This window comes from Caretta caretta, chromosome 12, assembly GCF_965140235.1.
Source record: "Caretta caretta isolate rCarCar2 chromosome 12, rCarCar1.hap1, whole genome shotgun sequence".
NCBI classification, from domain to species: Eukaryota; Metazoa; Chordata; order Testudines; family Cheloniidae; genus Caretta; species Caretta caretta.
In genome coordinates this window covers 3,593,134-3,817,462 of record NC_134217.1, presented here as the reverse complement: position 1 = coordinate 3,817,462, position 224,329 = coordinate 3,593,134, and the positions used below count along the sequence as shown (strand labels likewise).

At 50.5% G+C, this 224,329-nt stretch overlaps 1 protein-coding gene, 1 long non-coding RNA gene and 1 other non-coding gene across 11 annotated transcripts; 1 reads left to right on the top strand and 2 right to left on the bottom strand.

Annotated features, from left to right (window-relative positions):
* Window positions 1-19,442: 19,442 nt before the first annotated feature.
* Window positions 19,443-221,868, bottom strand: VAC14 (VAC14 component of PIKFYVE complex). 9 transcript variants are annotated; one of them, XM_048816824.2, is made up of 20 exons: window positions 221,621-221,860; window positions 205,102-205,252; window positions 202,623-202,754; window positions 198,939-199,106; window positions 198,297-198,359; window positions 196,939-197,046; window positions 195,806-195,915; window positions 194,981-195,087; window positions 192,023-192,157; window positions 190,985-191,134; window positions 182,673-182,733; window positions 173,109-173,253; window positions 171,014-171,079; window positions 141,355-141,505; window positions 113,625-113,757; window positions 56,183-56,357; window positions 51,445-51,563; window positions 46,261-46,340; window positions 30,283-30,433; window positions 19,443-20,449 (listed from the first exon to the last, which is right to left on the bottom strand). In XM_048816824.2, the coding sequence occupies exons 1-20, from the start codon at window positions 221,722-221,724 to the stop codon at window positions 20,287-20,289; spliced, it is 2,472 nt and encodes an 823-aa protein (XP_048672781.1). In that variant the 5' UTR covers window positions 221,725-221,860; the 3' UTR covers window positions 19,443-20,286. The 9 variants fall into 9 exon arrangements, 6 of the variants coding, with proteins under 6 accessions (XP_048672781.1, XP_048672785.1, XP_048672783.1 ...); XM_048816828.2 differs by lacking the exon at window positions 221,621-221,860 and adding an exon at window positions 202,857-203,085 and having other exon boundaries at window positions 205,102-205,214; XR_007352304.2 differs by lacking the exons at window positions 19,443-20,449; window positions 30,283-30,433 and adding exons at window positions 43,407-43,564; window positions 43,917-44,925 and having other exon boundaries at window positions 221,621-221,867.
* LOC125620754 (uncharacterized) lies at window positions 115,936-124,819 on the top strand. The gene is made up of 3 exons (XR_007352312.2): window positions 115,936-116,502; window positions 123,464-123,582; window positions 124,256-124,819. It is a non-coding gene; the product is annotated as an uncharacterized LOC125620754 (long non-coding RNA).
* On the bottom strand, window positions 187,537-187,607 carry TRNAG-GCC (transfer RNA glycine (anticodon GCC)). The gene has a single exon. It is a non-coding gene; the product is annotated as a tRNA-Gly (tRNA).
* Window positions 221,869-224,329: the final 2,461 nt, after the last annotated feature.

Here is a 224,329-nt window from a genome sequence, read left to right as displayed (position 1 = left end):
CAGTATTGAACACAGCGCATCATACATCTGAAGCCCCTCGATGGAAGGTTCTGTAAAAGTTAAAGGACTGGGATCCAGAATGGGATGGTTTGTTTTTCCTACAGATCTGTGGGAATTTGTTCCTTATACATGGGAGGGGCAATCATTCTGGCTGAAACTGGATAGAGTGTGTGCAGGTTTTGTGCAAGCTTCCCACCCTACCGCTTTGGTACTGCCCCTTCCCCCTGCCCCCCCCTTGCCCTGTGTCACTCACCAGTGTCCACAAACGGGACCCAGCACACATAGATGATGATCATTGGCATTAGGACCCAGGGGACAGCATCCTGGAGCTGCCTACCAGCCTCAGCAGAGGAGAGGGACAGAGGGAGGCTCTTCCCTCCCTGACAGCTAAGCAGAGCTCTGGAGAAATTGGGGGGGAGGCGCAATGCCTGCTCAAACGACACCCACGGCTGGCACGGATTCTCCTGGTAACTGGATTTTTAGTGCCTGGTCACCAGTGTGAACCGGATCCCTGGCAGCGGTGCCGGCTGAGCTCCTGCCAAGCTGCAGGAGCACCCCGGCAGGGCTGCATGAACAAACTCGCTCCCTCGCCCCAGCCGCGCCCCCTGCCTGACCAGGAGGGCCTAAGGCTAGAACCTCATTAGCTGAATAGTTAATCTGGCCCTGGGGAGGTGCAACCAAGGAACAAACTCTCCTCCAGGGCTGGGGCTGACCGTGAGTCACACTCCCGCTGTACCTGGGTAGCTCTTGCTGTCCTTAGTGGGGTAGCTGAGCTCCAGCTGCGGGATTCCCCCCTCCAAACCATGGGCTGAAGACTGAGGAGGGCAAGTTGAGTGAATTCCCCTCTCTTAAATCTGCCCAGATCGTCTGTCCATTCAGTCGCTATAGCAACTTGAAATGCACCCAGGTCAGGTCCTACAACGCAAACACTGGGAGCTGGAGCCGGTGCCAGAGAAGGCAAAGGGCACCTTGTTGAGCTGGATGGGCTCCCAAAAGGCCATCTCCAGTCAACAGCGTCACAAAGCAGCGGCTTGGCTAAACACCTTGGGGGCCCTGAGGATTTTGCTTGAGTCAACGCCCCAACGGCGAGACACACCATCCCCCTATGCAGTCCAGCCTCCAAGCACAGGGCTGGAACGGCCGGACTCACAGCTGAGGGGGAAGCTACTTAACCAGCTCCCTGAGGGGAATAAGGCTCCTTTTCTTACAGGTGCCAAGGGCCAACTCCCAGGCACAGAAGAGAAAGGATGGCCTGGTGGTTAGGGAGTGAGTCTGGGATGTGGGTTCAACTCCCTGCTCTGCCCTAGACTGATCATTAGGCAGTCACTCACTCGGGCTCAGCTCCTGAAAGGCATTTGACACTGAACACCCACTGAGTTCAAGGGGAGCTAGGCATCTAAATACCTTTGAGGGGCTGGGCCTCAGGGCTTCAGTTCCACCCCTTGCCCCATGGGGGCTGTGACAATAAGTGCATTAAAGAGTGGGAGCAGCTCAGACACTGTGGAAACAGGGGCCCAGGTACACCACCAGAGGCACATTTTGTTTTTTAAATAAGGTCGTCACCCGTCCATGGGGGGAGGGGCTGGACTGATGGTCTCACCTGCATCCGTTTCTCTTAAGTAATCACTGGTGGCTGATTGCTGCCTGGCTGAGACACCCGCTAGGATTATTTAGTATGTGATACTCTTCCCCCTGACTCAACACTGGGCCAATGCACCAGCATGGGGCTGGGGAAACTGGTGCTCCAGGAGATGTAAGAAATGGTTCTAGGAACTGGCCCTTCAAAGTTTCACAGCACTCTTTGCAAGAGCAGGGGCATTAACTCAGTGCCAGGGCTAATTCCCTCCTGGCTCGTGACTTTCTCTCCTGAACTGCTCCTGGCTTAACCTGTTGCCCTTTGTAGTTAAATGTCCATCACCTTCCGCACCAGGAGTGACTGCATTTTAGTGGGAGAAGCAAAGCAATTCCTAATAGCATAGTTCCAGGTGCTGTATAAATGGAAGAGGTTATAACCCAGCCGGCGGAGGCTGCAGGACAGCATGCAGCAAGTGAAGGAGGAAAGCAGTGTTTTAGAGCAAGGGCAGTTTCCACAAGTAGCGCAAGCTGCTTAGAGCTGTATCTAAGGGGACGGATAATTCAGCTGCGGTCTTGGGACCAGAGGCCCTGGGTTTTGAATTCTCCCAGATGAGCTCCCCACCCCTACGCTGACGCGTCTGTGACCAGGGACAGTGAGGACTGCAGTTTGGCAAAGGGGACCCCTGCGCACACCGCCTGTGGATTGAGCCACCACAGGCGAGATCTGAGAACTGGTCGTGGGAGCGTAACCACCTTGTCCAGGTTGTCGTGCCCTGGCCGGTAAATTGAAGCCAGCCAGGCCTGGAGAGGTCTGAGCCTCAGCATCGCATGTTGTTCCGCATATGTACAAGCTGCCATTTGTCTGAGGACCTTCAAGCAATTCCTTGCTGTGGTGGTGGGGTATTGTCCGAAGCCTTGTATGATGACTTGCATTGTCCAAAAACGAGACCCTGGTCAGGCCAGAATCTTCCTGCCAGAGTCCAACACTCTCCAAATGAACTCTATTCTCTGAGTGGGGGATAGAGTTGATTTGTGTACATTCAGAAGGAGACCTAGCCTGTCGAAGGTGGATCTCATCAAGTTGACGTGCTGCTCCACTTGTGACCTGGAGCGCCCCCTGACCAGCCAGTCATCGAGGTATGGGAAGACCTGCACCTGCCTTCTTCTCGGGAAGGCAGCTATGATGACTGCCATGCACTTGGTATAAACTCAGAGGCCACTGACAGACCAAAGGGGAGGACCATAAACTGGTAACGGTTGTGCTTCACTACGAACCTGAGAAAGTGTCTGTGGGCTGGAATTATCGATATGTGGAAGTCCATGTCCTTGAGGGCGAGGGTATGCTGCCCTCGTCTCCCGTACCAATCTCCCGGATCCAGAGATGGGATAATTGCATTTAGAGAGATCATGTGGAACATCAACTTCTTCATGAACCTGTTGAGGCCTCGTAAGTCAAGGGTGGGTCTGAGACCCCCTTTGGCTTTGGGGATTAGGAAATATTGGGAGTAGAATCCCTTGCCCCATAGTTCCTGAGGAACCTCCTCCACTGCTCCTGCGGCGCAGAGCCTTTGAACCTCCTGCATGAGATGCTCATGAGAAGGGTCCCTGAAGAGGGACAGGGAAGGAGGCTAGCAGGGAGGGGAGGAGCAGAACTGGAGAGATATCCCACATCTACTGTGAGCAGGACCTCAACAGTATGAGATTATCTGGGACCAAGCACCGTAGAAGTGGGACAGACAGTTCAGAAAACAGGGAGAAGGATCTGTTGAATAGACTGGTGTGTCTATTCCGGAGACCCATGAATTGAAATTGTATCTACTGAAAAGGAGTACTTGTGGCACCTTAGAGACTAACAAATTTATTTGAGCATAAGCTTTCATGAGCTACAGCTCACTTCATCAGATGCATTCAGCTGTAGCTCACGAAAGCTTATGCTCAAATAAATTTGTTAGTCTCTAAGGTGCCACAAGTACTCCTTTTCTTTTTGCGAATACAGACTAACATGGCTGCTACTCTGAAACCTGTATCTACTGAGGATTGCTTGCTGGTTAGCATCCGAAGCTGGAGCCCCGCCATGGAGTACACTTTCCTACTGAAGAGGTCCAGTTTTTTTGAGTCTTTGGATTTTGGAGTTGAGCCCTGTTGCCTGTCTCTCTCTTTCATTCGCCACCGATATGACCAGCGAACCCAGCTGTGGATAAGTAAATAAGTATTCGTACTCCTTAGAGGCGATTAAATACTTCCTCTCCACCCCCTTAGCTGTAGGGGGAATGGAGGCAGGAGTCTGCCACAAGGTTTTTGTAATGGCTTGAATTGTTTTAATGAGAGGCAATGCCACCCTGGATGGCCCTTCAGGGGTTAATATGTCCACCATGGGGTCCTCAGACTCTACTATCTCCTCAGCTGGTAGCCCCACGTTATGGGCCACCCTGCTCAACAGCTCCTGGGGCACAGTATTATCAATGGGGGGTGGCCCAAAGGACGACGATCCCGCCACTGCCTCATCCGGCAAGGACAATGACGAAGCCCTAGGCGGAAGCCCTCCTGTCCCTCTGGCTCCCTGGACGCGTCCTACTCTGTGCCCTGCTGGTTGTTGCCGGAAGTGGCCGGTGGTGGAGCCGGGACCCAGATGGGGCTCTGTGCTGTAGATCGAAGCCGTCTCGGTGCTTTGAGGTGGGGGACTGACTCAAGGTGGTAAAGGGGTGCATCCTTCTGAAATTACGGACTGGGAGTCCCTGAAGTAAGTGCCCTGGGCTTGGTGGTATGCCCACAGGGTACAGAACGGCCACTGCACGGGCCCATGCAACTGCGCCCACCATGGCACCATCCCTGCCTCCTGCCTGTGTCAGGGCTGCTCTGATCAGTGCCGACTGCGCCTGGAACAGCAGGACTCCGCCTCCGAGTCCGATGACCGGGACTCCAAGCACGGAGACCATGGTGCCGCCGAGCGGGACGGTGCCACGGAGAAGGCGAGCAGTGCCTCATCATCGCAGGATTGCCTCTGGACGGATGCCGGAAGTCTATCCAGGCTGGCAATCAAGTCCCTGGTCACCTTGAATGTGTCCAGGGTAGAAGGGAGCTCCAGCTCCTTCACCTGGCACTCTCGAGCAGGAGAATCCAATGACGCCGGACTTGAGAGATGGTGCCGGCTCCTGTGAGACCGGGTGCCCCTGTGTGGGATGCACACTGCTGGCACTGTTAGACCCGGCTGCTCTCACTGTGGGCAAGCGCCCCCCGTCATCTTGTGCTGCTTATGCGGCACCAGTGAGTGCGAGCGGTGCTGTTGCCTCCACAGGCTTCAGCACTGGGGAGTGACGGTGCCGAGGGTCTCTATGCCCAGAGTCCTTCCTCGGTGCCGTTTCTCTCACGGAGGCCGGAGTGCTCTGCATGGGGATGCTCAGTGCTGAGTCCTGGCCCGGGGCTGGCTGGGGACGGAGGGCTTCCTCCATATGGAGTTGTTTGAGCCTGAAGTCCCTTTCTTTTGCAGATCTTTCAGCACTGGTCTGATGTGCCTCCCCATGACACTTAAGGCAGGAGTCATGGGAGTCACCTGTTGGCATGGGCTTGTGGTAGGTCCCGCACGGCTTAAACCCTGGGGATTGAGGCATGAACCCCAAGAGGGGAGGGAATTCGGGTTGAGGGGGGAAGCCTCCCGCTTCTATCTAACTAACTAACTACTGAGACTAACACTAACTAATGAACCATTTACAGGATAATCAAAGTCGGATCCCTATGGGAAATGCTTGCTGAGGCAAGAGGGACATGCAGCTCCAATGACCATCACTGGTGACGAGAAGGAACTGAAGAGCCGGGGGGTCAGCAGGGACCTGATATACATCGCCATGAAGGCGTGACTCCAGCGGGCTCCACAGCTGACCCGACAGGTACCGCTAGGGGAAAAACCTTCCAGCGACTGTGCACGCGGCATGCGCACACCTACTTGGAATCAACATGAGCAAGCACTCGAAGAAGAAATGTAAAGTAATCCACACTGGAAAACATAATCCCCAACTATACATACAAAGTGATGGGGTCTAAAAGCGATCTTGGAGTCATTGTGGAGAGTTCTCTGAAAACGTCCACTCAATGGGCAGCGGCAGTCAAAAAAGCGAACAGAATGTTGGAATCATTAGGAAAGGGATAGATAACCAGAAAATATCTGAATGCTACTATATAAATCCATGGTATGCCCACATCTCAAATACTGCATCCAGTTCTAGTCACATCATCTCATACAAGATATATTCGAATTGGAAAAGGTACCAAGAAAAGCAACAAAAATGATTAGGGACATGGCACAGCATCTGTACAATGAGAGATTAAAAAGCCTGGAAGTGCTCAGCTGAGAAAAGAGATGACTGAAGGGGATACAACAGAGTTCTGATAAAATCATGACAGGTGAAGAAAGTGAATAGGGAAGTCTTATTTACCCCTTCACGTAACACAAGAACCAGAGGTCACTCAATGCAATGAATGGGCAGCAGGTTTAAAAGAAACATTAGGAAGTATTTCTTTACACAACGCACAGTCAACTATTGGAACTCGTTGCCAGGGGATGTTGGGAAGGCCAAAAGTATAAGTGGGTTCAAAAAAGAACTAGGTAAATTCATGGAGGACCAGTCCATCAATGGCTATTAGCCAGGATGGGCAGGGATGCAACCCCATGCTCTGGGTGTCCTTAAGCCTGCTTGCCAGAAGCTGGGAATGGGCGACACAGGATGGATCACTTGATGATGACCTGTTCTGTTCATTCCCTCAGGGGCACCTGGCATTGGCCACTGTAGGAAGACAGGACACTGGGCTAGATGAACCTTTGGTCTGACCCAGTATGGCCATTCTTATGTTCAGATATGGTAATTTCCTGCACTATCCTGGACAAGCCTTATTGAATGACATTTGCAGATCATTGTCGGTCAGGGATTGTATGTAATTCCATGGGGCAAGGGGACAGCAATCCTCCAGGAGATAAGGACAGTGGGGGTGGAGGTGATTGGGCAAATTCACTCAGGGTGTAACACCTCCAGAGATGCTGCATACACTGGTTCAGAGTGGATTCTCCAGAGACCAACAGACAAAGAAAGGCCTTTGGGATAAATAGCCTGAGTTTGAACGGACTCAGAGGTTGCTTTCGGATCTAGCAAATGGACAGGACTGTCTGTCCAAGGGGGAGCCCAATCCTGGAAGGACTGACACCAGCCAGAGTCCGAGGTGACCTCTGGGAAACGTCTCAGCATGACTGTAGGTTCTTTTATTGGTTTTCTGCACAGCTTTTACCCTAAGAAAAAGTGGTTACTCACCTTCTTGTAGCTGTTGTTCTTAGAGTTGTGTTGCTCATGTCCATTCCATGTCAGGTGTGTGCCTGACAGTCGCTGGAAAGCTTCTCCCCCAGCAGCACCCATCAGGTCGGCCGTGGAGCCTCCATGGCACTCAATATATGCCCCGGCTGACCCCAGTGACTCCTCAGTTCCTTCTTGCCGGTTACTCCGACAGAGGGGAAGGCAGGTGGTTTTGGAATGGACGTGAAAACATATCTTGAAGAACAACAGTTATGAGAAGGTGAGTAACCGTTTTTTCTTTGAGTGCTTGCTCATATAAATTCCAATTAGGTGACTCCCAAGCCCTACCTAGGTGGTGGGGTCGGCGTTATGGAATCAGTGACTGGAGCACCACTCTGCTGAAGGTTGCATCATCTCTGGCATGCTGGATGATGGCGTAATGAGAGGTGAATGTATGCACCGAGGACCAAGTCACTGCCCTGCAGATTTCTTGGACCAGGACCTGGGTCAGGAATGCCGCCGATGAGGCCTGTGCCCTTGTGGAGTGTGCTGTAAGTGCCAGGGCTGGTGTCTCGGCCAGTTCGTAGTATGTGCGGATGCAGGACATGATCCAGGAAGATATTCTTTGAGATGAGACCGGTAGGCCTTTCATCCGGTCCGCTACCGCAACTAATAGTTGGTTCAATTTCCTGAACGGCTTGGTGCATTCCATATAGAAGGCCAACATTTGCCGAACATCCAAGGCGTGCAGCCTCTGCTCATGGCTACTGGTATGTGGCTTTGGATAAAAAATCCGGCAGGAATGTGTCTTGCTGGTATGGAAATGAGAGACCACCTTAGGCAGAAAAGCCGGGTGAGGTCTCAGCGGCACCTTATCTTTGTGGAAAACTGTATAAGGTGGACCCGAGGTAAGGGCCTTTAACTCAGACACCCTCCTTGTTGATGTAATGGCGACCAGGAAGGCTACCTTCCATGACAGGTAGAGGAGGGAGCAAGACACCAGTGGCCCAAATGGGGGCCCCATTAATTTGGAGAGGACCAAATTAAGGTCCCATGCAAGGACAGACTGTCTAATCTGGGGATGTAGCTGGTCCAAGCCCTTGAGAAACTGGCCAACCATGGGTTTGGCGAAAATGGAGCATCCCAAGACTCCGGGGTGGAAAGCCAAGATAACCACTACATGTACCTTTATGGACGATGCTGCCAGGCCTTGCTGTTTCAGGTGCAGAAGATACTCCAGAATAAGAGGTAACGTAGCCTGAAGTGGGGGCATATGATGCTGGTCACACCAGCAGGTGAACCTCTTCCACTTTGCCAGATATGGAAGGCTTTCAGCTGCAGAGTAAGACCTCCCTCACTTGCTCTGAGCACAGCAGTTCCATAGAGTTCAGGCCATGAGATGGAGGAACTGTAGGTCTGGGTGATGAAAACGACTGTGGTCCTAAGTGATCAGGTCGGGGAGGAGTGGCAACATGATTGTCGTGTCGACCGACAGATCCAGAAATGTGGTGTACCAGTGTTGTCGAGGCCACGCTAGTGCCACCAGAATTATCTCCACCTCATCCCTGCGGACCTTGAGTAGGACCCTATGCATGAGAGGGACCAGGGGAAAAAGCATAGAGCAGACAGCCTCCCCAGGGGTAGCAGGAATATGTCCGCAATTGAGCCTGGGCTGCTTTTCTGGAAGAAGCAAAACACTGGGCACTTCCTGTTGCTCCGAGTGGTGAACAGGTTGACCTGGGGAAACCCCCACCTCTGGAAGATGGAGTGAATGATGTCCAGCCGGATGGACAACTTGTGGCTGTGGAAGGACCAGCTGAGGTGGTCCGCCAGTACATTCTGGACTCCTGGCAGATGTGATTCTTCCAGGTGAATGGAGTGGGCTATACAGAATTCCCAGAGCCTGAGAACCTCCTGACAAGAGGGACGAGGACTGGGTTCCACCCTGCTTGTTGATGTAAAACATTGCAATGGTGTTGTCTGTCATGACTGCCATGTGCTGGCCTTGCAGACGAGACTGAAAGGCCTGGCATGCGAGTCGCACCGCTCTCAGCTCCTTGATATTGATCTGGAGACAGAGCTCGTCCTGTGCCCAGAGGCCCGTCGTTTGGAGATCTCCCAGATATGCGCCCCAACCTAGAGCTGACGCATCCGTAGCTAGAGACAGGGAAAGCTGAGGGCTATTTGAGCATGGAGCCACCACTGGAATGATTCTAGCACCTGCTCTGGCACTGTGACCACTAGGTTCAGGCTGTTGTGCCCAGGGCGGTATGTCAAAGTGAGCCACGTCTGCAGAGGCCTGAGCCTCAGCCTGGCATGCCTGACCATGTATGTGCAGGCTGCCATGTGACCGAGGAGACTCGGACAACTCCTCACTGTAGTGGTCGGGTACTTCCTCAGGCCTCGAATGATGCTTGTCATGGCTTGGAATCGGGACTCCGGCAGACTTGCTCTCGGCTGGACCGAGTCCAACACTGCTCCGATAAACTCAATCCTCTGGGTCGGAGACAAGGTTGACTTGTTCACATTGAGGAGGAGATCCAGGTCTCTCAAATGTGGATGTGGCCAGACAGACCTGCGACTCCATCTGCTCTCTGGAGCACCCCCTGAGCAGCCAGTCATCGAGGTAGGGGTATACCTGCACCTGCCTCCTTCAGAGGAAGGCTGCTACCACTGACATGCACTTGGTGAACACTTGTGGGGCTGTTGACAGGCTGAAGGGAAGGACTGTGAACAGATAATGTTTTTGATTGATCACATACCTAAAAGCATCTGTGTGCAGGGTGAATGGCTATGTGAAAATACGTGTCTTTCATGTCAAGGGTGGCGAACCAGTCTCCAGGCTCCATGGAAGGGATAATTGTATTGAGGGAGACCATGTGGAACTTCCACTTCGCCATGAACTTGTTTAGTCCTCTCAGATCTAGAATTGGTCTGAGACCCCTCTTGGTTTTGGGGATTAGGAAATAGCAGGAATAGAATCCCCTGCCCCTGAGGAGCCTCCTCCTCCACCACTCCCATGGCAAGGAGCGCCTGCACCTCCTGGATAAGGAGTTGCTCGTGAGAGGGGTCCCTAAAGAGGGATGGGGAAGGGGGGTGGGAGGGAGGGGAGGAGCAGAATTGGAGAGAATATCCCACTTCCACCTTATGGAGAACCCAGCAGTCTGATGTTATTTGGGACCAAGCACGGCAGAAGTGGGATAGATGTTTCAAAAAACACGGGGAAGGATCCGGCGTTGAGACAGGTGCTCCATCCTTGGGTGCACCTTCAAAATGTCTGTTTTGAGCCTGACAAAGATTTAGTTGGGCCCTGGCCCTGTCCGGACAGAGGATGGGAAGGCTTATGGCTGCGATTCTTACCCCTGCGCCTGTAGAATTCCTGCCTCGGCCGAGGAGGATACGGGCACTGTTGCGGTGGTTGGGGCTTAAATGGCTTTTGTTGGGTTGCTGGGATATGTGCATAGCCAAAGATTTTATTGTCGCCCTGGAATCTTTCAGGCTATGCAGCATGGAGTCAGTGTGTTCAGCAAACAGGCCCATCCCGTCAAAGGGTAGGTCTTGTATAGTTTGCTGAACCTCGGGCGGGAGCCCCGAGGCCTGCAGCCATAAGCTACACCGCATAGCTATCCCTGAGGACAAGGTGCGCGCTACTGAGTCCACAGCATCCAGTAAGGCCTGTAAAGAGGTCCGTGCCACCGCCTTGCCCTCCTTGACAATAGCCCTAAACACCTCCCTGGACTCTGCTGGTACCAGCTCCCTAAACTTCAGCACTGAGTTCCAGGAGTTAAAGGTACTTGCTCAGGATTGCCTGCTGGTTGGCAATCCTGAGTTGCAAGCTCCCCATGGTGTAAACTTTGCGTCCGAATAAATCCAGGTGCTTGGCGACCTTCGACTTAGGCACTGGGGCTTGCTGTCCCTGCCTTTCCTTTTCACTCACTGCAGCCACTATTAACAAACAAGGCTGCAGGTGTGTGAACAGGTACTCAAACCCTTTGGAGGGTACGAAGTACTTCCTCTCCACACTTTTAGCAGTGGGAGGGATGGAGGCCTGAGTCTGCCAAATGGTCCTTGCATTGGCTTGTATAGTTTTGATGAGGGGTAGAGCGACCCTGGATGGTCCTTCTGGTGCCGGGATGTCCACCATAGGGTCCTTCGACTCTACCACCTCCTCATCTGCAGGTTCATATTCCGTGCCCTCCTGCGCAGGAGTTCCTGGTGGGCATGGCTCTCTATAGGGGGTGGCCCCAAGGCGGAGGTGCCCTCCAGCGCCTCGTCCGGGGAGGATGAGGAAGAGACTAGCGGGGGACCTGGGTTCTCCTGACCCTCTTGGTCCTCAGGGACCTCCTGCCCTGCCTCTAGTTCACTGCAAGCCGCTCCAGGGTCTGGCTCAGGAACAGGGGTGTGTTCCAGAGGAGGTGGTGCGACTGCCGACTCCTCTGCACCCCTAGGGGTGGTGTGACTGGCTGCTGCCTCCAGTCATCTAGGTTCGGATGCCACCAATTGTGAGGCCTGGGACTGGGTGCCCTGGACTCGGTGGTCTGCCCACGGGGTCCAAAATAGCCACTGCGCTGGCCGGTGCCACTGCATAGGCCATGGTCCTGCACCCACGTCCTGCACCTTGTGCCAGGGCTGCTGTGAATGTCTGGACCCCGTCTCCGAGCCTGAAGATGTGGATCAAGACCGCGATGGCCAAAGCAGTGCCGAGTGCAGCCGTGCCGGGGAGCGGTGCCATGAGGCCGGGGAGTGGTGCCGTGACCTGCATTGGTACCACGAGCGGAGTCTGTGAGCTGGATCTGTGCCGATACGAACGGTCCAGGGATCGGGACCTACTGCGCGAAGGCGATCTGCGCCATGAGCAGGAGCTCCGGCAGGACCTGGAGCGGTGCTGCGAGTGGGACCGGCGCCGAGACTCCGAGCGGTGCCTCGCTTCTGCGGTCTGAGTCGAGGGGCAGAACATCGCCGGCTCCCCTTGAGACGGTGCTGCCCGTTACGGTATCGGAGGCTTAGCATGGGGGGTCGGGGACCTCAGTGCCATCACGGCAACGAGTTCTCTCGCAGCCTCGAAGGTGTCTGGGGTGGAAGGCAGTTCTCCGTCCACCACCACCTGACTCGGGGAGTCCAACTGTACTGGACTCGACGGTCCCCGTCACGGGGCCGAAGTCGACGTTGCAGGCTCCAAAATTTTGGCACGAGGGGCTCCACTGGCCGGCTCCGAGGGGGTTGGTCCCGAAATGGGGGAACCACTCCTCCCCTGCTTCCGTTGCTGCTTCTGCACTGGTGAATGGGATCTGTGCCGGGTCGTTCCCACCAGCTTCGGTTCTGGGGGGCAGCAGTGCCGTGGGTCTTGAGCAGAGTCCTTCCGTCGTGCCACCTCCACCACAGCTGCCAGGGCACTGCACACCGAGGAACGCCGGGCCGGGTCCTGCTGCGCCGATGCGGGTTGCGGTCGAAGTGCTGGCTCCATAAGGAGCTGCTTCATTCTAAAGTCCCGCTCCTTCTTGGTTCGCGGGTGAAAGACCTTACAAATCCTCCACTTTTCTGATTGATGAGCTTCCTCCAGACACTTTAAACAAGTGTCATGAGGGATGCCCATTGGCATGGGCTTGTTGCAGGATGTGAACCCCTGGGACTTAAGCATGTAAATCCCCCAGGGAGGTAAAACCCCCAGCCCAACAGCTAACTAACTAGAACTACAATAACTAAGAACTAGCTATGAATTAATCAACTAGGGAATACAAACAGTCCGAAAGAGAAAAAACGGTTACTCACCTTTGTAACTGTTGTTCTTCCAGATGTGTTGCTCATGTCCATTCCAATTAGGTGTGCGCGCATTGCCTGCATGGCCATTGGAAAGTTTTACCCTAGCAACACCCGGGTCACCTAGGTCAGCGGTGGAGCCCCCTAGAGTGGCGCCTTCATGGAGCTCGATATATACCCCAGCCGACCTGGTGCCTCCTCAGTTCCTTCTTGCCGGCTACTCTGACAGAGGGGAAGGGGGGAGGGTTTGGAACGGATACGAGCAACACATCTCGAACAACAGTTACAAAGGTGAGCGAGTAAACTTTTTTCTTCTTTGAGTGCTTGCTCATATCGATTCCAATTAGGTGACTCCCAAGCCTTACCTAGGCGGTGGGGTCGGAGTGAAGTACCCTGTACTGCAGTATCACTCTACCAAATGCCGCGTGGTCTCTGGCGTGCCAGACGATGGTCCGATAGTGCGAGGCGAAAGCATGCACCGAGGACCAAGTCGCTGCTCTGCAGATCTCCTGGATCGGCACCTGGGCCAAAAAAAAACGCAGACGAGGCCTGGGCCCTCGTGGAGTGAGCGGTGAGGGCTGGGGTCAGTACACTGGCCAGCTCATAGCAAGCATGGATGCAGGACGTGATCCATGAAGAGATCTGTTGAGAGGAGACCGGAGTCCTTTCATCTGGTCTGCCACCGCAACGAAAAGCTGGGCCAACTTCCTGAACTGCTTTGTGCACTCGATGTAGAAGGGCAAGGGCCCAATGGATGTTGAGGGAGTGCAGCCACCGTTCCTGGGGACCAGTGTGCGGTTTTGGATAAAAAACTGGCAGGAAAATGTCCTGGTTGGTATGGAAGGCCGACATCACCTTGGGAAGAAAAGCCTGGTGAGGTCCAAGTTGCACCTTACCCTTATGGAAGATCATGTAAGCCAGTTCCGAGGTAAGGCCCCTCAGCTCGGAGACATGCTGCACTGACGTGATAGCGACAAGGAAAGCTGTCTTCCAAGAGTGATAAAAGAGGGAGCATGTGGCCAGCAGCTCGAACAGGGGCCCCATGAGTCTTGAAAGGACCAGGTTAAGGTCCCATATGGGGACTGGCTGCTGGACTTGATGGTAGAGGTGGTCTAAGCCCTTGAGAAACTGACTAACCATTGGATTGACGAAGACAGAGCGGCCAGACACGCCCGGGTGAAAGGCCGAGATGGCCATGAGGTGAACCCTCACAGAGGACGCCACCAGGCCCTGCTGCTTCAGGTCTAGGAGGTACTCCAAAATGAGAGGCACTGGTGCTTGGAGAGGGGATGTGCGTTGCTGGTCGCACCAACACAAAAACCACTTCCACTTCGCCAGATGCGTGGCTCGAGTGGAGGGTTGCCTGCTGCCCATCAGTACTTGTACGGATTCTGAACACAAAAGCTCTGAAGGGTTCAGCCACACAGCATCCATGCCGTGAGGTGGAGAAACTGCAGTGTGGGATGGCAGAGGCGACCGTGATCCTGAGTGAGCAGGTCGGGATGGCAGAGGCAATAGGACTGGAGCATCCACGGACAGATCCAACAGCACAGTGTACCAATGCTGTCTGGGCCACACCGGAGCCACCAGAATCACCTGCACCGTGTCCCTGAGAACCTTGAGCAGGACCTTGTGCACAAGGGAAAACGGAGGGAAAGTGTAAAACAGGTGCCCAGTCCACGGAAGCAGGAACCTGTCTGTGAGGGAGCCAGGGCAGTGACCCTGGAGGGAGAAGAAAGCTGGGCATTTCCGATTGCTGCAGGAGGCAAACAGGTCGACCCGGGGAAACCCCCACCTTTGGAAGTTGGGGTGGATGACATCCAGTCAGAGCGACCACTTGTGGGAGCGGATGGACCTGCTCAAGCGGTCCGCCAACATGTTCTGGACCCCGGGGAGAAAGGACACCACCGGGTGAATGGAGCGGGCTATACAGAATTATCAGTCGAACGGCCTCCTGACAGAGGGGAGAGGGGCGGGCCGCCCTGCTTGTTGATGTAGAACAAGGCTGTGGTGTTGTCCGTGTGGACCACCACACAACAACCCTGTAGCCGTTCCTGGAAGGCCTGACAGGCAAGGTGCACTGCCATGAGCTCCCGGATGTTGATATGAAGGGAGAGCATGGATGGAGGCCACAGGCCGTGTGTCTGAAGGTCTCCAAGGTGGGCGCCCCATCCCAGGGCTGACACATCCGTGACCAGGGACAAGGAGGGCTGTGGACTGTGAAAAGGGACTCCTTTGCATACCACCCGGGGATCTAGCCACCAAGGACCTGCTCCGGGACGGTGACCACCAAGTTCAGGCTGTCTTGACCTGGGCGAAAGACTGAAGCGAGCCAGGCTTGCAACGGGCGGAGTCGGAGCGTGGCGTGCCTGGTCACATATGTGCAGGAAGCCATGTGGCCGAGAAGACTCGGCCACTTTTTGCCAACGAGGTTGGGAAGCTCTGAAGGCTCTGGACGAGACCCACAATAGCTTGAAAATGAGCATCCAATAGCAGGGCTCATGCCTGAACGGAGCCCAGAACTGCCCCGGTGAATTCTGTTCTCTGGGTCGGTTCTAGGGTCGATTTTGCTATGTTGAGGAAGAGGCTCAGCCGAAGAAACGTGTCCCTGACCAGGTGGAGGTGGGACTGCACCCGTTCTCTGGTGCGACCCCGGATTAGCCAGTCGAGGTTAGGGTATACTTGCATCCATCATCGATGGAGGAAGGCCGCCACGACCAACATACATTTGGTGAACACCTGGGGCGCTGTGGAAAGTCTGAAGGGAAGGGCAGTGAACTGGTAGTGTTTGCGGTTGACCACAAAGCGGAGGAAGCGTCTGTGCGCCAGATGAATCGCTATGTGGAAATACGTGTCCTTCATGACTGGTCTCTGGAAAGGTGAGCTACCCTTTTCCGGCTTCTGGTGCTGCTTCTGCCCAGAATGGGAGAGGTGCTGGGACGATGTCACTGGTTGCGGTGCCGGGAATGTTGGTGCCAGGGGTCTTGGTCGGAGTCCAACTGAGGAGCAGCCCCCGCCGCTGGGGCGCTGTGCACCAAGGCACTTGGTGCTGGGTCTTGGCGCACTGCAGGAGGCTGAGGGCTAAGAGCCGTCTCCATGAGAAGCTGCTTTAAACGAAAGTCCTGCTCCTTTTTAGCCCGAGGACGAAATCCTTCACAGATCCTGCACTTCTCAGATTGATGAGCCTCCCCCAGACACTTCAAACAAAAGTCATGGGGGTTGCCCGTTGGCATGGGCTTAGAGCAGGAACTGTAGGGCTTGAATCCCGGAGCTTTGGGCATGAGCCCAAGAAGAAGAATCGGAGAGGAGGGGAAAGCCCCCCAACCCAACTAACACTAAGTAAAAACCAAATTAAACTATTAACTATAATGCTAGGGAGCGTGGAGAGCAAGCGAAGCAGGACTCCACAGTTCCAACGACCATCATGGGCGGTAAGCAGGAACTGAGGCAGCGCTGGGTCGGCTGGGGTACATATCGAGTGCCATGAAGGCGCCACTCTGGAATACTCCACAGCCGACCCGGCGAGTGTTGCTAGGGTAAACGTTTCCGACGGCCGTGCACGCAGCGAGCGCACATCAAATTGGAATCGATATGAGCAAGCACTTGAAGAAGAATGCGCTTGCTTAGAGAGAGCTGCATGGTACCATATACGCACAGGCAATTATGCTGTTTACAGCCTCTGAGTAGAAAGCAACGAGCAACCCTTAGCCTGCTCAGGCAGCGCGGCCTGCTGGGGATAACAGTGTAGACGGAGCTGTGCGACCTGCAAACACCCCGGTCAGAGGGGAAAGAACAGGTCTCTGCCCACAAGAGTTGAGGGCCGGGAGCCTAGAGCTGCCCTGAACTGTGACACAAGGGGCCAGCTGCTGCTCTAGCCAAAGGCTTGTGGGAAGTCACTTGAAATGCAGATCTCAAGAGGTCTAAAGCCCAGGACAGGTGGCCACAGCAATGGCCCCAAACACTCCCTCTCAGAATACGCAGGACCCTGGCTCCATGCCCTGGGACAGGCTCTCGCTCCATAATCCCCAGCCTTCCTCACTGCGCCACTGAGACAGGTGGAGGGGCTCCGGCAGGCCGAACGGCCAGCCCATAGTGTATCCGGTGCCCAGTAGCGCTCGCCCACTCCTCCTGCTCAGACACACTCCCTGGGTTACAGACCTATTGGAAATGGGGCTGGGGGGATGGCAGACAGCCAACCTAGGTCCCTGTTCCCTCTCCCCCAGCCAGGCCTGTCACACAATCACGCTCATCAAAACTGCAGATGGCAAACCACGCCTGACATCTGCCTGTCCCCACCACGAAGGGACACGGCTGTGCCATTGACCCTGGGAAGCTCTGCCCAGTGGGCAGCCCTTCATTACACTCATCAGCACAGCCTATGGTGGGGGCCTGGCCCTGTTGCATCCCTGTGACACGCAATGTGAAGGCCCTTGCCCGCTGCCTGCCCAGTTCCACCACTCTCGCCTCAGCCCTGCTTTTGGATAGGGCTTTATGCAGTGGTCGGCCCAAGTGGCCATGGTCAGAGCTGGAGTGGGACACACCTGGAGCTTGGAGGGGGGGCGGGCTGTGCAAAGCTCTGGGTTGTTCCCATGTTGGGTTTGACCCCTTCCAGAGAGGGGCAGCTCGGTTCTGGGTCTGAGCTTGGCTGATGCCCATCTGGATTTTGCAGGCAGGTTGAGAGCCTGTCCCATTCGGGGGTGGGGGCTCACTGAGCTTTCTCCAGGGTACAGGAACAGGTGGTTCTAAGGGCTGGTGTGCAAAATTGATCCCCACTCTCCAACTGGTGGACAGATCCTGACCCTCTACCCCTAGGAGAGCCATGTGTGCGAACGGAGCCCGCTCCGACACACAGGCTCTGGGCATCTGCAAAGCCCTTTGAAGCTTACGGTCTTATCTAAAGGCCACAGGATCGTTCCCACTCACTTCAACGGGCTCTGGAGTGGGTGGTTGGCCTGACTGCATGGTGCTGAGTTGGGCTCCCACTGGTTGCAGTGGGGGTTAAAGGAGCCCTTCCCGTCAGCAGATACTCGGCTCCTGGAGGTTAGACTCTTGACACTAGCCCACCAGGACAGGTTTTTGAAGATCTTTCCTCAGGACTGAGAGGAATGGATTTATTTTATGCAAGCCAATCCTCAGCACAGGGCTATTAAGATGAGCCAGCCCCACTCTAAAGAAAGCAGCAGCCATAAAAGCAGAGGGAGATGGTATTCCTCAGCCTCCCACCTACCCCAGGACAACTCCAAGTCATCCAGAGGACGGTCATTTCTAGAGGAGCTGCCCCCTTAACGGAGTCCCCCTAACCACACCTGGCCTTGTTCCATCTCCGTGCATCAGCTCTCAGCACCGCTCTGGGAAGGGCCATCTGTAGTTAACTCCTGCTGCAGAGCAAGCACCAAAGCCCTCCCGCTTGCTTTGAGCTACAAGGTCATACCGTGCTGGGAGGCACTGATACAGGCCCTACCAAAAATAGATCCTTGGAACCCGGAACACTGTCTGCATCCTGTTCGGTCTTCTGATTTGGGCTGCCCAGAATCCTCTCCAATTCTGGAGGGCGTAGCAAGGGGGGGACCCAAGACATAACCCCCAGTGGCCCTGCTGCTTCTTGCTAGCTTGTGTCACACAAGGAGGAGGGTGAGAATTCGGGAGATTAGACCACAAGCTGGATCCTGGTGCTGCGGAGCCCTGGATATTGCTGGGAAGGGGTGAGGAAATGCCACTCATCCAGCAACTGGCAGGAAGTTAAGCCCAGCAGAGCAGCAGGCTGCCCAGGGGAAAGACGCATTTCTGCTGCAGTTGTGACCAACCCAACCAAGAGGGGAGCGAGCGGGTGGGTGCAGGGTGGGGTGGGGAAGGAAGTGGGCAGCATGAGGATTAAATGTTTCTATGGGTAATGAGACCATCTGATTATACGTTCTCCTGCTTCACACCCAGGTCAAGCACTGGCAGAGAGGAGCTGGAAAGAGACTTCCCTGTAACGGAATAGCCGGCCCCCAGGGGCTCCTTCCCCTTCCTCAGACACTGGCCGCTATTGGAGCAGACAGACCCCTGGGCTCTTGGCTTGCCTGAGGAATAAACACACTCAGCCCTGCAACAGTTTGCTCACACTTCACAGCTTCCTCCGAGCAACTCCGCCAGGGCTTCTCAGTGGCCGTTTGCAGCAGCTCATTCCTCAGGGTACGTCGGTCCTGCAATCTCAGGATGTGACTGCAGCTCCTTCGGCCTGCTCGACACTGAACATTTAGGCTGACACAGCTACAGAGTGTGAGAAGTCCAATCCCTGGGCCCCGTAACTTTGCCAACCTCACCCGCCCTGTAGAAGCGGCTTCCAGTGACCCAGCTACTGTTGCTTGGGGAGGCGGAGTTCCTAGAGTGATGGAAAACCCACTTCTGGCCCTGCAGCCTGCATCTACACGCCAGGTGCGATAGCAGCATAGCTCAGGTGCCGAGCAGTGCCAACAGTGAAGACATGGCCTTACTCTGGCTAGCTCTGGCCCCAGAGCAGAGAAGCTGCGGCAGTGTGGGTCACGAACCCATGCCTGCCCTGCTCTGGGACCCGAGCACGTCTACTGGACCTGCAGTTACCTCCTAGGATTTCAGCATCACTGATGTGGATCATCCCTCCCAGACCCTGCCATGCAGAAGGGGCACTTCTTTTGCCTGGGAAACAAATGGCAGACATGGGCCAAATCTCAAACCCATGTAGAAAGTTTGGGGGATGCGGAACCAGCCAGGGGAGAGGGCCCCAAAGGGCTCAGTGGGTGTGGAGGGCAGCCTCAGTCCAGGTGATGACCATCCTGGGGGCCTTCCCCCAAGGAGCAGCAGATACCAGGCAGGGACTTTGCCATAATTCTTTTATTTCAATGTGGGAAGTTTTTACATTGGTACAAATCTATTTTCAGGCTAGAATTCTGACTTGGACTGAACCCCTCCTCTATATACACATACGTGATGCTTTCAGGGGGCTATGAATTAAGGCTGCACTGCCATACGTACTAGAGGGAGGTGGGTCCAAGGGGGGTGACAAGAGGCGGCTGAGTGACGCGCACACACAGGAATGCACGTCCACAGGACCAAGAGCACTGGAGGATTAGATAGTGCTGTTGCCACAGGGAACTAAGGGCAGTGGATGGCTGAGATCCAAGAAGCCAGCTACCAGAGGCCGGCTTTCCTTTCGGGACTGCAGCACATGCCTGCCTGCCTGCCTGGTGGTGGAGGGGGGGGAGGAGAGAAACAGGGAGGTGAGGCCAGTCCAGTCACATGCCCACAGACACTAATGCTTGTTTGAGGCTGGAGGTAGCAGAAAATGCTTTTTACGTGTCTTCCCTCTGGCCTTACTGGCCCGGCTGTGCCATCAGCTGACTGTTGCCAGGGAGGGCTTAGTAAGGCAGAATGTGGGGTGGGGGGAGCGTGTAGCTTCATTTGTCCCTTTAGTCCCCTCCTACAACTTCCCCACATGCTTGCTTGTGATGCTCTGGAAGTTTGTGCAGCTGGGGTGCTGGGCTCCGGCTTGGTCTCTGGAGATCCTCCCCAGTTGAGCGCTGTGGCCACCTCCACCGCCTCTCCCCTGGAACAAGCACCCCCGCTGGATCAGACACCCTGGAACCCATGGCAGCCACCAGGTCTCTCCGGCTCCCCTCCCCAGGTCACTGTCTCCATGCACGCCAGCGGTGGCTGGTGCTCAGAGGACGACCCTTCGGTCTGGGGGCTCTCCCCGGCCAACCCGCTGGTGTCTCACTTCCAGGTGCTTGTTCTGGACTCGCTCAAAGTGCTGCAGCAGCTCCAGGTAGTCGATGGTGGTGGGGGTCGCTTTCTTGAAGCCCAGGGTTGTCTTAGTGCTGTCCCTGGGGAGAGGAAGCAGAGAGAGAGAGAGATGAGAGGGCATGGTGTGTGCCAAGCACCCAGTCTGTTACCACCCCCACACAGACACCACATACTGAAGCTCCCTGCCCCAGGGGCCAGACGCTTGTGCTTTCCACTACAAAACACGCCCCCCTCAGCCTGGGTGGCAGGGAGACGCCTGGGCAACGACTGTGGAAGAGCCTACAGCTAGGAGCAGGCCAAGGGCTGCTAAGCAGCTGAGAAGGGGTCAGGGAGGAGGAAACTGGGTATCACGGCAGTGATGCTGCTGTCCATCCCCTACGTTTCTAGTGAACCGGCCAAGTGCACGGGGCAAGTGAAGACCCTGGTGAACCGATCTATCACCACGGATCAGAGCGCTCAGAGTGATGCTGGGCCAAGCTAACTGGCCCAAGCAGCAAGAGGCTTGGAGTAGAGGGGTGATGCGAATCTCTCCTGAAAGCTGGAGAGCACTGCCCCCACTACTGATAGCACCCCGTCCTATGAGCCACTCCCGCTCTCAGCAGAGCTAGGCTCCAGGTGGCTGGCTGGCGTTCTGGACTCCAGAAACTGCACTGCTCACCATCCAGAGACTGGGAGGAGCTGGAGCACCCTGCGGAGTAATGCTCAATACCTGCACCTGCTGGTGTTGCCATCCTCGGGGGGTAGACGTGCCAGGCGCTTCCCGGGGACACTGTGCTCCAGGCTTGTCCTCTGCTCTATGCCTGCCAGGAGGAGCCACCCCAATGACAAGCCTGGTGGGGAGTTCAGTGCCCTGGCACCTCACTGCCTGAGAGCTGGCTTCACCTGGCAACAGGAGCCTCCATGGGATACAAACCGCGGGGCCTGGCTGGGTCTGTATCAGAGGGATCCCAAACTGGAACCAGGGATGCCCCCCAGGCCAGGCAGGAGGAGTTTGGCAGAGCCCAGCTGGAGCACAGGAGGCAGCTGCAGAGGCCTGGTCTGGCCCTAGCACTGGTCTCAGATTGAAGGTGGGGCTGACACCAGCAGTGTCAGACAGAGCTGCTGCCCTGCGTGTCCGGTTACTCAGGAGCCATTCGCGGCATGTGACGTGCCCTCCCATTTTAGGGGGCCTAGCAAGCTGTGGGCACCAGGCTGGTTTTCAATCCCAGGGTTATGCGGAGACAGTGCAAAGCCCCAGCTCCACCACACACGGCGAGGCATTTCCCAGCAGAGCAGACAGTGCGGCAGGCAGCTGCTCAGCAGGTCAGCGCCCTGGGACAACAGCGCAGGCCAGCCCGCCTGAGTGGGAAGGTCACACCAGGTTAAGGTGCTGCAGCCAGACGCTGAGGAAGCACGCAGGCTTCATTGCTGCGCAGCACCAGGGAAGTTCCTGCCCCAGTGGGACCAAGAACCAGAGCACCCAGCCGGGCTGTGGCCTCATGTCCTTTCAAAGCTAGCCCCACACCCCCACCAAGGCCACTGCCCTACAACCCTGCTGGCTGCCGCCCAAGCCCATCTGGCTCTTCACTCCTGTCCGACTGCACCTCCCCTTCCTCTCCAGCAGGGCCGGCCAAACCCTGACTTGGATGGTGCATGCACCAGCCCCCCTCTGCCACATGTGCCCATCCCCCTGGCCCCACAGAGCATGCTGCCCTCACCCGTGTGCCCCACCCTGCTGATCAGCACAATGAGCCAGGCTCTCGCCCCACCCCAGCTCCCATCATTTCCCAGAAGTGGGGGAGGCAGGGGTAGGGACGGCACAGTCCGATGTTATCCCCCACGCCCAGTGCCTGGCCCAGCTGCAGCTGACATCACAACAAAGGGGGCCAATAGTGTCAGGGTTCCTGGGGGAAGCTCAGCCCCAGCCCCTCCCTACTCCTAGCGGGGCTGGGGTAGGTCAGGGTACAAGAAGAGGAGACAAATGTACATGCAGGAACATGTGGCTTGGAGCCAGACACGCTGCCTGGGAAGGGGGATCCGGGCAGCCTGGGACTTGGGCCCTATGGCTCAGATGGACCCCAGCTGCAGCCCATGACGCAGAGCAGGAGAGGTGGGACTGTCCTGTGGGAAGAGCATGCGAGCCTGTCTGGGACAGAGCCAGGAGGGTGGGACAGTCTGCCCAGGGCTGGGACTGCTGATGGACCCGGGACCTGTCCCTGAGCAGGAGAAAACGAGTTGCTGGAGGGGGAAGTGGTCTGAGGCTCCAAGCAGCTCTGCCTGGTTGGAGCCATGGGCTGAACTCAGTGGCCACCACCCTCCCCTGCTGGGGGAGAGATCCTGGCCTAGTGCTCGGTGGGAGCACGTGAACTCTCCCCTGGGGTTCTCGCGGGCGCTGATCTAAGGGCGCACAGATCCAGGCTAGTGTGGGATGGCTCAAGGGGACTCCGGACAAAGAAGGTCAAAGCACTTGATCTCCTGCCGCCAGCGCCCACAAAAGCCATGTGTGCTCTGCTAAAACCAGTGGCAGGCTGGGTGGTTCAGCGGCAGCACTGGAAATAGAGCCTGGAGCCTTGACCGTCAGCCAGCAGCTCTAACCACAGGCCAAGCTCCCTTGCTGTGAGGGCAGCCAAGCAGTGACTGCAGCAGTACATGGCGACGCTCACCAGATGATCCCGGGTGGGAGACTCCAGTTCTCAGGTACGAATCCCAGGACATGCCAGGAGGAGACCAAGCCCTGTGCATTTCAACTGCCAATAAGCTGCGTGGATCACGAAGGAGCCAACTTAGCAGCATCTGCTTTGAATTCTGAGGCCCTGGCTACACCCAAATTGCCTTGGGTTAGTGGAGCCAGTGCAAAAGGCGCTGGGCACATGCTGGTTCTGATTTAATGCGGTTTAATTTCAACCCAGTTCTAAGCAATTTATGCCAAACAGAAATAAGAGCCTCCCCCCACCCATGGGCCTGGACTGGTCTGACCGAGGGCAGGTGTCCACTGACGATGCTGCAGTGGTGCGGCTACCCCCGTCGCGCTCCAGGGAAGAAGCCACCACACCAGCAGGAGAACTCCTCCCGCCTCCCTTGCAAGTGGCAGTAGCTATGTCAGTGGGGAAGCTCTCCTGCCAATACAGCGCTGTCTACACTGGGGCGCAGACTGGGTACCTGGTGGCTTTTTCACACCCCGAGCGACACTTATACTGACGTACGTTTATAGTGTCAACCAGCCCTAAAGCTTGTTTAGATTCACACCTGAAGTTAAACCAGGGCGACGCTGCAGGGAGACCAGCCCCGAGCGCTGGCTCCACGGCTGTATGTACTGCTGGACGAAGGAGGGCCAGGGATCGCCCGTTGGCAATATGGCACTGTGCGTCAAGGCTGGCAGAGTGAGCTCCCTCAGGCTTAAGCTGATTTACGGGGGTGGCGAGTGTGGTGCTTGGGAAAGGGAGGGACCCAAAAGCACAAACAGGCGCTGAGTGACCTGCCTCAGTGCAAGACACGAGAAGTGATTCTTCCCCTCTACTCTGCACTGATGAGGCCGCAGCTGGAGTATCGTGTCCAGTTCTGGGCGCCACCTTTCAGGAAAGATGGGGACAAACTGGAGAAAGTCCAGAGAAGAGCAACAAAAATGATTAAAGGTCTAGAAACCAGCTATGAGGGAAGACTGAAAAAATTAAGTTTGTTTAGTCTGGAGAAGACGACTGAGAGGGGACCTGGTAACAGTTTTCAAGTACATGAAAGATTGTTACAAGAAGGAGGGAAAAGAATTGTTCTTCTTAACCTCTGAGGACAGGACAAGAAGCAATGGGCTTAAATTGTAGCAAGGGCGGACATTAGGAAAGCTTCCTAACGGTCAGGGTGGTTAAGCACTGGAATAAATTGCCTAGGGAGGTTGTGGAATCTCCATCATTGGGGATTTTTAAGAGCAGGTTAGACAAACACCTGTCAGCGATGGTCTTCTAGGTAATACTCAGTCCTGCCAGGAGTGCAGGGGACGGGACTAGATGACCTCTAGAGGTCCTTTCCAGTCCTATGATTCTACCGATGCCCCTCAATCCAGACCTGCAGCCCCCTGAGTAATTCCAACCTGAGAGCACCCCTCCTACAGCTCCGCCAATACCCTAAACCCAGACCTGACCCCCACTATGCCACTTAGTCCCCCCCGAGCTCTTCTGATGCCCCTCCATCCAGACAGGCACCCCCTGCTATTCTACTCCTAGTCCCCCATTCCCCAAGCTCTGCCAAGGTCCCTCCACACTTGTGCTATGGTAAGGCCCCACTGTGCTGGGTGCGGTACAGACAGTCCTGCTCTGAAGAACTTGCAATCCAAGTGTAAGAGCACAGATGAGAGGAGGATAATGCACGCGCACACGGCTTTCCAGCCTGCGTCTCCTCCCACACAGCTCCACCAAGGCTCCTCATGCTGTGCACCAGCCCTGCTCTTCCAGGAGAGGAAAAGCACAAGGCACTCCAATGCAAGTGTTTAATCCTTTCCCACAGCAGGACGGGAACCCCGCCTCCCGGCTCCTGCTGGCTGAGTTCTGCTTCTGGCTGCACTGCTTAGGAAGCTGTACTTGGCCAGATAATAAAGAGCGTTTGTCTCCTTGAGATTAATTGGAATTAGGAGCAAACCTGAGACACGGTCTGCGGGCCGGGTGCATGTGTGTCTGAGGTAGGGCTTCCTCCACTCCGCCGTGCTAAGACACTGCCAGGAGGAGGGGTTTCCCCTGGCCTGGATACTTTGGGGAGGAAGGACAATCTGCAGAGCTTGACATTTGGGAAATCAACAACCCCCACCTACACACACAAGGTGATTCACGGAGGAGGGGCAGAAAGAGACAGGGCCCGTTTGTTTAGCTTTGAGGAGCTCAGAAGGGGAAGAAAAAACAACCCCACGCTGAAGGATTAACCCTTCAGTCACCCACTACATGCCGCAGAGAATATCTCCGAAATGCTTAGACAGACTGCGCTGAATGGCCCAGTTTCTCCTGCTGAATCAGATGCTGCTTGAGTTCCTGTTTCCAGCTGATGGCTGGGGCATCTCCACTCAGCTTTCGGGACCTGCTCCGTGGCTGGGAAGACAGAACCACTGGGCAAGGAGGTGGCAAGCAGCAAGGGGCCAGTTTGCTGGGAGGTCAGCACTGATTGGGGTCCCCCGGAAGGGGGCGGGAACAGACACTGCTATTCTGCTTAGCAAGCGGCTAATGCTCCCTTCAGAGCCAGGCATGCTGAGCCAAGTGACTGACCTAGGCTATGTTCTGCCTGCCAGTGCCATGCAGTTCTTGGGGAAGCTCCTGCCATGGCTTTCGTCTCACAGGGTCCCTAGGGCCCCGTCTGATTCTCCCTCCTGGCCTCCTTGTTCCAAGGAAGCCATGCTGGCCAGCTGAAGGTGAGCATGTCTGTCCAAGGTCCCGTCTACACTGGGCTGGTGTATTCCATTCCTAGTCCCCCATTCCCCAAGCTCTGCCAAGGTCCCTCCACACTTGTGCTATGGTAAGGCCCCACTGTGCTGGGTGCGGTACAGACAGACAGTCTGGAGTGGTGGGAAACATGTGGCCAAGCTGATCCGGCTCCTGGTGCTTGGGATGTCAGAGCAGGCAGGGCTCATGGGCCGAAGCCATGTGATTACCTGGGTGTCTATCACATCCACAGCATACTGTTTATTTTCTCTAAAGCCATAGATCTACTTGGTTTGGCTGGCTCTGCTCCCACTCCAGTGTGGATGCGACGTAACAGAGCAGGCTGCCAAGACCACGCGCTGAGAAGTAACACTTCCTGATCCCCCAACCCCACACTACTCCACTAAACTCAGGGGATGAAGTTCTGCTAAGCCCTTTGCTCCACTGAGATCACTAGCGAAGTGTGGGGCAACAGGCCCCTGCTACTCCCTTGGTAGGTACAGTATCCCCACAAGCCCAGTCCCACTGGCCAAGTATGGTGTCCACCTTGGGTTAGTGCCGTGGGGCAGGACCGTAAAACAAATGCTTTGAGGTTGGGGGAGTTCCTTGTCCCTGGCTTTCCACCTGCACTGCTCAGAGGCTGCGGGGAAGAGCGCGAGGCAAAGAGAGAAGTGTTCCTCCCTGGAGGACAGAGGAGCGCTGCTGGGTCACAGGCAAAGAGCCCAGCAGAGTACAGCCCCACAATGCCAGCTGACAGCCGGTCACCTCCAGCACACTGCACTGGGCTGCCATTGGCATTTACTTGGGGGCAAGCGTCCGTGAAGCTGAAGCGCAAAGAGCACTAGCCTGAGACAAGTGTCATCTGGGCAGGCACCAAGTACTGCCGGCAGGTGCCAACGGGAACGCCGCACCCCTGCAGCGCCATCACGGCTGCTCCAGTCCTGTGAAGGGATGGCCCAGGGGACTGGAGAACTCAGGGCACCTGCAACGAGCCTTTTGCCACGGGGTTTGGCCTCTGATCCTAGTGACCAAAGTGCATTACCAGCTCCTTGGAGGCTCATGTAAGAAGAATTGATGGCCTCAGTCTTGTTCATAGGGGATAGGTGGCCACTTCCATCACTGCTGGCCCCTCAGCAGACAGGCCGAGACGAGGAATGGGGCACAGAATCCCCCCCAGCAGCGAGACCCTCCACGGGAGGAAGGACATGCTGGAGGCCGGGATACATTTGTTCGGGATGGCCAGTTGTGCTGCAGTTTGGAGATGTAAAGCCTACAGGGAGTGACAACACCCAGCTCCCTTTCACATGGACTATGGCACTTGTGAACCTGGCCCCCCAGAGCAGGATGGCCAGCATGCTAAGCCACCAGGCTGTGGCTGTTTTAAATGCTGCAAAAAGTCTGTTTCAGGCACGGTTCTGGCTTGCTCTCTCTGGATTTGGGTGTTTCTTTGACGAAGACTGCCACATGGTAGTTGAAACCTCAGGAACCATGAGAGTCAGCATGGCCTAACAGGTAGGACACTGGATTGGCAGTCCTGGGTTCTAATTTGAGATGTGCCATTGGCCTGCTGGGTGAGCTAGTGAGAGGCACACCTCGGTGCCTGAGTTTCCCCCACCCGCACACACACTTTGTCTTGTCTATTCAGACTGTAAAGCTGTGGGGGCAGGAATGGTCTCTCACTTTGTGTCTAGTGCAATGGATGCATAACTGTAACAAACTAGAAGAATGGACGTGCAGCTCTCCTGTGCCGACCCCCACTCTTGGATTAAGAGATTAACCCAAGGCTCAGTGATGGTCAGACTGGGGAACCCAGGGAAATTCACATCCAGGGATCAATGCAACAGTCTTCTCTGCAGAGAAATGTTTAAGAAGAGATCTGATCCATACAAGGAGTGCAGACAAAGGAGATGGGCCACCTTGATGGGGATGGAAAACCCGCTAGGCATCTCTGCCCAGCCAGTGGGTCGACAACTTTCCCGCACGGCTTGCTTCTGCCCCAGCTGGCTTCCCCCAAGGAGGGGCAGCTTGGTCTGTTATGAAAGCGGGCTTCAATGTTTAATGGAATGTAGGTCACAGTTAATCAGATGCTCAGTCTGTCTGGCAGCTCTGATTGCTCCAAAAGCCCGGTAGTCAGGGGCGAAGGGAGGAAACCCCTCCCCCTGAACATACACACAAATATAACTGCTCACACTCGAAAAAACAGAGGCTGAGAACAGAGGCCAATGCTCCTGAGTGCACAGGCTGGGGAGCGTGATGCAGCCTGCCTAGGGACTAGTTAAAAAGCAAGGATCTGCTTTCTGCACATCTTGGAACTTTGTCCCCATGGCTTTGCAGAGGAGGGATAAGCCTTTCATGTCTCCAGAAGGGATGTGCTGCCACTGAGGAGCACCCCTCCCACCTCATTAGCCCGGACTTTGAAAGAGCTACTTCCCCACCAAGTGGGGCCACCCAGCTGAACGGAGATGGGGTGGGCTGACTTGGGGCAGGGTGAAGATGTCCCTAGGAACCTTGCCCTCCACAGCCAAGAGATGCCTCATCACTGCCAAGAGAAGAGGAGAGCCACATACACTGGGAAATTTTATGCCCGGTACCAGTTTATGGTAGCGAAGAATTAACAGCACTGGCTGGAGACCCTGGCATGCCACACCTTCCCTCTCCTAGGACTGGCCACCCTCAGCCCTAGCTGCATTCTGCTCCAGAGATTTCATACCAAGATGGACAGATGTCCAGCAAGGATCAGAATCTGGCCATCCTGGGCCAGCCTGAAGAGCGAAGCAGTAAGGCAAGCCCTGATCTCTGGCTCCAAGCTGGAGGGCACCAGCCACTAGGTCACTGGGTCAGCCCCCCCTTGCTGAGCCTTGTGCCCAGCTGGAGAGATACACACTCTGGTTGGAGAGCTCGCTGCCTGCAGCAGGATGCAGAGCTGGCTCGGTATACATTAGATGGGCATCCCGGGCTGGGCACTGCTAAGGTTCCTGGCCCAGTCTGCACAGCTGATGTCTAGGTCCCTGCCCCCTAAGCAGCATCCCAGCCAGTCCGTAGAGTTAAAGCCAGAAGGGGCCATTATAATCATGTAGCCCGAGCTCCTACGTAACCAGAATCAGGTGCACTGAGGGGCTGTGGTGTTGCCCAGCAGCGTAGGGGACAAGAGCAGTAGATACATCCCTGGCAGGTGACTGCTTGCAAGACAGCAAAGAAGAGGCAGAGCAGGCAAAGGTGATCAATGGCTCTCAAAGGCCAGAGTAACCCAGGCCGAGCAGCCCATCAGACTCGCAGGGCTGCTAGCGAGGTGTGTGCACTGCAGTGGCCGGCTAGTTCAGCTGCAGGCGGGAAAAGGACTGAAGCAGCTCTCAGCGTAGGAGGCTGAGTGCGAGACGCGCTGGCTCCCCACGACGCCTGGTGCTGGTGCACACCAGGCAAGCCTGGGGCAGGCAGCCCCAGGGTAGGCTCCTAGGGGCTGTTCCTAACAAGCTGGGGCAGCTGATGGGAGATCCGCCAGTCTCCATTCAGTGCAAATCTTCTCCAGGGCTCTGCTTGTTTCCATGGAGACCCTGCAAGTGAAATTTTCCATCCCGGATGCCAAATGCCTGTGGATGAGGCACAGCCCTCCAAGGGTTACCAAATATAGACAAAAGCTGAGCGAGTGCTCCACAGCACAGGGCAAGGAGCGCGCGCAGGAGGAAGCCTCAGGCCTGACACCCAGCTCCGCGGGCAGGTGCCTCAGAGCAAGGCCCTGCTGCTGCTAGCACAGAGAAGGGGTCCGGCCTGGCCTGCCAAACGGCTCATAGGCCTTAATGCTCCAGAGCCCCGCACGTATATGCTCTGCAGGCTGCTCTGCAGCCCTCGACTGCTGCAGAAGGCAGAGGTGCCCTGGCACCTCAGTGATGTTACCGGAGGGTGAGAGTCGCAGCCACTGCTCTGCTATGAACCCCTGCCCCTGCCCGTGTCTCTCTCCAACTACCACTGCAGAGGTGGCAGCTCGAGCCCATGAGGTCCCAGCATGCATTGCTCCATCTTGATGCAAGCAGCCAAGTCTCAGGCCCTTCAATCCCGACAGGTCATGGCTTTGTATTAAATATAAGGGCAGCCACGCTAAATACAATTAGCTGTGTCCCGTGCATAGGTCACCACTCCACAACGGAGCACAGACCCCCCCCCCCCCACGATGTCACTATTCTTCCTCATCAGGATTGCCCTTCGACCTCCCCGCACCTTACACCAGGCTGCGAGGGCCCAAGCCCATACTGCATCACTGAAGGAGTGGAGGCGGCTCAGCACCTGCAGGAATGGGCCTTCATAAGGGATGTTGCCAAGCCAGGCGCATATCGTATTGGGAGCTCTAGGGTTAGGACCAACATGGGCTGTGCCCGTTCCCTGAGGATACCGCATACATGGCTGGCAGGAACGCAAGAGGACAGCATGCGCTCCCAATGCCTCTAGTGCTACAGGAACCCTAGGTCAGGGCAGTCTCTGCAGGGGGCTGGAGTCCCAGCCTCCCTGTGCGGTATCAAGGAGTTACTCCCCCAGCTGGTGTCACTCACGTGGTCTGAAGGAGCTCGGGGTTGGGCACGCACTGCAGACGGTGGGAGAGGAGCTGGAAGGCACTGCTCTGAGGCAGAAGCATCAGCAGCCCGTAGAGAGCCTTGATCAGGTAGGGGTTATTCTTCACATCCAGCAGCTGCAAGCGCAGATCTGTGGCCAGAATAGACAGGCAATCAATGGAGGTGAAAACAATCCGTCCATCTGGCAGCCAGATCCCCCCACCAAACCCTCTGCATGGGTTCAGAGAGAGATCTGGGTCGTTCTTTACAAACCACCCCAAACTTCTCCCAGCTGGCCCAGAAAAGCACCTCCTGGGTGCCATGCACTCATCTGCTTTCAGAGGGCCTGGCAAGCACAACCCCGCAAGGTCCCATTATTTTCTACCCCAAAGATTGCTTTCATGTATCATTGCTTCCAACACCCAGGGGTGATGGGCGGGAGTCCCCTTCCAACACCTCTAATGCCACGGCAACTTCGGTCAGAGGCTTTGTGCGCTACCCACCCTCCCCCACTGCTAAGCATGTGCTTCCAGAAGCAGTACACCTGATCTGAGTCAGGAAGACATGCTCCTTTCTAGGTCACTGGGCTGGCACAATGGCACCCCTCTAATCCACTGCTTTTGTCCCTGACCTGCAGGCCTGCCACCTTCCCCAGCTCCTGCTGCAGTGTCTCTGCATGGATGTGATGGCATTTCTCAGGCACAGCCTGAATTTGGATTCCTGCACCAACTGCAGAACGAGTCCTGCCACAGCCCTGCCAATGAACCCAGGCCAAGGATGGGGGTCTGCAGCTCACAGACCCCTCTCCTTTTTGCTTTGGGAAGCAAAATCTACCAGAGTCAGTTGATTGGATGGTTTCCCTTTGCCATTTCCTTTCTAGGCCACCCCTTGCTGCACATCCCTTCACCACCTTGCAAACAGGTTGCTCACAAAATATCCAGTTTAAGATGTAGTTCTACATTGCAAAGCAGCTCTTTTCTATTCCACAGATTTACTCCTTGCTGTATTCAGTCAGAATCATAGAATATCAGGGTTGGAAGGGACCTCAGGAGGTCATCTAGTCCAATCCCCTCCTCAAAGCAGCACCAACCCCAACTAAATCATCCCAGACAGGCCTTTGTGAAGCCGGGCCTTAAAAACCTCTAAGGATGGAGATTCCACCACCTCCCTAGGTAACGCATTCCTGTGCTTCACCACCCTCCTAGTGAAAAATGTTTCCTAATATCCAACCTAGACCTCCCCCACTGCAACTTGAGACCATTGCTTCTTGTTCTGTCATCTGCCACCACTGAGAACAGCCTAGCTCCTTCCTCTTTGGAACCCCCCTTCAGGTAGTTGAAGGCTGCTATCAAATCCTCCCTCACTTTTCTCTTCTGCAGACTAAATAACCCCAGTTCCCTCAGCCTCTCCTCATAAGTCATGTGCTCCAGCCCCCCTAATCATTTTCATTGCTCTCTGCTGGACTCTCTAATTTGTTCACATCACTTCTGTAGTGAAGGGACCAAAACTGAATGCAATACTCCAGGTGTGGCCTCACCTGAAAGGAAGCATGCTGAGGAGAAAACTGGAGGCAGCGAAAGAGGCAGAAAAAACCCAAGAGGCTGCCCACAGGAGAGCTATGGAGGCAAGGGAAAAAGAACTGGAGGAAAAGGAAAAAGAGAGGAAGCATGCACTGGAGACGGAGAAGGCAGAATATACCAACAAACCCTAGAAATCCTTCTCCAGGTACCGCTTCACATCCCAGGAAGTTCCCCACCTACAAGGCAGGCGATGATACCGAGGCCTTCTTAGAAAACTTTGAAAGGGCCTGCCTTGGGTACAGCATCTCTACTGACCAATACATGGTAGAGCTGAGGCTGCAGCTCAGTGGACCCTTAGCTGAGGTGGCAGCTGAAATGCCTAAGGAATACATGAACCAGTATGAACTGTTTAAAACCCAGGCGAGAGTCAGAATGGGGCTAACACCCGAGCATTCCCGTCGGTGGTTCAGAGCCCTAAGGTGGAAACCAGACGTGTCATTTACCCGACATGCCTACCGCATTGTGAAACATTGGGATTCCTGGATATCAGAAGCAAGAGTTAAATCTCCAGAAGAGTTGCCCTTCCTAATGCAAATGGAGCAGCTCTTAGAGGGTGTTCCTGAGGAAATAGAAAGATACATCCTAGATGGGAAGCCCAAAACTGTAATCGAGGCGGGGGAGATTGGAGCCAAATGGGTGGAGGTGGCAGAAAAGAAAAAAAACTAGTAGCAGTTGGGGCGAATATCAGAAGGGGCAAAACGGAACAAAATGGGTGGAGGGAGGAGAGAGGAACAATCCTGGTCGCAGTTGGAGTGGATACCAGAAGGGACAACCTCAGACCACACCCTACTACTGGGGGCAGCCCAAGGCCCCAACTACAGCCCCAAGGAACAGTCCAGACACCTTATCATCCCGCCACACCGTTCTCCAGCAACCCACCTCGCCCCAGTGACCCGTCAGCGGGACAATGTTTTAAATGTAATGAGCCAGGGCATGTAAAGGCCAACTGCCCCAAGAACCCCAACAGATTACACTGGAATGTTCATTGCACTGGAATCACACCAGAGGTCCTCAGGCCCAAATGCCTCCCAGATACCCTCAGAGCGGAGGGAAACTGTGAGTGTGGGCAGGAAGAAGGTAACCATGTGGCGGGACACCGGAGCACAACTGAGGGCTATCCATGCTTCCTTAGTGGACCCCAATTTAATCGACCCAGAGATCCAAGTGATGATTCAACCCTTCAAGTCAAACTCTTTTGACTTGCCTACAGCCAAGTTGCTGGTCTAGTACACGGGCTGGTCAGGAACGTGGACTTTTGCAGTCTATGATGATTATCCCATCCCCATGCTGTTGGGGGAAGACTTGGCCAATCATGTGGGAATCGTCACCTGGAGCCAGGCTAAGCAAGCTGTCACACCTAGCTCTATTCTGGAAACTTCTACCAGGACCCGGTCAGAGGTAATGGAACCGGACCCCATGCCAACGTCAGCAACAGCAGTAGTGGATCCAGTCCCAGAGACCCAGACAGAGTCAGTCCCAGAACCAGAACCGGCGGAACAACCAGCACCAGACCCATTGCCAGCACTGAATCCAGTGCTTGCAACCCCAACACCAGAGGGCCCCACCGAACCTGCACCAATAGATAACCCTACACAAGAGGCTCAGCAGGAGCCTGAACCCCAACATAGTGCACCAGCAGAGAGCAGTTCACAGTCAACAGAAACAGCCCTACCACCTGCATCGCTTCCAGAGGGACCAAGCATAGGTCCACAATCCAATGAGGAACTGATGTCTCCAGCATCAAGGGAATGGTTCCAGGCCGATCAGGAAGCAGATGAAAGCCTCCAGAGAGCTTGGATAGCGGCACGGAGCAACCCACCACCTCTCAGCTCTTCTAATCGATCCAGGTTTGTTGTAGAAAGAGGACTTTTATACAAGGAAACTCTTTCTGATGGACACCAGGAAGACTGGGATCCTCAGAGACAGTTGGTAGTTCCAACTAAGTACCGGGTAAAGCTCTTGAGCTTAGCCCACGATCATCCTAGTGGCCACGCTGGGGTGAACAGGACCAAAGACCATTTGGGGAGGTCATTCCACTGGGAAGGAATGGGCAAGGATGTTTCTACCTATGTCCAACCTTGTGAGGTATGCCAAAGAGTGGGAAAACCCCAAGACCAGGTCAAAGCCCCTCTCCAGCCACTCCCCACCATTGAGGTTCCATTTTAGCGAGTAGCTGTGGATATTCTGGGTCCTTTTCCGAAAAAGACACCCAAAGAAAAGCAGTACATATGAACTTTCATGGATTTTGCCATCCGATGGCCGGAAGCAGGAGCTCTAAGCAACACCAGGGCTAAAAGTGTGTGCCAGGCACTAACAGACATTTTTGCCAGGGTAGGTTGGTCCTCCGACATCCTCACAGATGCAGGAACTAATTTCCTGGCAGGAACTATGGAAAGCCTTTGGGAAGCTCATGGGGTAAATCACTTGGTTGCCACCCCTCACCACCATCAAACAAATAGCATGGTGGAGAAATTTAATGGAACTTTGGGGGCCATGATACGTAAATTCATAAATGAACACTCCAATGATTGGGACCTAGTGTTGCAGCAGTTGCTCTTTGCCTACAGAGCTGTACCACATCCCAGTTTAGGGTTTTAACCATTTGACTTTGTATACGGCCGCGAGGTTAAGGGGCCATTACAGTTGGTGAAGCAGCAATGGGAGGGATTTACATCTTCTCCAGGAACTAACATTCTGGACTTTGTAACCAACCTACAAATCTCCTTCAGAACCTCTTTAGCCCTTGCTAAAGAAAACCTAGAGAATGCTCAAAAAGAGCAAAAAGCCTGGTATGATAAACATACCAGAGAGTGTTCCTTCAAAAGTAGGGGACCAGGTCATGGTCTTAAAGGCGCTCCAGGCACATAAAATGGAAGCGTTGTGGGAAGGGCCATTCACAGTCCAAGAGCACCTGGGAGCTGTTAATTCCCCACCTCCAACCAAAAGCCTAAGGTGTACCATATTAATTCTCTAAAGCCCTTTTATTCCAGAGAATTAAAGGTTTGTCAGTTTACAGCCCAGGGAGGAGATGACACTGAGTGGCCTGAAGAGGTGTCTACTACGAAGGGAAAAGTGCTGGTGGCGTGGAAGAGGTGAACCTCTCCATGACCCTTAGGCATATGCAGTGACAGCAGATCCAGGAGCTCTGCACTAGCTACACGCAGACGTTCTTAGCCACCCCAGGACTGACTGAACGGGCATACCACTCCATTGACACAGGCAATGCTCACCCAATTAAAGTCCAACCTTAGCAGGTGTCTCCTCAAGCTAAAACTGCTACAGAATGGGAGATCCAGGATATGCTACAGGTGGGTGTAATCCGCCCCTCCCGCAGTGCATGGGCAGCTCCAGGGGTTCTAATTCCCAAACCAGATAGGGAGATACGTTTTGGCGTGGACATTCATAAGCTAAATGCTGTAACTCGCCCAGACAACTATCCAATGCCACGCACAGATGAACTATTGGAGAAACTGGAACGGGCCCAGTTCATCTCTACCTTGGACTTAACCAAGGGGTACTGGCAGGTACCGCTAGATGAATCCGCCAAGGAAAGGTCAGTCTTCACCACACATCGGGCTGTATGAATTTAATGTACTCCCTTTTGGACTGTGAAATGCCCCCGCCACCTTCCAAAGACTTGTAGATGATCTTCTAGCAGGATTAGGAGAATATGCAGTCGCCTACCTTGATGATGTGGCCATATTTTCAGATTCCTGGGCAGAACACCTGGAACATCTACAAAAAGTCTTCGAGCGCATAAGAGAGGCAGGTCTAACTGTTAAGGCTAAGAAGTGTCAAATGGGCCTAAACAGAGTGACTTACCTTGGACACCAGGTTGGTCAAGGAACTATCAACCCCCTAACAGGCCAAAGTGGATGCTATCCAAAAGTGGCCTGTCCCAAAGTCAAAGAAACAGGTCCAATCCTTCTTAGGCTTGGCTGGTTATTACAGGTGATTTGTATCGCAATACAGCCAAATCGCCACCCCACTGAAAGACCTAACCAAAAAGAAACAGCCAAATGCCGTTCAGTGGACCGAAGAGTGTCAGAAGGCCTTTAACCAGCTTAAAGCGACACTCATGTCTGACCCTGTGCTAAGGGCCCCAGACTTTGACAAACCGTTCCTAGTAACCACAGATGCGTCCGAGCATGGTGTGGGAGCCGTTTTAATGCAGGAAGGACCGGATCAAGAATTCCATCCTGTCATGTTTCTCAGCAAGAAGCTGTCTGAGAGGGAAAGCAACTGGTCAGTCAGTGAAAAGGAATGTTATGCCATTGTCTACGCTCTGGAAAAGCTACGCCCATACATTTGGGGACGGCGTTTCCACCTGCAAACCGACCATGCTGTGCTACAGTGGCTTCATACCGCCATGGGAAATAACAAAAGACTTATTCGGTGGAGTTTAGCTCTCCAAGATTTTGATTTCGACATCCAACACATCTCAGGAACGTCTAACAAAGTGGCTGATGCACTCTCCTGAGAAAGTTTCCCAGAATCAACTGGTTAAAATTGTCCTTGAGATGTGGAAAATATGGTTAGTCTTTATACAGTTAGTAGTATATTTAGAGGTGCATGTGTCTTATTAATTCTGTTTTCTCCTAGAGCTCCAAGAAGAAATCACAGCCAGTGTTTCACCCTATCTGTGATTTGGGGGGCGTGTCATAAATATAAAGGGAAGGGTAACCACCTTTCTGTATACAGGACTATAAAATTCCTCCTGGCCAGAGACAAAACCCTTTCACCTGTAAAGGGTGAAGAAGTTAGGATAACCTCACTGGCACCTGACCAAAATGACCAATGAGGAGACAAGATACTTTCAAAGCTGGAGGGGGGGGAACAAAGGGTCTGTCTCTCTGTGAGATGGTTTTGCTGGGAACAGATCAGGAACGCTCTTCAGAACTCCTGTAAAAAGTTAGTAAGCAATCTAGCTAGAAACATGTTAGATTTTCTTTTGTTTAAATGGCTGGTAAAATAGCTGTGCTGAATGGAATGTATATTCCTGTTTTTGTGTCTTTTTGTACCTTAAGGTTTTGCCGAGAGGGATTCTCTATGTTTTGAATCTGATTACCCTGTAAGGCAGTTATCCTGATTTTACAGAGGTGATTCTTTTACTTTTTCTTTAATGATCCCTTTGCTTTTTCATTGTTCTTAAGATCCAAGGGTTTGGGTCTGTGTTCACCTATGCAAATTGGTGAGGATTTTTATCAAGCCTTCCCCAGGAAAGGGGGTGTAGGGCTTAGGGGGATATTTTGGGGGGAAGACGTCTCCAAGTGGGCTCTTTCCCTGTTCTTTGTTTAACACGCTTGGTGGTGGCAGCATAGGGTTCAAGGACAAGGCAAAGTTTGTACCTTGGGGAAGTTTTTAACATAAGCTAGTAAGAATAAGCTTAGGGGGTCTTTCATGCAGGTCCCCACATCTGTACCCTAGAGTTCAGAGTGGGGAAGGAACCTTGACACTGGTGCCGAATAGAGGGGAATAATCACTTCCCTCGATCTGCCGGCAATGCTCCTACTAATACAGCCCAATATGCCGTTGGCTTTCTTGGTAACAAGGGCACGCTGCTGACTCATATCCAGCTTCTTGTCCACTGTGATCCCCAGGTCCTTTTCTGCAGAACTGCCGCTTAGCCAGTCGGTCCCCAGCCTATAGCAGTGCATGGGATTCTTCCGTGTTTAGAATGGTTTAGTCATCTCACAACAGAGTTAAACTGGTTTCTACCTTCTAGCCCTGCAGAGCCAACACAGCCAAGAGAAGGAAGATGGATTCAATTCCTTGTTCAATCAAAAACAGAATGTAGTTAACAATTCCAACCACAGAATCAAATCCCACCTCCAGGTGCACAGGTGACAGGAAGGTAAGTTTGCAGCCATGTATGAGGCACCAGACTAAGGGCTTGTCTATCCTTCAGATATGCTGTGAATTTAAAGGTGCAATAGCTGTTCCAGAATAACTGCATGTGTAGAGAAGCTCTAAGCACTTAGCTTGACTCTCAGATTCCAGCCAAGATTGCAGCTCCAGCAATTAGGAAAAGCCATCTTTCTTATACACTGAGCATGTCTGATTTGATCCGGAGGCAGTGAGACACCACAGACATGGTACTGCATGATGCCATTTGCAGAAGTGCTTTTCTGAATAGCATGGCACCATGAATTTCCCAGAAGAGGAACAGCACACACACGTGTCGAAATCAAGCAACCCCTGCAGGGATTACAACTGCCACCACCTGCATTAGAAAAAATTGAGTGCAGAAATCCTGCAGAGGGCTAGGTGGCTTGTGCCATCAACACAGATTCTTTTGGAATGGAAGAAACGCCTCCAGGCCTACCCCAAAGCCTCGCCAGCTGTGAACATGGCACAGCCCTTCCTAGTTACTGCATAGCACAAGCTACAAGACACAGACAGAGCAGCAGCGGAGTGAAGAAGAAACCAGCACTTCGATTCTTCAACAACAACAAGAATGTGAGCAGCATTTCTGAGTGCCACGCTGTGCTGCAGTGACTCAAGAGCCAGAGTACCAACCTCTGGGCAGAGTCCTGGGATGTGGCCCCACCCCCGTCGGCGGGGAGTTCTAGTCTTAGATTTCACCAACCACTTGTCACGTTCATACTCCTCGGGCACTATAACTGTCTCATCAGGGAGACGCAGACAGCCCCTTGGGCACTCCGATCTGTCCTGACACCTAGGCAAGCCTGCCTTTGCCATAGATGGCCCCTTACACCAGGATCACAGCAATATTCAGATTACTCCCAGGTCCAAAGGACCAGCCACTGACCCCAGCTCAATTGCACCTTACATCTCACACAAAGACAACACTGTAGCCAGTCCTATAACAAACTCTCTAAAGATGTACTAACTAAGAAACAGAAAGAAGAGTTATTGACAAGGTTAAAGCAGGCTACCATACACACCAATGAGTTCCAATCTTAAGTTTCAAAATGAAACAGATGCTTCTATACGAAGGAAATGCTACTTGTCCTTTAGGGATGACCCAGACTAAGCACAGGGGATCTTCTGCTTATGCCTGGTAATCCTTGCGCCCCCGGAGTCCAAGCAGCATAAAGACACCTTTCCTCCTCGACAGGGGTTTTTATTCCCTTCCCCCTTTCTGCTCAGAGCTGCAAACTCAACTGATGAGTCATGCAAGCGAATTCCTCCCATCTTCACGGGGCTGGGGAAAGTAAACCGAGTCTTTTGCCCTCTTTAAGGTTCTGCACTAGTCCCCCTGGTGTCGCTGGGCAGGAGCTAACATCTTTTGCTGGAGACCAGCACGCCACACTTGTTCGTGGCTCTCCCCGTCTGGTGAGCTACAGTCACAGACGCTTACAATGCACACGCACACACATTACCTTGCAGTATGGGATACGGATGCTAGAAGTGAGATTAACGGAGGCAGCAATTTACAATCATTCCATAAACACTAAAACATACTTAGAATTCCAGCACTTATTTCAACAACACTAACACACAAGCGAGCCAGACCGGTCACAGCTCTGTATTTGTCATTGTTCAGTTGAGACATGGGGACCTGGGCATGAGCCAGCACCTGCCCTGCCAGCATTACAATGAGCACCACCCATGGCCAATTCTGATTGGTTTTCCTGTCACTAACCTTTTTCTGACCTACAGATCCAGCTACCGGCAGGAAGAGAGTTGGATCTGAAGAGCAATCCTTACTCATGAGTGTGAATGCGAGTTGGAGACCTGCTGCCCACTGTATTTCTTGCACGTCACTCCCTGCAGTATATCTATGCTAGTCGTAGTCCTGGCTCCCCTGCTGAACTGGCCATATCACTGCCCTTCCAGGCCCCTGCTTCCCCATTGGTAAAATGATGAGGACACAGACCCACCTTTGTAAAGTGCTTTGAGATCTCTGCATGGGAAGCCCTTCCAATCATCTCTCCCCACCCACCTACTCTGTTAATGAACCTCCCTCCCGAAAGGGGTCAGAGCTATGGCACTAACATTTCTGTGTCTGCCTCATGGAAATGGACTCTCCCTGTCCAGCCCTGCCAGTTCCCCGCAGTGCTCATGTGCAGGCTCTCAGAGCTCTTGGAAAACTGCTCTTGGAGAGAGACCCACGGGACGGATGGCTGGAGAGTCCCTCCCCTCCCAGCCCAGGGCCAGGCATTTCCCACCTGATGTTAGCTGGTTCCCCAGCAGTACATCTGAGCTGACATCTCAGGGGCAGGCAGCCACCTGGTGACCCCAAAGCTCAGGCAACATCAGCAAGGCTCACTGTAGGGGGAGGGCGTACAGAAGTGCATGTACTTTCCACCTTTAATTTAACCCATTCCCATCTCAGTTACTCTGCCCAGTTACCAGAGAACCAACCAAGACCACCTCTTCCCCCTCCTCACTCTATGCCAGCCCTGCAGTCCTGGGCTTGTAGCATTACAGGAATTTCCATGGTAACAGGCTGGGATGCAGCAAGATTTCAGAACAAAGACTGTGAGAGACAGGGATAAAGGAGGAGATGGACCCAGAGGCTCCGGCAGGAGATCATCTTGAAGGCCACCCAACACTGGGACAGGTATATTGGCAATAAGAAGAAAGCCAAGGAAAGTGTCGGCCCTTTTCTGAATGAGGGAGGCAACCTAGTGACAGAGGATGTGGAAAAAGCTAATGTACTCAATGCTTTCTTGGCCTCTGTCTTCACGAACAAGGTCAGCTCCCAGACTACTGCACTGGGCAGCACAGCATGGGGAGAAGGTGACCAGCCCTCTGTGAAGGAAGAAGTGGTTTGGGACTATTTAGAAAAGCTGGACGGGCACAAGTCCATGGGGCCGGATGCGTTGCATCCGAGAGTGCTAAAGGAATTGGCAGATGTGATTGCAGAGCCATTGGCCATTATCTTTGAAAACTCATGGCGATCGGGGGAAGTCCCGGAAGACTGGAAAAAGGCTAATGTAGTGCCAATCTTTAAAAAAGGGAAGGAGGAGGATCCTGGGAACTACAGGCCGTCAGCCTCACCTCAGTCCCCGGAAAAACCATGGAGCATGTCCTCAAGGAATCAATTCTGAAGCACTTAGACGAGAGGAAAGGGATCAGGAACAGTCAGCATGGATTCACCAAGGGAAAGTCATGCCTGACTAATCTAATTGCCTTCTATGATGAGATAACTGGCTCTGTGGATGAGGGGAAAGCAGTGGACGTGTTATTCCTTGACTTTAGCAAAGCTTTTGACACGGTCTCCCACAGTATTCTTGTCAGCAAGTTAAAGAAATATGGGCTGGATGGATGCACTACAAGGTGGGTAGAAAGTTGGCTAGATTGTCGGGATCAACGGGTAATGATCAATGGCTCCATGTCTAGTTGGCAGCCGGTATCTAGCGGAGTGCCCAAAGGGTTGGTCCTGGGGCCGGTTTTGTTCAATATCTTCATTAATGATCTGGAGGATGGTGCGGATTGCACTCTCAGCAAGTTTGCGGATGACACTAAACTGGAGGAGTGGTAGATACGCTGGAGGGTAGGGATAGGATATAGAGGGACCTAGACAAATTGGAGGACTGAGCCAAAAGAAATCTGATGAGGTTCAACAAGGACAAGTGCAGAGTCCTGCACTTAGGACGGAAGAATCCAATGCACCGCTACAGACTAGGGACCAAATGGCTAGGCAGCAGTTCTGCAGAGAAGGACCTAGGGGTTACAGTGGACGAGAAGCTGGATATGAGTCAACAGTGTGCCCTTGTTGCCAAGAAGGCCAATGGCATTTTGGGATGTATAAGTAGGGGCATTGCCAGCAGATCGAGGGACGATTGTTCCCCCTTTATTCGACACTGGTGAGGCCTCGTCTGGAGTACTGTGTCCAGTTTTGGGCCCCACACTACAAGAAGGATGTGGATAAATTGGAGAGAGTCCAGCGAAGGGCAACAAAAATGATTAGGGGTCTGGAACACATGACTTATGAGGAGAGGCTGAGCGAACTGGGATTGTTTAATCTACGGAAGAGAAGAATGAGGGGGGATTTGATAGCTGCTTTTAACTACCTGAAAGGTGGATCCAAAGAGGATGGATCTAGACTATTCTCAGTGATAGCAGATGACAGGACAAGGAGTAATGGTCTGAAGTTGCAGTGGGGGAGATTTAGGTTGGATATTAGGAAAAACTTCCACTCGGAGGGTGGTGAAACACTGGAATGCGTTACCTAGGGAAGTGGTGGAATCCCCTTCCTTAGAAGTTTTTAAGGTCAGGCTTGACAAAGCCCTGCCTGGGATGATTTAGTTGGGATTGGTCCTGCTCTGGGTAGGGGGTTGGACTAGGTGGTCTCCAGAGGTCCCTTCCAACTCTGTTTTTCTATGATTCTATGATAGGTATTCCCAGATTAGGGAGTGCTAGGTAGTTTAGGGTTTTAGCGTGGATGGGGAAGGTGAAGCTGCACAGAAATCTGTATTTCACTTCCTGGGCCTGTGGCTGGGTGCAGCAATGGTGTACGTGTGGCCTGCTGAACTCCCAGGGGCCTGAAGGGAGGTGTATTCAGCTGTGGCGCCCGACCCTGGCTGTTCAATGGAGCTGGTAAAAAGCATCCATGTCCCAAGAACACCAAACTCTGCTGTGGAGAGCCAGCAACTTCGCCTCATTTGCACCCTCTCATCATGTAGCACCACGAGCCAGTAGTCGCACTAGGGACAAGAAATGGAGCTTAAAGTTTGACTCCATTCGCTGCTCAAGGAGAGAAGTGGGCAGGAGAACAAGCTCAAAGCAATCACTACCCACAGAACAGGGCACCCAACCAGGTGCCAGCTGTGATGAGGTGGTCGGGGGGACCTCAGCCCAGCTCATTTTAAGGCACTCTCCTGGTGCACGACAGCTCCGTGCAATGAATCTGCACGCACTGCTTGAGAGAGAAGCAGATGCACTGTGCTACCAACCCTTGTAAGGTGTAGCCCGAGATGCTAGGAACTGGGTCAAGCTAGGCCCTTTGGGACATGTTTCCTTCTCTCCCATCTCACACCACAAGCATAGCTACATCAGGCAGTCCTGCCTCTTGGCTCTGAGCACCTAAGGAAAGTGCCTGTCACAAATCACATGTTCCTCACTCTGCAGATCCTGCTGGCCTGTCCCACTGATCTAGGCGGAACTGGACCAATGGCAGAGGCAGCTGAAATCAGAGGGCCACTCATGCTGCTGCACGACTTGAGCGATGGAGCAGAGCAGCGGGGTACGAGTCGGCCGGGGTAAGCATTCCAAGCGAGTGCTCCAAAAGCAGGGAAGGCCTATGGCTGGGGGCTCCCACTCACCCCGGATGGATGAGCATGCCCTGGTCAAGTTTCCATCTGCAGTTACTGTGTGAAGTGTCACAAGATTTAACATGGTCAAGAGCCTGTCTCCTACATGGCACTGGGATCGTGTGATAGCACCACCCAGAATCGGGACAGGGATCCTCCAAATCGACAGCCACTGCTGCTTGAGACACATGAACACCAGGACATGGAGAAGGCACCGACAGCTCAACTCCTGTGCCCCACAGGGCGTCGGTAACTGCAGCTTGGTACAGGCCCCTTGCCCATCACCCAATTCACTGTCCTCTCCCCCCAAACTTACCACCACTGAAGTTTGCCACACAGGCTCTCTGGTCCCTTTACGCTGCCCGCCACCCTTCCTGAGCAGCTGCTGCTGGGTGTGTCAGGAGCGTGGTCACAGCTCCAGCATTGCAGTGTTGCCAATTCAGGTGGCATCCAAGGTTCCACTCAGAGTCCCAGCTCCTGGAGTCATGATTATGCAAGACTCAGTTTTTAATTAAAAGAAAAAAGTTTCTAGCCTCATGGTTGCAGAGAAAAGCTTGACCATGAGTCTCATGTGCACCTGACCAGCTCGGACCACAAAAGGAAGGACCACGCCCAAACTACCTGCTTTTACATGTCATGATTTTAAGCCAATCTCATGATCTTTGGGGGCCTGACTCCTGATCTGTGTATGTTGGGGGTTGGCGATACCATATGTGTACATGCTCTGGGACATGGTCATCATCTCTAGAGCAGAGCTGGACTAAAGCCCATCATGCCACCGCTACAGCCCCACCCCTCACTCAGCAGCAGCTGCATGGGGTCTCCTTACCGACTACTGGAGCAGCAGAAGCTTCTGGGCATCCTTCCCATTAGGAGCAGTACCGAGCACCCCCCCACTCTCACCTGAGCAGCCAAGTGTATCTGATGAGGGGGGACAAGGGCAGGTCTGCTGCACTCTTCTCCTGCCATATATGAAGTCCTCTTCTGGGGTGGGGTTAGTGGGACTGCTCTCAGAGCAGTAGGCCTTGGAGTTGGCACCCCACTGAGAAGTATGGAACAGTTCATCCTTCTCTGAGCAGTTCTTTCAGGCTCTCTGCAGACGCACGCAGACGTTGCTGCATTGGTTACACTCAGGCCACATTTTCAAGCTTTTCTTCCCACTCATGAGGGCTAGAAACTGTCTTGGTTTTTAAATAAAAGCGGAGATTCCAGTGTACCCACATGACTCCAGCAGCTGAGGTCCCAAGCAGGAATGTGTAATACTGTGCCTTGGTCCAGCTTGAATTTCAGATAGGTACTCTGCGAAGCTCAGCCCTCGCTCTGCATCCACTGTGACAGCTGTTTTCTGCAGTGAGTAACTTTGTCCATCACTTCAGGGGCTTCCCATCCTAGTGAGGCTGTTACATGTTGTGCCTTGCAGCCACATCCCCTTGTGCTGAGATCACAACACAACTTGGAAGTTAAGCAGTGTCAGGTTTGTCCAAGGGCTGCAGAAAGCAGTTGGGGTAACTCAGCAGCCTTCTGCTCTCTGGGTCTCTTAGACAGGAGGGGCAAAAGAAATCTGCTGGCTGAACCAGTCCATCTGACTGGAAGAGACAGTTACCTGTTTCCGTAACTGGTGTTCTTTGGGATGTGTTGCTCATGTCCATTCCATGACCTCCTTCCCCAATGTCTGAGTTTCTGGCAAGAATGAACGGGGGGAGGGAGGGAAGAGAGCTGGCAGTGCCCCTTATTCCATGGCATTCGTGTGCCGCTCCAGAGGGCACCAGAGCTGGTCCCCTACGGATACCACTGAGGGAAAAACTTCCAGCACCGGTGCATGTGGTGAGCGCACACACCTACAATGGAATGGACATAAGCAGCACATCTCGAAGAACGCCAGCTATTTGCTTTCCTCTGATCACACTCGGCCCCATTGATCAGGATGACTACACAATTCCTAGAGTCGTATCTTTCCTTTATTCTATTAATGCTCGTTTCCTTGACAACACTTGTCAATCAGTCTGCGTGTGGATTTTAGAGCCCTTTAAAATATTGCTCAAACCAGAAATTTTGGTCTCTGAGCAAAACTTCTCCTAGGAGCAGGCGGACAGCAAGAGACACGCATAACTTACATTCTGTGGAAGCTGCTAAAGGTAGGGCTCGAACCCACAGTACACGGGCACAGATGAGGTTCAAGGACCACAGCATGTCTTCTTGAGCCACACAGTTCTCATGACAATATACTACCTGGAAATCCTTTGGCTCTGAACCGAGCCCTAGGCTTGCTGTACATGAACATTTCATTGTCTTTGGCTCAAGCTACTAACATGCCAACCTGGAGTCCATTAACATAACCCTGAATACCTTCACTATAAATCTGCCATCCTCCCCCAAGGAGCAGTGGGGACCACGCACTAGCCAAACTCAATCCTGCGTGGCTGAGATCAGTTTGGAGATAATCAGAGTAATAGTCTGAGCCCCAGGTGTGCACAAAACACAAAAACCAGGTGATTTCAGTAACATGATTTTTGGGGAGGGTGGGGGTGGATCCCAGGAACCCCTTGCTTAGATGACTCCAAATTTGGACCATTAACCTTACCCCACGTTCCCACAAGGCACAGCAAAGTTTGAGACTACCTGTGTCAGCAAGTGGATTTGGAGCACTTAGAAGAGACAAACACAACAGCAGAGCTGCCATTGCACTATAATGTTCTCAATCCCTCCATCCATGTACCTTCGCGCAGAGACAGGTAGCAGCTTTCCCATGCCACTGCCCTGAGCAGCAGCATCACCTATACACAGTCTACGTGCAGAAGCCACGCACGTGAATCTAAGAGGACCCTTTGAAATGGGTCCCCTCTGTTCTTTCCATCTCTTTGTTCAGTGCCAATGCGCTTAGTACTGTTAGCCTGCATTCGGAGCGCCCTCCCTCTGCGCTGCAGCGATCCAGCGTGTCCCTGATGGACTGTTCTACTGGAGGTCTCACACCGCTCACAGCAAAAAGTCTCATAACTTCTGCTCTATTTATTTGTGTAGAACTGCCACTTGTGATGAAGGAGCAGGGAGGGGACATGCCCAGGGAGCCTGAGCAAGCAAACACACTACATGCACCGGGCGCTCCTTCCCCCACACATGTACACATGCTCTGCCACTAGAAAGCAAATTATGGAAGGGCTCCATATGATCCTTACATGTGAAAATTGGACACTCGATGAGCTGCACCAGCTTGTCTACCTCAGTTAGGAAATCCACTGTGACCTCCAGGTCCCCGCTGGACATGTCTGTTAAGGAAATTCCACTGAAAAAGAGGAGCATCCTTGGTCACCGCTGACCACAGTTTAAGTAGCCAGCAGATGAGATGCAGTGCAGATTACCCCCTGCTTCTCTCTTCCATGCGACCAATTACTGCATATCATAGAATCATAGAATATCAGGGTTGGAAGGGACCCCAGAAGGTCATCTAGTCCAACCCCCTGCTCGAAGCAGGACCAATTCCCAGTTAAATCATCCCAGCCAGGGCTTTGTCAAGCCTGACCTTAAAAACCTCTAAGGAAGGAGATTCTACCACCTCCCTAGGTAACGCATTCCAGTGTTTCACCACCCTCTTAGTGAAAAAGTTTTTCCTAATATCCAACCTAAACCTCCCCCACTGCAACTTGAGACCATTACTCCTCGTTCTGTCATCCGCTACCATTGAGAACAGTCTAGAGCCATCCTCTTTGGAACCCCCTTTCAGGTAGTTGAAAGCAGCTATCAAATCCCCCCTCATTCTTCTCTTTTGCAGGCTAAACAATCCCAGCTCCCTCAGCCTCTCCTCATAAGTCATGTGTTCTAGACCCCTAATCATTTTTGTTGCCCTTCGCTGGACTCTCTCCAATTTATCCACATCCTTCTTGTAGTGTGGGGCCCAAAACTGGACACAGTACTCCAGATGAGGCCTCACCATCTCACATGTCTGCTGGGGTGGCACTGCACATCAGAGTCAGGTTTCCAAAACGACGTACAGCTGTGCCCATCACACATGCATCTGCAGAGGCAGATGGGAAATCACTACCCAGCAACCAGTGTGTGCACAGAATTACCAGGCTGGGTGCATGTCAGTGCTGATCTGGAAATCTGACCGAGTCTTTTCCACATATGGGCAGTAAAATATTACTACGTTTGTGTGTGTGTGTGTGTCACACACTCTGTGGCTTATTTGGGTTTCTGCTCTAACAAACCCTCCCTGAGCTCCTACTTCAATGTAACTGCTCCATTCACCACCTATCCACCCATACCAGCAAGCTGCAAACAGCTGGTTCCTTCAGGAAGCTGCACAACAAATGAGAAATGTATTCTGGGGGAGGGGAGGGTGCATGATTAGGCAGTGGCTCAAAGTAGGAGGTTGAAGGAAGCTGTAAGGAGGTGGCCTAGAATTTAAGAGTCTCAGCTCTTTAAACCAAGAGTCTTTCCAAGACCTGAGAGAGTCAGGCTGCCCTTCAAGCCAGCAGTGGGTTTATCACATGTGGGCCACAGAGGTAGCTGCAAGGCGCTCTCCATAAGGAGAGCGAATGTTACCATTAGCACTGTGACACAGCCTCCCCTTGCAGCCAGCGCAGGGCTCTCGCGGCACCAATCCAAAGCATTCCCATCTCCTAAGATGAATTCTAGTGCACAGCAGAGGGGATCATGTAGATCACTATCAAGCCAGTGCTTAGGGAAATGTACTTTGGGAGTTTCATGTTTTGCTGGCACATGGAAATAATCATTATGCTCAACATAAACAATGATGTCAATGGAACTACTGGAGAACCACAGAAAACTGGTCTGGGTCCCGCCAGCAGAGCCCTCAGCTGCTGTCTCTGCCCTGGGCTTGCTAAACAAGGAAGCATTTCTGAGGCTCTGGACGAGCCGGCCAAATAAACCAAGGAATCAAGCGCAGAAACACTCAGCTTAACTAACAGAGGCCAAGGCGAACAGAGAATCTCAGAGGAAGGGTGACAGCTGGATCACACTTGTGCTGAAAACTGAAATAAAGCAGCAGACAGAGCATGAGCCCATAGGCCCCACCTCTACTGCAGGAATGGCCGTGATTAACCCTGGTTCAGATCCAACCAGGACAATGCTTGTTTTCTGTCCGCATGGAGGGAGACACCCCCTCCCCCATGTTATAACACAAATGGACCAACCCCCAAGCTGCCACAGGGTGTTTCTGTGGCACAGCCAACGATCTAAGGACAGATAGGCTGCCCTGGGGATGTGTCGGGGTCTCCACTGCTTAGCGTAAAAACTCTTTAGGGCAGTGACTCTTTATACAACACCTAGCAATAGGTGCTACTGTAATATTAATAGCACATTAGTAGCATTGCAAGCATCAGCACTAGGAACGCAGCGCGCGAGCCACAAGCCATCTGTCATAGCAGCAGCTGGGGGGTGGGGTGGGGTGGGGGCACATGGCTCCCACGGTGCATGTGGCATCAGGAGCAGGGGAGAGGAGGGTCAGTGACATCAGCCAGCTGGCACAATGCCATCAGCTGCTCACTGTGTGGGGCTCCTCCAAGCGAAGGGCCTGGGACCGGAGACTCCTGCCTTCGCCCTCGCCCTCCCTAGGTGGCCCCCAGGACTGAGCTTCATAACCAGGTATAGAAAAAGAAACAGTGGGGAATTGCATGGTGGAGCTTTAAGGTCACAAGGGAGACCCCTCTGAGAGCTGCATGAGGCAGCAGCCTCAGCTGCAGAAACGGACCCAACAGAGTGGGTGCATGGAAGTGTAAATGATACAGGAGGAGGGACCCTTCTCTTCCCCAGCCACTGCGCTCCTTGCTGGGGAGATAAAGGTCAGTACTCAGCCCTGAGGCACTTTCCTCTCTGCACCCACAAAAACAGACCAAAGGGAGAAACTATCCAGCCCCAGTCAAGGAAACGCTTCCAAGGCCTTTACTCTCACTCCCTCAGCAAGGGATGCCTCCTGTGTAGAGAGGGTCGAGCTGGTGGGGGGCCGACTGGCGCAGCGAGGCTAAGGCGGGCTCCCTGCCCTGGCTCTGCACAAGCTCCCCGGACGCGGCCGCAGGGGCCATCAGGGAAGCTGTGCATGCTGCCGCCTCCCACAGCGCCGGCTTTGCAGCTCCCGCAGGCTGGGAACTGCGGCCAATGGGAAATGCGGGGGCGGCACCTGCGGGTGCAGACAGTGCACCTCTGCCTAGGGGCTGGACATGCAGGCCACTGCCAGGAGCGGCGCTGAGCCAGGGCAGGGAGCCTGCCTTAGCCCCACTGCGCCGCTGACGGGGAGCTGCCTGAGGTAAGAGATCTCCCTGCCCCAGGTCGGAACCCCCTCACACACCGTAATTCCCTCCCAGACCCTGAACCCCTACCCATACTCCAACCCTGAGCCCCCTCCCGTACCCCACACCCCAACCCCCTGCCCCAGGTCGGAACCCTCTCCCGCACCCTAACTCCCTCCCAGAGCCCGCACCCCACACCCCTGCTCCAGCCCTGAGACCCCTCCCGGAGCCCACACCCCAATCCAAGCAGAGCTCCCTCCCACACTCCAAACCCCTTGGTCCCAGACCAGAGTCCCCTCCTGCACCCCAAACGCCTCATCCCTGGCTCCGCCCTAGAGCCCACTCCCCCAGCTGGAGCCCTCACCCCTCCTGCACCCCAACTCCCTGCCCCAGCCCAAAGCCCCCTCTTGCACCCTGAACCCCTCATTTCTGGCCTCACCCCGGAGCCCACACCCCCAGCTGGAGCCTCCACCCCCTCCCGCACCTGAACCCCCTGCCCAGTTAAAATGAGTGAGGGCACGGGAGAGCGAGCCCAGAGGGAGGGGGCTGGAGTGAGTGGGTGGCGGGGGCTCAGAGAAAGGGTGGGGCAAGGGTGTTCGGTTTTGTGCAATGAGAAAGTTAGCAACCCTACGTTCCCACCCTGTGCAGGGTTTGAGCGCTCACCATTGTGCTCCCAGCTCCTGCTGGCTAGAGGAGCTTGGGCTTGTGCTTTCTGCTGCATTTAGAGCAAGAAGTGAAGTACTGTGTGCTGCCATGCCCTCAGATCGGGTGCTCACCCCTCGGGATGATCCCTGACCCACAACTCCACTCACTGTCCCATGTAAGCCAGAAAGACTAGGGTCACTGGGAACTGTGGAAGACTGGCTTCCTGTTCACGGTGAGGTTACGGGGGCATCATAGCCACTGTCCCAGAAGCAACATCTTTGCTGCAGTCTGTCACCAATCAGGTCATTCACTGTGGAGCAGGAAGAAAAATGCAGTTCATAGCCACATCATACAACTCCCCGCTCAAAACCATTATGGAACAGGGCAAGAATGCTGTTTGCTAGAGCTCCCAGCTCATCTGAAGGGAGGGGAAAATAATGGCAGCCAGAAAAGGTGAAACGGTGGATGACTTCAAAGGAGATGCCAAGTGTATGCACGTGTGAACAACTCTCGTGAGCCGTGTCCTTCACAGCAACCTGTCCTGGCAAACAGAGGCCCCTGGCTGGAAGCGTCTAGTCAAATAGCTGACGTTCTCTGCACCCGGCTTACATGGAAATGGTGCTGCTGACCCAACCCTGACTGCCACCTTCTTAGAGGCTGCTCTTAAAGCACATCCTGTTTCCTGGGGAGAGCCATGCAAAGACGTCTGATGGATGAAGGAGAGAGTGGCTGTCGTTGTGATGTGTGCACATCATGCCCAGGAAACTACTTGTCACGACACTGGCCATCTCCAACAGATTCTGAAAGATGCTGGTCCAGCTCAGAACTCCAAAGTCCCATGCTAGTCCCCTAGCCACAGGCCCATCCTTCCTCTCCAAAGGGGAGGGCCTGGGGTGTTGGTTCACTGCTTTCTCTGTGCTCTGTTGAACAGAGAATTGGTTTCACAAGAGGGCAACAGCAGGAAGACTAAGGAGAAAATTATCTGCTGTCCTAGTCATGAGCACAGAGCAATTTTGAACCAATTCATTGCACTGGCCGCTCTCTCAACTTGCAGATGCCCCTTTATTTGTCTGAAAAGCCCCAGTGGCGGGTACCACACCAGAGGGGAGAGTTTCAGACTTTTTCAGAATTATTTGGGCTTCTTGCAAGAGTGGGTGCAGGCAATGAACTCAGGCCCTTGAGGCAGTTCCCTTACACAATGAAGCATACAATATACCGAGGTTTCCTCCTGGCCCAGGGGATAGCAAATGGCCTGGTTAGGGACCATCCTTAATCAGCTGTTTAACTCTACCACTGTTTGTTATGAAAACAGAGGCAAGGCTGGCTCCTCAGCTCTGACCTTGTGAGCCAGGGAGAGTCAGCTTGGCAGGTCTGCTGCCCTGTTTAGACTACATAACGTTACCACTGCTGCCCTCCTGCTCTTCCCCTGCCCACTCCCTCAGAGACCCCCGGCAGCACTGAAAAGGATACAACTTCTGGATGAGGTCGTAAGCATGTTTGTAGTTCTGGGTGAGGAAGCAGAGGGACACGGTCGTCACAGGGTTGTGGCACCAGGAGCGGTAGAGACAGCAGAATAGATTACGACTCTCCTGGGGGAAGAGAAAGCAATCAGGAGTCAGACCCATGGGTGGAGGGGTGGCATAGTGTGCAGGGCCTCAGGTTCCAAACACAGAGTGCCTGCAGTCAGAAGGTCACTGCTCAGCAAGGCCAACTCAACCCTGCATCCATCCAAATCTGGATTCTGTGGCTCCCCTGGAACAATAGTAAGGGCTAGATTTTCAGACTTCTGAACATACCAATGAACTCCGAAGTTGTGCAATAGTGCATGAAGCTGTGGTATTTATAAATGCAAATGACAATCTCCAGCTCCCTGGCTATTTGCATGTGCAATTACCATAACTGTGCACAGCTGTGGTCAATGCCAGTGAAACTCATGCACAACTGTTCATACATTTTCATGCAAGCATTTGTGGAGCACACTGGAAATCAGGCCTCATACAGCTGTTATAAGAACACAGGGCCTGCTCTGGATGGCTGGCAGACTGTTGTGCATTGTGGCACTAGGTTGCTGCCCTCCACACCAGCACTGGCTGCATTTCAGTTGTTATATGAAAGCTCTTTGGGGTAAGGGGAGCTCTATGACTGTAAAAATATCAGTACAAAAGTTACCTAGTATTATCCAAAATTGTGGTGGAGTGGAAGAAATCTCCCCTGGGCTGGGATCTTCTCTGCCAGGTTTCAAGCCAGAGAGAATTTGTACAGCTGACTAATAAGAGGTTGTGAAGGAAACTGACAGACCCTTAACTCTGGTATCATCATGTGGATGCTGTTGTGTGCGGAACCGGAGAGCTCTGTGAGGTGGGGACCACAGGCACAGCAAGGGGTAGAAAGGAGGGGCAGACATCTGTTTGGGTGTTTCCCCCTGCAGAAATAGCCAATAGTCCTCCTTAGTAGTTAGTGGTTTGGGAAGGCTGCCTATTGCAGCAGACAAGTTGAGGCATGTCGGCTCCTTCTCTGCCCTGGCCCACAGAGGAGTCGTCTGAACCCCTTGGAGCAGCAGAGCGCATGGCAGAAGCCTGCACCATCTTGACACAGATTGAAAGACATGAAAGGCAGGAGCACAGTGGCTGCTGACAGAGCCTGCTGTGCTCCTGTGTGTGGGCGGCGAGCTGCAAGACGCACCCAAGGACTGGATCTGAAGGCTGTCTACCAACACAGGCCTGATTACAAAGGAGAACTCTGAACTGAGTGCCAGGGAGACAAGACACAGACCCCACCCCAGACTGGCAGCGGGACGGAAAGAGGGATGCCAGCGCAGTATGTAGGATTCCCTCGGAATGGGAAGGGGTGACATCGAGGTCCCCAGAACTGATGCCCCCTGCAGGAGGTGTTGGTTATTTATCTAGCTCTCGGAGGTGCATTCACCTGACCAATGGCAAACAAGAAGGTGGGGGGAGGGCTCTGAATGGAGAGCTGCCAGCCCCTTCAGACACCAAGAAAACAGGAGTGCTGAAGAAATCAGGGCAGTCTTGGGAAAACAGATGATGTCTAGAAAAGAATTCAACTGATGTCAGCTTCCCAGGCAGCCCACCCCCAGGGAGCCACAGGGCAACTGTCTCCTTTCAGAGCAACGTTACGGCTGTGTTAGAGCATTAACGCTTCCTCCACAAAGGGCAGAGGCTCAGCGCGCTCACAGGCAGGCCTTGCTATTGCTCAGACCCCACCACACAGCAGCGCCCACTCCCACCGCCTCTGGAGCCAAGGCTGAGGCTAGGGGCGCTGTCCTGGACACAGGGACTGTGCAGGGTCGAGTCTCCAGCTGGCACCGGGGGAGGCTCTCCACCTTTCAGTCCCCAGAACTGCTTCTGGAGAGATCATCTCTGCACCCTGCCTCACAGGGCCTTCGTTTCCCCAGGCAGCAGCAGCTGCTTTGGGACCCAGGGAGCACTGCAAACTTCTCAGGGATGAACAGCTGAAGCAGAGGGCTTTGAGGGGAATGTGATGGGGTGATGCTACCACCATCACCTGTCCCCTTCCTAGCGTGCCTGGTTTGGGAACTGGGGGGCAGACGTCAGCTGCTAAGGAGTGCCAATGGCTGTGGGGGACCCATGAGAGAGAGGCTCGTGTGCCATGGGATCAGCTTACACAACAAAGGCTGCTCTCTGCTCAGCAGAGTGCACCAGAAACCCCCTCAGAAGAGGGGGCTGCAAACCTTGGAACTGCCTCCAGGCCCCCCCCAGGCACACTACTGGCGTTTGCCTCCAGCAATTAAAAACATTCACACTCCAGCTTGGCAGAGAGGGCCCTGGCACCAGTTTCCACTGGGGAAACTTTAATACCCAGCCTAGGGAGGGAGGGGGTCCCACAGCCAGGCACCGGTCTGGAGCTTGGGAGATCTAGATTCGATTGAGCTCTGCAATTCTTCCTATGGGACCTCAGCTGGTCTCAGTGCACCTCCATTTCTCCCCACATGTGTCATCTATTTAGATCCTAAGCTCTTTGGGACAGGTACTGTACGTGTCTGCAGAGCACAGCACAACGGGGCCCTGATCTCGTTTCAGGCCTCTAGGCAGTACCCAAATACAGAACAAGTTGTGTGCAAGGGGAAACGGATCGAATTCCAAAAGAAAAACCACTCCTCTGCGGAGAGACTGAATACAGAGATTCCAGTCACAGGAGACTGGGGCAGGTCCAAAACTGGACTTCAGTGGAACTAGCAATGTTCAATCTGGATTCATTGCTTCCTTGACATAGTAACCTGCTTTTCTCTTCCGGCATCACTGATGCAGTGTACAAAGACAGGTACACACTACCCCTAACTGCTCAGTCCCAAACGAAGTGACCATTTTTTCCCTGAGATATCAGCATCTTTCTTGGCAACAGGTTTCAGAGGAACAGCCGTGTTAGTCTGTATTCGCAAAAAGAAAAGGAGTACTTGTGGCACCTTAGAGACTAACCAATTTATTTGAGCATGAGCTTTCGTGAGCTACAGCTCACTTGTAGCTCACGAAAGCTCATGCTCAAATAAATTGGTCAGTCTCTAAGGTGCCACAAGTACTCCTTTTCTTTTCTTGGCAACAGTTTGTCACATTACTGAGGATTATGGCTTCCAATGAGAAAGGAAATGTGTATACGGACCCTACATTAATCAGGTCTAGTCACACGCAATTCTTGGACCCATCTTTCTTTCAAGCAATAACAAAGAACAATGGTTACATTTTGCACATAGATAACCCCTTCCAACCAAGGACAGAAAAGCTAACAGCCTGTTAGGAACCATTAAGAAAGGGATAGATAAGACGACAGAAAATATCATAATGCCACTATATAAATCTGTAGTACACCCACACCTTGAACACTGAGTGCAGTTCTGGTCCCCATCTCAGAAAAAGATACATTACAACTGGAAATGGTACAGAGCAGGGCAAAAAAATCATTAGGGTATGGAACAGCTTCCACGTGAAGAGAGATTAAGAAGACTGGGACCGTTCACCTTAGAAAACAAACGACTAAGGGGGGATACGATAGAGGTCTATAAAATCATGACTGGTGTGGAGAAAGTAAATAAGAGTTATGTAAAGGGGTAAACAACACAAGAACCAGAGGTCACCCAATGAAATCAATAGGCAGAAGGTTTAATACAAACATAAGGAAGCACTTCTTCACACAACACACAGTCAACCTGTGGAACTCATTACCAAGAGAGGTTGTGAAGAACCAAAGCATGAATGAGTTCAAAAAAGAACTAGACAAGTTCATGGAGGTTACGTCCATCAGTGGCTATTAGTAAGATGGTCATAGATGCAACCCCATGCTCTGGGCGTCCCCAAGCCTCCGACTGCCAGAAGTTGGGAGTGGACAACAGGGGCTAGATTGCTTGATGATTGCCTGTTCTGTTCATTGCCTCTGGGGCATCTGGCATTGGCCACTGTTGGAAGACAGGAAACTGGGCTAAATGGACCATTGGTCTGACCCATTATCGCTGTTCTTATGACCTCAAAGCACCATACAACTGTTAAGCCTCAACTTCTACCACGGAAATCTCAAGCCAAGAGTAAATCAACTGAGTCAGGAGCAGATTAGAGCAGCGCTATTCCAAGTGGTGGTCCACGGACTGGTGCCGGTCTGTGAGCCATCGGCTGCTGGTCTGCGCGCACATTGGGAAAAAAAATTGCCGGTCCCCCCCCCATCAGATAGCTTGAGAAGCACTGGGCTAGAGGACTCCCAAGGCCACACTGTCAATGGTAAAACGAAGAATCGGACCCAAATCCTAACCCTTGTATGACGCTCTCTTCCTCCTTGAATACTAGCCCTGCGACCGTACCTTGTGGGGAACACGAGTGTAAGGTAGACACCAGACAAAATACTGAGCAGCTCCTTACCAGCAAGTCTTAAGATGGGGTTTCTGTTTAGGGCACCAAGAAGCAAGCAAGCGAGACTCACGGGAGAAGCGAAGAGGCTCGGAGGTTACGTACTGGCCAGAGAAAAAGGCTCAGTATATCCTTCCCCTCAGCCAAAGTTAGTCTTGCCCCTTAATTCATTCCACGAGAAACCTGTCCGAGGCCAGCCTACATCCTGAGGGGACAACTCTGCCCAAAGGTCACTAGGGGCCCTGGGTACATGACAGCCTCAGTCACGTGCACACACACACAGAGGGTAATAGGTGGGGAGAGCCTGTTTAATGAGGAAGTGTTCCTGTTCAACATACCGGGGTCTTCAGGTCCTTCAGCTGGTTTCTCAGCTGGAAGAGCTCGGAGGAAGTCAGCAATATTGTGTTGAGAGTGTGGACCATAGTCGAGGCAAACTTGAGGTCCTCTTCCCGCAGCAGGATGTCTGCCATGGAGTGGAAGATGTTTTCTGCATTGAGAAGCAGACAAAGCTGCCTGTATGTCAAAGAGAGAAACAAAGGGAGAAAGAAGGTTATTTACTCCAGTCTGTGACCACAATAGCAGATCCATACACCATACCCCTCTCGGAAGGTGCCCGTGTGGTGTAGAGACATAGGAGATGGACAAGACCTATTTGGTCACATCCAAGTGCTCCCCAAGGGGCCATTACAGCACTTCCCCCTCCAGTACTGTGTTCAGAACCAGCCCAGTGTTCCAACCAATGGAGTTTCCACCACTCCCTTGGGAGAACAGTCCAAAGTCCTGCAGACAGACCTCACCATGCAGAAAGGTGCTGGGACCCTCAGATACTTGCAGAGACAGTGATGCCCACAATCCTTAGGGGCTGTTTGCCCAAGTTACTCGTATCAAGCACTTCACCCTTCCCCAGACAGTAAGTCAGCCTCTCTAGCGCACTCATTTTTGTTGCCTTTTCCTGACTCTCCTCTGTTTTGCCATACTCCTGTGGAGCAAAGATGCTCAGAATGGAACACAGTATTCTAGATGTGCGGAACAGCGTTCTCTGCCCTCCCCCTCAAGCAACTCAAATATCACATGGGTTTTCCACTGCTCCCTCTAGATCGCTTTTGGCTTTGTGTGACCTGGAGGGAGCATTTCTTGACAGCTGTTCAAGGTGCCTGCGTGCAGACCTAGGTTAGTGCTCCAACTGAGGACTAGTTCCGCTACCTTGATTCCCATGGAGCAGTGCCTCCCACCCAGCTCCCAGAACACTTCACAGAGGTAGGTAAGAACTGTCTCCATGTTACAGACAGGGAAACTGAGGCACAAACAGGTTGTGAGAGTTCTGCAAGGACACCCAACAAATATGTGGCAAAGTCAAGAGTCAAACCCAGGTCTCCTGACTCCCAGTCCACTTGAACACAGTGATCTGGGGGTTATGATGGACATGCTCCTACAAATACACTCTGCCACTATTTCTTTTATAACAGCCCAGCTCTGCACAGTTCTGCTGATACAGGGTGCTTCATAAGCTGTATCACGGGGGCTCAGCTGGTCACAGCCGGAATGTTCTGCTTAGCAAACTGCAGCATTCTCCAGGTTTTTAACATTTTTCACTAAAAACCAAACCCCAGATTTTCCTCAGTGTTTGTTTGGATTTTAGGATTTTCTGTTTGGTCTGCGAAGCCTCCATGTCTCTCTAGCTCGCTACGGTTCTGGACGGTTTGTTCAAGGACACCTGAAATGCTGCCCAACGCTGGCTTTGCTATTCTGTACTAGCAGAAGCCCTGATCCAACAGCCTTCAGTACCTGGAGAAGGACTTGATCCATTCCCTTTTTGTCACTGGGCAAAACAGGCTTAGAAACTTCAAATCTCATTTTATTTTCAAATGTAGAATAATCCATACAATGCACTTTCTCCTGGAGCCCACTCCGTGCCATGCAGAGACTTTCGGGTTGTGTGTGTGGGGGGGCAAGGGGCTGGGACTTCCCCCAATGTGCATGACATTAAGAATTTCTTGCCCAAGTTCATTAAAATTACAGGGAGACATTTCAGTGCAGAAATGTCCCCAATGTCTGAGGACCACGTTAGCAGAGGTCAGCTAGTTGAGCCAGCAAAGTGATGCTTTCCCCTTGTCTACACTAGCGTTTTTCACCAACATTTCTCACTGGATCATGGGCTCAACTGGACCAGTACAGAAAATACCCTACTGTAGACACAGCCACTAGCAACCTGCTGGCTGGGGATTCTTAACAGACCCAATCCTGCCTGGTGCTGGGTTCTCTACCTTGACTTACTTCACTAGATCCGGCTCTCACCAGAATCCTATTCAGGTAAGAGCTCTGGGTGCTAAGTGGGCTTGGGTACCAAGGATGCTACTTATCGCCTGTTTATATAGCATGCTCCAGGGTAGCACTGAGTGCTGGAAATGTGTCTCCTTTCTTATCCTTAGGTTGACAGGACCCAAGGACATGGGGAGGGAGGGGAAGGACACAGTCTGAGAGGGCTTCCAAGGCTACCTATAAACAACATCCCCTAGTGCACCACTGGGATTCTTCCAAGCACTCATGCCATAACCGGGCACTTGGCACTTAACAGTGGGGTGCTCTGCGATACAGGGGTTGTCTCGGTTGCATTCATAAAACCCCTTTCTTTCCCCATTAAAGTAGGGGGCAAATTCCTCATGAAGATTTAATTGGATGGAGAAAGATTGACACGTTGTCCAGCTGATTGTAGGACAGTGTTCAGCACACTGGCCATCTCCGTGTTTGCACCCCAGTACCCAGAAAGTGACACTCACCATCAGGTAAACCAAACCAGCAACTGGAAATATCCCCTGGAGGCATCCGATGGACATTTATGAAGGCAAAAGCAGCAGCATGAGCCTTCCTGAAGGGGCTGGGGGTGTTAGCAAGCTGTTTGGCGAATCTTTGCTGTGACTGGCTGGGGGGTCGGTATGCTGATGGAACACTCCCAGCACGCACCGATTAAACATGCCAGACAGGCGCTGCTGCAGGAGCTCGGAGGAAGATCACAAGGCTCGTTCTCCTTCTTGCCAGTGCTGTGCCTGTGCTCTCCGAGGCAGCAGTGGCAGCATATGGTGACTTCTGATAGCACATGCTGGATGCGTGGCTGAAGGCTCTGCCTTAGAGAACAATAAGCATCCTCCATTGCACATGGCTTCAAGCTGTGATCTCGTTACATCCCATAAACGAAACACGGTCAAACTAGAGCAGTGATTTCATTGGAAAATTCCTGGGCAGTAGGAAGTGGTGCTGGTGACCAAATAGGTGGCAATTCTTCTCTCTAGTGTCCTTGGAGAACCAGTGCCCCCGCTTGGTTGTGGTGGGGGGCTGTGCTGCTGGAGCGCTCATCTTTTGAATGAGGATTTTAAACCATCTTATGGCACTTTTTGCACGAGCTAAGGATGACAGTCCTAGTGTCTTGGCCAAATATGCTCTGCCTAGATTCCCTTCCTGTAGTTTCGGTTGAACGCCATCCTTCACTTCTTGTCCTAATGTTGTGCAGTCATTCATCCCCTTCTGGAGAGCGGTCCCATTCCACTCCAGGGAGGCTGCACTTCTGTACTGGGCAAAGGGATTTCAGTTCATGATGCCAGGCAAAAAGTGCTTCAGGATCTCTCCTGGCTGAAAGGCAACCCAGAGATGCAGGATTGCTACCACTGCTCGGTTGGGCTGTCTGCTCCTTCATTAAACTCCAGCACACCTATGTTGACACAAGTTACTTGATCTAAGGCATGGTTATGTGTTGCTACACTAATATGACTGTTTCAGCTACAATCCTGGCTGTGGTTAGAAGTTCCCTGAATAAAAAAACAGCTTATGGTACTGCTGTACTCCTAGCTACAGGATATAACTATGACTTGCTTTGGTCCTTCCTTGTGATACTGCTTATTTTAGACAATCCATATTAGATTTGATCAGGCCCTTCTGGCCTGAAAAATCCATGAAGATAGTTCATTGTAGAAAGGTCCTACTGAAGTTACACCTCTTGGCAGGTGAAAAGCAGATTTGTTAATACAGTTTTAAAACAAATTCTTTAAGCAGAAGGCTGAGTTACTACTGCCATAGGACCAAGAAAACTGTTGACAAGTCAGACTGAGGACATAGTAAGGCAAGACTTGGGATGAGTACACAATGAAGTCAAAGCAGTACGGCTTTTAGGAGGGTAAACCCTGCCTTTCTAATCTGCTCTGGAGTCTCTGAAAGAGTCAGTAAAGCTTTGGATGAAGGAGACCCTGTTGAACATAATTTGCTTGGATTTTTAAAATGCTTTTGACAAGATCCCTCAAAGAGGCTATTAAAGACAATAAATAGCCAAGGGGCGATGGGGAAGTGCCCCAAGGTGGATCAAAACACACAGGAAACACTGTTAATGAACAGCTGCTACTGAGAGTCCAGGGAGGCTAATAACAGGGTACTGCAGGGAGCAGCATTTAATAGATTACTGATCTAGAGGAGTAAGTGGGCAGTAGGTGAGAACATCTCTGATGACAGAGGTATTTACAGCAGGGTTGTGAGAGCTCAGGGCTGGAGGAACCCCGGAAGGGTGGAAGATGGCATAGTGAAGTGTAATTCTTCAAGTTTTGTTGAGCAATTAGGCAGCTGAACCCCCAGACAATTTTACTTTTGTCCCTCTACTGCATACCAGCATCTTACTTAAAAAAACAAAACAAAACTTTCATTTCTGCTATGAATGATTTAGATTATTTGGATGATTTAGTTGGGGTTGGTCCTGCTTTGAGCAGGGGGTTGGACTAGATGACCTCCTGAGGTCCCTTCCAACCCTGATAGTCTATGATTCTGTGAATTCAGAGGGAGGAAGAGAAGGCTCAGTCCAGTTTGTGAAGGATGGGCTCCCACATCACTGAAGTATCCTCACAAGTGCCCACCTTGCTGGCAGGATTCAAAGGGCTGAAAGCTCTCTGAAGGGAGGAGTGGAGAAACACCAGTGGGGGTGAAGTGGAGACGTCAGCCCCGCCACTCTCCATCTGCAGGGCAGTCAGCCCAGCAGCTTTCACCAGCACACAATTCCCTGCACTATTTTTGAAAACCAGTGCCACAGCATCCTCCGCACCCTCCTAAACAGGAGAGGGACAGCGGTACTTTCATGGCAACTTTCTACCCTGGGTCCTGCTAAGCTCAGCATGCACAGCAGAATCCCTCTACCCACGCGGATTTTCCATGCTAGGAGCAGGGTGGCTAGGACTCAAAGGCAGCAGGAGCAGCTCAAGGCGCCGCTGGTACGATTAGCGACACAGTACTGGCCGACAATTGGATTCCCTGTGCAGAGCTTTACGTAACCTAATCTAACATTCTTTATGGACTGTGTTCAAATGGAACAGGCAGCAATAAATAAGCCCATTTATATCAATTATTCTTACATAACTGGCTGCAGACATGTGCTTTTGGAATTAAACACTTCCCCCCTCAGTGGAGCGGAGGCAGAGATCAGCACCACAACAAACAGGCCAGGAAGCAGGGGACATAAGATACAGGAGGCCGCTTGGGTCAGGATGCTGCCCCTGATGGCACATCATGGCAAGTGGCAGCCTCAAACAGGAGCTAGCGGAGAAGGAAGGGAGACAGCCATGGGAACGAGTCACTTGCTTATTTCAAGTCAAACCTGATGCAGTGCAGCAGAAAACAAACCTTAGTGCCACAGCGAACGGCCAGGGAGGAAACACGGCACTGCAGGGAGCCAGAATCACCCCAACAACCTTTGGGAGAGGGCTGGGACCTCTCCTTAGAGTTATAAAGGTAGCACAGAGCTTTTCCTACAAAACACATTTATTCTCAAGGTGAAAGCATTACAGAGAACACATATTAACTGATCCGAGAACCCACATGGCCGCTAATAAGCTTCCCAGAGATCACTCCAGCTAGGACTCCGGTAGGAGTCAGTCCTTCAAACCCTACACAGGTTTTTCTGTGGGCACACAGAATCATAGAATATCAGGGTTGGAAGGGACCCCAGAAGGTCATCTAGTCCAACCCCCTGCTCGAAGCAGGACCAATTCCCAGTTAAATCATCCCAGCCAGGGCTTTGTCAAGCCTGACCTTAAAAACCTCTAAGGAAGGAGATTCTACCACCTCCCTAGGTAATGCATTCCAGTGTTTCACCACCCTCTTAGTGAAAAAGTTTTTCCTAATATCCAATCTAAACCTCCCCCACTGCAACTTGAGACCATTACTCCTTGTTCTGTCATCTGCTACCATTGAGAACAGTCTAGAGCCATCCTCTTTGGAACCCCCTTTCAGGTAGTTGAAAGCAGCTATCAAATCCCCCCTCATTCTTCTCTTCTGCAGGCTAAACAATCCCAGCTCCCTCAGCCTCTCCTCATAAGTCATGTGTTCTAGACCCCTAATCATTTTTGTTGCCCTTCGCTGGACTCTCTCCAATTTATCCACATCCTTCTTGTAGTGAGGGGCCCAAAACTGGACACAGAACTCCAGATGAGGCCTCACCAGTGTCGAATAGAGGGGAACGATCACGTCCCTCGATCTGCTCGCTATGCCCCTACTTATACACCCCAAAATGCCATTGGCCTTCTTGGCAACAAGGGCACACTGCTGACTCATATCCAGCTTCTCGTCCACTGTCACCCCTAGGTCCTTCTCTGCAGAACTGCTGCCTAGCCATTCGGTCCCTAGTCTGTAGCGGTGCATTGGATTCTTCCATCCTAAGTGCAGGACCCTGCACTTATCCTTATTGAACCTCATCAGATTTCTTTTGGCCCAATCCTCCAATTTGTCTAGGTCCTTCTGTATCCTATCCCTACCCTCCAGCGTATCTACCACTCCTCCCAGTTTAGTATCATCTGCAAATTTGCTGAGAGTGCAATCCACACCATCCTCCAGATCATTTATGAAGATATTGAACAAAACCGGCCCCAGGACCGACCCTTGGGGCACTCCACTTGATACCAGCTGCCAACTAGACATGGAGCCATTGATCACTACCCGTTGAGCCCGACAATCTAGCCAGCTTTCTACCCACCTTATAGTGCATTCATCCAGCCCATACTTCCTTAACTTGCTGACAAGAATACTGTGGGAGACCGTGTCTAAAGCTTTGCTAAAGTCGAGGAATAACATGTCCACTGCTTTCCCTTCATCCACAGAACCAGTAATCTCATCGTAAAAGGCGATTAGATTAGTCAGGCATTACTTTCCCTTGGTGAATCCATGCTGGCTGTTCCTGATCACTTTCCTCTCATGCAAGTGCTTCAGGATTGATTCTTTGAGGACCTGCTCCATGATTTTTCCAGGGACTGAGGTGAGGCTGACTGGCCTGTAGTTCCCTGGATCCTCCTTCTTCCCTTTTTTAAAGATTGGCACTACACTAGCCTTTTTCCAGTCATCCGGGACTTCCCCCGTTCGCCACGAGTTTTCAAAGATAATGGCCAATGGCTCTGCAATCACAGCCGCCAATTCCTTCAGCACTCTTGTATGCAACTCGTCCGGCCCCATGGACTTGTGCACGTCCAGCTTTTCTAAACAGTCCCTAACCACCTCTATCTCCACAGTGGGCTGGCCATCTCTTCCCCATTTTGTGATGCCCAGCGCAGCAGTCTGGGAGCTGACCTTGTTAGTGAAAACAGAGGCAAAAAAAGCATTGAGTACATTAGCTTTTTCCACATCCTCTGTCACTAGGTTGCCTCCCTCATTCAGTAAGGGGCCCACACTTTCTTTGGCTTTCTTCTTGTTGCCAACATCCCTGAAGAAACCCTTCTTGTTTCTCTTGACATCTCTTGCTAGCTGCAGCTCCAGGTGCGATTTGGCCTTCCTGATATCATTTCTACATGCCCGAGCAATATTTTTATACTCTTCCCTGGTCATATGTCCAACCTTCCACTTCTTGTAAGCTTCTTTTTTATGTTTAAGATCCGCTAGGATTTCACCATTAAGCCAAGCTGGTCGCCTGCCATATTTACTATTCTTTCGACTCATCGGGATGGTTTGTCCCTGTAACCTCAACAGGGATTCCTTGAAATACAGCCAGCTCTCCTGGACTCCTTTCCCCTTCAAGGAAGTCCCCCAGGGGATCCTGGCCATCCGTTCCCTGAGGGAGTCGAAGTCTGCTTTCCTGAAGTCCAGGGTCCGTATCCTGCTGCTTACCTTTCTTCCCTTCGTCAGGATCCTGAACTCAACCAACTCATGGTCACTGCCTCCCAGATTCCCATCCACTTTTGCTTCCCCCACATGTTCATAAAATCTTTGGCTCAGAACAAGCACTACCCTAGATCTGAGAGTCACCCCTTTATACAGTTTGGGTCTTTGATCTTGGGACCCTGGAAGCAGGTGATCAGCAGGCCATGGGTTTCTTCTCAAGGCAGTTTCAAAAGGAAGGGTCAGGCGATGGTCATCTGTATTGCCCACCACCGAAGCATTTTCCAGGAAATTCACTCAACTTCAAGTTCCTTCTTGTCCTGCACACCTGCTGGTTCCTTGAAGCTCATGACTCTTCCCAGGGTTTACAATGTCCTAGAGCCGCTATAGACGATCCCACAGTAATACAAATATTGGCATTTTTAATACGATGCGCTAAGATACTTAAACTTAATTCACTCAGGTTTGTCCAGAACGTTGCAGGAAATGGCCATGGCTGACACAGGTACCAGTTCACAACCAGGCGCCTAGGATATCCAGGGACAAAGTATGCAAGGAGGCTCTTCCTCTGGCAGAGAAACATCAGTGCCAAGAGCATTCCTTCCAGGGCCACCCTCTAGGCACCTTGAAAATACACAAACTTCAGCTAGATCAGCATCCACTGAGCATCTGTCCCCACACCCCATTCCAGGCCATAAGGGACCACACTGGGGATCCAGTCTGACCTGCATGAGCGCTCAAACCCACTCTCTCCCTCTGGGAAAGCCAGGAGCACAGATGGGCTCTGACCATGTCTCAAAGGCAGAGAGACCAGGTTCTCCTGTACCTATTACTTCTGCAAGTGCAGGGGAGCATGTTTTCCAGGCTATACAAGCCCTCCCTGGCTACAATTCCTCAAGGAGAAACGCTGAATGGGGCAGGGGAGAACAGCCTCCAAAAGGGCCCTACAGTGTCAACCAGGAGAGAAAGGACACCCCATCCTTCAGCCTTCCTGATGGTCCATCCCACCCCTGCCATGAACTCCCAGCTGGCATGCCGAAGGGATCCCCCCGGCTCCCTACCCCCCGAACTCCCAGCCAGCATGCTGAAGGGATACCCCAGCTCCCCACCCCCCAAACTCCCAGCCGGCACACCGAAGGGATCTTCCCAGCTTCCCATCCACAGCTAACGCAGCATGGAAGTGGGTCCTCCACATGCAGTTGCACAGGGCAGGTGACCCCATGCCCATCACCACTCACAATGGAGTTACCTCTGGGCACAGATCCCCACCTGAACCATGCAAGAGAGAGATATCAGCCCTGGGGATGGGGGCGGAGGGGAGGCTACCTCCCTGGCTTGAGTGCCTCTGGGGGCAATTACAGCCAGTCAGGGCCCAAATGCCATGATCCTGTCAGTCCTGGGGGAAGAAGAGACGAGCCCTTCATTACCCTCTAACCAGAAGGTCTGTTTTGCCTGAGCCCCCCGCTGTGCCGCTCAGCACTGCCTTGGCCCTTAGACAAAAGCCTCCCTCCCCGCCCCAAAAGAACCCGGCAAGGTTGGGTCAGTTGAGCAAAGCTCTCGGGGCAGCGAGGAGCCAGTTTCCCTGGCTGCAGGCTAGGATACACATCAAGTAGCCAGTGCTGCAGAAGCAAGAACTGCCCTGGAAAGCTTCCTGGGAAACCCTGTGTAGGGAGCCAGAAAGGCAGCTGTGACGAGCCTGGTGACCTCTGACACGCCCCTCACATGCCTACGCACTGGAGCAGGCATTTTAAGGCCAGTATAATTCTGGTTCTCGCTCCCTCCCCTGACCCTCGATCAAAACCAAGAGCTCATTTTCCATAAATAGAAGCTCTGACATTTTGCTGGCCAACGCCTTGTTCCCTCGAGCAGGAGTCTGAACAAACTGCTGGCCAATTGCAAGCCTGGTTTTGATTAGCAAGGATGGGATTTTGTTGTTGTTTTTGTGTGTGCTAGCACTGGGAAATCTGGAAACATTTTGCATTAAAGGAACAACACACACATCACCCCTCTGTGTGAGGCAAACGGGTACTCCATTGCTTTCCACCTCAATTGGTGGAGGGATTGCTTTGCATTCCAATCCATTTATAGGCACTAATATACTGTTTACAGACAAAGCCTGGGTCCTCTTCACCTTAAATACCCATGTCTAATCTCTGCATGGGGAGGCCGGGGGGAGACACGACAGGGACACACTGCCTGCTGCAGAACTCAGGGGAGAGCTTCAGGGAGCACAAGCCGCAGAGAAGCAGCAGCAGTGTTCCGCCCTTCCTTTTCACCAGGATCGCAGCCCGTGCTTCAGGCACAGCAATTTCAGCCCTGCTCCAGTTCTTGAAAGCTTCTGAAGACAATACTCTGGGAGGGGCAGGGAAGAGGAGAGAACAACCGGCCAAAGCACATCAACCAACCAAGTGCAGCTGCTAGCCTCCATAACAACAGCCAACAGCTGAAGCCATCAGCACAATGACTCGCAGATCACATGTCAGAGACATGGGAAACCCAGAGCAGATCTCCGCTGTTGAAGGGTTTCCACTGAGTGAAGGACAGCATAGAACAGGAGTCTGTCACATGGTAGATGGGGAAGTGGGAGGGGAAGGAGCCTGGGAAAACAGGTGGCTTTAACTAACCAAGCAATACTGGAGATTCCAGAGAGCTTCTGGGAGCGGGTCTAGAGAAACTCTTGGCAGGAGGGCAGGAAAAAGGAGAGCATGGCCATCCTTCCATGCACGTTCTCTTTCCGGTACGTCACTGGCTCTGCCATTCCCTCTCCTCACCTTGGCACCACAGGCCAGTGCACAGCATTTTGGATTTGCTGCTACTACAGCTTACAATGAAGCAGGCTTGATGCAATCAGCCATGGAGCATCTGCATAGCTAGGGGTGAGGTGGCACAGCAGGCCTTGCATTTCTGCAGACTGGGTGAAGCTCCTGCACGTTGGTCTTCAAGTGGAAATGAGATGGAGACTGTAATCTGGTCTATTTATCCCTATCACAGCCTCCTAAATGGCCTGGCAGAGCAGTGCAGTGAGCTGCCTTGTGAGCACAGAAGCCTTGTAGAAGTCTTGTGAGCATAGAAGCCCAAGTCAAGTAGGATGGTGACAGAGAAGGCTTTAGGTCCAGGCAGCAGAGCTTGGGGGTGGGAGGAGATCGCAATGGTTCCGTCTGCACTACATCTGGTTCTAGGGTGACCAGACGTCCCGATGAAATCGGGACTGTCCCGATGTTTCAGTTTGGGACTGGCTGGGGACATGGAGTGAAGTGCAGACATGGTTGTCTGGCTCACTGCCCCCCAGAATGCACCCGGCTGAGGGGTCCTGTTCTCTGTACCTACAAGCTGTGTGTTAGACCATGTTCCTGTCGTCTAATAAACCTCTGTTTTACTGGCTGGCTGAGAGTCCCATCTGACTGCGAAGTTGGGGTGCAGGACCCTCTGGCTTCCCCAGGACCCCATCTGGGCGGACTCGCTGTGGGAAGTGCACAGAGGGGCAAAGGATACTGAATGCTCCGAGGTCAGACCCAGGAAGGTAGAAGCTGTGTGTCCTGCAGACAGTCTGCTTACAGAGAGGAGACCTCACCAGAGTCCTGACTGGCTTCGTAGGGAGAAGTTCCAGAGCATTGCCCGGGGACTCCGTGACAGGGTTGGGAATTTTCCTCCAGGGCAGATTGGCAGAGGCCCTGGGGTTTTTTCGCCTTCCTCTGCAGTGTGGGGCATGGGTCACTTGCTGGAGGATTCTCTGCACCTCAAAGTCTTTAAACCACAATTTGAGGACTTCAATAGCTCCCTCATAAGTTAGGGGTTCGTTACGGGAGTTGGTGGGTGAGATTCTGTGGCCTGCGTTGTGCAGGAGGTCAGACTAGACGATCATAATGGTCCCTTCTGACCTTAAAGTCTATGATTCTAGGATTTAGTTGTTTGTCCTGCGTCCCGACCGTACACTTGTCCCAATATTTTGCTTTGAAGGCACTCCACCTTTTATTTATTTATTTATTTTTGCTTGGGGTGGCAAAAAACCTAGAGCCCGCCCGGGGGGGAGGGGGTGAGCCTGTGGCTGCCCCCCATGTGTCCTGATATTTTGTTCTTGTCATCTGGTCACCCTGTCTGGTTCCAGCTGATACTCTCTGCTTCTTGTTTTCCATCAACATTGGAATCCATTCAGGGCCTTGTGTGAGAATTTGAGAGTTCAATGGCGCAGTCACGCACCCGAAGTGAGAGGGGTGGGGGTCTTCCAGCCACCTCACCTTGCCCCCAAACTGCCTTGGTGCGGGAGCGGTGCCACAGGAAGAGGAGCCAGGTACATCTCCCGGGGGAAGTGGGGGGGGAGGGGCATGTCATGCAGGAAGATGGATGGAAATCTCAATGGCTTCCAGGTCCCCAAGTGCTGAGGGACGGAGAGCAGAAGGGCACTGTAGGATCGTGCAATATAGGATCCATAGCAGAAGCAGCTGCACTTGTTGGCACTGGGAAGGTCTGGAGTAGATTCCAGCAGATGCCCTAATCCCTCCCTTCCCTGCAGTCAGGGCCCGGATTCTGCCAACATTGATTCCCAGGTGTCGATCCCACCACCACAACTAGATGCAGTGACTACAACTGGACTGACAAGGCATGGTAGTAAGTGTGCCATTTGGTAGTTTTTGCAAGATCCTTCGGGTGCACCTACACGGCAGCTGGGGCTGTGAAGGGCAGCTCGTGTGGCTTTGGAGCAGGCTGCACAAGCAAGTACATACACAAGGGGGACAGGTGGGCTTGTACTGCATCCTCACTTCTAATCTTAGCAAGCTAGCTAGACTACAGCTAGTGCAGGCATGTTTCCAGGAGCTGCCGTTCACATCCCTGGCTGCAATGGACATGTACCCTTACGGCTGCAGCTCTTTGGGTTAGGGACTGAGTCTTGCTGATTGTCTCCTTCGGGACTGGCACACTTTAGAACTGTACTAGGCACTAAATAACCAATGATAAGCCAGGAACTTGCTGGCTTCTGCCTCAAGCTTTAGAAGGTCTTTTTGGGTTGAAGCTGTTCGTGCAGAGGAAGCCGGTCTTTTTCAAAAGGAGCATCAACTTAAAAAAAACCCAGATGTGATTTCAAATTTACTGTTGTGACAAGGAGCACCAAGATCCAACAGTTTGGTTCTCTCTCCTTTGTTATAAGCTGTTTAGTTGCTTGTGGGTTCTACAGCACTCTGCATTGACCCAGTGTCAGTCACTCTGTTGGTTTGTCTGGGTCTTTCATCCAGCAATGGCGGAGAGAAAAGCCATTAGAAAAATAGAGGACAATGTGTTGGTAAAGACATAAGAAGTGGCAGGGCCACTGCGGGGCAGATGTAGCAGTGAACTGTTTTGGGGGTGTGGAAATGACTAGATTTCAAGTCTGTGAGCCCTTACGACAAGTTTTCAGAAAGTAAATCTATTTAGCAGGTTCGGCTGTAGAGCTGCAGCTGCTCGTCATCTTGTAGCTTTGTCGGGCAGAGGCTGTTCCTGGAGGAGGGAACTTTTTGCCTCCAAAGCTAGTTCAGCAAACCTGTTCCTGTTCGGAGGAAGGGGCAGAGAAGGGCTCGACAGAAGCAGCACAAGGTGAGATGATGTGAAATTGCCGACTGGGGCATGCCGTGACAGCCAGAGGCTGGCCGGGGACAGGATGCAGCGGAGTGCATTGAGGCAGAGCTTTGTAGCTAGCAAGAGGCAGGACCGCCCAATACAAGCATTAAAAGAAATTGTAAGGTAAACCAAAGTAAGTGAGGGGCATCCCTGTGCACAGGGCCCCATTGCCAGCGTCACTGGTAGAGCCAGCACTGTGTCTCCTTGTCCTTGGGCTGCCACCTTGACACGGTGGAGAAGCTTGCGCATACTTAAGACCTTAAGAGCGATGCCGTCTGGAACCTGTACTCCTGGTAGGGTCACCCAACTGGTAAGGTTGAAGGTGAGGTACCAGACAAAGTGCAGCCCAGCACAACACAACCCAGTACAAGACCTCAACAGCAGAACAGGTGGATGAAGCAGGATCAGCTCTCAATGGCTGCAAAGGAGGAGAAACCCCCGGTCGTCTTGGACCTCCTTGCCACCAGACACAGGTGCCTCGTCCACCAAGATTTGCATGGTTGTCAGTGCGCATCAGCTCCCTCTACATTAAACTGCTCATGAGCAGGCCTCTTTCACAGGAAGAACTTTTCCCCCCATCCCTACCCATAAAAGTCCTGCGGTGATGGGCGAGTGGCGATGGGGATAAGTGAAGTGATCTCCAGGAGTCTTTAATCACAGACCCACACACAGGCATTGTCTGCAAGATGGTCATCACATGTCCCTGAACTGGGATAGGGGGGCATTTTCGGCAGCAGAGTTCACGACGGAGCAAGCCTTTTTAGGAACCTCTCTGCTCACCCCATATGAGGAAAGGGCTAGAAAAGGTGCCCCAAACTTAGGCTGTCCCACCATACCTGACTGGAGAACCGTGCCCAGAGGGATCACTCCCAATGCAGTCAAAAAACAAAAATGTTTGTTGCAACTTGGAACGTCCGTACTCTACTAGATGAATTAAAAAGTGAAAGACCCAGACGCAGACCAGCAATTGTTGACCGAGAACTCTCGAGGTACAACTTCAACATCACTGCTCTCTGTGAAACAAGACGTGTAGACGAAGGCCACTTGAGGGAAGAGGGCGGCGGTTACACTTTCCTCTGGAAAGGAAAACCAGCAAGCGACAGGCGAATACACTGTGTTGGTTTTGCAATCAAAACCTTCTAGTCAACCACTTGACAGCTTCCCGTCGGCATCAACAAGTGCCTTATGATCCTCCGCATCCAATTGGTCAATAAGTCATTTGCCACTATCATCAGTGCATATGCACCAACTCTTGACTCTGAAGAACAGAAAGAATCCTTCTACACTGACCTTGATAAAATGTTGTCATCCACTCCAAAAACAGATAAGATAATCCTCTTAGGAAACTTCAACGCAACAGTTGGACAAGATTCTAACGTATGGAGTAGCACCACTGGGAAGAAAGGAGTGGGCAAGACCAATTCCAATGGCATCTTTCTACTCAGCAAATGTGCAGAGCACGACCTTGTGATCACAAATACAATCTACAGACAAAGCAACCAGTACAAAACAACTTGGCAACACCCCCGCTCAAAATAGTGGCACCTCCTAGACTATGTCATTGTAAGAACATAGGATCTAAGAGATGTCCAAATCACTCGTGTCATGAGAGGAGCTGACCATTGCTGGACTGACCTCTGCCTGGTGAGGTCAGTCATGTCCATCAGGATTGCACCGAAACATAGAAAGCAATCCAAATCACACAGACAGCAATACAACATCCACAGACTTCAATCCTCAGTGCACCAAGAGAACTTCCAAACACTCCTCAGTGAAAAACTGGTCATATGAACACCAGGAAATGACAACACAAGTGTCGAAGAAGAGTGGGAAGCCCTAAAACAGACCATCTACGAGGCTTGCAAGCAATCCATTGGCCTTGCTACCTGCCGCCATCAGGACTGGTTTGACAACAACGTTATTGAGATTACAGCCCTTTTGGACCAGAAGAGAAAAGCTTTCTATGACTGGCAAAATCAACCACTACCCAGTCAAAAGCAGAGCTCTTTCCATCAAGTTCAAATCTGAAGTTTAAAGGAGGACCCAAGAAATCAAAAACAAATGGTGGGAGGCCAAAGCAAAAGAAATCCAAACATTTGCTGACAGACATGATATGCAGAGCTTTTTTGGTGAGTCAAAGATCTTGTACGGACCAAGCTCACGTGGCCTCACACCTCTGAGCTCCAAAGATGGTAGTGCCCTTCTTAAAGATAATGAATCCATCAAAGAACACTGGAAGGACCACCACCAAAAGCTTCTAAATCAAGAAATCAACTGTGACGGACGACACCATCAACTCCATCCCTCAGCACCCAACCTGGGAAACTCTCACCAGCCCACCAACCCCTGGGGAAGTCTGCAAAGCAATTAAGCAAAAGACGAACAATAAAGCACCAGGACCTGATGGCATACCAGCTGAAGTACTGAAAGTGGAGGGAGAAAAACTGACTAACAAGGTTCACTTGCTGCTCCTCAAAATCTGGGGCACCGGAGAACGCTAATACCGTCACCATTTTCAAAAAGGGAGACAGGGCCGACTGTGGCAACTATCGGGGCACTGCCCTCTTCTCCATCGCGGGGAAGATTCTTGCTAGAATCTCACTGAATCGCCTGTTCCCTCTTGCAGAGGAAGTACTTCCAGAGTCCCAGTGTGGCTTCAGACCATCACAAGGCACAACAGACGTGATTTCCACAGCCAGGCAGATCCAGGAAAAATGTGAAGAACGCCAGGAGCTGTATATGGCCTTTATTGATCTGACCAAAGCCTCTGACTGTCAGCTGTGTGGCTCTGTGGAAAATCATGTCAAAGTTTGGCTGCCCAGGCAAATTTATCACCATTGTAAGACTCCTCCACGACCAGATGACTGTCTCCATCCTGTGCAGTGGCTCTGCCTCTGAACCCTTTGTCATCCGAATTGGTGTAAAACAAGGCTGTGTACCGGCACCCAACCTTTTCTCCATTTTCTTAGCAGCTACGAAAACACTAACCCAAGACTGTCTACCACAGGGCATTGGCATCCAACATCGGACTGACGGCAACCTCTTCAACCTCTCTCGTCTCCGTGCCAGAACTAAAGTAATATCGGCAACAGTAACTGAACTCCAGTACGAAGACGATTGAGCTGTAGTTGCACACTCAAAGGAGGATCTACAAACAGCCCTTAATTGTGTCTCTGAAGCTTACAAAAGCCTAGGGCTGACTCTGAACATCAGCACAACAAAAGTTCTCCATCAGCCAGTCCCCGGTCAATCATCAGACCCAGCAAGAAAGATCTAGTTCTTCTTTGTCAATGTATTTGTAGAAAATGTAGAATTCTTTACCTATCTTGGCAGCCATCTCTCAAAGAGGGCAGACACAGGTGTTGAGATTCAGCACAGAATTCGCTGTGCTGGCCTTGCTCAGCAATCACGTGTTCAACATCAGAACGCATACTCAACTTTTAGTTCATAAAGCGGTGGTAATCCCAACTCTCCTCTATGGCTGAGAGACTTGGGTGACTTATAGAAAACACCTGAAAAACCTGGAATGCCAACCCCAGCACTTTCTTTGGAAGATCATCAACATAAAGTGGGAGGATCATCGCACTAAAGTCAGTGCCCTCAGAGACCAACATCTTCAGCATTGAGGCCCCTATTATCCAGCACCAGCTGAGGGGGAGCGGGCACTGTGTGCGCATGCCTGATGTGCACTTACCAGCACAACTGCTGTATGCCCAACTCACCAAGGGAAATGGGGAGGCCAAAAGAAACGCCTTGAAGACACCCTCAAGCTAAACATCAAGAGATGTGGCATTGACACCACACACTGGGAGACAGCAGCCCAGGATGGGGTAACTGGCAAAGACCTGTCAGAGAGGGAACATCCACTTTGGAGGAAAATTGCCTTGCCCTGGTTGCAGAAAAACACCAGAAAAGAAAGGAAAGACAACTGTCATGCAGCAATTGGGGCCCAACCCCATCTTCCCACACCACCTGCAATGTCTGCCAGTGAGCCTGTGGACTCAAGGATCAGGCTCCTCAGTCACCAAAGGACCCGTGAAAAATAAAACCTGTGAAAGATCAACCTTGAGGGATTGTCGATGACTCTGTGTCACTGGCAGAGCTAGCATTGTGTCATGAGAAGAAGAGGGGGTAGCTAGGGAAATAGCCCTGGGTGGGGAATGGCCACTGCCATGCTCCCTGCTTGGCCATCTCCTATCTCACCAAGAGACCAAGCCCTCCCATTTACACAGCCTACCTCAAACTGCTATTGCAATTCATCTTTGGCCCCAGGCAGCCAGCCAATTTTAAGCCAGGTGAAACAGAGGAAATTTATCTGGCCCAATGGATAGGGCTCGCATGGAGTTGGCCTGTAATATACTGGCTGCATGTATGAGCAAGTGATATCTCCCTGTAGTGGCTGGCTGTCCCCAAAAAGGATTAGGCACCACCAGCTAGCACAGGTCTCCTTTAGCTGAAGTAGTTGAGGCTCGGACTCAATGGTCCAAGGTACTAGTCCCAGTTCCCCAGGGATATGTGATTTATACAACTGTGCCCACTGTCTACAGAACCCAAATTAGCGACATCAGCTGAGTGTCTGGCCAAGCTGGTAGATACTACCAGGCCTGTTGACGGGGGGGCGGCGGCGGCAAAGGGGTGCAACTGCCCAGGGGCCTGGGACCTTTTAAATTGCCCGGGAGGCCTGCAGGGCTCCTAGGTGTGCGAGACCGCTCTGGGACCCGCACTTTGGGGGGCCCCACAGGCCGGCGTGATTGGCCAGCATGGGCAGTCCCATAAGTGACAGATTCATCACTTCTGCCTCAGGTCCCGCCCACCCCAGGGATGGCCCTGGCCCCCGGAATTTCGGTCGGTGGGCCTGGATGCTGCGCTAAGCTTTATTCAGCCAAAAGTCAATGCTACAGCGCTTACCATACACCAGCTCAACAAGCAATCCAGCAGGGCCGGTCTCAGAGATTCCTAGCTATGCATATGTACTAGTCTCTATCATGCCAATTCCCCGGGAAGGTTCAGTTTGCATGTGCGTTCTACCAACGTTACAAGAAAAGCCGCAAGTGCTGGCAGGAGCAAAATGGGCCTGCACAGGTTTTATTTCAACCCTTTATTAAAATTCTCTGGCTGCTGATCAACCCTCTTTGTTCAGCACTGATTGCTTCACCGGTATTGGAATGAGAAACTGCAGGCCCTTTGATGAGAAGATTGAAGGTCTGTTGCGTTTCCCTGCAGCCTCTTTACCCCTTTCCTGGAGTGCTACTTTAACTTCTGACAATACTTTCGGTGAATCACAACAGATAGCTCCCCCGATGTATTCTTGCCCTCCGGGACACCGCAAGCCTCACCCTACTTCTCCGGCACTGGGAGATCACTACTGTCAAAGCCATGCTGAGATCCGGCCAGAACCCTTCTGTTATAAATATAAAGGGAAGGGTAAACCCATTTAAAATCCCTCCTGGCCAGAGGAAAAATCCTCTCATCTGTAAAGGGTTAAGAAACTAAAGGTAACCTCGCTGGCACCTGACCAAAATGACCAATGAGGAGACAAGATACTTTCAAAAGCTGGGAGGAGGGAGAAAAACAAAGGGTCTGTGTCTGTCTGTGTGATGCTTTTGCCAGAGACAGAACAGGAATGGAGTCTTAGAACTTTAGTAAGTAATCTAGCTAGGTATGTGTTAGATTATGATTTCTTTAAATGGCTGAGAAAATAGCTGTACTGAATAGAATGAATATTCCTGTCTGTGTGTCTTTTTTGTAACTTAAGGTTTTGCCGAGAGGGATTCTCTATGTTTTGAATCTAATTACCCTGCAAGGTATTCACTATCCTGATTTTACAGAGGTGATTTTTTTTTTTTTTTACTTCTATTCAAAGTCTTCTTGTAAGGAAACTGAATGCTTTTTCATTGTTCTAAGATCCAAGGGTTTGGGTCTGTGGTCACCTATGCAAATTGGTGAGGATTTTTACCAAACCTTCCCCAGGAAGTGGGGTGCAAGGGTTGGGAGGATTTTGGGGGAAAGACGTGTCCAAACTCTGTTTTTTCAGGAACCCAGATAAAGTTTGGTGGTGGCAGTGGAAATCCAAGGGCAAAGGGTAAAATAATTTGTACCTTGGGGAAGTTTTAACCTAAGCTGGTAAAAGTAAGCTGGGGAGGTTTTCATGCAGGTCCCCACATCTGTACCCTAGAGTTCAGAGTGGGGAAGGAACCTTGACACCTTCCCACATCAATACCAGCAGGCGTCTGTACTTCAACTGCAGAGCTACAATCCACTGCTGTCAAACAGTGCATTTGGGCCCAGGAAACTGGAAATTCCAGACATGCTCCATGCCTTACGACTCAGCTCTCTGAACGCAGTTACACAATGCTCACCACCCCATCATGCCAATACCTGGCTGAGAGGATGTGTCAGAGACACTGCAGCTCCTGCCGACTTGTAGTGGGGTTGGTCCTGGGAACGGGAGTGCTCACTCTGAACTGTTATACCTATTTTATGACGGTAGCGAGGAGAAAGCCAGACAAGCAGCAGGTAGATCTCAAGGAAACAACATGCAGCCTGCATGGAGGGGAAAGGGATACTGCAGCCTACAGGAGACACTTGGAGCTCAAGAACTCCCCCTGAAGAGCGTGATGGGGAAGGTCTCTCCACACGGAGAAGGGCCAGCCAGTCTCACACCAGATTCTTGGAAGAGAGGGGAAGAGGAAAGTTGCTCTATTTCCAGTGTGCAGCCAGCACGTAAAAGGCTCCTCATGCTGCATCCCCCCGTTACGGAGAAGCCGCGTGTGCTAGCCGCCAGCAGCTATGCAGAGCTCACAGGCACGCAGCAGCAGCAGCAAAAGACAGGCCTTAGGTCATTAAAAATTACCTCTCTCAATTCAGAGGCTTAGTCCTCCTTTTACACAAAGCAGGGAAGAGGGGGTGGCAGCAGCACTTCTGGCTGAGTAATGGTGAAAGCACCTGCCTGCTGGGAGCTCAGCACCTTTTGCCTGCGTGTGTCGGAGGAGGGCGGGGGCAAATGCTGAGGTGCATCTCACACAGCAGGCCAGGGCTGAACAGGGCAGCCAGCCCTCCATGGGAAGGCCAGCCTGCAGTAGGACACCTATCTCTCGCCTCCCACAAAGGGACCCTGAAACCCAGATGGGAGCTCCCTCCAGCACAGAGGATTCTGCGGCCGCCTGCAGAGCCCAGGGCACAGGGAAAGGGTGGGCTGTCCTCCCAGCCAGCTGTTGGCTGATTACCATGAATCAATTCCCAGTGGGGCAGGAGGGGCTGTAAGTCACTCACAGGAGGGTAGTTTCCTTCGCTTTGCAAGCGGAATCCACCTGGAAATGCCACCCCAACCTTCCCAATAATTAGGCGGTAGGGGATTGTCTGTGTTGGAGGTGGCAGGTGGAATTCAATAGGATGCAGACCCCCTGCAGGAAACCCCTTCAGCAAGGGGGCAGGTGTGGGGCGGGACTGGTTGAAAGAACAGCACGCAGGGTTGACTCTAGGCTTTGCAGCCTGGCCAGGAAGCAAGCGTAGGGATGAGCACATCTCCATGCTAGCCTGAAGCACCATCTGCCTCCCTACTGCATGCAGTGGCCCAGCAGCCCCGAGTCCAGGGGAGCAGCAGGAGAGCCAGGCGCAGCGCTGGCAAGAGTTAGGTGCCCCAGCAGAGCACAGGGCAGTGGCCAGGAAGTTGGAGCCCAACAGGTGAGTTGTTTCTGCTGACTGGCATCGTCTAGCTCCCCACTGCTGTTCTGGACCCAGTGCTCAAGAGAGGGCAAATGGTTTCTTCTTCCCTCCCCCGGCCCAGCCCTGCGAGGATGCTGGAACCGCTGCGCAGCAGGGAGAAACGCAGCTGCAGTGGTTACGTTTTTACAGGGCAAACATGCTGGCAGCCAGCCAAGGCGGATAACAACTCAGCAGCTGGCTATCACGCAGAACCAATCAGAAGGGCCAGCACTGCGGCAGCTGTGTACAATGCACCCTCCTTCCCTCACTGCAAGGCTCCTGTCTTGCATTCTCTGACATGCACCTCCCAAGTTCATGCCTCCCCCTCTCCCGTCACAGCGTGACCCCCGCTAGCAGTGAGGTGCACGCACACACCACCAACCGAGACAGGGCAAAGGTTCAACGGACGCGGCCAGCACAGAAGCCATTTCCTCCAGCGGGAGCTGGCCTGAAAGTGAGCTGTGCAGGGTAGTCAGGGCAGACAGAGGGAGTGGAGCAGGGAGAGGTTAGGGGATAAGTCTATTTGGGGCTAATTAAACTATCTGGCTGCAAGAGCAGCTCTACTGGGGTGATGCACTGTCCCTACAGGACCAGCAGCTCAGAACACTCTTCTCTTGGCTGCTCTCACCTGACCCTCCTCTGATGGATGCACCTAGGAGTCAAATCTGAAACTCATATTCAGCATCCTTCCTCAGGACTCCCTGCTACAGCGGCAAGCCACGGCCATCAGACTGGGAGTTCCTGGCCTGTCCTCTCGGCGTGGGGGAGGAGCGCACCACCTAAGCTTGGGGTTTGTGCACATACCGTCCTGCAGACCTCGGGGAGATGCACTGCACTGAGGTACAGCAAGTTCTGGGGATGAATCAGCAGAGTGGTGCATCTATGGGCCTGTCTCCATTGCACAGTTATCCCAGGCTCCTCACTGGGCTTTAGCCTAACCCCCCTAGGTTTACACAGAAAAGCATGACACCGTTTTGGAGTCTCTTCAAAGCCTAGGCTAGCTGACCTGGCTGGGGTGTGGTTAAACCCAGGCTCCACTTCAACTTGGGCTGGAACCCATTCACTTTGCAGTGAGGACGCAGGCTAAATCACTCGAAAGCTGACAGCCTCCAAGACGGTACCTTCCCACAATCCCCCTGAGGACTGATGAGTTCTCCCTGCATGGACTGGGAAAGAACCATGAGAGCCTCAGCCCAAAGAGCCGTGGGATATGGCCCACGACAGGGCACTAGGGGGCCCGGCTCAAGTTGGTCTCAAGCTGGCCAAAGACAGGTGTAGGGGGAAGAGGTCCTGGCCAGACTCATTTCCCGTGGGAGGGGTGGGGGAAAAGAGGCTCCGGTCTCTCTGGTGGGAGAGGTGGGGAAATAGATCCAAGCTGGTCCCAGTTTCTACAGTGGGAGGGAGAGAGGTCACAGCAGTGTGAGAGGCGGAGGGGGATTAGGGTTGCCAACCATCCAGGATTGCCCTGGAGTCTCCAGGAATTGAAGATGAAAACTCCAGGAATAAGTCCAACCAAAATTGCCAACCCTAGGGGACCCCATGCACATGCATGCCTCTTGGGCTCCCTCCTTACATAACTTCTGCTTGTGCTGGGCACAGTAACAGCATAGCTGTTTGCACAAGAGCTAGGCTAACCCAGGTTAACAGTGCAGCACAGACAACTTCTCTCACAAGTTTACGGCAGTGTAGCCTGACTAATGTCTCTGCTCCAGCGTAATACCCAGATATACTATGACCACAGGACGGTGATTCAGAACCAGGAACAGCTTCATTCCCCTTACTCTAAGGCTCCTCCATCCAGAGTCAGGCCAGAATTTCACAGCACCCCATCTTTCACTGCTCTCTGTGGCAGCGGGGGGAGCTGCACTTTTGAAGTCTTGCCCTAGTATGGATAAAAATCCCAAACATTTTGGCCAAGACAGCTAACGACACAGTTCTGAGTTCCCCCCCAACTTCCTGCTAGTGAAGCCCAGTAAAACATTCTCCACCACTGTCCAGGTGAGCTGGGATTTATATGGCACAGTAGGGTCTCGTGAAGTCTGAGGCATGGGTGGGTGGAGGGAGGCAGAGACAGAACAGAGATCAGAATGGAAGAATTAGAGGCAGAGAATGCAAGGGAAGAGCCAGAGAATTCAGCGCAGGGACAGGAGAACAGTATGGTGTAGGTGGCGGGACAGAACACGGGCTGACGACAGTTCAGGAAAAGCTCTATAGGAAAGGAAAAGGGAGAGAAGACAAGAGGCTCAGAGCCAGGAAGCTGCACTCAGAGATGGAGTGAGTAGAGAGATAAATTTGACACTGTGTTGCCATTAAATACAGCAGCCAGCTGCTGAGTTCTTTTACACAGGAGGGACTGAGCTCATACACCCACTTCCAGCCCTAGCTAGCAGGCTTAGCCCTGGGGCAATGTGTCAAGGCCTAGCCATTAAGCCTCAGGGCCATGGGAGACTGTGTGTAAGGGGAAGACTCCCTGCACCTTTATGCATTGTGCTTTATTCCACTGCTGAGCAGCTGCACAACCAAGAATCCCCCTCCCCCACACCACAAGCCAGGCCGACACACAGCGATAGTTCCTTCAGGCTGGCCTGGCCCCTTGGAAGGGCGGTGGGTTTTCTGCAGGGATTCCCTGGGAGTAGCTTGTTTGGATCTTTCCCAGCTCTCCACCAAGACAGACAGACACCAAGTAAGGCCAGAACCGGTCTTTCCTCCCAGCTGCCTTGGCTGCTGCAGCTCTGTGAAGGTCTCTCTTGGAAATGGGGCTAATCTAAATATTGCTACTGCAATTGGTCAGAGCTCCCTTTGCCTCCCGCTTTCACTGCTCCGTCCCTAGGCCTCCCCAATGGCTGGTCGAAGGACCATGGCCGAGGGGATGTGTTTAACAGTGCAAAACTGCCCCAGCCCTCCAGCTTCTGAAAGCAGAAGGCACAGTGGCATATTGGTATGACTGGCAAAGCCTTGGGAAAAATGGAGGGTCTTGGTGGCAGCTCTCAAGTCCAAAGCAAGACACAGGACCAGTTGCCACAGAAGGAGACGGCTTAGAAAACCTTTGTACATTTGCAAGATAGGAAGAGAACAGGTGGCCAGTGGCAAATGGGATCCAAAACAATCCCCAAAACTACTGCCTCCCCACTACCCTTCTCTTCCTGTACGGGAAGTCTGCGCTGGATTTCGTCTCAGTAAATCTGGAGCAACTCCAGCAGGGTTAATCCAAATTCACACCATTTTAACATTAAAATCTGTCCCTTTCCCTGATCCAGAGGGAATTTCTGCCTCTCTCACTCAAAAATCAGCTCTCCCTGGCAGATCCAGCATGTGCACGGTGGCGAGATTTCCGAGACACATGGGCAAGCCCTGTTATCAGTGCACAGCTGTTGGATGGGATCTAGGATTTAGAGACACACCAAATCCATTTCAGCTGCAGGCAGAAATGCCTCTTGGTGATGGAGTGGAATCTGCTGACCTCTCCAAGTACCGTGAATAGGAATGGCTGCCCCCACAACCATCACTCTTAATAACATTCCTTTGCATTATTTAATAAAGGCGATTTTCACTTTTAAGTAAGAGTCGCTCCTGCATTTTATTGATAATGCACCATGACTAATACACAGCAACAATAAAATATCATCATACTGGCAGCAAATTCCACTTAAGCATCTTCCCCTGCCATAGCCACCTGTTAAATAAATCAAGCGACTCTTTACTAGGTACCAGTTAGCTCTCCAAGAATTTAGTCGATTGGTGCTGGATACACACTTAGGCAATGGTGCAGACAGCATTATTTCTGCTCCCTCTTTAAACAACTGAAACAGAACTGTAGGACCAGGATGTAATAATTGCCTCAAGACTCACTAATGAAACGCACTTTGTGGGTGACGCTCACTCTCCCGGACATGCTCTAGATGGGCTAACTAAGGCACAAAGGTGAAAAGACAGTTATCTTTCCGTAACTGGTGTTCTTCAAGAGGTGCTGCTCATGTCCATTCCATTGTAGGTGTGTGTGCTCACCACGTGCACCAGTGCAGAAGTTTTTCCCTCAGTGGTATCTGTAGGGGACCGGCTCTAGCGCCCTCCGGAGTGTGCGCACATGCCACAGAATAAGGGGCCGTGCCGGCTCCCCCCACCCTCAGTTCTTTCTTGCCAGAAACTCTGACAAAGTGGGGAAGGGCGGGATGTGGAATGGACATAAGCAACACATCCCGAAGGAAAAGGTAACTCTTTTCTTCGAGTGCTTGCTCATGTCCATTCCATTGCGACTCCCAAGCAGTACCACCGGAGGCTGGTAGGGGTTCACGGGCGTGTCGATTGCAACACAGCTCTGCCAAATCCAGCATCATCTCTGGCTTGCTGGGTGATGGCGTAGTGCGCTGTGAACGTGTGTACTGAAGACCACGTTGCAGCCCTGCAGATGTCCTGGATAGGGATGGGCACTAGGAAGGCAGCTGAAGACGCCTGAGCCCTGGCCGAGTGAGCTTTCACTATCGGTGGAGACACAACCTGCTCCAACTCTTAACAAGTACGGATGCAGGTGATGATCAGATTTAAAATCCTCCGCGAGGACACCGGAAGGCCTTTCATCTTGTCAGCTGTCACGATAAAGAGCAGGGTCGATCTGTGGAAGGGCTTGGTGCACTCCAGGCAGAATGCCAGAGCGCGCCGGACATCCAGAGTGTGCAGCCACCTCTCCTCATCGGTCGAGTGAGGCGTGGGCAGAGCACCAGGAGGAAGAGGTCCTGGTTGACATAGAAGTGCGACACCACTGTAAGCAGGAAAGCTAGATGGGGCTGCAACGGGACCTTGTCTTTGTAGAATGCCGTGTACGAAGGCTCGAAAGTGACGGCTGAGTCTTGCCTGGCGGACAACATACGTACATGCTGCCATGTGACCCAATAATCCGAAACAGACCTGGGCCCTGGTGAGTGGTAAAGCTGGCAATGAGATCTGACTTTGCCCTGAACCTGGCCTCTGGCAGAAATGCTCTGGCTCAGGTAGAGTTGAGTACCTCTCCGATAAACTCTGTCTGTTGGACTGGGATTAACATTGATTTTTGTTCGTTTATCAGCAGACCAAGAGCTTGACAAGTGGCTTGTAGCATCTCGATGCTGCGCTGGACCTGGACCCTGGAGCAGCCCTTGATGAGCCAGTCGTCAAGGTATGGTAAATCTGGATACCCCGACACCTGAGGTAAGCTGCCACCACTGACACGCATTATAAACACTCTTGGAGCTATTGCTAGGCCAAAGCGGAGCAAATTGGTAGTGAGTGGTCCCAACTATGAAACATAGGAACTGTCTGTGAATATCGATATGTGAAAGTAAGTGTCTTTCAGATTGAGGGCAGCATACCAGTCTCCGGGATCCAGGGAAGGCATGACGGAGACCAGGGAGACCATGCGGAACTTCGACTTCTTGAGGTACTTTTTGAGGTTCCGCAGGTCAAGGATGGGGCATAGGCCCTCCTTGGCATTTGGGATTAAAAAACAGTTGAGTAAAGCCCTCTCCTCCTTAAATGCAGTGGAACCTCCTTCACAGCTCCCACCTGCAGAAGGTCTTGTACCTCCTGAGAGAGCAGATGCTCATGAGAGAAGGGTCCCTGAAGAGGGGCAGAGGTAGGAGTGGGGGGGATAGAAGTAAACTAGAGGATACATCCTCCTGCTACCGTGCTGAGGACCCACCAGTCTGATGTTATAGTGGCCCAGGCAGGGAGGAAGGGGGATAGGCGGTTGGAAAAACAACAGGGAAGCAGAATCCAGGACAGAGGCTGGAAGGTCGTCCTCGAGCGCACCCTCAAAATGCCTGCTTACTACCCAATTGGTTACGGGTGGAGGTCGAGTGAGCAGAGAATGCCGGCTGATGGCCTTGCTGGCGCTTAGAGCCCACACCCCAACCCTCTGCCCCAGCCCTGAACCCCCTTCCGCACCCCAAACCCCATCCCAGAGCCTTCACCCCTTGCCAGAGCCCTTACCCCCTGCACCGAACCTTCTCTCCCAGCCCTGAGCCCCCTCCTGCACCCCAAACCCCGGCCCCACCCCAGAATCTGCACCTCCAGCCACAGCCCTCACCCTCATGCATCCCAACCCTCTGCCCTAGCCCTGCACCCCCTCCCGCACCCCAAACCCCATATCTCCGGCCCCAGCCCAGAGCCCACATCCCCAGCCAGTGCCCTCATCCCCCCACACCCCAACCCTCTGCCCTATCCCTGAGCCCCCTCCCTAGGCTAAGTCCTGTTTGGGACTAAAACCATCACTAACTCTTACACTAAGGGAACTAGCAAAGTTTTTAACAACTATATACAAGAAGTTCTCAACTGTGTCTAGTTGAGAGGAGCAAGCTTGCCGAAGCAAGGAGACATTCCGGCACCGACACGGACGGTAAGAAGGAACTGAGGGTGGGTGGCAGCACCCCTTATACTGAGGCATATGCGCACCACTCCAGAGGGCGCTAGACTCAGTCCTCTACGGATACCACTGAGGGAAAAACTTCCGGCACCGGTGCATCTTGCAAGCACAGACACCTACAACGGAATGGACATGAGCAAGCACTCGAAGCAGCAGCACCTTGTCCAAGGTTACAAATAGCCGAGCCAAACCCAGGACACAGAACGGGGTTTGATCTGCTGAACTGCACGGCTCCCCGTTTACACACAGCACTTTGTCCCATGCACCCCAGCACAGTAAGAACCCAGTGTTTGTTGCTGCCGTTCTTGCCACCATCCAACCTCCACTTTTCTCTTCTCAATAACCACCTTCTGCAACAGCTGGAAGCTGTGACCTGAGCACAATCGGCCTGTTCTCAGAGCAGACGCCCCCCGCTCTCTTATCCCACAGCATATCTGCAGGAGTCTCCATAGCTGGGTTCTTCATGCCACACTTCAAGGAGGGCTGCTCCCCTCCCTGCTTCCTCCCCACCCTGTGCTTCCTGCACTAATTCCATTTGGCTGGACCTTGCTTGGCAAATTCCTTCCTGTGGCCTCCACACCTTGCCTCCAGCAGCCTTTCACCATCCTTCCCACCAGCTCTGCACAGCATTAGAGAAAGGGGGAGCCCTGCACCATTTCCTCCTTTTAACTGGTCTGTGCGAGGTGGGTGGTGGGTGTTCTAATGCTACGAAGCCCACACTGCATTAGCGATTGCTAAGGGGGATACCTGTTGCTGCGCACTCTCTGTGACATATGGACGAGCGACCCTGTCTCTGCAGCCCGCCCGCCAGGACACGCTGCATCCATGCCTTAGAATCGTAGAATATCAGGGTTGGAAGGGACCTCAGGAGGTCATCTAGTCCAACCCCCTGCTCAAAGCAGGACCAATCCCCAATTTTTGCCCCAATCCCTAAATGGCCCCCTCAAGGATTGAACTCACAACCCTGGGTTTAGCAGGCCAATGCTCAAACCACAGCTGTGGTCCTTTAGGAATTTGAAGAGGAAGCAGCTCTGTGAGCAAGGATAAAACTAGGACACTGAGGGGAGGAGAGAGAGAGAAGAAGTCAGAAGTCAAGAGAGCTCTGAAGCTGGAGAGAGGATTTCTCCCACCCCACTAAAGTAGGAAAATTGTAATTCTCCATTTTATTTTATTTATTTCCATCAATCCTCAGAAGTGCACCCCTTGGGGCAAAGGAAACCATGGCAACCCTGCCAGCTCCCACTTTAAAAATTCATCGTGCTCAATACAGTAGATTTCCAGGTGCACTTTTAAAGTTCCAGGAAAAGAGAACGGGATATCGTTTTAGTGCTTTTACCACAAACTGGGTTGGGGGAAGCTTTCTATTTCCCACCCTCATCTTGGGGAACATGCAGTGATCTGCATTTTAAAGAGTCTCCCATTAGATACTTCCCCATATGAGCACCGATGCCGAGTTCAAGCTGGGTGCCATGTGCTGAGCAGACCACGCTCAGGTTCCTAGCGGCCAGATCCTCTGACGTTGTTGCACTGTTACCCCCTTACAGACAGGCAGATAAACAGAAGAATTAGACAGTGAGCAGGAATGGACAGGAGGTGAATGGGCAGCAGGAAGAGAGGCAAGGACAAGACCCCAGTGAGAGGGCAGGACAAGAACCACCAGCTCCCACAGCACAGTATCCAGAAGAGAGGTGCTACACGCATTGGGGCATGGGAAGATTAACAGTGTGAGCCACCCAAAAGAAGCAACGTGCTCTGGATGAATGGGCCCTTGCTAAGGAGGCACTGGGGGGCCCCAGGAGCATGAAGTAATTGTGGACTTCCCAGAATGGACAGAAATCAAACTAGATGCCAGGCAGTGACCAAATCCAGGACCATGGCAGTGCTGCTGTTCTTTAATGCAGCTCTTGGACAGCATTGTGATGCCTTGATATTTAAGCCCTTGGGCTTCTTACAGCTTACGCCTCACTCTTTGCAGTGTCAGGTTAACTAAGAATAAAAGCGTTCGATCAAAGGCAGATGCTCAATGGAAACAGTGAGTAGCTCCTTTGGAGACCTAGTTCAGAGGTGGGTAGTTGAACTCAGGAAGGAAAGATTAACTTTCCTCTCCAGAATATTTCCAAGCTTTAACACGCGCTCACTGTCCATAACCCACTCGCCATCAGAGAACTGGGGCCTGTAGCAAAACTCCTTCCCTTCCAGCATACACAGCACCTCCTTTCCTTGAGGCCCTGGAACCCTGACACACCCCAGCACGTGGCCAATGTCCTTACAGAAATGGCCATTTATCACATGGCTGCTGAAGTTTATGCACCTTGGATGAGCCTCACCAACACCCTGCTCAGGATCACGTCCAACCGGAGTGCTGCCGGTGGGCCAGGTCCGAGCCACCCATGACAGCTGCCACCGACAGCAGAAAGACACATGCAGAAGTGCGCTTCCTCCTGCCTTCCCCTGCCTGAAAGAGAATGAACCGCGCTGGTCAGAGATGCACCCAGGGCAATATTCATGGCTGGAGCAGTGATAAGTCGATGGTTTAGAGGAAGCTGGTTTTCCAATACAGAGCAGAAAGGAAAAGAAACCAGCTGAGTCTCTCCAGACTCCACCCCCTCCCCAGCCCTCAGGACAGTCTCCTTGTCTCTCCCTGATTTGGGGGAAGGGGCTGGCAGGGAGCAGAGAGGCTCCCCAGTGGCTCTACATGGCAGCTGAGCAGGCCAGTGAGACTCCATGCTGGGCTAGCCACTCCTAGCTCAGGGTCTCACATGGCCACAAAAGTTTTGCCCCAGCCTAGCGTCCCTTTGGAGGCAGGAGGATGCTGTGGGCATCTGTCCTGGCTCCTGACCAGGCTGGAGGAGGGCAAGAAGCAAGCTGTGGCTTGTCCTCCCTGTCTGTTGGGTGGGGATCTTAGGGCTGGTGCTTTGCGAAGCAGCTGCCCATCTTCTTCAGCAGCAACTACTGCCTGCGTGCTGCTGAGGTGGTCTAGATCCTTAGCAGAGAGGGGACTTGTCCAGCCAGCTGCCCCTTAATGGCAGGCCCATACATCAGCCCTCGCTTGCATGTAAAGAGCTTTGCCTCTCCATGGGCCCCGTTCAGTTCTGTAATATTTATGCCATCAGTGTCAAATGGAAGGGGGAGGGATGGGCCTGGAAGCAATCCACAGCTAAATCTGTGGGAGTCTTTCCACTGTGGGCTCAGGCCAGGAGCTGCCAGGCTGATGTGGAGAGGAGTGGGACTCCCTGATGGGGGGCAGAGACCCTGTAAGCACTGAAGAGCCCTACTTGCACCCACGAGAGACAGAGCCCCAACGGCTTGGGGAAGAGATGTTCTCCTAGGTGGCTCAACTCATTCCACACGGGGTGGGGGCGGGTTTGCTACACATGAAAGAACCCTCCTACACCGTGTCTGCTTGTGAGGAAGAATTAACTTAAGAACTGCTGAACAAGTCGCCCTACCCGGGATCCCCAGGACCAAAAGAGAACAATGAGGAGGAGAGAATCGCTGCCGAGGAGGGCTGCTGTTCTCCCCTCAAAGCACTTTCACAGAGACTCTAGTGACTCGGGGAGCTGAGTTTATATAGGGACAGTGCCTGGGTGCTCCCTCTTCAGGAACATCTCCTCTTCCTGGCCAGAATAACACTTTGGCAATTGCTTCAAGGTAAATGACTCTAGGAAAAGGTTAATGATTTCATGACATAGTGCACTAATGGCTACATCACCTCCTTTTGCTGCGTCTCCTCTTTGTTCCCCTGCAGCTCCCAGTCCTTGCATTCAGACCTCCTCCTTTCCACTGCACATGCTGCTCCTTCTCCCCTAGACATTCCTCTTCTGCTGGCAACTTCGGTTTCCTGCTCCCATGGATGCTCCAGATGGCAGCGCCAGTCCCCGAAAGCACCTTCTGTTTCTTCAGAGCACCAGCCTCTAGTCAGTGGATGGAGGCAGCTAATTTGGTTCCTCCTTATTTCTAGCTGCTTTTACAGGCATCCAAGCTCCTCTTTGCAATCAACCAAATGTTCCGCAGAGCTCAATTGAGAACCTCTGGTATGCAGAGCTGACTACCTCATATCATTTATGAGAGATACTCAATGTCAAGTTTGCTTGCAGTGATTAAAGTTTAAGACCAGAGGGGGATAGATTAGAGATCCTAGTCCTATGTAACATTTGAAATACCCAGATCAGAGAACTACAAGTTCAAATCCTGACAGATCCAGTTAGCTCTTAATTCTTCCATGTCGGAAACTGAATTTCATATATGGTCTTTTGGGCATCTTCTTTAAAAACCAAGGTCCTGTCTGCTAGATGCAGATACTAGATGGCACTTGACAGGAGTATGTTTATCCCAGAGTTTTTAATCCAACAACCTTCGCACACTGCTAAGCAACATGTTCTGAAGCAGCTTGTTACCCCGGCCAGCTGGGTTGGGGCTGCAAGTCAGTGGTGCTGCACATTGCTTGTAAAACACTTTGGGAGCTACAGAAATGCAACACACACACTTTAAAGGATTCATGATAATACCTGCTTGTGTTTGATAGCTTGTAAAGGAAGCAGTGTGGGCCTAGTGGACAGAGCACTGGCCTGGACTCAAGAAACATGGATTCTATTCCCGACTCCACCACTAGCCTGCTGAGTGACCTTGGACAACCCTTCTCTGCTCCCCGTGCCTCAGTTTCCCCAACTGTAAAATGGGGATAATGATACTGACCTTTTTTTTAAGTGCTTTGAGATCTACTGATAAAAAGTGCTACACCAGAGTTAGGGATTCAGAGAGAACACCTATCTGCAGCAGACAGACAGGCTTGGCAGAACTCAATGTTTATTTTTCTCAAATTTTGATGGATAATATCCATGTTTATTTTTAAGCTTTTTTAGATCAATTTAAATTTTCCACAATTGCGTGAAATTACGAGGGGGGAGGGTCAGACCATTATTTAATGACAGCCAACATTGAGATTCAAAAAATTAAAGCTTTATAACTATTAAAACAAATTGTCCACATCACATGTCAAAATACACAAAGTAAATATTCCTAAACTGCAATAAGAAAAATGTATCTTAAGAACTTACTTTGCCTCTGTAAATTTGATCATTGTCCATGGAAATATTTTTTCACAGGTTTGCTTGTGTACAGTGAAACCAACATTTACGGATGTTTGCCAATAAAAATCTGACCCTTCCAAGCCTATACACAGCCATGGAGTTGAGCTAAGGTGGAAGGCAGAGGTATGCACTACGTACTGGGGAGGGGAACAGCGGGAGTAGCACTACAATTGCAAAATACCTTTGTTTGGATGTTTGTTATTTTGCAATTTATCCTTGCTGAGTCTGCTTAAAAGTGCACTGCTCCCAAGCTCACCACTTGCTGTGTCAACGCAAAAAGCAAAGCACTGAAGAGAGCTGGAGTTCAGGGACCCTGCACATTGAGTGCTAGGAGATAGGAGCGCTGCGGAGGCAGGGAGTTCGATGCTCCAGGACATACTTGCTGGCTGCAGAATGAAGGATAGCTTCATTGGGGGAGGGATAGCTCAGTGGTTTGAGCATTGGCCTGCTAAACTCAGGGTTGCGAGTTCAATCCTTGAGGGGGCCATTTAGGGATCTAGGTCAAAAACTGGGGATTGGTGGGGTTGGACAAGATTATCTCCTGAGGTCCCCTCCAACCCTGATATTCTACGATACCACAAAGCATGGCAGATTCCCAAGTGCTACTGGACCGGGGGAGGGGCGGCCAGAACACAGCCCTGGCCGGACCAGCCCCGGCAGCTGGGGGAGGGGCGCCTATCCTGTGGCCCCAGCCCCGGAGCTGCGCGGCGGGAGAGGTGCTTCTCCCCACCAGTCCAGGTGCTGCTGTGGGGAGAGAGCTGAGGTGAGTCCTCTCTCCCCGCTGTAGCCCCAGAGCATCCTCTGAACCTTTCAGCCCCACCCCCACCACATGAATTTTATGTGCACCAATGTGAAAGTGACGTGTCACACACCACCTCCATTTTGGTGCACATAACAAAATTGATTCCACACACGGGTGGGGAAAATGAGAGGGAACCTGCTGCACACACTTCGTAACACGGCACCTCCTACACAGCATAGTTTTTACCGCATCCCAGTGCTCAGTTCGATTGCTGCCTGCATCAGCATGTGGTTCCTAGTTACGGGGCACTCTTCACTCTTACCATCTTCACCCAGGGAGCCAGCCGATGGGCCCATTTTAATGTTTTGGGGCTGGAGGGCATTGTAGCTGTTTCCGACCTGTCTGGCAACCCCATGACTGTGCATCTAGATTTTTAACCTGCAGGATGATCTCTTGGAAAACTGCTTTGAGACTTTGTAAAATGCCAGATAAATTAAAACTGTGACCACCTGACAGCAATCACCTATGGAACGGATGTGATTCTGCGTGCATCAGAATGAACTACGTGGCAGAGCTGGGGCTCAAAGCACAGCTTTTCCGCCTTTGCAAATTGATCGCCCAGGACCAGGCTCCAATGAGAGTCAAAGCTCAAAGGAGGCAGCAGCTTGTTTTAGTAAGTATTTGAGAAAGAAGAATTAGGCATTCCTTCATGGAAGATCTTGCTGAACATGTGCTTTACAGTGTCAGTCCAACACCTCAGGGATAATTCCTAGCAGCGTATGCACACCAGCTAAGTGGAGTTCAGGCAAGTCGCTGTGTTCCTCTTGGCTAAAAGAGCCAGGGATCAGAGAAGATGCTGTATCAGGCTGCTAACAAGTGTTGGCTTGAAAGTTCTCTGGAAGCTGGCTAGCCTGCTGAGCCACCCCAAGTCCTTGTGGAAGCCCTTCCTGTGTTTGAGTGTTCGCCATTCCTTACGGACACCCAAGTAGGCACTTTGTTAGTCTCTAACACACAGCAGTGCTCTCCCAAGAAGTTACCACGAAACAAGGTTTTGGATATTCAACACCTCTAGATAATTACAAGACCAGCAAAACAACCACAGCTAAGTACTCCCCAGAAAAGGGAGCGAGCACGTTGTATTAAGGAGAGGGAAAGGGAGAGGGAACTGAGAAGAAAGTCTGCCACTGATGCACTCAGGGATTAGTGGAGGGAAGCCAAGAAAAGCTAAAATACGAGGGGCCATCAGGCCCAATGCACTGATGAGCTGCAACAGCAGCCTTGCACAGTCTCAGGCATGTAGGTGCCTTGAGATTTAAGTACATTGAAAATGCGTTCAAAATCTGCCTCCTGCCGCCCAGGAGTGCTGTGCCCCAGATCTCCCCCACCATCCAAAAATAAGGATAAACTAGAAATGGTACATGACCAAAGTTACCCAAGGCAGAAGTGCATCATGACCAACAATTAGGGATCATGCAAGCAGCAGTAGGAATGGCTACGTTTCTACAGGAAAAAGAACGAGGAGTACTTGTGGCACCTTAGAGACTAACAAATTTATTTGAGCATAAGCTTTCGTGGGCTAAAACCCACTGTTTTAGCCCACGAAAGCTTATGCTCAAATAAATTTGTTAGCCTCTAAGGTGCCACAAATACTCCTTGTTCTTTTTGCTGGTACAGACTAACATGCCTACCACTCTGAAACCTGTTTCTACAGGAGACTCATCTGAAAGAGAACAACAACTAAACAATTGTTACCTCCAAGCCCTGTTGGGAGCTTGTGTCAACCACCCTGCTTTTTAACCAGATGTCTTCACGCAGCAAGCCAGAGGTCTTAACTCAGCAATATCTGTCCCTGACCCAGGGGACAGGATTTCAGACTTTATGTTACTGAGAACCCCTCTGTGTTCTTACAAGGTCACGGTGAAGGGAAAAAGGTGAAAGGTCTGCAGGTGTCATGGCACAACACACAGCTAGGGAAAGCCAGTCCATGCCAATCTTATCACTGAAAAAGGAGAGGCACTTTTCAGCTTGCGCTGTAATTCAGGGGGCTGCAGGTTCCACAGAGCAGGACATGCCACCCTGTGCTTTTCAGCAGTCTAGTCTCAAGAGGGAAGAACAGACGCACAACATTACAGCACGTGCCTTTGAGGGTGAATCCTAGGCACAGAACAACATGCCCAGAGGCCCCTGACTCACGTGCAATTCAGCTCCCTGAGTGCTCATAACATCCCGAACGCCTTGGGCCATCCCTGCTAACAGGGATAGCTTCAATGAAGCATCACCCTCCATATACCTTTTAACTCAAGTTAGTGCTGCAATCACTGTGCAAGCTCTTCCCTCGCTCCACATTCCTTTTTCCGCTCCAAGGCACGAGGTTGTTACCGATACTTCAGAGGGTTCGGCAGCAGCAGCTCTTGGTAGATTTCTCCTTTGAGATGGATGCTCTCCTTTCAGGCTGATAGCTATGGCCTAATTTTCAAGAAAACTGACAAGCTCCTTATTTCCACTCATACAATTTCTTTCATTACAAATAAAATCAGTTAGGAACTGGCTGCAAGCCAGTGTAACAACAGCTCATACTCAGATGTTTATCCAGTTTTAGGGGTGTGTCTGAAAGGGGGTTGCTGGATGCAGCATGAGAAGGGCCAATGACTTAAGAATTTCACAGAAGGAAGGGGCCACAGTCTAGCTATTAAAGGCTTTAAGTGAGCTGTCATCACCAAACAGCTCCAATGCACTCAGCAAAATCTTGGGGCTGTCCTGGTTTTTAAGAGAACGCCCCACTGCCGTTGCTGAGCGAGGAGCAGATTGCTGTCCTAGGGCAGCGTGGGCCAAGAAACAGTGTATTCACACAGCTGTGAAAGAGTTCCAGTTTCTCATCTTGAGCCCAGCAGGGAAATAGTGGGGGCTCCCCCACATCTGCAAAGGGGCTAACATGAAGACCATCTCCTTCATTTTCAGTAACGCTCCCTAAGGCCTGCTCCTGTAGTAACCTTGTGTCTGGGCTGGCTTTTAAGCCAGTTAACTCCAGTTCAAGGGGAATTGCACATGTTCTGCTTAGCCCAGCAGTATTAAAGTTCAAGCGGCCAGAGGCACTGATCAGCGTGAAGGAACTGAAATGCCCTTGACGTTAAAGTTCAGGAGAGGTGCATGGTGGCGCCATGCTGGCTACTCGCTGGAGAAGGGCCGTAGGGACAGCATGGGAGCCCAGCGCTGGAAGAGGTCAGACTGGAAGCAGATCATGCTGGGGAGGGGAGATGTGTTGGAAGGTGAAGCCAGGGGAGAGAGTTTTAAGGAGGGATTTGAGGAGAGAGGCCACCTGGTACCCTAAGGGGGTGGCTACCCTGCCCCGGCAGTGAGCCTTGTGCCCAGGCCTTGCGCTCCAACATTGGTTGTGCAGATGCTGTGGCTAGGCCTGGAGCTCCGGCTCTGAAGCCTAGGGATGGGGGTGGGCATCAGAGCCTTGACCGCCATTGAAAAGTGCGGTCTGCACAGCTATTTTTAGCGACCCAGGCCCAGAGGCTGGCTGCCGCAGGCCATGCAGATGTACTCTAGAGTGACGACCTCAGAAGGCAAAGAGAAAGGCATGAATGACACAAAGAAGAGGGCAGGAGATAGACAAAGGAACCACTATGACAGGGTTGGACAGAGCTAAGGACTTGACGCACAGGAGAGGAATGAAAGCAGATTTGGAAGCAGGGGTGGGACAGAGCAGCCTCAGGCCTGAGATGTACAGCTTCCCCTAAGTTTGGGGGATGTGGGGTTCTGGCTCAAGTCCATCTCTTACGCCAGCTTGAAGGGAGGAGGCGAATTTAATGTTGATGAGGAAAGAAGCCCTGGCTGGGATGATTTAACTGGGAATTGGTCCTGCTTCGAGCAGGGGGTTGGACTAGATGACCTTCTGGGGTCCCTTCCAACCCTTATATTCTATGATTCTATGATTCTAAGAGGAAGCCAGCGAAGGAAATTATGGAAGGGGAGAGAGAGATTCAGAGTGGCAGGAAGAAATCTGACACAAAGCATTCAGGGAATTGGAAAATGAAGAAAACTGTCAAGAGAATCAGTTATCAGTTCTAACCGAGGCTGTGGACTTTGGCAATAGGAACAGTGCAATGCATTCAATGGCTAGTGCTGGTGTTAGCCAGGAAGACGACGAAGTGAATCATCCTCGTGGGTTGCAGAGATCTTACAGCAGGATCGAGGGGGAACTAATAAACCCTCAAGTATCAGTGGCTGTGAGGGTCACTGCCAGTGCCATTCTGATTGCAAGAGCAGGGCCCACCATCCGCGTGAGCTGCAGGGGAGCATGTCAGATACAGCAGAGAATAGCATGACAGAGGGCAGCAACCAAGGGAAGGGAGTGCAGAGAGCTGATGAATGAGAGGCAGTTTCCAGGAAATTCCAGCTACTGGGAAATCACAGAAGATGAGCTGGTAAACAAGGGGAGCCCAGCAAAGGATGGTGAAGTACTTTGATGGGAGAAGAGAATACTGTTTAGTGGTGCACTCAGCTATACACTAAGTCTGCCCAACTCCCTTGTGGTGGCTAGCAGCAGCAATTGGCCTTCCAAGGACTGGACAGATAGAATATCAGGGTTGGAAGGGACCTCAGGAGGGGAGAGTTAGTCAGGAGATTGGACATCAGCCACTGTGTAGACCTTGATAGGGGATGAGGCTGTACTTGAAAGAAAAAGGAGGTGTAAAGTTGGTACATTTTAGTCCCTTACCAAGCAATGGCAGAAGTGAGCAGGACCCAAGTGGGATATGTGAGGAAACAGTTGGCACTGGCCAAAAATTGGGGGATTTTTATTGAGCAACCAGGATTTGTGGAGTAGAGCGAGGCTATGTCTGCATTTATGGCATCTAGAGCACATACACTGCATGCCCCCAGCACAGGTATAAAGAGCAGTGTAGCCAGTGAGGCACGGCTCAGACGTGGCAGAACATTCGGGTAGATGGGGCTCTACATGCCCAACCAGTCTCTCTCACATCTACACGACTATCTTTAGCAGTGGTGCGTGCTGCTGCCTCTCTCCAGCGCAGGGAAAGGTTCCAGCACAGCTCCTGCTGCTTAAGTCTTTTCCCACGGCCTCCCCCACCAGAGCCTTTCACTGCTGTGCATAGCTACACATTGCAGCATGGTCACAGCCTACGGGGTACCCCACTAGTGTAGACAAGGCCTTAGTGTCATAGAATGATAGAGTATCAGGGTTGGAAGGGACCTCAGGAGGTCATCTAGTTCAACCCCCTGCTCAAAGCAGGACCAATCCCCAATTTTTGCCCCAGATCCCTAAATGGCCCCCTCAAGGATTGAACTCACAACCCTGGGTTTAGCAGGCCAATGCTCAAAGCACTGAGCTATCCCTCCCTCCGGTCGCAAGAGAGATTCTCCAGCTCACCCACTGGGGAGCCAAAAGCTAGCTATCATAAGCTCGTTTGGGCCTTATTACCATAATATGTGAGCACATCACAATCTTTCAATATTTATCTCTGTAGCACCCCTGTGAAATACATAAGAACAGCCATACTGGATCAGACCAAAGGTCCATCTAGCCCAGTATCCTGGCCAATGCCAGGTGCCCCAGAAGGAATGAACAGAACAGGTATCATCAAGTGATCCATCCTCGGTTGCCCATTCCCAGCTTCTGGCAAACAGAGGCTAGGGACACCATCCCTGCCCATCCTGGCTAATAGCCATTGATGGACCTATCCTCCATGAACTTAGCTAGTTCTTTTTTGAACCCTGTTAGTATCGTGGCCTTCACGATACTCTGGCAAAGAGTTCCACAGGTTGACTGCACTGTGTGACGAAATACTGCCTTTTGTTGGTTTTAAACCAGCTACCTATCAATTTCCTTTGGTGACCCTTAGTTCTTGTGTTCACTCCTTCTCATAACAACACTTCCTTATTTGCTTTCTCCATAGGGAAATATCCCCATTGTACAGGTGGGGATCTGAGGCCCAGTGAGACTAAGTGACTTGCCCAGGGTGACCCAGGAAATCTGAGAGCGCGCAGGGAATTGAATCCAGGTCTCTCAAGACCCAGACTTCCCCTTCTCTCAGAGCTCGGCTGATAACGTGGACAGTTAGCCTGGTCAGATTTTCAAGTCTGAGGAGCGAACAGCAGTTTAGAAGGAAGCAAGCCTAGTTTTTAAGGTAATGGCTGCACTGAAGCAGAGAACGAGGGGATCAGGAAACTGAAGAGCCAAGGAAACTCTTCCATGCAAATGCCAGCGACGTACAGAAGGCAGCTGGTGGAGATGGGGGAGAAGAGCATTAAATGCTTTCAAGGGCTAAGAGACACATTACTGGACAACGCATAGATGGACCAGGAAAATGGCATGGGATACAAAACCAGAGGGGATAGATTGCTAAAGGGATAGACTAAGCTGAGTCAGAACCAGCTGACTGGAGACTGGACTGAGCTGACAAAGCTGCATCTTGGATACCAGCCAGGGGAGAAGGCTCAGAAACCCCCAGCACTGCAGCTTGCTGCAGCCCAACGTCTTCAAGAAGAGCTAGCACTGGGGGCAGACTGCTTTCTGGCTTCCCAGCCCTAGAGCCCAGCCAAGAAGAGGCCAGCTGGGCTTTAAGTTTCCCCAAGTCCAAAGTGCAGTGATGAGCACGCTGGCTGACCGGCTCTGAAAGGGGATGCACTTGACTATAGCATACCCCATTCCAAAGCCAGCTGGCCCACTGATCAGGCTGGCTCCCTGCAGAACCCAAGCAGTCAGCTGGTGCAACAGGTGTTTACAGGGGAGGTGGAACAGGATCAGGGAAGGGAGTGGAGTTTACTCAGCTCCCATCCTGCCGCTCAAAAGCCTTAAGGTTTCAATGCGTTAAAACCCTTTGATTCAATGCTGGCGCCTCAAATCCCTGTGCTTAGCCACAGCAGCCTCCGCTGCCCTTTCCCCAGCTCAGACTGAAGAGGGGTAAAATCTTGCACCCAGCTTACTGAGGTCACTCTCATTGGTGTGCCAGGCACGTCCCGAGCCTCACAGCCCTCGCGCAGCGATCAGGAGTCTGGGGAACGTAGCTTCCCTTCAGAAATCTGCCTTCCGAGCGTCAAAGCAAGATGGGGTGTGGCTTCCTCTTGCCTTTAGTCTTCCAATTATTCAAACACACGGGCCTGCTCGTGAGATTCAACAGGCTTCTGTTATTTGGCTCGTGCTCAGCCACTAGGCCTACCGCTACCGCTGACCTGACTAGAAAACAACCCTGCCCTGCGGCTAGAAATAAGCGCCTGTTTCTGCGGAATCCTCTCCAGCCGCAACAGCCATTACCAGGCTTCTGGCCTCGCTAACCTGCCAATGAACTAGGGAAGCTGGAGTACAGTCAAGCCATAAGGGACAGGGCTGGAGTGGTTAACTAGGGTTTCACTGCACTTGGGGCTTTACTTGTGGGGTGACCACATGTCCTGGAAGGCAGCACATTGATTCTCCTGGGCCCTGGCCTTGGGGACAAACATCAGTGTTGCGTGGTGACTTTTACAAAGCCCTGTCAACTGGGCACCTAAGCCAGCAAGATGGAGAGCAGGCTGGCTGTGCCCTGTGCATCTCAGTCTCACACTCCTCCTCCCTGTCCGTTCCTCAGCTCAGACAGAGTGAACACGGGAGGGACACTGCTTGGGTGACGAAAGGACCAGCCTCAGCCTTCCCACCCCTGCCAACGCAGCTTGTAAGTACTCCTCTGCCCTGAGCCTCTCACACTGCCTGCGAGAAGGGCAGTGCTGCTCTCCCTATTGTGCAGATGGGAAGCTGAGGCCCAGAGACCCCAAGTGATGTGCCCAAGGTGTTCCTGGGGCGTTCCACCAGTCTATGCTGCAGCACCCCGATGGCTTTCCCCTTCGGTTCCACGAGCAGAGCCGAATCTGTCACCTAGCGTGGCACCTGCAGAACCAGGCAGCTTTGTGCCTTAGCCGCCGGGACCGCTTTGGGCACTGAAGGCCCCATCGCTGGCTGGGAACCCCTGCTGCTGCCTGCGGCTGGGGGCAGGTCCCTGGCTGGGCTGGGGGGCGGTCTGACCTCCGCGGTACCCCCTTGAAGCCCTGTAGTAGGAGCATAGCCTGACACAGGTCCTTTGCCTGAGGTCCCTCTGTCCTTCAGTGCTGAGGGGCTTCTTTTCTTTTGCTGCCTCTTTGGCGTAGGCGAGACGGAATGATGCCGGGCCAAGTCCGGCTCCGGCGGTGTGCTGCACGCCAAGGCCAAAGTGCTGGGCATGGGTGCTGCGGTGGAGGGTTCCAACGCCGGACGAAGAGCGGCCTCAAGCGGATATCCCACTCCTTCCGAGTCCACCGGTGAAAGTTTCTACAGATGTGGCACCAGTTTTTCCTATGGCTTTCTCCCAGACACTTAAGACAGCTGTCGTGCAGATCACTGATCGGCATTAGCCTGCTGCATGACACACATGGCTTGAAGCCAGGGGAGTGGGGCATGCCCTGCTCGGGGCAAAGTCCCAACTGGGACGCCCCTGACTATCAACTAACTACCTATGAAACTATGAACAACAACAACTAAACAAGTCAATGGATAAACCGCTGCTGCTCTTGCGAGGCAAGACAAGGTGCTCCCCACCAACCGCCACAGGTGGTGAGAAGGAACAGAGGGCGCAGTGGGCAGAATCGACATGAGCAAGCACTCTAAGAAGAACCGGGGCTTGTTCCTCATGACACCAGGGAGTTTGGGTTCTTGTCTCCCCAGCTTGAGGACCCACATGTCGCTTAGAATGACAGGGTGGGCAGGTTTGAGTTTCCCTGAATGACAGATCCTTGTTACCAAGCCTTGCAAATATGAATTTCTCATGTTCTATAATGTTAGTTGAATTATCAAAATTGCTCCCACGCTCATGGAAGGGAGTGTGTCATTTTTTAAAAAGAAAAGGAGGACTTGTGGCACCTTAGAGACTAACAAATTTATTGGTCTCTAAGGTGCCACAAGTCCTCCTTTTCTTTTTGCGGATACAGACTAACACGGCTGCTACTCTGAAACCTGTCATTTTTTAAAGAACTTTATTTACCCAGGCTAACAACTCCAGTGCACCCATTATGCTCTTTGCTGGAAAGAGGTATTTGGCCTGCGCACATTTTACCCGTAGACCACACCAGCTGCTTTGTGAGTGGTTACGAGCTGCCCTGTAAATCTACAGCAAGGGGTTTTTCAACCCAACAGCCTGGTTAAGATCTAATCATGTCAACGACTATTCAGAGACCCCTTAACTAGGGGATTATTATTTTTGAGAGACTGCTATGCATGCACACATACCTTTTATGTTATAAATCTGTACACACTTTTGCAGGGCTGGGGTGGGAAGAAGAAAACTGAGCCAAGGATTAGAACAGCTTCTCTAAAAGATCAGAAAACAAGACTTAAGAGATTTTTCTAGGAGACCTCAGACCACATTTCAGACTCCAGCCACAGGTTCAGCTGAAGAAAAGTATTGAGGTTTAGAAGCAACAAACATTATTGCAAGCACAATACTGCTGAGCTCATCTGTAGCTTATCACACAGTGCAGCTTTATGCATGAAGCCTGATGATTACATTATACAGCTGAAGTGTGTGAAATCCACCTAGGACCAGCCTGCAGCCCAGCCATCCTTCCTCAGCCAACCCAGCCCTCTCCCAGCACCACTGTGCTCATTGAGCTGAGCCCTTCTGCCCTCAATATCACCCTCCCTGCGAGCCTGTTCAGGGCAACATGGACCCCTCAGACAGTGCAGTCGATGCACCCGCCCTGCCCAAGCATGGCTGCTCTACCCACAAACCCTGCTTCAATGGCCTGAAGGGTCCGTTTGATTTGCCCCAGGCTGTCTCATACAACCACACGAACACATCAGAATTCAACAGGAAACTGCACTGGGGCAGAGATGCTGTTCCAGCTGGGAGACAGTCAGTGCGGCACAGCCATGCAGGCTACACGAGACAGGAGCAGCAGAGGGACAGCTCTTGTACCAACAAGCCAACCTACTGAGAAGAGGGACAGAAAGGAGGTCCCTGCTGGACGAGTGGGAGGAGCAGGAGGGGAGCAAAACAAGATCAGGGAGTCGGGGCAGAACAATCTGCACCAAGGTTTGAAGTCTGCGGTCGCAGTGAGACTTTCCCGCGCTGTGTTCTGGCCCAAAGCAAAGCTCCAGAGTCTAGCCCTAACCCGCAGAAAATACGACTAATGGGGATGCTGCTGCACTCTCACTACAGCAGCCTCTTTCCTGTGCGCTGCTGGCTCGCTCCACGCAATGCCAAGAGCGAGCGTGCACTTGGCAGCCTCCCGAGCTGAAGAGGCACAGAGTGAAAAACCAGATGCCCCCAAGGCGTCAGCGTATCAAGTCGTCAGCGAGGATTCCAGAGGTACCAAGATGCACAGCCTCGCCCAAGAGGCCTGGAACAGAGCGTGGTCAGTGAGTCAGGAGCCCCATGCAAGGGCAAGGCAAGACAAACTCATTCCCAAACTGATTTCCCCTCCCCTCCCCAGTACACTCTGCTGCCCCATAACTAGACGTTCCACTGACGGCAGTAGACAGCCAGGAGATTTGCAGCAACTCAGAGGATGACACATGACTGGCATAGTCAGGACTGATGCAGGTTATACTAGTCTCTGGTACTTTAATAGTTAATGCCTCACTTCTACGGCCCCACCTATCCTGACTTTTCAGCACTGCTGCAATCCCCAACTGCCATGCACATTTTCCAAGCTAACCAAAGCCAAATGGGTCCCCCACACTTAACACAAGGGAGGATCAAAGAAGCCTTTTCTTGTTCAATCATTTTACTTGCCCTGGGTGAGCAGAATTTTGCAAGGTAGCTTTAAATCATACTTGGGAGCTATGAGTAGACACTGCAGCCAGCAATCCTACTGTTTTACAATAGACCCAGTTCTCTCCCTGCACTGGTATAAACTGCAGTGACTCCACTGAACTCAACGGAGTTACACTGGTGTGAACAAGAGGTGAATCAAACACAGTTTATCAAGACAGGATGCATGGGGCCAAAGAACCATGTTAGAACAGTTGTTCAGAAACTGTGTTCTAGCCACAGTCCCTAGGGACAAGTCAAATTCGCTCTCTCCCCCCTCTCAATTCCCCAGGCTAAGAATCCCAATTCCCCAACCTGCTCCTGCAGTCCATGCAGCGTTCCCTGGGGGCTAGGAAAACTAGTGGGAAGAACTGCTCCTCCACCCCCTCACCAAAACCATGCAAATAGGAATGCTGCCCTGTACAGAACTTCTTGCATAGTTTGAAAGGTTTTGTTGTTTTTTCCCCTAGCCGGCACTTCCTCTTCCTCTCCTCCACACACTCACCAAATTTAATTAATCCCAGCCCATTCCAATGATGTTGATCACATGTGTTTTCCATTTTTCTCAAGGAAAAGATATCCAGTTCTTACAGGCAGCTTGGAGTAATCTGGGTCACAGAGCAACGTGAGCATGTAGGACAGTTAGCTTATTTCAACAGCACTCTGGAGGTATTTTTAAAAGGACATAGTCACAATTCCCTGGGCACTGTTGAGAGAGGGGGAGTTGGAGGAATTCTCAGACAGCTCGGCTTTCGTTCCCTACTTACACTCCTCTCGGAGTCTGCCAGTGGTGGCACCTGTCCCAAAGCTCCAGAGGTTGGGCATGGAGGTCTCCAAGTTTCATGCATTACCATGGGCTGGGGGAGCCCTACAACTAAGGGTCTGCTCTGCAGTGATGCTGGGCTCCTGGGGCAGGAAGGTTCGAGAGTCACTGCTTGTTTCCAGCTTCCTAAATACAGGCCCCTGGTGCAAGCTCTAACCCCTGTAGAAATCTCTCTCCTCACCCGCGGCTTGCAGGTCTGGTTGGCTTCATTTACACAGTAAATTTCTTATGCTATGGTCAAGCCCTGCTGAGCTGCCCCCCTATGCTCATGAGGCTTTTGCTGTGTATGAGCAACCATACTCAGCTGCATTCAGGTCCTGAGTAACAATGCACTCTGAGTTCCATGTGGCCACGTAGGATATTGCAGAGATGAGAACACAATGGCACTTTGGGGTTCCCAGTGACCCGACAGAAGCCAAAGCCTTCTCAGGGTTCTCCAGAAATAATCTGGCAGCATCCATGCCACATATTAACCCCCCCATAGTAAGCACCACTGCCCCTACATGCAAAGGATTTGATACATAAAACTGCCAAGACACCAGGTCACCTGTGCCTTCAGCTGCTGAGCCCATTGCATCATGGGAAGTGGGATCATTCTTATAGAAATTAATTCCGGCCACAAATTAACATAACCCATCAGTCTGAGAGGCTCCATCAAAGACACCTCCTTGCAGCACGTGCACCGGCAGGAATAGCCCAATCCTTACAGCGCCACTTAATAAATATTGCTCCTTATCTTCGGTTACCAGTGCTAGAATTCAGTGGATGCAAAGGTAAGAGCTAGAGATGGGGAGCTGGGCTGGGGGCCACTGGAGGAGAGAAGTATGGCAGGATAATTTGTGGAGATGGGGGGCAAGGGGGATGGAAAGATATCAGCCAACTGACTCCTGACCAGCTACCATAATAAATTGGACATGACGATTAACAGGAACATCCATTCATCACTAGAACTGACCAGTTTAGCAAAGCTGTAGTCCCCCAATTATTGCATGAAAGGCAGGTTTTTTTCATGTCATCTTGCAGAGCAATTAAAAATGAATCCAACTTTCAACTACATCAGTGCAACGCACGGATTACCACCAATTCCCCCGCCAAGTCAACAGAAACTGAGCAGGCCACCGAGTGCACTAATGACTATTACATAAACTGCACTCATGAAAATTAGTGTCATGCTGACCATCAAAGGAGGAGAAGAATGTGGAGGAAAGGCGACTGACTTGGCAGCTGAATTTACCACCATGCAGGTCTAAACTAGAGGTGGGCCTGGACCAAGACTCTGCATCCAAACCCCCCAGGACCTATGGGAACATTCAGGTCTGAACTTGGTGGCTTGGCCCTTTAAGTTGACTCTATTGCCTCTGCCCCAATGCACTCACAATTTTCAACTGCTCTGAATTCAGATCACACATTCCTAGCTCAGACTTTGTCCATCGCGCTGCCCCCTGTCCTGTCCTGTCGGGAAGTCAGAGCTCCAAGTACATTTCTGGCTGCACATTGCATCATTCGGAGCCCCACAGTTCACTGAACTAAATTACACTGAAGTTGGTGATTTTTTTTTTAAAAGGAAAAAAGATATAAGTAAAATGCTCCAGTTACTCCTTTCTGCAAGGCAACGGGGGCGGTGGGGGAGAATGCACAGTTCATTAAGGCAAAAAGGGCAGTCGGCCAGAGAGCCATCTTGGCAGGCAGCGCAGGGCATTTTCACAGACTTTCCTGCTTCCCAGCACAGAAGCATCCCTTGTAAAGATCACAGCTGTTTGGATTATGCCTGAGTTCATAACACAGTTTATCAAAGAGGCCAGGGTTTTTTTCCCTCCCGCTTTGCCCAGTACAAGTAGAACAGTTCACATGAAAACAAACCAGGGTTTTGTTCTGCATGCATTACCATGGAGGGTGGGAAATAGGAGGAAGAAACACACACCAGCCTCATTGGAGGGGATTTTCAGTGAAAGGGTTCCTGGGGTCTCTGGAAAGTGAGTTCCTATGCACAGGGCTGGAAGGGGTGGGTTGACATAGCCTAACTCAGGCGGCTAGGTTACAGCAGGTCTCATCTCTGGAAATCTATAGCATGTCATGAGTTTGATGTTCTCAAACAGTGGGATTTGGAGTGCATCCCAAAATGGCCAAACAAATCAACAAGTCGCAGAACATTCAGAAGGGGCCCAGAGTTGCAAAGGCAGGGAGCACTGGTGGGACAGAGCAGATATGCCTGGGGAGAGCTGCGCAGGCCCCTGGCTGCTGCAAGGGTGAGGTGAGCTGGGAAAGCTGCATGAGGGCGCGAGGACCGGAACAGCAGGCGGGGCTGCAGGTCTGAAGGGCACTGGCAGAGCTGGGGATGAGGACTAGGACTGGAACAGCAGAGGATGTTTCAGGTCAGGAGGCAGTATACCTGCAGAGCTGGGTAGGTGCCAGAGCTGGAAAAGCAGATGGCGTGACAGGGTGAGTGTAGATGCACCGGGCAAAGCAACAGGGGAAATCTGCACAGCTCCTTCCAGAATTGCCCTGGGCTCTCGCCATTCCCTTGTCACTCGTTCTGCATGAATTCAGTGCTAGAGAGAGGCTGCCTAGCCCACCCACGAGGAAGCACTGGCGGTAATATTCATCCCTAGACCCCCATTCATTCCAGTGCATGAGGATTCTGCATTCTTTCCAGTATCATAGAAGGGCCCCAACCTCAACTGTCCAATGCAGATCTGTTTCCTCAGAAGGCTGAGGAGCTTGGATCTGGGCCCCGGTTCTACGCGTGGGGCATGCTAAGATTCTGAGCTTGCTACATACCGAGTTATACTGTGACACCATTGCCTGCCCTTCCCTGAGCTGTGGGGGTAATGACCGCTCGAGTTCCTTAAAAACAAGGGGATGCAGTCTGTTACAACTGGCACAAGAAAATCCCGGGGGAATTCTCCCTTTATCCAGCCTGAAGAGTCAGCAAGAGCCTCTAACTCAAACAAAAGCTCCTTCCTTTGCCAGCAGGTTTTCAGGGGCTCGTGTCCTGGCCATGCTCACCAGAGCGCAGAGAGCGTGGCCGTGGGGAAGCTCTGCAGACAGAGTGAAACCAATGTAACATGCGGCTTAGAGGGAAAAGCGCCTCTGCTCCATCCTGCCTCCGCCCAGCAAGCACCAGATGGTTTTCTACCGTGGTAGCCAGTTGCTTTTGAACACGCCTGCCCCCCCGCCACCCCACTTTCTAAACACAGCATCTTGGTTAACAGGTTTGGTCAACTTGTCAGTCTAAAGCCTGGTCTACACGGAAGCTGGGTGTCCCACATCGCAGGCAAGTGCCCACCACACCTCTTCCTCTGGCTTGTGTGGGGCTCAACCCTAGGGACAGCTTCTGAGCACACCTACTGGCTCACACCCCTGGGTGCACCAGGCAAGGCAACACCTAGTTTGAGGACCCTGCTGGTGTTCAGGTGTGAGCTAAGTGCCCAGGTGTCCACACCCAGCAGCACATTTTGGTACTAAGAGGGTTCTACCAGCAGAAACCTAAGGACGTTAGGTGTCTACAGCCAACATTTTGATCCCCCAAACCCCAGCACACGTGCGGCTTAAACCTCTTTGTGCATCTAGCCCTAAGTGACTTGCCCAAGGTTACACAGCAAGTGTGACAGAGCAAGAAATTGAACCCAGGTCTCCCAGGCTAGCCCCAGAGCCACTGGACTCTCCTTATCTGCTGTTCTGCTGTAGGGTCCATCTTCTAGCTCAGACAAAGCTGAAGGCCCTAACCACTGGGGATACCAAGGTGCTTGTGACAGACCTGGCAATTTCCTGCAATATGCTGGACAAACCTGAATTCAATAAGGTTTAACTTAATGAATACATTTAAGTATCGTAGGAGTTCATTGTATTAAAAAGGCAAATATTTATGTACTATTGGGGGTTGTCTCTAGGACAGAGACATGACTAATGTGGATTCTGGGAAGCGTTATGAGCTTCAAAGGACTGAGACAATGGGCAGGGTTGGCAGTTTTGGTAGGATGTATTGCTGGAGATTTCATCACATGACAACCTTTAATTAAATATAAATCTTTAATTCCTGGAGACTCCAGGCCAATCCTGGAGGCTTGGCAACCCTGACAACAGGCCAGACAAGAATGAACTTTTAAAGTGAGGTAGTTTTCCCAGGAAGTCTCTGGGGGAACTGCATACAAATGTGACCCCTCCGCCCCTCACTATGCAAGAACGCAGTCTTCTGATGCTTTGCCCTTAGGAGGGGACCTTTGTCTGCTGATTGTGTGTTTCCAGAGGCCCAAACTGGATAGAAGAATGACATTATAGCTGTTAGGAACAAACTTGCGGCCACAGAAAAAACCTCAGTGAGGTCTGAAGGACTGATCACCTGCCAGAGCCCTAACTGGAGTTGGGGTGATCTCTGGCAAGCTTATTAGCATGCATGTAGGTTATTTTATTGTTGTAATTTGTTTTCTCTGTACTGCTTTCACATTAAGAATAAGTGTGCTTGCTTAGGAAAAGCTGTGTGCTACCTTATATCTATAGGCAATTACACCGTTTATAGCCTCGGAGGGAGGGGTCTAAGCAGTCTGACTTGCTGGGGAACTTGCAGTATAGACAGGGAGCTTTGCAGCCTAGAAAAACCTCCATCAGGATGGAGAGAGATGTATGTCTCTACCCAAGAGGTGATGGCTGGGATTTGAGGCCTGGTCTACACTGGGGGGGGGACGGAAACTGATCTAAGTTACACAACTTCAGCTAGGTGAATAAAGTAGCTGAAGTCGACGTACTTAGACCTACTCACTGCGGTGTCTTCACTGAGGTTAGTCGACTGCTGCCACTCCCCCGTCGACGCTGCCTGCGCTTCTCGCAGCGGTGGAGTACTTGAGTCGATGGGAGAGCACTCGGGGCTCAATTTATCACGCTTCGACTAGACGCAATAAATTGACCCCTGCTGGATCGACCGCTGCCCCCCGATCCAGCGGGTAGTACAGACATACCCTGAATTACTATTGGTATCTTCACGTCCTGTCCTCAGCTGCTGCCTGGCACTGCTGTCACAGCTGCTGCAGCCCAGGCTGGAGGAAGGCAGTCATCCCCCAGGAGAGTGCATTGAGCTGAAGCTTGGAAAGTGCTTTGGGCTCCTTTGGGAGCAGAGGTGCGTTGCAGAGGGGAATTTTACCGAACCTGCAAAACTGGCATCTGTGAAGAGCTCCAACAATGTGGGTAAATGGGCCCTTTCCCCACAGGCAGGCAAAATGCTAAATCAGGAGCCATCTCTTGGCCTAGGGGGTTACTGTGGATAAAGTACATAGGACCTACTAGAGTGTCTAGATTTAACACACTAACAAACCTGGTTAACATCAAGCATGCCAAACAGAACAGGACGAGCACATGGATTCTTACGCTTACTCCAAAACCCCCTGAAGTGTAGAAAAAGGGTTCACTTCTCCACACAGCCCCCAGATGGGCTCAGCAAAAGAACCACTGTGTATGTGGGGTAAGACATGCCCCTGAGGTTTTTACTGGAGCAGATGACTGCAGCCCTGAGAACACGGTGCCCTAAGGGCTGCCCATTAGAGCAACGTCCTACTTATGATGCTTTAGTGAAAGCACAGATGAACTTCCAGGGGCCATTTGCTGCCCAGAAGCCCACCTGACTCCTGGTCTGATGAGCTTTAGTGGCAAGGGATTTCATCTGGTTTTCAATGCTTCAAGGACAGCTGGATGGATCCAGGGGGAAATGCAATGCTTTGGAAGCTGCTTTGCATATTTGTGCTGCTACAAACCATTTCAGCAAGCCAGTAGTTGAATATTAATATTTTGTTCTTGCTTAATGGTACAGCCCACAGCTAGTGAGTACAGGACTCTTTCCTTGCCACATGTCAGGCTAGGGCAGAGGGAGGCAGGGTCTATCTTTCCTGGTTAGCGTGAAGGTTGGTATTTCTCACGGCCACTGACACAGTGGAAGGCAATGAGCAATAGTGAGCAAAAGGCTGCTGTGATTCCTACCCCTCTGTCTGGGCCAACAAAAGCAGCCCCTTTGAATGCAAGAACATCTGGGAGAAGAGCGTCTGTGGGTTCAAAGGGAGAGAGGCAGTGTCTTGAGCACTAGCCTGCGTTTCTGAGGTGCAGTCACCTCACAGGGTTTGGGCTTAGGGTGCTCAAGTGCCAGCAGAAAACATCTGGATGAGGGACGAGATCCCACAAGGAAGTCATCCACCTGCTGAGACAGACGCTTGTCCAGGTGAAAAGGTGCCCCACCAAAGACTCGAAGTTTGGTGTGCGCCCTTTTGCTTCTTTAGGGTTATAAAGGCTGCCTGAAAGGGCTCGTCTTCCCCAAAGATGGGGCTGTATAAAGAAATATCAGGAATTTCAGTTCAGGTATTCCCTGGAGGAAGATGAGTGGTTACTGGGAGCAGCCAGTCCTTCAGGGAAGCAGTGGGGGTGCTGAGTCTTTATTAAAGATGGCTGCTCTCCTACGTGTTCTTTTGACCTTGGAGATGAGTATGTGCTAACACTGATTACAGCCCCCTTGCCTCTCCCAAATGCTTGGCTTTCATTCCCTTCTCTGGTTTCAGAGTAACAGCCGTGTTAGTTTGTATTCGCAAAAAGAAAAAGGAGTACTTGTGGCACCTTAGAGACTAACCAATTTATTTGAGCATGAGCTTTCGTGAGCTACAGCTCACTTCATCGGATGCATACCGTGGAAACTGCAGCAGACTTCTTCTTCTCTGCTAGCGTCAATTTCACTAACTCTACAGTCAGCGCAGGCAGGGCCTACACTAGACTTCTTCCCACTAGCGAGTTCCCTCCTTTGCTGTGACTGGCCCAGCCCCAGCACTGGTAATGACCGGTACGGCTAGTGTCGACAGGGCACCGCGTAACGACCTACATTTTAATCACACATCTACTAAGGGGACTATGTGCTTGGGATTTCCTCCCTGGTGGAGCCAGCCGTGAGTTCTCATTCACGAACATTTGGATGAAAACTGGCCTTCCCCCTGCCTCTTTTCCCTTTGGTCACTGGAGGCAGGGAGAGGAAGGCAAGGGGGAAATGTTTGGGTTTTAGTTAAAAAAAAAAAAAAAAGTACAGACAATTTTGGAACAAACTGTTCTGAAGTGTCCTGTGGGCCAGTTCTCATTTTCAGCCAGCTCCGCCTCCAGGTTGTCTCTGGCCCCTCAGGATAGGCACATCTCTCATGGTGGCTAGCACAAGCCTGGGCGAGACCCGCCTGGCAGCGTTTAACTGGGGTGTTAGCCTCTGGGGTCGGGCTGAGCAGCAGTGGGAGGCTTGGGATTCCTTGAAGGCCTTGTGGCAGCTGGCCTGCCTTGGACTTGAGGCGGCACAGGGCAAAGCAGGGTGTACTCATGTGGCAGAAGATGGGATGTCTGAACCCACCAGCACTCGGCGTAGTGGGAAGTGCCCAACATGGAAGGTATTTCTGTGGCTCCTGCCAGAAGTGAGCAGGGAACCCCCTGTTGTAAGGCAAGAGGCTTTACTAAACTGCAGCCTGCTGATCTGACCTCATGCCTTTCAGGCACACAGGGGCCCCGGAAGACAAGGAGCAGGGGCTGAAGCTCCTCTTACTGAACTTTATTTTCCCAGGCCCCTAAGGAGAGCTGTGCATCAACAGCTGCACTGAGGGGGAGTGGAAACTGGACTCTATATATCCCCGCAGCAATGCCCCCTTCGGTCAGGAGGTGGATTTAGCTATGGGCCTGTAAGTTACCCATAGAGGGAAAGCCATTAGCAGAAGGATGGGGGAGTGGAGCTACGCACTGCGGAAATGAAAAGGTCAGCAATGTTACTATTCTGTGTCCGTGGTGACTGTTCAGTTCTCCAGGGCTGATTTCCTCAGTCTCCCAAGGTTACGGGAAGCCAGGGCATAATGTGACTGAGCACTACCCATCCTGTTTTGGTGCTAGGACTATGACCCAGGCATCATACCCGTCCTCTGGCCAGAAAAAAGGAAAGACCCTCCGTCAGGAGTAGATGCCAACATCACTCCAGAGACTGTCCTACAGAAGATGCTTTGCACATGTGACTTGCCAGAAATTCATTTGCCTCTAGGATTACTGAAGAACTACCCACCTGAGTCATATTCCCTGAACTTCATACACAGAACATACCTTCAGCCTCCAGGGTCAAATGAAGACTTAGTAGAAAAGAGGTGAAAGTCTTTCATAATCATCAACTACAAGGGGCCATTGCTGAGCACCAGAGGGGGTTAGGAAATAAACCATGATTATTCCAGACATTGCCTGGCAGCCTCCATCTGACCCTCTGGACCTCCCTCTTTGCCAAGATCAGACAACACTGGCAACACTAGAGAAAGAGTCACTACTTTGTTTTTTGGAGCTTTCTATCGCACAATTCCTTTTCATCTCATGTTATTCCTTCACCCCAAAATAGTCTTCTAAATTTAACCATTTTGTTCTCATTCTCTGCTCCCAAGCCAGGTTCCAAGGGTGTACAACAAGTCACTGAAATGCAGCTTGTTCCCAGTTTTCCTTAGTTTTAGCTGTACTTGGGGCTGCAGGCAATCAAAACAGACAGAATCTGTGCCACATGTGGGGGATAAGGAATTAAAAGAAAGGAGAAAGGCTGTAGCCTTTCAATTAATTTGGGGTGCAACATGCACTTGTCACTAATAATGTGTTTGTGCTTTGGTGGCTACTTGGAGATTAATTAAGATGATGATTGGTGAGACATACTATATTTTATTAATACTACAATCAATATAAACAAAATCTTAGAACTAGAAGATAGCAGCAGAATCTGCATGATGTATACTCTCCAATCCATGGGCTGAGGGTTCCCCTGAAAGGGGGAGTAAGCATTAAGGTTGCCACCATCCTGCTATCCCGAGGTCTCGCCACGGGTTGGGATTGAGTCCCCATTTATGCACTTATTCCCTTACAGCGACCTGTTTCTGAGACCACACAAAGTCTTGGCCTCTTGTTCATACCTGCCGTTCCTGCTACCCATGGTTGGGTTCTGACAATTGCTGTAAGCATTTGTGCAGACAGAAGGTTCTCTATACAATGCAGTTCGGGAACTCAGGCAAAATAAAGGCTTTACAGTCTTGCAGTGTATCACAAGATAGATATTGCTAAATCTTCTGACCCCAGGTTACTTGCTAATGCTAAACTTTCATTAAGCCTAATGTGGCCTTCTGCTAACCATTGCTACCACTGGGCCTCAAGCTGAATACTACGCTTCAAGCTCACAGCTAAGCTCACTTTAAAATAATCTAAGTTTCTTTGCTTATTCCTACCTGCATCAGAGCATTAGTTACATTTTCACTGGTTTAGAAAGCATCTTAACTTCAAGATATGATTATTTTGCCAATCACCTGAATTCATGCCATGGGTTAGAGGTCAACAAGCTACTAATGGGGAAACCTTTCTGTGTTCTTCTATTAAGGATTCACTTGTGGGAACTACTTTGTTTATCCTTATAACTCAGTGCCCACTAGCAAGGAAGAGAAACTGTTAGGACATTAGTGATTGTCCAACACCTGCACATCACGTGCTCTGGTACCAACTTACCACCCTACCTTCACCCCAGAATCAGCCTGGCATCTGCAGGACATCAGCACGTTATGCAGTAGCAGGCAGACTCACTCAGGGAGGGTGCACAACTGGACTGTGGTACTAGCCAACACATATGTATTGCACAGCACATTAACACGTATGGCCCACACCAGCTTACCATGCATTGAGCATCCGATATTAATCTTGGTATACATTCCATGCAAGTGCTGGGACGTTATGCTGACGGAATTGTATTATGCTCTTCCCACAATTCTGTTCGCCCATGCTAAGCATCCCACAACACTTTGCAAAACCGAACTCAGCTTTGGCACTAGTAAATATGAAACCAGTCAGGACAAGATCCACTAATTCTATGTCCCAGGACAGGCTGGGATGTGCCTCTACAGCACAACTAGTACTTGGAACGTGGCATCCAAAACAGGGAGATAAGGAAGGAATAGGTGGATAAAGGAAAACAAGACAAAGAGCTGATTGGTGGATTTCAGTCTTAGGTGACAAACAGAGAGCTCTCCACTACAGATATTGCTAGTTTGAACGCTTAGTTCGGAGCACACCTTCTGTGCAGGATGAACTGAACACGGCAAGAGAACAGCTTCCTACAAGGATTGGAAAAGTATTAACTTGTTGCTTTATGTATTGTAAAGATTGGTCGCTGGACAATAAAATTGGCTAAGGCAGTGATTTTCGACCTGTGGTCCACGGACCCCTGCAAGTCCGCAGACTACATTGAAGATTTCCAAAGGGTCCTCACGTCCATTTGAAATTTTGTAGGGGTCTGCAAATGAAAAAAAGATTGAAAACCACTGGGCAAAGGCTTGGTTATTTGGGTTCTTGAACATTTTTAATATCAAACCACAATTATAGTCAAGCAACTGGCTCTACTTAGGAAAAAAGTAAGAACAAATACACTGAAGACAATCTGAAAAGACTGCACTGAAGATAGTGCAAGTGGCTCCCATGATCAGTGGGTCTTGGTGACAACAGATCAAATTCAAATACTGACAGTACAGCAAACTCTCTCCCCTCCGCCTTTCTCACTTGCTTTAAATCAGTGAAAGTTAAAACTGGCATTGAAACTGCATATATTAAGCTCAAGAATTAACACCTCCGGAGATCAATGGGGCAGTTCATACCTCTCCAAGCTATCGCATCATGCTGTATGCAGACTCAGGGAGTCATCATTGTATCAGTTACAAGAGTCTCTTCACAGCCATAAGGGCTGGAGCCTTAATTTCTCTGTTAATTGGAAGGTTGGATTCTGGAGCACAAGTCACCAAGAAAAGCACTGGCATATTAAGCTGCCATGACCTGGCCCAATTTCATTTCTGCCACGCATTGGGAAATGGCACAGCAAGCCCAGATGCAGGAACCTTTGGTCCCTGTGCCATTTTCCCCACGTAAAAGAGTCCAGCTGACTATAGTTCAGAGGAATGTCTGACAGGAAACTGTACAGTCTCCAAACCAGAATGAGACCCAGGTATAGTTCTCAATGTGCAGTGCGGGCCTTGGCCCTCTAATCAGAAACAGGACCATTCTACCACTCCCTCTCAAGCACAGTGCATGCAGACCATGGCCATGTGTTCCCTTTTGCAGAAGGCAGGGAAGAGAGAAAGCACTTGCTGTTATAAAAATCCCACATAGCATAAACTTTGACAGGAGAAGGCCATTAGCACATGCCAATCTAGGCTTTGGGAAATTAGTTTCTCCCGTGATTCTTGAGATCCGACATCTAGTGGAACTGAGGTGTAATATAAGCATGGAGTGGGGGATATCCTGGGAGAGGTGAAAAAAACACCTTGCAGACCTTCCCCCTGCTGGGGAAAGAGCGGTGGCACTCATGCCCCATACACAATCTTAGTGTACACAGATGTTTCACTGCTAATTGTTTTAGCACGAATAATTAACACCGAGATCTAATGGCAGCTTCAAACCCTAACTTCCCCTTGAAATGAATGGGGCAACTCTCTCTGCAGACGACCTGAAACAACAGAGGAGAGGACTCAGGCAGACATCACTGCCGTTAGACACACCTTGAAGGTTTTCTCTGCAAACATAAGGGTTAGGCGTGCATGAGCAGCATGCTAACCAGGACTGCAACCTCTGATCACTACACTCCTTGTAAGCGATACGGTTAATACTTAACCGTGTACCTTTCGCAATTATTCCATCCATCCAGTCTGCCTCTGACCTCCTCCTGCCCTGGAAGAGGGAGTTCCATGGAATTCAAATCTCCATGCTCATTTGGTTCTGAGTTCGAGCATACTTCAATGATGCCTTCTGATATAGGCAAGGAAGGAAAGAGACACAATTGGGCTCTGCTCCCACTCAATACCCCCTTTGCCTCGCCTGTGACCTTCAAGCCGATTTCTGAGAAAGCACAGCAGAATTTGCTGCCCTTGCCCCAGATCTGGTGTGTTAAGGATTACACACTGCCAGCTGTCTGTCGCAATGCACGTTTTCCCAGTATCCACCACCTAATTACAGGTCCCTGGAAACAGAAATCAAACCACACAAGAGACCACGACACTGATTCCACAGTTCCGTTCGCCTTCCCATTTAAAAGCGCTCTCTTAAAGTGATGAGTTTTACCAGGCAGTGCAACTGTTGAGTGTATACATCTCACAATGACAATGCTCTGAACAGATTGTCAATGCACACAAGTACTACACCACACTGTACCCCGCACCAGCTAAAGAAAGAGGGTCCACACACCCACAGAATAGCCTGTTTCACACTCCCACTGTTTTGTTAGTGTCTCAGCAAGATAGGATCTGAAAACAGTGTTTAATTAGGAAATATTTAACCTCAGGGGATAGAAGTGAAAAATATGGTGTCTTAACATGTGAAAAATTTATTCATTTGCTCTAAAAATATCAACTGCAATGACTGGCAAACAAAGATGGCTTGCAGAGAGGTCTTTGGCCACAAAGAACCAGGCAAGCATTAGGCTAAAATGCCACACACCACCTAGAAGGAAGATGTTCTTATCACAAGTTGTGGTATGAGAAAGAGATGGAGAAAGATGGTGTTCTGACCTGATGATGAATGCTCCTCTGGTCTCCAGCAGCTTCCGCTCACTGCTGAATCTCTTGAGTAGGTTAATCATGAATTTGTAGAAGTAGGAGTTCATGGTGGGGGTTGAGGGGGAGCACTCCATGCCTTTCATACCTGGACGGGGAAGGAGAGCAAGTTACAGAACACAGTCACAAGTGCAGCTGTCTTGGAATTGGAATTCTCTCCACGTGACATGCGTTTACTCTTATGGCATGAACCTGTCAGGGTGGGGGAAGGCAGTGAGAGTCAGGTAGAGGATTTAAAGCATGATCCAATGGCCTTTCCTTTGAGGTACTTATTTCCATAAATATGTCTGGCACCTTTATACCAAGATAACCACATTCACATGGGAGGTTACACAGATTTATTCGTGTCAGTTTCTAAATAGAGATAGTTAATTCAATGCAAAAACTATTCACAGACCAGCTCTCCATGTAGTCTAAGCTCTATTTTTACTGTGATTCTACACACACCCCTCTGCCACCCGCCCACACGACTGCCACTTTGAATAGATAGTTCATTCAAGTAGCTGAGCCAGAGCTTAGTGCATGAACTGAATTAATGAAAGTATTCCTTGTGTTGCTGATTTCATTTCTTTATGTTCCCCTTCAGGAAGTTTCACGCAGCTACTGAACAGCCTGGTGTCTGGCAGTAGCAAACACAACTCAAGTTGCAGCATTTGGTGATCACAAAGTGCAATCCTAAGAACTACTAACTGGACAGCCCAAATTGAACACTGACTTACAAGTGCCTTTCCCTCTTTATAGGGAATTTGTTGGGAGACAAGGTAGGTGTGTGGGGAAACGTGCATTAGAAAGATACTTTCATTTGGTGATCAAAAACAGAGGTCAGTAGTGAGCACAGAGGCAGTGCGGCCTAGTGGATAGGGCACCTCACGTCAGGCTCTGTCTCTAACCTGCTGACACACTTTAGGCAAGTCATTTAATCTCTGTTTTCCTCTCCCACCCTTTGAGACTGCAGGCTCTCTAGGGCAAGTAGTGTCTTTTACTGTGTGTTTGTACAGCACTTAACACATTGGGCCCCGATCTCTATTTGGGGCTTTAGGTGTTACTAGTATAATTTATTAGTATTATAGTTATTACCATGGGCACTATCACTTTACAACCCTATGGATCTGAGAGTTATTTTACACACTTAAGAGAATTAGAAGCCTTAATTCACATAGCCAATTCACTGAGAGACAAGTGATAACTTGATAAGATACTATTTGCATGTTATTTGAACTGTGTAAGGGTGTTGGCAGGCCAGTTAGCTGGAGAGGCATGAAAAATGCACTTCCTAGTTCAGGATACCCAGACAATTTCACCCCAAAAACTTCAACCTTTGAAGTTCAGAGAAGTTGTCCAATAATGATTGCTTTCAAGTGATGGAACTATGGTATTTACTTAATTTATTCAGTTACTGGAACACGCCATCAAAGCCAATGGTTTAAATGGACATTTTAAAATAAGTTAATGAAGGAGCTGCTTAAAAAACAGAACACCCCTAATGCTCCAGCAAGAGGACTGCTCTGTGTGTGTGTGTGTACACGCGCCCGAGTGTGTGCGAGTGCAATGGCCATAATGATACAGCTAGGGCACTACCAAAGAGCCCAGCCAGAGAGGAGCAAAGTCTTTGGTACTTCTCAACAGATCAAATGATAACTTAGAATATGATTTTTTTAATCCATTTGTATTGAGCTGGGTACACAATTAAAAGCACAATTAAAAGCATAGTGAAAAGACAGACTGCAAATTTACAGAATGGTTTCTTGTAGGGCGAGCATGGTCTCCATGCCAGTGATCCAGATTTTGGCACAAGTTGGGTAATGCTCCGTCTCCCAGCCGGCAAGAGCTAAACACGTACAAATCCCAGGGGGAAATGAAATGAGACACCAACATGGCTGGGATGTGCAGAGGAAACTAGGGGAATCAGGCATCTGTTCCCATTGAATTTCACCCATTCCCTTAGGGGCCTTTGAGATCCCAGTCTATGCTCTTGAATAACCTTTAATGGCCAGCTCCCAGAAAGCAAGTGTTAACCACAGTAGTGTATTCCCTCTCAGCTGCAGGCAAGATGACCCAGATTTTAAAAATAAATAAATAAATAATACTAGATTGCCAAAACAAAATATTCCAATACAAAGGTGCACGTGCTCAAGTGAATACATTAACCAGAGCTGAAATATATCCATACCCTCCATATAGCCAGCACAGTTGTTCCTCATTGTTCACAGGAGATTCAAAATAGAAACACTGCAGATGACACCATATGCAGCAGCCCATCTTTAAACACAGCGTGTCACCCTAGTGCTCTGCAGACCGCACTGAGTAGCTGTTCATTACCGGATCCAAATTAGAGTCCTAGCAGAAGTTGCCAAAGCTGTGACAGGCATGGCAATTCCCTGCACAAGCCTTACTGAATGATGTTTGCATATCGTTATGGGCCAGGGATTGTATGTAATTTCATGGGGCAGGGGGACTGCAATCCTCCAGGAGCTAAGGACAGTGGGGTTGAGGTGGCTGGGCAAATTCACTCAGGATGCAACACCTCTGGAGAGACTGCATATACTGGTTAAGAGTGGATTCTCAGAGACCAGCAAAGAAAGGACTTTTGGATAAATAGCATGAGTTTTAACTGATTCAGGGCCAGCTTTAAGATCCAGCAAACAGACCAGACCTTCTGTCCAAAGGGGGCCCCAATCTTTCCTAGGAGGGAATGGAAGGACTTGACCTATTCATCGGGGTGCTTGTTCTGAATTAAGAGCGGTCATGAACTTGCGGCCACAGAAAACGCCTTGGTGGGGTTTGAAGGACTGATCACCTGCCAGAGCCCTTGCTGGACTTGGGGTGATTTCTGGTAAGCTAATTAACATGTATGTAAATTCTTTTATTGTTGTAATATCTTTTGTCTAACGCTTTCACCTTAAAAATAAATGTGCTTGCTTAAGAAATCTGTGTGGTACCTTATACCTATGGGAAATTATGCTGTTTATAGCCTCCAAAGAGAAGGCAAAGCAGGCCTGCTGAGACAGGTTCACCTGCTGGAAAACCAGAGAGGCGCAGGGAGCTGTGCAGTCTGGAAAAGCCCCAGTTAGGATGGAGACAGACACATGTTTCAGCACCAGAGAGGTTGACAGCTGGGGATCCGGAAGCTTGAAAGTGGATGCCCTTGGTGGACACTGAGGGGGATATGTCATCGCCCAGAGCTGATGCACCACATCAAGTTGCAGTGGGGGAGGTTTAGATTGGATATTAGGAAAAACTTTTTCACTAAGAGGGTGGTGAAACACTGGAATGCGTTACCTAGGGAGGTGGTAGAATCTCCTTCCTTAGAGGTTTTTAAGGTCAGGCTTGACAAAGCCCTGGCTGGGATGATTTAACTGGGAATTGGTCCTGCTTTGAGCAGGGGGTTGGACTAGATGACCTTCTGGGGTCCCTTCCAACCCTGATATTCTATGATTCTATGATCAGCTAATTTTTAATTTATCTGTTGGAATAATGTACTGCTCACAGTCTACACAATACAACAAAAACAAACCAGCAACATAACCCTAGGAGAAACCCCAGCTGAACGCCATCGCCAGCTCCACCCCTTGAGGCAGGACTTTCCCCAACCACAGTCCATCCCCATCAGGCACTCATCTCTTCAATCGCGCAGGCAGAAATTTGGACCTAAAAGTCAGACCCTTCTTAAAGGAGGCCGCTCTCTCCCCTCATGACCACGTCTGCTGCGTTCCTCCTGCACTCTGGAACTGACAGCGTCAAGGACACAACGAGCCTGTGCTGGGAATTGGTCTAGCTATAGGACTCCCTACCACAAGAAAGGAACAAACTACGATCTGATCTTTGACTCTCAATGCAAGGCCCACCTATATATGAGCGTTGTGTGTCACCAGTGTGCGGTCTGATCTATTTAACGCAGCCTTCTTGAGATTATCCCGTTTTATGCACCAACAGGTGCGCTGTTCTTCATGCTGTCCTTGTAGTGCTTTCTGGGGCGGCCTTGATTCCGATGTCCAATTCTTCACAGAAAATTTTTCTGGGGAGTCCATGTTCAGGCATCCAAATGATGTGTCCAACCCAGCGTAGTTGGGCTTTTATCAGCATGGTCTTGATGCTTGTGGTATTTGAATTTTGGAGAACCTCCAGGTTGGTAACTTTGTCTTGCCAGAGGCTCCCCATAATGGCGCAGAGACGGCATATGGAAGAGCTCTAGCGGTTTCATATGCCATTTGTATGGTGTCCAGATCTCACAGCTGTGAGCACAGAAGCATTGTAATGTTTTATTTTGTTGAGAGGGTTCTGTTGTGGGATTTCAGGACTTGGTTTCATAGCTTTCCTAGTGACCGAGAAACTCCCTCTCCAGGTCTCAGCAAAATTTGAGGTCGAGGAGGAATGGTTCTCTCATGGCATACCGACAATCAGCTCAGCCTTATGCATGCAAACATCATCGTCAAGCATTTGCCCTCAATCTGTGTTCTGCAGAGCCACACGATCCAAATATTGGTCCAGTTTTTCCCCTTGAAATCCAAGTGACGTCGGGTCTACCAGTGCCTCCAGGGGAAGAGCATCTGAAATGCTGATCAGGAGGGAGAAGGGAAGAAGCACCTATGTGCAGTTAGGCTAAACATATCACTTTAAAGAGCAATCTGTTGCTGTAGGAAGTCCATGACAACATGGAGAAAAAGCGGAAGTCATCTCCCATTTTGGGGGTGGGGAAGCAGAGGTACCTTGGTACCTTGCCAGCTATCAAGGTCTTTCAGTGTTTAATTATGTGTTTATCCAAAACTGCACTGGATTTTTCTCAGCAACAAATCTATGCAAAAAAATTTCAATAGATCTAGAATATATCAACCAAAATTTTGAACAAAAAGAGCTGTCCCAGCTTCACCTTCTTTCTTGCAGAGGGAGAAAGATGAAGATGCCAGGTTGGGAACAAAGGCAAACTTTGAAAAATGTAGTATTACGGCTGTACGTGATCAAACAGCTGAGAAGACCTCATATTCATCTCGTGGAGCTTTTCAATGAAAAAGGTCCATATTTCAATAAATAGCAAGAGTCCACTTGTGTCTAGGAGTACTGTGCCTAAAACAGAAAGGGAAGAGCACTCTCACTTTACACACTGGTGGAACAGATGGGTACTGAACAACAGCACATTCCCATCGGAGTATATCCTAAGCTTACTGGGGTAGAGCACTGTTGGATCAATGCCTTCCCCCCATGCTCCCTTTAATTCTTGGTAGCCCTCTCTGGAGGGCTTCGTTTGGAAAGTTCCCAACGGTTAGGTTTCTCTTTCTTTGTCGACGCCTGGCCAAGGTAGCTGAATGTTACAGTCATGGAGGCATTGCAGGGCTTTTGACAGGCATTGTCTAAGCTCTGTACATGAAGGTCATTTTCACAATTAGATTTCAGAGACGTACAGATTCAGCTGGCTCTTCCACCTCCTTTGCGGTGGAGCTTCATTGCATCCTAAGCATTCCCAGCCAGAAATCAGCCACACGCCTCTCTGGGATGTCTTCAAATACTACCATAAAGTTAACTATTTGAGCTCGTCTTGCCAGCTACTTATTTCATTAGCTGCCCTGCCTCCGTAATTTTTAGTCCCCTCCCCAGGTCACCTTGCTGTGCTCTACATCAAACCCCAAACATGGAGCAGCCTATATATGTTTATTATTTGAATTTCCAGAGCACCCTAGTCACGGATCAGGCCCCACTGTGCTAGGCGCTGCACAAAAACAAACAAGAGGACAGTCCCTGCCCCAAGGGCCTTACAATCTAAGTGGACTACAAGATGGCCAAAGCTCCACAGCCAGAGAAGACATCCCATAGAACTGAAAACAACCTACTTGCCATGAGATTTCATTTACTTTCAGGTACAATCCTTCATCCTGCAGATCGAAGATCGAACACTTTCCAGCCTGGAATTACACATCAGTTTAGAAGCGCTGCAATTAAAGCAGATTGTATAGTGTTTTCACAGAGGTACGTCTGGAGGAAGACGACACTTCTCTTGAATGGTTCCCAAACCCTCTGAACATCTGTTTTGCATGACACCCCACCATGACAGAGTTCACATATTTTGTATATGGAGAGCTTCATGGATCTATAAGCTAAATGGAAAGAAGATGTGAGCTAACAAGGTTAGAGAAGGCAAAGCCATATCTCCACTCAGAACTACCCACCCACCGCCCAAGATCTCATTCATATTATGATTTCAATGCTATTCTAACTCCATGGCCTTCCCACTCACCTTCTGTCACTGCAAGGTGCTTGCACATTCTAGAGCAATAAAATCTTAGGATCAGCACTCCAGTATTTATATGAAGATGTGTAAGACACAGGTGGGAAGAGGCGTTAAGAAAACTGTGGATTAATTAAAAAGAAGTGTAAACTTCAATTAAGCTTAGACTTTGCAGATTTGTAACCTTCCAGATCGGCTGCTAACTTACTAAGCATGATGCTGAAAACAAAGAACACGAGCGCTTCGCTGCTCTTTGGTTGGAGTGTGGGTAGCTGTGTGAAGAACCATCTCCGCTCATACGTGCTGCAAACACCAATCCTAGAGCTTGGCTTCAGTGGCATTAATTAGAGCAAACAGGAACATCCAATGTTCTTGTGGACCAAAATGAACAGTGTAGGCATTTAACCTGGGTGCAGACCCTGTACTCTTCACCTCCTCTCTCCCAAAGCTTGGCAGAGAAGTCTCCCTGGGACACAGTACAATCTTAAGTCTTCTTTCAACAGTTCCTGAATGGGATCCAAGAAAAATGCCAGACCTTTCACCAGAGAGCTGAAGCATCTGCACACTCGACACAGGATGGAGTAGTGTAAGCTGGAAAAGGAAGTTGCAGCTCTGAAGAGTTCATGACCAGATGTGGTCCTTATAACCACTGTTCAGATAAGTGCTGATGGTTAGAAGGAAAGCAGGAGTGATGGGGAACACAGTTCCTCCATTGTATAAGCAACAGAATGAAGAGGTGTGGAAAGCACAGCCTCCCCTTGAAAGGACCTGAAGAACACAGAATTAGAATTGCAGGCAGAGTGCCCATTCTTGGCTCTCCAGAAAGTATCTAGAGATACCCAGCCCAGATGAGGCTCCAAGCTCACTTTCCAGATTCTCGGTACATAATGTCAAACAGCTCATTTGAACTGTAAAGCTGCAAAACTCACTGCAACAATGGCCACAAAGGCCACACCAGCTTTAAAGCGCTTCTTCCCCCCTGCTGATCTATGCATGCAAATAAAAGAAAAGGCACTGAGAATGGTATTTGCAATGGTCAGCTATTTGGGAGAAAAAATGGTTACCCACCTTTCGTAACTATTGTTCTTTGAGACGTGTTGCTCATGTCCATTCCATTCTAGGTGTGTGCACCACTGTCGGAATTTTTTGCCTTAGTGGTATCCGTAGGGCTGGCTCTGGCGCCCTCTTGAGCCCCGTGATCCTGTGCCAGCATATCAGGCGCTGCTGGCCCTGGGCCCTCTCAGTTCTTTTTGCCAGCAACTTGTCAGCAGGAAAGGAGGGCGGGTCATGGAATAGACAAACACCACATCTCAAAGAACAAGTTATGAAAAGTAGGTAACTGTTTTTCTTCGAGTGCTTGCTCATGTCGATTCCATTCTAGGCAACTCACAAGCAGTACCCCTGGAGGTGGGCTCAGAGTTCATGGTTGTGCAGCTTGCAACACTGCTCTACCGAAGCCAACATTGTCCCAGGCCAGCTGGGTGATCATGTAATGGGACATGAATGTATGGATGGATGACCAGGTAGAGGACCTACAGATATATCTTGAATCATCACCTGGGCCAAAAAGCCCGCCGATGAGGCTTGTACTCTGGTCGAAGGATCGGTTACGATTGCCTGTTCATAGCAAAACCTGATGCAGGCGGTTATCCACGATGAAATTCTCTGAGCAGAGCAGAAAGGCCCTTCATTCTGTCTGCCACCGTGACGAAGAGCTGCATCGACATATGAAACAGCTTAGTCCTTTCAATATAAAAGGCTAATGATCTCCTGACATTGAGAGAGTGCAGTCTACACTCCTCATTTGACTTATAAGGTTTCAGAAAGAAGACAGGTAAATACATGTCCTGGTTAGTATGAAGCTGCAAAACGACCTTGGGCAGAAAGGCTGGATGTGGCCGCAGTTGAACTTTGTCCTTATAGAACACTGGGTATAGAGATTCTGAGATGAGTACTCTAATTTCAGAGACACCACAGGCTGATGATATTGCCACCAGAAAGGAGACCTTCGATGAGAGCAGCAGAAGGGAACAGAAGCCAATCACTCAAAAGGGAAGACCCAGGAGCCTTGATAGCACGAGGTTCAGGTCCCAAGGTGGGACAGGGTCATGGACTTGAGGGTACAGCCTCTCCAGACCTTTTAGAAACCGGACCGTCCTGTCATGAGCAAAGACTGACCTGCCCTGTACTGGAAGGCTGAAACAGCAGCCAAGGGGACCTTAACCAACAAAAGAGGCAGGCCCTGGAGCTTGAGATGCAAAAGATACTCCAGGATTGACTGGAGTGAGGCCTGTTTGGGCCAAAGATTTTGGTCCAAGCCCAACGTGTGAACAGTTTTCACTTGGCCAGGTTGGTCACTCTAGTGGAGGGCTTTCTGCTGCCCATCAGGATCTGTTGAACACTGGCCAAGCATGCCTGCTTTTCCACATTCAACCATGCAGTAACCAAGCCATCAGGTGCAGAACTTCTAGATTCGGGTGCAGTAGTTGGCTGTGGTTCTGGGACAGCAGGTCCGACCAGAGCAGCATCAGAGCAGCCACCTAGAGGTCCAGCAGTGTGCTGAACCAGTGCGGGTGAGGCCAAGTTGGAGCTATCAGGATTACCTTTGCCTTTCTCTGCTTGATCTTCATGAGGACTCTGGATTAGAAGCACTGGTGGAAAAGTGTATAGCGGATCCCCCAACCATGGGAGCAAGGCGGCGTCGGACAGGGAGCCTCCGTCAATCCCACAAAGAGCAGATGATGTGACACTTCCTATTTTGCCTGGACACGAATAAGTCCCACAACTCTGAAGATCACACTGACCACTTCTGGATGGAGTGAGCATTCGTGGCGAGATGAGAAGGTCCTGCTGAGGTGATCTGCTAACACGTTCCTGGCCCCTAGAAGGTGCGAGGCCATGAGATGGATGGCATGCAGCACACAAAAGTCCCACAACCAGAGAGTTTCTCGGCAAAGGACTGACGAGTGGGCTACGCCTTGCTTGATAATAAATATTGTAGTGGTATTATTCGTCAGGATTTGGACCACCTTGCCCCTCAGGTGAGGCAGGAATGCCTGGAATGCCAAGCACACCACCCTGAGCTCTCTGATGTTTGTGGGGAGAGCATGATCATCTTGTGACCAACGACTCACAGGTGAGCTCCCCAACCTACGTCTGAAGCATCAGAGACCAGGGTCACTGATGGGGCCAGGACCGGGAAGGGAACTCCCTCCAACAATGAGCGGGGGGCCGACCATCACTTCAGGAGTGACCAGATGTGATCCGTACCATGACTACCCAGTTCAGATCGTGTCTATTGGGGACATAGACCAATGCCAGCCATGCTTGCAGGGGTCTGAGCTAAAGCGGTGTGTGCCCCACCACGTAAGTACAAGCTGCCATGTGGCCCAACAACTTCAGGCAAATATGGGCAGTAGTGAATGGGTGGGCCCTCACGTGAGAGATTAGGTCGGACATAGTCTGGAAACGGGCCTCCAGGAGGAAGGCTCTGGCTTGTGTAGTGTTGAGTATCGCTCCTATAAACTTTATACACTGCACAGGGGTCAGAGATGATTTCTGCTCATTTAATCGACAGACCCAGATCGTGACAGGTGGAGTGCACCAGATCGAGGATCCTTTGCACCTGGGCCTGAGACATTCCCTTGAGGAGCCAGTCATTGAGATATGGATAAACCTGAACACTCGACACCTCAGGTAAGCGGCCACTAGTGTCATACACTTTGTGAACACATTCAGGGCAGACAAGAGGCCGCAGGATAGTGCAGGGACTTGGAAATGGCGTTGGCCCACCACGAAATGGAGGGACCGTCTGTGCCCCTGGAAAATGGAAATATGGGTCCTTCAAGCCAAGAGCAGCATACCAGTCTCCGGGATCCATCGATGATGGAGGCCAGGGAGATGATGCGAAACTTCAACTTCTTGAAATATTCGTTGAGGCGGCATAGGTTCAGAATGGGTCTTAGTCCTCCTTTTGCTTTCGGGATTATGAAATATTGGGAGTAGAACGCTTTCCCCTTCAAGTATCAAGGGAACTCCTCTACTACCCCCAGCCATAGGAGGAGTTGAACCAGGAGTTGTTCGTGAGAAGGGTCCCTGAAGAGGGACAGGGAAAGGGGGTGGGAGGGAGGAGTGGTCGAGAACTGCAGGGTGTAGCCCAGGGATACTATGCTGAGTACCCAACGGTCTGAGATTATTTGAGACCATCCTGACTGTAGAGGGTGGATCCTGGAGTCTGACTGGGGCGCCGTCCTCGTGCACATCACCAAAACCCCTGTCTCGAGCCCCCTGAATGTCTAGCTGGACTGGGCAGGCGAATGGGAGGAAAAGGGGCGACTGCATTTAAACCCTGTCTCTCTCTCTCTTAAAGGCACATTGCCAAGGAGGCCCCCAGGACCTGGGTGGCAGAGGCCAAGCGAGTGCAAAGGGGCTCAAGAATCCTTCAGGCCATGCAGCCTCGCATCAGTCAGAAGAGAGCATTCCCTTCAAACAGAAGGTCCTGGATGGAGGACTGCATTTCCTGGGATAGACCCAAGGATTGCAGCCAGGAACTTTGCCTCATCACCACGGCCGAGGCAACGACTCGGGCTGCTGAGTCAGCCCCTCGCGACCATCTTGCCATCCTCCTGAATGGCTGCAAACTCCTGGCAGAGGTCTTGAGTCAGGGAGTCCTTGAACTTACTGAGGAAATCCCATACGTTAAAGTTGTATCTCCCCCACAAGGCCTGATAGTTTGACACCCGGAACTGGAGACTGGCCGTCGAATACATTTTTCTTCCAAAAAGGTCCAGTCTCTTAGCATCCTTATTTTAAGGCATGGCACTAGCCTGCCCCTACTTATCCCTCTTGTTAGCCACCGATACTACTAGCGACGCAGGGAGCAGATGGGTGCACAGACGTTCAAACCTTTTGGCAGGGACATAGTATTTCTTTTCAGCCCACTTGGATGTGGGTGGAATCGGTGAAGGGGTTTGCCAAAATGCCTTCGCAACCCTTAACACCCCTTCGTGGGCTGGCAGTGCAACCCGCCAGGCTGCCTCCATTAGAATGTCAAAGCGCGCGCACAGCGGTTTCACCACCTCCTCAACCTCCAAACCCAGGTTGGAAGCCTCCCTCCTACATAGGGCTCGGTGCGCCCTGAAGGCATCCAGATGGCTAGAGTGCCAGGGCCCCACTACAAGGACGATGTCGTCACCATGGGGGGAGGGCTTGGGGCACTTTTCCTCATTGGGAAGGGCTCCTTTGGCATCAGCACCTGTCCTGCCACCCTGCGTCAGAATCCATGCCATGTTCTGAACTTGGTACCGCCAGTTGCTTCTCACGGCAAGGGAGGAGTGGTGAGAACACGGCACTGGCATCAGTGGCAGACCCCTGTTGCCAAGCGTTCACTGCAGGTGCCGTGCTGGTCTCCGGAGCCTAAGGAGGGTGGGGCGTGGAAGCTTGTGTTTGGCTACTGACTCGAGGAATGGGGGACCGGTGCCTAACAGGTGGTGACTGGTGGTGGGGCAGCAGGGACTGGTGAAGAGTGGTTTTGCATCAGTGGTGACTGATGCACCAAAGGCCATCTGGGGGGATGGAGACCTTCACCGGGGTGTTGGTTGACAGAAGGAGGGCGGGTACTGGGAGCATGGAGACTGGTGCCCTGATGCGGGTGATCCACGCTGCATCAGCGGGGACCGCGAACGCAGTATTGGAGACCTGGGACGTTTGGCCGGGGACCAACGCCTCTGCTCCAGAGACCGATGACTGTCCACTGCCCTTTGAGGCGGACTGATGGCTAGCTTGCCCTTGGACTGGGGAGCCTTAGCTGTATCTACTGCTGGACGCAGCATAGGTGGTGCTGGAGGGGCCATAAGGTCCCTAGCCGCTTGGAAAGTCTCAGGCGTCAAAGGTACTAACAAGTGCTGAGGTCCCCTACCGCTCCCAGGAGTTGGAGGTGGATCTCTGGGCGGGCTGAGGGGTCCAGCTGGAGAGATACCACCTTGGAGCTCTGGGGTGAGCAAGAGGCCCAAACAGGGTCCTTTGCTCAACACCCCCCCATCTTTACCCTGTGCCGGGGAGCCATGCTGCTTTCTCTGGCACTTCTCGGGCACCAGTGAGGGGGAGCAGCGCCAGGAGGAATTCTGTGCCGGCAGGGTGCTCTGGACCAACACCAATGTACTAGGTGTTGAATTGCAGAGGGACAGTTCCAACACCGGGCAAAGTGCAGCCTCCATGAGGAGGGCTTGAAGACAAATGTCCTGCTCTTTTTGGGTCCTCGGCTTAAAGTTTTTGCAGATTCTGCACTTATCTTTCATGTGCAACTCCCCCAAACACTTTAGGCAACTGCTGTAGGGGTCACTAACCTGCAAACTTACTACAAGCTGAGCACGGTTTGAAGCCGGGGGACCAGGGCATGCCCTGCCCAGGGCAAAGTCCCTGCTGGGATTCTAACTCAATTAAGACCTAACAACTAATTACTAACTAACTATTGTCAACTTTATACAAAAAGAACAGTCAGTAGGTTAATAGAAACCGCTATCACACTTGCAAAGCAAGAGGAAGGCGCTCCGACCAACCGTCATGAGTAGTAAGAAGGAACTGAGAGTGCGTAGGGCCGACGGCGCCTCATATACTGACGCATGAGCGCGGGGCTCCAGAGGACGTCAGAACCGGCCCTACAGATAACTCTAAAGCAAAAAATTCCGACAACAGTGCCTGGGCATGCACATACCTAGAATGGAATCAACATGACCAACACGTCTCGAGGAAGAAGAAAAATGGTTACCTACCTTCTTGTAACTGTTGTTCTTCAAGATGTGTTGCTCATGTCCATTCCATTTTAGGTATGTGAATGCTGCATGCACAGTCATTGGAAGGCTTTTCCCCTTGCGGTACTCATCAGGTCAGCTGGGGAGCCCCTGGAATCACACGTTCATGGCAGTGTATGTAGGGCCCTGCTGACCCACCACCTTTTCAGTTCCTTCTTGCCAGATACTCCACCAGAGTGGGTTTTGGAATGGGCATGACCACCACATCTCTAAGAACACCAGTTACAAGAAGGTAGGTAACAGTTTTTTCTTTGAGTACTTGCTCATGTCGATTCCAAGCAGGTGACTCCCAAGCATCTCCTAGGAGGAGGGGTTGGAGTTCAACAGACCGCAGATTGTAGCACCGCCCTGCCAAATGTGGCATAGTCTCTGGCCTGCTGTGTAATGGCATAGTATGATGTAAAGGTGTGGATCGATGACCACGTTGCTGTCCTGCAGATGTCTTGAATGGGGACTTGTGCCAGTAATGCAGCTGTGATAAATGAGAGGGGGGACAGCTCCCTTTTGTGGACACCCAGCCAGTCAGCTACGGAATCCCTTTTGGTGGTTGTTCTCTTCTTGCTTTACCTGTAAAGGGTTAACAAGCCCACAGGTAAAAGGAAGGGAGTGGGCACCTGACCAAAAGAGCCAATGGGAGGGCTAGAACTTTTTAAAATTGGGAAAAAAGCTTTCCCTTTGTGTTCTGTGGTTGTTGTCCAGAGAGAGGGAACAGGGAAAAGTCAGGGCTATTACTATGCTGTAAAAAGCTTTTTGACAGGTATGGAAATCAGATTATACCTAGAACTACCCAAATATGTAAATAGATCAGGAAATGTCTAGCAAGACACTATTAGGTTTATTTCTTTATGGCTTGTGGACTCCTCTGTGCTAACCTCAGATGCCTTTGTTTTGCTTGTAACCTTTAAAGCTGGACCTCAAAAAGGTTATTCTTGATGTTTAAATTTTGTAAATGGGTTTTTTAAATCTGGCAAATGCCTAAATTCCAGACGCATTTTCATGGGTTTTGGTTTTAAAAAAATTTACCTTTTTCAAGAACAGGACTGGGTTTGTGCATCCTAGAGGTTTGTGCATGTTGTTTAGTTAGCTGGAGGCAACAGCTGATTTCCTTATTTTTTTTCTTCCTCCTCAGCTCTTTCCACAAAGGCGGGGGGCGGAGGGGTGTGTGTGAAAGGGCTTGAGGGTACCCCACAGGAAGGAATTCTCAAGTGTTCCTTCCTGGGTTCTCAAAAGGAGTGCGTGTGTTTGCACTTGGGTGGTGGCAGCATCTATCCATCCGAAGTCAGAGAGAAGCTGTAACCTTGGGAGTTTAATACAAGCCTGGAGTGGCCAGTATTAATTTTTAAAATCCTTGCAGGCCCCCACCTTCTGCACTCGAAGTGCCAGAGTGGGGAATCAGCCTTGACAGCTGCTGAGGATGCCTGCACACTTGTGCAGTGTGTTGTCAGCGCAGGAACAGGTATCTTTGCTAAATCATTGCACGCCCGGATACAGGATGTGTTCCAAGAAGAGATCCTTTGAGACAAAACTGGAAGCCCCTTCAGCGCAGCTCTTCATTGCAATTGTGGAGTGGATGATTTCTGAAATGGCTTTGGTCTTTCAATGTAGAAGGTTAATGCTGGTCTGGCATCCTGGGAGGGGAGCATTTGTTTCCTGTTGCTAGCATGCAGCTTAGGGGAAAAAACACACACAGGAAGACAAATGTCCTGGTTCATGTGGAATTGCGAAACTACCTTTGGGAGAAAGGCTGGCTGCGGTCGCAACTGCACCTTGTCCTTATAGAAGGCCATGTCTGGGGGCTCCAAGTTTGAGGCCTTAAGCTCAGACACCCTCCTGGCTGAAGTTATAGCCACCAAGAACGTTTCTTTCCAGGAAAAGTAGAGAACAGAACATGTTGCTAAGGGCTCGAAAAGAGGTCCCATTAGCCTAGAAAGCACCAGGTTGAGAACCCATGGGGGAACTGGCTGTCTTACTTCAGGGTACAGCCTATCTAATCCTTTGAGGAAGCGGCCCACCATGGGGTTTGCAAAAACAGAGTGACTAGCCGAACCGGGGTGGAAAGCTGAGACGGCGGCCAGGTACTCCTTTACTGATGATACTGACAGACCTTGCTGTTTCAGATGCAGCAAATAGTCCAGGATAAAGGGAATCGATGACTGTTAGGGTGGAGTGTCTTTTTGTAATGCCCAAATGGGGAATCTTTTCCACTTGGCCAGACAGGTGGCCCTAGTGGATAGTTTCCTGCTGCTAAGGAGGACCTCTCTAACAGGGTCTGAGCATGTGAGCCCTTGGAGTTTCCATGCTGAGAGATGGAAAGACTACAGATTGGGATGCTGGAGGAGGCCGTGGTCCTGGGTGACCAAGTGGGCAGGGTTATCGACGTGTCCACCGACAGGTCTAGAAGTGTGGTGAACCAATACTGGCGGGCCACACTGCTATTAAGATCATTGATGCTCACTCCCTTCTCACCTTCAGCAGGACCTCGTGTATAAGTGGGAAGAGCAGGAATGCATAAAGCAAATGGTCCTTCCAGGGGAGGAGAAAGGCGTCTGCGAGTGAGCCCAGGCTGTGATTCAGGAAGGAGCAAAGCTGGTGACACTTCCTGTTGTACTTTGTTGCAAACAAATCTATTTGGGGAAACCCCATCGTTGGAGGTGGAGGGACCACTCGTGATTGTGAAATGATCTGCTGAGATGACTGGCCAGTTTGTTCTGGGAACTTGGAAGGTACGATGCCTCTAGATGTATCAAATGGGCAATGCAGAAGTCCTACAGCTTGAGGGCTTCCTGGCACAGGGGAGAGGAGCGAGCACCACCCTGTCTGTTTATACAGAACATCACTGTCATGTTGTCGGTCAATACCGATACACATCTGCCCTCCAGATGGGCTTGGAATGTCTGTCAAGAAAGGTGGACTGCTCTTAGCTCCCTGACATTGATGTGAAAAGGAAGTTCTGCCTGAGATCAGAGGCAGAGTCCTGCGTCTTCCTAAGTGCGCCCCCCATCCCATCACTGACGCATCCATGACTAGAGACATTGAGGGTTGGGGCCTAGAGAAGGGCACTCCCGCGCACACTGCTTGAGGATTGAGCCACCACAGGAGGTAACCGGAGGAGGAAGTGTAACTGAACTTGTCTAGGTGGTCTCAGGTGGGCCTGTACACTGAGGCCAGCCAGGTGTGAAGATGTCAGAGCCAAAGTCTTTGTGTAAGCAACCATATGACCGAGCAGCTTCAAGCAACTTCGCGCTGTAGTAGTGGGGTATCACCTTAGGTGCTATATGATGGCACCCATAGTCAGAAAACGGGATTCCCAATAATTGATGAGGAGGTGTTAATACCAAGAGAGGGAAAATTGCTTTTGTAGTGAGCCAGCCACGCCCAGTCCCTATTCAAGCCCAACTTAATGGTGTGCAAATTAAGTTTGCAAATGAATTGTAGCTCTGCAGTTTCTCTATTATCGGGAGTGGACCTGACTGAACAGGCCTTGTCAGCACTGGTTCTCTACTTGTAAGGTAACTCCCTTCTCTTCATGTGCCAGTATATTTATGGCTGTATCTGTAATTTTCACTCCATGCATCTGAAGTGGGTTTTTTTTTTTACCCACAAAAGCTTATGCCCAAATAAATCAGTTAGTCTTTAAGGTGCCACCAGATTCCTCGTTGTTTTTGTGGATACAGACTAACACGGCAACCCCTCTGATACTTAAGGCCACACTGAGTTGGAGGTAGAGCCAGGAACATAACAGAGTGCTTCTGAATCCTCTGCAACCAGACCAAACCTCCCCTATCGTATTCAGCTACAGTACAGCATATCTTGTGTTTCAGCGCTTGGTCAGCTACTTGTCTCTTTCTGGAATTATAAAAATGCCTCCTGCTGCCTGGGCAATTCAAAACACCTGTGGAGCACATCGGTGCTATGAGCCAATCACTCAGGAGGGCGTATTATAAATCAAAAGAGACAAGCAATTAGGAATCTATATTAAAGTCCTTATAAATATATACTATATAGCAACCCCGAATGTGCAGGTAATCAGATCACTTGATGGACTGAGCACTCTCCATAGCTCTGGCTGGGAAGGAAATGCCCTCAAATTACTTGAGACTTTTCAAAAAGTTAAAAGGATATGGACTTTGAAAGGTTTCAGAGTAGCAGCTGTGTTAGTCTGTATCCGTAAAAAGAAAAGGAGGACTTGTGGCACCTTAGAGACTAACAAATTTATTAGAGCATAAAGCTTTCATGAGCTACAGCTCACTTCATCGGATGCATACAGTGGAAAATATAGTGGGGGAGATCTGAAAGGAGTGTCTTGTGTTTTTGAAAGCCTGCCATTGTCTCAAACACCCCTGGAAGCTCAGTCTACACATGAAGTTGCACTAGTTTAACCAAAATCAGTTTAAAACCAGTTTAGTTAAACTGGCATGGACCCTTTAAAATTGGTTTAAACCAGGGTTATTTCAATTTAGCTTCAGTTGATTCCTTACTGAATATCAATAAATATTTAAATCAACATAAGCCAGGTTTAAAATCAGCTTAAGAATGTCCACACAGGCATTTGCAGTGAGGTTTAACAAAAACAGTGTAAACACGCCTTAGTTGAACTGGTGCAGCTGAATGCATGCACCAGGCCTGACAGACCAGAGGAATAATTCTGTTTTCCAATTTACTTTATGCATTTGTCTAGTCTGTCACACTCCTTCCCTTGAGCAGTCAGCCCCTTTCCTCATTTTGTGTGGGCCATTCACAGCAGACAGAAAGTGAGGGAGACATTTACAAATCAAGGTGATTCTAAAACCATGGCAGCCACCGGTAGGAGGGGGCAGTTCCCGAAACTACGTTACCTCTTTAAAATTGGCGAGATTTGAAGTTGACTACACCTGCCAGTTTGTTAAAAGTGGAGTAGGCATGCAGAGACTGGGATGCTTTATAATGCCAAAACTGAGAGCCTGCTCTCAGACGGAGAAGAGGAGACTAGCAGGATAAGATCAGGGAGTTCCTGAGAACTCTTCCTGTTACTGGAAAAAAGGAAGAGCTGTGAACATACAAGTCTGCTTATTTATGACTGATAGAGGAACAGGGATGCAATGGTGATGGGCACAGGATAAACAGACACAGGTCAGTTATTTAGGTGCTTATGGCGCCCATTACCTTTGTATCAGACAAGATCTCTCAGGTACTTATCTGGCTCCTATGACTGCAGTATCTGAGCCCCTCCTAATCTTTAATTCATATATCCTCCCAATAGCCCAGGAGGTACTATTATCCCCATTTTAGTGATGGGGAAACTGAGGCACTGACAGGGACTGGCCCAAAGTCCCAGGAAGCCTGCAGCAGAACAGAGAACTGAATAGCTGAGCACTCTCCTTGGCTTGTCTGATCTCGGTCAAGCTGAAAACATGAATCTCCTTTTGGTCACACCTGGACAACTAGTGCAACAGCTCAAGCGGAGGGAAACTTCGTCAGGAGCACTTCACATGCACAAGGCCCAGGTCAAGCACTGCTGAAGGCACAGGAGCCAGCATCAGCAGATGTTGTTAAGCGAAACCTGATGTGGCGGCATGAGAATCTGCAAAATGTCTCTCCAGAGAGCTTCGCTAGGATGTTTTGGGTTTTAGCTTTGTAAATATGACACGGAGGAGCCTCATGTGGCAGGATAAAAATAGATCCATTAAAAAACAAATGCAACTTGCAGTTCAGCAAAACAGATGCTAAGATGTCAGCCACTCAGCTGTGCCAGGCGGCTCCTCTCCCTTCTGCGGGGGACAGGATATTAGTGAGGGAAGCTAGTGCCTATGCAAACATCTGAACTATAGCTGTACCCTTTCGTTGTCACAAGGGCACACACATTGTTGTTGCTTAACGAGCTTCCCATACAGAAAGGAGTCATGGGGAGCCCTATCCCCCTGCTCTGCCCCTCTAAAGCGATCAAGTATCCTCAGTGTACCTAATTGGCCTCAAGAACTGAAGAGTGGTTTCTGCGGTGTGTTTGAAAACCTAACGAAACTATGTTGAGACCAAACTAATTTCATTTGTGATTCCTTAGACTCAGAATACACCACTGGGTTCCCAGAGACAAAATGGCTCAGGGGACTGGCCATAGGCTGGAGTGTCTACATCAAATCCTAGCCTAGATCACTGGTGACTGCAAATTCTCACAGCACTATTTGGTAGCCTACGGGTGGTCTCAGCCTGGGTCCTCCCATCACAAAAGCCACTGCCTCTCTCGGAAGCCACAACAGACACACCAAGGAGCACGGGTGCTAACTTACCTCCTCACCCCAGACTAAGTACCTCCCCGGTCAAGGTTGAGGCATGCTGGCAGGGGGTGTTGTCAAAGTCTCTACCGGCATAGCCCTACAGTGTAGATCCAGCCTACACTGCTGAAAGCAGTTTATCCATTGGCATAGGAACACCAGCTCCCCTAATGACATTAGCTATGTTCACAGAAGCCCAGTGTAGACACATCCAGGTTGGCCCAGCTACGTTGTTTGGGGTGTGGTTTTTCAGGTCCCCTCCCACCACGAATGAGACAACTATGTAGATCCAGCTTTTCAGCACAAACCAGGCCTCAGGCTCCAGAGCTGTCCATCCAGAACCATATGGATATATAAGAAAACCAACACTGGGTAGCTGTCCCCTTAAGCACTGGTCTTTATATGCATTACTACGCTTTTGCAAACAAGCACTGGCAAGGCAGCTACTGAATCCGTGCAATAACCAGTATCCCCCTCAGCTTTCTCCTCTGCATTTCCTTCCGCAAATGCTCTGATCATCAAGACTTTAACATGTCTAACTAGTTACTCTACAGCCTCCCCGCAATATCATCAGGCCAAGCTCAGGATATTGGAGAGCCCAGCCATGGACCCGATGGGGATGCTGCAGCATCAGAAGATGAGTCTGACAGGATGAAGCAGGGTGCACGGGAGGTTTTTTTGGCTTGGACACATCTTGGAAAAGAGCAGGGAGGGCATTTTCTACAGGCTCATCTAGAGGGGTTTAGTAGTATTTTAATTCAGTGTTAAAGATCACTAATGCAGCAGTTGCCCTTTCAAAGGCAAGCCATGCAGTGAGGGTGGGGGCAGGGAATAATTGCCCAAGGCTCTGATTAAAAGTAGGTAGAGGGCTGTATCCCTGACCTGCAGAAAGGAGGCCCATGAGGATAATGCCCATCTAATCTGGGAAAGCCTTGTGAATCCACCATAGAGATTTACTCTGTTTTGGAAGATAAATCAATAAGCAACAATAGGAACACAGCAGGAATACATAGCAGATAATTTGCACGAGAAGAAAACATCTGGCACAGCTGTGGGAGGGCCAGCAGCCAAATTTGAGAAAGAGCTTCTAGCAGGGCAGTGGCTAATATTGCCTCCCCCCTATGCTTTTAGGAATAAATGGGAATGGGTTTCAGAGAAGCAGAGGGATGCAGCTTAGTACAGAAGGATAATTCATAGGATATATAATGAACCCACAGAAGGATCGAAAACAGACAAGTGAGACTTTATCAGGACATTTCAGATCTATACCTACTTTGCATCAAAACACAGTTCTATTGAAAGAAAAGAAACAGTCAAGAAATAAATATGGTGTAGCATTTACACCAACAGTCCCCAAACTTTTGAGGGTCACCCACCCTTACCCATGTCCGCAGCTCCCTGCTCACGCCCATGAGCCAGGCTGTGGCTCAGGCCAGGGGGGTGGGGAAGGGGGGGGAACGGGACATACATGGATAGGAGTAAGGGAGCCAAGGCTAGGGGCGCAGCTGGGGATGGGTCTGCGAGTGGGGCCGCGGCCAGGGGCAGAAGCAGAGTCGTGGCTGGGGCCAAGGTAGCTGGGCCACCGTGGGGGCCGGTAGCTAGGCCTGCGGCCAGATGCAGCTCTGCTCCTGGCCTTGCCCCCAGCCTCGGCCCCAGGCCGGGACCTTCCCCCAGAGGAAGCTTCATCAGTAGATCTCAAAGCATTTCACAATCTTTAATATCTCTACCCTCACAACACTCCTGTGAGGCAAGGCAGTGCTACTTCCCCATTGTACAGATGGGGAACTGAGACAGAGTCTAAGGCCTTGTCTACACTACCAAATTTTGTCGACAAAAACTGCCTTTTGTTGACAAAACAGCGAATGCGTACACACTGCAATGCGACTTCTGTTGGGAAAAATGCCATTTTGGTGACAAAGTACAACCACCCCAATGAGAGACATACGTCTTTTTCCTCTAAATTTGTGTCAACAAAGTGCCAGCATAGACACCATGCTTGACTTCATCAATTTAATTGGCCTCCAGGAAGAGTCCCACAATGCCCATTGTCACCGTTCTGGTCAGAGGTTTGAACTCCACTGCCCTGCAGCCAGGTAAACAACCATCCACCCCTCACCTGCAGAAGCCCTGGGAATTTTTGAAATTCCATTTCCCGCTGGCTCAGCAAGGAGAAGTCTCATCACATCTTCCCAGGTGACCATGGCAGGTTATCGCATCAAATACTCTCCCGCTTGTACCACTCCTGAGCTGTTGGATGGGCAGCAGGTTTAAAACAAATAAAAAGAAGTTCTTCTCACTCAGCGCACAGTCAACTGTGGAACTCCTTGCCTGAGGAGGTTGTGAAGGCTAGGACTATAACAGGGTTTAAAAGAGAACTGGATAAATTCATGGAGGTTAAGTCAATTAATGCCTATTAGCCAGGATGGGTAAGGAATGGTGTCCTAGCCTCTGTTTGTCAGAGGGTGGAGATGGATGGCAGGGGACAGATCACCGATCATTACCTGATAGGTTCACTCCCTGTGGGGCACCTGGTGTTGGCCACTGTTGATAGACAGGATACTGGGCTGGATGGACCTTTGGTCTGACCCAGTCTGGCTGTTCTTATGTTGGATCTGATCAGTATATGGGGAGCTGTGCTTGAGCTCTAAGAATTGGGATACCTACGGGCACATTTCTTGAGGCTTGTGTGAAAAAGGCTGGGATCGGGACATGCTGCAGAGCAGAGCGAAGATAAAAGAACGGAGGCAGGCCTACCATAAAGGCGAGGGAGGCAAACTGTGGGTCTGGTGCTGCACTTAAGACCTGTTGGTTCTAAAAGGAGCTAGACACTATCCTCCATGGTGACCCCACCTCCATGAGCCCCGTGGATACCTCGGCAGACCTGGAGGCAGTGGAAAGAGGACCTAACCTGGAGGATGAAGTTATTGATGAAGAGGCGGAGTTAGATGATGATGTGGAGCTCCCGGTAGGACAGGCAGCCAGGAACTGTTCTCCACTCCAGAAGCGTCTAGCCAACATCAGCAGTTGCTCTCCAGCGAGCAAGAAGCAGAAGATGAGACTCCTGGTAAGCGGTTGTAGTTTGTGTAGTGCAGAGAGGAGTTCGGGTATAGAAATGTAGAAGGCTGGCTGTGTTTCTGTGAGCTGGACATTTCCCTGTGTAGCTAATCGGTATGGCAGAACAGGGTGTTGATGCATGCTGAGATCTCACAGGAATCCTCCAGAGAGATCTCCAGGAAAGTTTCCTGGAGGTCCCCTGTAATCCTCTGCTAAAGGTTCCTTGACAAAGCAGCTTTGTTCCCTCCCCAATGTAGGAAACTTTCCTGCGCCACTTGGCAATCATTTGTGCAGGGACCAAAGCGGCACATAGGTGAGCAGCATAGCGAGCTGGGCGGAAGCCACAAGCATGGAGTAGACGTACTCTCGTTTCCCTCCTAACCCTTCGCAGTGAGAGGTCTGCTAGAATGACCCCCGCCTGTTGAAAAGCACGGGAGAATTTTAGAATTTTCCCTAGTAGCTGCACCACGACCCTTGCAGAGGGTGTTCTTTTCCCCATGTGGAGCGTGTTTCCCCCCCACACACACACCAACATTCACCATGCTGTGGGTGTTTGCGGAGATGTGTGCTTGCCAAGAGAGAAAGTGATTATTATGTTGCAAAAGATGTATTTAACTGAAATGTTTCTATGCTGTGCATGAATTTAACAATCCTGCTTCTGTGCATTGTCTCTTGTGCTTCGGCCAATGTGGCCTTCAGGAACACCCCACACACCCTGGCTGAGCGTCTCTGCCAGATAAGAAAGCGCCCAAGACGCAGCAAAGACATCATGTTCCAAGGAGGTATTGCAGTGCAGAGAAAAGGGAACGCAAGGAGTGCTGGGAAGCCAAATGGCAGGACAGAAAAGAGAATCAGGAGTTTGTTAAGGATGCTACTGATCGGAAGATTAAAGTAGATGCTGAAGTCCTTAATGCTGTAGACTAAGCAGATCCATGCTCGCCCTCCCCTGCAGCAGATTCAGAATTCTCTTCCACACCCCCCTCAAATTCCACCTGCACAGTCCTTTCCACTTTCCAGGACTTCTCGGTTTCCCCTTCACTCCACCCCCTCAGACAGCTTTCACAATGATAGCTGGACCTATACACAGCTGTGAAAGTCTGCCCTTCCCTGGTTCCTCCTTTCCCACCAAGCATCTTTGTGGGTTTGTGTGTGTGCTGTTTCTTGTGCAGTAAAAGCAAAGTTTTTGAATGGTAACTCATCTTTATTTGTTTTCTACAAATTGAGATAGCAAGCACTTCCAATACCTACACTGGCAGATTATTCATGTGCTTGCTGGAATATTAGGCCCCAGATGTCACCATTACTTCCTAGAAAAACTACATGTAATGCAATATTGCAGCACCAATCACAGAGCTATACATTACTGGTTCTTGTTTTCAAAGTGTTGCCTCAAAGCCTTCCTGATTTGAATTGCACCCCTCTGGGCCTCTCTGATAGCCCTGGTACCTAGCGGCTCAAAATCAACTGCCACGTGGTCTGCCTTAACACTCCACCCCTGAGCAAACCTTTCACCCTTTGCATAATCTCTGTGAAGCTATGTACAGCACGCGGCTATGACCAAGGGAATATTATCCTCATTAAGGTCTAAGCTGCCATAAAGGCATCGCCAGCGTGCCTTTAATCTGCCACAGATACATTCAGCTGTCATCCGGCACCTACTCAACCTGTTGTTGAACCGCTCCTTACTGCTGTCCAGGTTTCCCATGTAAGGTTTCATGAACCATGGCTGTAAGGGGTACACCGGGTCCCCCAGGATCACTTCTCTACAGAGAGGACAGCTCTTATTCTGGTGTCCTTCAGACAATTTATTCCCTTCTCGTCTTTGCTATGCCAATGAGATTGCAAGCGACATACAATGGGAGCGACAAATGGGACGTCATGTGCCCCACGCAGCGCAGGTCCTTAAAAACGCAGCTCCAAATTCATTACATTTTGAGACGCTGAAAGAGCACAGCTAGCCTTATGTCATGGGAGAACAAAGCATCTAAATAAAAGTCAATCTGGGAATGAACTCAGGAAAAGGGATGCTGCTTTCCTGATTGCAACCAATGAATGGTTGGAGGAAGCCAATCTCAATGGCAGGGAAACAACTGCATAAACACATCCTGGGAAAACATGAGAAAGAGGAAGTAAGGGCATGAATGTGGAACAGCCCAGGCCCCTTCCCTTCCCCCACACCACTTTCTTAGGAATGGGTGACAAGCTTGGATCAAAAATAGCCACACTGCATGAACAATGGAAATGTGCTATGACTTTCTGGACTTGCAAGAATGGCTGACTCAGTGACTTACACCCACACATCACAACCAAAAACAGGTATCCTAGCACTCAGGGACACTGGAGTCCTTGGCTTCCTTACCCTGGGCAGGCAGCTCCTGTTCTCCTATCCCCACAACTCTCTAATGGCTTTTCAGTCTACCCTGTCCTGATCCAAGCGAATCACATAGGGAGAACATCAGCTAGCATTCTACTGGCCCCCACCGCCAATGCTGAAGTTGCTTTGCAGGTAGGACACTGCTGCTTCAGTAGTCTGAGCAGATGGCTGCAGTACATGCATCTGCTTCATGCCTCCAGGCATCTACTTCATGTCTAGGGGAAGTGGTTCTCTTCTCTTGGTTTGGGGGCTAGGTTGATTTTCCAGCACTCAGGGCATCACATTTGCATCTGTTCTGACCAGCTTGTACAGACAAGTAGCAGGGAACCAGCACACCTTGCAGACAGAGGCTTTGTCATAGTGCTCTATCCCAGCGGAGTGCTAGGGAAATTTGAGCAGAAGCAACACAAGCCCAGCAGTGAGATAGGACCCATGCAGCCATTAAGGAGCATATGCACATAGACCAAAGATTTTCTATTAATCACGCTCCAAAAGGCCTTTTCAAAAGGCCATAATGTTACAAATTCAAACTCCAGAGCATCCTAGCCTAGAAGCAACCCCTCACCTCACTAAGGACTAATCCTGTGCTAAATCATAGTCATTGGACCTATGTGTGAAACATGCGGGCAGTCATACTAAGGAGAAGGTGGTATGGCCATCCTTACAGAACTCCAGGGAAACACTCCTTTCCAAAGAGTTTACTTTTGGTAAAAAGCCAAATCATGAGAATTTCAGCCCCCTAAAGAGTAATCTGCCAGAAAGTTATAAGCAAGTGAGAACAGGTTTACAAAAGGAGAGCATTTTGCAACCCAAACTATAGCACCCACCATTAGCAACCATTATACATGCATCCTGCGTGCCCTACACACACTTGACACTGTCGTGACTGGCACTCTAAATACACAGGACAGCTAGACACGGATGTAGCCAGATTCTTCCAAACCCTTGATTTTTTTTTTGTACTATACTTGAATAATTGAAGCCTAGTTTCTGTTCCAGTTAAAGGGGCCGTGCAGTCTTCAGGATACATGCCATACTGCAGGCTATTTTTAGATAATCCACAAGGAAGGAAACCTCGGCCAGCCAGCCATCAGCATGATTTAAAATGCAGCTTTGCAGCTGTTTGGCCAATGCTGCATAAGTGACTCCACCCACACAGTGTCAATCTTGGACATGGAGAGGATCAACAGCACTCGCAAAGCACTGCATTAGGTTTCAAAAGTTACAAAAGCCTCTGACAAGGCAGCGTTGGCTCTCACCAGACTAGCTCATTAGGCACGTCAGTCCTTCTAAGGCTACAGGCCTGCACACAGGAAGCAGGGAGGGTTGTGTTAGCTGAAATAGTGCAACAATTCTAGAGGGTCTGAGTAGGCCTTTGGGCCAGTACTTTCCCAGCAGTGAGGCAGTCTGTGGGCATCAAGGAAGAGGAGGCAGGAGGGCAAGTAGGTGGCTACACCACTTTTTATTAGCATTCGTGCAAAGTGCCACTGATGTGAACGGCTATTTACAGAGAGACCAGACAGCCCTTACCCTGAGATGCTAACAATCTAACTCCAGCAGGAAACGGATCCGTTTGCCCAGGAGGATATGCCTGGTTTTGAGGATTGAGGAATGTGCTCATGCAGGCTATGTCTACACTATGAGCTAGGGGTGTGATTCCACTGCTCACACATGCTCACGCTAGCCCATATATAAATAGTGTAGCCACAGTAGCCTGGAGGGAGGTACGGCTGACTCACCAGTTTCAGGCAGACTTGTACACTGCTACTTAGACTCGCTCTAGTGCCATAAGAGCTAATGCAAGGATGGGTACAGGCGCAGGGGAACCACGCCCCTAGCCTGTAGTACTGAGACAGCTACAGAGACCTGCAGCACGAGAGGGGAGTGAGATGTGAAGGTCTGGAAGAGCGGGATTGCCAGCTGCAATGGCTGAACTGCTGTTCGGGGAAGTGGGTGGATTCCAATTGTAAATGACTTTTTCTATAAAACCCCAAAGTATGAAGATTCCCCTCCTCCAGTTTTAACATTTCACCTGTCCTGGCACTTGGGACAACGTAGAACTTCGTTTTACAGAGATGAAGCCAAGGACACTTGGAACATATCTCTGTGTAACACTATGGACACAGACCAAAACATTTTCAATTGGGGCCTTTACATTTTGGGTGCCTCAGTTTTTGGAAAAAGAAAAGGAGGACGTGTGGCACCTTAGAGACTAACCAATTTATTTGAGCATAAGCTTTCACGAGCTACAGCTCACTTCATCGGATGTTGTAGCTCACGAAAGCTCATGCTCAAATAAATTGGTTAGTCTCTAAGGTGCCACAAGTACTCCTTTTCTTTTTGCGAATACAGACTAACACGGCTGCTACTCTGAAACCTGTCAGTTTTTGGAAGCCTCCAGCTTAACATCCTGGACCTTGCCCATCTAGTGCATTTCCTGTGAGGCTCAGAAACTGGGGGTGGGGAAGGAATCAAGGTGGCTTAAACTGGGCACCCAAAAAGCACAGATACTTTTTAAAGTTTGTGGCCGCCATATAAATATGGCATCTGATTGATGAATGGCTCAGCTCACAGCTCCTCCTTCCCCAGGTCTCCTTTCTATGATCAGGAGAGTTTAATTTGTTCTATTTTGGGCACTTACTATTAATTGTTCTGAAAAAAGTCAGTCCCATTTAAGTGTGGCAATAATGTGACCAGTGTATCAGATATAAAAATATTGCAGGAACCGTGGATTGCTTTCGTGGCTGAATCCACAGATGGGTAGATAGGAGCAGCTGGAGAACACTCTTCTGCATCCCAAAATACCCAAGCGATGTGGGGGCTGGAACTGGTATATTGATTCATTACTCCAAGAGAGTCCCTCTTTGCCAGACCAAATCTGACAAGTGCCACTTTGCCTCAAGAGAAATGAAGCAGCTAGGAAGGGAGAGGATGCTTAACAATTTAGATCACTGTCAGGAAGGTACGGACGGAGGGCACTTACCAGAGGAGCTCAGCTGGCTGGCTTTGACAGGAATGTGTAACTCCGATTGGCTGAATTGCGTATCAGAGCCATCACATGGCCCCTGATCTTCTGTTTGACCTGCAGGAGAGGAGGCGATCTCAGCCAAAACTTCTAGGTCCTTCAGGATAACCTGGTAAGAGGCATGGACAGCACACAGGTGAGTAATGACAATGCAGGCTGGCGAACCTGTAGAGGTGGCAGGAGACTAGAGACTTTGAGCCCTTTCTTTTTGAAGTGATTGAAAGGAAATGGGATCCAAAAAGCTAACCCTACTGACATGGATGAGGTAGAAGTGGGGAGGCCAGGACTCCTTACAGTGAAGTTCCTGGCATACACCTCCCATGGAGGTGGGCGGGGCAGAGAAATGGAAGATCTATTGTGTGACTGCAAAAGGGCAGGTGACCATTAAACTTGGGCCAAACTTATACAGTCAGCACCCCAACTAGACCAGGACTTGCTGCCCTCCACCCAGAGTATATCTGGTAAAAGCCAGTGGTTTTACTTCTCAGCTTCACTTCACAAGAGAAGTGAAAAGTTCAGGTAAAGGAGGTAATTGGACGAGACATTTTCCCACCATGCAACGAATGTTGCAAACCAGCCTGGACAGCCAGCAACGTTACTGGAGGGAGGCATGGGAAACCTGTGCTGGGGATTTCCAGGCACTCTGCAGCCAGTCACAGAGTTCTGCAATTCTTGAATGTAGTTTTCATTTAAACAGGAGCTAGCAGCCATTTTGTTTGCAAGGAAAGTCTTTCAGGCACCAGCCAATGCAGTGCCATCTCACTGAGTGGAATGACAGCTTAGAGAGCTATGAATTGTGTCGATTAATCTCAATGGATCGACTCTGAAGACTGTTTAAAATGGCAACATTAATCCAGTGCTGATCAACTCAAAAGAAACTTCTAGCTAAAGGGCTTATCTAGCATTGGACACCTCACTCATGTGAAAAGGAGTTTATGTTGGATTGAGGCTGAACGCTTTAACAATGAATGTAACAGCTTTATCCAACACTGGTCATTCTCTGCACAGGACTTCGCCATCACCCGCTCTTCTCTCTACACCTCCGCAGTGGTCATTTACAAGATTATGAGGATAATTATGGTTTTCTACAATTGTCCTGATGTCCCAATCAGTAATAATGGATCTTTTTCTATCCCTAGCTGTTTTATTGGTCACCACCATCTCTCTCATCATCCTCCTACTTACTGGAGATTTGTAAAGCATGGGAACAACTAGACACACAGGCTGATACCTTTGGGGAGCCCTGCTGCACCAACCAGCGCACAGGTACTGGGCAGAGTGGGTCTCCCACACACCCTCCAGAGTGTTGCCACCTCTTGCTATTCTATTGCAAGTCTCGGACTATTTGGCATTCTACTTGTATATTTACAGCTCACGGAGTCATGTAATTATTTGGGAATTTCAGCTTTTATTATTAATTATTATTATTTATTATTATTAAAAGAAAAGTAACCTTCTCATCCTTATGGCTGCAGAGAAGAACCATTTTTTTTTAAACCATGAATTTTAAGCCACTTGTGATTTTTGAAGTCTTGGGGTGGCAATCCTGTGTCTGAGTGCTTAGACAATAAAGTCACAGGGCACTCAGGCAGTGGGCATTATCCCCATTTCACAGATGGGGAAAGTTAGGTGCCAAGACTCAGGTTTTAAGGCCAGAAGGGACCATCATGATCATCTAGTCTGATCTCCTGCACATTGCAGGCCACAGAACCTCACCCACCCACTCCTGTAACAGACCCAGAACCTCTGGCTGAGTTTCCAACATCCTCAAATCATGAGTTAAAGGCTTCAAGTTATGGAGAATCTACCATTCACTCTAGTTCAGACCGGCAATCAAGACAAACACCCCCTTGGTTCTCTGCCAATCTGACCCAGGGGAAAATTCCTTCCCAACCCCAATTCTGGCAATCAGTTAGACCCTGACCATGTGGGCAAGACCCTCCAGCCAGACACCTAGGAAAGAATTCTCTGTAGTAACTCAGAGCCCTCCCCATCTAGTGCCCTATCTCCAGCCGATGGAGATATCTGCTAAGAGAAGTACTGGATGGGCCATATGCCCTTGTAGGCAATCTCAGGTTAAGCGACTTGCATGAAGAGTCAGGAAGAGAATCTAGCTCTTCTGATTTTCAGTCCCGGGCTTTGTCCTCTTCTAGGCCATCCATCTCCCTTAGCATCCAGGCCAATTTCCTGCACAACACAGCATTTCTCAGACAGGTTTTCAGGGCTTGTCTATACGGTAAGTTAGTGTGTGGAAAGCCAGGGGGTGAATCTCCAGCTCATCAGCTGGCTGCACAGTAATGTTCCATGCAGACAAGCCCTCCAAGTCTCAGCCAGAGTTGCTCCGAGCAGATGTAGGAGACAAAACAAGCTGATTTGGGGAATGCAAATAGCAGCTCTCTCCTGATTACAGCTTCTCTTTCCTTTACAAAGGCCTAAGGAAAGTACGTAGATGAACAGGCACAGCCCTCCTCTCACCCACTTATCATTGTCGAACGCTACCAGAAGCGGCTCTGCTCACCAGCACTCTTGCACACTGAAGTAGACAGCAGTCTACAAAACAAACCCTGGCTGAAACCATTCCCACTTAGCGCTTGCCAGGGGCTGTGAAGGAGTAGGGGCCAGAAAATAGAGCACCCTCTGGGCTCACATCTCACTGAACAGATGCTGCCCCTCCAACCAACTCCCATCCCTGCTGGACCATGTGGATTTCTAACTCATCAGGAAGGATGTTCAGGTGGCTCTGAGGGAGGGGAGAACCATCTACATTTGGTTTAGCCTTCGCTGCTGTGAAGCATGGCCACATGAAGCAAAGCTACAGAGTGTATTAACCTACAGAGACCGGAGCTTAGGAAACTGTGAAAAACAAAAAGCTCCAATACACATGGGAGGTCCCTGGATGCACAAACATTGTTAAGTAACTCCATGCAACTCCCTCCGGGGGAAATAAAGGACAACAACAATCTTAGAGACAACAACCGTGCATGGAAGGAGAGAAAAAGCAAGGCCCGACACAGATGTGTGGTCAATACTACTTTGAATATAGGACAAAACCATGGTAATGATCGAGCCAAGGCTGGAACAGCACAGCCATTTCGATCCCATTTTAAAACAATGTCCTCTTGGGGCTGAGATTTCTCATGTGTCGGCCCAACTCCGGAACAATTTGTTTGGGGTTGGCTGCAGGGCTCAAAGCTAATCAGTCCTTTTGGAGTCATCCACACACAGGAACAGCCTCTCCACATTTGGGGCTCAAATCACTCCAGGCTTGCCTACCCGACCGCCTATGCCGGTATAACTTCTGTCACCAAGCAACGCAAGCTACTCCGACCTAAGAGCCTCTTGCGGAGGTGGTTTTAGGAGGTGGACGGGAAAGCGCTCTCCTGTCGGCACAGAGCGTCTTCACCAGACATGCTACAGCTGCACCGATGTAGTGCTTCTAGTGTAGACTAGCCCTCAGATACGGCTTTGTTTAAAAACAGGAAAGTAACTCGGCATGGGTTCCCCCCCCGGAATGAGGAGCTTGTGAGCAAGAGCTGCCCTCTAGCTAGCAAAGGAACGGCATCTGGAAACGGAAGTTAAGTTTGAGAACGGTGCTCCAGAGTCATCCCAGGTCTGTTGGAAGCCAATGGAAGGTCTCCCATTGACTTAAGGGCCTGGTCCCAAAGCCCAGAAAGACCACCACCTTCCATGGGGAGTTAAGCACAAAAGGTTCCAATGACCCATGGCAGCCAGGAGCTGCAGGGTTCCCTGCTTCCTGTGGCAGCCGGGAGCTGTGGGGTATCCCCACCACCTGCAGCAGCTTGGAGCTCCAGGGGCCGCCAGAGGCAGTGGGGGTACCCCACAGCTCCCTACCTGGGGTCAGCCAGGGACGCTGCAGCTCCCGACCGCCACAGACTGAAGTCACAGTGGTCGCTGGATGTCATGGATTCCGCGACTTCTATAACCTCTGTGACTACATCATAGCCTTATGCATTGGCTAATGAAAAGGAGCTGCAGTGATGCAGTGCTCCTGCATCTCAGTGACCATGGCCTGCGTTTGCTCTTGGAGCCTGCTCTTCCTGCATTGGCTCAGCATGCACTTTCTGTACAGTACTGATGTTCTCCACTGTCGCTCACCCTGAGAGGAATCCAGCTGGGGAGGGCAGGCGGGCGGAGTGTTTTGTATGCAGAGCACATCTTCCCGCAAAGCGCCGCTGAAGCACTTGCTTTCTTTGTGTGAGCAAGAGAATGAAACAGGGAGGTTACAGGAAAGCAATATCCTGCAGGAGCACAAATGCCTGCCATTGCCATGGCAACAGGCTGGGTGCCAGAGAGGCACATCAGCTGGGTCCCATCATTCCGGAGCTCGGCTGCCATTAAAACCTCCAGCACTTGCAGTGAACAGGGATGGAGCCATCAGCCTCCCAGGTGGGGGGGCGAAGACTCTGGGGTCTTACATGGGGGCGTGGGAGAGATAGATCCAATGGCATTTCAGATGGAGGAGTAATCACTCGGGATCCACTCCTGATGGATGGAGCAGCACAGCTAGGATAACCTTGCCCCCTGCCTTTACCCACAGAGCCCAGAAAGCACTGGGGGCTGCCATGCAAGTTCTCTTCAGCGCGACGTGGGGAACGAACAGGGATTAGTGGCTTTAGTCTACAAGGCCAGATGTTGGAGATCCGGGCTCTGTTCTTAGGTCTGCACTGACTGGTTGGGGGACTTTGGGCAAGTCACCGTGCCGCAGTTTCCCCATCTGTAAATTGGATGATGGATGCTTAGCCACATTTAAGACAGAGTTATAACCCAGGCTCAAAACTAGCAGAGGCCAGCTATACCTCCCAGTCAATAATTGAGCTCATTCTGGTAACAAGAAAAGCGATGAACGTAGCAAAAATCTGTGTCCTACAATTCCTGCAAAGAAATTCTGCCCCTGCACAGCTCTTTGGCTACAGCTGCTGGCACCACTGGCTTTGACGGTCGCTCACTTAGACCTAGAGTCCCTATGAGCAGAAGGGCTGAAACTATTTGAGAACATGAAGATCCGATGCATTTCACCTCCATTCAGCATGAAGTGCCCCTCTCCCCCACCACACACGCATCTACAGTGGTTGCTGAAGCAGAGATTTCCTTTGCCTCCCCTCCACTACGTGTGTTTCTCCCCACCACTATCGAAACTGAGCAGCTCACAAGCTTGAATGTACTCTACCCCCTCCCCATGCAGAAGGCAGGGACAGCTCTTTTACAGAGGATGGGACGTGGGCACAGAAAGGAACAGAAACCCAATCTCCCGGTTATCAGTACACTGCCCTTAACCCAAGACCATCCTGCCTCCATTCCTCCCCTCCGTGTGCTAGCCTATTCTCCATATAGCCGAACCAAGGGGCAACCAGTGCCACTTACACAATCTCCCCAGCCAAGAGAGTTTTCCTCAGCTGGGTCTCCTAGATTCCAGGAGGCGAGGCTATTTGGGTGGTGCTCTCTGCAGTAGGAACAAGTGGCGCTTATTAGTGTTAATTGGAACAAGCCTCAAAAAGGAGAACATGTCTCTTAGGAAACATGAATAGTAACCAGGTCAAAACATTCGGCAGGCACCTTCTCACTGATAGTTACTGGTATCCCCATTTAGCCAGAGCTAGCAATGGCAGGGCTGGAGAGTACTGGAGAGGAAAGTTACCCCTCCGCATGGCTGCAGATAGGCCTGGGGGGACAGACAGAGAGGGAATTATAAAAAGACAGGAAGGTTGTAACAAACTAGCTGGTTTCCTTCCTTGTTGGGAGTACAGATTTCTCTCTACATTGCTCCCAAGCAATGGTTTTAAAGGCATAGAAACCAGAGATTTGTAGGTTTCAGAGTAGCAGCCGTGTTAGTCTGTATTCGCAAAAAGAAAAGAAGGACTTGTGGCACCTTAGAGACTAACCAATTTGAGCATAAGCTTTCGTGAGCTACAGCTCACTTCATCGGATGCATGCAGTGGATTTGTAGGTCTCTTCTGTTATCCAGATCTAGGTCAAGTTAATTTGCTTCTTGTTCTGGCTGAACTGATCTGATACTAGCATCACTGGCTTTTGAGGAGGCTTTCAGGCAGGGCAAGGCGGAGAAAGCAGCCCCCACCCTTCATTTTCCTCTGCAAAGGCATCACCCGTCTCTTAGAAGTAATGTACCATGACACGCGAGCCATTCCCTAGCAACTCAGCAGTGCATCCTGCTGCCACCCAGTAACCCTGCTCATGGGGGGAGCGTACACTCCGGGGGCAGCCCTGCTGCTCACACGCTGATTCGGGAAGGAGAACAGGAGGAGAGGAGAGAGTCAGCAGGACCACAGGTGCTGAAAGCTGAAACACTTGACGGGTGCTGCCCCACTGCTAGTTGAGCAGGTCTCCCTTTGGCACCTGGCAAAGGTCCCCAGCTGCTGACGGGATGGCAGGGGGCAGACAAAAAGCCTCAGTTCTTGTGACCCAGGCACCTTCCCACACTGAAAGCGCTGAGCAGATTCCCCTGAAGCCTTCAGCAGGCAGGTGCCTTTGGGGAGCGCAGCCTCTTATTAAGGAGTTCTGCAGGCTTTGCCCTGGTGGCAAAGAGTTCGTCTCCTTCTATAAGCAGCATGTGAAGATCAGAGAGGAGCATGTCTCTTCTATCAACGCTGGAAGTGCTTTCATCACCTTGGAACGAGAAGAGCCCCATGTCCCTCATTAAGGGGATTCAGAAGAGAGATCCCATTCCCATCTAGTTGTCGACAGCTCCACTCTCCTCCCACTCACACAGTAACAAGCTCATTCTAGCACTGGTATTCGCTCCGGTGATGGACTACACTGAGATCAGAAGTAGAAGTGTTATTAAATGAACGATATAAAGAAGGCTAAAAAGGGTAAGAGGAGGGATAAAGATAGTTTTGCCAGCACGTTTTGTATCTGCCTAAGTAACACACACAGATACACCTTGCGCCACACAATGTAAGTCCTATGGAATGGCCTGGGTTAGCCAGACCTCCATATTATCCAGAAAGCATTACAGCCCCACATATTAGCATAGAGTCACAGTGTCCACCGGATCTAGTCTGACCTCCTGCATGTCAGAGGCCACTACACTCCAGCCAGTTACCCCTGCACTGAGCCCAATAACTTGGATTAGACCAAAATTATTATAGCCTTCCGGAGTCTAAACTACAGTATGCCACAGGCAGAGAATAGGAGGGACCGAGGTGCACCAATGCCCCTGCAATGGCAGGGAACTGATTTGGTGAGATACGACCCAGATGAATTTATATTCTAGTGGCACCTAGACACCAGAAGAGATGAGGGCCCCAATGTGCACACACAGTGAGAGTCCTTGCCCCAAGGAGCAGAGGCCTGGGTGACAGTTTTTGTACCAGTATAACTGTGCCTGTTCGCAGGTGACATGTATTTACCAGCATTGTTACACCGGTACCGCCCGTAATGTGGGCATAGCTCCACATAGCCTTAGAGTGCCGTATGCTGGTATAGGTCATTTGTGTAAAAGAGGGGGAATATACTAGACCAGTAAGGCATCTTCAGACTGGGGTAGTTTATTCCCCTCCTCACATAGGAATAAAGCACCTTTATACAGGTATAATGCGTCCAGATTAGGGGGCTGTGCGGCTTTAACTATACAGCTAGAAGGCGGTACAACTTCTGTCCAGAGAAGCCTTACAGTCTAAACAGACAAGAGACCAAGGCTAGAAGAAAGGAAAGATCATCATGCCCATTTTACAGATGGGGAACTGAGGTACAGAGAGACTAAGGGAATATCTGCACAGTGATTAAATGACCATGGCTGGCCCAGGTCAGCTGACTTGGGCTCGTGGGGCTGTAAAATTGCTAAGTAGATGGAAGTGGGGAGGGTCCCAGAGCCTGGGCTCCAGCCTGAGCCCAAACTTTCACACGGCAATTTTTAAGCCCATAGAGCCCAAATCAGCAGACCTGGGCTATGGTGGCCATGTTGCGGGTTTTTTATTCCGGTGCAGACATACATGGCAGTAGGCAGGCCACTGAGGGTAAGAAATCTATGCCAGAGGCAGGAGCTGAAGTCCCAGTCCAATGCCTTAACCATGAGGCCTCGCTTCCTCACTGAAATTCACTCAGCCAGCCAGCTTCCTCAACATCTGCAGGACGTTCGAGGAACAGAGCTTCATTACATGTATGGCACAGATAACCTGCACTGAAGGGAAGACAACAGGGCCAGTGGATAGGGCTCTAGACAGCCAAGTTTTACTGTTGGCCCTGCCCCGAACTCATACTTTGACTACACAAAGTTACACCAGTTTAGTTAAACTGATTTAACTCAACCAGTACAAACCCAGGCATCACCACTCTTATTTCTGTTTAAGTTTATTAGGAACAGGTTTAAGATGAACTGAAATAAGCTGCTCTTAAGCCAAATACCATCCATGGAAGAGTTTGCAGTTTAACTAGAGCAGTTTAAATTCACATCTGTAGGTGAACAAGTGCAGCGCTCTGTGCAGACAAGCCCACAGCGTGACCTTTAGCTTTGGTCTCAGTTTCTTCAGCTGTGAATCAGGATTAAGGCCCATCTTTGTAGAGTGCTTTGAGATCCAAGGAGGAGAAGTATTTTTGATGCATTATGTACCATAACATTTACTGTGCACAGGATGCTACACAGGCAACTGAGCTAAGTTCACTCACACGCATCCCCACCCCAGGGGTTCCAACAACATGGCAACCACAAGAGCAAAGCTCCAGTGGGTTGTGATGTTATCAGGACTAACAGCAACTGTCAGAACTGCCCCGTGTTTTATGCCTTTGAAAATCTGTAATAAAAGCACATTTTATCTGATGAGATGCCCCTCATCCCTCCTGCACATTTAAGTTTTTTTAAAAAACTTCAGCTATGAAGAACTGTCACTACTGGCTGATGGTCTGGGACATTGGAGGTCACCTCACCAGTCACCCCTTGAATGTAGATCATCAGAATAGTGCAATTACCATTCAAACACTTAGACTGCTGCTAGGGAGTGAACTCTGCATTCACCGGAGTGAACAAGCCTTCATTTGCAGTGTTGGTCCCAAGATCGGAGACATAATGTGGGTGAGGTAATAACTTTCACTGCACCTGGGGGAAGTAACAAGCTTTCGAGCTGCCAGAGCTCCTCCTCAGGTTATCCATTCCTGGTGCCTCTCAGCACATGCTCAGGAAATCCAACAGCATCCCACTGAGTCAGGACCCCATTGTGGCAGGCCCTGCACAAACCCCCCCTCAGATCAGGGCTCCCCATGCCAGATACCACTCAAACCACATCCTGCCCAGTGGGAGCCATGCCCAGAGCTGGGGATTGAGCAGAGCACACAGCGAGTGGCACCAAGAATGGGTAACCTGAAGAAGAGCTGTGTGTAGCTCAAAAACTGGTGCCTTCCACCAACAGAAGCTGGTCCAATAAAAGATATTCCCTCACCTGAATAATCCTTGACAACACACCCAGGGAACCCCCTTTCCACCATACCCGGAGCTGGGACCCGTGGGAAGATTAAGGTTTCAGGAAGAGCTGGCGGAAAGGAGCAGTTCACAGTTGTTTCAGCTTTCAAATACCAGCACAGGTGCTCCAGGCCTCTGGTACTGTTCCAGCGTGTAGGGTACCCCAGAGCAAAGAGATCTGCTCTCTCATTCTTAAAGGAATTGGCGGGGGAGGGGGAGCAGATGCCCCAGAGCCAGCTCCAGTCAACATTGCTCAAAGAGGGCCCCCAAGCCACTGACTAGGCTGTTTAAAGATTACGCAAGGTTATTCAGTGATGAGCAATCCCTGCTCTGCGAAAGCTGCCACCCAGAAGGAAAGGGGTCAGGGTCCCTGTAATGCCGCAGATCGCTGGGAAGTGGACTCTGCCACTGGGCGCCATGTGAAATTGCTGCTGCAGCACAGCACTGCATTTTGTTACACCCTTAAAACTAGCACAAGGATGCCAAAGCATTTCACAAGCTACCGCGGCAGCCACCTGATGAGCACAAGGGTTGGGAAAAGAGACGCCCAAAGACACTCTGTCCTTGCACAGTTAACTATGAAAGGCCCTAAAGCCAGAAGTGAGGAGATGAAAATCCTTGCCTCAGCATGTAGGCTACTTAAGAAACCCTAAGTGTCAGGCGCATTCCCTGAGGGCTAATGGAGCCAACCACATGGTTGAGGAGGTTATTCAAGCCCTGCAAATATCCTCCAGAAAACGGAAGGGATCAGAACTACAAAGGTAAGAGAGTCAGGAGGGCGAAGAGGGAATTTGAAGAACAATTAGCCAGCCATGTAAAGGCCGATACGTTATTTAATCCATCGGAAGTACGAAGGCAGTGAAAGAATCTTTAGACCCACAAGATCACCAGGGAGTAAATGGAGCAACTAAGGAGGATAAGGACAACATGGTGAAGCCTGAAGCCAAGCAGAGGGCATCAGGACAGCACCAGTCTTTCATCTGCTCTGGTCAGGCAATAAGGAGGACATGTGAATTAGACAGCATCCCGAGAGGAGATAAGAGAGCAAATGAAAAAATAAAGACAAGGGGTGTCCACTAGTTAGGATGATAGTCTAGAACTCTGGACACCTGGGTTCAATTCCCTGCTCTGTCACAGACTCCATGTGTGACCTTGGGTGGGTCACTTAGACTCTGTGCCTCAGTTTCCCCATCTGTAAGATGGGGATAGCAGCCCTGCCTTGGCTCACATGGGGGTTGGGAAGATAAATACATTAAAGACTGAAGTACTCAGATGCTACAGTAAGAAGGACCTCAACTACCAGAGAGAGAGAGCGCGAGAGAGAGAGAGCGCGAGCGCGCACACAAATGCAACAAGTAACCAGGCTTCTCCTGGACAGATTAAAATGCTGCAAAGCCACTCAGAAAAGATGTCCTCAAAATTCAGCTGTTTTCCCCAAGCTCCAGGAAGAGAAGCTGGCAGTGCATTGCTGAGACAGTCCTCAGAAGGCCTGTTCTACACTAGCAGCGATACTGGGTGCAGCTTATATTGGCAAAACCGTGTATTCCAGAACACATCCCATCCCCCTGCAGCAAAAGAAATTATAAGAACAGCCGCAGCTTTCCTAGTGTAATTCCCTCTCCACTTGGGGCTTTTGCCAGCACAACTGTGTCACTCCACGATCGCTCTCCATGCTCCTGCCCAACACAGCTAGGTGGCCAACAGCACCTTGTGCAGGCCTAAGCACCATGCTTTCCTGCTTGCAGCCTGTAACTATGTCCCGGGCTGCAATTTCCCCTGGAGCCCCTGGGAAGCAGGCCTCAGTGCCAAGGGCAAGCCCTGTCCTTAGAGAGGCAACTGCAGCATGTTAAGAATGGTTCAGAGACCTTCCGTTCCCCTTTGACATCCCACGCCAGACCCATCTTATTCTCTTTTCAGCCTGCAGTGAATGAAGGGCTGCCAGAGCCCCATTCCACAGAGCAAAGCCCTCCAAGGACCCCTAGTGGTGAGATGCCTGTCAGCGCTCCATTGCACTCAGCACAGGGTGGTTAGGAATCAGGGCACATACTGGTTGAGGGCAGTGGGCTATTCATCCCACACGAAGGCTGGCTGCGCTGTGACTTGAATGCAGCCTCATTCTATAGAAGTGGACAACTAGGTTTCTTCCCAACACATTCGGAAGTTTGGGGGATTTTTAATTTATTTTTCTTCTAAATGAACGCCGGAGGGGTGGGAGGTGAGAAGAAACCAAGGGAAGGCAGCACAAGAGCCAAGAATGAGAACCCCGTTGCTGGCAAGGCCCCAAAACCAAGGCAGTGTGAAAAGTAAACTTGCATTCCTTCCTCATCAGTGTTAAAAGAGAAACCCCCATCAATCTTCCCACGACAATTTAACTGTACCTCTTTTCAGGCCCCCATCACCAGGGAAGAAAGGGGACGGCGACCTTTGCCTTCCGACCGACAATTTCACAGCTACCAAATTTCTGCTTCAGTTCAACCCTGATCCAAATTTCTTTTATAATGAAGAGGATGGGAGAGGGGAGGTTGGGGGGGGGGGGAAGGCAAAGAGTATAGGAGTGGGAAGTTTCTCCCCATCCCTGAAAATCTGTACACTTAAGCTGCCCCCCCCCCCAGAGCTGCACACAAAAGTGTAGCATGGATTACTTAACTGATCCTGTGTGCACAAATACTTGACTACACAACTGTGGTTGCTGTAAAAAGTGAAATGTCTGATGCAGAAATGCACACAAGTTTGCTCCCCTCAAAACTCTCTGAAACTGAAGCCTGCTATACAGTGGGACAGCGAATGTGCAAGGAAGTCAAATGCATAAAGCAGTGAGGCTATATCCGGGCAATACATTCACTTAACATCAAGCAGCAACAGCCTTTAGCCCTTCAGGAGGGTGATGATGGTAACTGGCTGAGGGCAAACTGATCAGGACTGAAGCCATTTTGTAACACTGACAGACCTGTCATCTCTCAGGATGGGTGCCCAGATCACTTGAGGCAGATTTTCAGAAATGTGTGTAATTAGCGCACAGAGTTTCACACCTCATCTGATGCCAGATGGTGCACAGAGCATCACAGAAGCTAGGTATGAATGCACTGCAACCACCAGCACTAGGGATGAAGCACCAGAGGCCCATTGAGGTCTGGGTTCTAAAACAGTAGAGAGATCTGAACTGTAGGGCGGCCTGGAGGGGTCAGACCTTGCCCGCCCTGCACTGCTCTGCAGGAGACACAGCAGGATGCATGATGCCTGTCTGCAGTGTCACATGAATAAGCAACATGTCAATCAGCATGAGTAACCTCTGGGGAGCAGAGGGACAAGAGAGCAAGACTTGCTAAAAGCCACTTGGACTTTGCATCTGCAAACACCTGTCTTTCTCCCAGGTCCCTCCTCCTGATACAGGGGCAGCAAGTGACCAGTCACAAGAGGGAGCCTGCCACAGACCACAGTACAACTAGGACTGAGCAAAGGCTACTTCCATCTTAGGACGGGCCAGTGAAATTGTGTGCTGGGCTAGGCAGCAGGCACCATAAAACCCAGCGGCACAAGGATGGGACAGCAAGAAGCTGGAAGGCGGGAGCACCAGCTACTGAGCGTACTTCACCCTTCTACATCGTCGTCGTCCCCCAGCCTAGGATCTCAGGGCTGTTTAGACAAGCCAGTGAATTCATACTTGTTATAGGCAAGTCACATCCTCATTGTACACGTGGAGAAACTGCCTCACCTTTCTGCGCCTCAAAGCACAGAGCCAGTGGTAGACGAACAGAAAAAGGGTTGCCAGAGTCCCAATGCCACGCTTTAACCAGCGGCCCCTGCCTGGTCTCCAAAACACAGGGACACCATGACTAGGTAAGTGCCAGCAAAGGGCATCACTTGCAACCCCCCAGGCTGCAGCAGCCACTCATTTTAAGACATGCAATGATCGGCACCTGCTGAAACCTCCCAAGTCACAGGCAGAGGTAACATCCCCAGAATTTGATACGGAAAGCATAGGGTGCTTCTGGGTAGCGTGGGGGAAGGGTGCCTGCCTTACTGTTCAAATAACTGCAGCCCTACTGGCACAGAGGACTTGGGCCAACTGGCAGCTTCCTGGTCCTGTCTTCCCCCAGGCCACTCCTCTGATCATTAGAGGTGCATGCACAGGTTTCTTGCCAGTGCCCTTGCTTTGCCCTTCAGTCTCAGCAAGCAGGGGGTCTTGGGAAAGGGCCACCACCACAACTGCATCCATCAGGAATCCCATACGGAAGTGCTGCTTGCAGGTGTGCCAAATTGGATTGTAAACATCTTCCAGGATCCAACTTCTATTTTATTGAATTTCTTTGCATTTATCCTCCCCTGGCCTCCCTGCCTCCTTGAAAGCAAATATCCTCCCAAATTCAGTTCCTAATGAGCTCAATACTCTCAGGAAAGTTTTGCCACTAAATACAATTAAAACAAAATTCACACACACAAGTGTCCCTTCCTCGCCTTGCTGGTAACCACCACACAGTTCAGTTTAGAATGCCAAGCGGTCAGCATTCAGCCCCAGGCCTGGAGGAAGCTACTGTACAGAGCTGACTGGAGCCAAGAGCAGATCACAGACCTGTATCAGCTGTGCCATCTCGCTCCAGCAGTATTTATGTTGATCTCCCTCTCACACAGACTGAGCGTTATCACACTTAAAAAGCCAGGGATTTACATACAGGCTGTCTATACAAATGAGAAATTAACATGCCTCACATGCTAGCTTCACTGATCAGTCACTTGCTATTGGGGCCCACCAACACCCCAAACCCACCCCACAGATTTAAGTGCCTTAGGGCAGGCATTCTGTTTGGCAGACTTGCTTGTGAAGCTCCTATTGCCCTTTGGGTGCTCTAAGAAATAAAGCTGAATCCAAGGCCTGAGGCGAGAACAAAGGAGTAAGGAAGTGAATCTCAGGTCATGTTAAGTTCCCTGTACTCTCTTTTTGGTGCGCCCTATATTTTATCCTCTTTGCTTTGCATGGGGTCCCGTATTTTGGCCATGGCAAGTTGAAAGCTTAAAGCTGCAGTACAATGGGTCTAAAACCAACAGAGCAAAACTAAAAAGCAACCTGAACAAAGAGCTATTCACTTTGGTGAAAGTTTTTGTTTAGCGTCATTGTGCTTGCAATCCATGCCGCACTGAGGAAAGTTCTCTGGGCTTTACTGCCCAAGCTCATCCCAGAGGCCAGGCAGTGCATCAAGGTTTGTACCCCTGCAGGGAGGGTGGCTGGTGGTGGGGAGGTTAGCAGCACAGGGGAGCAGGGTCACGGTTAGGGTGAGTGTGGCCAGGGGAAACTGATGTGACAAACTTTAGCAAAATCCGGAATTCTCTATCACTCATCCTGGATTCCGCTCCCCTCAGGTTTAACACTAACATCATGAGTGACACAAAATATTTAATACAAAGCCACCACCCTTTTCACAGCTGGCTGAAAGTTTTATGAGAAGTCCTCTGGTTTATTTTTTCCTCCCCAGATGTGAATGTTGGAAATTGGGGGCAATGTTAATCAACCACACCACCCATGCAAATAACTGACTACCAACTGGCTCGTCAGAAGTAACTCTGTTCTCCCCCTTGAGCTTCCAATGCCCTCCCTCCTTTAGAATCGTTGGTTTCTTCATGAGAAAGAATGGATATTTTTTGTAAACTCATGCCCACGTGGGGGGTGGGGGGGGGGGATATTGCTGAGGGAGCCATTCAGAATGGCTGTAACAATTTACTGACTTGGCACTTCAGTTAACAGCAGACTTCATTGACCCAAAAGGTAGGTACTGCCTGAGACACCTGTATCTTCTCCTTGCTCCTCACTGGAAGAGGACTGGAGCAAGTTAGTCCTCATGCCACAATGGGATCATTTCACTTTGTGATTTCTCCTCAATTCTGATGCCCACTCAATTGGCTTGAATTAGGTTGATGAATTTTAAAAGAATCATTTAGCACAAAGTAATTCTCATGTTCCAAGTGATCTAAGCACTAGTCCTAAAAGCAGCCTAGGAAGGAGGTGGGCACCATCCCTATTTTATGGCTGGGGAATCTGTAGTGATCGGTGTAAAAGTGTGCCTTTGTTCACACAAAGATTGGCTATGGCTCTGAATACACAGAGAGAAGATCTGAATGAGAGGTGCGGTCTTTACAAAGTCATCTTTGAAGTTTGCCTGGGATCTGTGCTGGTGAGTATCTGGGTGTGTTTGGTGAGAGGATCGGAGTGTTTGTAGTGATGGCAGCTTGAAAGTTTGAGTGAGTGCTTGATTGGTTGGCCGAAAAGGGCGGGAGTTGGAAGTGTTTTGTTTCAGGTGAGCCTGGCTCTTTAAACAAGCCAGCGCTCCGCGAACCAGCTGAGCGGCGGGGGACAGCAGAGCAGCAAAACAGCAGGAGTTTGCCTGGGAGTTCGCCTGGAATGAGCCCACTGAGGCTTACACCCTAACGACTTCTCTGAGTAATTACTGCATCTCCTGAGGAAGCTCATAGTAGGAAGGTAATATGGATGGGGAGTGTTCAAGTGTTGTGATCTGCACCGGATGTGCCATGTTTGTCTTTCCTCCAGAGGTCAGAAGCGACTTTGTGTGTACAAAGTGCAAGCTGGTCTCCATATTGGAAGAGAAGGTTCAAGGTCTGGAGCGACAGGTATCGACCCTGCGTTGCATCAGAGAAACTGAGGATTTCCTGGACAGACGTCAGGATGCGCTTCTACGGGCACAAGGTTCTGAAGATTCAGAGCAGGCTGCGCAGTGGGGACAGGAGGACGGTGAAGAAATCTGGCAGGGTGTGACCTCCAGAGAAAAAGGGGGAACGTCCATGTACCAGCAACGCGGATACAGGTGAGGAACCGTTTTCATGTTCTCTCCACAGGTACCATTGTGGGGAGTGGCCCAGATGATACGTCTGGGGGAAGGGAGCAGAAGGAGACTCCGCTGATTGGAAGGCATGAGATGCACAGTCCTAGGGCTGGGGGTTCCACGACCACCACTCCCAAGAGAAGGAGGCGGGTGGTGGTGGTCGGGAACTCTCTCCTCAGGGGGACTGAGTCATCTATCTGCCGCCCTGACCAGGAAAACTGAGAAGTCTGCTGCTTGCCAGGGGCTAAGATTCATGATGTGACGGAGAGTCTGCCGAGACTCATCAAGCCCTCGGACCGCTACCCCTTCCTGCTTTTCCACGTGGGCACCAATGATACTACCAAGAATGACCTTGACCGGATCACTGCAGACTACGTGGCTCTGGGAAGAAGGATGAAGGAGTATGAGGCGCAAGTGTTCTCTCATCCATCCTCCCCGTGGAAGGAAAAGGCCTGGGTAGGGACCGTCGAATCGTGGAAGTCAACGAATGGCTATGCAGGTGGTGTCGGAGAGAAGGCTTTGGATTCTTTGACCATGGGATGGTGTTCCAAGAAGGAGGACTGCTAGGCAGAGACGGGCTCCACTTAACGAAGAGGGAAGAGCATCTTCACGAGCAGGCTGGCTAACCTCGTGAGGAGGGCTTTAAACTAGGTTCACCGGGGGAAGGAGACCAAAGCCCTGAGGTAAGTGGGGAAGCGGGATACCGGGAGGAAGCACGAGCAGGAGCGTGTGAGAGGGGAGGGCTCCCGCCTCATACTGAGAACAAGGGGCGATCAGCGAGTTATCTCAAGTGCCTATATTCAAATGCACAAAGCCTGGAAAACAAGCAGGGAGAACTGGAGGTCCTGGCAAAGTCAGGGAATTATGATGTGATTGGAATAACGGAGACTTGGTGGGATAACTCGCATGACTGGAGTACTGTCATGGATGGGTATAAACTGTTCAGGAAGGACAGGCAGGGCAGAGAAGGTGGGGGAGTTGCACTGTATGTAAGGGAGCAGTATGACTGCTCAGAGCTCATGTATGAAACTGCAGAAAAACCTGAGAGTCTCTGGATTAAGTTTAGAAGCCTGAGCAACAAGGGTGATGATGTGGTGGGAGTCTGCTACAGACCACTGGACCAGGGGGATGAGGTGGACGAGGCTTTCTTCCGGCAAGTCGCAGAAGCTACTAGATCGCAGGTCCTGGTTCTCATGGGAGACTTCAATCATCCTGATATCCGCTGGGAGAACAATACAGCTGTGCACAGACAATCCAAGAAGTTTTTGGAAACGGTAGGGGACAATTTCCTGGTGCAAGTGCTGGAGGAACCAACTAGGGGCAGAGCTCTTCTTGACCTGCTGCTCACAAACCGGGAAGAATTAGTAGGGGAAGCAAAAGTGGATGGGAACCTGGGAGGCAGTGACCATGAGGTGGTCGAGTTCAGGATCCTGACACAAGGAAGAAAGGAAAGCAGCAGAATACGGACCCTGGACTTCAGAAAAAGCAGACTGACTCCCTCAGGGAAATGATGGGCAAGATCCCTTGGGAGAATAACATGAGGGGGAAAGGAGTCCAGGAGAGCTGGCTGTATTTTAAAGAATCCTTATTGAGGTTACAGGGACAAACCATCCCGAATGTGTCGAAAGAACAGTAAATATGGCCGGCGACCAGCTTGGCTTAACAGTGAAATCCTTGCTGATCTTCAACACAAAAGAGAGGCTTACAAGAAGTGGAAGATTGGACAAATGACCAGGGATGAGTATATAAATATTGCTCGGGCATGTAGGAATGGAATCAGGAAGGCTAAATCACACCTGGAGTTGCAGCTAGCGAGGGATGTTAAGAGTAACAAGAAGGGTTTCTTCAGGTATGTTGGCAATAAGAAGAAAGCCAAGGAAAGTGTGGGTCCCTTACTAAATGAGGGAGGTAACCTAGTGACAGAGGATGTGGAAAAAGCTAATGTACTCAATGCTTTTTTTGCCTCTGTCTTCATGAACAAGGTCAGCTCCCAGACTACTGCACTGGGCAGCACAGCATGGGGAGAAGGTGACTAGCCCTCTGTGAAGAAAGAAGTGGTTCGGGACTATTTAGAAAAACTGGACGTGCACAAGTCTATGGGGCCAGATGCGTTGCATCTGAGAGCGCTAAAGGAATTGGCGGATGTGATTGCAGAGCCATTGGCCATTATCTTTGAAAACTCTTGGCGATCGGGGGAAGTCCCGGAAGATTGGAAAAAGGCTAATGTAGTGCCCATCTTTAAAAAAGGGAAAAAGGATGATCCTGGGAACTACAAGGAGGTCAGCCTCACCTCAGTCCCCGGAAAAATCATGGAGCATGTCCTCAAGGAATCAATTCTGAAGCACTTAGACAAGAGGAAAGGGATCAGGAACAGTCAGCATGGATTCACCAAGGGAAAGTCATGCCTGACTAATCTAATTGCCTTCTAGGATGAGATAACTGGTTCTGTGGATGAAGGGAAAGCAGTGGACGTGTTATTCCTCGACTTTAGCAAAGCTTTAGACACGGTCTCCCACAGTATTCTTGTCAGCAAGTTCAAGAAGTATGGGCTGGATGGATGCACAAGGTGGGTAGAAAGTTGGCTAGATTGTTGGGCTCAACGGTTAGTGATCAATGGCTCCATGTCTAGTTGGCAGCCGGTATCTAGCGGAGTGCCCCAAGGGTCGGTCCTGGGGCCGGTTTTCTTCAATATCTTCATTAATGATCTGGAGGATGGTGTGGATTGCACCCTCAGTAAGTTTGCGGAGGACAGTAAACTGGGAGGAGCGGTAGATACGCTGGAGGGTAGGGATAGGATACAGAGGGACCTAGACAAATTGGAGGATTGGGCCAAAAGAAATCTGATGAGGTTCAATAAGGACAAGTGCAGAGTCCTGCACTTAGGACGGAAGAATCCAATGCACCGCTACAGACTATAAGTAGGGGCATAGTGAGCAGATCGAGGGACGTGATCGTTCCCCTCTATTCGACATTGGTGAGGCCTCATCTGGAGTACTGTGTCCAGTTTTGGGCCCCACACTACAAGAAGGATGTGGATAAATTGGAGAGAGTCCAGCGAAGGGCAACAAAAATGATTAGGGGTCTGGAACACATGAGTTATGAGGAGAGGATGAGGGAGCTGGGATTGTTTAGCCTGCAGAAGAGAAGAATGAGGGGGGATTTGATAGCTGCTTTCAACTACCTGAAAGGGGGTTCCAAAGAGGATGGCTCTAGACTATTCTCAGTGATAGCAGATGACAGGACAAGGAGTAATGGTCTCAAGTTGCAATGGGGGAGGTTTAGGTTGGATATTAGGAAAAACTTTTTCACTGGGAGGGTGGTGAAACACTGGAATGCGTTACCTAGGGAGATGGTGGAATCCTCTTCCTTAGAAGTTTTTAAGGTCAGGCTTGCAAAGCCCTAGCTGGGATGATTTAGTTGGGATTGCTCCTGCTCTGGGCAGGGGGTTGGACTAGATGGCCTCCAGAGGTCCCTTCCAACTCTGTTATTCTATGATTCTATGATCTTAACCACATTATACAGCTTCCTTTTGAAGTCTCTTTGCTCCTAACAGCAGTAAAACAAAGTAGAAGTAGGAAATATTCTCTGTTAGAAGGGTGGGCATCTGAGACTGGGTGGGAATCAAAATTCTTGTTCTATCACATTCCTTCTGTGGCCTTGGGTGACTCAATGTGACATCTGATTCTATCCAGACTCACACCTCAAACATACTAATTCATCCAGGTTCCAGATTTCAGAACCTTTGTTGCTAGTGATGATGCACTAACTAGGCAGAAAGAACATGTCCCAGCCAGACTCCCACCCCACAGTGATGGTGCAATGTTTTTAGTTATGTGGGAAGAAAAAAAAGATATCATTTACTTGTAAAGTGAGCAAATTTGATCTGGAGTCACTGAGAGAAACAAGACTCAGCAATGCCATTTTCACAGAATTTGTTTTTCAGACTATCCCTGAACTTTAAGTCTGCCACGTTCACCTGAACAGGTCATTTAAGACCCGGGGAGGGGGGGGAGAATATTTAGACTCTTGAGCCAGGAATAAACATTACCTACTTCACGTAGCTGTTGTTCTTAGAGATGTGTTGCTCATGTCCATTCCATGTCAGGGGTGCACACTGCATGCACAGTCATTGGAAAGTTTTACCTTAGTGGTATCTGTAGGGCTGGCTCTGGTGCCCCCTAGAGCCCTGTACTCATGCACCGGTATACTGGGCAGCGCTGGCCTTATGCCTGCTCAGTTCCTTCTTGCCATCAACTCTGACCGCAGGGAAGCAGGGCGGGTGATGAAATGGACATGAGCAACACATCTCAAAGAACAGTTACAAGAGGTAGGTAACCGTTTTTTCTTTATGTCTATTTCATGTTAGGTGACTCACAAGCAGTATCCCCGGAGGTGGGCTCAGAGTTAACTATCGTGTGGCATATAATACTGCTCTGCCGAAGCCAGCATCGTCCCGAGCCTGCTGGGTAACGGGATGCGAAGGTGTGGACAGAAGACCAGGTAGCGCCTCTACAGATGCCTTGAATCGGGACCTGTGCCAGGAAGGCTGCTGATGAGGCTTGTGTTCGGGGCGGTCACAATCGCCGACGGTGGCACTTTTGCCTGTTGATTACAAAACTTGATGTGGGCAGTTATCCACAAGGAGATTCTCTGAGAGGAGACCGGGTGACCTTTCATCCTGTCTGCCACTGCAACGAAGAGCTGTGTCGACTTACAGAAGAGTCTGGTTCTCTCAATGTAGAAGGCTAAGGCCCGCCTAACATCCAGGATATGTAACCTACATTCTTCGTCAGATTTATGAGGCTTTGGAAAGAACACCGGAAGGAATATGTCCTGATTATTGTGAAACTGCAACACCACCTTTGGTAAGAAAGCTGGGTGGGGCTGCAACTGGACCTTATCATTGTAGAACCCGGGTGGGGTGGTTCCTCCATGAGCACTCAAATTTCAGAGACTCTGCAAACCGAAGTGATTGCAACCAGGAAGGAGACCTTCCACAAGAGAAGCAGCAGAGAACATGAAGCTAATGGCTCAAAGGTGGGCCCGTGAGCCTTGACCGTACCAGGTTCTTGTCCCAAGGTGGGATAGGGTCAAGAACTTGAGAATAAAGTCGCTCCAGATCTTTCAAAAATCTAAAAGGTCATATCACAGGAAAAGACAGATCTACCCTGCACTGGAGGATGGAAGGCTGAGATGGCCACCAAGTGAACTTTGATTGACGAGAGTGCCAGACCTTGGTGCTTGAGATGCAGCAGGTAGTCTAGGAAACAGATTCTGGTCTGAGGCCCAATACATAAAGTGCTTCCATTTGGCCAGGTAGATCACCCTAGCAGAGGGCTTTCTGCTACCCATCAGGACCTGCTGGACTTGTGCTGAGCATGCCTGCTCCTCTGCATTCAGCCATGCAGCAGCCGTGCTGTCAGGTGTGGGGATCCTAGGTTCGGGTGCAGCGGACGGCCATGGTTCTGGGACAGCAAGTCCAGCCAGACTGGGAGTTCCAACAGCGCCGCCTTGAGAGCTCTAACAGTGTGCTGAACCACTGCTGTGCAGCCATGCCAGAGCTATCGGGATCACCTTCGCCCTGTCCCACTTGATCTTCAAGAGGGTCCTGTGCACTAGAGGTAGTGGTAGGAAAGCGTACATCAGTGCCCCAACCAAGGGAACAAGGCAGTGGCAGACAGGAAACGTCTGTCAAGCCTGCAGATCGAGGAGAATCGATGACACTTCCTGTTCTGCCTGGACACAAACAGATCCATCTGGGAGGACCCCCCACCTCTGGGTGGAATAACCACCTGTGGTAAGATGAGAAGGACCTGCTGAGAAAATCTGCTAAGACATGCCTGGCCCTGGGAGGTGCGAAGCCACAAGATGAATGGTATGCTGTATGCAGAAGTCCCACAACCTGAGAGCCTCTTGACACAGGGCTGATGAGCAAGCCCCGCCCTGCTTGTTGATGTAGAACATCGCTGCAGTATTGTCCATTAGAATTTGGACCACCCCGCCCCTCATGTAGGGAAAGAATGTCTTGCAGGCCAGGCGTATCACCCTGAGTTCTCTGATATTTATGTGTAGGGAACGTTCTTCCCACAACCAGAGACCTTGTGTGCTGAGGTTGTTGAGGTGAGCTCCCCACCCTAAGTCCAAAGCATCGGAGACCAGTGTAACCGTCGAGCAAAGGGCTACAAAGGGGATCCCCTCCAACACCACACGTGGGGGTCTCCACCACACCAGGGATGACAATGTGCAATGGAACTGTGACCACGAGATCCAGATAGCGTCTGCCAGAAGCATAAACCGAAGCCCGCCACGTCTGCAGGTGTCTAAGATGTGGTGAGCATGTCGGACCACGTAAGTACGTGCTGCCATGTGGCCCAGCAGCAACCTGAGGCAGATCCAGGCAGTTGTGAGCAGGTGGGTTCTCACATGGGTGATAAGGTCCGACATGGCCTTGAACCGTGACTCTGGCAAAAAGGCCCTGGCCTGGGTAGAATCAAACACTGCCCCTATAAATTCTATCCACTGAACCAGAATAAGGGTTAATTTTTGCTCATTTATGGATAGGCTCAGATCCTAACAAGTGGCCCACAGCAGACTGAGGCTGTGCTAAACCTGCGCCTGTGACCTGCTTCTGATGCGCCAGTCGTTGAGGTATGGGTAAATCTGTAGGTCTCAGGTAAGCAGCTATTACCATCATACATTTCATGAAGACCCTTGGGGAGGAAGAGAGGCCAAAGGGCAGTGCTGTAAACTGGTAATGATGTTGGCCCACTATGAAACAGAGGAATCTCCTGTGTCCATGGAAAATAGATATGTGAAAATAGGCGTCCTTTAAATCGAGGGCGGCGTACCAGTCTCCTGGATTCAGAGAGGGGATGGAGGAGGCCAGGAAGACCATGCAGAACTTCAACTTCTTGAGATATTTGTTGAGGTGATGCAAGTCTAGGATGGGTCTGAAGCCTCCTTTGGCCTTTAGGGTTAGGAAGTATCAAGAACAAAATCCCTTCCCCCTCATATCTTGAGGAACTTTTTTTTTTACGGCCCCTATCCATAGGAGGGTCTCCAGCTTCTTGATGAGAAGTCACTCGTGAGAAGGGTCCCTGAAGAGGGACAGGGAAGGGGGTAGGAGGGGGAGGAAAACTATAGGGTGTCCCCAGATGCTGTGGTGTGGAGCACCCAGTGGTCTGAAGTGATTTGGGCCCATGCAGCAAGGAACAGGGATAACTGGTTCAAAAATAAAAGTAGGGCTGGATCCAGGTGCAAGTCCAGTGCGTTGCCCTCAGGTGCACCATCAACTTGACTGCTGCAAACCACCTTGGTGGCGAAGGGGGCCCGGCTGAGGGGCCGAGGAAGATGTGGCAGAGTGATGGTGTTTATAACCCATCTCTTCTCCCGGAGGTGCTCTGCCGAGACAGGACTGAGCATCCAGGCGATAGCAGAGAGGCCGGAACTGCCTCCTAGAGGCCTGAGGTGCGTACAACCTGAGGAAGAGCAGGGTGGCCCTCGAGCCCTTCAGCCTAGTATCTCTCTCTGCTGCTAAAAAAGGGTGTTGCCCTTGAAGGGGAGCTCCTGGATCAAGAGTTGGACCTCGTTCAATAGCCTACAGGACTGTAGCCACGAACTGCATCTCATAGCAATGGCAGATACTACTGGCTGTGCTGCAGAGTCAGCTGCGTCCAGCGCCGCTTGGAGAGAGGCCCTGGCCACCGCTCTGTTCTCTTCCAAGATTGCTGAGAATTCGTGCCTTGCCTCCTGGGTTAGAGAGTCTGAACTTGGCCATTGAGTCCCAGTGTTGTAACTGTACCATCCCAGCAGTGCCTGCTGATACGTAACTGTGGACTGGCTGTAGAATAAACTTTTCTTCCGAAAAGTTTTTTAGCATCCTTGTTTTTAGAGGTTGTGCTAGATTGCCTATCTGTCCCATTCATTGGCAACTGATTTAGTTGGGGATTGGTCCTGCTTTGAGCAGGAGGTTGGACTAGATGACCTCCTGAAGTCCCTTCCAACCCTGATATTCTATGAACCAAGACCACCGGTGACCTGGGGGAGGGTGGGAATACATGTACTTGAACCCTTGGGCTGGGACACGGTACTTTTTCTCTGCCCTCTTTGATGGTGTTTGCCACAGTGCTCTGACAAGTTTCAGCACCCAGTCATACACTGGTAGGGCCACCTTTGATGGGGCCACCGCAGCCAAAATATCAGACAGGCTGCCAGATGGCTCCTTGAGCTCCTCGATCTCCAGACCCAGGTTGGAGGCCACCCTCTCCAGGAGCTCCTGGTGGACACAGAAATCATCAGGCAGCAAAATGTTAGCTGGTCCAGCCACCGCCTGGCTGGGGGAAGAGGACAAGGAGGCAGCCACAGGCAGTGCGGCTGATTCTTCCTCGACCGCTGGTGCTGACTGCACAGATGCTGCTGGAATCTCGGTGCCGGGATCTGGTTCCGAGTCAGTTCCCGGTGCCGGTGGTGCCAGAGGCAAGGCTTGGGCCTTGGAAACTACCAAGGGCGCCTGGATAGAATATGAGCCCGGCATGCGAGGGCACCCACAAGAAGTCCAATACACCCACTGATGTGGCCACTGGGCTAGGGACTGGAAGTCGGGCCTGCCACAGGCTCCAGCCCATAAGACCAGTGCCGGCGATGCCTCAGAGGTGTGGAAGGCTCACTCTCAGACCCCTAGGAGGACTCCTCCCTAGGAGACCAAAGTGGAGCTGAAGCGGGTGCATGCCGATAGCTGTGGCTGGCTAGAGAGCGGCACCACAGGGTCAGTGACTGGTGTCTTGGTGCCAGAGATGTACTTCATGGTACCAGGAGGGCAGAGACTGTGAGCGACAACATAGTGATGTGGAGTTCTGGGCTGGGAAAATGGGTGCCATGTCAGAGGTGCAGCTAGTGATCTCATTGCAGGTTTCTCTTTCAAGGGAACCACCTTTGAGGAGTCTGCCGAGGATGGGCCTGGGTATCAAGGCGTGGGTGGCACAGGGAGAGACATCAAGTCTCTTGTAGCCTGAAAGGCCTCCGGCTTTCAGGGAGCCAGGAAATTTTGCAGGCCCCGACCATGTCTGGGAGTTGGCGGTGGTTCCCAATTTCAGGGAAGGGATTGGAATGGGGGCAGGGAAGGGAGGGGTGGTACAATGATAAAACTGCAAGGTTTTAGATCAGTGGTTTCCCCAGCTTGCTACTGTATCTGCTGCTCTGGAGTTCCAGAAAGGAAATCACCTGCTCCAAATTCATTCCAAGTTATTCTTCTGTGTTACAGCGCCACTAACTCTGGGCTGCACTGTCTCTGAATGTCACCTGGCTGGCTCTGTTCTACTGACTGCCTTCAGCCGGATTCTGAGAGCTGGGTCAGGGTTGGGAGAGGGAAAGAAGAGTTGAGACACAAAGATGATTCACAGAAAACTGAAGTGTGTTCTCAGGTACGGGGCTCTGCCCTGAGGGGAACACCTGGTCTGGCAAATCCGGTTCATAAGTCAAACTTGTGGGGGGTGAACAACATATAACATGATCAGCTCCTACCTCACTGTCTCATCAAGTGCATTTCTTCCCTTCCTCTGGGACAGCTCATTTGGGAACAGTGCAGGGAGCGATTCAGGAGGACTGGGCTGCTGCAGTAAGGCATTAAATACTGTATAGACACCTTGCTCTACTATAGGTAGTGTTTAAGGCTGGCATCGAGACACACTAGCATGATCTTGCTGATCCTCGGAAGCCAGACGTCCCTTCAGCTCCAGCCCAGCATAGGACGATCACTCCAAATCAGCTTGAGGTTATGCTAGTAGGTCAACCTCTAATCACCTGGAGGATCAGCGGCTAGCACTGCTGCTTCCTCTTCGAGGGGGCAAGTACCCCCAGGGGAGGAAACACTGCACTCCAATGTGTCACACTGCAGGACAACAGGCCACCTTCCCCAGGGACGTGTGGGGCAACAGGAAGAATGCTCAAGCTTCTAGCCAGTACAAGGCTGGACTGTGCACTTGATGTTGCACTGCACGGTGTGTGGAGCCTTATAAACAAAAGGTGCCAGATTCCTGCCCCCATGGCCTTAGAACACACTGGAGAGGTGAAAGTGAATGTTACGATGCGGGCGTACTTAGAAACCCCCAAGAATATCCTGGTAAGGCTTTGTGCGTCTGCTCCAGATCACCCATACCCTACAGACAAGTCATAGCTTACAAATGGCTGCTGTGAAATTGTCTAGAGCAGGGAGTAAACCTGAAGCAGCGGTTCTCAAACTGTGGGTCGGGACCCCAAAGTGGGTTGCGACCCCATTTTAATGGGGTCACCTGGGGTGGCTTAGACTTGCTGGGGCACAGGGCCAGGGCCAAAGCCTGAGGGCTTCAGTCCTGGGTGGTGGGGCGAAGGTTACAGGCACCCTTGCCTGGGGCTGAAGTCCTTAAGCTTTGGCCCTACAGCCTGGGGCAGTGGGGCTGGGGCGGGCTCAGGCAGTAATTTTTGTTGTCAGACGGGGGTTGCGGTGCAGTGAAGTTTGAGACCCCCTGACCTAAAGAAAAAGCTACCCCGAGCCGCTGTAGCGCTACCTGTGGCAGTGTCAGAAACTGAACCCTAATCCCTTACCTCCAGCCCTCACTGCAGTCACGTTCGCAATCTCCTCCCTCTTCCCACCCCCCAAAACAGCTATTTCGGGCATTCCCATTTCCACTTTAGCAGGAAGCGAACAAAGCAGGTTAGGAGCCAGCTGAGCAGTGTTATTTAATGGACTGAATCCTCTACGGATTTCCTAAGTTAAAAACATTTACATAAATCGGCAGGATTAAATAAATCTTCAAATTACTTTTGAGCTGATCCCAGTTACGTCACATGAAGGAAATGCATCACCGGGGTCCTTTCTGCATTGCTTATTTTTAAATATTAAAAAGAAACATAATTGTAACATGACTCATTGCAATTTCCTGCCAAGCCAGAGTCTATCTGCAAGATATGGGCTTTCTAGAGCATTGCAAATGCAGATGGGATGCTTTGAAAACGCTTGCATCGTAAGCGGCAGGGTATGGAATGTGGCCATGCAGTCACTTGGATTTGCAAGTACAAATCATTCCCTTGATATTACTTATTTTCCCCATCTCTCAACAATCCCCTTAACCAAGGATTTATTCCAGGCTTGGCGACTTTGCCTTCCTAGTCATGCAGTCCAAAGCCGATATTTCATTATTTTCAATCCGCTGAGAAAGTCTAGCCTATGAGTCTACCAAAGACCACTAGTAGGGCTATGTGCATTAGGCATTTAACACCGGCTGCACTCCTGGCTTCTAACACAGCTAACATTAGCATCAGAAGTTAGGAACGCTATCGGCCTCTGATGGTAACTGCCAGATCTGCTAATGTCTAATGCAGGAAGGGCTTTATGAGCCACCTGATGAAGTAGTAAGGGGGAAGAGGTGAATGTTAGGGGCTGTGAGAATGGACCAGGGAAGGGTGATGCGGAGAAAAGAGAAGGAAGAGGAAATGGAGACGAGACAAGGAAAAGCCTACGTGCTCTCAGGAATGGGAGCATCTTGTTAGACAGGAAGCAAAGTGCCTCCAGAATGCCATGCCAAGCACCAGGAAGTGATCATAGAATATCAGGGTTGGAAGAGACCTCAGGAGGTCACCTAGTCCAATCCCCTGCTCAAAGCAGGACCAACACCAACTAAATCATCCCAGCCAGGGCTTTGTCAAGCCAGGCCTTAAAAACCTCTAAGGATGGAAGGTTTTGATGGGCAGCACCCAATTGCTGGGCCCAACGCAGGGAGCAAAGACTCGAGCATGCATGTTCCTTTTAGAATACTGACACCTACTTTGCTCATGGCAGAGACACTCTTGCTGATCAGTGAGAGGCTAATCCTGTCTTTCCCCAGCAATCAGATAGACCCAGCAAATGCCAGGCAGAAGAGACCTCACACACTCCTGTTACAAGGTGCAGAGTCATCAATTCTGCAGCAGGAGCAGCTCAAGAAGAATCGCTGGCAGACAAGAACAAAATATTCATCTGAAGATGTCAAAAGCGCATCACTCACCCAGGTTAAAATCCAAGCCCCCCCTGCCTTGAGGTAAATATTTCAATTTTACAGGCAAGAGCCAAGTGAAGCAAAGCATCTTTCCCAATGTCCCAGGGCATCAGCTTCAGAGTCAGAAATAGAACCCAGGAGTCCAACACCTAAGCCCCAGTTCTTACCACTGCAGGCAGTACTGCCAGCTGTTGTATTCCCTTGGCAGTAGCACGTTACCCTGGTATTTTGGTGTAGTTCTCTGCATTGCATGGCTCTAAGCCTAGAGCCTTATCCATTAAGCAACAACACGGTAAGTGGAGACACCTGCCAAGGCAGGGCAAGGCCCTCCTTAGCTCTCCTCCTAACTCATGTTGCTAGTCAAAATCTCAGCACACCAGGCCAACACAACCCCAACACTGGCTGCAGCACACCAGCCAGGCCTAATTGCCCCACTCCCATGATCCCCCTCAGGCACAAATAACGAGGTAGTGTCTAATTTCTGAGCGAAAGGATATTGAAAGCAGCTTAATGTAACACTGAGCCTGACACAGATTGGTGAAATACTGGCTGCACCAGCTGAGAGCCAGGTACTGCATGTAGCCTATACCTGCACTGCCATGAAAGGTGTGTTTAACCACAGCACAACACACGAGCCACCCTGGTGGAGAGAAGGGACTGCAAGGCAGCCAGGCCAGGCCAACCAAGGGCAAGAGAGTATAGGGTTGATTTCACCTAGCTACCTTGTGGTAAAAGCTGCAGGGCCTGGTCTCCACTAGGATATTGTGGTGGGCTAGCTACTGCACACGAGTTATCCTTCTGTAACACTTTATTTGGTTTCCACACTGCCCAGTAGAGTCAAGAAAGTAACCAACTGCAAATCAGGTGGAGCCCCTCCACCAAGGTTGGCCTTGTGCTGGGTGACTTGGTTCCTCTCCCCCAAACACAGGTCAGTAGAGGAGACAGCAGGGGCGCTCAAGCCCCCACCCACAATGGCCAGTCAGTAACAGATCAAGCTGGCCTTAACATCACCAGGCTTTGGCTCAGCAGCCCACTGAGGGGAGAAGGGAAGTTCACACACTAGAGTCACGGGGTTCATCCCAGGCTTGACTGTGGGAGTCTGTGAAATTACAGCTAGAGATGGGTTTGTCAGTAGACCCAGTGAGACAGCACTGGATTGGGTCACGTGCAGGGAACTCTCTGCAGCCACAAGGGCTAGACAATCCTGCAGAGCCAGAGAAGAGCTAATACAGCGAACTGGTGTGTTCCAACCTAGCTGCGCTGATCCAGGTTAGCCCAAAGGCTAAGATGAGAGCATGAGAGCTGGCAAGCACAGCCAAGAGGGTTTCTATATGAGGTGTAATACTCACCTCGTCTGACTCATCCGACAAGGTCCGCAGCAAAATGGGAAAGAGGCTGTCTGTATGCCGGAACATCTGAAACCAGAAAGACACATGGCCTCAGAGTCACACAGAGTCTGAAATATCCCCTCCCACACACCAGGAGCCATCCTCATCAGTGCAAAAGGCTAGTGCAGCTTTGCACGCATTTTTCAATTGTACTTGGAAAATCCCCCTCCCAGCTAGCTGGCAAGCTCTTCGAAGTAGGGAACAAAACAGTAGCTCTGCTGAAAGTATCAGTAGCAAACTTATTAGGCCAACAAGTACAATCCCGGGAGGACACACAGTTACTTGTTTGCTGAGCTGATTCCATACCTATGTAATGAGCAGGCAAATTTTTAGTGTGGGACACTGTCACTTTCCTACCCTTCCCAAGAGAGGAAAGGCCAGAAGAGACTTACAAGTGAAGAATTTTTTATTTAAACCATGGGTAGTTTTGGGGTGAATTTTTGGGCTCCTCTTTATGTGGAGCTGCAGCCACCATGGCATCAATTCAAATTCACCTCCTGTCTGATTACACACATGGTTAATGAGACCTGATGTGCAAGAGGCAGTGTGAATGATGGCAGCTGCTCCCCCTAGAAAACTTATGACATGTCCTACAAGAACTGATCTGTTTCGGGAATGGTAGACAGCACCCCAGGGGAAGGAAGAGGGAGTTGCTTCCCCTCTACCTTCTCTTGGAAGAACCTCGCAATCTATAAAGGCCAAGTTCATTCCCTTCTCCTCCTCCAGAGGATTCTTGAAAACCCTTGCCAAGACCTGATGTACACTAATACCCATGCATGGATCATACCCCAGATGTGCTTTAACTGCCAGCCAAGCTGTTCAGGATAGGGACTGTATCTGGTGACTTGGACACCTACCACCACAGAAGCCCTAATTCATCTATAGCACCACTTCCCAAGCACTCTCTCCCCTTGCAATGAGTCCACTGATAAAAGCTCAGCTACAGCAAGTCAGGAGCGACTGATCTAAAAGGTCCTTCCCAGGTGCTTCTCCAAATCTACTGACATTTCGCTCTTCCCCCTGACAGCTCGTCTAACAGGAAGAACCCCTGTGCCAAGTACTATGCCCGTTAGGCTGGCCTGCCTGCAGAGTCCTAGACAGTGTCCAATGGGAATAATGACCTGCAAAGGCAGTCGGAAGTTTCAGCTCTGATGGAAGAGCCCCAGAAACCACACACAGCTTTAAGGGAGAAACCAGCCCGGGTCTACCCCAGAGATACTGTGCAGAGCAGAGTTTTCAGAGGCCTCTCGCTAGCAGTCCAGGCCCCACAACGGATCTACAGGGGTACCTATGGGAGGTCTACGGCAGCCTTCTCCTGAGAGGGAAGGCGGTGGCAAAGGACACGAGTCTGAAGGGCTAGGAGGGTGTGACAACTGTCAGCAGAACAGGTAACTTCTGAATGAACCCAAAGCTTGGTGTTTGATTCAGAAGCAGGGCAGAGGTTCAGCTTGGTTTTTATCCCTCAACCAGGAGCAGTGGTTTGCCTACCCATGCTAATAAGGGACCTAATGTCAGAAGGGCTCATTTTGATGAAAGCCAGGGTATTGCTCATGTTTGTACGGACCATTTTCTGCAGTTAGATCCGCCTTCAATGCACTGCAGCCCAGCTAGGCTAGTGGCACCTTTAGAAAGAGCGCAGAAAGGCCCCCAACTGATTGTAAGCCTCAGGTTAATGGGCGCTGAGAACAAAGACTGTAGCTAGAGCCAAGTATGCAGCACTCTACCAGAGTTAAACACCCCACTAGCTCCAGCCCTGCAGCTCATCCCCATGTCTGCCAGTGCTAAACTGCAGCACCCCCATTATTCTAGCTCTGCAGCAGTTCCTTGCTATTGCAGCCAAGGGCTCCACCATACAGCTCTGCCAATATACCTCCCCACTACGTGCAGTGCCCCCTGCTGGTCATAGAACATCGCTGAGGCACTGAGCCAGGACCACACACTGGCTTTGCAACAGACACAAGTGGTCAATGATAACCAGGCTGAGACCAAGGAGCTCCAACCCAGCTCCACAAAGGCAGCAGGCTATTGCACCAATTGTTTCACAAGCCAGACTTACCTTCCGTGGAGTCTTGATGTACAAGTGATAGAGCCATTTTAGGACTGCAATTCTGGTCATCATCCCGGTGGCTGTGTCGTGAAGGTGGCAGTCCAATACCTGCACTATCCCATCGAGGTTGAGGGTCACCGGGACCCGGTCAGTGCTGCACAGAAAGCCAGGGGCGCAAAGACAGCAGTTGGTAGGCGCACGTGTCCCTGCGCTGCTCCAGCCCAGAAGCTTGGCCCCAGCACCCCCTCTTCCACAAATCAACTGGCAAGTGACCCCAGCTGCCTAGGCTTGCTGTCTTTCAGAGCTACACAAGAGCGAAGGAGCAATTTTACACAGTCCACAACTGACGAGAGCTGCTAAATTAATGGATTGGCTAACCAGGAACCCACTGCATGGAGGGGTGGCGGGGAAGAGAGAGGGATGGATGGATAGAACAAGCAGAGCCTGTGTATACCACTCAAATCAGATGGCCAGAGAACCTTTAGTATTGAGTTTATCATTCTGCTCCCCAAAGTCCTCTCCTCCCTAGGGCTGTTGTCTCAGTGTTTGCAGCTCCTCTCTCGTTACATGTATTTCTACTCTGGGCATGAAGTGAAAGACTGAACAGTGCAATTCCATAGGCCAGAGGAGCACACACTTGCCCAGCCCCGCCGCAACATGCTACCCCTCCTACTTACTGTGACCCCAGGGATCAGGTGTGCCCGACAGCCTAGCTCCCAGCCCCTCACTCATCACTAGAAAAGCCTGGTTTGGCAGCTCTGCAGCCTGATGGGTTAAGCACTGGCTGAGGAGCTAAGAAACACAGGTTCAAGTCTTAGGTCTGTCTTATTGGAAGTAATATAAACCCCCAACCTGTATCTCCTGGGGGTTAGGAGGAAGCTTTCCTGGGGGTGGGTTGTCCCACAACTGCCTCTGTTACAGTTTCTTGAACCTTCCTGTAAAGCATCTGACAGGACACTGTACTTGAGGGAAAGCTGCTATTCTGAGCAGTTAGCGTGGCCCATTAACCTAGGTACATAAGGCCTTGATGACACAGGAGAATCTTGGAGGAACACGTCTGCAGAAACCCAAAGCTTTTCCTCCTCCCCCCCCCCTTTTTTTTTTAAAGCCATAGCACCACAACCCTACTGAAGTCCTGTTAATGAGGGATTTCACACTAGGAAGCGGATGTGCTGGGAAGTGCTCTTCACTTCCCTGTCATACACTAACTGTTCCATCCCCATCTGAAAAGGGCATGGAAATACTCCTGTTGCCATGACCTAGAGGCCCAGCTATCTAAACACTAGAATGAGGATTCCTAGATATCATGACAGGTGCATTAGGACAGGGGTGGGCAAACTTTTTGGCCCGAGGGCCACATCGGTGTTGCAAAACTGTACGGAGGGCTGGGTAAGGAAGGCTGTGCCTCCCAAACAGCCTTGCCCCCGCCCCCTATCCCCCCCTCCCAGCCCCTGACTGCCCCCCTCAGAAGTACCGACCCATCTAACCCCCCTGCTCCTTGTCCCCTGACCGCCCCCCCCGGGACCCCACCCCCTATCCAACCTCCTCTGCTCCCTGTCCCCTGACTGCCCCAACCCCCATCCACACCCCACCAGGGACTCCCATGCCTATCCAACCCCCCGTTCCCTGTCCCCCCCACACAGAACCTCTGCCCATCCAACTGCCTTCTGACTGCCCCTCCCAGAACCCCAACTCATCCAACCCCCCCGCTCCCTGTCCCCTGACTGCCCCAAGCCCTATCCAAACTCCTCCCCCCGGGACCCCATCCCCTATCCAACCGCCCCCTACTGCCTGTCCTCTGACCACCACACCCCCGGAACCTCTGCCGCATCCAACCGCCCCCTGTCCCCGACTGCCCCAGGGGCTCCCTGCCCCTTATCCAACCCCCCTGCTCCCCACCCCCTTACCATGCCTCTCAGAGCGGCAGGAGCTTGCAGCTCTGCTGCCCAGCTGGATCCAGCCATGCGGCCGCACTGCCTGGAAGGAGTGGCGGGTCAGAGCGCTGACGGCGCGGCGCGCTGAGGCTCTCGGGGAGGGGATGGAGGCTAGCCTCCTCAGCCAGGATGGTCCCATGGGCCAAATGTGGCCTGCGGGCCATAGTTCGCCCACCTTTGTATTAGGAGAACCTAGCAGACAGCCTACTACTACGTTCCTTCAGCACTCTCCTCTGTTCCATAAAGCCTGCTCCTCCTACCCCCTGGATAACTTCTCCTACAGCCTGTCCCCACCTCACACTCCCCCAAAGGCCCTTTCAAGGGTTTCCTTGGTCTTCTTCACCAGCTTCTGCACTCATTCCCTCCAACCGCGTGAAGGCGGTTCCAAGCAAGCTGTTCTCGTCATCTCAGCCCCTTATTCCGAAAGCACCTCCCCTTCATGATCTAGGCTCAGCTTATGACCTTTGGAATCAATTCTGTTAAGTTATGGCAGATTCCACAGTGTCTCTGAAACGTGGCTCTCGTTCTATTCGATCAAGCCAGATTTCCACCAAGACTGAAGGTAGGGTCCCAGTCTGGTAGTGACTCTACAAAATCCCTCTCAAATGTCCTTTGACCAGCCTACAGATGGTGTGGCTTAGTAGATTCTAAGGTTGTGGAAGACACGTTCTGTTTGCATTAGAGTACTCCAGGCATTCAGTGCACATTTCTACATGCTTAAGTAGCTGAACATATCGATGGTCCTCCTGGGATTCTACCAAGGCTCACAGTCCTTTTTCAGTCAACAGTGAGACTGGTGATTGTTGTGGAAGAGTTTTTGAATGTTCACAATGCACTTTAGGGTGGTACCACTTTCTGTCCCAACAAGGCAACACACCCAGTGCCCATAGGTCAAACGTGCAGACCTCCTTTTCTCTGCGTTCTTGAATAACATCTTCAGCAACTTAGACACAATACTGTGCAGTTTCTCAGACACAGAACCGGCGGCGGGAAGCAGGAACACCTTCCCCCCCTGCCTGAATGCTTGTAGCCATTGGAGGGCCATCTCTCACATTCTGCTCACCATATTCCATTAATGCCAACACCGGTTTTTCAGTTGCTACTTTGATTTTGCTTCTCCATTTGCAGCCTAGGAACCCGCAAGTTAAGTGTCTAGAGAAGTATAGCCAGGGCAAAGCGCTTAATTGCTCATTCTAGGGTATGCTAAGACAAGAAGGAGGGTATGCTAAGACAAAGAAAAAGGCAGCTGAAACTTCCTGAACAAGTTGTTCTAAAGTGCATTTCTCTCTCTTGCTCGCACATGTGCGGATTTACCATCCTGATACAAACACTCACAACGGGGGAGAAGGAATCTTTCTAACATGCTCCCCCCACTTCTAAAAAGTTATGGACTTTCAGCATCTGCACCTGGCCGTGGGGGAGGGCAGGCAACATTGAAGCCAAGGTCAGACAGTAAAGTACGGAGCTGCTTGCAACACTGGTATTGAATCAGGAGTCTGTTTTCTTCCTCTCACTGTTTTCTTGGGAGGGGGGCCTATACCCAGCAGAAGGCAGTAAGAACTGAGCCTCATTACTTTCAGCTGAGCTTCACTTCCCTGTATAAAGCCAAGCGGCTACTGACTTCAGGAGTAGTAAAGCCTGTAAATCATTAGGACATTTAAGTAAATCATTCAGCTCCCCCCTCCCCCGACACTCCTCACCAGAGCAGAAGTTGAAACGGCCTTCCACGAACGCAGAGAAGACGCAAACCGAGTAGGGCTTACGGAAACAGCTTTCACGGATTCATTCCATCCCAGGCCATTCTGAAAGCAGCTTTTCTAAGAGCAGCCTCACCACTATCTGCTCCTCACAGATGGCTTGAAGAGCCTCTGCCTTTGCAGCTCAGAGTGCTCCAATAAGCACCGTCAATGTGCTCTGGCGGGTGCAGGCCGTATTCGCCGGCACAGGGCAATACTGAGTGTCTCAACATTCTACTGCAATGGGTCTCCTGAGCTGGAACTCGGGGTGACAGACAGGAACACGCGCACTGTGCTCTGTTCAACAGCGTATGCACCTTGCTGGGTTTCCTTTGATTAGTCTTACAATAGTTTTTTCATTTCAATCCCCTTTTCCCCTTCCTTTCTTGCCTTGAGCGGAGTCCTTCATGTTTTTCACTCTCCCTTCTCTGTACACATCTCTCAAACCCTAGCCCCCGCTCTCTCCCCAACCATTCCGTTTCTAACCCCACCTCCATGGAACTCTGTAGCAAGATCAGACAAGACCCCATGCACCCCTGGAAGGAGATCACCCCAGTCCCTGTTTAGGGGATGGGAATTTTTTTATTTATTTTTTTTTTTTTAAATCTTCCTTCCACAGAGGCCATGGACAGTGAATACTGGGGCCAGCGGACATCTGCCCCAAGAAGTGGCGAGTGAAGCCCTCAACACACGCCGTTTGTCTCTGGGTTCCTGGATTCCTTCCCCTGCCTATCAGATGGGAGGGGAAGGGAGAGCTGGAGTGCAGTAGCAATGATTGGAGGCGTATTTCAGCCCAGCACCAGTTTGAGGGTCACTGAGCCTCTAGCAGAGCGAGCGGGTGCAACGCGGATAGTTACACTGCTGCCTTGCATTCTGCTGAGCTAGAGTCACTGCTCACAAGCAGAGCTGGCATGAGGAGTGAGCAGAGTCCAACTCAGTGCTCTGTGGCAGATGGCAGGGGTCCTGTCTCACAGTCCAAGCTAGGGACTAGGCAAGAGCCAGGCTGCCTGACAGCCCAGTCTGCGTACCCCTGTGTAAACAAGATGGCTGGGTGCTGTGCTGCCAATCACTCCCTTCCACAATCTAGGCATTCAAGTTGAGATTCCCGGCAAAGCGAATGCTGCAAGCAATCTCGTGTTGTTGCAGGGGCAGGGCACTGCCCAGCTCTCACTGCTAGGAGGCCTCAAAATCCGGAGCTGCACAGCAGCTTGATAGCAATGCACTAGGAGGGAGGGGCAGCGTTGGATGAACAGAGGAGATCTGGCAGCTGTAGTGATTGATGCTCTGTGACTGTCCAAGACTGAACCCTCCTGTAAGAGCACGTGGCTGAGTTACGTCTGTATAAACACCCATAGCCACCTGGAACTGGCATCCCTGGAAGCTAAATGAATCCCTTGGAATTTCCTGCTGTGGGGCAGAGCCACGCTCATGCGGGATGGGGTAAGCTTGTCCAATGACCGTCAAACCCACTGCTAATTCCTGCCCGGCGTCTCCTGTTTCAAAAGGTTTAGGATAGCTCTGAAACAAGGCTCCCTGCAAATCCTGCTCTCTAACCTCCACTCAGCTGAGACACATCCACCGCCTCATTACTTCCGCTCTCTGAAGTAACCCTAGCCCCAATGGCGGATGTTATCTGCTTGGTACAGAAGGTTAATTATTTGTGGTACTGTAGTGCTTAGGAGCCACAGTTGTGGACCAGGGCCCCACTGTGTTAGGTTCTGTGCACACACAATAGCGGATGGTCCCTGCCACAAGGACCTAGACACACCCAGAGTGGGGGAAAGGGCAGAACAGAATGAGCTCAGTGCTGTTGTGTGTCACCAACAAGGGAGTTTTGCTTCTTCCATGCCAGTAATGGCTAAAAAACCAAAACAGCCTGACTAGTACTGCTACCAGACAGCAGCAGCACAGAGCTCAGCATGCAAGAGAAGAAAATGCCCAGGGGAAACTATTGTACTAGGGTTATAACAACGATTACCTTTGAGTTGGCTTTGCCTCAGGGCCTCAGTTTCCCCAGCTAGTCATTAAATGCCAGGAAGGGGCCTCCTTACCCACTGTTAATAGGTCCTTCCTTGATTTTTTTGTGCATCTGTAGCACCCAGTGCACCCCAGCTTCAGGTCCTTGAAAACATCTAACAGGGGAAAATCCAAGTAGCTCTGCCCCTTTTAACCTCAAGAAGTGGGCTTTTACATAGGAATTGCTATTGTGGATCGGCCCATCAAATATGGGATGGTATTTCCCTCTCCAGAAGAAATACCTGACGCTCCCAAGGAGGGCAGTGGTGTACTGGGGGATGGGACACTCCAGGATTGGCTCACTGGTGAGTAGTTAATACTGTGCAGTGTAAATTAGTTTGTGTCAAAGCTGCCCAGTACTTGCTACATACCTGGGCCTGAAGCCATCCGCCTTCTGGAAACACTGCAGGATCTCTCCTCAGCAACACATCACCCCTGTCCTACACTCTATGGGAAGCCAGTGGAGAGTCCCCTTCAAGGTTTGTCTTCAAGGTGCTCAATACCCTGGGCCCAGGGTGTTCAAAGCTCCAGGATAAAGAATGGTCAACATCTCCACTCCCCTGGTACAACAGAATTTCCTAGCACGTGGGTTGAACTCGTCTGCAGAGGACAGAGCACATTCTAGGGGGCCAGTCCCAGACTATGGCTCAGACTCCCCCAGGAATTAAGTATCATGAGAAGCCTTCCCACCTTGTACTCCAATGCAACCTGCCTTCTCAACAAACAAAGAGCAGCATGGACATCCGAAAACAAACAAAACCCTATCAAAACAAAACGTGCCACTGCGCGCACACATCTCCCCGGGGAGAGGACGAGAGCAAGGGCAAGCCCCATGTGACGGTCACGTCACTTAATGCATGGATTGCACGGCGCTCAGATACGAGGAGGCTGCAGGTGGGATAAGAACCTAGGCAGCATTTTAAAAAGACATCCGGCTACACTATTCTAGAAGTCAGGAATGGGGGAGCCCTGTTAGATCACCCCATCCATCTGCCTGAGCTGATCTGCATCCCTTTGCAAGGCACTTCAGAGTAGGGGGCTAAGGCTCCAGATCCATCAGCATCAATGCTTCACTGGAACATGCATGACTGGATGTCTCACGGGATTGAAGGAGCCTTCTCTCTCTCTCAGCCATCAGCTTGTCTCCAACCCAGATGGAGAGTGACCAACAACAGTTCACATCCAGCTGCTGACTCAGTCCGTTTCCTAAAGGACAAAGGTCGACAGTGCGAGAGCAGCCATCACATCGACGCTCACTTTGGAGAGCCACAGAGGCCTTTGGCACAGAAACTGACCAACGCTCGCATCCATCTCTTCAGAGTGTGGATGGGGTGCAATGGCGGGGTGTGGGGAAACTTGCCCCAGCACCGCCTGTGCTGTACTGGCCCTGTGGGCGGAGGCTGCTCATTTCCAGTATCACCGCACACTTCACCCGCACGATTTAAAGAAAAAAAAAGCTCCTGAGAAATCAGCTTGGCAGACTGTCCGCATCAGCAGTGAATGCTCTGTGCGAGTGGGCTCTGAAGCGACAGGCCATTAAACGAATTCTATTTAACATCTTACATGTAAAGTCCACTGATGAAACTTGCATCGGCGACAGCTTGGGTATAAAAAATTCACTGCACTATTAAAGGGACACAGTTCGGTGGCCTAGGGGTGGGGAAACTTTTTGGCCCGAGGGCCACATCTGGGTATGGAAATTGGATGGCAGGCCATGAATGCTCACGAAATTGGGGTTGGGGTGCAGGAGGGGGTGAGGGCTCTGGCTGGGGGTGCAGGCTCTGGGGTGGGGCCAGAAATGAGGAGTTCAGGGTGCAGGAGGAGACTCCAGGCTAGGGGTGTAGGCTGTGGGGTGGGGCTGGGGATGAGGTATTTGGGGTGCAGGAGGGTGCTCCGGGCTGGAACCAAGAGGTTCGGAGGGCGGGAGGGGGATCAGGGGTGCAGGCTGTAGGCAGCGCTTACCTCAAGCAGCTCCTGGAAGCAGCAGCATGTTCCTCCTCTGACTCCTACGTGGAGGCGCGGCCAGGCCACAGCCAATGGGAGCTGCGGGGGCGGCACTTGGGAGGGGGGCAGCGCACGGAGCCACCTGGCTGCCCTTAAACATAGGAGCAGGAGTGGGGGGACATGAAGCTGCTTCCGGTTCTAATCCTAGCTCTGCTATTAATCTGTAGGGAGACCTTGGAAAAAAAAGTCATGTAACCTCGCTACACTTCTTTTCCCCCCCTCCCGCCCACCCTCTGTGTCGACTTTGGTTGTAAATGCTTCAGAGCAGGGACTGTCTCTTACCACGTTTGTACAGCACCTAGCACAAGGGGTTCTGATATCAGGTGAGGTCTTTGGGTCTCCCATTATGCCAGTAATGATGGGGGACCCACTGCAGATCAGCCCATCAAATCTGGGATGGTATTCCCCTCTCCAGGAAAGATACCTGACACTCCAAAGGAAGGCAGTGATGCGCTGGGGGACAGGACACTCCAGGACTGGCCCACTGGTGAGTAGTTAACACTCTGCAGTATAAGGCTTTTATCATTAACTTGGTGCATTTGACAGCCCATTGGCTAGTCAGTTTCCAGGCTGTGTTACACACAGGGGAGAGATAAGGCTCAAAACTGCACACTGATAAGTACTTCACTTTAAGCAGGTGACAAGTCGCCGGTGACTTCTATGGCCACTGTTGTTGCACTTACGGTTAAGCACGTGTGTCTACTGACTCAGGGCCTAGGACTGTAAAGGCACAAAAACTAACAGGGGGAGTCCAGCAGGTACAGTAACCCATGAGATGGGACTGTAGTTTGATTGTGTGCCTTTAAACTAGAGCAAAGGCATATTAACACCTGAGTTACAGTGACACTCTCTGGTGAGCCGGTGGTATTGCAGTCTATTCAGGTTTTACCCAAGCTTAGAACAAAGCCTTTCATTAAGCTGTGCCTGTGCAAGGAATGCGGGACAGTATGGCGCTGACGGTTAATACATCCAAAGGGGCACCCCACGGAGAAACAACGAGCAGTCCTTGTGGCACCTTAGAAATTAACAAATTTATTTGGGCATAAGCTTTCATGGGCTTTTCATAGCCCATGAAAGCTTATGCCCAAATAAATTTGTTAGTCTCTAAGGTCCCACAAGGACTGCTCGTTGTTTTTGCTGATACAGACTAACACGGCTGCCCCTGTGAAACCTGACCCCACGCAGAGTTTCTGCAACTTCACCCCAGCTGTGCAGGACAGAAACGTACAGCAGCTATTCCCACTCTCTCTCTAGGTTCCTAGAGCAGCATCCATTGCTGGGGGGACCTCCTGGACGGAGCTGAGCTAACAAGACTCGCAATAGGCCAGTGATCTCCTTGGCTTCCCAAGCAGGCAGGGATACAGCTGAATTTACTTCGCCTTCTCCCCTCCTCTGGGAGGTCTCTGCGAATTGGGCCGGGAGCCTCCCCTTTTCAGTCATCAGGGTCTCATGCTGGGTGGAGTGAAGGGGGTGAGCAGGGAAGGCTGGGACAGGTGGGGTCGTGGTTCTGTCCATGGCGCGTTTGAAGCGCTGATTCCTTCACCCCCTGCAGAGAGCTCCTGCCTCACAAACGCCCACCCCTCCCTTGGGCATGCCAGCTCCCAGAAGGCCAAGTGTCTTGTTTTAGGGGCCCTCAAAAAGGAGTTTGGAGTCTATAAGAGCACAGGAGTGGCACTGGTTAGAGCCAGAGCCTGCATGGCCAGGCCTCCCTCTGACAGCCTTGTCAGCGCACATGTATTGGTCTGCTGCCCTTATTGCAGCCCTGACAACGCCCCTCCATCCTCACCCCAGCCAAGTCTCTCCCCGCCTCAACAAAAGGGAAAGGAGGTCTCACTGACCTGTATCCCATGCATGCCATTCTCAAGCAATAACCATTACTTTACCTGCTTGCATTGAAGACACTGGTGCTGCTGAGGCTGGAATTGCTGGAGGCTTCCAGGCAGCCTAGAGGAAGATCAAAGGAGCACTAGTTAGCTGCTTTGATGGGGCAGATTGAGACAGCAACTCCTACTCATCCCCCTGGCTGGAGAACACCGCAGTACCCTGTAGATCTGTGCAATGAAGACAGTCATTCAGGCCTCTGGAAGAGCTCACCCTCAGGTCCAACACCACACTGCAGCAGGCACTTTACATTAACATGGGTCCATACACAGACAGACTCTCTCCTGGTGCCCTCTAGTGAAGGAAGGTGGCCATGAGGATATTTTCACTAGGACAAGCTCAAGCTATAGCTCTCCAAGTCCACCTAGCATTTAGAGGTTACTCATCCACCTCAGCCCAGCCTTCCTCCCCCTTTAGCCCTGTGATACAGGAGGGCCAGGGAGCAGTGGGAGAGTGCTAGAGGGGAAATATACAAGCTCAAGGCTAATTAAGGCGTGGTTCCCTGTAGACTAGGGAAGGTGGCTGTAGGTTAATTGGAGCACCTGCAGTCAATTAAGGCCTTGTTAGGGTAGGCATCCCTAAGGAGATCCTGACAGACCAAGGGACTCCCTTCATGTTGAGAGTAAAGAAAGACTTATGTACCCTGCTCCACATCCAAACCTTGCGAACCTCAGTCTGTCATCCCCAAACAGATGGTCTGGTTGAGCGATTTAACCGAACTCTCAAGAGCATGATCCGAAAGGTGGTGGCCAAAGACTGGGATACCCTCCTCATATTGCAAACTTCAGGTATGGGAGAAGTTCCCCAAGCATCTACTGGATTCTCTCCCTTCGAGTTACTGTATGGACGCCACCCATGCGGCATATTAGACATCGCAAAGGAAGAATGGGAGGAACAACCCAACCTGGGGAAGAATGTCATTACACATGTAGCCCAAATGAGAGAACGAATAGCCCAAGTGACCCCCATAGTACGAGAGCATTTGGAAAAAGCACGAGAGTCCCAACGAACCTACTACAATCGTTGGGCAAGAACACAAGAACTTCAACCAGGAGAACGGGTGCTGGTACCAACAACAGGAAGTAAGCTCCTGGCCAGCTGGCATGGACCCTATGAGATCGTGGAAGCTGTTGGGGAGGTGAATTATAAGGTGAAGCAGCCAGATCGCCAAAGGCCAGAGCAGATATACCATATCAACTTACTGAAACCCTAGCATGATCGGGAGACATTCCTGGCTGTCCTGCCAGTTCAATCCCAGGCAGATGGCCCACAAGGGCAGGTAAAGATATCCCCAAATTAGCCCCAGAACAACATACAGAGGTTGTTGAAATGATCCAGAGGAACCAAGACGTGTTCTCCACACAACTAGGCCATACGATGCTGATCCAACACCACATAGTCACCTGTCCTGGAGCAAGGGTGACAATAAACCCTATCGCATACCAGAGGCAAAAAAGAGAGAAGAAATTAGGGCAGAAGTAAAGAAGATGCTGGAACTTGGGGGGATTGAGGAATCTCACAGCCAGTGGTCCAGCCCTATTGTCTTGGTCCCCAAGCCTGACGGCAGCCTGAGGTTTTGTAACGACTTCCGGAAGTTAAATGAGGTATCCTAATTCGATGCCTACCCAATATCACGTATTGATGAGCTGGTGGATCAGTTAGGTTAAGGCCCGATACTTAACCACCTTGGATTTGACAAAAGGCTACTGGCAGATCCCCCTGGCTGAGGACACCAAGGAAAAAACCACTGTCTCTACACCTGATGGCCTTTCCCAATATACCATCCTCCCTTTGGGGCTCCATGGGGCCCCCCGCGACTTATGGACAGATTACTTCGACCCCATGCCAAGTATGCTGCTGCCTATTTAGATGATGTGGTAATACATAGCCTTGACTGGGAGACGCACCTGGGGAAAGCGGAAGCAGTACTAGATGCTCTTAGACAGGCTGGCCTCACCGCTAACCCGTCCAAATGTGCAATAGGGTTAGCTGAGGCCAGAAACCCCGGGTATGTAGTCAGAAGGGGCCTGGTGAAGCCCCAATGGAACAAAGGGGAGGCAATACAGGAATAGCCTCGCCCAAGCCGCAAGAAGCAAGTCAGAGCATTCTTAGGGATAGTAGGGTACTATCGCCGGTTCATCCCTCACTTTGCCACAAGGGCGGCACCTCTGACAGACCTGATAAGAGCTCGGGGCCTGGAGATAGTTAAGTGGACCGAAACGGCAGAAGAAGCTTTCACAGACCTAAGGACGGCCCTTTGCAGCCACCCGGTGCTCATAGCCCCAGATTTCAAAAAGGAATTCATCCTACAAACAGACGCCTCAGAGGTAGGACTTGGGGCTGTCCTTTCACAGATGGTGGGGGATGAGGAGCACCCAATCCTTTACCTTAGCCAAAAGCTCCAGCCCAGGGAACAACAGTACGCCGTAGTAGAAAAGGAATGCCTATCGGTTAAATGGACCATGGAGATTCTATGGTACTATCTGCTGGGGCGGCGGTTCACCCTTGTGACAGACCATGCCCCACTCCAATGGATGCACACAAACAAGGAGAAGAATGCACGAGTGACTAGATGGTTTCTATCCCTACAACCTTTCCACTTCTGGATACAGCATAGTACCGGAAGCCAACAGGGCAACGCGGACAACCTGTCACGACAACACTGTCTCTCGTCCCAAGTAACCCAACCCCGCGGTGCTGAGCGGGGGGGAGAAGAGATGTGTGATACAGGAGGGCCAGGGAGCAGTGGGAGATTGCTAGAGGAGAAATATACAAGCTCAAGGCTAATTAAGGCGTGGTTCCCTGTAGACTAGGGAAGGTAGCTGCAGGTTAATCGGAGCACCTGCAGTCAATTAAGGCCCTGTTAGGAACCTAATAAAACCCCCCTGCATCAGGCAGACATAGGAGGAGGAGGAAGGAAAAAGGACTGGAGCTTGGAGGTGTGTGGAGAGATTTGGAAGACTTGAGAACTGAAGGAAGGGAGACCCTCCCCCAGCAGGGCAGGGAGACTCCCTTCCCCCCAGCATTTAAGGACCGAGGGTAACCCCACCTAAGGGGGATGAGGGTAAGAAACCCGCAGGAGTTGAGAGGGGCTGGGACTCGGAGCAAACCCAGACCCTTCCCCCGCTTCCCTCCTCGAACACCTTCCCGGGCTAGTCGCGGGGCCCTCGGCACCCAAGAGCAGGGGCAAAGGGTGGCATCTTAGCTCCCCGCCAAGAAAAGCGCAGGACCCACCAGACTAACATCGGCCACCTTGCCACAGCCCTTACATAAAAGGAACCCAGCTAGCACCATCAAGGCTTGCAAACTGGTTTCCTAACTTCAGAGGAAGAAATTCCAACCTTGCCCCAAAATTAAGTTAATGGAACTGAACTAGACGATCTGGTCACTTCCCCATCCAGTGACTGACCGGTATATCTGAGAACGGACCTCTTGGGTCCCAGTCCAATTAGTAATGGGGCAGGGTGTCCAGTCGCAAACCATACCACCCCATCTGGCACTGACCAGTCCCTCCATTGACAGGCAAGGGAAGGCCTGAATGCCACACAGGCTGGCTCTCTCAGACCCAGAACTGGTCCCATTTGGGTCAGGGAACAGGCATGATAGGAAAGTTCATACGGTAGCTGTCTGGGGGTGAACAAGGCCTCTGGCTGCAGGGCTCTTAACGCAGCACGTATCACTGGGAATTGTACTGGTTTTTAAGCCATTCAACAATAGGTGGGGAAGGGGAAATATTTTCCTCCCTACACACCTTCCAGCCCCACCCCCCGTTCCTGAACCCCTCTAGCTGCTACCTGGAATCTACTCCCGGTAATACAATTCCTTAGGCTACGAGATACTGGTTACATCTTGAAATCCAGATCCAAGTCAGAGTCTTCCCCACCCTGGCCAGATCTGCCTCTGTACAAGGAGCGGGTGATGTGAACACTGTTCATTCTGCTCCTGATCAGCTCAGAGTCACTGGAGAGCAGATTCTGCAGTGCCCAAGCCAGCACCCTGAGGGAGGGAGAGAGCAGCGCCTGCTCTCCGATGGTTACAAAAGGCTGGCAGCCTGTCAACCAGCAACTAAAGCAGCAAAGCTGGTTGAAAACCTCAGCCTAGGAAGAGAAGTCTGGGGCTGTACGTTTCACACTGCAGTCCCACACCCCTCCAGATAGACTGGCTTACATTTCAAAAGGCTGCTCCTAGACTGGCCAGGAATCAAATGCCGGTGGCCTCCATGGCAAGCGAGAATTCTACACCGAGCCACCAATATCCCGGCTGCCGGAAAGGCTGACCAGTCGTTTAAGGACTGAGCCCTGGTCTACACAACATTTAGATCGACCCAGTCACAGCACTCAGGGGTGTGAAAAATTTACACCCCAAGCGCCGTACGTAAGCCAGCCTGACCCCACTGTAGGTGCAGTTAGGTCAGCGAAGGAATTCTTCCAGTGACTTCGCTCGGGCCACTTGGAGAAGTGGGATATTGACACTGATGGAAACTCCCCACCATCGACGTCGGGGCATCGCTGGCGCTCAGGTGGCAGAACTGCAGATGTGCTTCCATAGCGCAGACAGGGCCAGAGTCCCAGGAACGCCCCGGGCCAGGAACTGCTCCTCACATACACTGAAGCTGCTACGTCAGCAACTGAACAGAGACCAGGCAAAGCGTGATCTAGTGAAAACACCGCAACATTGCAACACTAGAACTAGGGGCGATTCACAGGGGTTATATTTAATGTGAACGCTCCTCTCCCCATGGTGCTAGAAATGGGATTTACTCGGTTTCATATTTGTTAAGTCAGTCCCCTGGAAAGGGCTAACTAGGACAGAGGGTTAGGTTGGTGCATGGCAATCACTTTTAATTAAGAAAAAAAGCCTCGCTCTTGCATTGGCCGGGAATCGAACCCGGGCCTCCCGCGTGGCAGGCGAGAATTCTACCACTGAACCACCAATGCTACAGCTGGAAAAAACTGCTTCTCCAGCTGTTTCGTTCACGCTGCACACATGGTGACAGTCAGGAAGTTTCGGGTTACACCCCTGCTTTGGAAACATCTAAGAAAGTGCTGGGATGTGCCTTCCCCGCTGCAGCCCTGCAACCTCCCAGCAGGGCTGCAGCCAGGGAAGGAAGCCTTGGGATATGCCAAGCCTGGGCCTCCAGTGCCAGGACAGGGTGCAGCCTCCATGAGCCGTGCACATTTTAACTGAAAAAGAGCCACAGGCGGCTCACGATCCACGGTTTGCCCACCCCTGCCATATACAAACGAAACTGCCAGCCCCTAAATCCCAGACGAGAGTGATCGCACTCCCACGTCTTTCATGGAGTTTGCTATCTAGGCTACTAGGAGAATGGTGTTGCCAGCTATGGATGTGCGGCCTGAAAGCCCTGCATGCACTGGAAAAGTCATTTGTTTCTGACCGCAGTCATCTGCATCAGTTTGTCCTGAGCCAATGGCAAAGAGGTAAAGTGAACTAAGTGAACCTATTTTCAACACCCCTGCAGAAAATGTGATTGAGAGTCAGCGGATGATCATGCTCGAGTGCAATCAAGACTAACTGTTTTGGCAACAGACACACCACAGGGGACCTGTTGCTGATAGCCATTGTCAGCAATACATTAGGTCATTTTCTTAATGTAGATGCTACCTTAAAAGCAACTAGTATTCAAATTGGTGGTGGTGGTGAGCCCTAGTCATGGACCCCACTGTGCTATGCATTGCACAAACATAACAAAAAGATGGTCACTGCCCCAGACCTCTAGGTGAGGAGGAGTTAACTGCTAAACACACTTCTGTGTCAACTGTTGGCCATAAGTAGGATAGCCCCTATAAATAACTTTTTGGGTGACGATCAAGCCACATTTAAAAAGATCCTAAGGACCTACCAGGCAGTGACTTGACAGGAGACTTGTGAAGTACGGTTGCTCTTCTTATTAGCATTGTGATCACTTACATGGCCTCTTCCATGCTGCCCCAAAGACTCATTGACTCCTAGGATTAAGATAGAGCTGGGAAATGCGCTACACAATGCCAGCTGTGATGCCACTGCCTGTGGTCACTGACACAACACAGTCTACTAAGGACAGTGGTCTCTCTGGAGTGGCCCCACAAGCAGTGCCAGGCAGGGTCAGAGTGTGCACCCCATCACATGCCAACGGAGATCTGAGGGCACGGTGTGCTGGGATGCTTTTGTCCATCCTGGCGACATGGCTGAAAAAGCATGCAATGCCACTTCAGGATATGAGGAGTGACTGAAGGTAAGCTGGGTTTTTGCCAGATTGACATTTTGCACAAAGGTCAAACCACTTTTTACTCAGGATTTGGGGCTGACAGCACACACAGAACACTGCTGGCTGCTCCAAGTCTACCTGTAGCAGGGTACAGGTTTTTGACCACCATAGCAATATGGGTAGTACACAGGTTTGATAGATCCTGAAATTTGGTAAATGTATGTAGGTTCCATCAACTTGACTGTAATTGGTTTCAACAATTCTTTAGATGCAGTCCTAATGTATTTCACCTGTGCTGTGATTCTTCAGGGCAGTTTGTTTTACAGTCTTTATATTCTGAATGTTTCTTTCCTCTGTTTTTAACATGTCAACAGAAACAGGAGAAACAGACTATGCAGCAGAAACAGTGACAGACTATGCATACTGCTGTCAAGTGTGCAAAGACAACAAAATGAAAAAAAGGAGGGAGGGTTATTCTCTAACCTTTCCTCACTTATCCTAGTTGTTACCAGACATGCCAAACCCGTGGGGAGACCACAGAAATTGGGCTTGTTTTTGGCTTAATTGGTTTGTGAGTTGCTTGTTGGCTAGTTTTTCGCTTGCAACTTGTTAGGCTTGTACATTGTTTGGCTTAAACCTTGTTTTTTTGATTGGCTCCCAGCAAGCAGGGGTGCACAGTGGGCCCCATCACAGTCCCAGACTGCACACTGGGGGGAATCTACTCAGAATGTTGGCTTTTTCTTATCTTCAAAGAGGATTTATTTTCCAGGGTTGCTCTGCAAGAGAAACTCACAAACTGTACAGGGGGAGCCATGAAACTGACTAGACTACAAGCTTTCTGAGGCAGAAACTGTGCTTTTTTCCTCTTTTTGTACAGCGCCTAGCACAATGCAGTCCTGGTCTCTGACAGGGGCTCCTGCGCATTACCACCTAACAAATACACATGGTACTGTCAAGTGCATAAAGTAAACTGGAGAAAGAAGTCTGTCAATTACAGTGACCTTGGGTTTTACATTATAGTAGAAGGCAAAATAATTCAGACAGAAATGTGATTTTTCAGGTGACAAAGTCCCTTTAAATACTTTTGTTACTGGCAAGTGGCAAAAAAAGTTTAGGGACGCACATGCACACTACTTGGGTTGTACTGGTACTTGAGTGAGGTCATTACAATTCTCCTCAATCCCAAATAATGAAGCTTACAAGGACCTATGCAAAAGGCAAGAGCCATGTCCCTAGATTCCATGTTAATTATGTACTGACATAACCTACAACCAGGAATAAGGAAAAATCATTTCACTACCATGATGTAAATGCTCAAACAATAGCTTCCACAGACAACCCCTGCATTGCAGCCATTTGACTTTAGACTGAGCAAGGGCTATATTGAGGCTAGACTGCGCATTGTAAAGGGGCATGCCAAGTTACAATGCTCAATGGTTTCTAGGATTTAATATTACGGAAGCACTCAGGCCTGGTCTACACTTAAAATTGCGTTAGACATAGCAGCATCGCTGAGGAGTGTGAAAAATCCACACCACTGAGTGTTGTAGCTATGCTGACCTAGCCCCCAGTGTTGAGGCGGTGTTCCTACACCAGATGGAAAACTCCTTCTGCTGGCATAGGCTGTGTCTACACTAGGTGATTATGCCGACATAGCTATGGTGCTGTAGCTGTGTCAGTAGAGTCCCTGCGGTGTAGATGCAGCCTCAGGCTCCAATCAGGAGGAGCAGATCCACTGTGCTGCGTGCTGTACAAACAAAAGACAGATCAGAAGGTCTCTCTTGACTGAGGACACAGTTGTGAAATAGGATTTGAAGTGCCAGGAAATGCAACATTTTATATGCATTTAGCAGACTGGACTGCAGCAAAAGAACGGCAGCCAATGGGGAAAGCGTCAGCTTCGTTGATTCTGATGGACCGATCTGCCCAATCACACATCTAATAAATGGGTCCCATGTTGCGCTTCACAGGTGCTCTGTCCATCAGCTCCCCAAGGCCTTGACTGGAATATGTCTGAACAGGCAACCCTGGGACATGCAGGTGAAGCACCAAAATGCTAACTATTTGGGTGCCATCCTGACAAAGCCACAATGAAAAGGGACTCACCGCTGGAGGTCACCTGCTGCTGGGAGAGGGATTCCTCCTTGGGTTCCATCTGGAGGCTCAGGGATTGCTTGCCCTCATCCGTTTCGTCATCTTCTGGGATGACCAGCTTCATCAGGCTCTGGTTACACACATTAGCTACCTCTTTGATGCCTGAGCAGAGAGGATGTAAGGAACAATCTAATCCAAGATGCTTTACACCTTAGACAAGCCATGCAGCAGGGACCCAGAAGAATACATCAGAGCTATTCCCATTCCCTAACCCACATAGTTCACACCCCCTGTCCAGCCATGACAGCATCCCTGTAAGCTATACATTCTGACAGCTGCCCTCTCACATTGCTGCCCACCACCCTTTTTTGGGCAAGGGTGGAGGGAACTATATATTTGTGGCAGGAGGGTTGGCTAATTCCTTGTGTCCCACCTCAGCAACCCCCGAATCCAAGTAGCGATCCTCTGCTCCCACATCACACCAGAGTACACAGCTGGAAGGGTCTGCTAAGGTGACCAGATATGTCCTGTTAAGTGATCAGACATCAGCGCTCACACTCCACAGAGATGGGGCAGTTCATCCTGCTCAGAGGCAGTGCTTCAAGGAGACTCAAGCATCATTATAGGAAGGGGCCATTCCTGAGTTCACACCCTCGTGCCCCAGAGAAGGTGATTTTCCCATGCTAACCACTGACTGACACCAAGGGCCAGCAGTGGCCCCATTACACATGCAGCATGCGATTTCCCTCCTCCCCAGAGATCTTACCTATTTGGGTTCCCCTTCTTCACAGGCCTGGTCAGGTCATTTAAACCCACCTAGGGACCTAAGGAGGGGTAAGACTGTAACATTTTTGTTTCTTTCCCCCCCTTCCACCAAACCCTCTCTGGCCAGGAGAGCTGGGATTAGCTCCCTGAGGAGCTTTAACAAGGCCCCCAGAATACCCATTCGTAGCTGCGTATGCTTGGTGATGACTACATGACCGAGAGGAAGCAGAGACACTGGAGCCTGGCAGCAGTGCCTGCTTCCCCTGATCTGGGTAACAAGGATACTCTTCTTCCGGTCATCATAGGATAGGCATGGCAGAACAGCGGTCAGGATCCCTGAGGAGTAGGGCAGCATCACCCGACCAGCCAGCTGGATGAATTCCCTCATCCAGCACATGGCTGTCAGCTGAATCAGATCATCTGGAAAACAGGGACCAAGAAGAGCTGAGGAAGAGGCAGGTAGCACAAATGGATCAAACTCAACAAATTACCCAACATGCACAACGAGATGACACTTGGCTTCTGGTTTTGGTTTCATCAGCAGGGTCATAGTGATTGGTGCTCTCCCAAAGATCCATCCCCAAAAGCCAAGAGTAGCTGGATGTTAAAAATGCTTAGTGAAAGTGCTAAATGTAAACATGCTGGTAATCATTAGGCTTCAGTGTTATGAATGTCAGTGGGAGTTAAGGGCACTACATGCATCAATGTTAAGTATATATAACATGCTCCTCACCACAGGAATTGTACACCTAAGTCACCACCACAACCTAGAGGCCCAAGTATGCTCTACATGTCTCCCTCCTTCCCCTGAGGCTGCTAGGGGATTTACTGCTTAACTCTCCAGGTTCTACCGCAGAGTAGCCGTTGAAGAGGCCTGTCTGCAAACACAGGCAGACAGCATTGCACTGGCTCCCACTCAGGGGGTCTCTTTCAGAACCACAAGGGGTAGGAAGATTGCTTTAAAGAAAATTCTGAAGAAACTAATGGGGCCAGCAGAAGGGTGAGTGCTGGTATGAGGTACCAGCCTGGCCGCACACCCAGCTGCCCCCTTCTTCCCACTTGACCTCCAGCCCCCTCCACACTGGGGGTTTGTCCTGATCCAGCGACCCACTCACCAGCAGTGTGAACACCCAGTCTAGGCAGGAACAGCCTCTATTTGCGCAGATTATGCAAACCCCTGCTTGAGACCTGAGTAAGCTGCACAAATGCAGATCACAGCTTATAGCAGGTTTCAGAGTAATAGCCGTGTTAGTCTGAATTCGCAAAAAGAAAAGGAGGACTTGTGGCACCTTAGAGACTAACCAATTTATTTGAGCATAAGCTTTCGTGAGCTTTCGTTGCATCCAATGAAGTGAGCTGTAGCTCACGAAAGCTTATGCTCAAATAAATTGGTTAGTCTCTAAGGTGCCACAAGTCCTCCTTTTAGCTTATAGCAGTTTACCCTTTCTCCACCCAAGGCTTGCAGCATTAGTGCAGTTAAGGCAGGGGGAACTGCCGATGGCTGAAGTTGGGGTAAACCCCAGTGAAGAGGCCACAGACATAGCAGGATGCACGGAATCAAATAAACCCTTTAAAACTGTTCCATCAATAACCTGATTTACCCCAATTCAGTTGCTCAGGCCTGGGTGTCACAAAGTCACATCGGTTTTGCTAGAGGTGTTATTTTATTATCAATACCAGTTTAGACAGAGATGAAACTTGGCACTCTAAAACTGAGGCAGACCTAGTTTACAGGCTTAGCTGGCATGGGTAAATTCAGAGAATTTAAATAGATACAATTGCTTTCAAATCAAAATAAGTATTTTTGGTGGTTTTTGTATGGGGCGTATTATCCATGTTTATCAGGTAAAACCAAAAATGAGAAACCCTAAACATATTAATTATCTATGCCACAGAAAGCCTGAGGCACTTGGGCCTAATTTTTCAGTCCTTGGGACACCTAAAATCCAGTGGTGTGCCATGACACTTTTAGCAAGGCATGCAATTCTACAATGGCATGCGAGGTCACACTGTGTGGAGGATACCATTTTGTTTTACAAAGTGATAACTCCATGCATGTTTGGGGTCTGGCAGAAGTGTCCCATGGCCACAGTCATATTCAGGGCTTTCGTGTTCTTGTGGAATGGAATTCTGGAGCGATGTAATGCAAGCAGTAGTAATTCACAGGGGTGACAGCATTAAAGGCTACGGAGCACAGCAGCATGCCCAGAGACCCAGACTTGCTGGCCACGCTTGCAATGCTTCTAGCCCTCGGGCCATTGCCTGAGCCCACCTTCCAGCAGGGGCAGCTCCAAGGTCTTTTATCTAATAAAGTCAGGAGGAATCTGTTTAAACCAAGGCATCTTTCCAAGCACATTCTGCTGAGAGTGAGAAAAAGCATTTCTGAGCATGGGACAAACCAGGGCCTGGATTTGCGATGAGGTCTCCGGTCACTCTAATATCACTGGTACAGCACTGGTGGAAACTGTCCGGCTGAGCAGTGACATTTGGGACATCAATATGAGGGATCCCAGTGTCAGGGGCAAAGCCCCTGCTACTGTCGCTATACAACACTTGACACTCAGGCAGAAGGGGCAATAGAAACCCGGAATCCTGCTCCATTTTATTGGCGGAGAAACTGACAACCAGTAGACTACGGTGGTGAATCAACCTGAAGGGTGATTGGCAAATACACTCACTGACAGCTTCACACTGTGCCCACTGAAGGCACTGGTAAAACTCACCCACTTCCATGGGAGAGGAGTGGGGGTAGTGGTGAGCGCTTGTGAACCCCACCCCTCAGCATTTTTAATTCCAGACTATGCTGGTAGGTGAACAGATACTAACTGTGTATGGTGCCTGGCTTCCTGAACTCTAACACTGGGATCCCATGCTTGGGCCAGGAACGCAATTCTTCGTCAACTTTAATCAAAGAGCTTTCCAAGTATATTCCATGGTGGGAAGTTCCCCAAGACAGGATTTTCAGAGCCCCATGCAAAGCAGCTCATCCTCCCTTTGAAAACACAACCCTGTCCAAGGCCTGGTGCTGGTTCACCCATGAGCGAACCGTGATCCAACACAAGTGCTGTGTTGGTGCTAGGATTGTAGCCTGTTTTCTCGGAGGGGCAGGGGAGCTGTAGAGGAGAACTGTGCCGTCTACACCAACAACAGACTTCAATCCCGAATCAAAGGTTTTGGTCACAGTCACAGGGACCGTGGCTGCCACCCAGGCTCTATCCAGCACACTGGGCTTTGCACACTCACCAGAAGCCTGACAGTGAATCACTAGAATGTTGGCCATTTCTGCAAACTTGACGCTGGAAGGATTCTTCTTGATCTCTTTAAGGAACTCCCCGAGGGCCACCTCACACCTGCAGAGCGGAAGGACAACCAGTTAAGAGACTCATTCTCAGCCTACAGAACACAGGGACCATACACCAACCTTCCTGTGTACATATGAACTGACATCAAGAGCCAAGGCATCACCAGTTAGCTGCAGTGAATCTGAGCACGTATCTTCTCCCACCAGCTGTGGTGGTCAGCACTCATCCTAACAGGGGGCTTGAGCGTTTCCAACACCAAGCACATGCCTGTGAGTTATCCACACTCAAGTTAACTCCCCTTGAGTTAGCCCAGCTTGAGGGAGAGCAGCCACACTACAAAATAACACTGGCTGCACAGACCAGCTGCGTCCCCACCGCATTATTGAGCTTGAGCATCAGCAGCATTTAACCGTCAACCCACATCCCCTGCCAGGCCAGCTAGCTTGAGTTTACAGCACCCCGAGCTCGAGATGTGTGTGAGAACAGGAGTCGGGTTAGGGGCTACGCTCGAGTTACACCTCAAGCTAACTCTGCCAGGAAGACAAACCCATGGTGAGCTGCTGCCTCACTGACCCAGTAATCAGCATCTTGCCTCTCAGACACCATCTCTGCCTAGATCAGAGCAGCAGGAGAACCATGCTCTACATCAGGGGTTCTCAAACTGGGGTCGTGAAATCTGTGCATCTCTCACTAGCGTCCCACGCGCCGCTCCCCCTCCCCCCCGCCCAGAGTGTTTACCCAGTGCTCCGCACCCCCCCACACTCACATCTTCCGGATCTCTTTGCTGTTATCTCCCAGGATCTGGAAGAGTCCATCCAGGATCTCCGGCAGGTAACCCAGGAGATTAATGTCAGGCACCGACTCTAGCACCAGGATCTAACTCAGGGAAGGAGCAAGGAAGACAAGAAAGAGTCCTAGTGAGTTTCAGAGAAGACTAGAAGTTAAAAACAAACCAACCACCCCAGAAGGATGCTTTGGTGCAGGAATAGTGAAAAAATGGAGGGGCACGTAAACTTGGTAATAGTAGGTGGTACTGTAAAGAGCACGGTTGTCTGAGCTGGGGGTACTGGACTAGATGACCTAATGGGCTCTCCATCGCAAGGGGCAGTGCGGGCCAATGGACTAAGGGCTTGGCTACACTTACATTTTATAGCACTAACTTGCTGGCTCAGGGGTGTGAAAAATCACCCCCCTGAGCGCAGCAAGTCTGAGCACTTTAAAGCACGAGTGGAAACAGGCTCCAAGCACTGGGAGCCGCGCTCCCAGTGCTCGGAGCCAATCCCCTCATGGAGCTAATCCCATGACAAAGCTTTGAAGTTTTCAGTGTAGCCATGCCCTAAGTACCAGGGAACATGGAAGTTCTCATCCCAGCTCTGTCACCACATCCTGCGCACTAGTCAATCCACGACACCTGCCCCATCTGCAAAAGAGAGGGTACTTATCTACCCTCCAGGCACTGGAAGGGTTGTTTGCGCTCTTACTTTGAGAGTACAAAGTGCTATGCAAGTTAGGCATGTACTACGTGTTTTCATTATCTTCTGGGACTCTACAAGTCCATGGCAACAGAACTGCGGAGAGCTACTCAGCCAACAGCTACGGCCAACTGCAGGAAATAAGTTAGGAGTGACTCAATCTTTTAAGGAATGAGTGAGTCTGAGGACAAGACAAAGTGAACATCATGCATCTGCATCCACTAAGTTAGAGCAGGACATGTGCCTAGACACTATGATGATGGGCACACTGAACCCCAGCTGCAGCGCAGCCACAGCTGTTTGATAGCTTTCGTTAGAACTTTTTGGAGGACAAGAGCTCGACAGCCCTGGGCTACAGCCATATCACCCCTTGCTAGAGCCTCAGCAGTGGAGCAGACGTCACAAGTGGTATGTCATACACACTTACCCAGGATATGATGAACTGCCGGGCGTACTGGTTGTTGGAATAAATCCTCTCCCGCAGGAGCGGGATGAAACCCACGAGGTCAAACTTGTTACTCTCAGTCACGATGTCCTATGAAACAACCATCATTGGTAGGTTAGGGCAGCGATGGGGCTTGGCCCCCCAGCGCTCAGACCCTACGCACCAGCGCAGACACCAGCTGGCCACTTCCTATTTTTAGCAAGTCAGGGGCTGAACATATTTTAGAAAGTGAAAAGTCACCCACAGTGGATGGGGCTCAAATCAGCCAATTCTAGGCATGGGCAATGACTCTCAACTATTGGTCCTCGAGCCAAAGGACCACAGGGTGTGTCCTAACTGGTCAGTGAATCAGGCATCCTCCCTCTGGCAGTGGTCAGTACTGAGGTTTCAGAAACAGGTGAAGTCTCACTCCCCACAATGCACCAGCCCAATTGCACAACCCTGAACATGGAAGTGGGGGGGAAGTTTCCTTGACTCACGCACTAATCAACTCATGCCCCACAGCATGTGACTGAACCACCCTGATATGTAATAAGAAGTGTCCCTAGTCCTTTTTAGGGCTCACCTACACTATATGACAGATCTCCTGCAACAGTGAATCCCTTTGCTCCAGTCTTATGGGACAGTGGACAGGAGAGTGTAAGGAGGGCTGGACTCTCCCACAGTGACCCTCTGCTACCTCCCCAACATGGATCTCTGCACCATGCCAAGCGCTGGGCTGGTATTTGGGAGCAGGGAAGGGAGTGGTCAAGGGGCCTGTTAGTCCTACGAGTTAGGATGAGGAAATATGGAGGTTTGGGCAGGTAAGAACCACACTGTACATAGATCAGGAACTGGAATTAAAGGCTCCTACAAGAGACAGCAGCTTCTACTCTACAGACAGAGCACTCCAGCTCACCTGCTGGAACAAGGAACCCTGATGAGAGACAAAAAATGGTAGAGTCCCCACTCTGTAGCCTGGTGAGGGAGATGCAACCTACTGATCACAGTGCAGCCTTCCCCCGGAGCAGCATGGTGGAGACAGGTACTCCAATAAGCTTTTCATTAACGTTCACCCGTTGCTGTGTTAAAGGCAACTCCTCCCTCCCCCCAGTAATACTTCAGGTGTATGAAGCCTTAGCATGGAGATGGCCAGTGAAGCAGCATCTCATTCCATCAGAGCAGCAGCCTACAGGAAAGGGAGCGATTTCCACAGCCACAGGATGAAGTTGTGATTGTATTGGCTGGTACAGCCTCCTGGAAATGTAACAAATGTATAACTCTGTCCCCCGTCCCCCACCAAGGGCCTTCTGACATGGGTCCCTAGGATAGTCAGCTAAAAGAAGGGAAATGGGAATTACCTTGAGAAGTCGGTCCAGTAGTTCAGAGCCGCTTTTCACATTTGGGTCTGGATCAGCGGCAAGCTGCAAGTTACAAAAACAAAAATGCCATCACAGGTTCCAGAGAAAGACACACACAAGTGTATTTGTGCTGGGTTCCTAGCAGTGCCCAAGGTTGTTCGCCATGAGAAGACATCCCTGACACTTGTACAGGTTAAATCAACTTCATTTCTTGCCAGCAGTTTCCTTTCAGACTAGAAGTTGAATGAGTTTCCAGGAAGGGCCTGGGGAGATGGTTGCATGGGGCAGAGCTGGGTTCACAACTCTGAATGGAAGGTGTGACCCAGGCAAGAGAAGGTGAACAAACACTAAGCCTGATCTGAAATGCCTGAACACCACTTCCCGGCTGCTACCTTCAGCTCAGCTCTCTTCTTGCAACCACAGTGAGCAAGGGACAGACACAGCAAGGGTAGCGGCCTAAGCCTTCTACAGACATTCCTACAAGAGCAGGGCCGAACAGCCCCAAAGCCAAGCGTGCCTACACCCTGTCTTGCAGCAGGAGGGATCTGCACCGGTGGCCCCTTTAGTAGGGTGACAGGTGAGGGCTCCCACTCTGCACCTTCATGGGGGAGGGAAGGCAGACACAGGGGAAAAGCTACTTACCTTACTCAGGCCATCAAACAGCACGTTGAAGTGTGGGAGGACAGAGCCCCTGGCCACTTTGACGATGTTATACAGGGCCTCGCAAGCATAGTACCGCAGTCGGCTGTCAGCATCGTTGAAGCAAGTCAGCACCGGCTCAATCAGCTCTTTCAGGTACAGCCCAGAATCCTGATGGAAGAACAAGACTGGGGGTTAGGGCCAGTCCTCACTTGGGGTGGGAACAGACTGACCTCTGGCAGCGTATGTCATACAACGGAGCACTAGGACATGGCCACAGGTGGCAGTGCCACGAGGCATCGCCACCTTCACGAGCATTGGCTCGTACAACCAGATCATACCAAGCGAGCCTGTACCATCTCACCCTGGCTCCAGATTCACAGGGAGCTATCAGACTAGCATTGTGAATGCCACTGGAGGATTGCAGGCCTTGTGCTGCAAGCTCCAGCACAGGAACGGAGATCACTGCATTCTGGCTCCCTGATAATGCCAGGATCACCATTTGGACGTAACCATAGAGAGACAAGTCATTAAGACTTCTTTGGAACAGCGATAGTCCCATTCCTGAAACCAGAGACTTCAAAACACATTCATCCCATCACAGGAGATCACATGTCCCAAACACTGTCGCTATCAGGTTTGAGCCTAGACTGAGCCCAGGCTCGTAGCCAAAACTAGGTCTCTGAGGGAAATATGACCAGATGGGTTACTACCCCCTAGCTCTCGGACCCTCATGCATTAGCTATGGTGTGACGTTATCTGATTAAAATAGGACTGTATGAATCCTTGTTGCAACCACTGTTATATATTTGCAGCAAATTTTGTATAAAGGTTGTCGAGTGATGTCTATGAAAAGGTTATGTTTTGCTGGTTATGATTATGCTATCTGTATGCATGTATCATTTTAGTATGTAAGTTATAAGTATTGGAATATCCATCAGCTTTATGGGGATTGTCTGCCCCATTCTTTGTGGTTTACCCTAATTAAATGACCATAGCTATCCCCCACTGAGACACTGGTCACAACCAGTTATGCCACGTAATATATCTGCAAAAATATCATCATTTGCCAGATATGATCATCTTGTTTATATGTTTGGATCACCTTTGTATTAGGAGTTATAGATATGTATGTGTCTGTATTTCAAACTTGTGCTATGCTTCTGGATGATACCCCTACACAGTTTGGCATCAGCACTGCCTAGCCTGCTTGATGGCCCATTTGTGACATTGCATGCCATGTGTTTTATGGAAATATGCTTATGAATACGACATAACTGGAATATGCTTTATGCTAAATACCCCTTGTAGGGTGTCATTAGAAAGCTTGTAATCTACTAAGTGCGTTCATCCTATTTGTTTGCATGTATGATGTCTATGTCTGGAGTTAGGAGAATAAGCTATAAACTTGTATCACTGATGCAAACATATTAAGTGGAGGCCATTGGGGGTGCTCCAGAAACAGTTACTTGAAAGTCTTCCTGTGTACTTGTGGGCCAGCCCATGGGGAATGGAGACAAGGGGTCTTACAGTGACATGTGGCTATGCCACCTGATAATGAAATTAATCTGAAATCTGGTACTTTTCCATTTAGAAGGAGGGGTGGAGACCCAGAGACAAAAGATTCCCTGCCTTGTGCCAAAGCTATAAAAGGGGATGGAGCAGGACAAAAGGGGCGGCCAGTCATGAGAAAACCCCTGCTTACCACATGAGATGTCTGCTGGATCTAACAAAAACTGTACCGGGGAAAGGATTGGGCCCAGACTAGGAAGGAGTCTAGTCTATGAAAGAAGTTTATTGGAACATCTCTGAGGGTGAGATATTGCCTGTAATCAGTTTCTTAATGTATTAGGCTTAGACTTGCGCGTTTTGTTTTATTCTGCTTTGTGACTTACTTTGTTCTGTCTGTTATTACTTGAAACCACTTAATTCCTACTTTTTATACTTAATAAAAATCACTTGTTTATTAATAAGCCCAGACTAAGTGATTAATACCTGGGGGAGCAAACAGCTATGCATCTCTCTATCAAGGTTATAGAGGGTGGACAATTTATGATTTACCTTGTATAAGCTTTATACAGAGTAAAACTGATTTATTTGGGGTTTGGATCCCATTGGGAGTTTGGGTGCTGGAGACAGGTTACCTGCTGAGCTGTTTTTAGTTAAAGTCTGCAGGTTTGGGGGGCATGGCCCAGATCCTGGGTCTGTGTTGTTGAGCCAGACACGCTAGCCTGCTGCAAGGCAGGGTTCTGGAGTCCCAAGCTATCAGGGAAAATGGACTCAGAGGTAATTTCAGCACATCAGGTGACAGTCCCAAGGGGGTCTCTGTGACCGAACCCGTCACACCATTAAGGACCATCAGCTATACAACTGACCCATTGAGAGACGGCAGATACACTTTATGACTCAGCAAGGCATGCAGGGATATGCCTATGGTGAGAACTCTATGGCTTCCAAGCCATGTGCTGGGCAGCTTGTGTTTAAAACAAAGGAAGCACAGGCCGCAGGGCAAGAGACTATAAAAGGCAGCTCCATCTTCTCCATTTTGTCTTCAATCCTACTTCTAGCCTCTGGAGGAACCTTGCTACCAACTGAAGCTCTGAACAATGGACTGAATGATCCATCCAAGCTGTGAATGTACTCCAGAGACTTAAGACAGCAGGTTTATTCCATCACTGCTACAAGCCTGAACCAAGAACTTTGCAATTACTGTATGTAATTGATTCCTTTAACCAATTTTAACTCTTACCTTTCTCCCTCTTTCCTTTCTTTCTATAAATAAACCTTTAGAGTTTAGATACTAAGGGATTGGCATCAGCATGATTTTTGGGTAAGATCTAAGTTATATATTGACCTGGGTGTGTGGCTGGTCCTTTGGGATTAGAAGAACCTATTATTTAATGAGACTGGTTGCAGAGAACCACTCATCTCTGAATCCAGTGGTTTTGGTGGTGATATAAGAACTGGAATGCCTAAGGAAACTGCCTTTATGTTTTCTTGTTAGCCAGTGTAGTGAAACAGAAGTTTACTTTTGTGGCTGGTTTGGTAAATCTTTTAAGAGAATAACCACCATTTTGGGATTCTGTTTGCCCTATTTCTCAGTAGTTCGGCCTGAATTTGGCACTCTCAGTTGTGACCCATTAAGGCACAGTTACAGTACAGCACACTGGTTTCTAGGGCCTTGTCCCTGCAGAGATTTGACCCATTATTCCCAGTTGGGATGACGTACATTGGAATGAGCAGAGATGGTCATAAGCGAAGAGTCTATTGCAGGAGCGAATTAAATACTCAAATTGCACTTGACTGGTCCAGTGCTATTAGATTTACAAGAAGTTTTTGAAGACAGTTTTTTGTTTTCACCCAATTGGCCAAGCACCTCCCCAAAAGCTCTAAGGGCCTTTCAACAGGAAAACACAAAGCATAATGACTTTCACCCAAAGACTTCCTCTCATCACAAATACCCATCCCCTCACACCATTCTGCTTCTCCAAGATGCTGTCACCCACCAGAGATAGGAACTCCCCACCCGCCCCCCCCATTTCAAAGGGCTCATCTTACCCTCTGAGGCAGCGCCTGGGAATAGACTGTAGTATGCCTTGAAGGGCAACAAATTTGGGCTCTGCTGGGGCAAAGGAGAAGCAAGTTTCCATGGAGATGGCCTTTCACCAACACACTCAAGCTACTAACCTCCTGTTTAAGCCAGGAACCAGAGACAATAGTCCTACTGAAGCCAACAGTGACTGCCAAGTCTCCTGCCAGGTCTTCTTGCAATTGTTCGGCAGAAGGTTTCAATCCACTCATCTTTAAGCCATTTGATTTCTATGGAAATTCATCAAGTTTAGGGCTAGAATTCAAGCCATCCAATGGAGAAAAAAAGTCTTCCCCTATACCAAAATACTGATGGGGGGAGTTGAATGTTACCTCAGTTGTGCATGAGAGATGCTCACAACCAGAGAGAGCTTCTGGTGTCTTGGGGTACAATCTGGCCTTGGGTCATCCTAAATATTCAAGGATTTTTTAAGTTTTCTTATACAAACTAAAAGCACCCTGGTGTTCTTATTCTGCTGGCTCAGCATTAGCAAGTCAACCAAAACCTCCTTCTTAGGACTGAACAGTCATGAGAGACAACGCGTCCAGGTTGGTATACCAGCTTTAAAAAAAAAAAAAGGAGTTAAGTTGATAGTGTCCTTTTAAATGAAGTGGAAATTAACACGGGACTTGTTTAGCATCTAGTCAACTTCAGCAGATGAATTAGAAGTACTTTCATGAACTATACCTGCCTCAGAGTTCACCTGAGAATTTGTGTGACTTTAAAGTCACATTTCCATTTTTATTTTTTAGCTTGTGTTGCTATATGAAATATCCACACAAACAGAAATTTGTCTGACTAGCCTCAGATGTGATTTTCTTTCTAATCTAATCAGCTCTAACGATCCAAAATGTTACTTTTAATTATTGTAGGTGAAAAAATCAGAGTTGTCTGGAATTCTAAGTTGATGTCACCCCTTTAGAGTAAGGAAGAATGTCTCAGTGTTCACTAAATGGATAGTGAAAAAAACCCAGTACAGAAAGAAAGTTATTTCCAGGCTAAACAAATAAACTGAAAGTTTGTATAAATGTTTTTATATACCTAAGAAGTTTCTGAACTGCATCCGACAACAGATTTCCATAACACTTGAGAACATTATAATTTGTTTAAGTTACTTTCCTATCCAGCATTGATGCCACTTATCCCAGCAGAGAACAGAAAACAAGATTTGTAGTTAAATCTGTGTCCTCTACCGGGGGGGGGGGGGGGAATCAAGATATTGTGGTGTTGTGGATAAGCATTTTTTAAGAAGACAGCAGCGAAAGTGATAGGCATTTTAATAAAAGGATTAAGAATCTGGAGTATCACCCAGCAGCAGAAACTGATGATTTTAGAGGCAATTTAACATTAACTCTGAGCCCTGGCCTTCTTTACAGTGTATCCATTTTAGCTGGTTAGTGACTCACAGTCTCATTAAAGGGGAATTAAAATCCTACCACATGTGATTTTATACAGGGATAGCTTGTCTCTAGAGTAGTGCGCTGGGCTGAAATGCAGAATGAAATGCTATAAAAAGATCACCTTACTTTTTCCTTCCTCCCTCATCAAGACATTTCTGATAACTAAATGTGTATCTGATCCAAAGCCCATTGTGACTTCAGCCTGTGGATCAGGTTGTTCATGCACAAACCTCCCTGTTTTACTGAGCACAAAGCTGGATCCTGCAGCCATTACTCAGTGCTCTCATTGAGGAGAATGACATAAAGGACCTAAGGAAAGAGGAACAAGCCCTTAATTTGAACAGAAGCCAGTTACGTTTCCCCTTGCACATAAATGTTACAATAAGATGTCAGTGCAATAGCACCACACTGGGATGCATGTCTATTTTAGTGACTACTAGAAGTAGTCTAAAGTCTTATTCTAAAGTCCAATGGAAAGATAAAGTGTAAATTTATGTAATGGCTTACCGTTGTCTGTGCAGCCCAGCGTGGTTTGGGTAAGTCTCTGACTGGGGCTAGCCTGTATTCTAGCTATGCTTTAGCCTAGTTAAGGTTCTGTGTATGATACAATAAACTACCATGTTGTGGGACTGAGTGGTGCAGGGCTAGGTTTCATCATAAGCACATGGCATTAATATAATTGAGACACAAAGATGGTTTTCCTTCGGTATCTTCCAAAGCCCAGGCAATGCTGAAATGTCTACTAAGCTCCCAGACCTGATCCCACACCTCCAGTGTTCGGTGGCGTTCATGGCTTTTGCCTTGAGCATCTCATAAGAAGCAGAGTAACTTCTGCTGCCTCTTCTGAGGTGGACAGAACACAGTCTCCTTAGACATGCCTTGTAACATTCCTGTTCACATCCTTCCCCAGCGCAGCACCAGTGTCAATTTTTCATTCTCTCCCCAGCATCCGGAGTTTGCCAATTACAATTAAATGTTTCCATAGAGCAGCCTGGGCCTAACACAGGGCTAGGATGCATACCCTCTCCTGGGTGCACTGGTGAGCACTAACTCATGGAGCAGGCTGTTGACATCAAGGAGACTGCTAGGGGAACACTTTCCAGCAGCCTGTAGACCATAGGGAACAGATGCTCACTTGTGACAGTGACAGGCGGAAACAAACAACTGGGAACCCTACCTTCCCGAGAGCAATGGAGCAGGCTGCCAGGCCGATGAGCCCCCCTTTCCTGCTGTGAGGGTGCTGTGAGAGTGCGAACTCTTGCGACAGGATCTGGATCACATGCTTGATCTGCGCTGCGTTGTTCTGAGCCACAAATTCTCGCACCAACCTAGCGGAGAACAGAGGGTATGACAGAATATCTTGGCCTGGCTTCAACAATACATGGTTTAGAGTCTTGTGCACTGGCTACCAGACTCCTCCGGAAACATGGACAGGATGGGGATATTCATTACAGAGACCCTCAACTCAAGCCCTCCAGTGAAAGCCAGCAACTAAAAAACAAGGCAGATGAACGGGCTGCTCCTCACCCCTACCCCGTCATTTACCCATGCCTCGCCTTGAACTGGTCCAATCACTTCATGAGACAGTGTGGACTCACTTCCTCAGGGGAAACCTCTTTATCTGTGACTTATCTAAGGACAGGTGGCTCATCCCCTCTTCTGGTCCTTCAACTACCCCAAAAATCCCCTGTGCACTGGGCTGGGGAAGGCTCCCTAAAGATCCCCAACGTCTATGCAGCCTTAAACCGGCAAGGCTCAGCACAATCATTAATTGCTTTCTACAGTTATCACCCCCCAACCCCAGCCCTCCCAAGAGCAAAAGGCACCCTCCTCCTCCCAACCAACAGAGGAGCACGTGTGGCACTTACAAACCAGAGACTGGGAGTTATGACCCAGAAAGATTAGGAAGAGCATTCAAATGCATCTCACTGTGAGCATCCTCCTATCTCCCAAACTCCTTGATGGCTTTGCATTAAACTTTCAAGGGAGATGCTAAACTGAAGCAAGATCTCATGTGGGATTTCAGGCAACTTAGTTTTGGCAAAATTGGGGTCGGGGGGGGGTGGAGGGGGAATGGGCCACAGGTGAAGCTTCCCCATCATAAACCCAGAGAGAAACCAACAGCTCTCCAGAGTTTTACTAGCTGTCGTACACAGATCTCTGTATGAGATTTCACCTCAACATTTTACTGCCATTGCTTAGTGGTCCAGCATTCATTGCTATGATTCAGAAATGGACAGGGGCGAACATGGATGGCCCCTGTCTAATCTGCCCTCCCTGCATAGATCAAAGCAGATCAAGAGAGGCATACAGTACCTTAAATGTATGCTCCCCAGAGTAAGTGAACTCCACTTTACAGGCCAGGCAGCAGTACTTTGCTCACACTACCTGGAGATACTCCCCAATCCCCTTCCAGACTGGTACCTCCATGCCTGCAGTCTACTGCATGGATACAAAACCCATTTCTACAGAACGGATCTTGGTTGGTTGGCTGGCTGAGAAGGAAACTCCCCTAACCAAGGTCTGGTCTACATTATGAGGTTAGGTCGAATTTAGCCACATTAGGTCGCTTTTATAAGCGATGCAGCTACACAACCAACTCCAAGGACGTAAAGAGCTCTTAAAATCGACTGCTGTTCTCCTCCCCGGCGAGGGGAGCAGTGCTAAAACCGAACTTCCTGGTTCGAATTTGGGGTCGTGCAGACACAGCGCTGTGCAATTGGATGGTGTTGGCCTCCGGGAGCTATCCCAGAGTGCTCCAACGTGACCTCTCTGGACCGTACTTTCAACTCTGATGCACTAGCCAGGTACACAGGAAAAGCCCCGAGAATTTTTGAATTTCAATTCCTGTTTGGTCAGCATGGCGCGCTCAGCAGCACAGGTGACCTTGCAGTCCCAGAGTCACAAACGAGCGCCAGCATGGAGCGAACGGGAGATGCTGGATCTGATCGCTGTATGGGGAGAAGAACCTGTGCAGGCTGAACTCTGACCCAGCAGAGGAAATGCGGATATATATGCCAAAAATCACACAGGGCATGGTGGAGAGAGGCTACACCAGGGACACACAGCAGTGCCGCGTGAAAGGTAAGAAGCTCAGGAAAGCCTACCAAAAGAGGCAAACGGTCGCTCCAGGTCAGAGCCCCATACATGCCGCTTCTATGATCAGCTGCATTCCGTTCTGGGGGGGACCCTACCACTACCCCAACATTGTCCATGGACACCTGCAAGGGGGGAGTCTCACGAAACGGAGGAGGATTTTGTGGAGGAGGAAGCGGAGGAGGAGAATGTGCAGCAGGCAAGCGGTGAATCTGTTCTCCCCGGCAGCCAGGACCTTTTCATCACCCTGGAGCCAATACCCTCTCAGGGCCTATTGTTCCCAGACCCTGAAGGCGGAGAAGGCACCTCTGGTGAGAGCACATTTGTAACTACACTACAGAGGTTAAAAGCAATTTTGTTTAATGTTTGATTTGCCCTGAAGAATTGGGATGCATTTGCGGCCAGTACAGCTACTGGAAAAGTCTGTTAACGTGTCTTGGGATGGAGCAGGAATCCTCCAGGGACATCTGCATGAAGCTCTCCTGGAGGTACTCTGAAAGCCTCTGCAGAAGGTTTCTGGGGAGGGCTGTCGTATTTCGTCCTCCACGGTAGGACACTTTACCATGCCAAGCCAGTAGCAAGGAGTCTGGAATCATTGCAGCACAAAGCATGGCAGCAAATGGTCCTGGGTTTTGGTCGCATTCAAGCAACATTTGATCTTTATCTTTCTGTGTCAGCCTCAGGAGAGTGATATCATTCATGGTCACCTGGTTGAAATAGGGGGATTTTTGTAAGGGAACAGTAAAAGGACCCCGTTCATGCTGGGCTGTTTGTGCTTGGCTAAAAGAGGATGGCTACGCGGTGGGGGGAGGGGTGTGCTGCACATCCAACCCCAAACTGCAGCCCCTGCTTTTAAATGGCGAACCCAACCGGCATTGCTTGCTCTGGGAAAAGAGGGCGCTGCAGTTTGAAACCATTCCCACATGTTACGAAGGCGGAAGAAGCCAACCCCGTGTACTCTTTGGCTTACCATGGCTGCCTGGAAACCGAATTCTGCTGCCCAGCCATGTGTGATGTGCCACCATACCGGCAGGCGCTCAATTTAAAAGGCAAAATGCGACCTTGTACCTAAAGCGCATGTGCTGTCTGCTGTGACTTGCTTGATTCACTGTGAAAGAGTCTCTCTTTTGTTCTCAGAAATGTAGCTTCTTAAATTGTACTCTCCCTTTTTATCTCCCTGCAAGTGCAAGTGTTTCTATTCACCCCATATCAACTCCATCCCTGAGGTTACTGCAGATTAGAAGGTGGGGGGAAAACAAAACAAAAACAAACACCCCACACTCGCAATGACATGTGTTCAGAGCTCATTCAGTCCTCCCAAACTGATGAGGTACAGCTGAATGCATGGAGGCATTCGGTGGCAGAGGCCGGGAAAGCATACAGTGAGCGTGATCAGAACACGTGAGAGGAAATGCTGAGGCTAATGGGAGAGCAAACAGACATGATGAGGCATCTGGTGGAGCTGCTGGAAAGGCAACAAGAGCACAGACCCCCGCTGCATCCATTGTATAGCCACCTGCCCTCCTTGCCAAATTCCATATCCTCCTCACCCAGACACCCAAGAACACGGGGGGAGGCTCCGGGCACCCAGCCGCTCCAGAGGATGGCCCAAGCAACGGAAGGCTGTCATTCAAACAGCTTTGATTTTTAATGTGGCTACAATAAGCCATGTGGTCTGGTCCTTCCCTCCTCCCCAACCCCTCCGGCGCTACCTTGTCAGTGATTTTTTTTTTTTTTAAATAAAGACTGAATGGCTTCAAGACAATAGGGACTTTATTTCCTTTGCCAGCTGTGGTCGAAGGGGGACTGGCTTACAGAGAAGTACGTTCACCAAAGGGGGCGGTTTTGCATCAAGGACAAACACACACAACTGGCACATGTAGCCTGGTCAATCATGAAACTGTTTTTCAAAGCCTCTTTGATGCGCAGCGCTCGCTGTGCTCTTCTGATTGCCCTGGTGTCTGGCTGTTCAAAATTGGCTGCCAGGCGATTTGCCTCAATCTCCCCCTTACTCTCACGGAGATTGTGGAGCACACAGCAAGCAGCAATAACAATGGGAATGTTGGTTGCGCTGAGGTCTGAGCGAGTCAGTAAACTGCACCAGTGACCCTTTAAACATCCAAAGGCGCAGTCTACCACCATTCTGCACTTGCTCAGCCTGTAGTTGAACTGCTCCTGACTACTGTCCAGGCTGCCTGTGTACGGCTTCATAAGCCATGGGAGCAAGGGGTAGGCTGGGTCCCCAAGGATAACTATAGGCATTTCAACATCCAACAGTAGTTTTCTGGTCTGGGAAGAAAGTCCCTTGCAGATTTTCTAACAGCCCAGAGTTCCAAGCATCATGCACCTTTCCCGACCATCCTACGCCGATGTCAGTGAAACATCCCTTGTGATCCACCAGCCCTTGCAACACCATTGAGAAGTACTCCTTGCAGTTTACGTACCGTTTGGCAAGGTGGTCCGGTGCCAAGATAGGGATGTGTGTTCCGTCTATCGCCCCACCAGTTAGGGAACCCCATTGCAGCAAAGCCAACCTCTATGTCTTGCACATTTCCCAGAGTCACTACCCTTGTTAGCAGAAGGTTATTGATTGCCTTGGATCACAGCAGCCCCCCCAGTAGATTTGCCCACTCCAAATTGATTCCCGACTGACTGGTAGCAGTTAGCTGTTGCAAACTTCCACAGGGCTATCGCCACTTGCGTCTCAACTGTCAGGGCAGGTCTCATTTGGTACTCCTGCGCTTCAGCGTGGGGGAAAGCGACTCACAAAGTTCCATGAAAGTGGCCTTACGCATGCGAAAGTTTCACAGCCACTGGGAATCATCAGATACCTGCAACGCTATGCAGTCCCACCAGTCTGTGCTTGTTTGCCGGGTCCAGAATTGGCGTTCAACTGTATCAACCTGCCCCAGTGCCACCATAATATCCCAATTGCCACATCCCATGCTTTCAGGAACATCTGTGTCCATGTCCTCCTCACAATGTTCCTTGTGCTGGCAGCTCCTAGCTACGCTCTGCACATACTGTATGATAACGCGCGAGGCGTTTACAATGCTCACAAAAGCAGTGCGCAGCTGAGGGGGCTCCATGCTTGGCGTGCTATGGCGTCTGCATGGATAACCCAGGGAAAAAAAAAAAAAAGGCAAAATGATTGTTTGCCGTTGCTTTCAAGGAAGGAGGGAGGGAGGGGAGTCTGGGGACATGTACCTAAAATCACCCGCGACAATGTTTCTGCCCCATCAGGCATTGGGAGCTTAACCCAGAATTCCAATGGGAAACAGGGACTGTGGGATAACTACCCACAGTGCACCACTCCGCGAGTCATTGCTAGTCACAGTATTGAGGCCACACCTTGCTGACCTACTGCGCTTAGTGGGGACACACGATCGACTGTGTAAGGTCGCTTTCTAAAGATCGACTTCTGTCAAATCGACCTTATTCCGTAGCGTAGCCATGCATGGAGTATCGTAGTGCGAAAGCACTACGGCTTGGTCTACACTAGCACTTTAGTTGGTCAGGGTGTGAAATAAAACACCCCCACCCCACCCCCCCCAACAAAAATGCTAGTGTAAACATAGCCTAAGTGTGCCTTTATGGATTTTAGGTTAATCCACAGCTGAAGTGAATTCTGCACTGGCTATTCCAGGCTTCTCCACCACCACCACCTATATCAGGTGTAGGCAAACTTTTTGGCCTGAGGGCCACATTGGCATTGCAAAACTGTATGGAGGGCCGGGTAGGGAAGGCCGTGCCTCCCTTAACAGCCTGGCCCCTGCCCCCTATCCACCCCCTCCCACTTCCCCCCTCAGAACCCCTGCCCCATATCCAACCCCCCTGCTCCCCGCCCCCTTACCATGCTCTCAGAGCAACGGGAGCTTGCACCCGGCTGGAGCCAGCCGCACCACTGCACTGCCCAGCAGGAGTGGCAGGTCAGAGCGCTGACGGCGCAGCGTGCTGAGGCTGCGGGGGGGAGGGGACAGCGGGGAAGGGGCCGGGGGCTAGCCTTCCCAGCCAGGAGCTAAAGAGCCGGGCAGGACGGCCCCGTGGGCTGGATGTGGCCTACGGGCTGTAGTTTGCCCACCTCTGACCTATATGCAGAGAAGCCTCCAGTTTGACGCCAAGCTGAAGGGGTTAGATCCCATTTCAGAGCATGACACCTACCCTTCTTTTGTAAGAGTCAAGTGTAAATTCAGTCAACTCCACTTATAATTCCTATTATACCAAAAGTACTGCTGGCATGGCAGTAACGGTGATGCAGTGGAGATCGTGGACAGAAAAATACACTTTTGTCACTCACGTTACTGCACATGTTGTCTTTGCCATAGGAAAGAGGACATGGAAGGGTTTATGCAAGGACAGTTAAACAGACAAGGCCACACTGGTGGCTCAGTAGTAGAATTCTTGCCTGCCATGCAGGAGGCCAGGGTTCAATTCCCAGTCAATGCATACATAAAAACAGCCATCTTGGATTCTAGCCCAGTGGTTTTCAAACCTGGTCCTGGGTCGCAGTATCCATCAGCGACACAAGTGTGATATCAACACATAAAAACCTCCACCCTGCTGGAATACCCACCAGACAGGTGTCTCCCAACCATGCTTGAGGGTTCCAGATTAGGGACCAGCTTCTAACTAGCATATTTTGGATGAATTTAAAGCTTCACAATTAATTGCATTGTTAAACAATAACAGAAGCCTTTTATTTAAATATTTTGGGTCTTCTACATTTTAAAATATATTGACTTCAATTACAAACAGAATATAAAAAGAAAAGGAGTACTTGTGGCACCTTAGAGACTAAAATTTATTTGAGCATAAGCTTTAAGTGAGCTACAGCTCACTTTAAAGCTTATGCTCAAATAAATTTGTTAGTCTCTAAGGTGCCACAAGTACTCCTTTTCTTTTTGCAGATACAGACTAACACGGCTGCTACTCTGAAACCTAACCGAATACAAAGTGTACAGTGCTTGCTTTATATTATTTTAATTAAAAATATTTGCACTGTAAAAACAGAGTGTTTTTCAATTCACCTCATACAAGTACCATAATGCAATCTTTTCCGTGAAAAATAATCTACATTCATAAATTGCACTTTGTTATGTAACTGCACCCAAAAAACAAAATGTCAAATTCTTGAGCCTACAAGTCCACCTCAGTACAACTTCTTGTTCAGCCAATCACTAAGACAAATCAGTTTGTTTGCATTTATGGGTGATAATGCTGCCGGCTTCTTATGTATGAAAGTGAGAACAGGCATGGCACTTTTGTAGCCAGCACTGCAAGGTATTTACACGCCAGATATGCTAAACATTCATATGCTCCTTCATACTTTGGCCACAGATTCCAGAGGACATGCTTCCATGCTTGTTAAAAAAAGTGTGTTAATTAAATTTGTGACAGAACTCCTTGGGGGAGATTAGTATGTCTCCTGCTCTGTTTTACCTGCATTCTGCCATATTTCATGTTAGAGCAGTCTTGGATGATGACCCAGCACGTTTGTTTTAAGAACACTTTCACAGCAGATTTGACAAAATGCAAAGAGGGCACCAACAAGAGATTTCTAAAGAGAGCCACACCTCTCTTTAGAGCTCGACCCAAGGTTTAAGAATCTGAAGGGCCTTCCAAAATCTGGGAGGGATGAGGTGTGGAGCATGCTGTCAGAACTCTTGAAGTGTAACACTCCAATGCGGAAATTACAGAACCCAAACCACCAAAAAAGAAAATCAGCCTTCTGCTGGTGGCATCTGACTCAGATAATGAAAGGGAACATGCATCGGTCCGCACTGCTTTGGATCATTATTGAGCAGAACCCCTCATTAGTATGGACGCACGTCCTTTGGAATGGTGGTTGAAGCATGAAGGGACATATGAATCTTTAACGCATCTGGCATGTAAATATCTTATGACGCTGGCTACAACAGTGCCACGTGAACACCTGTTCTCACTTTCAGGTGACATTGTAAACAAGAAGCCAGCAGCATTATCTCCCAGAAATGTAAACAAACTTGTCATAGATTACCTTTAATAAGCAATTCTTGTAGGGGATATTCAGTAGACAGCAGAAAAGCAGAATTATAGGAAAGGTCTGGAGTTCAGCCACAGCGCTACCATAAGCGATGAGGACTTTAACGGAGACTAAACATGCAGTCCATCTTCTCAAAAGATGGAACCATAAAGATTTCTCAGACACTCAGACACAGCCTTGGGGAAAAGGCTGCTTTCATGTTCGTAGCCTACACCCAGCATAAAGTCTGCATTTCATATTTGAGAAACTGGGGGAGTTGCTTTCACTAGCCAAGTCAGCTGCTTAGAAAGATCAGTGTCATGTTGATTTAAACAAGCAGGGGGAGTGTTGGCATTACCAAGCATCATTTTCCCTGGCCTGCATTCCCTATACCCACTTTTTCATGCTTCTCTCACAGAACATTAGACCCTTGATCCCAGAGCTTGTTCGTATCCAGGCTTGGAAGCATTTGATTTTTATAGGTAAATGTCGATAAACATTGATTTCGTGGTACATGCACAAACCAACAAAAAATATTTCCAACAACAATCAAATTTACAGATAGGCAAAAGAAAAATATTGCTTGAGAATTTCTTGGAGTTTGATTTAAGGTCAAAATTTTGACATGACTTTGAAAGAGCTGAAAACAATTATTAAACAAATAACCAGGGAGGAAGTATTTAATCAGAAAAAATGTAAACGATGATTGGGGATCTTTTAAGAACACCTTACTGCATGGAAGAAGGCGGCTGTGCTGGTTAAAAACCAACTGGGTTCTGAGTGCAAGTGAAGACAGTAGTATATATAAAAGAATAATATATATCAGATGTAAGAAAGGGAAGTTTAAAGTAATGAATATAAATCAGAATTTAGGAACTGTAGAAAATTGATAAGGGACGCAAAGGGACATAAGGAGAAGTCACTGGTGAGCAAACTTAAAGAGAATAAAAGGAGTTTTTAAAATATATTAGGAAGACAAAGAATCCTGACAATGGTATTGGTCCATTACTAGACAGAAATGGTGGATCAATCAATAATAATGCAAAAAAGGTAGAAGTGTTCAGTATTTCTGTTCTATATTTGGGAAAAAAGATAACTGATACATTGATGGCAACACTGTTTCCATTCCACTAGTATCTCTGGAGAATGTTAAACAGAAGCTATTAAAGTCAGATTGCTTCTTGGAGCAGCTTGTCCTGGAACCCACAAGGGCTGAGGCGATGGGGGGAGGGATAGCTCAGTGGTTTGAGCACTGACCTGCTAAACCCAGGGTTGTGAGTTCAGTCCTTGAGGGGGCCATTTAGGGATCTGGGGCAAAAATTGGGGATTGGTCCTGCTTTGAGCAGGGGGTTGGACTAGATGACCTCCTAAGGTCCCTTCCAACCCTGATATTCTATGATTCTCAATTTAGTCCTAAGAGTAACACAGGATCTGAGCTAAGAGGTGAATATAGCTGACCCACTCAGTAATAGAGACCATAAAGTAAACTTAACACACTTGGGGGAGGGGGGGAGCGAAATGCCAAATAAACCCATGGTAGTAGCATTTAACGTCTAAAAGGGGAACTACACAAAAATGAAGAAGCCAGTTAAAGAGAAGCTAAAAGGAACAGTCAATGGTAAAATGTCTGTTCAAACTAAATGTATACCCCTTCTCCCACCAAAACAAAAAACCACAAGGACCAAAAAAATGCTGCTCTGGCTAAACAAAGTAAAAGATATGGTTAGAGGAAAAAAAAGACAATCTGTAAAAATTGGAAGTCATTGTGACACTGCACCCCATATTCTTCAGTGATATTATTAGGAGTAAAATACATCATAATTATGATGTATTTTATGCAAGATAAGTCATGTGATGCATCATTGGAAAAGTAATGAATTGCCTAATATGATTATCAGATTTGTATGCATGTATCATTTTTGTGCCTGAAGTTATGAATGTTGACTGTGTAACTGTCTTTCAAATGTAGTTACACCTGGGTAATACCCACTAGACAAGATGCTTTCAGGCTAGATAGTGAGTGGGGAAGGACCTATTAAGGGCAATGGGCCATGAGGAAAACACAATAGGCCTTAGGAGAAGCTTATCTCCCACCTGGTGAGCCTTCCTGTGAAGGCTACAGACAGCCTCCAAGTAACGGCTGCTATGACTCTTCAAGGACACATGATGAGACCACATGTCTCGAGGCTCCATCTTTGGATGTCAGTATTTTGACACAGACTAGTCTGGGAACCAAGCTTTGAAACAAAGTGTTCCCACCACATGCTATATAAGGCAAGGAATGACATCATTTGTCACTCAAGAAGACTCCTAGAAACACCTGAGGAACAAAGACTGAACTGGGGGAAGTGCTGGACCCAGGCTAAAAGAGATTTTTAGCCTGTGAAACGAAACATCTGGGGATTCTAAACTTAAAGCAAGTGCAGTCTTGCCCCTTAAGAATCTGCAGCCTGCCCGCATCATCTCTTAGGGTGAGAATCTGCTATTGATATCCAATCTATTTATTAAGCTAAGTTTGCATTTTGTTTATTTGCTAGGTAATCACTTAAAATCTATCTTTAGGTAATAAACTTGTTAACAAGTTAATAAACTTGTTTTTGCTTTATCTAAACCAGTGAGTTGGAATGAAGCATACAAGAGGCTGTAGCATATTCCTCTCCACATTGAGGGAGGGGGCAAATTTTATGAGCTTACAATGTACAGTTCCCTGTGCAGCAAAAGATGGTATAATTTGGGGTTTACCCTCCAGAGGGGGTGCGCACCTAGGGAGCTGGGAGTTGCCTTGGCTGTAGCCTTCATATGCAGGGGTTGGTCAGAGAGCCTGCATGTAACTGCAGCTGGGTGTGTCCCTACCGATATGTATGGTGGTGAGAGTGCAGGCTGGAGGGCTTTGCAGCTGGTGACAGTAGTGAAGTGTGAGAGGGAGCCCAGGCTGGTACGTCAGGGGGCTCAGTGGACCCCAGTCCCAGACTGAATCCCAGGGGTGATAACCCATCACACTCATATCATATACTGAGGAAAATAGAAAGGAACATAAACTCTGGCAAGTCAAGTGGTAAAAGTATAATTAGGCAGGCCAAAAATAATTTGAAGAGCAACTACCTAAGGATAAAAAAATTTAGCTGTTAGATTTTGTAAGTAGATAGAAGAAGGAAGGCTGCCAACAGTGAGTGGAGCCACTGGAAAATCAAGGTGGTAAAGGAGCACTCAGGGAAAATGAGGCTGTTACAGAGACGCTAAATGAATTATTTGCATTGGTCTTCACCGAGCCAAGGACATAGGAGAGATCCCCACACTTGAGCCGTTCTTTTTTGATGACAAATCTGAGGAACTGTCCCCGACAATCAGTAGAGGAGGGAAAATATCATAATGCCATTAAATAAATCCATGATCCACCCACATGTTAAACACTGCCTCACCTGAGAGATATTAGAATTGGAAAAGGTGCAGAGAAGGGCTATGAAATTCATTAGGGGTGTGGAACAGGTTCCATATGAAGGGAGATTAAAAAGACTGGGACTGTTCAGTTTAGAAAAGAGACGACTAAGGGGGAGATAGGACAGAGGTCTATGAAATCATGACTGTGTGGAGAAAGTGAATAGGGAAGTGTTATTTACCTCTTTACATAACACATGAATTAGGGGTCACCCAATGAAATTAATAGGCAGCAGGTTTAAAAACAAACCAAAGTACGTACTTCCTCACACAATGCACAGTCAACCTGTGGAACTCATCCAAAGTACAACTGGGTTCAAAAAAGAATTACATAAGTTCATGGATCCATCAATGGCTATTAGCCAATATGATCAGTAAGCTTACGTTTTTGTCACGGTTATTTTTAGTAAAAGTCACGGACAGGTCATGGGCAATAAACAAAAATTCACAGGAGACCGTGGACTTTGTGACTTAACCAGGGGGCAGGGCTGGAGAGTGGGTGGAGGAATGACAATTGGAGCCCCTCTCCCGGGGGGACAGGGGACTGAAAGCCTGAACCCCACTGCCATGGGGGAGAGGGGGCACAGCTGCAGTCTCTGCTGCTAACAGCTGAAGCCAAAGCAGTCACAGGGGTCCGGTGAAGTCACAGAATCCCTGACTAAATCATATTTTAATGATCAAGGATGCAACTCCACATACTCAGTGTCCCTAAACCTCCAGAAGCTGGGAGTGGATGACAGGGCAATTTCGAGTGATCCATTCCCTGTTTTCTTCATTCCCTCTGAATCATCTGGTACTGGCCACTGTTAGAAGACAGGGTAGTGGGCTAGACAGATCACTGGTCTGACCCAGTATAGTCAATCTTATGATTCATAAACGGGAATTTCAACTGCAAGTAGAGAGGTTATATTAATCTCTATTTGGCACTGGTACGAACGCTACTAGACTACTGTGTCCAGTTCTGGTGTCCACAGCTCAAAAAGGATGTTGACAAATTGGACAGGGTTCAGTGAAGAGCCACAAGAATGATTAAGGGATCAGAAAACAACTTTTATAGTGACAGACTCAAGGAGTTTAATCTATTTAGCTTAGCAAACAGAAGGTTCATGGGTGATTTGATTACAGCCTAAAAGTACCTAAATGAGGAACAAATATTCAATAATGAGCTCTGCAATCTAGCAGGGAAAGATCTAACATGATCCAATGGCTGGAAGTTGAAGCTAGACAAATTCAGACTGGAAACAAGGCACAAATGTTTAATCCTGAGAGTAATTAACCATTGAAACAATGTAGCAAGGGTCGTGGTGGATTCTCTATTACTGACAATTTTTAAACCAAGATTGGATGTTTTTCTAAAAGATAATGGCTAGGGCATATTTTGGAGAAATTTACTGGCCTGTGCTATACAGGTCAGACTAGGTGATCAGACTAGGTGACCCTTCTGACCTAAGAATCTATGAAAGTTTGTGATTTATTGGTTATAAAGCTTTAACTTTTGGAATCTCAATGTCTCCGCTCATTAAATAATTATTGTCTGCCCCTCCCCACTTTCTGATCCCCCATAATTTCCCACAACTATAAATTCCCACATTTAAATAAACTAAAATGGAAAAAGCTGCCTAAAAATAAACAGATCTGTCAAAATTATTTAAAAATTGATTTCTGCCGAGCCTGTTGATAGCCATTAGCTGGGCTGTCCCTGCTGTGCTAATGGAATTTCTTTGGGTCCCCCTGCCAGATTTATTGAGACCTTTTATTTGAAGGGGGCAGAGCTGTTCAATCTTTAGTAGAGTCTTAAAGGTTTCCTGTCAATTAAGTATTCCTGATAAAATAGTTTGAAGTAAGCAATCTGTCTAGAAATCCCATCCTCTCAGTTCAACTTTTACTCGACACTTGAGATGCCAGTTTCACTACTTTTCAGGATAGAGCCTTGTGGCAGAAAAAACATGAATTTCTAATGCAAAAAAAAAAAAAAAGGGAAAATATTTGGCGGTGGGGAAAGAGGAGGATTGCAAACCTTGCAGGGCCTTCTCTATTCATAAAAAGAAGAAGGAGTCCAGTGGCACCTTAAAGGCTAACAGATTTATTTGGGCATAAGCTTTCGTGGGTAAAAAGCCACTTCTTCAGATGCATGGAAGTGGGTTTTTACCCATGAAAGCTTATGCCCAAATAAATCTGTTAGCCTTTAAGGTGCCACCGGACTCCTTGTTGTTTTTGTGGATACAGACTAAAACAGCAACCCCCTGATTCTTTATTCATAATACAGCAGCACAAAAAAAAGAAAAGAAACCACCTTACACTTAAGTATGGCTACACTAGAGCTTACAACTTGCACAGATGCAACTGCACCACTGTTAGCTCTCTGGTGTAGCCACTCTAAGCTGAGCTCTGTCAACATAATTAATGCACCCCCAACGAGCAGGAGCAACAGTAGCTCGGTCGGCTGGAGCTCTCCCACTGATATTTAGCGTTGTCCACATCGACACTTAAGTCTGTCACTGGGAGGAAGGGGTGTGGCTTATTCACACACCTGAGCGACATAAGTTACACTGATGTAAATGACAGTGTAGACAAAGCCCCAGCTCCAGTTCATGACAACTCCAATTCAACATGTGTCAGAGATGACCAGTGCAGAGTTAAGATACTCAGAGCAGTGCTAGTAGCAACTATTATCAAAAGGGATAAAGAGGTGAGTCAGACACGATTTTATACATTAAAAACATCCTGTGAAGTACAAATGCTATCGCAGGGAGGACTGATCTAGATTTTACCCCTGGGGGAATTTTGCATCAAAAAATTAAAAATCCTGTAAAATTCTGAAAATGTTATTGGTCAATAACACTATATAATCACACCAGTTTCAATTATTGTGGTAATTTATTTCAAAACACCTCTCAGCAAGTATGTCTGTAACAGGAGTAGAAAATTAAAGAAATCCCCGTGAAAACCCAGTTCCTGTTTCTCTGCCCTTCCCCCTCCCCCAAGCCCAACCGGTGGGCCAGCCACTCTCACCCCTTCCCAGAGCTCAGCCATAGGGCCTTCCCCTGAGCCCAGCCACTCACATCCCCCCCCCCCCCCAGCCCCGAGCCCAGCTGAAGCCCCGCAGGAACAGAAACTCATACCCCCTCATCCCCAGAGACCAGCCACAGCCCAGCCTAGCCCAGACACTCACACCCTCTACCTACCCCCCCCCCCCCGAGATCCAGAGTTTCCTGCATGCCACCACCACCTTCCTTCAGGCCATACTAGGAACTGCAGCTGCTGGGAATCCTCCTGTTTCCCTCCCCCTCACCTTGTCTTCTATTGTGAGTTGGGCTCTGTTGGGTCCAGCAGCTCCTAGTGGCAGCCAACAGCTCTGCAGCCTATTTCTGGGGCGGAGGAAATTCTGCACACACAACATTAATTTCTGCATTGTACAGTTGAGCAGCATTCCCCCAGCGGCAAGACATAGCTTTTGAGGCCTCCTTCTGTCCTTAAACATGCTAGATTCTGACAACCCACTTAAAGTGGTTTCTGAGCTCTCTTCAGCGTTGCTGCTAGACACTTGATATTGACAATGCTCAGCCCTGCCAGCATTGGCTACCTCTGTAGTACACGGGCTTCAGAGCCGCACTTCACCACTGTTGGAAATTGTGGTGGTCCTGAATTACAAAGCATGCTACTGTAATCAAGTCTTTGGAAGATTACCACCTAGGCCTGGGATATCAAATCCCACACACTGCAACTGCTTGGAAGGGTCGAGAAAGTGAGCGAAAAGGGTATGATGCTGCCTTAGGGGTGGGGAGTGAAGGCATATGTGAGAGCACAAAGAAAGCTTATACTGGAATAAGTAGAGTGGGCAGAGAAGTAAAGACGACTGCACAAAATTAGAACCAAAGTAACCATCTGCACTTAACATGTTACCATCCTATAAGATCTCAGCCAAAAAACAATAAGAAATGTCTATAACACGCCCCCCCAGCACCCTAAAGATTAAGACAGTTTAATTTCCTGTCAAATGTGCACTATGGAAAAGGAACACATCAATACTTAGAGAGCTAGACAAATTTCCATTTCCGTGCAAGAAGCAAAAGTGTCCTCTGGTTTCCATTGCACAGTACCTTACGCTGATGAGCGATTTAAAGACAAGCAGAGCAATAAATTCTTTATTGCATCACTAGAGGTTTTATGGTTTTGAATCTCCAGTTATGTAATGTAACTGATTTTTCACCCATGATGCTCTGATTTGAGCACTCCACCCATGTTCCAACAGTGAAACTTGAGCATTACTGTTTGGTTAGTTTCAAGCTCCCGAAAATGCTTTTGTGTTTAGAGCAGGGGTAGGCAACCTATGGCACGCATGCCAAAGGCAGTGCACAAGCTGATTTCAGTGGCAGTCACCCTGCCCGGGTCCTGGCCACCGGTCCGGGGGGTTCTGCATTTTAATTTAATTTTAAACGAAGCTTCTTAAACATTTTAAAAACCTTATTTACTTTACATACAATAGTTTAGTTATATATTATATAGCCTTATAGAAAGAGACCTTCTAAAAATGCTAAAATGTATTACTGGCACGCGAAACCTTAAATTAGAGTGAATAAATGAAGACTCAGCACCCCACTTCTGAAGGGTTGCCAACCCCCGCTTTAGAGTCACTGAATTTCAGGAGGATGCTGAACATACAGTTAAGAAAGGAGTTTCCGGGTCAGGTTTTACACAGCTCTGTCCTTTAACTTGGTGGTTCTCAAACTGTGGGTCACAGCCGCAAAGTGGGTCACAACACCGTTTTAATGGTTTTGCCAGGGCTGGGGTCAGACTTGTTAGGGCCTGGGGCTTTGCCCTCAGCCCCGGGGGGCAGGGCTCACGTTACCCCCCCCGGGACTGAAGCCCTCGGCCCCCCATCCCAAGCACTGGGGCTTGGGCTCAGGCTTTGGCGTCCTCCCCCGGGGAGGTGAAGCAATTGCTGTTGTCAGAAGGGGCTTGAGCTACACTGAAGTTTGAGCGCCCGGCTTTAACCACAGCTCCAGCCGGTCTGAAATCCTCACTCCTGCCGCCACTTGGCGCCCTGAAGGTTAGCCGCACAGACCCCCCTGCGGGCCGGCTCCCGAGGGCCCGGCTGCCCCGGAGCCCCGCGCAGGCTGGCGGTCCAGCCCGGCCCCAGGCCCCGCTCACGCCCGGCTCTCACTTCTCGATCTCCAGCGCCGCCACCTTCCGCTTCTCGTAGAGCTTGTCGTTCAGGGCCCGCACCACGCTGGGCGCCAGGGGCGAGAAATCCTTCTCCGGGTTCATGCTCCCGCCGCCGCCGCCGCCGCCAGCGGGCTCAGCCCCGGCCCGGCGGCCGCCGCTGCACACCGGGGACGGGGCTCTCAGGGCCCGACAGGCGCCGCCGGCTCGCGGCCCGGAGCGGGGGCGGGAGGAGCCCCAGGAGCCCGCGCGGCGGGGCGCGAGCGCGAGCGCGGCGCTACAGGGCGGCAGCCACCTTAGCTCGGGCACGTGACTCCGCGCGGTCGCGGTTCCGGTTCCGGTCGCGCTCCCAAACCGGCCCCCGCCCCTCTCAAGCCAGCCCCTGCCCCGCCTCTTCCGGTCGAGGCCGCGCTCTCAGCCCCGGCCTGGGAGCGTGGCCCCTCCCACCCAGAGCCGCGGCCGCGCTTGCGCGCTGTCGGGCGGCTCGCTCCGTCTCCTGTCGCCGACACGCCCCCCGCGGCGTTCCGTAGTGGCTCGGTCCTGCCGCGCGTGCGTTCCAAAGGCGGCGCCGCGCCCGGGCTCGCGGGCCCCGTTCTCGAGCCGGGCTTTGGGGGATCCCTCGCTCTCCGGTGGCGGGGGGGGGCGCCCGGGGATCCCTCGCTCTCCCGCGGGGGGGGGCGCCCGGGGGATCCCTCGCTCTCCGGCGGGGGGGGGCGCCCGGGGGATCCCTCGCTCTCCGGCGGGGGGGGCGCCCGGGGATCCCTCGCTCTCCGGCGGGGGGGGCGGGGGTGCCCGGGGGATCCCTCGCTCTCCGGCGGGGGGGGCGGGGGTGCCCGGGGGATCCCTCGCTCTCCGGCGGGGGGGGCGGGGGTGCCCGGGGGATCCCTCGCTCTCCGGCGGGGGGGGCGGGGGTGCCCGGGGGATCCCTCGCTCTCCGGCGGGGGGGGGGCATCCGGGGATCCCTCGCTCTCCGGCGGCGGGGGGGGGGGCGCCCGGGGGATCCCTCGCTCTCCGGTGGCGGGGGGGGCGCCCGGGGATCCCTCGCTCTGCGGCGGCGGGGGGGGGGCGCCCGGGGGATCCCTCGCTCTCCGGCGGGGGGGGCGCCCGGGGGATCCCTCGCTCTGCGGCGGGGGGGGCGCCCGGGGATCCCTCGCTCTCCGGCGGGGGGGGCGGGGGTGCCCGGGGGATCCCTCGCTCTGCGGCGGGGGGGGCTCCCGGGGGATCCCTCGCTCTGCGGCGGGGGGGCTCCCGGGGGATCCCTCGCTCTCCGGTGGGGGGGGCGCCCGGGGGATCCCTCGCTCTCCGGCGGCGGGGGGGGGCGCCCGGGGGATCCCTCGCTCTGCGGCGGGGAGGCCTGGGAAGGACGCTGAGCAAGCAGGGGAAGACAGCAGAGCTCTCCAGGCAGCAGACAAGCCTAAGGCCTGACAGCAGAAGGAGCTGCTCCTTGAACCTGAAAAACAGCGAGGAGTCCGGTGGCAGCTTAGAGACTAACAGATTTATTTGGCCATAAGCTTTCGTGGGTAAAAAACCCTCTTCTTCAGATGCATGTGAAGAAGAGGGTTTTTTACCCACGAAAGCTTATGGCCAAATAAATCTGTTAGTCTTTAAGCTGCCACCGGACTCCTCGCTGTTTTTGTGGATACAGACTAACACGGCTACCCCCCTGCGGCTTGAACCTGGATGCTTTTGTTTTGGGGACTTTGAAGTTCTATCTGGGCTCTGAGGTAAGAGCCTTTAAACTACTATATATAGTCTTCATTTCAGAAGGCTATTAAAGGGAGCCATACTGCTGTAAAGTAGACTTTTTGGCTTCTCTTTGATCCAGTTGTTACAGGGACCTCACTACCTCATCCAGGGGGAAACTGAGGCAGGACACTGCAGAGCCACATTCACTCATGAGGGAGAGCTTGGGAGGTCATGGCGCCCCTTTTACATACCCATTGCAGTTTTATCCTTTACTGCTGTTATTTACTTTTCATGCCAACTTTATTTGGAGCTGTACAAGACACACCAATGAAGACAATTCTTGCTCCAAAGAGCTTACTGACTAAATGTGGTGGGAGTCCAAAGAAGCTGCTATTATATCATGGGAGCTAGGCCCCTAACCTGCTTAGTGGTGTTTACAAAAATGCCTCTCTGCATCTTTAGGCCCCCAATCATTATCATTGTCAAAGCAAATCCCTGGGGGGGCGTATAGTCTCTTTGCAGATGGAGTGATTTCTAAGACTATCAGTCTGTCTCTATCAGCAGTATTACTGCACCACCAACGTTTTTGGTGACCATGTTATTGCTGACTGCCTAAATGTCACAGTAAATCTGGCCCATAATCTGAAGTGTGGGGTTCTGGCTGCCCCTTGAACAGGTGCACAAAGGGAAGGAAGGAGTCTCTGTGTCCACTCCCTCTTTTGTGTACCCACCTGCTCAAAAAGTGCCCTTAGAATACATCTTAGTCCATTACGGTGCTGATAGAGAGCCATTTTTGTTCCCAGAGAAGTCAAAGCTAATGACTTCACTTGGAGCAGGTTCCATCCCATTTCAACATCTGGGTTTCTTCTTTTGTGGAGTTTTATTTTAGGAATGAATACTGAAAAATCCAGCTTTGGAAAAGTGGGACAATCTTAGCCTTATCACTCCCTTTGGAATGACTGAGGGCATGGCTACACTTGCAGTTATAGAGCGCTGGGAGTTAAATTAACCTTCGGAGACTACA

Bases quoted from the DNA above. Each gene is read 5' to 3' on its own strand.
- VAC14 (XM_048816824.2), bottom strand. From the start codon at position 221,724: ATGAACCCGGAGAAGGATTTCTCGCCCCTGGCGCCCAGCGTGGTGCGG. The intron at 192,158-194,980 runs GTGAGTGTGCAA...CCTGTTTTCCAG, and splicing joins GATTCACTGTCAGGCTTCTG to ATGATCTGATTCAGCTGACA. The intron at 171,080-173,108 runs GTAAGTCTGGCT...TTCTGGTTTCAG, and splicing joins ACATCAAGACTCCACGGAAG to ATGTTCCGGCATACAGACAG.